This window comes from Tasmannia lanceolata, unplaced genomic scaffold (genome assembly GCF_043159265.1).
Source record: "Tasmannia lanceolata isolate RefF3 unplaced genomic scaffold, GAP_Taslan_0.1 ptg000012l, whole genome shotgun sequence".
NCBI lineage: Eukaryota > Viridiplantae > Streptophyta > Magnoliopsida > Canellales > Winteraceae > Tasmannia > Tasmannia lanceolata.
Window position 1 is genome coordinate 40,084,454 of NW_027518689.1, and position 288,358 is coordinate 40,372,811.

The window sequence follows — 288,358 nt, forward strand, 5'->3', positions numbered from 1 at the left end:
TGCACCATATAACCTCCCCATCAATATAAACAAAAGAACTGAATCACAATCAGTGAATCAAGTACCCACATAATCACATTTCCCCTTCAAAAAAGGCTGGTTTCATGGTCGGTAGAGTACGCAAATCTTCACCGTAAAGATGGCAAGCATTCAGTAATCAAAACTGGTCATATGATCTGTGGCCGGTAGATGGGTAGTAAAAACGACAGCGTCCAATAAACAATTTTAACGAAAATCTGATTGGTGCAACATCTGGGCTTCAGCAAAATCCAGGGGCTCGTCGTGCTTCGGTAGATGACAAGTTTCAATCACCACAAATGACATGTAAGGTAGAGACTAGGGAGAGTACCAATTCAGGTACCTTTACCAGTTTAACAAAACCCATGAACAAAAAAATAACTTTCTTTGATAAAAAAAAACGTAATAAACAAGACTATCTACCTAGTCAATAGTCATACATTTTACAAAGCCCCTCTATCCAAGTAATGAACTCCACAGAGCCCATGTTGTAGGTGACTCACCTCCGGTCTCGTTTGCGCATAGTGTAGCAAGAGGGGAGTGCCTATAGTGAAGAGAGGCTGGATTAACAGGCGTGTAGAGAAAGGTGGGAAGCCATTAACAGAGTCAAAGAAGAAGTTCTGGAAATGACCACATTATAAACTTCGCAAAAACATCGGTCTCCAAAAACTCGATATGTGCAGCCCGGCCAATCATGGTATTCAAGTTCCGGCCCTGAGTAGAGGTATCAAAGTTGACATCACAGCGCAAGAAAGTGCGTTGCTCCGATGAGGGAGCACGGATCTGATCCAAGCAACTGTTTAGCATTTCTGTAAAAACTTGTCCTTTCTTTGAGAAGTCCCATGATGATGCCTGACACAATTCAATTCTGGCAGAATGATATGGAACATACCCATCCTGAACATAGGGGATAAGGGAATGAATGTCATGTGACCAGAGGGTGGATTTAGAAAGAAACACTACTAAGATGATAGCACGGTTTTAAATTTCGACAGAAATCCAAAATTTCGGATTCCAGTCAAGACCAAAACCAAAACCACCTGAAACCGAAATTTTAGCCAGAGTCCCAACTTTTGGCCGAAATTGACTTTCGGAAATTTTGGCTAGAATTAATTTTTTTTTTCCAAAATTTCGTCCAGGATTACTGAAATTTTGTTAATTTCGGTTTTGGACAATTTCGGTAACTTCGACCCAAAATTTCGGAAATTTTGGCTGAAATTATCTTTTTTCCAAAATTTTGTCCGAATTACTGAAATTTCGTTAATTTCGGTTTCGGCTATGTCCAAAACCGAAACCGTGGATGATAGTCTTCCTCATGTGTTGATGATATCATATGTCAAGGAAACTGAGACCAAATGCCCCATGGTCTAGATTCAAACATAAAAGTAACTACACATGCAAGTTCCTACAACAATAAAAGGGGTCCCAATGATAGGAAACCCAAATAACAGTTTCGGAAAACATAGGATTAACTTGCTTATTCTAAAAAATGACAGATGTAATAATTTCCAAGGAAAATGGATTTGTATTTCCTAAAAAGACCCAACCTGCACGAATAAAGGATACCTGTGGTGAGGATAGCAAGATTATATTCTTGAAGTACTCCAATGTCTTCTTCTGATTAAAAAAACAAAAAAGGGAACATCGTGTCATGAGTATCTGGCCTTAAAGAGTTAAAAGTAAGCGGCAATATATCAAATAGGAACAAAGATAGATCTAGGATGACTGGAGTCAACTAATTTGGATGAGCAAAACAAGAACCTTAATAAAACAATATGAACAGGTTAATGAAAAAATGTCCTGTAGATGGGTTTCTCTCCAGTAAACAGCTCAATAATAGAAAGGTATACAAAATCGATTTTATCTCTTCTAATAAGAGAAGGGGGGAGAAATGGGTTGTGAATGAACATTAAATAGTTCAGATAATAATGGAAGATGTTTGGTTTACATATTTTTGAAAAGATTGAGAAAAGGATATTTTGGAAAATAATGTGTTTTTTCATACATAAAACTAATTTTAGTTGTTGTTAGTTGTTACAAGTAGACCAATACTGCTTGTTGCATAAAGAAGTGTGACAATTATTTTAGTCGCATTAAAAACCTTCAATGAGACCAAAAAAAAGCATCAACCAAGCCAAAAATACCTACCAAACTGAGAACCCGAGGAAACTATTGGCTCAACTCAGCAAGTTCATCTTATTCAGATATAAAGGGTATCAGACTATAACATGCAATGAAAATTTGTTTTTCCTTGAACAATAACACAAAAATATTAAATGCGGTTTAGCAATATTTATTACAGAAAAGGAAAATCTTGGGAGATTCGGATCTAATACCTTGCAAAGCTTGTAAAAAAATGTATTCTGGAGGTCCGGATCATCAGTGAATGTAAGCTGGTGAATGCATTGGCCGCCCCTGAGCTTCTTCAGAAGCCACAACCCAGAGTTGAACAAGGAGTTCGAACTGTACAGATACCCCAAGTGTGGTCCAGATATAGACATGTATGTATAAAGGTATTTTAAATAAGGTTCGATCACGCTCTCTGAAAATAAACACAGAGCCTCTCATTCAACATATATTCTATTATAAGGACAAGAAAGAAGGGTAGCTGAGCTATGGATGAATACCTGTTAACGCACTTCTAATAATGACATTCCCTATGGAATGCCCAACAAAGCTAAGCTTGATGTTTTTATAGCCTCCAGATCTTGAGGCCTTATCCATTTTCTTTTTAAGGAAAGAAGTCACCTCTTCAGCCAACCTTCCACCCATTTCCTTGAAGTCTCCGGATGTTTTATCTTCATTCGCCTGTGACATGAGAAACTCTGCCCCTGGATCGATCAGAAGCCATTGATTTCGAACAAGCCGTAAATCCAGATGATGTCCCTATTTATGTGTAAGCCGAGTTAAAACGAAAGAAGTCAACTGAACCATGTTCTGGAAATGATATGGAAAATCTGAGATAGTATTTCAGAAAATAAGCTCCCTAGAGATGTTAGAAAGAAACTATGGATGCAACTCTCGATTTGCCGTAGTACACAAAACATGGGAGCACAAAAGTAATCTAGGTAATATAATCTAATAATTTTATATATGCATACATGTGTATATACAAAGCAACAAGATCAAGTGATGATTACAAGGTAGAAGGCCATGAACCAATGTCACAAGCAAATATTTGACAATGAGATGCACGTACGTGATATGAGAAATATAAGGAGCTAAGAAAAACTGACTCAAAAATCAAGAGAGATTATGGAATATTTGGACATATCATAGCCAATTAGATCAAAATCCCAACAAGACGTCAATAAGTAGCCGGATCCTAAAATGTAACTGTCTATCTGGTAATATTTCATATAAAGCTCAAGAGGGTCATCCCTTGTCTTTGCCAGGGTAAGATCTGCAAGTGTAAACAAATGATTGCAAGGAATTTAGAAGATCAACCCATTGGTGATGCTCAAACAGAAACAATACATCATTGGAGTCGAATGGCTCAAGTTCGAAAGAGAGCCAACTTATGAATTGCCACATCATGTCCTAGGATCTATTTCTAAGGAAAACTAAAGAAACGGCATCCAAAAATGGAATTTTTGTGACATCATGATCAACAGAGAGCCAACTTATGAATTGCTTGCATCCAAACTACAATAAACTTACCCATTTTTATTTTAGTTATTTATAGTGAATTTTAATTTATTTTAGGAGTCATTGTAGGATGTTTTCCAAAGCCAGCTATTTACATGATTGATTACTTTTTTTTTAAGAATTCTATTTTCAACAAATAGTTGCCTTGTTATAGTAATCGAGTCTGATTAGGACTTGCAGTCTTAGCTGGAGATTGAGAAAAGGAAGAGGTTTCTATGTATATGGATATAGACTATGCAATAGTGATTTTTTTGGACTTTTGAAATATTGATAATGTATTCTTGAGAACTTCAATTTCTTGCCACACAAACTTCCCATGCTCCTCATTATCTTCTTGTTTTACTTGTCACTTCTTCTTTTGCTTTTTTATCTAATGGAAAAGCAAAGTCTACAATCTTGAGCTACATCACAAACCAAAAATACTGTTCTAAAGAACCTTTCCTTGATTCCTAAAAAATATTCATTCCCTACACGACATGCAAGAATCCCAATTCTCATGGTTTTAAGTTCTACCATTAAACCAGAAAAAAGAGACATGCAAGAATCCCAATCCTACCATCATCTAATGTCCTATTCAGTTGCCCTTTACACGACAACAATTTATGATAGAATAAGAATACCAACCAAGTACCTGCAGAATAGATCTATACATCGTACCACCTGCAAACTTGTGAAGATACCATACCGATGAACATGCTAAGAGCATCAAAGAACCCTACAGATTAGGAATCTGTCCTAGTTGTAATGAAGATATATAAGTCCCAAACTCTTACTGTGCAAGTGGCAGTAATATGTGCTATGACCTTGTTCAGTAACATTGCCTATAATGGTTATGGTAACATAACATGGTATATATATATATATATATATATATGAGAAAACTGTTGGTGGGCTTAAGCACCAACAGTTCTCTCTCTCTCTCTCTCTCTCTCTCTCTCTCTCTCTCTCTCTCTCTCTCTCTCTCTCTCTCTCTCTCTCTCTCTCTCTCTCGCTATATATATATATATAGAGGAAAGTGTTTCTAGTCCGGCCGACTAGAGATCATTCTCTAGTCCGCCACCCAAAAACACATGGGTCCCACATATTTGGGTGATGCAAAGCATTCATTTGATGGGCCCTGACATAGAGACGGTGTCCACAAGAAATTAGCTTCATAGGATCATCCCAACCCTATGATTTGTGGAGCTTAAAATGGACGGCTATAAACCGCCACAAATCTGTCCATTTTTTAACTCCACAAATCGAAGGGTTAAGAAGATCCTATGAAGCTGAATTTTTGTGGACATCCTATCTATGATGAGGCCTATCAAATGAATGCTTTAGATCACCCAAATATGTGGGACCCATGTGTTTTTGGGTGGCGGACTAGAGAATGATCTCTAGTTGGCCGGACTAGAAATGCTTTAGATCACCCAAATATGTGGGACCCATGTGTTTTTGGGTGGCGGACTAGAGAATGATCTCTAGTCGGCCGGAATAGAAACACTTTTCTCATATATATATATATATATATATATATATATATATATATATATATATATATATATAAAACTAAGTAGGATATCTTAAAAAAAGATAGAAGGCATTAACTAGGAGTGGATAGAGCAATGATAGCAGTCACCAAAGATTCAAACTTTAAGATGAGACCAGCATCAAAACTATGATAAGTACCGAAGCACTACTAGTGAGACAAGACCAATAAAGGAAGCAATAGGCCTGCAGGATTAAGTACAAAAGGGAAACTATTTGAAGAGGTGGGGCATTTTAAGCCAAGAAAATATGCATTGTGCCGCCCATTCTTTCATGAACGCATGGGCATGCATAAATTCAGATACACCAAGAAAATATGCATTGTGCGACTCATTTTTCATGAACACACGCGCATGCATAAATAAAGATACAAATAAGTTGACACAAGGAGAAAGAAATTGGAATCAACTGTGACATATGGCAAAGCACAAAGAACATCGGATTTTGAGGATCAAAGTTGGCAGACACATATTAAGTAGGATTCTTCTGTGATTGACGATAGGCACATAAAAGTTTAAACTGCCACATTTCATGGGATATCTGAGACAACTATTGGAATCGAATGTGACATATGGCAACTTCCCTCCAACTGTCCCCTGGATCTTTGGAACCCTAGGATGAGGTGCAACCTAAATGCACAACTTATGGGGGTAGCAAAAGCATCCCAGGCCCAATAGGCGGTAGATAGGAAAGATGTGATTTGACCTGTGAGAATTTGGCTCTTCCATTGATGACAACTAAGCAGTTTTCAACTTTGCAAGATCTCAGAGGAGATGGACGATTTTGATACTGGGACTACTGAGCTATTAATGGTCCTACCCTATTTGCATTCATAGTCAGAGATTCTGGCTGAAACAACCCAAATGTCATATTGCTGGTTAGGCAACACGTGTGAGTCAGGCCATTGTGGAGGTAACTTTGGTTAAATAATTCATAGTTTGCCATGCATTATTTCAAAAACCTTAAAAACATATCTATACATCCAGCCCAGTTTGTATCTAATCCCATTTTCGGTTAGATGGTAAACCAATTCACTCCCCATGGAGAATTCATTTGAACATCATTTTTCACAATTGTTTGTCAGGGTATGAATAAGGGTGGCAAAATCCATCTGAAATCAGAGAGACGACATTTTCTTTTCTTACAAAAAATATGTTTGATGGGTGGTATGGAGATAATTTTCTGTAAATATAGGAAGGACAAAAGTAGCATAGAAATCAAATGGCACAAATGAACAAGATATATGAAAGTAATAAGCTTTTATTCCAACCAAGTTAAGGAAACGTGCCTGAAATCCATGCACAAAGACGGCAACCTTCAAAACACGGCCATTTTTTTGTGGACCAGCACCAAATAACCTTGGCACAACCTGAGGTCCCGTGGGTAGGCCAGACAGATCTTTCTGGTCCAGAGAGCGTAAGGATGAATCGCAACTTGTAGTACGTAGCGGAATATCCATGACATGTTGTTCTACAAGAATAACTGGAATATGCGAAGGATCACCGTAAACGTGCATGTCTTGTATTGACTGATTGTTAATCTGCATCGAACACGCATCTTTCAGATTTTCCAATGGATTTAATAGAAACATTAATTAAAAAAGTCTTATAATAAAATATAACTCGCCTTCATTTGGGCAATACTTTTTCGATGAAGCTCAGCACGTGTAGTTGAAGTTTGTGCCTGCTGCATTAAGAATATAGAAAATGATTTAGAGGCTACATAGCAATAGTGTTACTGATTATCTTTATGTTGCTAGAAGGGATGGTTTTAAATTTCGGTCGGGTCCGAAATCAAATACATTTCGGTTTCTGATTCAATTTCGGGCTGAAATTAGGTCATTTTGACCGAAATTGTAAAAATTTCGGCCGAAATGACCTAAAAAAAAAACGGTTTCGGTCCGAAATTTAAATCCAAGCTAGCAGGATGCCATGGGCGGGTGACGTCTGGCTACCTGCCTGCCTCTGGAACAGACCGTGTAGGTGGTCTGGCCCACATGCAGGTTGGGCAGCCAGAGGCCGTGCTGACATGCGCTCTTCCTTGCACTCCTTGCAGCATCCTTGAATAATTTCCTATGTTTATCAGCATCCATAAAATTGTGCATGCATGGATCTATGGATGCAACATCACCAATACGTGAAATTTATACAATTTTCATCATAAAATTTATGATATAAATAATTACATCATCACTGGATCTATGTGGTATCGAAGCTCTTCCAAGGATACTATGATGAGAAGAAGGCTCATCTCCACTTCTCAAATAGCGGTGTGGGATCTCAACCTTAGAGTGAACCATCCATATTGACCATTCAGCCTTTCGATCATGGGCCCATGTATCACGCAGATGTTCCAGTATCCTAGTTCTGTTAGCCCTGGAATGGAACAATATATTAATGGTTTAGTATTGTGACAATGAAACACAGTACAATGTTTCCTGGAACAACATATTAATCGTTAAGCATTTTATCATAAATATAATCACAGACAATGCAACAGAGTACAATGGTTCCCTGAATCAGTGAACTCTCAGGTTAATTTTGAGAATATCTTGAAACCATTCGTCTTAAAGCTGCAAATCAACTCAAAGTAGGGAATTCAAACTGTAAGCCTATAAAATTTAGAAAATTGTAGCCGCTTCTAAATCTATAAATACAAATTGTCATCATGACCAGTTAACTACTATTGGAATTGCATGTGGTGGCATGATGCATGATAAAGGGGTTCACTCCCCTTATCGCACTTCTAAAATCTCAGGGAGCATGTAGTTGTCAATTTCAAGCTACTTTTTTTTAGCTCCCCTTAAGTTCAACAAGGATATAAGGGATTTGCTAGGGACCATTGCAGAAGACATTTCGCAGCTGGGCTATTGCATGTGATAGCAGCCACACAGGCTCAAAAAAGGAAGGGGGCATCAAATTGAAGGACTCTCGGCCATTTAGTTTGGTAGATTGTGTGTACAAAATCTTGGCCAACGTAATAGCAAGATGGGTCAAAGAGATAATAGAAAGGATGATATCCAAGTTCCAATGAGCTTTTGTTACTAGGAGAGATTTTAGATGAAATCCTCATTGCAAATGAAGTTATTGACATGAGAAAGAGAGAAGGAAGCCTGGGACTAGTATGCAAAATCGACACAGAGAAAGCGTATGATCATGTGGACTGGAACTTCTTGGACTACATTCAAGAAAAGATGGGGTTTGGGGTCAAATGAAAGAATTGGATGAGAGCCTGCACCTCATCTTCTTCCTTCTCCATTCTCCTCAATGGCGCACCTACAGGTTTTTTTCCCGAGTACAAGAGGTATCCAGTAGGGAGATCCACTATCTCTATATCTTTTAATTATAGTGGTTGAGGCTCTACACCTTCTAATATCAAGAGCGAAAGAGAAGGGATTTAGTTATTTAATTATTTATTTTGAAAAGTAAGAGAAGGGATTTATAAAAGGCTTGAATCCTAGTAGGAACATGCAGCAAATATCTCATCATCAGTTTGCCGATGACAACATCATCTTTTTGGATGGTGTAAAATACTTGAAAAATTATCAAAAGAGTGTTTAGATCTTAGATGGTTCGATTGCTCGAATTCTCATTTTGAGTTTGCCGATGACACCATCATCTTTTTGGAGGATGTAAAGTACGTGAAAATATCAAAAGTGATTAGATCTTGGATAATTTGAATTGGCATTGAGGCTGAAGATAAATTTCTCAAAAAACGCTATCGTGGGTGTTAATATGAAACTGAAGAAGGTTTTAGCGTATGCAAGGATTCTGGGATGCAAAAAAGAAGAGTTCCCAACAACTTATCTTGGCTTACCTTTGGGCTTCAGAGTGCCTAATTCTAGTTTATGAGACTTGGTTGGTGAAAGAATGGAAAGAAAACTTACATCTTGGAAGAAAAAGTGCTTATCCCTAGGAGGCAGAATAACACTCATGAAGACGACCCTATCAAAATTCCTGATGCAATTCACGTCATTGTTCAAAACTTTGGCAAACGTGGCAAAAAAGATCGAAAAGGCCCTATTGGGAAAGTGGTCGTATAGATCCGGGGAGGAAAAAATGCACTTCGGCATAGGGTAATTGAGGATAAATATAGGATGGGTGGGGGAATGGAAGAGTAGAGACCCATCTCTAGGTAAAGACTCGGATGCATGGAAGTCCATCAATTAGTCCAGATCCCTGTACGAACCTTTTGTTAGATATAGAGTTGAGAGGGGAAAGGGGACAAGTTTTTGGATAGATCATTGGATAGGAGTCTGTGTTGTGCCATGCATATTTGAGCCTATTTATGTTAGCTACCAATAGGAAGGCTAGAGTCTATGAGTACAAGGAGAGGGGGTGGGGTGGGGGTAATATGGTCCCTTAGGTTTAGGCAAAACCTTAAAGACCAAGAATTTGAGAGGCAAATCATCATAATTAATACTTTATCCTCTTGCTATTGATCTCCTAACATAGATGATTGCAGAGTGTGGGTGCCAGATCCAGATCCACAGGGCTATTTCTCGGTGAGATCTTTTTTCCAGTGCTTAGCAGCCGTGAGTCGAGGTGCATCTCCAAATGCAAAGATATGGAAATTTACAAACACCCTTGAGCGACAAATTTTGCATGGACGGTGGCAAGGAAAAAAATTAACAATTGTGACCGGACCAAGAGAAGATACTTCGAGCTCACAAGCATGTGTGTTATGCAATGTAAGCTAAAAAAAAATATCTTTGGATCATCTTTTGGTGAGATGCCCTTTCTCCCACCATTTATGGATGAGAATCATCAAAAGATTCGATTGATCTTGGGTGTGTTGACGATCCATCAAGATCTTATTTAATTGGTGTATGGGCCCATTCGGTGAAGGGGGCCTAGTTATGTGGAAGCTTGTCCCTCTTGCTTTGAAATGGCACATATGGAAAAAAAATAAACAATTGTCTATTCAGGGAACCAAAGAGAGAAAAGGGCAGAATCTTCCTTGGCATCAAGATTGATTTAATCCTATGGAGAAGAGGATAACAGCTTAAAGCCACATATAGTGTGAGTGAAATTCTAAGAGAATGGCGAACGATTGTCGTGGAAAAGGATGAGAAACTCAAGATATCTCCAAAATGGTTCCCTCTTGGATCGGTGAAGTTCAACTCTGATGGAAGTTCTAAAGGTAAGCTGGGTCAGGCAGGGATTGGAAGAGTTTTTCGTGACTCTAATGGTCAAAAGATTCTTTTTCAGGGTCAATTGGTGTTTGTTATCCAGATGAGGCAGAAGCCCTGGCCCTTGTACGGGATTTGAGATGGTTCTCTAAATTCAAATCATATCCATTGATTATTGAAGGGGATTCCTCCAATGTTAATGCGTGGACTAGCAACAAAGCACCTAGATCGTGGACGTTAGAGGATGTAATGGAAGAAATTAGAAACTTAGTCGGGGAATTAAGCTAATGAGTCACACCATGAAGCTTTGGGAGAGGGTAATTGAGCATAGACTAAGAAAAGAGACTAAGGTGTCAAAGAATCAGTTTGGTTTCATGCCCGGACGATCGACTATGGAAGCTATCTTCTTGATTAGGCGATTAATGGAGAGATTTAGAGAAAATAAAAAGGACATTCATATGGTTCTCATTGATTGGAGAAAGCGTAACATAGGGTTCCCAGGAGTGTTATGTGGTGGGTCCTTGCAAGGAAAAAAGTACCTACTAAATATATTGATGTGAATAACGATATGTACGATGGAGCAGTAACTAGTGTCAGAACCGCAGATGCCACGACTAGCGAGTTTCCAATTACAATAGGACTGCACCCGGGATCAACTCTAAGCCCTTATCTTTTTATTCTAATTATGGATGAGCTTACGGAGGGTATCTAAGATGAGGTGCCGTGGTGTATGTTATTTGCAGATGACATAGTATTAATAGACGAAACCAAAGCAGGAGTAAATGCTAAATTAGAGTTGTGGAGAACTACTTTGGAATCCAAAGGTTTTTAGACTAAGTAGGACTAAAACAGAATATATGGAATGCACCTTTAGTAATGTAAGGAGGCGGGACGATGATGTAGTAAATATGAGTGGACAGGAGGTACCTAAGAGGGATATCTTTCGCTATCTTGGTTCAATTCTACATAAGAAATGAGAGATTGAAGAGGATGTTAATCATAGAATAAGAGCAGGTTAGTTGATGTGGAAGCTTGCCTCAAGAGTTCTATGCGACCGTAAAATCCCTACCAAGTTGAAGGGTAAGTTTTATAAGACAGTTGTGAGGCCAGCCATGCTGTACGGCTCAGAATGTTGGGCCACCAAGAAGCAGCATGTGCATAAGAAGAGTGTAGCGGAGATGCGAATGCTTAGATGGATGTGTGGCCACACAAGGTTACATAGAATTAAAAATGAAGACATTCGTAAAAAGGTGGGGGTGGCACCAGTTGAGGAGAAGATGAGAGAGCACCGCTTAAGATGGTTTGGACATATCCAACGTAGGCCTTTGTATGCTCCGGTGAGAAGAGGCGACTCGTGCCAAATTGATGAAGTAAAAAGAGGTAGGGGCAGACCGAAAACAACTTGGGTAGAAACAGTGAGGAAAGACTTGACAGCTAGGAACATAACAGAGAACATGACCTTGGATAGGTTAGAATGGAAGAAAATGATCCACGTAGAAGAACCCAACTAGAACCAGGATTAGAGACAGGCAGATTCCTTTTATCTTCTTCATGAATTTTTTTTCCAAAGGATTCATTTAGCCGACCCCAACTAGTTTGGGACAAAGGCTTTGTTGAGTTGAGTCGCGGTCATCAAACCATTACATCATCATATGAGGAAGTCGGCGAACGAGGAAGCTGACAAACTGGCAAAAGACTGCTGACAGAGAGGCGGAGTTATTGCTGACCGCGGGTTGAGCCCAATCCGTTGTAGGTTTTGTATGGCATGGGAATCATCTTGTTGTAATAGACAACCCTGTTGGAAATATGGACATCTGGGTGTCAAGGTTTGCCATGATCTGATATTTCCGGAGCTTTATCGGCAGCTGCGTGTTCAACACCAAGCACAGATCGGCTTTTGACAGGCATTGCAGTAGCTGATATTGACTCTCAGTGATCCATTCGGTACAGTCTATGATGCCAATAGAAGACATGCAGGTGCCAGAATGAGCGTTATCTGTTTTCTGTTCATATAGTTGAGATCTAATGTCACAATGTATCAGAACAGGGGTAACAGGGGTGAACTGTGACTAATTAGTCAAGGTAGGTTGTAGAAATGGGTAATCATTAGAGCATTTTGGGTTGTGCTATGTTTTTTTGCATTGTTGGGACGCCTTGTCCCCATGGATGTAATCTGGTTGTTATCTTAAAAAAAAGGTTATTTTAATCTTTGGATTTGGGTCCCTTGTGGTCGAAGATGATTTTCACAGTGTGATTATATAGATTTACAGAGGCTACAACTATCCTTGGAGATAAGCTGATTCAACAAAGGAATATAAATATTTGCTCCTCTATAGACGTTGCGTTTCATCATGTATTATAGGAGGCAAATGAGAGGTAGCAGATGTATTAACTATGGAAGATGCAGGTTCATATCGTCTACTAGTGGTGAATCATTTACCTTTGTCGTATGCTTAGTGTCCTTTCAAGTGCTGATTTGATCTGGGATACTTTGTTAGGTATTATGACCATCTAGGTCATTTTTCTTGTGATGATTTGTTTCTTTTAATGAAATTTTGATTACTGTTTAGGAATAAAGAATAACTCATGATAGTAAAGAGGAAAAGGAGAATCTGGAAATAAACTTCTAACAACCAACGGTTAGTGCTTGGGAAGGAGGGGCATATCATTCATTTTGCCAAGTCTATTTTAGATGCGACGAGAACATAGTGTGTGAATCATAACTAATTCATACAGAAATAAAACTGACCTGTGGAACTTCAAGAATGTATTCCATAGAAATAGAAGTTGGTTCCCCAAAGAATGGAATGTTTCTAAGAGATCATCTTTAGAAAGAGACAGGAGCTTCTCGTCACTTTCAAAATCAACGATGCCATTTAATTTCTGCTCAAGGACAGAAAAGCATTGAAAATAAAAAAGAAGGTACAACGGTACTCACATTACAAACAGAACTAGTATAGTGCAGTCAAGTACCTCCAAACCATTTCTTGACTCGTTTCCCAATTGTCTGATCCCCATCCTTGAATCCAAAACGCCAGCATCCATAGTACTCAAATCCCGCCTCAAATAAGAAGCAATCAACTCATTCCCCCCCACATTGAAGTCAGCATCAATCAAATCATCAATTGTTTGATCTATTGCTTTGCTAAGTTTTTGTAGTTCTTTAATAAGTATGCCACGGGCAGTTGATAATGCTTTAATAAATGTAATTGCTTTTGAACCCATATGAGACCCTTCGCCCGTTACCTGAGCATTCAAGAGTCAAATTTTGGCTGGTTATGCAAGCTACATACAAAAGACATACAATTCCAATATGGGAAATGTTATCAGCACTACTGTATTTTGATGATCGCACTCCTCACTTTATTAAAAGTACGGTATGGCCCGTACCATTGGATGATCCAAGCCGTCCATTACGTGGGCCACAGCCAAAATAAGTTGTGCCCCAAAAATTATTTCCATAGGTTGATCCTAACCCTCCGATCTATAGAGGGTTAGGATCAACCCTCTAACATTCAGATCGGAGGGTTAGGATCAACCTATGGAAATGATTTTTGGGGCACAACCTATTTAGGCTGTGGCCCACCTAATGGATGGTTTGGATCATCCTATGGTGCGGGCCCTACCGTACTTTTAATAAAGTGAGGAGTGGGATCATCAAAATACGGTAGTGCTGATAACATTTCCCTTCAATAAACAGCTAAAAAGATAATATTAGAAGAAACTTCAACAATAATGTAGAGTACATCATATTTGTTGGTGCTGCATTTCACATCACATAAATGCGCAGGGAAAATTAAATAGTATCTAACAGATGACCTGTCATAGTATCCATAGTGTCTTTATGCTAAAATGTTTCTTTGCTAAAGCCCAGCGAAGAAATGTTTTATATTTCCAACGACCCCACAAATTTTCCTTGAAACTCTTAGGAAACATGCATGCGGCCTGTATGTATGAAAATGCTACTCGGATTCAACTAGTGGTCACCCCCAACCACCACGACCACCCCTGATGAAGAAAAGTATAAAATTGACACTCTGGTACCAAATTATGGTGCAACTTTTACCAAGAAAAATGTCCTAATGTCCATGTGTAGCCTTTGGATCCAAACTTCTAATAATATAATCAAATCTGGAATTATTCTAAAAATAAATTACTGCGAAAGATCGCAGCAACTCACCTATACTTGAATACTAATCCAGAAAACTATGATTAAAGCTCAAAGGATCTGATCTACGTTGATTACAACTGTATATCAAATACCATAGAAAACTTTGCAGAAATTTGCAGCAGCAAGGTTCTCTAAGACTTGAAATTCCTCCAAGAAAATTCCACAAGCAGATCTGCAGGCACTCACACTACATAATCTTCAAAACAATTCCCACGAACAAAACGTACAACAGTTCAAGAACAAAACTCAACTCAATTCAACAAAGCCTTTGTACCAAACTAGTTGGGGTCGGCTAAATGAATCCTTTAGAAAAATTTCATGAAGAAGGTGAAAGGAATCTAGGCGGCTCTAATCGTGGCTCTAGTTGGGTTCTTCTACGTGGATCATTATCTTCCATTCTATCTTATCCAAGGTCATGCTCTCTGTTATGTTCCTAGCTATCAAGTTTTTCCTCACTGTTTCTACGCAAGTTGTTTTCGATCTGCCCCTACCTCTTTTTATTCCATCAATTTGGCACGAGGCGCCTCTTCTCACTAGAGCATCCAAAGGCCTACGTTGGATATGTCCAAACCATCTTAAGCGGTGCTCTCTCATCTTCTCCTCAATTGGTGCCACCCCCACCTTTTTACAAATGCCTTCATTTTTAATTCTATCTAACCTTGTGTGGCCGCACATCCATCTAAGCATTCGCATCTCCGCTACACTCATCTTATGCGCATGCTGCTTCTTGGTGGCCCAACATTCTGAGCCGTACAATATGGCTGGCCTCACAATTGTCTTATAAAACTTTCCCTTCAACTTGGTAGGGATTTTACGGTCGCATAGAACTCCTGAGGCAAGCTTCCACATCAACCAACCTGCTCTTATTCTATGGTTAACATCCTCTTCAATCTCTCCTTATGTAGAATTGAACCAAGATAGCGAAAGCAAATATATATATATATATATATATATATATATATATATATATATATATATATGTGAGAGAGAACGGTTCCTACACATATGTGTAGATAAGTTATCTACACACTAGCTTAAAATAGAGTGGGGGCCACATTATTTGGGTGATCCAAAACATTCATTTTTAAGGCCCTCACATAGATAGGGTGTCCACAAAAAATCAAATCCATAGGATCATCCTAACCATTCGAACTGTGGAGGCAAAAAATGGACTAATTTGTGAAGGTTTAAAGACATCCATTTTACCTCCACAAATCGTAGGATTGGGATGATCCTATGGATCTGATTTTTTGTAGACACCCTATCTATGTGAGGGCCTTTAAAATGGATGGCTTGGATCACCCAAACAATGTGGGCCCCCACTGTATTTTAAGCTAGTGTGTAGAGAACTCTCTACACATATGTGTAGGAACCGTTTTCTCTCTCTCTCTCTCTCTCTCTCTCTCTCTCTCTCTCTCTCTCTATATATATATATATATATATATATATATATATATATATATATAGGATATTTTATATGATGTGTGTGCTTGAAGTCAATTATTTTTCAAAAAGTACCATGCGGCCCGCTTCATAGGATGATCCAAACCATCCATCAGTTGGGCCACAATGTAAATAGGCTGTAGCCTGTAAATCATCTCCATGGGATGATCCTATGGGCCCTACAGTCCACTGCTAAAGACTCACACACACACACACACACACACACATATATATATATATATATATATAGAGAGAGAGAGAGAGAGGAAACGGTTTGTGAGCAGCTGCTCAGATAATTATCTGAGCATGGAATTTTAAAACAAGGGTGGGCCCAAATTTCGGGGCATTTTGGGGGTGATCCTAAGCATTCATTTGGAAGGCACCATCATAGATGGGGTGTGTACCAAAAATCAGCTCCATTGGATCATCTTAGGGTATCCATTTGTGGAGAAAAATGGACAGATACTGTTTGTCCACAAATCTGCCCATTTTTTCCCTCCACAAATGAAAGGGTTAGGATGATCCAATGAAGCTGATTTTTGGTACACACCCTATCCATGATGGGGCCTTCCAAATGAATGCTTAGGATCACCCCCAAAATGTGTGCCCACCCTTGTTCTAAACTTCCATGCTCAGATAAGCTATCTGAGCAGCTGCTCACAAACCATTTCCTCACACACACACATACACACACACACACACACACACACACACACACATATATATATATATATATAGAGAGAGAGAGAGAGGTGTTCTTGCGCAGCTGCGCAGGGAGTTACCTGCGCATTAGTGGCTTATAAAGCCTCCCATTGGTCACTTTTTCTGGACCCGCAAAGGTGGACCCGATATACAAACCAATGTGAGGCTTTATATGCCACTAATGCGTAGGTAACTCCCTGCGCCGCTGCGCAGGAACACTATATATATATATATATATATATATATATATATATATATATATATAGAGAGAGAGAGAGAGAGAGAGAGGAAAGTGTTGGTGAGCTTAAGCTCACCATACACCAAACTTATGGTGAGCTTAAGCGCCCAATCACATTGGGGCCTACTTTGTTAGGATAATCCAAAGCATTCATTTGAAAGGCCCTTACATAGATGGGGTGTGTACCAAAAATCAGCTCCATAGGATCATCCTAACCCATCCATTTGTGGAGGTCAAAATGGACAGACATTATTTGTCCACAAATCTGCCCATTTTTGTCCTCCACAAATGGAGGGGTTAGGATGATCCTATGGAGCTGATTTTTGGTACACACCCTATCTATGATAGGGCCTTGCAAATGAATGGTTTGGATCACCACAGAAAATGTGGGACCCATGTGATTGGGGCGCTTAAGCTCACCATAAGTTTGGTGAGCTTAAGCTCACCAACACTTTCCTCATATATATATATATATATATATATATATATATATATATATATATATATATATATATATAGAGAGAGAGAGAGAGAGAGTTTTTTGGATTTTCCTGAAAAATCTCTAGATTTAACACGTCTACTTTCCTTACTTTTCTCACCAAATACACCCTCTTAAACAATTTAATTTCAGTCATACACCTCAAGAGAGTCCGGAATATTTTTCATTTTCTTTCTAAATTCTATCCACACGATCTCTCTGCCCATTCCGTCCCTTTGTTTTTCAAGATTGACCCGTGTGTCTCTCTGGCATACACCAAACCTCTCTCATTTCTCGAGAGACGTACGTGTATTTCACCTCTCTCTCTGTGCTCTCCACCGCGACGAGTTAGGGTTTGCTTCACCTTCTAGGGTTTGATGGCTTCAACTGAATAAGAACCATTGATGGAATTTCTTTGATGAAAGGAGAGCTGTCTCCAGAAGTCTCTCTCTTTCTATCTAGAACTCTCTCTTTCCTTCCCATGGGCCAGATATCTTCTCATTTGATTTATCTACAAAGAAGAGAGGTTTAGGCGAAACCCAGAGATTTGCCTTGCAGAGATAGAAACACAAATATCGTCTTACTCCAGTAGATAGCCTCACTATGGAGGCATCTTAAACCCTGGCTCTTTTAATATTTACCTGAATTTGGGGATTTCCCTGGAACCCTTGCCACTCCGATTTCAGAATTAATGGTATATCATTCCATGGGCTCCTCTTTTCCTATTTGTTTGTCTAATAAGGAAAACAAATCTGGCTTTGGCAATTTGGGGTTTTTATTTATTACTTTTGTTTCTTGACGGAGTAGATAAAGAAAAAAGTAATGCTTTTCTTTCATACTTCCTCTCCATTTTTATAGATGGCATACCTTTCATATACAGTTTAGTTTTGTCTCCTGTTCTCTCTTTATGATGTGTGCTGAATCATGGCCAGTTTCTTTTGTACGTTGTTTTGTTGTGATAAATTTAATCTGTTTTATTTATTTCTGGTACTGTTGATTTCATGTATTATGTATTTTTTGATGTAATTAATGCAGAACCCATATATTTTATTACTGAATAGTTAGGAAATTAAAAGCCATATAAATAGTGCAGATTCCATGAAACCCAACTTCTTTTGCTCTGTTTTAAGCATTTGACTTCTCTGCCATGAACCTTGTATCTCCATCTTTTAATGAAAGCATTTCATTTCTCTTAAAACATTTTAAACTCTTGTCATATATCCTTTACTTCACTTCCTTGATTTTTACTTGGTTTTTTATTTGTTTGCTGTTGAATTTTAACATTTTTTCTTTTGCAAAAATAATCCCTATATCTTATATGTTCAATAATTTATACAGTGACGTTTTTCAATTTAATCTAGCAACCCAGTCCGGTCACTGAGAATTTATATAATATTTTTTATTTGTTTGCCATTGAATTCTAAAATCACACATGTTTAGTGGCGTCACCATAGCTTTATTACTTGAGGCAGCATTTTCCAATGAGATGCAAGCCATTTGAATAATAGATTCCAGCTTAGTTACACAAAGTGATAGAGTGAATGACAAGAACGGATTTGAGTTGGGTGCAAGAGTAGAGATCCAGCAGCTCTCAAATCATCATGGAATATTGGTGGAGTGTGAGCTTCTCTTTTATTAATTCGCTGCAAATATTTGAATTTTTTGCTGGCTATTAAATGATCAATTCAGTTCTTGATCATTTAGGTATGATTTTCATTCTAAATTTTATTCGGTTGTTTCTATTTTGAAGCTTCTAGATAGGTTGTCGGAAATTTTGGTGGAATTTTCAGCCTTTATTCTATTAATTTCCTGGAGAAATTTGATCATGGGTTGTTTTGTTTTAGGTCATTCAGGAAGGGCTTTCATGAATTTGAAGCCTTTACTTTCAATCTATATATATTTTTCTTATTTTTGCAGTATTTTATTCATTCTCATTATTATCGTTTTGTTGTTGATTTTCAGAAGAGGAGGGCCAAACTTCACTGTCACTCAACCCTTCATATTGCTAAAGTCCTGTTCATTTTAGATTGTGACAACCTATTGTGAGCCCCAAACAATAGAAATAGAAAACACATAATGACGGACCTTACCTTTTTCGGTCCTCTATTCAGCTGGAAGATGGTTTGGTATGTCTGTTGAGCTTATTCATCACAGAGACAAACACTGCCAAGGATTATCCAAGACTGCTTGAAAGCAATTTTTCTAATTTTTCTCTTGGCCTCAGGATCCTGCTTCGATTTGTGAGTAAATCGACTTCGTCGTGGCGGTCAATTGGAGGTAAGTATGTCAATTTTATTTATCATTTATGTAAAATGATGGTCCATTCTGTTTTTCTCATTCCTTTAACCAGACCAAGGTGCTGAGCAAGAGTGCAATACTCAAGGGCAAGATCAATGATTCTGTAGATAGGTTTGTGTTTGTCAGATCTGAATTTGGATCTAATAAAATTTCATCGGTGGGTGATATATCATTTGATTGAGCATTTCTTTAGCATTGTTTTCTTATACGTGTTTTCGTTCCGCTCTTTAGCATTTCATTTGAAATCACATGTTCCAGAAGAGAAAAACCTAAATCAAAAGTAGAATATTAGGTTACATGGTTCTTATTTTTCAGTTGTACAAGGACATTGAAACTCAGGTATCTTCTATTCTTTTGTAGATTGTTGTCAACTGCTTTGCTAATGTGATACGTTGCATTGAATAGGAGATCCAATTAGCAGGATTGAGATCGAATTATCAGGATTGAAACCTTAGTTATTGTGGGAGGAACAATCCTATACATGAGTTGAACTGCTACGACTTTTTTATTCCTACACATAACAAGGTTTCATTTGATGTGATTTAAGTGGTGGGTTAATGCATATATCTAAATGCAGAAAAATGTTGTATTAGTGCTGCATAAAAATGAAGAAAACTCAGCTGATTCAAATCGACAGGGTACTGGTGAAGGGATGGAGTTTCTGATTTCTGTCAATGTTCAATCCATAAAGGACCAAACGAAGTAAGCACTGCCCATATAATTTCCATTCAAAAACAGAGGTAATCAAAACTAATGTTGATCTTCTTTTTCTGTCAGTGAAACAATAGTGGTTTGCTGTGACCCATATGGATTGATGTAGCTAATGCAGGTCATCAAGAAGATAATTCATTCTAGGTTGAAAATATGGCACAAAAATGTTGCCGTGGTCAAAAAATACACTATGGCTGCTGAGTTCAGATCCGTAGCTTCCTGCATGCAGCAGCATACCTGTATTATCCTGATCTGTGCTTATTTTTTGTATGCCACTTTATATAGCTCCTAAAGATGGTACCCACATTCTTTAGTTTTTGAAGATATTGCTAATTGGCCGATGTTTAAAAACAGCATTCTACAAATTCGTATATCAATGTTAGTTATGTTAAATGTAAACATTTCCTTTCCTCTTTTTAGCAAAAGAAAAACAAGAGAGATTGAGATAGCATTCCCATTTTCAATTCTATTTTTTAAGTTTAAATTTGGAAGAACAGACAATCCTTTTTCATCGTTTTTTTTAAATGGATATTTTCTTCTTTCAAACGGCTTTGAAGCATACGTTTTTGGTTGCTCTGTGCATCGCACTGGGTGTTTTACTAGTGTGCGTGTATATATATATATATACACTAGTAAAAAACCCCGTGCAATGCACGGGCCGGCAAAGAACTATACGGACCACATCATAGGTTGATCCAAACCGTCCATGTGATGGAACACAACATCAATAGGTTGTGCCCGTAAAATCATTTCCATAGGCTGATCCTAGCCCTCCAATCTATAGAGGTTTCCATATTGTTGTTCCTCTTAAGATGCACGGGTTTGTCAATATTTTGAAAGGTGTCCTGAATCCGTAGTATTATGTAATATGTTCACAAAAATCCGTAGTATTATGTAACATATGTACCCAATCCGTAATTTTGCAAAGAAAAAACGTCACTTTTTTTATTAACAAAGCATAAAGGAGGGGGGTAGGATTGAAATTATTTGCCTTTAATGGGTGCCTTTGCTAAAAAGCATAAAGGAGGGGGTAGGATTGAAAATATGTGGGTTGAATGGGTGCCTTTGTTAAAAAAAGTCAAAAAAAGTGATGTGTAATTCTATTAGTAGTTTGGGAGAAATTCAAATAATTCTCTCCTTTTCTCTTCTGCTATATAATTATGGAAACCTCTATAGATTGAAGGGCTAGGATCAGCCAATGGAAATGATTTTACGGGCACAACCTATTGATGTTGTGTTCCATCACATGGACGGTTTGGATCAACCTATGATATGGTCCGTACAGTTCTTTGTCGGCCTGTGCATCGCACGGGGTTTTTTACTAGTTTGTGTTCCATCACATGGACGGTTTGGATCAACCTATGATATGGTCCGTACAGTTCTTTGTCGGCCCGTATATATATATATATATATATATATATATATATATATATATATGAGAAAACGGTTTCTACACACAAGTGTAGATAAGTTATCTACACACCAGCTTAAAATACAGTGGAGGCCCACATTGTTTGGGTGATCCAAACCATTCATTTGATTGGCCCTCACATAGATAGGGTGTCCACAAAAGATCAGCTCCATAGGATCATCCTAACCCTTCGAACCGTGGAGGCAAAAAATTGACAGATTTGTGAAGGTATATACACGTCCATTTTACCTCCACAAATCGTAGGGTTGGGATGATCCAATGGAGATGATTTTTTGTGGACACCCTATCTATGTGACGGCCAATCAAATGAATGGTCTGGATCACCCAAACAATGTGGGCCTCCACTGTATTTTAAGCTAGTGTGTAGATAACTTATCTACACTTGTGTGTAGAAACCGTTCTCTCTCTCTCTCTCTCTCTCTCTCTCTCTCTCTCTCTCTCTCTCTCTCTCTCTATATATATATATATATATATATATAGAGATAAGTGTTCCTACACGGCCGTGTAGATAAGCTTATCTACTCCTCCCTTAAAAAGTACAGTGGGCCCACTCATTGTGGATGATCCAAAGCATTCATTTGATAGGTCTTATCATAGATAGGGTGTGCCCAAAAAATCAGCACCAAAGGGTCATCCTAGCCCTTCGTTTTGTTGGGCCTTGTAGAAACAGAATGGACGCACTGTGTAAGATGCGTAAGATGCGTCCATTCTGTTTCTACAAGGCCCAACAAAACGAAGGGCTAGGATGACCCTTTGGTGCTGATTTTTTGGGCACACCCTATCTATGATAAGACCTATCAAATGAATGCTTTGGATCATCCACAATGTGTGGGCCCACTGTACTTTTAAAAGGGAGGAGTAGATAAGCTTATCTACACGGCCGTGTAGGAACACTTATCTCATATATATATATATATATATATATGGATGTATGTACATGTATGTATATACATATCTCTCTCTCTCTCTCTCTCTCTCTCTCTCTCTCTATATATATATATATATATATATATATATATATATAGCAGAAGAGAAAAGGAGAGAATTATTTGAATTTCTCCCAAAATTCTATGAGAATTACACATCACTTTTTTTGACTTTTTTTAACAAAGGCCCCATTCAACCCACATATTTTCAATCCTACCCCCTCCTTTATGCTTTTTAACAAAGGCACCCATTAAAGCCACATAATTTCAATCCTACCCCCCTCCTTTATGCTTTTTTAATTGTGGAAACCTCTATAGATTGGAGGTAGGATCAACCTATGGAAATGATTTTACGGGCACAACCTATTGATGTTGTGTTCCATCACATGGACGGTTTGGATCAACCTATGATGTGGTCCGTACAGTTCTTTGTCGGCCCGTGCATCACACGGGGTTTTTTACTAGTATGTGTACACACACACACACACACAGTTTTTATATGGTGCCCGACCGTCAAGTACCGGCAAAATGGTACCACCCTTGATATTTGATCCAACAGCAGCCCACTTTTTAAGAGGTTGATGTTGGTAATATCCAACAGCAGCCCACTTTTTAAGAGGCTGCTGTTGGATCAAATATCAAGGGTGGTACGTTTGAAGTACCACCTTCACGGGACTTGATGGTCTGTCATTATATAATTTCTCATATATATATATATATATATATATGAGCTCAAGCTCAGATAGGTTTTTTGAGCTAGAGTTTTTAAATAGGGTGGGTCCCTATGTTGTTTGGGTTATGTTAGATATTGATTCTATAGGACCCATAGTTGTAAATACCATTTCGGTCGCCATTTCGTTTTGGCCACTGAAACGGAATTTCGGTGGGATTTCGGTCATTTCGGTGCATTTCGGTTGAAACTTTTCGTTCACACAAAAAATATATTAAAAAATATGAGAAAAATCCAAAAAAATATAAAATCAATAGAAAAAGATGAAAAACTAATAAATAGTCCAAAATATGTGTCCCAAAAGGCATATTCATTACTTAAACACATAAAGTCTTACACAAGTCCAACTGATAGTCTGATACATAGAAAAACATAAAAAAAAGATACATGAAAGTGAAACATAGACAATAGCTAGTAGCAACAACTCTCAGTCATCATAACCCGGATGATCATACTCAATGTCTTCTTCGTCGTCGTCGTCGTCGTCGTCGTCGCCGCCGCCGCCGTCATCACCACCTGGACCACCAGTAGGGACATCTTCTTCAAGAGGCATGAGAAAGTCGTCGTCGTCATCCCCAGCCCCAACCACAGCAGTAAGTGCTTCAAGATTTTCCCACCCAATGTCTTCCGGCGTGAATATGACATCTTCCTCTTCTGCAACCCAATCCATCATGACATCCAGATGGTCTATGCTCAAAGGGTCACTAGTGGTAGATGACTTCCTCAACAAGTCCCTGAAAAGGAAAACATTAAGTTTAATGTCAAAAGTTAAACTTAAAAGCTTAAAGTGATGAGGTGAGAGTTGAAAACATTATATTACGTTGTATACCTTTCTCGAAACTTAAGATTGTAATGGATAAACACCAAGTCATCTAATCTCTGGTGCTCCAACCTATTTCTCTTTGCAGAGTGAATGTGTTCGAAGGTGCTCCAATTCCTTTCACACCCAGTCGCACTGCAGGTCTGACTGAGGATTCTGATCGCAAAGGTCTGTAATTCTTCCATGTCACCTCCGAATTGATTCCACCATGCAACTGTAAAGTAACAAATAGTAAAGCATTATTTGTTGAGAAACTGAAAGTTAAAATGAATTATACTTAATTAAACAAACAACTCAAATATACCTGGTCCCAACTTCGTTCGGTTGCGGATTGCAAGCTTCATTCCAAACATACCCTTAGCCTCTCGATAATCGTCAATCTGATTGGTGATGAGGTCTTGTGTACCTTCATCAGGTACCAGTCGAGTGATGCATGCCAACAAGCCTCTGGTTACTTCGCTGTGCCTAGAGAAGGTAGGAGTGAAAAAGAGAGCAGGGTTAAGAAAATATCCTGCTGCATGGAGGAGACTGTGGAGTTGCCTATCCCATCTTTGGTCGATGATCCTCCAGATGGGATTGTAATCTGATTTTCTCTCCAACCTCTCCTTGATGTTCTCTTTGGCCTTATCCATTGCCTCATATAGGTAACCCATCGCTGGTTTGTCCTGCCGATCTACCAAATGCAGCACTGTCACTAAAGGCTCGCTAATGTTTAGAATGTACTTGCATTGGTCCCAAAAAAGATTTATCCAACACAGTACTAACTACCCCTTCACTCAGTGGGTGTTGGACAAACCTACTAGTGCTATACTCATCAGACACAAACATCTGCTGAAGTGCTTTCCGATTCAACACCAGACTTTGTATGCTAATGAAATTTGTAGCAAATCTGGTTGCAGCAGGGCGGCACAACTCCTTCCCACCTGTGAACTTTTTCCTCATCAAATTCAAGAGGCTTCCGTGGTTGTAGATGAACTTTGTAATCGTCCGAGCCCTCTCAATTGTGGTTGCTATGTGAGGAAATATAGTCAGTTTGCACAGATGCTCCAAGATGAGATCTAAGCAATGAGCTGCGCACGGAGTCCAGAAGAATGTACCAAACGCGGCTTCTAATCTTTTCCCAGCAACTTTGTAACTTGGCTCACTGTCAGTTACAAATTGCACCACATATTCCGGATTCACCTCTCCGACAATCTTTGCAAAGATATTGTATAATTCATCGGCATTCTTCACTATGCCAGATGCATCAACGGATTTGAGGAATATGACTCCTTTAGGACAGTACACCAAAAAGTTGATTAGGAAACGTTGTTTGGTGTCTGTCCATCCATCCATCTGCCATAATGCTACAGCCAGTGTATCTCCATGACATCTTAATCTCCTCCAAGTAGTTGTTTACCTCATCCACTGTATTCTTCAAAATGGGACCCCTTAAAGCATGATAAGTAGGTGCCTTATAACCCGAACCCACGGCATTCACAGCATCAAACATAGGTTGCCAGAAAGGTGAATTGGCAACGTTGAAAGGGAGATTGGCATCGTAGCAAAGCATGCCAACCGCCATGTCTGCTCTATCCATTATTTCTTTAGTAGCCAAAGCATTTTTAATGCTTGGCTGGGCTCCAGGGGTTGTTCGTGGTGCAAAGAAATTCATGATCCCTCCTGTGATTCCCTTCTTCCTTTTTGTACCACTCGGTTCTACAAGAACTTCCTTACCTCTTCGTTGAGGGACTTGAGGCAATTGTGTGCCAATGTCTTCTTCATCCTGCTCTTCTTCTTCGTCTGGTGTGCCATAAAAATCTCCAACCTCTGCTCTGGATAGGCTCATCCTAGCCCTTTCTTTTCTCTTTGAACCTAAAAGTTGCTCCATTCGATATTTTACATCTTCACTCACTTTTTTGCATGATGCTACTTCACCAGGAACAGCCGCTAAATGTTCTTTCAAGCGGGTTATACCTCCACCCGATATGACTTTGCCACAGAATATGCAAGTTATTTTATTTCTGACCCGGAACCAATGTACCGTAAGCCCATGCCGGGTCATCCGATCTAGCGGGTGCCGAACCAATAGAGGATGCTCCTACAGAAGGTCTCAAGCCCGACCCACTCATTCTGAAATGAAGTAGAAGAAGGGGAAAAATGAATTAGAAGAAAGAAAATTGAAACAAATTACAAAAAAATGAAGTAGAAGGGGACACATGAAGTAAGAAATAAAAGAAAGGAAATGGAAAGAAATAAAGAGAACCTTGAGATTGAACTTGAGTTGAAGAGAAGAAGAAAAAATTAGCCTTCACTCACTTGAAATAAGCCTTTGGAAACAGTTCTTGTCTTATTGACTTCTTGTAGTGGTAAGTTGAATGTATGCCTTCCCTTTGCTCCAAAATAGACTTGGATTGAGTTGAAGAAGATGGTAGACTTGTAGGAAATTTAGTAGAATAGATAGTGTAAGTGAAAGTAGAGAAGAGAAGGAGAATCACTTATGTGAAGGTGGAGGAGAAGAAGGTAGGGAAAATGCTATTTATAGAGTTTTTTATTGATTGTGCATTTAAAAATGACTTAAATACCCTTCCCAACAGCTATAAACGGTCACATTTTGAGGTTAAAATGGTCAAAAACCAAAAAGAGCCATTGCAGGGGCATTGTCGTAAATTCTGCAAAATCCAGTCAAACTAGCCGTTATGCACGATTCCGGCCGGAATGGAGAATTTCGTCCATTCCGGACGAAATTCCGGATTTCGGAAAATTTCGTCCAGAATGGGACGAAATGGAACGAAATTTCGGACGAAACGAAATTTTGTCAATTTCATTCCGGAATTTAAACGAAACAAACGGTATTTACAACTATGATAGGACCTAACATAGATAGGGTGTCCCTAAGAAATCATCTCCATAAGATCATGGTAAGCGTTGACTTGTGGAGGTCTAAAATGGACGTCTAGAAAATGGTCCATTTTGTGCCTATACAGATCGAACGGTTAGGATGATTGTATGGAGATGGTTTCTTAGGAACAACCTATCTATGTCAGATTCTATGGAATGAATGGGTTGGATGAGTCAAACAACATGGGAGATGCCCTACCTCAGAAATTCTATCTTAGCTTGAGCTCAGATACCGCGCCCCCATATATATGGATATATGGTGTGTGTGTGTGTGTGTAGGGGTGTAAACGAGCCGAGCCGAGCCGAGCTTGGCCAGGCTCGGCTCGGCTCGGCTCGGGCTCGAACCAGGCTCGGCCAAGCTCGCGAGCCTTACCGAGCTCGGGTTATATTAAGTTCACACCCCTCATCTTCCCTGGACAGCCCTATCTAGTGTAATTTGACTACTTTTTTAACACTATGGGGGGTGGTCCAAGTAACAAATGGGGTTCCAAAAATGAAGTGACATATTTTGCTTCCCCCTTTCACTCCCTGGACAACCCTTTTAGTGTATATATTAATATATAATATATATTTAAATATATTAAATTCTTAACGAGCCGAGCCGAGCCTGGCCTTAATCGGGCTCGGCTCGTTAAGCTTAACGAGCCTGGCGAGCCGGCTCGGCTCGTTAAGGATTCGAGCCGAGCTCGAGCGAGCTTCCGAGCCCGAGCCAAAATTGACACCCTTGTGTGTGTGTGTGTGTGTGTGTGTGTGTGAGTAAAGTGTTTCTGAACTCGAGCGTCAAAAACTCATGTCGGCCCATATTTTTGGGGGTGATCTAAAGCATTCATTTGAAAGGCCATTACATGGATAGGGGGTGTACCAAAAATCAGGTCAATACCATCATCCTAACCCATCCATAAGTAGAGGGAAAATGGACAGATATTGTTTCTCCACAGATCTGCCCATTTTTCCCTCAACAAATTGAAGGTTTAGGATGATCCTATGGACCTGATTTTTTGTAGGCACCCTATCCTTGTAAGGGCCTTTCAAATGAATGCTTTGAATCATCCCAAAAGTGTGGACCCACATGAGTTTTTGGGCTCGAGCTCAGAAACACTCTCTCTCTCTCTCTCTCTCTCTCTCTCTCTCTTTATATATATATATATATATATATATATATATATAGAGAGAGAGAGAGAGAGGAAAAATAAAAGCAGCTCTAAAGCTCTAAAAAGTTCCCACTTTTGACAAAAGTGGTGAACATTATGATGGGTTCAATCAAGTATGTTTATTTTTCCTCTCTCTCTCTCTCTCTCTCTCTCTCTCTCTCTCTCTATATATATATATATATATATATATATATATATATATATATATATAGAGAGAGAGAGAGAGAGAGAGAGATCAATGAGCCTTTCTTTGTGGAGGGGTAGTTACTTAAGTGCCAGGCCCTACAGTTGGCCAATAGGATTAAAACTTAGGTTCTCTTAGGGATTTGGGTTATAGCCAATAGGAAATAAGGTAATGGTGGGTCAGGGCTAGGTTATAAAGGATGGTAAGTAGGGCCATGGGAATAGAGATATGGTGGGTCATAGGCTGATGTGGATATCTCCCACATCTAGATTAAATAAATACCTCTAAAGCAAAGTAAATCCTACATAAGAAGTTAACATATGTCCAGTAGAATGGAAAGAAAAATCTAACCGGCTAAAATGACTGGATCACATGAAGGCCGAAGTCAAAACAAAAACCAACTCTAGCACAAATAAAATTGCATTATGAAGTTCCATTCCTTGTTAATGTATATCCAAGCAAATAATAACAAGGAAACACAGAAAATTATATGTAAAACACATTCATGTTGACAGTGATAGCCATATCCGATTGCAGCAAGGAGATTCACTAGGGAGGAAAATACACCACAAAAAATTATAGGTAAAATCGTAAAACACAAATTCATGTTGACAATGATATCCAGATCAGATTCACTAGAGAGAAAAATAAACATACTTGATTGAACCCATCATAATGTTCACCCTCAACATTTCCCGGTGTGAAAGAATCACTGCAACATTCCAATTAATGCTATTCAAATAAGATAACACATAGATATCAATCGATAGAGCAGATGACACCAACAAACCATTAAAGAATATGTACTTGTGACTCCAAAATCCATCTTGAAAACTGGAATGATCACAAACCTGGATACCTTCTGTGAAGGCATGAATGCACCAGCTTTCAGACGAACAATATGTACACTTAGATCAACAAGCACCGCATGGAAAGCATCAAAATGGACAGGACAATACGAATGCAAACCAAGAAGAGCTTTAGGAGGAACTCGGAATTCATGGACTGCAGAAGGCAAGGCATCAAGGGAAGCATGCAGGTCAGCCCTGCACAAACAATACATTCGCTGAATTAGGGTGCAGAATGGTTTTTTTTTAATGGTAAAAAAATGAAATATGTATAAATAAGCCTGTATTAGGGTGCAGAATTGAAAGAGGAGTTCATGATGTGGCCGTTCTTGCAGTTTGCAACATTGTCCATCGCGTAAATTAAAAAATGAAATAAAAGTCTCCGAATAATAGAGTGAGCAGAAGTGATATATGTATAAATAAGCCTGTCAACTTACCCATTCTCTAAAATTGGAGCATAAAGAAGTTCAAATTTCAGTATCACAGCAGATGTTGGTCTCTGGAAATTGAAATGTAAATCAGTAAGAGCAGTGATCCTCCAACTTCCAAGACAAATAAAAATACACCCAAGTAGGTGAGACATTCATAGACACTGGATTTATGCTACGTAACTCTGTCTATCAAGAATTTCCAGAGTGGATATTACTTCTTCTTCTTTTGAATGGTTGAAAGTGGATATTACTATAAAGCAATTAAAAGATATTGAATAGAAGAAAAAGATATAGAGAGATTATTTACCTCATAATGCCCTAGTGCAAGGTTAAAAGAGATCATTACAGATAAAAGAACATCTTGTCTGGCATATTTGATCCGGAAAGGCTGAGTAGAGAAACTGTGATCCACATCATCAATCCTCCAAACCCCAAAGATATCATCAGAGCCTAAATCAGGTACTGCATGAACCCTCTAACATGTTACTGCTATGCTCAAAGTTGAATTGGTGAACACAAATCTCAAAAGCTATTAAAGCTCACTGAAGCTGAAATATAATGCCAGACTGCATTCCATCCATGACATGTCTAGCTCTAAAAATAACAAACTACCTAGATTTACAGGTAACAGCAACAATGAAAAGTGAAAATGCAAAACTTTAGGCAATTTATGTAACATTAATATAATATGTTTATAAAACAAAAAACATTCTGGTCTCAAACTTTTTGTTAACATAATGAAATCAACTCTGCAATTTCACAACACCGGACATTTGAGAATGGCCCAAAACTGTTCTTGAGATAAAATTGCCAAAGGGATTCAAACGTTTAAGCACAGAGTCCCTTCCGTTGTTACTAGCAGCACCATAAAGATTGTTTAGATGGACCAGATATTGTGATAATGTCGCACTAAAATATGAAACATAATCTGGATAAATTGCGGTCGATCTTGATTTGACTGGATATGTTTGGTTGCCCCAAGAAAAATTGAACCTGCTTGTGATAATAACTGTTTGTTTATTGTGATCCATTTGAATGCCCTTTTACTGCAAAATTTTTGGGAAATATACACTTCCCTGACCACAAGAAAAGATGGTGGCCCATGTGCACATGTGAATGTAAGAATGTAAAAAAAAAAAAAAACAGAGAGATAGAAAGAGACATTTTGTATATTCATTGAAAATGGAGTACATAGGTTGAAAACAATTTAAGGAACTTAAAAGCAACTCTCTATAAAATGAAGAAAAACTACCCTTGAGTACTAATAAATACAAAAATAGTTACCCCCCACCTCCAACTAATATTTTTATTTGAAACATAGATCACTTGTCAAATAAAAGTTGATACTAGTATTTTATTTTTATTTTTTAAAAATTGACAAATATATTCATACCAGCAAAATTACAATGGGGACCAGTAGTCCCACCAGATTTACAAAGTATGAATTGCCCAGGAGCATTCTCCTTGGCTTAAAAGAAAAACACATTACCCAATAGCCTTAATTGAATCGAATCCAGCAAAAAGTGTCATATTTGTGGGGCCCACCAAGTCAAGATCGTGACCTGCCACGTCACACCGGTTTCTCCACCACAATCCAGCTAGCAAATTCAATTTTCAAAAATCCCGCTCGAAGGCCCAGAGCTATTGTGCACCCATAACCCTTAGAAGCACGAAGCGGGTGCGGGAGCGGGGGCGGAGAAGCGTGGGGTCTAGAAGAGTCTAAGTTTGGGAGCGCCATGGGAGCGTGCATGTAATATTTTATTTATATATCTTTCAAAATTCAAGCACATCAAAAAATAATAGTTTCAAACCATTTTCATATGTATCTTTCAAAATTTGAGTACATAAAATAGCAGTAATTTCTAACTATCTTCACCATCTTCATTTACGTACACTTGTTCCTCAAGCCTTCTGAAGATGCACAAGCCTTTGTGCTGCTCCAATGAATTACTTTGAAGAGTTGGAGAAGTTCGATGCAAGGAAGTTAGTGGTGGGACTTATGGAGTAATAGAAGCAGGTGAGAGCGTCATGAGAGCAGTTCCTGTCACTTTGGGGTCGCGCTCCCTAGAAGCTCCTTCCTAAGGAGCGCCGAATCGAGGTTCCGAGGTGGGAGCGGCACCCCGAGGGTAGATTCCTGCTTCTAAGCCCTAACCGTGCACAATAGCCAACCACTCACGATCATCATCCGATCTCTGGCGGCCTCCACCTCGAACCACCACCAAACACCGACGGCTCCCCGTTAAAAATATATCAAATTCTTCCACCATCCTCTCCAAAACCCACTTCCACTAACCCAAAAATCAGAATCCTCCTCCCCACTAGAATCAAATCATTCAGATCCCATCCGAAAGTATACTATAAGCCGTAACCCTAAAGACTATAATACTCCCCTCCTCCTTCCTCCTTCAACCCTAATACCCCCCTCCTTCGCCTCCTTCAAACCCTAAACCTACATGGCTACTAATGCACCTCATTGTCGCCGTCCACAACCTCCTCCCTCACCTCCACACCCAGCCTCCTCCTTTTCCCCTGAATCCGGGCACCCTTTTCCTTACTTCAGCCCCTTCCACAGCCTCTGACGACTCCCCCACCCACTTTCTCCATCAACCCTAACCAGATCAGGCCCTTTCACCATTAAATCTGGCCTTCTCGAGCCCAGATCCGGCCATTCCGCCCCTCCAGCCATCATCTCTACAATTCCTGCAAGATCGGCCCATCTCCGGACAACATCCAGCCACCATCTTCTCCCTTGCCCATCAAGAGAGAGAGAGAGAGAGAGATGAAGCTGCCTCCCTCCCTAGGGATTCCGTCGACCTAGGGAGGGAGGGCGCTTGAAATGCTTCTCGGGGTGAAGGAGTTTCTCGGCTTGATCTTTGATACTAGTAATTGTTAACACCTTCCATGAAAATACCTGCAACTCCACCAAGAGTATGTATTTAAGTACACTTTTTTCAACTTTTTTTCAAATAAAGAGCCAAATCCAATCTCAGTATGCTTTGTCCTTGCATGGAAGAGTGGATCTAAATCAGTGTTTAAAAACTCCTTGACTCGGCAAGGAACTCGCCCGAGTCGACTCCTTTTTACCTCGGCCGCATTCCGCGTTTCACCACATCCGTGTTCCGTGTTTTGCCTTACAGAGTCAATAAACTCCTTTGACTCTCCCGAGTTATGACCTTGTCAACCGTGTTAACCGCGTTCTTGGCCGCGTCCGCGCCGAGTCAACAAGGATTTTTCTTGGCCGCGTTCCGCGTCAAATCCGCGTTTTTAAACACTGATCTAAATACAATTTGATTGCACTTGAGTTATCATAGCGAAGAATACATGATTTTGGCTTTATACGTAGCTCTTGCATAAGTGTTGTAGCCAGCTTAGTTGGGTGCTAAATCCATTGATCGTATATCCTGCTTGTGCAATTGGTCAGTACGAGTCTTTCTTACTAGTCTTTCTTACCACTGAAAGAGACGGCACAACCATTTAAAAAGTCTATGAGTATCATCCTCCCAATCAACATCAAAATAAGCATGAATATCAAATCAGCTATTCTTTTGGCTGGAAAGAAAATACCATATATTGAAGTCTCCTTGATAGAACAAAAAATTTGCTTGGCTTCCTGCAAGTGGTCCTCTCTTGGATATATGAAGGATTGGCTGCATATGTGATGTTGGGATGAATAAATGACAAATATTGCAGTGCACCCACCATGCTATGACATATAAAAGGGTTTTTCACATGATTTATATCCTTTCCATTTAGTCAATTGTTCGATACAGGAGTGCAGATTTCCTTGAGCCAAGGTATTTCATCTCAAAATCATCCTTCGGTCAGGTTTAAGGGTTTTTTTTTTTGTTTTTTTTTTTGGAATGATCAAAAATTTCAGTAAAAGGACCAAGATGGCCAAGAATACACAAAAGAACCAGGGCAATATACAAGCATGTACAAAAAGAGAAGACTACAAAGAGTCAAGGAGAAAGAAAATCATAATGCTCTAGAATCTCCAGATGAACTCCGTTTTTGGCCAACTTATCCGACACACCATTGGTCGATCTCCTAACATGATGGAATGAGATGCAATTAGAACCCACAATGTTGAAAATCTCGTAGAAGTAGTCCGTGAAACGTCAAGGAAAAGGGTGGGAGCCGGAAAGCCACTAAATGACATTAAGGGAATCTCCTTCCACATCAACACGATTGAGGTCAAACCCCGCCAATAAGTTAATCCCTTGATGGACGGCCCGCACTTCCGCCTTGCTCGAATAGGCCTATTCCAAAAGGGCCCTCGAATCTGCTATTCCTCAATAAGGTTTAAGTTTTGATCTCAACATTCTCGCAAGTCACTACCAAAATGACAGCATCATCAACATGGAGAATAATACGAACCATACCAGATTCTGTCCTCTTCGCTAATAGAGAATATTACACACCTTTGAGGCCGTTTATTTTTTAAGGATTGAAAAAAAAAATCAAATTAGACCCTAGGATTGTTTTACTACATAGGGACTTTCACTTGCATACATAGCTTCTGCCATTAAGAGTTCGGAACCTAGGAGATTCCTCGGTAAACATTTCCTCCGTATGACTTTACATGTAAAAAGGCATTCTTTACTTCCATTTGATAAAGTCTCCAAGCATAAGTATTTTTTTGCATGGGCCAAACTGAAACTTGTTGAGCTAGCTTTCACCGTAAAGTTGAACATTTCATCATGGTCCAATCAATATTTCTTCTTGAACCCTTGAGCCACCAATCTAACCATGTGCCACTCAACAGTATCATCAAATTTGTACTGACCTGGAAGATCCATTTGCAACAAAATGCATTACGGGGAATATTTCCCATGTAACAATTTTAGAAAGATTTGCTATTAAAAAAAAACAATTTTAGAAAAGGGCTTCTCTTTGATCATCTCTTCAACCCACATATCACAAATGTTAGGTTCAAAGAATGACTTAGGCTCAGAATTTTCTGAAATTCTGTTGGTAGGAGATGTTGAGACTCTTGTGATGGATCATTTTCTTTCATCATTCAGTGCATGGAGGAACTCTCGTGAACATGAGGAGGCTAATATCTTATCCAATGAAGGAAGAAATGTTGAAGAGGGATGCAGTTTTCTATGAAACAAACCTAGTATGCATGCCAAACAAGTGTGTTCACTTCTGTTCTTGTGAGGACGCTTTGCTGGAATTGCAATTATATAAATATATGAAGTTTTCACTAAAAGAGCACAAACACATACATACATAAATACATATATATATATATATATATATATATATATATATATATATATATATATAGAGAGAGAGAGAGAGAATGAATAGTCAAAGACAATTGTTAAATAAAATACCTTCATATTGAACAACTCTTGCAGGAGTCCCAGGAGACTTGTAGCTACTATCCTCCCATCTCATACTAATTTTTATCTGATACCATCTGAGAAATCAGGAGGCAGACAAACCCAGAATTATGACTCGAAAACCGATAAGACTAGTTCAATAAACAAACCCAATTAAGATCACAAGACCTCAACACACCAAAAAAACAGCTCATTTTAGCAAAAAGATTACTCAAAATATCTTTCAACTAAACCCAAACAGTCTACGAATTAGAAAAAGCAAGCCTTACCCTTGCTGGAACAGATCCAGATTATGGAACCTATGGATGTAAACAGCAATCTCTTGTACAGTCTCCAACATAGATCGTTGGACCCGCACCCTCCGCGGTTTCGCATGAAGTAATCTCTTAGCAGACGAGTGCTTCGTGTTCAGACCAATGAAGAATCTGAGACGCCGAAACATATGTGATCGACGGTCCAAAACCTCCGCGAAATTCGCATCCCTCCCTCCTCAAAAAAAAAAGAGCTAAAAGAAGAAAAGATCAAAAGAAACCTAATTCTCTTACTAATCTCAGAATCTCAGCTCCCACACTAAACAACCTCCCATTCTAACCCTGATTCTGCTACAAATTGCGTAAGCTCTCTATAGAAAAATAATAACAAGAAGATGATGATGATGAAATAAGAAAAGAAACCTAATTCTGTTTCTAATCTCAGAATACCAGCTCCCACACTAAACAACCTCCCATTCTAACCCTAATTCTCCGACGAATTGCGTAACATCTCTATAGAGAATAAGGATAAGAAGATAGATGGAATAACAAAAGAAACCTAATTCTCTTACTAATCTAAGAATCTCAGCTCCCGCACTAAAAAACCTCTCACTCTAACCCTAATTCGCCAACGAATTGCATAACCTCTCTACATAAGATAAGAATAAGAATAAGAAGAGAAAAAAAAAGAGTTTCCTATGGTTTTCAATCCTTTAAGAAATCGAGGATTCGTTTTTCTGAGGATTAAGTAAGAGGTAATTTTAACGGCATTGCAGATCTCGGAGCAGGATAAGAGATAAAGACGAAAATGGCGAATAACGGAGGGTTTTCGATTGCGAGGATCCGAGAATAAATTTTTTAAGGGTTTTGGGGGCGAATGAAGAAGAAATGGAAGGAAGGGATTTGTTTTGATTTGTCTGGTTCCATTTGGCAGTGGGATAGTTTTTTAAGAGAGAGATAGAGAGTGTGTGAGGTTGTTCTCGTCCTTCTGGACTTCTGGTTGGAGCATTCATGACAGAACCTGATCTCAACCGTCCAACAATGTAGTTGATAAGGTTTGAGAAGTAACCATCAAAAACAAAAAACAAAAAGGTTCGAGGAGTAGAAAATTTCGCGTACGTCTCTTCCCTTACGAATTATAAGTCGTAAATTGCGCACCAGGACAAATGATTCGTAGTAGTTTGAATTTTTTTTATGAGATTTGTTATGGGGCGATGATAAATTCGCACACCTCGTAGGATAATTCGCACCCTTTTAAATTTTATCTTCACCCTTTACTATTATTGCCTTTGAATGCATTTTTGTCACCGTGTGGAGGGATGGACGGGGCCGGGTTCGGACTGATTTCGCAACTAATGTGCTATAGTCGGGCTTAGTGAATTGTCAGCAAACCCGGCCAGATTACGCTGGGGGTTCTGGTTGGAGACTTGGAGCTGGCTTTGTACTTCACAAACACAAATAATAGCTGACCAAATTTGTAATTTGGCGCAAAATCTTGGAAAGTAACGAAATCTGGATATTCTAAAACTAAAGTCAGCTCTGTTTAATTGCCAGTAAAATTTTTGTCCTAGAAAGTTTTAGTAAAAGTTTGGTCCCATCCCATGTTTGGTTGCCTTGTAGCACTAGAATCTTTTTAATCTCGCTCTTATAATGATTGTCTTTTCATCCCATCCCAAAATAATCCTAGGAACCAGAAGAATTTTTTTCTTCCTAACAGTTCAAGCAACCGAACAAAGTTTTTTTTTTTCCCACCATAGTCCGGTCAACCAAACATGGGATTTTTATTTTACCGGGATACTTCTATGACTTCTTTTTTTCTCACCAATCTCTTGGGATTTTTTTTCTCCCGCATAAATCCCAGGAACCAAAAAAAACCCGACAACCAAACAGAGTTAAAGTAACAAAATTAAAAGTAGAGGAATGGTAGACTCACAAGAGCCCTGGCAAAAAAACAGGGAAAGGGCGCCCTCATTGGTCAAAACCAATTTAGGATGCCCAAAAAATCAATCACGGTCATAACTACCATAAAGCAGTTTTGACCAATGAGGGTGCCCTTTCCCTTATTTTTTTTGCAAGGGCTCCTGTGTGTCTAGCATTCCTCGTAAAAGTATTTTATAACAAAAAAGGGGTATAGTTATAGACGAGATACCGTAATTTAGAGTTGACCTGAGTAGAGCGTAAGTGGATGCTTCTTTGGTAGAGGAGGGGTGAATCCCGGTATCTTTTAATGTGTTCAATAGGATGGCTATGATATTTGGGTAAGGTTTTTGGTTCAGGTCAATAATGACCCAACTATACCAAGGAAAGGAATAAAAGAAGCATCTTACCCGGTCCATGTTGCACTTGGATCATAAGGTATCATAATTATCCTTATGGTATGTTTGGAGTGCATTAATCAAGTGCTAGAATCGGCATCCTATTTTGATTCTACCCGAATTTGTTGTTTGAAAAAAAAACTGAAATGGGTGCATGGAAAATGGTGGAATCTGTTTCCCACCCTAATGGGTGATATTCTAATTTCGCCTTGGTTGGAATGAGTTTTTATTAGAATTTGTGAGTTAGAATTTTACTTTATATTGGTTTTCATGGGAATCAGAATAGAACGTTGATTCTAACTCCTAATTTTGGCAATCTAGACAACATCAGGGTTTGTTCTAGTGTGGGTAAATAGAAGGGGTGAACTATCTTTGGGGTTAACCATTTTGAAGTGATTGGTCGCCCCGCACTGGTTGACCCTTGGTTTGATTTAATTTTTCCGTTGTGAAGGGTAAATTAAGGGGATATGTGATTTTCAATGTTCCAATAACCACATGTCATAGGGGGTAAATGTATAACTCTTTTGAACTGCCCATTTCACACTAAGGCCATGCTTGGCAGCCAAGATTTTTTTTTTTTTCATGATGAATTAGTGCCTCAGGATGGTGAGATAGGGGTGGGACATGTGGGAGAAAGAGAGAGATTTGAGGGGCGGTGAGGGTGAGAAGTGGCTAAAAATTAAGAAAAAAGACTATCCTATTTTGAGTAAAGTTTTTTTGTTTCCTGATTTCTAGCCACTTCTCACCACTTGGATACTAGTTTCTTGATTTTTGTTTCCTGATTTTTAGCTACCTCACCCATCCTACCCTTCTCTCACCACCCTAAGGGTACGTTTGGCGGCTATGAAATTTTTTTCCATGGAATTTATGTTGGCCCAACTGTTAAAGAGGAGCTATGGAGGAAGGACGGGGGGAGACTTGAGAGGACAGTAGTGGGAGAGCATGCAGAATGCATGTGAAGTTTTTATAAGACAGTGAAAACAATACTTCAGAAATCTGTGTTTTCTTTTCCTGATTTTCACCGGCCTTTCATGCTTCCACCTGCTCAAGCCTCTACCTATCCGCCAATCTCTCGCAACTAACCCCACAGTTAATATTGCATAGAATTATTTTTTTTTTCATGGTTGCCAACACATGCACTCTGTTCCTTTCGACAAAAGTAGGTGTTAAAATAATTTTTATGCCCATTTTCACTGAAAAAATGCGTTTAAAATTAGGCCAACAAATATTCCAGGGAAAAAAAATAGAGGGACATGCTCATCTTGTGGAGAAGTCTTTGTGCCACGGCCTATTTACCATGACCGAATGATTCGCTTAGATCATCGAAATAAGTGAGCCCAATAACATGATCCATCTCATAGTAATATTTTAGGGATGTTTGGATTTTTAATTTTTTTTTAACCTCTCCCGTGACTTCCATTTTCACCAAACGGATGAGAGGGTCACGAGAAGATGAATAAAGCACACCTGTCTCGTAGAATAACCAAAGTACTCCTATTTCATAAAAATGACCAAAAATACATTTCTCATAGAAAATTTCAAAACATCCAATCTCACCGAAAGTGATCAAAGTACACCTATGGTGAAACTACCAGTAAATCCAAAAGCATAAGCTGTCGGAGAAGGTGTTATTTAATCATTTTATACTTTACGACTCCCCCTCACTTGTGGCCCCTATTTCTTTGGGTTAGCCTACGCGTGGCACATGTGGCCCCTCTGTTAGGTTTAGCCATTGCATATGGATTTTTGCTATCGAGGAGGTTTGAACCCAGGCATTTGCTCTGATACCATGTGAAACTACCAGTAAATCCAAAAGCTTAGGTTGTTGGAGCAGGGGTTATTTAATCATTTTATACTTTAACACCTATCTCATATAAAATTCATAAAATACATTTATGTAGTAGAAAATCATATAAGGGTAGTATGGTCATTTATGAGATATGGGTTAGGGTGTCAATTTTGGCTCGGACTCGAAAGCTCGCTTGAGCTCGGCTCGAATCCTTAACGAGCCGAGCCTGATCTAGGCCAGGCTCGTTAAAAATTTAATATATTTAAATAAATATATATATATATATATATATATTATATATTAATATATACACTAAAAGGGTTGTCCAAGGAGTGAGACGGGGAGGCAAAATCTGTCACTTCATTTTTGGAACCCCATTTGTTACTTGGACCACCCCCCATAGTGTAAAAAAAGTAGTCAAATTACACTAGATAGGGCTGTCCAGGGCAGATGAGGGGTGTGAACTTAATATAACCTGAGCTCGGTAAGGCTCGCGAGCCTTGCCGAGCCTGACCGAGTCGAGCCAAGCCTGAGCCTGGTTTGAGCCCGAGCCGAGCCTGGCCAAGCTCGGCTCGGCTCGTTTACACCCCTAGATATGGGCATTTTTATTATTTTCATTGGGTATAGGTATTTTTGATGAAGTAAAAAGAGGTAGGGACAGACTGAAAACAACTTGGGTAAAAACCATGAGGAAAGAATAGAAGAAAATGATCCACGTAGAATAACCCAACTAGAACTAGGATTAGAGCCGGATAGATTCCTTTTACCTTCTTCGTGATTTTTTTCTAAAGGATTCATTTAGCCGACCCCGACTAATTTGGGACAAAGGCTTTGTTGAGTTGAGTTGAGTATTGGATATAGGTATTTTTGTCATTTCCATGAAATGATTATATTTTAGTCATTTTCATGTGATAGGTGCACTTCGGTAATTTTCTATGAGGCATGAGAAATTTGGTCATTTTTAGTGTTTTGAACATTTTTTTCATTTTGCATTACTTAGGCCCCTTTAGGATTCATTTCATTAGAGGGAGGGGAGCAGACCGAAAACATTTTCATTAGATAGGCGTACTTACTCTGATCATTTTTATATGAGATTAGTATTTTGATATTTTTTTGTAAGATTTGGGTGTTTTGGTCCTTTTCATGAGATATTAGTAGATAAGAACATTAATAAAAGTTTTTTTAATAGGTAAACATTAGTAAAAGTCAGGGAAAATTATTAAAAAAATACAAAGTTTTTGTTAAATTGTGAATGAAGGGTAGACATTTCAAAATAATGACAAGGGGCTATCAGGTACGGTAAGGGACGGGAAATGACAAAAATACCCTTATCTTTTTTAAAACCTTCTTTTTACCCATCTCTCTCTCTCTCTCTCTGCAGGAATTTTATATGCTGCAAACAGTGGGGCTCACTTCAAAGGATGATCCAAACCGTCCATTGGTTGGACCGTGAAGTATATAGGATGTACCCACATATCTCCACATGAAGATCCTAACCCTCCATTTTGTACAAGGACTGTGCATTATATAGAAACCTCGAAACCGTTCATTTGTTGGGCCGCGACGTAAATAGGATGTCCCCCACCGATCATCTCCACAGAATGATCCTAACCCTCCCTTTTGTACAACAATTGTACATTATAGAAACCTCGATAGATTGGAAGGTTAGCATCATTATATCCTATGGAAATGATATGTGGTGTGCAAACTATCAACATTGTGGCCTAACAAATGAACAGCTTGGATCATCCTTTGAAGTGGGCCTCACTATACCTTTCAAAAAATATTGGACTTCATGTACGTCAATTATATCGCACCATAGAAAATCTAGGTCTTTTAGATCTTTGAACTTGTTGTAGTATTAAAAAATAAGGGGGTAGGAATCATTCGGATTCCCGATTACAACACAGATTCTTGCCAATTCTACTGGAACTCAGTCGAGAGTTTGAATGTTCCTACGGACTTCCGACAAGGACTTTCGATGGATTGATTCGGACTCCCGATTACAGTCCAGTGTGAAGCCAAAACTATTGGAATTCATTCGGGGTTCCGAAACATTATTTGGACTTCCGAGAGTAGTGGTTCCACTCTAGTTGGAAATCCGAAGCTTGGTTCGGACTTCAGAACAAAGTTTCGGACTTCCGACTGAAGTCTAGTAGAATGCCCAATCTACTAGACTCCAGTCAGAAATCTGAATCTTGGTTCGGACTTCAGAACAAAGTTTCGGACTTCCGACTGAAGTCTAGTAGAATGCCCAATCTACTAGACTCCAGTCAGAAATCTGAATCTTGGTTCGGACTTCTGAGTAGCGCTTCCGAAGAAAGTTGCGGACTTCCGAATGAGTTCTAAATAGTGGTTCCAGTATGTAAGTTGTTAAGAGTCCACTGGCCTCTCATAGCACAGGTAGTTCAAAAGAAAAGTTCCACTGGAAGTTGGGATGGATTAGTGATAAATGGTTCCAAATTCAGAAACAGTGGTTCCAATATGAACATGGTGTATCCAATAACAATTAAATGATGCCCAAATAAAAATTGTGGTTCCAAAAAATACTAAGATACTGTTACAATGTACCAACCACTACTTGGACTCTTGGAACCACTATGTAACCTCTCGAAATCACTAAATTGTGGTTTTGAGGCCTACGTAATGGTTCTAGGATGTTTAAAGCATCAATGATACAGTCATGATCACTCTGACAACCAATAAAGTAGTATTACAATGTACTAACCACTTTGAAACCATAATTTACAGTATTGGAACCACTATTTAACCTCTTCGGATCCACTAAATTATGGTTCTGAGGCCTAAGTAATGGTTTTAAGATTCCAAGTATACATATGATGTCCATTCAGGCTTCTCTCTATACACAGATAGAGAGAGAGAGAGAGAGGTCAAGATAAACATGGTAACCAAACATAGTGGCTGGTAGAGCCTATGAAAATAAACCAATGCACAAATAACATGAAAACATGAAAAGACATAAAACCTATTCAAGTAGAGGAGAATTGATCTACTTGGAGATATGTTTATCATCTAAGTAGAAATTTGTGACGAAGTGTTGGTGTTTTTTTTCTAAAATACAATGGGAATGAAGCTTGTAAAGTATGACAATGACTGATTTTCACGTTTGAAGGATTGAGGAAGAAGAAAGAAAAATGTGAAATGTAGCACAGGGATTAGAGCCTAATAAGATGGTGGGAAAAAACAAGGGGGGTGTATTTGTCCTAAAAGGCATATTTTCGTACCTGACAGCCCCTTTTCATAAAATTGAAACGTCTACCCTTCATTTACAATTTCACATAAACTTTGTATTTTTTTAATATTTTTCCCTTAAAGTTATAAAAAAATAAACTTTAAATGCCCTAAGTAGGGTTATTATTACAAATTAAAAACATTTAGTTCTTGTGCGGCAATAGGCAGGTTCCGCCTACTTTGATTTCCCGAGATGTTTTTATGGTGTCAGCCCGTATGGGTCAGTACTTTTCAAATAGTACTGTAAGGGCAACTCTCTGAGATGATCCAAACCTTTCATCTGATGGACGTCTGGGAATATGACTTTTGTGGCACGACACGTATTTTACTATTAACGACGTGGCTCATCAAATGGACGGTTTGGATCATCCTATGTTTTGATCTGTGCCGTACTTTTTAAACAAATACTGGACCACAGGGGGCATACACCATATCAAAACTCTGATTTCCCAGCTTGTCCGCGAATACAAATTTCACAGCTAGTGAAACTCATTCCCGTTTGCTGGTGAGTGGGGTTGGAGAAATTCCCACTTTCTTATCCCACCAAACAGAATGAATAACAGGTGATATCGGGAGTACCACACATCCGTGCAATAGGGTTTAAAGCAGGGCTTAAGCCCCTACGCTCCATCACCACCATCTACGAGTACCCTCACTGCCGAAAGTGCCCATCCTGCCTGCAACTCTTCATCTTGAACCCTAACCCTAGCCATCCCACAATGAGAACCCTCACTTCAAAAGCCCTCCATCTACATTCCTATTCTCTTTCTCCAACCTTCCTCTCTCATCATTTCCTCCTCTTCCATTCAAACACCAACCAAGAAATCCATAAAAAGAGAGTAGGAATCTCTTCATCTTCCCATTCTTCTCAATCTTCTTCTTCTTCATCTCTTTCATATCGTCACCACGATGAAGAGATCCGAAACGTAAAGGTTTCTGTTTGGTGGGATTTCGAGAACTGTTCCGTTCCTGTGGGCGTTAATGTATACAAAATCACTCACCAAATTACATCTGCTCTCCGATCCAATGGCATTAAGGGTCCCGTTACGATCACTGCTTTCGGAGACGTCTTGCAGATGTCTCGGTCCAATCTGGAGGCCCTCTCTTCTACTGGAATTTGTCTTACTCACGTTCCTCGTGGTTAGTAATTCCTTTTTTCCTCCATTTCTATCTCTCCAGCTTAAATGCGTATTTTTCCTTTCTCACTTCTGTTTCCTGCTGATATTGTAAAACAATTACATACCGTTTGGATACAAGGGTTTTATAATATAGGATTGTAAAATCCTGGATTTTACAAATTAAAACCTAGATTTTATACGCTAAAACCTGGACTGTACATTTTTAGGATTGTAAAATTCAGATTTTAGCTTATAAAATCCAGGTTTTCGCTTATAAAATCCAGGTTTTAGCTTGTAAAATCCTTTTTTTTTTTTTGTGGAAAATGCAAAATTTATTTAGCAAAAAAAAGGATGAGGAGTTCCAAACAACAGTTAGACTTATTTCCTGCTGATATTGTAAAACAATTAGTCTATTTTTTTTTTTTTTTTGGGAAATGATTTCAGCGCTCCGATGTTTTGATAAACATGCGCCCACTTGTTTGTCGTGTAGTATTTAAAGGGCTTTAAGAGCATTTTGAGAACCGTAATATCCTACATCCCTTTAAATACTACATGACAAACAAGTGGAGCGCATGTTTATCAAATCACTTCGAGCGCAGAAATCATTTCCCTTTTTTTTTTTGGGAATGCAATATCTTTTTAAAAAAAAATGGATATGGGAATGCAATATCTGTTTAGCAAAAAAAAGGATGAGGCGTTTCAAACAACAATTAGTCATAATTTTTTTTGTGGGAATGCAAAACTTTTTTAGCAAAAAGAAAAGGGATGAGGAGTTCCAAACAACAGTTAGTCTTATTTCCTTCTGATATTGTAAAACAACTAGTCTTATTCTTTTGTGGGAATGCAATATTTGTTTAGCAAAAACAAAAATGGGGAATGAGGAGTTCCAAACAACAATTAGTCTTATTTCCTGTTGATATTGTAAAACAATTAGTCTTATTTTTATTTAGTGGAAATGCAAAATTTATTTAGCAAAAAGAAAAGGGATGAGGAATTTATCAGAATGGGGTGTGTGTTACAATTACAGCTCTCAAAGAATTGATGGCAACTAGAGAAAAATCAAATTCAAGAGTGTAGAGGAACTTATCAGAATGGGGGTGTGTGTGTTAAACACGCCGCCTTTAAGGTACATTTGACTCTCCTAGCCCGAAATCTTGGTGTGACATGACTTTTTAACATCTACCTCAAACATACAACAATCCTTCGCCTTGGAAGGGCGCACTCACAGATCCTCAACTACATGAATGTGGGTTACATTATATGCCCACAATGTAGCATAAGAGGAGTCCTTACATCGAGTCGCACTAGAAATTGACTTCCTAAACAGGAAAAAATGGATAGAAAATGGCTAGGTGGGTAACCCACTTACCCTAATAGTAAACGAATATAATTAATCCAATCAAGACTGTTGTAAAACAAGGAAGAAGTTGTAAAAGCTCATAAAGGGTAAAGATATAAGATAGAAGCAAAACTAGGAGTGAAAGATAAGGCTTAGTGGTCCAAGACCAAATGCCACCCCTACCCACACACTAACACGCACGCACGCACACATGCCACACCATGTCATGCCCTGATAGGACTCAATCTAACTCAATACATGCTCACAGTAAAGATATACCTGATGGCCATGCCCCTCTCATCCTCTGGTTCCTTTCCTTAGAAAACCAACCGCCATATAAATGCTCACAAAGTTTTCTCTCGACTTCTGATATTGGATTAATTTTTGAAGCTGAAAACACAATCCAACATCTTAGAAGAATCCTTCCAAAAAGAAAATTTGAAACATATACGTTTCATATGCCTTTTCAAAGGCATATAAAAATAACAGTTTCTAGATGAAAGGTTAGATAAATGTTAAGGCCATTTCATATTCATATTGTAGTGATTCCTTCTAGTATAGCTCAAAGCAACGATGGAATTAAGAGTTGCCTTCTTGTTTTGTTGTATCCATTAATGTTGAATTTGGAATTGGAATGGAATCAAGAGTCCTTATTGTTGAACATGATCAAAAGTCCCTTTATAAATTGTTACAGAATTTCATTTTCTTTGCCTTGGTATGGATAATTTCATGCTCTATCCAAGGAGTCAATTGATTCTTTTTTTTTGTTGCTATGCCTTCGAAACATGATGTTTCATTCATAAAAGAATTGGTACTATGACGTTCAATTTGGGTTAAAGAAGTTTTCTGATCAAGTAAGGGCGCCCGGTAATTGTGTTTATGATTGCCAACATTTCCTTCTCTCCAAGTTGATACCTTGAAGCTTTGCTCATTACGCCTTGCTTGTGAAAGCTATGGATAGACAACCTACTGGCATCAAAACTACATCAAGTACTAGTCTTAGAGGCCTATTTTTTATGAAAAAAGTCTTTGGGTAACTTTGCAAAGAAAACATCAACATGGAGCTAGTGGTTGTCTCCGATGTGCTAAAGGTGATCCTCCCTTCAGTAGTCCATCTAAATATTGTTGTTGCTTTATTTTATTTTATTTTTCATGGCAATGCAATAAGGGTTGCAATGATCTTTTCATTGCCTTCATTGTATGCAACTGCAAAAAGAGCATCATAAGCTTTTATAATACTTTTGAATTAACCACTTAATAATACTTCCTGTTCTCTTTAAGTTTGTGGAGATACCTCTTCCAGAGGTAGTGCATCAAGTGGTTAAACTTTTATAGAGAAAGTACCAGGGTCTTTTCCAATACATTAAGAAGGGTACAAGGAATAAACGTATGCCCACTTAAGTCGGGACAATCGAAAGGCAAAGGTCTGTAAGTCGGGACAAGTATACCTGCAGTGGTGATGTTCGCTGATCTAATCAGATCAGAAAAGGCAGCAACATTAGCAACAGTTGCAAGATCTTAATTTTTCACCATCGTCTTTGTCGAATCTTCTAGAGGAGAGCTTGGATCCGAAGCTCATGCCTTTGTTCCCATAGAGTTTGCATGCTGGAAAAGCTAAAATAATCTCTAGAGCGAGCGGAGGGAGATTTTGTGTAAATACAACAGCTCATACCCCACAAATGGAAGGGTTAGGTTGATCCAATGGAGCTGATTTTTTGTACACACCCTATACATGATGGGGCCTTTCAAATGAATGCTTAGGATCACCCAAAAAATGTTGGCCCACCATGTTTCCTGCACTCGAGTGAAGGAACTGTTCCTCATATACTATAGCTCGCATAGCTTATCTGAGCAAGTCACTATCAATACACCATCTCCCATGTTGTTTGACTCATCCAACCCATTCATTCCATAGAACCTCACATAGATAGGGTGTTCCTAACAAACCATCTTCATACAATCATCCTAACCATTCGATCTGTAGAAGCTCAAAATGGACCCATTTTCTAGACGTCCATTTTAAACCTGCACAAATCAACGCTTACCATGATCCTATGGAGATGATTTCTTAGGGACACCCTATCTATGTTAGGTCCTATAGAATCAATATGTATTTATCTGATATATATATATATATATATATATATATATATATATATATATATATATATATATATATATATATATATATATATATATATATATATATATATATATGGGGAGGGTGTTTGTGAGCGGCCCCTCATATAACCTTATATGAGGTGACGGTTAGAAACACTGTGGGCCCACATTTTTGGGGTGATCCAAACCATTCATTTCATAGGCCCTGACATAGATAGGGTGTGCCCAAAAAATCAGCTGCATAGGATCATCCCAACCCTTCGAACTGTGGAGGTAAAAAATGGAAAAAATTGATAACTGCCCATTTTCACCTCCCCAGTTCGAAGGGTTGGGATGATCCTATGGAGCTGATTTTTTGGGCACACCCTATCTATGTCGGGGCCTATCATATGAATGGTTTGGATCACCCAAAAAATGTGGGCCCACATGAGTTTCTAGCCATCACCTCATATAAGTGAGTATGAGGGGCCACTCATACTCACTTTTCCCTATATATATATATATATATATATATATATATATATATATATGGTATAAAAGGGAGAATATAGGCTACAAAATTTTCTAGCAGTCACCTCATATAAGTGAGTATGAGGGACCACTCATACTCACTTTTCCCTATATATATATATATATATATAGAGGAAAAGGATTGTACACTCAAGCGTACCAAGCTTATGGTACGCTCGAGTGCCCAATCACATGTGGGCCCCCTTTGTTAGGATGATCCAAAGCATTCATTTGTAAGGCCCTTACATAGATGGGGTGTGTACAAAAAATCAGTTCCATAGGATCATCCTAACCCATCCATTTGTGGAGGTCAAAATGGACAGACACTGTGTGTCCACAAATCTGCCCATTTTTGCCCTCCACTTTTGGAGGGATTAGGATGATTCAATGGAGCTGATTTTTGGTACACACCCTATCTATGATAGGGCCTTGCAAATGAATGCTTTGGATCACCGAAAAAAAATGTGGGACCCATGTGATTGGGCACTCGAACGTACCATAAACTTGGTACACTCGAGCGTACAATCCTTTTCGTCATATATATATATATATATATATATATATATATATATATATATGTATAAGGGAGAATATAGGCTACAAAATTTTTGCTACAGTTTCCGAATTTTTGCACTAAATTCTGAAAGTCTGAATTGGAATTTGATTTTTTTTTTCTAAAAAAGGTAGATTTTATTAGAGAAGGATCAAGTGATTTTACTTTGGGCCCTAACAAATGAATGATTATTATTTTAAAAATACACCATTCCTTTATAGATGGGAGGGTTATGTAGCTGCGTGTCCATTTCTAGCCTTGTCACTCTTTCTAAATTTTACGGGGTTGCCGTGTCCGACACTCCGTTGTCTGTGTCCATAAATCATAGCAATTATTTCAATGGTCCATATAATGTTTTTTTCTTTTGTTCTCATCGGTAAAACTTCTTTGGATTGAATGGAAATCTCCATTTGCCAAATTTTAATATGCACACGTGCATGCGCGCACACACCCACACACAAAACGACATTCCCTAGAATGTTCCCAACTTGAACTACTAAACATTGACCACTCCTCTGCCCTACTCCCACTCCTGTTCGTGCCCATGCTCTCTCTCTCTCTCCACTTATGAGGTTTCTACTTTCTTGTGTGAATGACTTTCCAGCTTTTACGGACCACTCTGATCGTCCCTAGAGTAAATTATTATATAAATAATTACTTGCTGGTGCCTATTATGGGTAAAGTATTGTAATGAAAACGTCCCCCCTTGGTAATTTAAATGATCTTAGGCTGCAGTTTTCAGTTGCTCGGTCATATATAAGCCTCCACTGCATGGGATTGAAGTGAACTAGGCTTTTGGGCACAAACTCCTGAAGGGCATCTTATACAACAGGGAACTTGTTGAATGAGCCAAATTTTAGGGTAGTTGATATAGACCACTGGAACTTGAGGGAACTTGGTAACTTGGCCAAGTAATGAGGTATTTGAGCTATATGACGTGCCGTGCTTAGTTCAAGCTGGTGAATTCATAAGAAACAAAAGTGAAGAAATATGAATAAACAGTTGACCAAAAACACTATCTCTTAACAAAAGAAAATAAAATAAAAGATTAAAAATAGCAACTAAAATTTTCTCCTTTCGTCTCTTTTGGGTTTTGAAAGGGTGATTATAGGAAAATGACCTCATTGTTGCTTGTCCTGTATTTATTATTTTGGTTACACTTAATGAGCAACATTGAGTCATCACATAGTTACTATGAAACTTTAGCATGAAGACTTATTTCGTATATGGCAGTTTAGGCTCCAGTGCTAAAATGCCATGCTAGTCAAGGTTGGAACTGTTGAAACCTGTTAAAGTATAAAAGATAAATAACACCTTTCTCCAACAGCTTAAGCTTTTGGAGAAGTTGGTAAGTTAACATGGTATTAGAGCCAAAGGTCTCGAGCTCAAACCTCCTGGATAGCAAAAACCCACATGTGATGGTCGGTCCAAAGTGGGACCACATGTGCCACGTGTTTGCCAAGTGGGCCACACTTGCGGGGGAGTGTTAAAGTATAAAAGATAAATAACGCCTTTCTCCAACAGCTTAAGCTTTTGGAGAAGTTGGTAAGTTAACAAAACCTAACGTGTCACATAACTGGCATCAACCAACATCGCAGTCTTCTACAAATTGAACAATTAATTCTGTTAATCCCGTTATGCACTATGTCACAACCCCAACCTGACAACACAAGCTAGGGACGTGAACGTGACAGCATGTCCATAGGGCTCAGTTCCATAAGCATGCAAGGTCTTTAAGTGTTTCTCAAATCGCATAATAGGACAATTCTAGATAGTATCAATGGTAATCAGATACAACTCAATTGTCACAATTTAGTCAAAGTTCTCAATAAATCCATGAAACTCATACTATTCAGTAAAATGAAAAAAGCTACGATTGGTGGGCACGGACACGAGTGTCGACACGGACGCAGAGTGTCAGACATGCAAACTCCCAAAATAGAAACAGGGACATTGCTAAAATAGAAAGTACATAAACTCCCAAATTTAGAAACAGGGACACTTCTAAAATAGAAAGTACATATAATCATGATTTGCGTGCACAGGTTCGTGTGCCGAGTTTCGACACAGATACAAGGTATTTGACATGGCAACCCCTAGAAATCTAGACAGTGTTACACTCATACACGTACATACATATAAAGTTATTGACATCTCTAGCAGCACATTTAAAAGTGTCTAAAGGAGTGTCGACACGTGTGGGCACGGGTGTCGTGACATGTCGCGTGTCAGCAATAAGTTTGAAGTGTCGGATAAATCATAGGAAAAAAGTATGAACCTTCAAAACAAGGAATTAGAATCCTCAAAATAAGTTCCTAGTTAACAAATAAGAAGTGAGAATAATTGAAGTGTTTTCATCTTCTAAAATCTCCTCTAGGTATTTCCGTCGGCCTTGGAGCGAAGTAACCCGACTGCTCATCTGAAACAAGGTAAATGCAGAGTGAGCTAGACAACTCAGTAAGCATTCACCAGCGTTAACTAGCCGGATCAAATGTGTGAGATTAAATATTTCAAAACAGAGTTTTCAAGAAAATCATTCCCAGAAATGCAAATAGGCACATATGTTATAAAATGATAAAAATGCCAAAATCAATGTTTCCATAGTTTTTGCAAACTCCATTTGCATAAAACAATTCATAAATCTAAAACACTTTTGAAGATCTACTGCCAGATTTGAAAATCTAAACACTATTGAAAATCTATATCCTTTTGTGACTACGGCCACACTTCCCCGTGGCAGGGCCAAAAACTACATATTACCCCTGTGGCAGGGTCAAAAACCACATATCATTCATGTGGCAGGGTTCACAGACATACCACGTGGAATAGAAAACGTGATCATGCTACCAATGTTTTACCCCTAATTGGAAGGATCAGATCATAGTCAGACTGAGAGTCTATTAGGAACACAAACTATAATATATCCAGAGTTTTATAAAACAATTCAAGAGTATCACAATGCGTAATACTTTCACAATCCATAGTCGGTACTTTAAGCATCCAAATCAAAGAAATTTTCAATGAAACAAGTCAAATGACTATTTTGCATATTTGATCCGAATAATTGATTTAAAATTTTTCCATTCATCAAATAAGATTCAATAGTAGGTTCTCTTTTAAAAACTATTTGAATGTCAACTGAGAATCAATAGAAACACACTTATTTCAAAACCATTTTCACATAAAACGATTTAGGAACGATTTTCACATAAAACAATTTTCAAAAGTTATTTTTTAATAGATTTACAAAGTTATTTGATATAAAATGATTTTACTTGTCAACAAGATTCAATAGTAAAATTACCTTTCTAAACTAATTTGAATATTAAAATTGCTTTTAGAAAATAACATGTTGAAATACAGCAACGAAGGTGGAAGATCTCTTACCAAAAACAAATTTCCTTTTGAAAATCCTTTTTTGCAGGATCAAGATCATTAGCCCTAAAAAAAGATGGATCTTTTTCAAGGAGAATCTCATGGACAAAACCTCGGGCCTTACACACTTGCATAAACTCTAACATGTATTTAGGAATTCCATCTTAGGCCCTTGCTGTTTTTTTCCTGCGAGCATGATTAGAGCCCTTTTTATACATTGATTTTTCAACAGATTGTTGAGCATCACATTTCTGCCTCTCTTTGATTCTCTCAAGCCCGATCCGATCCTTCCACATCCTTCTTTGCAGTTCTCTCGGTTCAATTTCCTCTTCACTTTCCTTTTCTTCTTATTATTTCTCTTTCTTTTTCTTGAATGGGAGAGATGAAATTTTGTTCTTGGCTGTTGGTGGTTTTTTTTTTGGGTGGGGCGGGGTTGCTAACTTTTCTTCTTTCTTTTTTCTTTTCTCTTTTCATGGGATATATACGAAAATGAAATTTCGAAGAAAGCTAACTGTTCTTTTTTTCTTTTTCTTTTTCCTTTTCATGGGATATATATATATATATATATATATATATATATATATATATATATATATATATATATATATATATATGAGAAAACGGTTCCTACACATATGTGTAGATAAGTTATCTACACACTAGCTTAAACTATAGTGGGGGCCAGATTATTTGGGTGATCCAACCATTCATTTTTAAGGCCCTCACATAGATAGGGTGTCCACAAAAAATCAGATCCATAGGATCATCTTAACCATTCGAACTGTGGAGGCAAAAAATGGACTAATTTGTGAAGGTTTAAAGACATCCATTTTACCTCCACAAATCGTAGGGTTGGGATGATCCTATGGATCTGATTTTTTGTAGACACCCTATCTATGTGAGGGCCTTTAAAATGGATGGCTTGGATCACCCAAACAATGTGGGCCCCCACTGTATTTTAAGCTAGTGTGTAGAGAACTCTCTACACATATGTGTAGGAGCCGTTTTCTCTCTCTCTCTCTCTCTATATATATATAGGATATATGGTTTGTGAGCTAGAGCTCACAAACCATATATCCCATAGTTGGTTTAGTCGTCCAACCCCTAGTCAAAAACGATTTCAAAGAGGGAAATCTCTCTTTCTATTCCCTCCCTCCCTCTCTCTCTCTCTCTCAAGCGAAATGGGTAGTTTCTCCTAAAACATAGCCGCAAGGGGTCTCTCTCTCAAACAAAATGGAAATGGAGAGCTTCCCCCCACAATATAGCTGCTAGGCTTGAGGGGAAATCTTCTTTTCCCATCTTTCAAGGGGTCTCTCTCGCAAACGAAATGGAGAACTTCCCCCACAATATAGCTGCCAGGCTTGAGGGGAAATCTTCTTCTCCCATCTTTCTTATAATAATCAAATTCCCTCTTTCTAATTTCTCTCCCCTAAACTAGGCGCATGGCAAGCTTTCCCCTTTGACCGAAATTGAAAATCATCTCTCCTTCCTCTCCTTTTCCTACAAAGTAGGATCTATGATTTTCCAAAACCAAACTAAAGATTCTAACCCTAACAAAACTACTAATAAGCATCCGTACCCTAGAGTTCAACTAGGACCCCCCACGCCACCCCCACCCCCACCCCCGACTCCACACGTTTCCGACTTCCTAAACCAACAAAAATGGAAATTTAGCAACCACATTTTAAACAAAACCTTAGCGAAATCCTCTCCTTTCACATATGTGAATGTGTAAGAGGGACATGTGTTACAGTTTCTAGAATTAACAATGCTTAAAATTAAAACTCATTAGGTCAATCACTGACTCACCCAAGTCAACTTGGTATTGTCTCTAGGTCAATCAAAAACTTGTGTGACTCGTTCAAGTCATAAGAGAAAATTATGCCAGATCAATCATTGACTTGCTTAAGTCAACCTAGTTTTGCCTCGTGTGAGATCTTGTCTGATTATGAGTTTTTAACAGTGAAAATTGGGTAATTTAAATTGATTCTAATTTATTTTGGGTTTGATGATCATGCTATCAGGCATCTTTTGCCTGAAACCTGGTTTGAGAAACTTGGATGTCTATTCAGCTAATATCGAAATATATGTTTCTATACTTTACATTCAACAATTCTCCTTATTTCTTGCCTAGAAAATCAACTAAAAACTGAATGATCATCAATTACCGGCTCTACGGTTTTGTTATTGCCTGAGAACTCTTGAACAGGAATGGGATTTTCCATAACACAAACAGTAGGCAATTGTTGGACATGATAGTGTATCATTATTACCTCGATATACTGCTCTTTATTATTTTTTGATGTTCTTTTTTGGAGGTGCAGTTTGAATCACCTTTTACAAAAATAAAATTTCTATTTAAGTATCATAGTGTCATTTGCATCTTTTGAAAATTTATCTTCACTCCTAAAAGAATCTTAATATTATTATTCCCTGATTCAATTTTACTCCTAAAATTTATCTTCAAATTCTAACGCAGGAGGAAAGAACAGTGCTGACAGATCTCTTCTAGTTGATCTTGTCTACTGGGTGTCCCAAAATCCGCCACCAGCACATCTTTTCTTAATATCAGGGGATAGGGATTTTGCAAATATTCTCCATCGTTTAAGGATGAATAACTACAATATTTTACTTGCTAGTAAAGAATCTGCTCCAGGTGTTCTTTGCAGTGCTGCAAGTATTATGTGGCCTTGGAATGGATTGGTTCGAGGGGATACTCTTACCGGCAAGCATTTTAACCACCCTCCTGATGGCGTATATGGTTCTTGGTATGGCCATTACAAGGGGCCTCTTGATGACCCGTTCGTGGATACGGACCATCCCACTTGTTCTCAGTTTGAGGACTCTTCGGAGCCTGGCACGGAGCTCAAGACTCCCCCAATTCCTAAGACAATAGTGAATCGGATTCGACTAATATTGAAGTCATACCCTAAAGGTATCAGCCTTTCGGATCTTCGCTTGGAGCTGGCGAAAAAAAAAGTATATATGGATAAAGAATTTTTTGGATATAAGAAGTTTTCGCGTTTCCTTTTATCAATGCCAAACATTTTGAGGCTTCAACATCCTCGTTTAGGCGAAGGCCAGCCATTAGTGCATGGAATCCATGGAAAATCCACTACACTAGTTGATTCCAGCCAACAATTATCTGCAGCGGTGGAAACCACTGATCGCCATGACCAATTGAGTGATAACCAACCATTAGCATTCGATGTCCACCCAAAACCCACTGCACTAGTTGATTCCAACCAACAATTATCTGCAGGGGTGGAAACCACTGATCGCCATGACCAATTGGGTGATAACCAACCATTAGCATTCGATGTCCACCTAAAATCTCCTCAACCATTTGAGTCCAATTTGAAGTCATCCACCAGGTTAGAAGTTACTAATGGACACAAAGACCACCCTATAAGTATAGATGCGAATGAGAAATCATCAGTGACACCTTTTCAATCAAAACGAGAAGAGCTTTCCCTTGGCCGTGAAGAGATTGACACATGCAATGCTGTTGTTAATTCCACTCTTAAGTTGGAACGTGATTCCATAGCAGAAGAGGGATTTCTTCAGAGAATTTGGAGAACTTGGTTTGTCCGTAGAAGTCACCCTGATCTGTTAGGTTCGACTTCAAGTTCTTTTGATGTAAGAAAATCAGTATTAGAGGATAAAGCTGCTATGCATTCTGAAATTAATGATGACAAGCCTCCCTCAAAATCAGGCCTTCTAAACCAATTTGTGAGGTGGTGCCAATTTTGGAAAACCAGAGAAGAAAGTCCTGCTTATAACTCTGGTTTTTCTAACCAGACCAAGGATAGCCAACATACTGATGAATGTGAATCTGTGACTCCGATGAGCCGTCAGTTGGAAAATCTTGATTTATTTTTGAAGTATTACTTTTGGAATGACCTGGAATCATTTTTAAACACTCGCAAGGCTTTAGCTCTGATTTCCCGATCAAGAACCAGGTACCTATTACTTCTAAGATTTCTCTATACTGTTCTAACCATTCTGCTTTCTTTCTCTTCTATCCAAATTCATCTGCCAGCCACTTTTATGCTCGAACTCTGCTGTTTGATTCAACTTGCTGGCATGAATATTTCAGTTGCCTACTAATCAATTCTCACATCTTTTATTAGTGAACACAAACAAATACATGTATATTCTCTAGGGTCTTGTCACGCACATATATGCCCCCCCTCCGTCCCTCTCGCCCGTGGGGGGACTTAGAGATCGATAAGTAATGGTACTAAATCGTTCTGGGAAAGTAGTGATGGTAGAATATCGTTTTGTCCAGATCTAAACATTGATCAGGAGATCTGTTGTCAGGTTATTATCATCCTATAGCATCTTGGCCTGGAACCACATATTGGTGGATTAATCTCAGTTGTGATTTGTCATCGGCCTACTCCCATGTGGCTGAAGAAACACTTTCAGTCTGAAGCCAAAAATTTTAGCTTCCAAAGGCGATCAATGCTCGATTCCTTCAGAGCAGCTTTAAAGGTATCTTCCTATGATTGTTGGCAATACTGGGTTGAATTATTGAACATGCATCATGCAACTTGTGATGGGTCACATTTGTTCCCTCATGATGTATAAGTCATGACAGTCAAATCGTGCCATGGTGAAAAGCAGTAGCTGGGTTATAACCTCCAAGAACCTATGGCGTCATGTCTTCAGAAAGCATGATTAGGCTATAAGATGGTAAAAATTAAAAAAAAAATCATTCAAAAAAAAGATGGTAAATTTTCATCCTTTGTTTAATTATCTGAACCTCTCTCCTCCCTTTTCTCTATTCTTTCTCACTCCTTGCTACTCACTGAGGAGCTTCATATGTAACGGCGGTTATGGAAATTGTGTGTTCAGGAATAAGTTCTAATGGAAAGATCAATCATGTAGAAGTTGTACAATCTGTGCTTTATTCCTTAATGGGAGCTGCCCCCTTTTTTGAGTCAATAGCAGTTAAGCTACTCGCAACCAGGGAGTGACAATAGCAATCCCCTTTACCTCCTTGACCGCAGAGCCTCCAGAAGAAGAAGAAGGCGGTCTAACCATCAATTCTCGAGATACATATTTATCAATCGATATCCACATCTTGCGAGTTGTCCTCCCCCCCCCCCCCCCCCCCCCCCCCCTCACTTCTACTACTAAAGCATCAATTCTGCTATTCGAAACAATTCCGTTTGAGCAAGCATGAGAAGGTTGTCCTTTTATCTATCTTCCTGCTCTATGTTATATAGAGTATAGGCTAAGCCACCTCCAGCAATAAACAGCCACTACCCAGAACAGTACTCTAGTCACCATTTCCGCTATTAATCAGTACATTCCTGAAATCACCCTGCAAACCCAAATAAATGATCAGCCTGCATTGGCCTCCCTCCAATCTCAACCTTCCACCAGGTTGATGGAAAGGCTTTATGTTTCGGTTTCATTTTGTGTTTTGGTTGTGCCGGAAATGAAAACATGTTGGGCCATGGTGATTCAGATGGTAGAAGGTGTAACTGACCTGTGAGTTGAATCCCAATGTGCCTGGTGAATTTGACCTTCCTTTGGGCATGTTGAGGTAATGGATCACTGAATATACCTGTGTGCTGGTATATTGGGATTTGATCCTCTTCAATAAAATTTCATCATTCAAAAAAATAAAAATAAAAAATTGACCTTGCCCTTGTTACGATTTGAGGGAGCTTGGGTGAATCAGACGTGCCTGGTGAATTTGACATTATGCATTTTGCTGTTTGCAACCTTACTATGAAATAATACTGAATGCTAAGAAAGAAATTTGTACACTTGATTGTCTCCTGATTATGCAAAAATAGTGTTTGCCATTGGTGTGTGTGTCTAGTTCCTGCTGATGGTAATTTAGTTTTCTTGCACAATATGAAACATAAGCGAGATTATATTTTTATGCTGTTCTTAACTTGGACTAGGTTGGCTCTTGAAACTGACTTTAACTGGATCATCTTGTTTGCATATTATAGTCATAATCATGGTTTCAAATTTCGGTTTTGGAATGTGTTCAGTTAGACCTGGCAAACGGGTGGGTCGGGCCGGGTCAACCCGCAGGTGATGCGGGTGCGGGTCACACGGGTCGGGTCAGGAGATGACCCGCATTTTTGCGGGTCAGAATTTAGGTGACCCGCCCGGCCCGCGGGTGGGCCGGGTCAACCCGCGGGTCACCCGCAAATTCAAACAGTTGTTTATTTTTGAAAATGTTATCACTAGATTTTGATGAGGGGGGTATGGCCGGCACCGTGGGATGATCCAAACCGTCCATTAGATGGCCCACAGCCTAAATAGGTTGTGCCCCAAAAATTATTTCAATAGGTTGATCCTAACCCTCCGATCAATAGAGGGTTAGGATCAAGTGATCAACCCTCTAACATTCAAATCGGAGCCTTGGAGGGTTGGGATCAATCGGAGGGTTAGGATCGATCAGAACAAATCTCAAAAGAAAATAGAAAAAATAAAAATAAAAAAATTTAAAACCCTATACGGCATTTCTGATAAGAATCTGATAAAAAAACACCTCAAAAGCGATTTATCAAACCCTAGCCCGGATCCGGTGGGATCTAAACGGAAATCAGGATAAAGAAAACCTAACCTTGGATGATCTGCTACTGCTCCTGGAAAACATACTCTCTGACGAAGAAGCAGTCGGCGTCCTCCACAAAACCACCATATCAACAAAAAAAGAACACAAGAGAACAAATACCTCTACCAAAATAATAAAGACTTAAAACCCAGATAAGAAAACCACCATATCCCAAAAAGGAAATCTCTCCACATGAAATTCTCACCCCAAAACCACCATTTCAGCAGCAAAAGTAGCTACTGAAAAAGCAATATGTGAAGAGAACATACAACCAAACAAGCAAAGAGGCCAATACAAAAGGCCAAAAAGACACTGATACAGATAGAGAGGAAGAAAAGGAATCAAATTTTTCAAGAAGAGGTATAAATTTTTTTCTTTTTCGATCTCTGTGTTTGAGTGATTGACTGATTGGACTGAAATATGTGGGGATGATCAGAAAGAACAAGACTCTTGCCTTATCATTTTATTTTTATTTTTATTTTTATTTTAAATTTCTTTTTTGTCGTTTTTTGCGTGTGAGAGAGAGAATTGGAAACGGGCGAAAAAGGGGTAGGTTTCTAAAGATGTGGGCAGTTAACGACCGGGTGCCCGCGGGTTGACCCGACCCGACCCGTGTTTTTGCGGGTTGGGTCACCCGCGGGTTAGTTTTGACGGGTCACTAAAACTCAGACCCGTGCTCGCAAATTTGCGGGTGGGTCGGGTAGACCCGCGGGCACGGGTCGCTTTTGCCAGGTCTAGTTTCAGTCCTCTCACTGAAACCGGCCGGAATTTTGAAATTTCGGTCGAAATTCAACGAAATAAAAAAAAACTAATATTTTATGTTGTTTCGGAATGCGTTTTGCCGAAATTTCGGGAAAACTAAATTTCGGTTGAAATAAAGTACGGTTTCGGGTATTGCTGAAATTTTAAACCATGGTCATAATCACCATGGCTCCTGAAATTCGAGTACAAAATTGAAAATTCTTTTCAAAATCATGTAGACTTGTTTCTGTTCTGAACGTCATGTACCTTAAAATTTTGTGTATCATTTAGATCCGTTTGGGATGTATGATGCGAACCAGATCCCGGATGCTATCATGCTTGTAATCATGGGGGACTCCTGGTCCCTTTCTCATGTACTTATAAGTATGATTTATAAAATATCAATGTCAATTTTAAAAAATAAAATAAAATCCAAACTGATCAACATGCGGCGATCCGCTAACTCTACGGCCGATGGTCTAGCGAAAGAAGGGACGCTTTTGGCCAATACTCTTACGTTGTTTGATGAGTCTTTAGTGGGGGTAACTTGATCCCTCTCGTTTTGTAATCTGTTATTTTGGGTCTCCATTGGAAATATTCCAATGGTCTGCTTCGTTGTATCGGGGACATCTTGTTCCTGTCTCTTGTAAGCTCATGGTTATTGGAATGGAACTGTTGTCTTTCAAAAAAAGAAAAAAGAAAACAAAAAATTTGATCATCACATTTGGGTTTGATGATCTTATAATGCATGTTTTGCTTCGTTGTTTTTTTATCAGGGAACAGTTGGTAAAAGAGCTACAAAAGGATGGTCCTTCGATTCTTAAGTCTCTCCATGCAAACCATTTTCATCGGTTGTTAGATATGTTAATTTCCGAGAGGAAATGGGTGGATGAATGTTCCTCTCAGACATTTCCTTTTAAACTTATGCTTCCGGCTAAAACAAAGTGCATCAATCCATCCCAAGCTCGTGATTCAAATGGATTGCATTCAATTTTTTTGGGTACACCTCAACCCCACTTACAAAGACTACCAGAGCATGGGCTGGAGAAACGAGAACATACCCCCGGGCCAGTTGCTACGGAAAATGTTAATCCAAAGCAACCTCAAAGTCTCGCTGAGTTGAAAGTGTGGCTCCAAAAATTTCGTAATGGCACCGGCAAAATTGAAGTTGAGGATTTTATGAGGCATTTTGAGAGAGAATTCAACGGGAAGATTGACTGTGGCTTTTATGGTTGTTCTACCGTGGGAAATCTACTCGCATCATGTTCATCTAATGATGATAACTCGGGCAAAGGCGGCAAGGATCCTTCTAATATGTCCAGACTTGAGATAATAGCTGATTGCCAGGAACTTCTGGCGGAGATGTTAAAGAAAAATCCTGGAGGATTTAATATGGGCACTTTCAAACCAACGTTCCTTGAGAGGTATGGGTATAATCTGGATCATCAAATGCTTGGTTACTCTAAGTTGGCGTATCTGTTACTGAACATGCCAGGGGTGCCAGGGGTGAAATCCGGGTCTACTTTTATTCTGCCTGCTGAAAAAGTGCCAATGGATGTCAGCCCCGAAAAATCAGCGACAGGAGAAATGCTTGGGAAGGTAACTAACTTGGATGTAGCAGAGTCAACCGGGAGGAACATCGGGCCTGACCCGCCTGCTGAACAGGACTCTGTATGGGAGGAACTTGGGCCTGTTTCAGAGGGATTTTTCCCTAGGACCGCCCTAGAATCAGGGCTTGATGATACTGGGTTGGTTTCTGAGATGGGTGTCCCAGGAGATGACATAGAACCAGGTCTTCATGGAAAAAGCAATGAAGAGTTGGATAAGCAAGTGGACTTCAATGAGTTGCTACCTTTTTCAGATGAAGAATTTTCGGATTCAGAGGGTGAAAATCCAGATGTGGACAGATCTAAAGGACAGGATAAGCACAAGAACAGCGATGAAGACAGTTCATTACTACAGATTTTGGATTCTTGGTATAGTACTAAGGACGGGAGTAAGGACCAGTTGAATGTTGATGAGTTTGCTGATGGTTCGAAAAGCAATGGTTCAAAGCCTTCTAGCTCATCTGGCGTTGGTGCTGAGACTTCCCTTGGGATGACAAATCGTGGGCTGAAGCTGAAATCTCGCAAGAGTTATTCTTTTGTTTCGGAGCCAATAGATGATAAGGAAAAGCTCATTGATAGCATACTTGTTAGCCTGAAGAAGTCGGATTCAAAGATGCAAAGCTGAAGGGCTTAGCAATGCTGAACTCCCTGCATAATGAAATTGAGTCGTAGTATAGCAATTGTTCGTCACTTTCAGTTTGGGAGTGAGATAGAAAAGTGGGAAGAGGAAGCCTTGAACCGATCCATTGTCTTGTTGATGCAATTTGTTGGTAGTTTGTTTTTCAGCCCAATTTTGGTTACGGGCAGTCGGAGAAAATGTGCGGACATATATTTTTCACTAGTATTCCAAGGTAAGGAAAAGAAAAGAAACTGACATGGTAAGATGGAGAAGTAAAGAAAATGGAAAACTTGTGAGATGAGCATTCAGTTGCTTTGAACTCCCCTCGCCTTGCCGGAGTCCAAGTTTCGCCCTGCCAAGTTGATAAAATTCTCATCTGGCACAGATAAGTGAATGATATGTTGACCTCCCAATTATTGACTCATCCGAGTCAACTCCATTTTACCAGGCTGAGTTCTAGTCCTAGTGAGTTATTTAAACATTGTCTTAGTGCCCTAATTGTAATAAAAATTAAATGGTCTTGTAGTAACAGTAGGGACCTTATATCTCTGATGATTTATAATGGGATGAGGATTGAAAATTGTTGAGAAGAAGAAATACGAGGTTTGTAATGGAATTGAGAACTTCGATGATAAATGGAAGAAAAAATAGAAAATATCCCACTAGAACATCGCAAATGCCCAGATTTCTATGGGGGCGTCTGATGCTTTAAAAAGCTTATTTATACTCTTAATCAGATATTTAGGATAATCCCATTAGAATTTTTTTGATCAATTATAGATCTAAGATACCATAGAGAAGGGTTTGTATTGATCTTAACTATACTTTGCAGTGTGCTTTACTGTGTAGATGTTTCATGGCCCAAAAATAAAGGGACTGTAAGTTTGTTTTAAGCAAATCATATAAGGACAACCATGTTTCCATAATAGGCATTTTCTTTCACAAGAATACCCATTGCCAAAGGAGGAATGCTAAACTGAAGGGGACATTTGCAAAAATCAGTGGCAAGGGCATCCCAAATGGATCCATGTATTCAAGTGTATTAATTGTTCATTTAGTTTTACATGTTTCAGGGCTATTATTAGGGGTGGCAATGGTTCGGTTTGGGGGTCAAACCGAACTGAACCGAAACCGAATTTTCGGTTCGGTTCCGCCAATTTTGCCACCCCTTGCTCATATTCATTGGAAATATTCGGTTTGATCCCCAAACCGAACCAAACCGAAATTTGAATCGGTTTGGTTACACCAAACCGAATTTTCGGTTCGGTTTCGACTCGGTTCAGGTTCGGTTCGGCCAATTTTGCCACCCCTAGCTATTATAAATGCACTTTGATTAGGTGGATTTATACCACTCTACCTCTAAGGCCTGTTTGTTTTAGATTATGACAACTGATTCTGGAGTCCCCAATCGATTATTGAACTCAAATTTAGTGCAATTTTCAGTCCAATAATCATTTGGGGACTCCACAATTGGTTGTCATAATCTAAAACAAACAGGGCCCTAGAGATGGAAGAGAGAGTTTTGACATTTTTTCTACTTAAATTCTACTCCAGTGTCAATCCTGCCCCTTAATTCGGTTCGATTTTTTCCAACAAAATGCTAAAATCAAGCATAATAGAAATAGGATGCAAATTCCAACGCCAGATTCTGGCAACCCAAACCCACAGTAAGGATAAAGGGATATATGTGGAGAGGAAATTTGTTTATATCAGATGATCTTTTTCCTTTGTATAATATGGACCACTGCCGCTTGTATAATGAGGGGTCCTACAATATTGTTGGCCATCACAAGCATGGTTTCAAATTTCGATTTCGGAATGCGTTTCGGTCCTCACCCAAACCGAAATTTCAGCCGAAATCCAACGAAATAAATTAAAATAATATTTTATCTCGTACAAAATTTCAGGAAAATATTAAATAAAGAACAAAATCGAGAGTTTTGAGAGTTATCAGGACCCAAAAATTGATGGTCTGAATTTGATCCCAAAAGTGACTCCTCTCCTTATTCCTAATATCAAATCACTCTCACCTGGTCTAAGATTCTCTTATTTGGCCGTTGACGGCTTGTTTTTGAGAGTTACAACAGCTAAGGAGAGAACTTTAAAATAAAGAAAGGGTGCGAGTATCGAAACAAGACATGGGAATATATAAAAAAAGAGAGTAAATAAACATGGTTCTTTTGGGGAAGTTATATAGTCGCTCCCTTTTCTTCCCTGGGCCGGCCGCCTCTAGTGCACTCATGACCAGCCTTTTACACTACAAGCGGATGGCCCAAATAAGAAAAAGGGGGGAATATATCATTTCCCTTCTTTTTTACTTGGTTTACGGGTCTAAAAGCTAAGATTCCAAATCAAAACAGCAAAAAGAAGAAAGCATATAAAGAGTGAATGAGGAACAAAAGCACTAGATATGATGCAAAATATGCCCAAGATTACAAAATGATAAGCATGTAGAAAACAAGCGTATATGAGTGCCCAACTGCAGCCAAAGCTTTCTCCGAACCTATACTAAATACAGTGAAACAAACATCAGGCAAAGAAGGATTTGAATTTGAAGAAGAGACCCCTCCACCAGCTGCAGTAAAGAAATCATCAACAGTTGAGGACCCAACTCCATCATCAACAAAACATAACTTTTTATTGATTTGATTTGATTTGATTCCAACCCAATCAACCCATAGACGAGTATGATAATCACAGAAATAAAAAAGGGAAAGGCATCTCTTTTTTAATTTAAAGTTTAAAAAGCAAAGCAAAGCAGAAGCTAAGAGGGAAAAAAAAAAAAAAAAAAGGAGAAAGGAAACCAGAGTTTGCTGGGATTGCTCACTAGAGCTATAGAAATCCGTGAGTTTCTTTACATCTCCACCGTATATGATGTGGGTCGGGTGATCAGGATTGTTAATCTTGTGGGCCACCCCACCATATGGTTGTGACATAGAGTACGTGAGACTGCCTTAGCCAGGATCTTAAAATGTTTTAAGCGAACAGTCCACGTTTTGAAAATCAGATCCAATTTCGATGGTTAGTAACAATTTAATCCCTGAAATTTTGTGGGCTATGGCCGACACTTTCCAGACCCAATAGCTTAATGGTCTCGATCACTATACACATCCGGAACATCATCCATTTTACTCTTTGCTAAAAAAACAAAGATGGCGACTGATATTGACACTGCCATGTTTCATAATTGCACAAACTCAGCTTGTCTTTTCTGTTTTAATTGGCTTCTGAGAGCTTTTTTTTTTGGGAACTGAAATAACCTTTGACAGATGCTTGATTAATGGGATTTGCTAAAGTCCATCGCAAATTGCGGCTGGTCTGAAGTGAGACAGACCAGCCGCGAAAAGCCTTTTGCGATGGTCGCTAGCAATTCCCTTAATTAATAAGAGACAAGATGAGTTAGTGCAATTATCTAAACATGGTAGCGGTAATATCAGTAGCCGAAAGAAAAATAAATGGGTTGTCTCATTGCAGGATAGGTTTTTATCGAGATATGTGATTCTTGATTAGTTCTATGTCTTCCTCAACAAAACATTTATATTCATGAAATGAGAATAAGTGCAATCCCAGAACTACACTTATTCTCTTTTTCGAAGCTAGAGTTTTTGGGATAGAACTCATCCTGGATTATAGTGCCAGAAACAATATATAACTCATAATCCAGAACCACGAAGTATATAGAACTACAACTATTATGGTCTGATGCTATGCATGGGTGTAAAATGATGACCCCCATACGTTTGGGTAGAGATGGTGGGCCCCACCCACCAAAACTTAGGTGTAAAATGGCAGGACCCATCCATAAAAAAAGCATGAGGTGTAAAACGGTAGCCCCACTCCATAATAACATGAGATTTAAAATGGTAGGCCTCACCGTGGTTTCGGTGGAGATGGTGTGCCCACCACATCAAAACATGAGGGGTAGAATGGTGGGCCCACACATTATAGCAAGAGCTGTAAAGCAACTATAGAATGGTGGCCCCCACCCATGCTATGCTTGGGCCTAAGCCCCACCTTATCAAAACAAAGCATGAGGTTTAAAGAAAAGGTTTTCCGATAAAAAAATTTCTTGGAAAGAAAAAGAATGAAACATGGTTAGTACATAGTAAATATTGACTTCTCATACCTTATGTTGGCTGGCATGACCGGATGTTGGCAACGGCCGGAAAGTAACAGCATCAGTTTCCCCGGTCGGGAGAGGAACTGCCGGATTGCTGTTAATAAATGGAATCCCACTGCCGGAATCCGGCAACGTCGATGGGACGGACACCGGAGAAGGGCTCGGAGAGGTGGCTGGAGGAGTAGATGGGAATGGCCAAATGTACACTGGAGCGGAACGGAAAAACCCACCAGGAACAGGCGGAGGAGCGGTCGAAGGTGCCGGAGCCAAATCCTCCGGCAACCTCTTCAAAACTCTAATTGCAACCTTCTCCCCCTTTTGGCAGATTCCTAGAGATCCATTGTTGAAAGAGAAGTAGAAGAAACCCTCCCGAGAAGGATGCCACTACAAAGTTACTGAGTCAGTGTAGAGTTTTTTCCCTAAGAAAACACTAATAAAATTTTCGAAACAAGTTATGTGGATTAAAGTATGGAACCAAAAGAACACAAAAAGATACATGAACTCTAGTAATTAAAATGGATAATACAACGTCTCTCTCTCAAGTTTTTAGTACGTCTCAGGGAACAACAAATCCCACTTTCTTGGTACTAGAGAGACAGGGAAACCTTGTGTAAGAAAGTGAGAACTATATAAAATGAATAAAAGGGGTAGGAGAAAAATACCGTGAAAGAGGCAGAGCTGGCATTGTGGGAGAGAAGGGTTGCTTGAGTGAAGTTGCAGAGGTCGAATGCTCTTTTGTTTTGGAAAATGTAGAGGTTGTAGAGATGCTTGTATTTGAAGACTGAAATGGGAAGAAATAATTAGTAATGAAAAATTGGTGTTAAGAGATGAAATGCTTTTGTTTTTCTTTGTCTACTTACTGAGAGAGTCTCCTACATGGACTGTGGGATTTTTCCACTCTGCAAGTTTGTCAACAAGAATGGTTTTGGAGTGAGATGGTTGGAAAAGGAGAATGAAGGTGAGCAGAAAAAGGAAAGATAGTTGGGTTTCCATGGAGAAGACACACACACTCTCTCTATCTGGGTTTTTTCTCTGTCTTTTTTAGGAGAGTTTGGGGAATGGGGGATTTTGTTCTTTGTTATGTTGGAACTTGGAAGGGAGTTGAAGAGAGAGAAAAGAGGTTTTGAAATGCTGGTTAGAAGGACAGGGTGAGAATAAATGCAACATTGTCGTGAGTGTTTGCTTTTTAGTTTCAGTGGGGGACAGATGAATGCTGAATTGAGGAAATGTGTACAGTGAAAGCAGGTTTAGATTTTTATTAGTAAAATATTGGAGTAAATAAAAGTGAATGGTTCTTGGGAGGGTGGAGAGACATTTCATTCTAAAATGATTAGGCAACATTAATCGACACTGGAATCTGTGTTGGGGAATAATTTTCTTTAGACTTGCTCTTTTATTTTATGAAAGGAATCCCCCAAAAGGGATCCCTCTCATGCGTCTTGAATTTGAGACTTATTAATTTTTCAATAACCAAGAAGAGGAGAAAGATAAATAGATACACCCAGGAATGAAAAATGCTGAATTAAAGATTATATTACTAAAAAATACATAAAAAGGTGTAATGTGTATATTGACACACAGGTCTCACAAATCTGTTCTCCCATCATGGCCTGTTCATTTGGGTCACCCCTTTTCTCCCATTTAGCAAAGGGTAAACAGGCATTGGTAACTGAAGTGAGTTTATAACCCTGTTAAAACCCAACAGTAATTTAATCTTTTATCTCTATATGGGAACTTCTGACATCCTCTGATGAAAAACCCACCATCAACTATTTGGACTTTTCTACTCACACTTTGGCTGTACTCCTTTGGCTTCTTCTTTTTTACACATGAATGTGGAGAGAACTGGTCCCAATCGAGGCTTTCTCTAGCTGTGTCTTTTAGGAGAAAAAAAATAAGGGAGATGATAAATTCGCACCCCCTATAAGATAATTCGCACCCCTTTACCGTGAATTGCCGTCAAAAAGCGTAAAAAGGAGGTGATGTGGCAGACTTTAACTCTTTTTTGACATCAATTCACGTTAGAGTGGTGTGAATTATCCGACAGGGGGTGCAAATTTCTCATCACCCAAAAAAAAAAAACATTTCTTCAAATCTCATTTCTTCACGGATCCAACAAAATCAATCTACCAGTTTATAGACCGGGTTTTCCAAAGAACACGTGGTGCTCTTTGCTTCGCTTGGACCGAGATCAGATTTTCCATGAGCTCCAAACATTTCTGAATGTTAATCTTGTAATTCATTTGCCTTACTACCGCTATGGATCTTCTTCACCTTTTGTAAGTTGAATGAAAAATGACCATGTAAAACGAAAAAATGTACGTGACTATAGATTTGACTGTGAAGAACTAGATCCCTCGTATTGAATATAGTTCAAAGGTCAAACAACGTCGTAGATCATTGCTTACCAAAGTTATGTCTAAGTATGTGACCACTTGTTTTCTTTCTTTACTGCCCAGAAAAAACAAAACAAAAAACAAAAACAATTGTCACCTATACACAGCTAGTTTAAAACCGCATGCATCCACATTGCCAAAATTACCGTGGTCTAGTTTTGTTCAGCATAGTTGTAGTGTTGTATCCATCGAAGTAATGGATACCATGTATCTTGTGCACCCTTTTGTCATTTGTGCACTACATCTTTGTTGGATTCTCTCCTTTTTTGTGACCTGCTGTTCACTCCTTTTGTTGTACGGCTGTTCTTCCTATGACCATACTCCAGAGAGGGCCCATAAGAGGGGAACCTAGACTTCCGCAATCACCTAATTTGGGCAAAGTGACCAAACCATTGGCTGACGAATCTCGGCTGCGAGCGATCACACAGTTGGTTTCATGCTTCATGTATAAATTGGCCGAATTCCGATGAACCATGGCTGGTTCTGGCGTGCCCTCGCATGTAGATCGTCGGCCAAGGTACTCACTAAACACCTTGATAGTCAATATTCATGCCCTAGCACATGAACAACTTGATTGGCAGTTTACCTACTGGGAGCACTGCGAAGCCTAAACCCAAGTTGAGGAACAGCTTGGAAGATGTTCATGTCAGTTGCTAAACAAAGCCTAAACCCAACTTGAGGGACAGCTTGGTATATAGAGAGAGACGGATTTCATAACACCGAAAAATACTCTTCTCAAATAGTGAAACCAAAGTTCACACTAGCCCAAGATCAACAACCAAAGTAGAAGAAGAACAATCACCGAAACAAGATGTGCTTCAATATATGATAAAAGGAGACAATACAAGACAAGAACAAAAGAGGGAAGAAAGCTTCAAAACATAGAAAATATAGGAAAGCTTCAAACACTAGCTTGCACAAAAGGAGCTACAATGGAGGTCTTGCTTGGTGGAGAATCTCTACCAAATAAAGTTAATTAGAATAGGCTTAGTCAATGGAAGGTAAAGAGAAAATAGCTTAGGTAAGTTGTAGTGGGTATGGGAAAGTGGAGTCTTTAATGCTCAGGGAAGTGGTGGGTTTGGAGTTCCAAGTATGGTTTGAATTTGAAATAGGAGGTAGTGGGAAAAGATGGAGCAAACATGTGTGGGTCACACATGTGCAAGCTAGGCAAAAAGACCAACATGCCATGGACACAAAAGTACAATTTTGTCCTCACTACATCACTCAAAATAAAAATAAAATAAAGCTATCCAAAAAATACACTTTAAAATTTAACATGGTAGATGTTCCTGTCTGTTCCTAAACACTCTACTTAATTCCGAGCTAGATTAGGAAAATAATTTCATGATCTTTTTTGAACCGTGTTGAAATTTTTTTTTGAAAATGGCAACAGAATATATATATATATATATATGTAAAAACAGAACCGAGGTGGTCCTGAAGGAACAAAGATAATACAAAGATAGCAGTACAATAATTCATGGAGGTAGATAGTCAAAGCACTCAAACGCGGCCCGAAAGACTCCTTTCTTGGCAAGGGTGTCTGCTTCCGCATTGGCTGATCTCCTGACATGGCGAAAAACTATTGAGGAGCCCTTAGCTCTGTCCTCTATTTCCTCTAAGAGAGGCAAAAATCGCCAAGGGGGAGAAGCGTTACCCGAAAGCCAGCGAATAACATTTAAGGAATCCCCTTCGACGATAATTTTGTCGCACTCTAGACGAGGCATCGAGAGAAGCCCGCTATGAACGGCTCGGACCTCTGCCTCGTTTGAGTCTGCCACTCCGATAGGCCCCGAGTAGGCCCAGAGGACTTCCCCTTTGTGGTTTCTACATAACCCCCCTACTCCTGCCATTCCTGGATTGCCGATAGACGATCCGTCAAAGTTAAGTTTCAGGGACCCCGGAGGAGGAGGAATCCAGGAGGGTAGGATTTTCACTTTGGTAGCCGATTCCAAGCATATGATTGACCATCCTTCCCAGAGGTCGAAAGCTGAAACAAAACGAAACAGAGGAAGGCTTCGAGCCCAGGATATGACCGCAGCTATCAACTGAATATAAATTCAATAGGGAGATCTAGCCTTCCCTTCAAAGATACGAGCATTCCTCTCTTTCCACAAGAACCACCATGAGGCCAGGAGACACATCTTCCACAGCGTTCTGCCTTTCCTTTTCCAAGGAGTCCAGGCCCAACTCTGAATGAATTCAGCCATAGAGTTGGAGGGGACCCAACTGATTCCAAAACGAGAAAAAATAAGACCCCAAATATGGCGAGCAACCTTACAGTGTATGAAAAGGTGGTCAATGGATTCCCCAGCGGATAAACATAGAGGACAGTGATCTACCAACCACATTCCTCGTTTCCTCAAAAAATCCATAGTTTGAATGCGGCCCCAGCTAACCGACCACCCAAAGAAAGCAACTCTCGGAGGGCAAGATTGTCTCCAAACCGAGGAGGACACATGCTCCACTGAAGAAGGGATCAGATGGTTATAAAAAGATTTGACTGAAAATATCCCCGAAGGATTCCAAATCCAAATCCGACGATCTACGCCCGAAGACTTGATGAAGCAAGAATCCAATAAGGAGAGGAGGGCGCTGTAAGAGTTTAACTCCCTAACAAAGAAGTCTCTGCGAAACTTAGGAGACCAAGCCACCTTCCCATGTTCCCTTACAAAACATTCCGATACCCAGGCCTCTTTCTGAGATGAAACGATGAATAAGTCAGGAAACATCACTTGAAGAGGATCGTCCGAACACCAAGGATCCTGCCAGAACCGAATCCGATCCCCCCTATATACTCTGAATCGGACGTCATGAGCAAATAACGACTTCAACTTCAAGATGTCCCTCCAAGCCGTGAGACCTTTGAGTTTAAAATTATCAACAGAGTCCCAATGCCCATGATCTGAACCATACTTACTTCCAATGACCCGGACCCACAAAGAGGATTGTTCTTCGCCAAATCTCCACAGCCACTTGCCCATAAGGGCCTGGTTAAAACTCTGAACCCTCCTGATACCCAAACCTCCATTTTTAGTAGGCAAGCAGACCATACTCCATTTAATCAGGGAGACCCCCTTGGAAGACCCTGATCCGCCCCACAGGAAGCGTCTCTGAATTTGTTCGATGCGTTTAGCAACCGAGGCGGGACATTGAAAAAGAGATAGAAAATATATCGGCATATTGGATAGAACGGCCTTTATAAGCACCAATCTACCTCCTTTGGAAACCAACCGGCGCTTCCAGGTGGCCAAACGTCGCTCAATCCTTTGAATAATAGGAGCCCATAGGTTGTGTTTCGGTCGACCCACACCAAGAGGAAGACCCAGATAGGTTGCTGGAAAGACATCTAAACCACACCCCATAATTCCGGCGAAAAAGGATGCATCGCTCTCAGAAACGTTGATCGTGAACAACCGAGATTTTGCGAAATTAGATCTTTGACCCGAAACCATCTCATAACAACGAAGCATAGCTTTAAGGTTAAGAATCTGGGATATGACCGGAGAACAGAACAGAAGAGTGTCATCCGCAAACTGAAGAAGCGATACTTCCACCTTACTCTCGCCAATAAGGAACCCTTGATATAGCCCCAACTCACTTCCTTTTTTCAGCAGTCTGCACAGTGATTCGGCCACAATCAGGAAAAGAAAAGGAGAGAGAGGATCGCCCTGCCGCAATCCTCTAGAAGATTTGAAGAATCCTTTTGCTGATCCGTTGATGAGGACAGAAAACCAGGCGGACGATAAGCAGTTCCGGATCCACCCTCTCCACCTACCCCCAAAGCCCATACGACCCATGAGAAAATCTAATGCTGCCAAATCCACTCGGTCATATGCCTTCTCCATGTCAAGCTTGCATAGAATGCCACCTTCCCCCTTCCTCCGATAATAGTCAATGGCTTCATTGGCTGTTAAAGAACAATCAAGAATTTGCCGGTTGCTTATAAAGGCACTTTGACAAACCGATATAATTGAAGGAAGAACCACTTTGATACGATCCGCCAGAACCTTTGCGAGGACTTTGTAAAGGCTGCCCACCAAGCTAATCGGGCGAAAATCCGAGCTTTTTGTTGCTCCTTCAATTTTTGGAATGAGGACGAGAAAAGTTGTACCTGTCCCTTTGTCAAGGATGGCTCCCTCAAAAAATTTCATGATCTAGAAAACTAAACATCAACATGTCTGCTATCGTGCTAGTTCTACAGAGATTTGTGTGGCCTAAGACTTTGAGAATGATTTCCAAAACTCAAGTTCAGGAATATCCATCAGTCGATAATTTTAACGAGTCCCCTGTTTGGATATCAGCTGCAAAATCCCCCCCGGGAAGTTGCAAACAGGGCAATGTGGTGAGAAAGTATATACAATGTTACATGCAGGAAATCCGGCAAATTAGCTCAACTTCACTGCATTCTGTTATCAGACCTGTAGCTGGATGTTCAGCTAAAAAATTCAGGAACAAAGAAGTCAAACATCTCCATCTTGATAATCTATGTAATATGATTTTAATACCAAACCATGTGAGGCATAAATTGAAAATCACAATTACAAAGGAATATCACAATGTTTATGAGAACCGATTGGACCAAGCCAACAATGGTCAAGCCTACTCCATAAATTTGGTGGGCTTAAACAGGTAGGCCCATGACCAATCTAACAATGGCTGGGCTTGAAAGCCAATAGGACTACCCAACCGATTGACATCCTTGCCTACTAGACACCAAAAAGGGATAATGATGGAGGTCTTGAACCGAGTAATATGCTAGAGAACATAGAGGAGAGAAGATTTTAAGATTTTATATGGTGAGAAGAGACTAGAGAGTGATCTTATCTTCAATAGCAATAATAATGAAATGAATTCAAAAAACTTGTACACAATCATGGTGCAAACGACTATTACCCTTAATCAAGGCTAACTTTATGGGTGACTATTGCTAACAGTCCCTACAAATGATTGTGCCCTGGAAGAAAGTCAACTTGTCCCCTAAATGACTATGATCATCTGTCATAAGTTCTTTTGTGAATACATCAGCCACTTGAATGCATTGGAAACAACGAAGGCAAAATCTCACCACTTTCTACCATTTCCCTGGTAGTTCATCTTTGCATGTTTGATTCTGGCATGAAAGACTGAATTTTGTAAGGGGAGTGATGAATCGACCCCCATATATCTTAAATCGACCCCTTATGTGTCTATCTCTCTCTCTATCTCTCTCACCCAGAGCATAACCATTATTTCCAAATAGCCTTACTTAACTTCAAAAGCAAATTGCATATAACATTGTATGAAAATAGTTTTTTTGAGGTATCAAGAGGCCCTTAGATTGTGAAAAGTTGCTATAAACTAAAGTTTATGCAGGATGGTAAGGTTTATAGAGAGTTCTTATTGTGTATGGGCTTTGAGAAGCACCCAAGGAAATCCTAATAATTATGGAATGGACCACAATTTCCAACTCCAAAACCTATAAAATAAATCCATTCTTTAGCAATTTTGTTTTGATGACAACCCAAAACTATATATCAAATCCCTTCTTACTTGAAGAACGAGTAGTACCTAAAAAGCAAAGAAAATAAATTATTAATGGTCACAGACTAAATTTAGAAGCTTCAACAAATAAATTAAGGGCCTGTTTGGATGCCGAGAAGATTTTGATTTTGATTTCTCACATTTGCAGCCCCTTTTGCATTGTAATTTGGATCGGATCAAATTCTTGGATTTCTAATTCAACAGCTGACATTGAAGAAAATCAGATTTCTAAATATGCTCTGGAAATAAGAAATTGAAAATCCACATGTGGCAGTTTCCTTCGCCCTCTTTGCTCCTCAACCTGTCCCCTCCACTAGGAAGTATCCCCTTCCCTCTCTGTCTCCCTCTACATGAGCTGCCGGATCTATTCATTTTGTATTCAAAACTCAATTCCAAATCCAAATACAAAATGGGAGGTATCCAAACGGGCCCTAAAGTGGGTTTCCCTGAACACATACTAGATAAATGTTTGTTTTGGAATTGCCTGATTTTGGAATCATCAGGTAAACACTAAATTTTCTATCATTCATCGTATGTGATTTTTATATCCTTAGATGTAGATGTCAAATTTTTTGAATTATTTCAGTTTTATCGAAAATTGGGGTTGTGTTGGTTTAGGATTGGTCGAGCATGACAGTGCCTCACTTCTTCTATTATTTGTTCATCTTTGTGTCCCCTGTTTATGTTTTATAGCTTTATATGTCACTTCATGAGTTTTCCATGTCTTGTATTGTCTTATGAAAAAATCGAATTGGGACAAACCATGACTTGGTCAATCGGTTTTTTTTTATTGTGTCTAACTTTGCAAGCAATAATTAAGTTTTTTTTGTGTGTGTTATTTTTGTGGTCTAAGATACATAATTCCTTATCATATTACCATGGGATTTAAGCACTTTTTCTTTGATGTTTTCTAATGTGTCTAAGGATTATTCATCTTAACTCTACTCTATCTATCAAAAGCTTCGGTAAAGACTAGAAATCGTCACTTTAGGCTTTTATGATTTATATACTATGTTCAAACACTACATTTTTAAGTTCCTCATCTTAGAAAAGTCTATAAATTAACTATCGGATGTATATAAAGGATACTGTGATGCAGTTGAAAGGCTCCCAATCTCCTCAACTCCTCAACCACATATGGTTATGAAAATAGTCGAGATGCGAGCGGAAGAAAGAAGAAATCAATAATCCAAACTCAATAGGGAACAAACCCCAAGAAGAAGCTCAATCTTCTCTACACAGAACGTGTGATTTTTTATTCAATAAAAAAAGTCCCCCCACAAAGTAACATAGGGTTCTTTTAAATGAATCTCACCATTTCAACTAAAAACAAGAAAGACAAATAAAAGGTTTGACAATGGCCTGAAAGAGTGTGGAAATATCATTTACCGAGTAAGAATTAAATTTGTCGAGGCAGAAGCACACTTTTATCTTAGACACAATTGTCAAGTGGCATTTGTGCCGGGCAAGTGTGACCCCAAATGGCACAAATGAAAAGGGAAATGCCACCCCTTTGCAGAGTAATCATAAATACACGAGAGGGTTAGCCAAAAATGGTAGTCAATCAATCAGAGGCTTACACTTGACCACTTGAAATGAACAAAAGGTTTAATAGTTCACAGTTGAACATTATGGCGGTCTAGAAAGAGTTTGTTCTCACTCTCCCACTTGCTCAAGTATGTGCAACGTGTCCATTTGAGTGGCACTTAGGCTCTGTTCACTTGCCTTCTTCAGAAAGGAAAGGAGAAGAAAGTAAGGCAAATTTTCCCGTGATTAGACATGATTTGACATTTTCTGCTGTTCACTCGTTTTTTCGGGAAAGCGGAATTACACAGGTGAAAATATAAATAATGACATGAAAAACCAATTTTCTTACACTTTCCCTCTAAATTTTCTCACCAAAAGGATGAGAAAATCACTTTCCTGAGAAATCGACTTTGCCTACATACTTTCTATTCCTTTCTCGGCCAAGTGAACAACAAAATTTGAATTTTCTCACAGTTTCTTTTCCAGTTTTCCATGTCAGATTCTTTTCCTTTCTTTTCTTTTCCTGCAGCTAGAAAACAAGTGAACAGAGCCTTGGAGGAAGAGAGAACAAATTTTTTTTTTCCGAATGGCAGACGGAAAACAAATATTTTCAAAAGAAAACTGCCAAAAAGTATGTGGTTGTTAGGCTCTTACCTAACAGTTATGTTTTTAGCCCATCATGTTCCAAATTAGCCTATTTCCATTGAGATCTCTTCTATTGGATTATCCTAAACCCATATAATTCACGTGTCTTATCGTGGGTTCCGCCTAGAAAAGCTAAACCGTTGATTTTTTACAAGTTTATCCTAAACATGAGATGTCCATTCGGTGTGGGACCAATGCAATCCCGGTCACGTTCTAAAAGATCAGCGGTATACGCTTATATGTGACTGTGTGGGCTCCAAAACAAAGTTCATTGATGTTAGTCTCACCAATTTCAGATAATCTAGACCGTTGATTCGAAGGCCTCATTGATTGAAAAACACGCGTGCCGTCCTTTCTAGGCCATCACAATCTAAATCGATTAGGACATATCCGTCCAAGAAGTCCATCATCAATCGAATCACTGTTCGCGACCCAGGATTCTATTTTCTCATCAATTCAATCCAAAATAACGAGAGGGTGTATGTATCACAAGAGAAAGAGGGGGGGTTACGAGTATCTGCTAAATCGATTTATGTGTTGGACCGGACTCCGCCTGTATAAAAAAAGTGGAAAACCAAAAACTCGACAACCTAATCGATTTGACCCTAATATGGATAAAGACTAGAAAACGGTATTTCAACCCTCATTGATTTCTCTTTCATACATTCCTACCCTTCTCTTGGATTTTACATCATTTTCAAAGAAAAGAGACAAACAAAAGATGGTAGAAATATCATTTCCTTTTGATCAGGAAGTATTAGTGATAAGAGCCCACGCCCACGCCATTTATCCTTAACAAACTGCTGTTGGAAAGGATAAGTCTTATGTATTTTATTGTAATCTTTATCTCCACCTGTAAACACCCTATTGGGTTTATTATATTGTTAAATAGCAAACACCTCTACCCTTTGTGGGTACGGTTTTCTCAAAATCTTCACGGTGTCAGCGCAAATGCCTGGGTTCAAACCTTCTTGATAGCAAAAATCCACATGTAATGGCCAGACCCAAAAAGAGGGGCCACACGTGAGAGGGAGTGTTAAAGTATAAAAGATTAAATACGGCCTTCTCCAACAGCTTAAGCTTTTGGAGTAATTGGTAAGTTTCACACTAAGCTGCCTCCTCGCATGGGAGCCCTATTGCAATTAGATTAACCTTTATCACAGCTTTTAGAGAATTGATGTCGCCCTATTATGAGTATCCAGTCTTATCTTTTACATTTTTTTAATGCCTGGCAGTTTTTTTTAAAAGAAAATCGGGGTGCAGGTTGGGTTAGGGTTAGGAAAAGCCAATATGTTTTTATTTTGGGTTGGGTTAGGGTGGAGGCCTTGGGCATGACCCGACCTGGCCCTACCTCCTTAATTTTATTGTTATTTTTTTAAGATTTCAAAATCTTAGGGTTTTGATTTAATTTTTTTTATAAATTTTTATCCAGTTTTTGCTTAGATGCGAATGCTTAGATGGGTGTGCGGCCACACAAGGTTAGAGAGAATTAAAAATGAAGGCATTCGTAAAAAGGTGAGGGTGCCACCAATTGAGGAGAAGACGAGAGAGTACCGCTTAAGATGGCTTAGATATATCCAACGTAGGCCTTTGGATGCTCCAATGTGAAAAGGCGACTTGCACCAAGTTGATGGAGTAAAAAGAGGTAGGGGCAGACCGAAAACAACTTGGGTAGAAACAGTGGGGAAAAACTTTATAGCTAGGAACATAACAGAGAACATGACCTTGGATAAGATATAATGAAAGAAAATGATCCACGTAGACGAACCCAACTAGAGCTAGGATTAGAGTTGGGTAGATTCCTTTCACTTTCTTCATGAAATTTTTCTAAAGGATTCATTTAGCAGACTCCAACTAGTTTGGGAAAAGGCTTTGTTGAGTTGAGTTGAGTATCCCGTTTTTGCCTTGAACCAACACGGACCCAATTTGTTCCAATCAGGCCCGATTAGGAAAACTGGTTTCGGTTAAATTTGAGAGATTTAAAGGTGGGTTGGGTTAGGGTTGACCTCCTTGACCTGAGGCTCGGTTTGGGTTGGGTTAGGGTTTATGTTTTGGATTCTCAGTTTGGGCTAGGGTTGGTCTAAATCCAGCCCTAGTTACACCCCTAGTTAGAAGACACTTTGTGCCATGGGTATGTGATCAGGTTGATCACAGGTTGGAGACTACAACTGCCATTAAGAACACCTAGAACGGATGTTACTCAGCTCTTCATGTATGAAGCCTCATGGGTTCTGCCCTGAAAAGCTAAATTGTTGGTTTTTGTAGTCCTTTATCTTGCACATGTGATGCCTTTTTGTAGTCCTTCATATTTTCAACGGTTTCAATTGCACATACATGTCGGCTTATGGGATGCAAAAAATGATTGATAACATTGATCCGTATGGTGACCCAATGTCTAGTCATTTTCATATTAAAATAAGGTTTTACACATATCCTTTTCCAGATTGTAACGATTACAAGAAGGTAATTACATACCCTTTGTTCTGGACTTTAGCATTTCTCTCAGTTGGAAGTTGCATTGTGTTTAGACAAGGAGGTCAATGAGTTCAAGTGCAGTTGACAAGATCAAGGCTGCGACGACCAGCCACTTGGCTTGGGCCCATTAACCGTGGTTGTCCAAATTATCCCAAAAGATTTATTCCGAGTTGATGACAAGCACCCAATTACTCTAACGATCACACTTATGTGAGCACCTTTATTCAGGGATCCAAGGCCAATTTGCTTGATGGGCTTTTTCCAGTTGAATGTGTACCCTTCGCTTTCTTTAATTAACTGTGCCCATTTACAAAATAGGGAAAATCAGCAATATTTTATTAGTGCAACTTTTCGAGCGTATTAACATACAATCTACTGATTGGCCCAACCTAGGCTCAGTTTGGTTGCAGGTATTTACCTCGTAGAGTAGTGGTGTAAGTAGTCAACAAGGAGGGAACAAGTATTTGATTTACCAGAAACTTACCTCCTAGAATAGTGGTAGGGAGTGTCAGTACCAATATAATATAATATATATATATATGAGAGAACATTTCCTACACACTTGTGTAGGTAAGTTACCTACACACTACCTTAAAATACAGTGGGGGCCCACATTGTTTGGGTGATCCAAACAATTCATTTGAATGGTCCTCACATAGATAGGGTGTCGACAAAAAATCAGATCCATAGGATCATCCCAACCCTACGATTTGTGGAGGTAAAATGGACGTGTATAAACCTTCACAAATTAGTCCATTTTTTGCCTCCATAGTTTGAATGGTTAGGATGATCCTATGGATCTAATTTTTTGTGGACACCCTATTATGTGAGGATCATTCAAATGAATGGTTTGGATCACCCAAACAATGTAGGCCCCCACTGTATTTTAAGGTAGTGTGTAGGTAACTTACTTACACAAGTGTGTAGGAAATGCTCTCTCTCTCTCTCTCTCTATATATATATATATATATATATATATATATATATATATATATATATATATATATATATATAGAGAGAGAGAGAGCATAATATATTCACAAAAAATCCAACCTTAATGCTACTATTTTGTGCTTTTGACTTGGATTTCTCTAGGAGGGGATAAGGGTGACACATTAGTAAACATCAATGATTATCCATAGGATAACGTGGTAGTCTCCAAGAATTTCAATGTTATATTGGCAACCAAACAAGGGGTTTTGCCAACATGGCACCCAAATGCCAAACAAAACCCCAGATTCTGAATGTGCCGACGAAATAATTCCTCTAGGAGAAGGTTGAGAAAGGAAAAATAGTTTTCCATGCGGCTAGTCTCACCCATAGTTTTCGGCAATATAAGGGACAGAAAATATTCAAGCTTAATGCGGTATTAATTAAAAAAACGTAGTAAAAGCTGGCCAAAACGTGTTTCAAACATTCTCCTAAAAAAAAAGATAGATACAAGAGAGCCCTTGCATAAAGGGCCACAAAAGGGCTCTTCATTGGATCCACCTCATCAAATGTAACTGATTTTACTTTTCCAACTAATTTTAAAATGGAACTGAAACTGACGTGGATCCAATGAAGAGCCCTTCTGTGGCTCTTCATGCAAGGGCTCCTTGTATCTATCATTGCTCTTCTTTTTTTTTCTGTAACCCTACACAATGTGTTTTTTAAAACGACGCTTAAAATGAAGTTTTGCTATGGACTTGCCCTAAGACCAGTAATTTGTCAGTCACCACAAGTACGACCCACCGACATCATTCATGGAAAGAATCAGATGATCAAAGCCATTGAATCGAATATTCAATGAAACCACCCACGCGCACTCCTTTTGGACACATTCATGTCGGGCCTACCATACAATACTTCAGGAAACATTGATTAAACAGTGGGTGGATTCTCTGCACAGACACAGTCATGAAAGGTTCACTGAACCAAAAAACACCATTCTTTAGTTAAGGTAACGTGGAAAAATGCTTTGTTTCCATTGAGAGGAAATTACATATCACAAGCATAATCAAAATATGTAAAGATCACACCGAGTAGCAGGATATCCAAAAGCATATCCCTTAAATCGGGTCGAGACTTCTAACAATCAATAAGCTCTAAAATTCTACCTGCCTTCTAACAACAACCCCCTTTTCTTCCCTGGGCCACCACCTTTAATATTTCTCACGTGCCCCTTCGCCAATACCGGAAAAACCGCCCACGATTCTCCGCAGGCTTTAACAAAAAACGTTAAAACCCAATAACAACCCAAAACAGTATTAAAAAAAAAAAACCCCACGGCTTGGTATTTTATAATCATGATAGAGAAAATGTTTTCCGGGGACAGCCTTGAATTGTCCACGTTTCTTAAAACTCGTATGATTAAGTGTAATTAAATGAGAAATCTCATCAGCATTAAACCTGGATATATGAAAAATAAAATAAGAAAAAAGTTACAGAGTTGAGTGGTTTCCGGTTTTGCTTCCCAAGTTTTTCCCTGCAAAATAAGTAAACAGCAAAGCTCTGAATCCGGTTTTCCGGTGGTATTTTATCACCAGTGCTTGGCCTGAAAACCGCCCTTATTCTTTGCGAAGAACGAGTTTTTGGGCTTCGGAATGTCATGTAGATCCATGACTTGAATCGTCCGTTGCTTTTTCGCTTCATTCATGAAACGAATACAACAGAGGAAGAAAATATGTGAACTTCTGTAAATAAATAAAAAATATCATATGAATGGATCGCTGATATTGGCACTACCATGTTTTCATGATTGCAGGAATTCAGTTTCTTTTCTGTTTTAAATGGCTTTTGAGACCTTTTTAAGAACTGTAAATCTGTAAAAACCGTTGACAGTTTGAATTCTATTTAAACCGTAAAAGACAGGAGAAATTGGTGCAATTATTAAAGCATTGCAGTGCCAATATCTGTGGACTGAATATTTTATAAACTTCTTTTATAACATAAATGTAAGGAAATGATATCAACAGAACCATGTTTAATAATTGCACAGACCCAGCTTGTCTTTTCTTTTTTAATTAATAGGCTTGTGAGAACATTTTGGGAACTGTAATAACCTTTTGACAGCTCTGTAAATACTAAAAGACAAGATGCATTCTTGAAAAATATCAAAACATGGTCGTGCTGATATCATTGCCCCATACATATAAAGAACAAAATAAATAAATGAAGAGATTTATACCATTTTGTGCTTCTTGGTAGTTCTCATGGAGCCTTCTTCTAGCCGAAGCAAGCCTTTCCGGATCGATTACAGTTTCTTTTTGTTTCTGAAAATTGCAAAAAGATCATTAAATAACACACATTAAATAAAAACCCTAATTCATCAGGTAGCTATAAATAAGATAATTTTCTTTACGTTGGAAGTAGAAGAAGCAGGAGGGGTTTGATTTTGCTTGATTTGGGTCTCTCTCCGAGGAATTGCTTTTCCTTTGGATTCTAATTCTGAATTGTTTTTATCCGAACCAGAACTACCATCTGTGGAAATAAAATAAACCAAACTTATCTTAGCTTTGGAACAACAAAATTAATAAAAACAATAAATCAGTAATGAAAATCAAGATGAATAAATAGGATTTTCGAACACTTACTGTAACAATTGGGGGAGTAGGCGAAATCCGGAACCTGAAATTAGAATTCAAAAGCGGAATTTTCAGGATTTTCCAAGATAAATTTTCGGTTCCTGAAGTGATTTTTTTTTATTTTTTGATGAGAAAGATGTTTCACCTGGTGTCCGTTTTGAAAGTTTTTGGAAGGAATTTGCTGAGGGGAATCTCCATCAGCTGCTAATTAATACTCGTTAATGTCAGAAAAAGAAAAAAGCCTAAAAACTCTTTTTTTTTTACTTTCTTGATGAACTTACCAAGAATCGCAGAAGCTGCAATTTGACCAGGGGTATTTAATTTCACCCATTCATCCACGAGATCTTTCCACTTCCTGAAAACACAAGAAAATCGGATTTTTTTTATCACTGTTTTTAACTTTTTCATGAAATTGTTTTCCATGTAATTCAATTTCATTTTCACCTAACAAGCTGCTTTACTAATCTCCGTACTTCGCTCGATGGATGCTTTCTCAGGCCATTCACATGCCTTCCAATATCAGTTTCCTAGAATCAAAGAAAAATATAATCTTGGCAAAAAATGGAAAAAAATATGAAAAGATGAATTTTTTATTATCTACCTTGAGAGCTTTGAATGTAATATCCATGTCCGCGAGGTTTTGCAAGTGATTAACCAGAGAATCATCCGACTGTTAAAAACAAAAATCAATAAAAAAAAATACGCATAAGAAGAAAAAAGTCTAATTTACAGAAAATCACGATCAGATTTCAAAACCAGACCTGTTCAGGATCTTCGAGATACTCCTTGATTGAGATGATTTTCCTCTGTTCTTGATCAATTGAACGACCACCACCGTAGATCCGATCCCTGTCTTCTTCTCGATCGATCGATTGAGGAGTCGAAGGAGAGGCATTTTTTCCATTATGACTGTTCTCTTTCTCGATCGAAGCTTCTGGTACGATCGGTTCGTTTTTCTCCTCTTTGATCTCGGTACTGCTTAGCCTCGGACCATCTGGATCGCAATTCCTGCAAGCCGAGGTGTAAAGGCGCTCCACGATCTTGTCTCTTCGGATTTTCAATTCCTTTCCATAATCCATCGAAGCTACCTCAATCGCTGTCTCGATTAGAGTCCACACATCTACGCCTGAATTCCTCAAAACTGACCTAAAATCATCCAAATCCATTTTCGCAACCTTCAGATCTGCGAATTGTAATCTCTAATCTCTATTTTTTATTCAAAGCACATAGATCTTCAAGCTCAAGAGGTTTTTCTTTCCTCAGATCTGAAACTCACAGAGATTTGTTCTCTCTTTGTTGTTTTTGTCTTCCGTCCTTTCAAATTAAAACTATCCTAGGGTTTCAACTTTTCATTTATGAGGAGATCTGCAAATCTGTCACCAGATCTAAAATCTGCTATGATTTTTTCTCGGCATTTTCTCTCTAGACAATTCGCGGTCATATCATCATGTGACCTGAAAATCAATCGATTATTAGGTCTGCAGAAACGAATCCAGAAAATCTATAGATAATTCCAGAAAAAGACGCGATTCGCCTGCAACAGAGAAAGAACTAATTTACCTAGACAAAAAAAAAGTATAGATCTCACGAGCGATAAAGGAAATCGGTCAGAATCTCGTAATCGTTGCTGAAATCGATCATCAGACTCAAAATCCAATAGATTTCGTTCGTTTTCTCGTCGGATAAACCGATCAGAATGCTGCAAATCCAGGTAGAATAAAAACGCCTAAATCTGGAAATCCGCCACAGAAAAGCATAAGGTTCTAAATCTACTCAGAAAGGCTAAATCGCCTTTTCAGATGCTGAAAAATCTCTCGTTTTCCCCATTTTTGTTCACCAGGAATATTGAAAATTTGAATTTCCACAGAAAAACAGAACTATTTTCTTTGTAAATTGCTTCTATCTCCCTCTTTCTTTCTTTTTTCTAGTTTTTGAGAGAATATAGAAATCTCTCCTCTCTTTCCTCTCTCTCTCTCTCTATGGGTCTATAATATTAAATAATTTTTACTCCTTTTATCTGACCACTGAAAGACCTTTTCTCAAACCCCTGAGAATAGTCTTTCTTCCCCCCTTCGCAAAATAGGTCAGAAAAAACAAAATCAGAAAGAGGATAGTGCAACGAAAAAGGTGAGAATTTATCGGTCTCTTTCTACGCTGAATACTTTTGCTACAGCCATTTTTATAGGTAAATGATTTTTTCGCCCCAGTGTAGGATAATCCGCCCTACTCTAATGTGATTTGACGTCAAAAAGCGTTAAAGTCTGCACACAAGGCCACAATCACTTTAAAGTGGGGCGCATAATCCTACAGGGGGCGAAACATTTATATTCCTTTTTATATCTTCTATCTCCGTGGCATATTCTCTTCATCAGAATGACGAAAGTGCCCATTACTGTTGTCGGAATTACCGGTCAACAAAATAGAGTTATAAAATCATATACTATGCCCTTGTAAGGAATAAATTAAGGGAGCTGATATATTCGCCCCTTTTCATTACTAGGGACACCCGATTGAAAACCTCCTGACCGGCTAATGAGAGTATCCGGTTAGATATACTTAGTCCTTTAGGAAATGACCAAAATACCCAAGCAACACTCATCCCGCATCTTTGCCCATTACTCTCGCCCAAATCCATACGAGCCCAAGTTCTGAGATGCCCCTGGAAGTGCAGAAACGCCCTAGGTCTCTCTCTAGAAATCAACAAATCTGGAAATTTTGTTCTTTTAGAACATCTTAATTTGTAACCCACCAACAAAACGAGGAAGATAGAGACCATTGCTGCTTAGGAGAAGAAGCTTTTCTATTTTGACACCCTTCTCACTGCCACCCAAGATTTTTTAACAGAAACATAAGCTTGGAGGCAGATTTGGGCAATTTCTGGGAGCTGATGGTTTTATCTTTCGAAACCCTTTGATCTATAGAGAATTGTGAATGATTCACAAGTTTTCTGCACAAATTGAAATTTTACTTACTCTTTTACCACCAGGGTCATCAAACCTGAGGCAGCTAAGGAACTTTGTACAGAGAAAACTTCTCTGATTTTCTAGATACAGAATTTCGATGGCCCCATGCCATAAGAATACCATTTTTATGCTTAGTTTCTATATCACATTTGGTTCCAACACCCATGTCCACCAGTGAATAATGAGAGAGACTTGGGGGCTGGATTTGGTTTCTGAAGTTGGGCTTTGCATTTGGGCGAGAGGTAGGCGAGAGACGAGATGGGATATTGGATGCCTGCATGGGTGTTTTGGTCATTTTTCAAAATAATCCCTACGTGTAATTGGCCACTTGCTTTAGCCGGGACAAATGTTTCAGAAAAGGTGTCCGCAGAATTGAAAGGGGCGTATATATCAGCTCCCATATATTAATATGACACAACCTAATCTTTCCCAACTTGGTTTTGGGTTAGTTAGGCTGGATATTGTTGCATTTGGAAGTTTCCTAGATAGGCTACGTTTGGCAGCAAGGAAATTTTTTTCCATGGAATATATGTTTATCAAGTTGTGGGGAAGAGAATACAGAGGAAATGGGTGAGGAGGTGATGTCAAGTGGATGAAAAATAAGGAATGTAAAAACTATTTTCAAAGATGTAAATGGTCATGGCTGATTTAGAGGGATAAGGCCCTATTTGTGATCCGAGCCATTCATCCAACTGGGTCCCATCTTGAGATGGCATAAATTTAAAATTGTATTGATCATGGGCAGTGGTAAGTACCTAATTAGGTAGTCAGGGTATCATTTGATCATAGCAGTTTTCAAGATATGGCTACTCTATGGTGGGCCCATTTGATGGAGGGAAATTTGGATCTTGATGAATTATCTTATTGGAGTTCGAAAATAATCATGTTAGGATTATGAAGAAATACCTAATAATCTTCATATAAAGATATTATTGTTTTTCTGAAGAAATCGGTGGGACCATTGTACATGTGGCACATGGGTAAACTGATTGAGATTGTTGATCTTGTGGGCCCCAATGAAACTGTATGGTTAGATGACTCAGATACTTTGTTAGGGATTTTTGGTGAATAGTCCCTGGTTGGCAAAATAATTGCTTAATAGTCCCTAAGAAAAGTATATTATCCTAACAGTCCAGCTTTTAAAAAATAATTGCTAAAAGGTCCGTAGAACTAACACACATCAATTTACTCCATTAAAAATTTTAAAATCACAAATTTATACTCCCAACCTTTAATCTGTTTTAGCCCATTTTCAATTTCCCCTCCAATATTTTCGGGAAAAACAAAATATGAAATAGGCGAAAATGTATCGCTTCTAATATTTTGGTCAAAAATGTTGTAAAATCGTTCAACCAAGATAGGACTTATCTGGAAAAGTTTGAAACTAAAAACATTTCTAAAATTTCTTACTTTATTTACACATGAAGAAAAGATAACTCCACCCATCCCTATTTAATTTTTACGGGGAGGGGTTTTCAATTTATTATGAGATTCGTCTAAATTAACCTAAATCATACCATTTAATTTGCCATGAAAAACATTAACAACTTGTTGAATGATTTTTTGTTGAAGGATTTTTGACGAAAATATTGGAAAAGATACCATTTTCGCCTTATATTCTTTCTTTCTTTTTTCTGAAAATATTGGAAGGGAAATCGAAAATGCTAAAATGGATTAAAAGTTGGGAGGGTGAATTTGCCATTTTAGAATGTTTAACGGATAAATTAACTTATGTTAGTTTTAGGGACCTTTTAGCAAATGTTTTTTAAAAGTAAGACTTTTAGGATAATATGATTTTCCTAGGGACTATTAAGTTATTTTGCCACTTTGTTTGGTTGCTTGAACTGTTGGGAAGAAAAAAATTCTTCTGGGATTATTTTGGTTCCTGGGAGTATTTTTTTTTTCCTTCCTGGGGTTTCGTGTGGGGTTATTTTGGTTCCTGGGATTATTTTGGACCCACCATCCAAACGTGGGTTTCCTGCGGAAATTCTACAAAAGTCCCAAGAATCAAAAAAATTCCGGCAACAAAACGTAAGAAAAAAGTTCTTTTGCAAACTTTTCCAAAAAATTCCTACAATCCAAAGAGGCTTAAGATAAATGTGAAACAGAGTGAGCCACCCCATTACCAAAATATGGTCAGGTGGATCGAAACAAACGGGAGAAAAAAGGACATTTCGGTCTTTTTGAGACAACTGTGGACAAATCCAGCAAGAGTCCATGCTCATGTCATCTTCGATTATTCGTTCTCCTTTTTGTTGTGCATCTTTAGCAGGAATACATAGCCCATAATTTGGACGGTGAAGATTCCTTTTGTCAGTAGGTTCAAACCGAATCCGGCCGTAGGTGCTTCGTAAAAGAAATAAAATAATGAAAATGCCTTACAAGTTGATGGTTTCTCGATTAAAGGAAGTGAATAGTTATATTTAAACTAGAAGCGGGCTGTCCCGAGTAAAAAAGGGGGCACAAATATCACTTCAATTAGAAGAAAGCAGCGAGGAGGAACACTACGCAGTACTGGGAAATACTAGGCAGCCCTAGGCGCGCTAGGCTGGCATATTTCCCACGTTTACAAGCGAGGTTCAACTTAGGTTACTACTTAGTACTTACTAGCTAGCTTCCCTCGTAGCCTGCTGTGTATGCATCAATTTTCGGGTCCTTTGGAAAGTAAGTTGGCTGGTCTGACATGCGATGGAACAGCTGCGAAATAAAATAGTTTTGAAAACAAAAATGCTTCTTAATTTAAAGAAAAGGAGCTTTTTGGAAAGAGGTGAAAAGTGATGATGCATGATACACGGATTTTAGAATCTTGAATTTCTTCAAAATTGTAGATGGGAGGCGAGAGAAGAAAGAGACCGTACATTTTGTTTCTCTTTAGAATCTTGGATTTTAAGTAAGAAATATAGGTTTTAGAAAAATCTCCCCCCCCACAGTAAGAGATTTTTATATCTCCTACTCTCTTGCTGATGGAAAAAAGAGTGATAAATCATAAAACGACGGCTAGTCTCTTTCTTCTCTTGTCTCCCATCTACAATTTTGAAGAAATCCAAGATTCTAAAATCCGCATATCCAAACGGCCCCACATTGAAAAGTGAGAGAGTGGAGAAGTGTTAATAAGTATCTTTCAACTCTTTTCAATTGTTTTGAAATTCAAAAGTTTTGCAAATAGTTAGGCATAGGATGATGCACGTACGCAGTGTGAGAGGTATGATGCTAGTTTGCTTTTTGACGCACATTGCACTTCACATGTACACATCAATACGAGTAGTGGGTGTGATCTAACGGTCAAATTTCAGCGGTCATATTTCAGCCCAATCTGATAAGTGCCCTATAAAGGTGTAATTCAAACCGAAAAGACGCATGCTGATCTATAAAAATGACCACAAACTCATCATTTCAAGCATACTACGAAATTCCAAGAGGTGACTTCCAATTTTAGTGATTCTAAAGAACTTTTACAAACTCTAGAAGCCTTTCTAAGCCTCCTTTATTCCGTTTTTTGTCGTTTTCTCTCTAGTTTACTATTTTTTCTGCCAAAACAATCACTAGTGTGTCACATACTTGAAAAATCCAAAGGTCTGATTCGTGGTGTTGCCATTTATCCAATACGTCAACAAACATAGGAGGATTTTCACCAGACTTCATTGTATCTTAAAAGTGAGTTCACACCTTCATTGCTACCTGTGGGCGATTGGTGGGCTGGGGCGAATACCATCTTAAGGAAAGTGAAATCTGTAACGCGCCTTGGAGCATTTCATTTTCATTTTCTTATTAGCTCCACTATCAAAGTTCTCCAACAAAAACCCGATCCAATTGAGAACCATGGTTTTAAATTTTGATCGAAATCCAAAATTTCGGTCAGACCGACACCTAAACGTACCGAAACTTACCAAAATTTCAGCAATATCGGTGAAATTTGGAATTCCTTTACCGAATTCCATCCGAAATTACCGAAATTTCGGCCCAAAAAAAAGACATTTCATGCGCCTTTACCGAATTTTGGCCAAAATTTCGCGCTTTCGGCAAAAATTTCGGTATCGGTTGCCCCCGAAATTTTGTCCGAAACCAAAATTTTGACCCTGTTGAGAATAGAGAAACAATCTCCACCTGGAAGGAGAGGTTGTTTGGGATTCCATGCGAATAGCATATATTTTACATGAATAGATGTGGAAGGGCTTACAATGACTTGGGCGCCCTCCCCTTAATTGTTATACTAGCATTGAAGTGCGAGTTCTACGCAGGTCCCAGCGCTCAGTGTAACAAAATGGACTTCCCAAAGATAAGTGTTGTCATGTCATTGCCAAAAACAAGTAGCAGTAGGGATTGAACCTCTAGTTCAATGATCAAGGCTTTGTTCTTCGATCTGAAGGTCAATGGTTTAATCCCAGCTTACCTGCCAAAACAAAAATACAAGCTAGCTGGAGTTCCTAAGTTCTATTGTACTGAAGGACACTGCAATCTTGATGGACTATCTAGACATGAGGTGCTATTTCTTGCATGACCTTGTTAATCATTATTGCATGTCTCAAGATGCTAGTCTGTACTTTCCCTTGGAGCTTAAAAGGCACACAATCTGATCCTGTAATCAGTTCTGTTTGTGGTCCTTTGTAAAATACTCATCATACATGAGTAGGGTTGCAACTTGGGTAGTAACCCAAATCGACCTGACCCGAAAATAACATGGGTCGGGTTTAGAAATCACGGAACTTGGGTTGGGTAGGGTTTTAGGTTGAGAAACCCGACCCAATTTTGGGTCGGGTAGGGTTTAAAGAAAAAAAAAACAGAAACCCGATCCGACTCTTTATAGGTGTACTGTAGCTTTCTTAAATATCTCTTGAATCACATCACCAATTATTTTCCAATATCTTGTTATAATTGTTTCTTTGAGGTGATCATATCTGTGATGTGTAAAAAATTTCCTTCTTAGATTTATTCACTTGATGGACATAAATTTATAGATTTTTGGTGTGAAGATTTGTTGTTTTCTATAATTTTTGAAATTAGTCACTAAGCTACGCTAAACAATAAAAACCTGACCCGGAAAGCTATCTCTGGTAGGGTCAGGTTTATGAACCTCGGGTTTTCTCGTAGAAAACTAGACCCGACATAATTTCTCGGGTAGGGTAGGGTTCCGGAAAACCCGACCAGCCCGACCCAAGTTTCAACCATATACATGAGGGATGTCATATCCATCACAAGGGAAGATCAGAGATATGGTTTCACATGGATTTGGGCAATTTCTTGTGGCTTTTTTGGGTTGTCATTATAAACTTCAAAGAGGGGCAAAAGTTTTCAAGTGAGGACCATGGCCTTTTAGGATTTTGGCTATCATAGGGACCAAGATTTGGTAATGGAGTTGTAAGACTTTATGTGGGCAATCATAGATGAAAGATCAACTGTCTAGACCGGTGAATGGGATTGCGTACGTGTGAAATTGCTTTATTTATCCATCGACTAAAGTGATAAGTCGGAGGTATAATGGTGGTGCGTCTTATCCTACTAAGACATAGATGGTTAATTTAGCCCAAATTTAACTACAGCATGATTAATAGTTAATTAAATTTAATAAACTTATTAGAGTTCCATTGTAGGTGGAACTCTAAGAGGTATTATTTTTCTATAAATATATGGGGTTGGTCTATGCTGTTGTCTAACTGGCTATAAAGAGATCTTTCCCATCAGTTATGAGGTCATCTAGAAAGATAGTAGAAAATCCAGCCCAAATCGATCAACGACCTTTGTCGATCGAGATAAGTTCTTAATCCTTCTGTTGTATTCTAGATTAATGCATTGTTAGATCGGTTTAGATTTAGATTAAAATCGGACATTCTTTGATTCTTCATAGAATTTTTTGAGGGAGCCATCCTTGACAAAGGGACAGGTGCAACTTTTCTCGTCCTCATTCCAAAAATTGAAGGAGCAACAAAAAGCTCGGATTTTCGCCCGATTAGCTTGGTGGGCAGCCTTTACAAAGTCCTCGCAAAGGTTTTGGCGGATCGTATCAAAGTGGTTCTTCCTTCAATTATATCGGTCTGTCAAAGTGCCTTTATAAGCAACCGGCAAATTCTTGATTGTTCTTTAACAGCCAATGAAGCCATTGACTATTATCGGAGGAAGGGGGAAGGTGGCATTCTATGCAAGCTTGACATGGAGAAGGCATATGACCGAGTGGATTGGGCAGCATTAGATTTTCTCATGGGTCGTATGGGCTTTGGGGGTTGGTGGAGAGGGTGGATCCGGAACTGCTTATCGTCCGCCTGGTTTTCTGTCCTCATCAACGGATCAGCAAAAGGATTCTTCAAATCTTCTAGAGGATTGCGGCAGGGCGATCCTCTCTCTCCTTTTCTTTTCCTGATTGTGGCCGAATCACTGTGCAGACTGCTGAAAAAAGGAAGTGAGTTGGGGCTATATCAAGGGTTCCTTATTGGCGAGAGTAAGGTGGAAGTATCGCTTCTTCAGTTTGCGGATGACACTCTTCTGTTCTGTTCTCCGGTCATATCCCAGATTCTTAACCTTAAAGCTATGCTTCGTTGTTATGAGATGGTTTCGGGTCAAAGATCTAATTTCGCAAAATCTCGGTTGTTCGCGATCAACATTTCTGAGAGCGATGCATCCTTTTTCGCCGGAATTATGGGGTGTGGTTTAGATGTCTTTCCAGCAACCTATCTGGGTCTTCCTCTTGGTGTGGGTCGACCGAAACACAACCTATGGGCTCCTATTATTCAAAGGATTGAGCGACGTTTGGCCACCTGGAAGCGCCGGTTGGTTTCCAAAGGAGGTAGATTAGTGCTTATAAAGGCCGTTCTATCCAATATGCCGATATATTTTCTATCCATTTTTCAATGTCCCGCCTCGGTTGCTAAACGCATCGAACAAATTCAGAGACGCTTCCTGTGGGGCGGATCAGGGTCTTCCAAGGGGGTCTCCCTGATTAAATGGAGTATGGTCTGCTTGCCTACTAAAAATGGAGGCTTGGGTATCAGGAGGGTTCAGAGTTTTAACCAGGCCCTTATGGGCAAGTGGCTGTGGAGATTTGGCGAAGAACAATCCTCTTTGTGGGTCCGGGTCATTGGAAGTAAGTATGGTTCAGATCATGGGCATTGGAACTCTGTTGATAATTTTAAACTCAAAGGTCTGACGGTTTGGAGGGACATCTTGAAGTTGAAGTCGTTATTTGCTCCTGGCGTCCGATTCAGAGTATATAGGGGGGATCGGATTCGGTTCTGGCAGGATCCTTGGTGTTCGGACGATCCTCTTCAAGTCATGTTTCCTGACTTATTCATCGTTTCATCTCAAAAAGAGGCCTGGGTATCGGAATGTTTTGCAAGGGAACATGGGATGGTGGCTTGGTCTCCTAAGTTTCGCAGAGACTTCTTTGTTAGGGAGTTAAACTCTTACAGCGCCCTCCTCTCCTTATTGGATTCTTGCTTCATCAAGTCTTCGGGCGTAGATCGTCGGATTTGGATTTGGAATCCTTCGGGGATATTTTCAGTCAAATCTTTTTATAACCATCTGATCCCTTCTTTAGTGGAGCATGTGTCCTCCTCGGTTTGGAGACAATCTTGCCCTCCGAGAGTTGCTTTCTTTGGGTGGTCGGTTAGCTGGGGCCGCATTCAAACTATGGATTTTTTGAGGAAACGAGGAATGTGGTTGGTAGATCACTGTCCTCTATGTTTATCCGCTGGGGAATCCATTGACCACCTTTTCATACACTGTAAGGTTGCTCGCCATATTTGGGGTCTTATTTTTTCTCGTTTTGGAATCAGTTGGGTCCCCTCCAACTCTATGGCTGAATTCATTCAGAGTTGGGCCTGGACTCCTTGGAAAAGGAAAGGCAGAACGCTGTGGAAGATGTGTCTCCTGGCCTCATGGTGGTTCTTGTGGAAAGAGAGGAATGCTCGTATCTTTGAAGGGAAGGCTAGATCTCCCTATTGGATTTATATTCAGTTGATAGCTGCGGTCATATCCTGGGCTCGAAGCCTTCCTCTGTTTCGTTTTGTTTCAGCTTTCGACCTCTGGGAAGGATGGTCAATCATATGCTTGGAATCGGCTACCAAAGTGAAAATCCTACCCTCCTGGATTCCTCCTCCTCCGGGGTCCCTGAAACTTAACTTTGACGGATCGTCTATCGGCAATCCAGGAATGGCAGGAGTAGGGGGGTTATGTAGAAACCACAAAGGGGAAGTCCTCTGGGCCTACTCGGGGCCTATCGGAGTGGCAGACTCAAACAAGGCAGAGGTCCGAGCCGTTCATAGCGGGCTTCTCTCGATGCCTCGTCTAGAGTGCGACAAAATTATCGTCGAAGGGGATTCCTTAAATGTTATTCGCTGGCTTTCGGGTAACGCTTCTCCCCCTTGGCGATTTTTGCCTCTCTTAGAGGAAATAGAGGACAGAGCTAAGGGCTCCTCAATAGTTTTTCGCCATGTCAGGAGATCAGCTAATGCGGAAGCAGACACCCTTGCCAAGAAAGGAGTCTTTCGGGCCGCGTTTGAGTGCTTTGACTATCTACCTCCTTGAATTATTGTACTGCTATCTTTGTATTATCTTTGTTCCTTCAGGACCACCTCCCTTCAGGACCACCTCGGTTCTGTTTTTACATACATATATATATATATATATATATATATATATATATATATATATATATATATATATATTCAAAAAAAAAAATTTAGATTAATTTCAATAGACTTGTTATGATGTTTTGTTTAGATATATTGTGTTTGTGATCATGGCATGTTTTAGTTATATGTTTTGAAAGCCCTTATCCTAGTTTTACACATGTGACTTCAGACCTCAGTGTATGTTGTTCGAGCTTGTTCTTTTGAATCAGATCACAATTCACATTTTGTGATTTGTTGAGCTTTAGATTTCATTGGCCCTTGTTTAGTTCCAAGGCCCATAGGAGCTTTTCATTCTTCTCTTGATGGCTTGGGTTCAGGATTGGAGAGGAAGGAGTTGGGTTTGAGCCCATCTTCTTATATACAAGAATGGGTTTTATGTTGTATAGAGTGGGGATGGATTAGGGTTCAAAAGATATGAGAAAATTCGATTCCCAGACCCTTTACTAAATCTCGGTTTTTGATTCCCCCCCCCCCCACCAAAAACTGTTGGGAAGGTTGTAAATTCTGAGCTAATTGATTTTAAGTTCGGCAACTTTCTTCTCTCATTTTCTTCATTATTGTTGAATTTGAATTGGAGGGATTTAACTTCATTTTCAGACTTCTTGACTGTTTTCAAAGCTTCAAATGCAGAAGGAAATCTCCTTGTTTTCCTGTTAATTTCCTTTCTTTATATTGAACTCATTACTCTTGATTAGTGTCTGTTTCTTTTAAGGCAGCAATTTCTGCATCATGGATATATTCCTCTGCAATTCCATCTCTTCCGGTTTGTGAAACTTGAAAATTTTCCTTTTTGTTGCCTTCCTATTTCATTGTGTTGGTACTTGGTACTACAATTGGAATGCAATTCCATAAGGACTGCTGTTTTGTTCTTTGAAACATTAGAACATTTGTGTTCATTTCATTAGAACTGCTATGAATCAAGTGTTTATGTGCTTCCTTTGTCATTTTCATAAATCCTTTGATTTTTCATTTAATTAATCTAGACTAAATGAACAGAACTTGATATTTGCTAAATACTTTTTCCACCGGAGAAGCAAATGTGGAGTGGATGCCGAATTAGAATGCAATTAGACTCCAAACACAACCTGATCATAATAGCAACTGTGACTAGGATGTCATATTTTTCAATATGCACTTCGAAGCGCAGAGATGGGTGTCACGCTTTCTTGTTTCCACTGCCTGCATAATTATGGAAAGTTCTCTAAACAAGTATATGGAAGAAGAATTAGATGCCCTTGAACTCATACCTAATTTCTCAAAAAAAAAAAAAGAGCTAATGCTGCCAATCCCTCATTATTGGACCATGTAATTTATGTACCCGTAGTCAACAAGATATTCATATTCTTGGTATGACAATGTAGTTGGCAGAATGTCATGTGGGATGCTGAGATATTTGAATACTAGACCTCGTAACCTCATTCTTTAAAAAAAGTAGTAGTCACTGAACCCTCTGCAAAATTTGAATTAATTTACTATATTACAACCATGTAGTCTATTGTTATTACTGCTTTTACAGTTTACTTATTATCGTGTTTTCCTCTTAATTGTGATGCTCTCTAGATTTTGAGATAGGTAGCTCTGGATTCTCGTAGAAATTGACTGATCACCCAAAATTCCCAAACGGTAAAACTGTGGCACCTTTTGTTTTATATGCAAGGGTGAGGCCAATCCTTATAAGTATAATTGCATTCATGTTGCTGAAATATCGGCAATGAATTTCCTTAGCATTTTTGTCAAATAGTTTGTGGATCCTTTAACTCTTATAAAATTCTTGATAATTGTGGTTCAATCCTATGTGGTATTATTCTGAATCTCTGTTGTTCTCACTCTATCTGCTCAAGAATGCTGCATTAACAATCATATCTAACTTGTTCCTTTTTCAATAAATGTAATTGAACCTTCAGCTCATCTTTGGCATTATGACACTGTGACCTAATAACTAGGATGTTGGTTTCTAAGTTTTGTTTGATTGATTTCATTTCATAAGTACGAATTTATTCACTATTTTTTAGTTGGTTGCAGATTATATTTAATAATTGGTGGGGATTAAGGGCTTTTGCATGTGTTTTGTATTTGTTTGGTGCTACTACTTTATATTTGTTCAATCTCATTGTCATCTTGATTTTCACCTGGGCTATATGATCCTAAGTTTACCGAATGAAAGCTGATTCCCGAGTTTTATCTTGTTTCTTGTATGCATATGCATGCAGCACACACATGCCTGAGTGATCCAGTACCCATGACAATGTGTGGGAATAATGGATAACCTCACGTGTGTGTATATTGATATTACCCACTAGGGATTTGCGAAGGACCTTCACAGAAAGGCATTTCGAGGCTGGCTGTTGCATGAGAGAGCAGCCACACTGGCTCACTTTTCAACAGATTGTCTTGTTCATTTAATTCATCTGAGGTGGCTGCTCTCTCATGCAACAGCTGCCAGATGCGAAATGCCTTTCTGCGAATGTCCCTAGCAAATCCCTATCCACTAATTACATTGGTTGGATGAAAGACAATCTTATAAGCTCAAGTTGATCATCTGTATTTTGGTGATATGGTTCTAGGCTTGTCTTATTGCGGTCGTGATTCCAATCCGGTATAAATTGAGACTCTGACTCTGATGGAGATGCAATAAGAGTGAGAGTTGGGTGATATGTCATATGATGTGATATATCTTGTTCATTTACTTGCTATTATATTAGTTTCTATATCATTAATATGTGGGTAAGAGGTGGATCTTTAGCTTAAATGGTAAAGCACTCGGAAAATGAAATCCGATGACTACATTCTCAAGAGAATGGGGGTTTGAATCCACCAAGATCTTTAACTTTTGCAGTTCTTTTATTCATTTTAAAAGTAAAATTTAAGTGTTTACCCACTGCCCGGGCTTACAAATCTTTCTTCCTTTGTTTGGACCTACTAGTTACAATCGTTCTTTATTTGGACCTACTAGTAGGGCCCACATAGTCCTACTAGAATTTAGATCCATTAGTGGGGCCCACAAACCTCCACTTGTATTGTAGCCCATAAACCCAAAGTCATCCATTTGCTGACAACTAACTGTAACTTTAATTCCCTTGTGATTCTAAGTTACTGTCGAAGTTCAGGTAAGTCCACAAGAGCTTAGATGTCCATGCATTCTAAGTCCAAAGTCCTCGAGTGTTACAGACTGTTTCCCAGAGTTCATACAACCTTCAAAATCCAACTCGACTAATGTCATTTCTCTGTAATTTTCTATCTTTGTCATCTTCTCTCCCTTCGCTTGAAAAAACATTTTTGAGGCTCTGTCCTTTCAAATTCTCACATCCAACTAGGATTTTATAGTCCTTCTTCTTCCGGAACAGCGTCGGTCTCTTCCTTGAGCACGAAAGAAGGCTAAGGGGAGTTACTCAAATCCGCTTATCTCACCAACATCACGAGATCAGATTTCTTGATTATCGACCAGGTATTTTAAATTAATTCATATTTTGTTCTTCTTTGGGAGACTTTTTCCATTGTGGAGTAGAGTGTTCTGTTTTTTTATTTTCATAGTACTGGCTTTGATTTTGTGGAATTATTAGGATTAGTGTTTTGGTTATGCCAATCTGTAGTGTTGTTTGCAAAAATTCTACTATGCATTGTAATATTGTTTACAAAGAACGCATTTTTAAGGTTTCTATTCTTCATTTAGCCTATGGCTTTTCTCTAAGATTAGGAGATGAGCTTGCTCAAGCGTCCTAGGTGCCTTGCCTTCTCTCTCACGAGTAAATAGTAATGCTAGTTTGTGCCAGGACAAATGAGGTGGCTGCATATGCTCACAAGGTTTGAATGACTAGGGGTGTCAATGGAACCACACGGTCGATGAACCATTGGAATCCAAACTTAAACCATTGGAATCCAAACTTAAACGGACAGGTTCTAAGCATATTAGTAGACCCTTGGACTGATTTTGGATCCCTATCATAGGATCCATAATTATTTTTGACCGGATCTAGACAACTAACAAAACTCTATGGGACAAGCCTAAATTTGATTTTATTATACTATTTTTATTTCATGGGTGTTTCGGTAAAAATAGGACATGCATATTTTTCGAACGATTTCTATTTCCATTATTTTTGTCATTCATCTCTGTCAAGTCTCAAGTCACCCTCTTCTCTTCCTTTTCTAACCATTAACCCTAAGTACCTAACCCATTGCACCGCTGCCTCTCGCCCTCTCCCTAGCCCTTGCTGCTGCTTCTTGTCCGTCGTTGCTGGTCGCGCTCACACTCGCCCTCACCCATTGCCGCTATATTCTTATATGTAATTTAGATTAGTTTTATTGTTTGCAAGCATTATTTTATTTATTTATAAGTTTAAATTAGTTATAGTAGTTATAGATAAATGACTAATTTATATCAATAAATTACATAGAAATGCACTAATTATGAGTGGGCTGAACATTCTAACTTCTTTTTAAAATTCTAAGTATGTACAATGTAAGTAAAAAAAAATCATGTACGATCTAATTAGGACCTACTAGGACTCTGCAATGCATAGTCCGATTTGAAATGGATCATGACCGAGATTCTGAATACCATAGGTTGATCCGATCTGAAGTAGTTCTGTTGACACCCCTATGGATGACAAAGGAGTCTATGCCATAATCGTAGGTCCAGGGAAGCATACGGGATCCCTGGTAGCAACATATTGTGGAACGAATGTCATTCTCCTTTCTCAAATACCAATACTTTTCAGCTTGGATGCCCATCCGACTCTTCATGATTGGTTCTTTTGCTATAATGCTCGACTCAAGGGTACCCTTCCATAAATAGTACCCCCATTTGTTGAAAATCAGCAAAGTGCATTTATAATAAGGGAGATGATATTTTCACCGCCCCTGTAGTATGCATGCCCCACCCCCCCCCCCCCCCCCCTCTCCTCTGACGTGATTTGACATGAACAATGGGAAACTTTTAACGCTTTTTGACGTCAAATCACGTTATAAGGGGGGCGCATGGGTACTAGGGGGTGAAAATATCATCGCCCTTATAATAAAACCCAAAACTGTAAAAGTCAAAGGGCACGTTTTGCTGCCAGGAATTTGTTTTCATGGTAAATCGGGGTCTCTAAGTGGAGTGATGGTTGTCTCCAAGTGGAGGTGAGGGCAAAATCCCCAAAAAATCAAGAAACAAAATCCCCGGAACTTGTGTTTCCTGTAATGAGTTGATGCTGAAAATCCGGAAAAGGTCGATCCGGCCGGTACACTAGTTTTGGGGATTTTGTTTCTTGATTTTTGGGGATTTCGCCCTCACCTCCACTTTGAGACGCCCATATATCATGAAATCAAATTCCTAGCAGCCAAACTTGTCTTAAATGCACTTGGGTGACTTTCAACCAATGGGGGTATTCTTTCATCTTATTTATGCAAGGGGGCCTGAGTTTAGCATTTTTCCTAAAAATAAGGTATATATTTCTCCAAATAGATTGGACATTTGCTTAACAATCACTTCGATCAAATATCATATCATATCTATCTCAAGACAAATGGTAAGCTTAATTACCCGCTTTTGCAAGATTTTGGGACTTTTTTTAGTCAATCCTCTACCGTACATGTGGCAAAATTGAAGTGGACTGATCCTCTTTTTAAATAGCTTCTTCAACAAGCATAAATAGAGTTGAAGGGATTGAGATAAATGAGGGAAGCAAGTGAAACGTGACACCCGAAATGGATGTGTTGAGCTCTTCACGCATATAAATCAAATAGATATGGATATATAGCTTCTATCTCTATCTTCTATATAGACTATGGAGAGGTTTATAAGAAATCTATTTGGATTGGGAGTATCTTGTGGTAGAATTCAATGGGGTTTCTTATATCAGTTTCTTTCTTCTTCTTTTGGGTCTTTCACCCCCCAAAAAAAGAAGCTTCATTCATCAAACACAACCACATTCCATGTGGATTTAACTGATTCTTTTACTTGAGAAAAAGAAAATTTAAGAAAGAGATAGGGGAGAGAGAGAGAGACTTTTTTATTTTTTATGAGAGAAGCTTTAGAGGAGAGCGTTAGAGGCAGAAAACATGGGTTTGTTGAGAAGCTTTGCATCTTTACAGGTCGCGTGCCAAACTGCCTGCCAACCTGCCTTACAGAAGCTTCAACTCATCTCAACCGCTCTCTACCTGAAAATATGTCCTTTTTCTATTTGTTATAGGTTGCATAACAAGACACCCACTTATTTGAAAGAAACTGCGAAAATGCCCCTCTTTTAGTCTCTCTGTTGGATTTTGACAATTGAATTTTGAGTAAAAACTGATTATTGGAAACATAATTAAACAAAATTTTAAGTCTAATAATCAGTTAGGGACTCAAAATCCAAAACGAACCGGGCCTAACTTCTTTTTGTAAATACAGGGAATTTGGTATGAGGGTCACGCGGGGGAGGTGTCATTGCCCGAAAGGACATATGGCTCGCTTGTTTGGCAGTCGGGATTGCTGAACCCAACATTCAATCAAGGCTCTCAAAAGCTCCCATTTTGATTGTAGGATTATCATACAGCCAGTACTAAATAATTTTTACTACTGGAAATCGACAGTTAAAAGCTACATATAACCAAAGATTCACATTCAATTAGAAACAATACGTGGTAATGGATGTTAGCATAGCGTGAATAGCATGATTTTTGGGCCATATGAGATACAGGCCAAGTCCTATCAAACGAATGCTTCTGATCAATCAAATACCATACACATGATTTGGAGGCACGACCAGGTCCCGACAAATTATGGTTTTGGTCTCCACGTAGTGGGCTAGATTTATGATAGCCCACAAGTTTAACAAACTCAATCACCATACACATGATTGGTGGGCCCATGTCATGGAGACATTGCAGTTGTCGAAAATGGTGACCACTAACTAACAGACTCTTTGAGAAAATGTGATTGGGTGATCTACTCTCATTGCGAAGGAGTTAATCGATCTAATCTCGTTGCGACGGAGTTAATCACACAACACATACTTCACTCTTAATCAGTCGCACAAAATACAGATTTTTTCTCTCTCTTTTTGATATGTTAGTTGGGATCGAATCTCTGACCTCAAGGATGAAGGCCAAAGCCTTTATCATTGAGCTAGAGGCTCAATCCCCGCACAAAATACAGTTCACGAATGATGTCCGCAACTAGCCTTTTTGTTATTAATGTTAGCCATTCCCCAAAAAGTGAATGACTGATTCTTGTGCAACGGATTTCCATCGCAGCCCATGTTAGATCACTGACCACCACCTCAAATGTGATACCTTAATGTGAGTTTTAGTTTGCTTTTTGACATGAAATGGGCACTTCTTGGAAGAAATGCCACCTTATGGGGTGTATAGGCGGATCATTCAGTGCATATTTCATCACCGTCTGATATAGTTAGACTGCATCGCCCACCACCTTTTGTCTAATTGCACCGTCTTGGGTAGGCCCTTCTTAAACTTCTTATTATCCAAGGCCAAAAGGTGGTAAAATAGTGTATACACCGGAATTCAGTGTACATAGCGAAAACGTTCGGTCATTGGATATTGTAGCAAGCAGCAATATCCAAATTTGGGAGGTTAGAAACATGCAAGTTCTAACGTAACGTTAGCAAAAAAGGATATAAAAGAAAACACAAGTCATATGTATGCTACCACGTCATGTCATTCTGTTAACGCACTTTGCAAATCTCTCAATGCTGCAAGATTTCAAGGTTCTATCCCCTAGATGACGTGGACACTAATGATTTATGCGTTTTTGGTTTAGCTAACTGTGATTGTTAGCATAGTCGAACTCCAACCTCAATAGGCATAACTTTCCCAATAAGTTTTTCTTTTTCCTAAAATGCTATGGTAGAAGAAAGGTCTGAAAATGCAGCCCATCCTCATGAAAATTCCAATATTAGTTGCATTCTTGGCTCGTATTCATAATCCCAATTTCACAGCAAAGCACTAGCTTGGTTTCTCAACCTTGAGGTCCCAAGTTCGACCCCAGGTTACGTACCAACAAAATATAACTTATTATGAACATGTTTGGCATGCAACCATGAATTTTTTTTTCCTATGGCATATTAGATTACTCAATAGCAGGGAGAGTGGAAGAGGGAGAGAGTTAAGAAGGGTTAGAGAAGAGGGTGAGAATTAGCCAAAAAAACAGGGAAAACATAAATTATAGTTTTAGTAGAGGTTTTTTTCCCCCTTGTTTTTCAGCCTTTTCGCTCGCCTCATTCATGCCATCTCAAGTCTCTCCCTCTCCCGCCCTCCCTCAATATTGAGTAAACTAATATTCGGTAGGAAATTTTAAAAAAATATTCATGGTTGCCAAACACAACCTAACTTTAAGCCTGTGTTTGGATTGACAGAATCAGGAATCAGAATTGACATCCTATTTTGATCCCCTTATAAATGGAATGGGAAAAAAAAAATTAAAAATTAAAATTTTTTCTAAAATTTAATAAAATTTCATCCCGACGGAGGCGGGATCAGAATACCGTTTCTTTCGGTAGGAAAAAGACAACACTCCATTGTTATCCAATTGCAGTTAAGATTATGGCAATTTACATCTTTATAAATTTTAAGTCCTACCGAGAGTATGAATATAATAAATTGAAGTTGATTATGATGAGTGATGGGGATGATGACAACGACCGCGAACATGAGGAGACTCCACTCGATTGATCATTGGAAGGTCTTTAGTGGATTATCACATGTCCATATATGCATAATCATAACTTGACGTTTATTTATGCATATATATGATGAAAATTAAGCCCATGTACTGGCTGCTTTCTCATGCAACGGCCAGCTGCGAAATGCTTTCTGCGAAAGTCCCTGGCAAATCTCGTATATAGATAGTTGGGGTTTGCTAGCATTGAAAATGATATTTTACACATGTCTTGATAATTAATTCTCAGAATAAGTATATTTTTATGAAAGGACTTGTAAAATGATTGTAAAATATCATTTTCAATTAATGCACCTTAACGAGTGCCCTAACTTGTTAGCAAAACCCTATATAGTTTGGGAAAGGGTTTTGCTAACGGATGCCCTTATGTTAGCAAAAACCCTTTGGGAAATGATATTTCCACCCTTCTCAGCATTGTCAAACCTTTTTGTTTGTCATTTCTCATAATTTTTTTTTTTGAAATAGCGGTCATTTCCCATAAATGTTTGTATGTAATAATAATAATAATAAAGAATATATACATGGATTCTCTCGGCAATTTCCCAAAAAAAATTTGCGGCTCACTTTTGCATGTTAATGCCAATTTTAGTTGCCTATATATATATATATATATATATATATATATATATATATATATATATATATATATATATATATATATATATATATATATATATATATATATATATATATATATATATATATATATGATGACGTAGGATGTCCCCACCCCCTTCGGGAGTAGGACTAGTCCCTACGGATACACGCAACGACCCACTCACCACGTGTATCAGGTAAGTTGGGGGCGGGATTCGAACACTCGTCAACGGGGAACAAACCCGTGACTTTATGCCGAAGAGCCAACGCCTCGGCGGGTGTAGTTGCCTATATATGTGTACATAGAAGGGGCACAATCATTTTTTGATAATAAATTCGAACAATCCTTACCTCGTTTGCTTTACAAAGTGTTACAAATCCCAAATATGCTGTTAGCAGCTTTTGATGCTTTACAACACACTGAACAAGTTAAGTTCATGCCTATTATCAAAAAATGGTTGTGAGCCTATATCATTTTCCTATACGCTGGCCTCTGATATTAGCACTACCATGTTTTAATAATTGCATGAACTCAACTTTTCTTTTCTTTTGTAATTTGCTCTAGGGAGCTTTTTGGGAATTGTATTAGCCTTTGACAGCTACTTGTAAAAGATAAGACAAGATGGGTTTGTACAATTATTATAAAACATGGTAGTGTGAACGTCACATGCTTGTGTATATCGTGTACATATACATAATCCGATCAGTAGATAGTCTTCCCGAACACATATTATAAAGGTATTCTTGTAAATTTGACTAGCCAAAGGGTTAGATAGTAGTATCCTTTCAAAACAAGGGATTTCTTTTGCAGGGAATCTGTGTGTTTAAAATCATGTCTATCACAGAAAAGTCCGTTCACTTTTTAACGACAAGAAGTGCAAGAAAGAAGAGAAAAAGAAGAGAAAAAAGCAGAAAAACAAGGGCGCAGGAGAAGAGGGAATATTTCAGGATTTCGAGGATTAAAGTTTGCAAACAAGTTGGAGAAGTAAAGCTCATCATTCTCATAGGATGAGATTTTCGAGATAGAACTCTCAAAACAAGTTGCGTAAAACTCAATCTTCAATTCTGCTTTTCATGGATTTAAAAAGGCTTAAGATACATCGTATCAACATCAAACATCGAGCAGTCTGAGAAGAAGTTAAGATGTGGGCGAAGTTGAGAGCTTCAACCATCTCTAAAGGTACGTTTATGGTGATTTCCTGTTGAAATGATCTATAGTTTGTTGGGTGGATAAGAAGTTCTAGGTTTGTTCGTTAAAAGATAGATATTTGTTTGTTAGGTAGAGATTTTCTTTCCTCTTGGTGGGTTTGGCAGGACCATTCCAGTTCATTAGAGGGTGAGTTTGGAATTGGATGTACACCTAAATTGCACATCATTTAGGATTTGTGAGCACACTCAAATAGACCCTTGTAGATGAATTGCAATCTCTTACACCAGTTCCGATTTGATTGGATGAACGATACAATATTTTTCTTATTCACGGTACTTTGTGATTGCACACATGCAAAGTATAGAAAAAAATAATAATGTTTTTTTTTCTTATGAGATGTTTTCTCATTGAAAGCATGCACAATGAATATTCGTTTGTGATATTTTTCTTTATGAAATATATTATTTTTTGCATGTTGGTAATAGAAAAAATTGGGAAGAAAAATATTATTTTGGGTCTCTTGTTGGTGGCCAACACAGTATTCAATCTTCATCAGGTAAGGATTTCATGGTGTTTTGGATCTTGGGAAAAGAAAAATATGGAAAACATAATTCCAGAGTTTAGTAATTTTGCAATTTTCCTTGAAAATCCTTAGAAAACGAGTTTAACAAACATTGAAAAATTCATTTTCCACCCAAGGAATTCGATTTTTTTTTTTTTTTTTTTGCGGGGAGGGGGGGGGGAGGGAAGCAATTGTCGATGCAAATGGTAATTCAGGGGAAAACTTAAGTCTTTCATAGGCATCTCTATTCCATTTCCTTCTATTTGTTTCTGAAATATTGAATCATGCATGGAATTTGAGTGGAAAGTAAAATGCCATGCAAAAATAGAAATTCACCCTTGATATATTATTTATTTTACTTATTCTGATTTGTTTTTTTTTTCTTTTTTCAATCAGGCGAGGAGATGCAAGGGAACACACAAAGCCGTAGCGTCAACGAGGAGTACCTAAATGCATTCAGAACCAATTCCTACGCCGAATTTTTCACTAAAGCCCAATTACTCGTCAGCGAGCACTCCAATTCCTCGTCCTACTCTTACACACAACTCTCCGAAATCCTCCTCGAACCCGGTCCAGAAACCGTAGCAAAATTCCTTGAATCGGCGACCTTTTATAAAAATGCCGATCTCAAATCTCTCGTACTCAATTACTTTGATATAAGCGCCGAAGCTTCCAAAATATGTAGCCACCTATTGCAGAGCATTAAACAAACCCAATCAAACTACCAATTTATACAGAGGGCACTAGAAATAATCAGTGATTCTTCTCCTGATCAATTCAATTATGGGATTTCCTGTCTAGATTCTTTTAATCACCTTAAGAACCCATTTTCTAATCTTAGCCAAAAACAATTCAAGCTGATCCATGAACGTTACTCTTCTATATTGCACCATCTAAAATCAAAGAGGAAGAAGGTCAAAAGGAAGATTAAGCTGATCAAATATTTCAAAAGAGGGTCTCAAATTTGTATTACGGCAGCTTGCGGCATGGCCGCCGTGGCCGCAATTGTTCTAGCCGTACACACGCTCTCCGGCTTAGTACTCGGACCCGCTCTATTTGGGGTCTCTCCAAAGTATTTGAAGAAGAAGTTTTCGAATTTTCGATTTTTAAGAAATGGGTTTCTTCGAAAATTGGTGGAGCAACTTGATGTGGCGGCAAAGGGAACTTATATTTTGAATAGGGATTTTGACACTCTGAGTCGACTCGTGGTCCGCCTTCATGATGAGATCGAGCATAATAAGTCCATAATACGGTTTTGTTTGGAGAGGAGGGGAGATAGATTCCCCCTAGAGGAAGTAGTGAAGGAGCTGAGGAAGAGTGATCTTGCATTTAGGAAACAAGTGGAGGAGCTCGAAGAGCATGTATATTTGTGCCTTGTCACCATTAATAGGGCTAGGGTTTTGGTGATTAAGGAAATGTCAACACCCTGCATAGGAGGTTAAGGGAGATAATGACGATGTAAATTCCTTATTTCATTCTTTAATTTTGTCTTAGTTATATACATATGTGTATTGGGGATAAAATATCAAGTGTGTGTCCCTAACAGGACACATGTAAGGTCCCTCCTACTTTTTATGGGGTAATTAATGATGAAAATTTTAATCTCTAAGGTGCCTCCTACTTTTTATGGGGTAATTAATGATGAAAATTTTAATATCTCTCTCTCCCTAACGGGACAAATGTAAGGTCCCTCCTACTTTTTATGGGGAATTAATGATGAAAATTTTGAATCTCTCTCTCTCTCTGCAAAGGGAAGCCATAATACACTAGAGGGGATTGGCCCACGGAAGAAAAGGTGGTTAATATATCCCTTCCCAAAAGTAAATGTTGTTTGTCATTTTAGTAGGATTTTTATAGGGCAGTGATAAATCGAGGTTAGAGAGAGACAGAGGAGACAGATAGACACATGGGGAGTCGATTTATCCATTTGGGGAGTCGATTTATCACTCCCCTTTTTATATGCTATTAAAATACCCGAGGCAATCAACATAAATGAACCAAAATGTGTTTATGTGCATCTGTGACGTGGCTACATCTCCAAGCCAATCAATCTATACCCTCGAGTTGGATAAGCATACATGCTTACCGGATTTAGTGGCTACATCTGACTATCTGAGTCATGATCAGAAATATTTTTTGAAATAATTTAGATCCACCAGACACGGTTCGGTCCGGCGTTTATGCTCAAATCCTGTCCGTTAAGAGGCCATCTCGATACACAGAATTTAGAATCTTGGATTTCCTTAAACTCTTGGATGGGAGATGAGAGAAGAAAGAGACCGTAGTTCTCGCCATTCTTTCCATATCGAGCAAAAGAGTGAGCTCATCCCGTGTTTCCAAGTTTTAGAATTCTTAGAGCTGGGGATAGCTTTCTAAAACATGAATTTCTTATTTGCTTAAATCCTGTCCATTTGTTATTAGCCTTTAATAGCGATTCTAATAACGAATAATGAAGAGTATCAACAGCCGATTATAAAAAGGAGTAAAACAAAGAGAGTAGTCCGATTATCAAAACAAGGGGTTGCGGAAATCATTGCCCATTTCTAGCCGTTAATGGCGATTCTAATATTTAGTTATTTACCTCGCAGATGCCACGTGCACTGTAGCGTAGATAGTAAGTTTACCAAAATCCAATTACTTCTCCCTTCTTTACATTGATGGCCCCGATCACCTCTACGTGCCACGTGTACAGTAGGCTTTAGATTAAAAAAATATAGGAAACTCCAATTTCGCCCTCGATTTACGCTCATTAGATCTCACCGGAATTACCGGTGATGGGAGGTTTTTTACTTGTCCTCAGTTTAAACTCTCTCTCTAAATTGTCCTTTCCAGATATATGACCGGTTGACCCACCTATTTTTTTAAGGGCCTTCTTCTTCCGTTATTTTTTTCCTACCTGTCCCAGGAAATGCTCTCTGTAAATACGGTCTCTTTATGCAATCCCCACGTATTTTCCTGTTTCTTTTTCTCAAGACCGTCTCATATTCTAGGGTTTACTGAAGGTTCCGTGTCTTGTTTCTTCTAAGAACGGTCATCTGATTTTTTAATACTCTGATGTTTCCAATTGTTTTGGAGTCTTTGAGAACTTCTTCTAGCATTTTTTTATACTCTTTGATGAACGAGGAAGATTCTAGGGTTTATTCGAGATTTTGAGTTGAAAAAAAGTTATAGAAGAACTTTCTTGCACAAAAAGCCTCTTTATCAGCTGTCGTTCTTTTACTTTTCAATATAATCGAGACGAGCGGTTTAAATTCTTGTGAAATCGATTTTTGTTGTAGTTGTTGAATGATATGAATTTTGATCTAGAAGGTCTGAAAACGTGTTTAACAGTCATTCAACGGTTTTTATTGACTGGTTGGTGGATAAAACAGAGACTTCTGGTTAGAATATATAGATAAAAAGCTTGAAGAATGTTTTGAAAATGTCTGGACATTGATTTGCCCTAGGGTTTAGAGTTCTACAGTGAAACGAGTCTTTTTTTTTAATGTCCGGTCTTGTACAGCGATTTGCGCGTAGCGCATTGGATTTTGGAGTTTCAGATGCTGATGAATTTAAATATTCGAAGCTACAATTAGATGAAATGGAAGAGAATGGACACACAGGTTTAGAAGATGAAGTGGTTTGCAGTATTGAGCGGGACGATTCAAGGGGAAAGGAGCGTGTTGATGATTCTGAAGGGGTAGGGATTTCTTATGTTGACAAAGAGTTAGATCGTTCATTTATTGGTGTGGAGGATCGGAAGGCTGATTCGTTGATAAGTTCTTTGGCTTTGGAGATTTCCAGATCGAAAGAGTTGCACAATGGTGCTTCTAGTCATTGTGGTTAGTTCTTACTTTAGTTATAGACTATTATAAAGGTTATTTTTTTTGACATTGATTGTGTTTGTGAGAACTTTGAAGCTAAGAATTATACGATGTTTTATAAAGAACAATATATTATGCATTCTGTATTACATAAAAGGCTTATAACTGATACAAAGAACTTATGATTTACGATTCAAATCCTACGATTCAATTAAATCGTATGGATTTCTATTTGAATCTCATGAATGAATCTTAATCTGCATGAATCTTGCGATTTTTTTTTCTTAAATCTTAGGATTCCATCATAAATCGTATAATTCATATCATTATGCTATTTATCCTAATTAAGTGTTGTATTAAAGAAAATAGGACTTTCTTTCGAAGGACCCCATTTCCTTTTGTATTAGAAGAATCCTACAAGAAACCCTCTTGTGAGAATGAAGAAGACAGAGAAGGATAAGGAGTTTGAACGAATCAAAACAGTTTGAAGCAGTCAAGTGCAATGCATGTGCTTGACGATATTACTTGCATTGAGGAAGGAGATGGCTAATTTTTTTTTTTAATGGTAAAGAGTTTCATTAAAGAGAGAGTTCCCAAGATACAAAAAAAATAATTACAATAAGCCATACAACTTAGGGCGGAAGGAAATAAAAAAGTTCAATGCTCTCCTTGGATACCCCCTCTCTAGCCAATTTGTCATCCTTCCCTTTAGCAGACTGTCTGACATGAGTGAAAGATATCGATGCCGACCCTAAATGATCTTGAATCTCTTCAAAGAAAGATGCAAATCTCCAAGGGACTCCCTGAGGATCACTAAGCCATCGAATACCATTAAGGGAATCTCCTTTTATCACCACCTTGTTCAAGTCCACATTCTGCAAACATTTAATTCCTTGATGGATCGCCCAGACTTCCGCCTCATTTGCATCTGCCACCCCAATTGGACCTCTAAAAGCCCATATGACTCTCCCTTCAGCATCCCTATGCAAGCCCCCAATCCCTGACTGATCGGGGTTTCCCATACGAGAGCCATCAAAGTTTAGTTTTAAAAAACCAGGGCCGGAGGAGACCATACTTGGACAATCTTGGGCTTAATGCTAGAGCCACAACAAATTTCTTTCCACCCATGGCATAACTCATATGCTGATACAAACTTAATGAGGACAACATCGGTGACTGACCAATTTTTTATAATTGATATTTTTCATTTGATGTTTGAGAATCCGAGAATTGTTATGATCTTGTATTTCAGATTATTTTTAAGATTATTACCCCATATGTCTGTGTTTGGATGGGAAATTAATGATTAGTATGTGACAAGTTTGTTAGCAAACAATTCTTATTATGATATTGAATAACTAGTCATGTAGATTTTATTTAAATTAATGGATTTGGAAGAAAATGTATAATTGACTATTTTATAATACTATTATTTAGGTTTTAAAGACACATTCCAAAGCAAACAATTCTTTCCATAGGACCCACAAGGTTGCTAGAAGGGACACATTCCAAAGCACTTTTCCTTTTTTCTTCCACGGAACCGCCGACCAACCTTCCAGCATGATCCTTGATCCTCCTCTCATGCTGGCTGGACCGGGGTATTATACTATTATTGTCATTTTCCATGCGATAAGGATCTCGTCTTGCTCATAAAGGATATTTCTGCCACCTGGGATGGTAGAAAACCCTTATTGCTAGCCATATCTTTTATCCAAAAATGATTTCAGATAATTACAAAAAACAAACAAGGGTAGTCAAATTTCCATAATTACATGCATGAAACCAGCTACAAACAGAAATTGAATAAGTTGACTTTGACTCATGTTACAGCAAGCAGTATCACCAGGACATTTTGAATAATGGGTCCACAATCATTTGGAATTAACTCTTCAAAACCTCATAGCTTTTGTTGTTGTATTTATTAATGGATCTAACTTTCTTCTCATTTTTCTTACTGTTTTTATAAATTAATTTCTTAATTTCATGTTTTAGCGGATGCATCCATATCTTCAACTCTCGAAGGTAGCTACATCGGGTTTGAGTCATGCAAGTTTAGATACGTTAATAAATACTACATGGTGGAATTTGGCTCAGTGAGCCACTTAGAGCTTTTCCTTATGGTTCATTCCTTTTCATGTTGATCTTCTTTGAAATTTTATAGAAGTGAGTGGTCTTTAAAGTTTTAGTCCTTATTCATAAATTAGACATGGAAAACAGTTGCTATGTGTTGAAAAAATAGGAAGGGAAAATTGAACCACACCGGACATAAAAGAACGCTATACCCTAGGGAAAATCAATGTCTATACAAGATCAAAACATTCTTCCAAACTTTTTATCACGATATTCTAACCAAAAGTTCCTGTTTTATCCACCAACCAATCATTCGCTGTTCTAGACTGGACATAAAAGATTCGTTCACTGTAGAACGCTATACCCTAGGGGAAATCAATGTCCAGACAAGATCAAAACATTCTCCCAAGCTTTTTATCACGATATTCTAACCAGAAGTTCCTGTTTTATCCACAATCCAGTCAATCAAAACTGTGGAATGACTGTTAGCAAACAATTCTTTCCATAGGACCCACAAGGTTGCTATAGGGACCCATTCCAAAGAACTTTTCCTTTTTTCTTCCATGGAACCACTGACCAACCTTCCAGCATGATCCTTGTCCCTCCCATGCCTTTTGGACCGGGGTATTATACTATTATTGTCATTTTCGATGCGATAAGGATCTCGTCTTGCTCATAAAGGATCTTTTGCAACATTATATTTTAGGGAAAAATGGGTGCTAGGTTTGAAAGAATGCGAAATCGATTTTTGCTGGTACCGAATTCAGACCGCCATGGAAGGAATCCTCTTAGCCTGAAAAACTGGTGAATTGTCTTACACCCTAAAATAGATTTCCATGGAAATCATCGGCCAATTCAAACTGCATTATTTCTATGGAAATCTATTTCCCATTGGAAGACTTATGCACACCCAAACGCTATCCAAGCGGAAGTTGATGGGGACCATCCTACGATCCATATTCTAATTTTAAGTGTCTTTTAGGTGTTTTTAAGTCTATTAAGTCATAGGAGGGCTACCACTGTATTTTTCCATTAAAATCACTTAAAGTGCTTTTAGTTACGATCATTAAAAAAGAAAGTCCTTTAAGTTATGCGTGTTCTAAATAGGTGCCATACATGTATTTCGAAAATTATAAGTCATTAAGTTATTAGAGGGTATTTTAGTCCAAAAGTGAGTTTTTTGTTTAGGATGTTAGAACTTTCTAGTTCTCTTTCTTTTCTTATATATATGTAGCCACATGTCACTTTTCTGGAATGATATGGGATGTAATGAATAAAGATTCTCTCTCTCTCTCTCTCTCTCTCTCTCTCTCTCTCTCTCTCTCTCGTGCAGATGTAATGCCTTTGGAAATGTGATGCTTCATATTATGTCAGTTTTCTATCCTTAAACTTATATTTCCCTCTTTCTTTTTCTTCTCTTTTCTCCCATCACTTTTCCCGGTTGGGTTTATAAACTGCTCTCTTTCTACCCCTATCTTTCTGATTTTCTTGATCTTGATCTTGATTCTCTACTCCCTTCTCTTTCTCTTGACTATTATGGATTCTCATCAGAATTTCACTTAGATCATGCATCCTCGTAGTTAAGAGTTGGCATCCAATTTAGGTGATTTTTTTTGTTTTGAAAGGAGTATTTTTCTCCTAGTATTTTTAAAGTAGTTTTCTTAGAACTATATATACCTATGTACACTCTAAATAAGTGTATTTAAAACTTCAAAAACTCATTTTAAGTTTGAAATGAAATTTATGTACAATTTTCTTCATAAACTTAACTCCTAAGGGTGTTGTAAGAGTAATCCCTAAAATTTGTAATCATTTAAAAAAGAAAATCCCTAAAATTTGTAGACCTAAAGTACATTTACGCTCCTTCCATAAATTTGTAACCCTATCTCTTCTTATGCATATCCAAGGCACTTCCAAGTTCCAATGACGCTTCCGTATCCAAGGCACTTCCAATGACGCTTCCTACATATTCCTCATGTTCATTTAATTTTGATGCTTTCCACATGCTTCCTCTTCGCTTTTCCTATCGCGCTTTTTGTGCTTTATCACTTCCTAATTCCACTTCCACTTCCTGTATCACTTCTTGCATTCACTTCCTTCTTTGGCAACTATCCCTTAGACTATGGAGAACTTGGTCGAGGGTGTCTTCCTTTTGGTTTTGGGAAGAAGCCATGTGATGCAAGCAATTGAAGGTATTCTTAATACTTCACTTTGATACCAAAATCAGTGTAGGACGATCTAGCTGTGATACCAAACTTGAATGTACAAAATCTCACAAGGTCAAAACAACAGTAATCTGCATATGAGGAAGATTCTTGACCTCAAAGAGGGCTTTTAGGTAGGTTTAGAAGTGTGCAAACACAGGTTGGGAAGTTGTAGATTTATGCTGGGATGGTGGGATGGTGTAGACTGTTGTGGTAGGGAATATAGGTGACAAAATGGGTGAAAATTAAGGAGTTGGTCCTAAAATAGGTGATAAGATTGGAAAAATATTCTCTAGTAGTTTGAGTACTCTGTTGCGATGAGGTGTTGCCATGATGTGTAGGGAATAGTAATATGCATATGAAGAAGATTCTTGACCTCAAAGAGGGCGTTTGGGTCAGTTTAGAGGTGTGCAGACACAGGTCGGGAAGTTGCAGAGATATATGCCGGGATGGTGTAGACTGTTTTGTAGGGAATATGATGTGGCCCAAAGGAGGAGAAATAGGAGGAGGGGAAAAGAGAAGAAGCATAGGAAGAGAAGAAGAAGAAAAGAAGAGAAGGGGAAGAGATTAGAAGCAAGAAGAGAAGACAAGAAATTAGAAGGGGATAAATAGAAGAAGAAGAATAAGAGAAGAAGAGAAAGGGGAGAAGAAGAGGGATAGGGGAGAATCTCAATTCTCAATTCTTTAATTCATCATCAAAATCTAAAAACTCTAATACATGAGGCCTATATATAGGCAACTAAAATAACCTGGATATAAAAAAAACATGGAAAATAAAATCCTTAAAAACTAAAACATGGAAATAAAAATCCTAAAAGTTTAATTGGCAAATATGCCACTTATTGGGTCTACAATACGCATCAGAATATGAGTGAAAAAGGGTGAAAATTAAGGGTTTGATCCTAAAATAAGTGATAAGATTGGAAAAATATTCTCTAGTGGTTTTGAGGCAATAAGTACTCTATTGCCATGAGGTGTAGGGTTCAAGACTGGTACAGGAAGAGAGGGAAGGCTTTAAAAAAATATTTCTACAAGGTTTATGATAAGTTTGGAGGGGTGCAAACATATGTTGGGAAGGTGTAGAAGGATGTCAGGAAGGTGTGAAAATAGTTTGGGGACAAAACGCAAGGGGCGCAGGGCATTGATGGGACCTATTTAAAACAAGCATAACTATAAGAACGTAAGTTATTTTGATGGAAATTGATGGAAAAGACTATATACCCCTTTATGACTTAAAAGACTCAAATAACACTCTAAAAGCTAAGTAAAACTCTTTTAACTCTAATGATGGGCGCCCATCTTCTTAACTCTTTGATTATTCATCTAATCTTGGATGGTCCCCCATCATACTCTCCCGCCTTACAGGACTTGACCATGTCGAGTATAATTGTCAGCATTATTGGTGGGAGTTCGTTAGCTTTGATCTTCGCATGCGTCGAATACAGTGTCGCTTCCAACAGACTTAGTATTTCCAGCATAGTATGCATGTCAAACAGTCATATCCGTTGATGAGTATTTCAATAAACTCTGTAAGTTTTACAGCCTTTGGTGGAATAAATGGCGCCGTGTCTGCTTTAGCATCACCATCCGCATCCTTTCGCACTAATAGAAGCTCTCGTAAATTCTGTTGAACTAGTTTTCTTTTCTAAGGTTCGTGGAATAAAGATTATTGCCATCCTTATCCTTGTGTAAAACACATGAATATGTATCGTCAGAACCAGCTTTGGATAACTATATTGTCGCTGGTTTGTTGCTTTAATTGCATGCTCTCCATATAAGGTATCAACAATGATTTTATCGGCACAAGCTCTCGACTCTGTGCAACATGTGGAGTCTCCAAGGCTAAATAAAGTGCATGAAAATCTTGCTGAGTACGATCTTCACGATCCAAGTGGGAAAACTATTTGATGGGGACATCAACAATGGGCGTGGATTCAAGGTTTACAAGCGCAGACGTGGACGAGACTGATGGTGGAGACTCTATCATGTGCCACAGACATGAGTGTCTTTTTTTATTATTTATTTTCTATTTTCGTCATTTTATGCATTAAATCTCATCCGTTTGGCATGTTTTTGGTATTATTAGAAAGGTTTTTCAATTACCTATCTAATGAGCCCAATATCACATGATTTGGATGTGATTTGAGCAAGTTATAAGTGTTTTTATGAAGTGTGATATATGTCTATTACGGGATTACTATTTTAGGTAAGTTTTTAACTTTATTTAGTTTACTTTGGATTAGATGAATGGTTGAGATTAGTTTCTTAGGTTTTAAGTAATCTTCTAGGGTTTCTTTTCTTATAAATACATCTTTTGAAAGCAATGTAAGGAATTTTTGAATGTTGAATAGAATTGACGTTTTGCTTGAAGCCAGAAATTTGGGCTTTCTTCTTCTCTCTTATTCTTATTGTTTGGAAACATTTTCACTTATCTATTCTCTTTTATTTCTTCAATCAAATCAGCACAAACAAAGTTAGTAAATCAGATTTTCTATTTTCTTTATTCTTGAACCGTAAAACTAGAAAAACCCAAAATCCCTTGTTCTTCAAGATCTTGTTTTGAGATTTTGAGGGATTGTTTAAGTGATTAAACCTCACCTAAAACTCACAAGAATCTCAACTTTCAAACATCTTTGTACCCTATTGCAAGTTCTTACCCTTTTCAAGTCCGGAACCCTTTTTTAAAGATCCGTAGCCTAAACGAACCATCAAATCAGAACCTAAACCCTAGAATAACCATTCTTTCACCTACCTAAACCCTTACCTAAGATCTGAACAATAATTTTCTTTAATTTCCAAATTTACAGAAATTACCAAAATACCCCTACGACCTAAATCTTGACTGTTTTGACCCAATTACTGCTGCTGGACATTTTTTTTTGTTTTCTCATTGATTATTATTAATATCTCTTCTAAGTTATAAAAATTGTTTCGTTTCGGTTTTCGTCTGAAAATTAGAATGAAATGACCCCTTTTTTTGTTTCGTTCTGCATTTAGGTTGAAACAGGAACGAAATTGACCGAAATCCGGAATTTCGTCCAAAATGACCTAAATTTGGGGAAAACAAGTTTTTTTCCTTTCTTCTCTCCTTATCTCTCCTTTGTTCCTTCTCTTCTTCTATCCTCCTATTATTTACATGTAAAGTCATTTAAGCAAATGTCTTTAAAATAAAGACATTTATGTAAGATTTACATGTAAATAAGGGGATACCCCCCATTTGAATCTATTAAAAATAGTTTCAAGATCCAAATCTAAAAGGAAAAAAAGTCAACTCTCAAGTTCTTGTACAAAATTCAAAAAAAGGGTCGGGTTAAAATCTTAACTTCCAAACGATAGGGTATTTTTCCTATTTTAAAAATTCATAAATTCTATCATGTCCAAACATTATTAAATCCCAGAAGTCCGGTAAAAAAATCCCATAATTTGGTCTCTAAATTTTTTTCCATCTTGCCAGGCACTAGTCTACGTTGTCAATGCACTGGTCAACACATTGGTCAACACAGGCATTGCAGTTGATAGTGATTTTCCTTTAAGTAAATTTTGGATCTTTTACATATTTGGTTCATTAAATTGTTTATTAGATTTTTCTGGCATTTTTTATTTTTTTATATTTTTAACTATTAAAGACAAATCCCTCCGTCGTAATTAGGGGTGTAAACGAGCCGAGCCGAGCTTGGCCAGGCTCGGCTCGGCTCGTTAAGCTCAAATGCTCGGCTCGGTCAGGCTCGGCCAGGCTCGCGAGCCGCTGGCGAGCTTTATCGAGCTTGGGTTTATCAAGCTTGCGTTATAAAGTTTCGCACAAATCGCAAATGTCGCTAGCAAAAGTAGATAAGAAAAAAAAGTAATCATTACAGATAAAAAGTAAAACGGATGAATTTATAAAGTTTAAAATGAAAAATTACCAAAAAAATGTAGTAAGTTATGACAATTAAGAAAAAAATACCAAAAAAGTTTAAAAGTTATGACATTTACGGGAAAAAATTAATTTCCACCGTTGATAAGCACCTGCAGTTGATGTTGACATGACATACGCACTTTTTTGCAGTTGATGTTGACATATGACGAGCCTTAACGAGCCGAGCCGAGCCGAGCCTGGCCTGACTCGGGCTCGGCTCGGCTCGTTAAGGATTCGAGCCGAGCTCGAGCGAGCCTCCGAGCCCGAGCCAAAATTGACACCCTTAGTCGTAATGGAATGAAAAGTTTCGAATGAAATCTGACCGAAATTACTGAAATGATATCAACGTTCCGTTCCGGTCACCAAAATGAAACGGCGAACGAAACGAAATTTACAACTTAGTTTCTCATGCTTTTGTTACATCTAATTGATAGGTCTTACATTATCTTTTTTTTTTCTTTTAATTGGTTACATATGTAGGCCTAGTTTCAGACTAATCATTCTATTATCAATTCATCTTACGAATCTTTATCGCTTTAATTGATTTGTATAAGGTTTAATTCATGCGCTTAATTATGATCTTTACAATTATTTATGCTATTTAGGTCTCATTATTGCTGCTGTCCAAGGAATACCTCATGGAGAGAAGTTATTTATAGGAGGAGATTTAAATGGGCATGTGGGAAGAACTAGTGGAGGTTTTGAGAGGGTTCATTGAGGACTGGATTTTGGCAATAGGAATGAGTCAGGAGAAGATATTTTGGAGTTCGTAGTGGCATATGATTTGATATTAACAAATACTTTTTTAAGAAAAAGAGATTCACAGTTGATAACCTTTAGCAGTGGCACCAACTGTAGCGTGATAGATTTTATCCTCGCTAGGAGAGAGGATAGAGCTGCGTGTAAAGATTGCAAAGTCATACCCGGGGAGTGTTTAGTCACACAACATAGGCTGATGGTATTGGATATATGCATTAAACGTTGGAAGAGAAAAGATAGAGATGTTAGACATCCGAGGACTAGTTGGTGGAATCTCCAAGGAGAAAAACTAAATATGTTTAAGGATAGACTGCTTAAGGAAGGACCTTGGAGTTGTGATGAAGGGACTGATATTATGTGGAATGAGATGTCTAGTTATATCAGGAAAGTGGCTAGAAGAGGTACTTGGAGAATTTAGAGGGAGTGGGCCGTCGTCTACGTGGTGGTGGAATGAGGAGGTCCAATAGGTGATTAGGTCTAAAAGGGAGTGTTATAAATGTTTGCATTAGTGTAAAAATGAGGAGAACAATGAGAAGTATAAATTGGCTAAAAAAGAAGCTAAGAAGGCAATAAGAGAAGCTACAGTCAAGGCCTATGACGATTTGTACCACATGTTAGGGATGAAAGAGCGTGAAAAAGATGTTTACAAGTTGGATGAAAGGAAGAGCAGGGACTAGAATCATATAAAATGCATCAAAGACGAGGTTCAAAGATTGTTAGTAAAGAAATTGAGGTTAAAGAAAGGTGGAGAAGTTACTTCGATAAGTTGTTTAATGGAGAACCCATAGAGAATTTGGGAGAACTTGATAATGCTTTTGATGATACAAACTGGAGGTTTGTCCGTAGAATCCGAACATCAGAGGTAAGAGTAGCTATGAAAAAGATGAAATTAGGTAAGGCTAAGGGGCATGATAGTATTCCTAGTGAGACTTGGAGATGCTTGCGTGATGTGGGTATGGTTTGGTTAACTAGATTATTTAACAATATTTTGAAGACTAAGAAGATGCCTGATGAGTGGAGGAAGAATACATTAGTACCTATTTATAGGAATAAAGGGGATGTCCAGAGTTGCACCAATTACCGAGGAATTAAGCTAATGAGTCATACCATGAACCTTTGAGAGAGGGTAATTGAGCATAGACTAAGAAAAGAGACTAAGGTGCCAGAGAATCAGTTTGGCTTCATGCCATGACGATCGACTATGGTAGCTATCTTCTTAATTAGGCGGTTAATGGAGAGATTTAGAGAAAATAAAAAGGATCTTCATATGGTTTTCATTGATTTGGAGAAAGCGTATGATAGGGTTCCCAGGAGTGTTATGTGGTGGGTCCTTGAAAGGAAAAAAGTGCCTGCTAAATATGTTAATATGATTAAGGATATGTATGATGGAGCAGTAACTAGTGTCAGAACTACAGATGGCACGTCTAATGAGTTTCCAATTACAATAGGACTACACCAAGGATCAGCTCTAAGCCCTTATCTTTTTACTAGTTATGGATGAACTTACGGAGGGTATCCAGGACGACGTGCCATGATGTATGTTATTTGCAGATGACATAGTATTAATTAACGAAACCAAAGCAGGAGTTAATGATAAGTTAGAGTTATGAAGAACTACTTTGGAATCCTAAGGTTTTAGATTGAGTAGGAATATGACAGAGTATATGGAGTGCAACTTTAATAATGTAAGGAGGCGGGGCGAGGATGTAGTAAATATGACTGGACAGGAGGTACCTAAGAGCGATATGTTTCACTATCTTAGTTCAACTCTACATAAGGGAGGAGATATTGAAGAGGATGTTAACCATAGAATAAGAGCAGGTTAATTGAAGTGGAAGCATGCTTCAGGAGTTCTGTGCGAACGTAAAATACCTACCAAGTTGAACTGTTGAAGGGAAAGTTTTATAAGACAGCTGTGAGGCTAGCCATGCTGTACGGCTCAGAATGTTGGGCTACCAAGAACTAGCATGTGCATAAGATGAGTGTAGCGGAGATGCGAATGCTTAGATGGATGTGCGGCCACACAAGATTAGATCGAATTAAAAATGAAGACATCCGTAAAAAGGTTGGGGGTGGCACCAATTGAGGAGAAGATGAGAGAGCACCGCTTAAGATGGTTTGGGCATATCCAACGTAGGCCTTTGGATGCTTCAGTGAGAAGAAGTGACTCGTGCCAAGTTGATGGAGTAAAAAGAGGTAGGGGCAGACCGAAAACAACTTGCGTAGAAACAGTTAGGAAAGACTTGAGGGCTAGGAACATAACAGAAAACATGACATGACCCTGGATAGGATAGAATGAAAGAAAATGATCCATGTAGACGAACCCAACTAGTGTCAGGATTAGACTTCGTCAATTTGAGCCGGGTAGATCCTTTCACCTTCTTCATGAAATTTTATATAAATGATTCATTAGCCGACCCCAACTAGTTTGGGACAAAGGCTTAGTTGAGTTGGGTTGAGTATTGCTGCTGTCCATAGATTAATTAGGCATTGATACATCCTTAGGTTAGTTGTTAAGTGTTCTTTTAGTTTTCCACATAAGTCCTAAACTGTCCAAAAGTCTTAATTCCATTAGGAGTGTAGGATTTTCCCTAAGTTAGGTATTTTCCTGCATCACTATTCAAATTTGGCATTTAAGCCTTCCAACAACCCAACTATTCGATCGTGACTGCATCATATTATAAAGTGATTATGGTCCTAATGATCTAATCATGTTATAAAATGTTAGGTTAATATTTAAATATTTAAGCCTTTTAAAAGAGGAAAATGTATATTGGGTTTTTGATCTAGTCTTGCACTTTGATTCACAAAGAGTTTCTAAGTATCACTCTTGCCGCACACACTTAGATTATTGGATTTGGTTCTTGTTGGCTGTGTGGTTCAGTTACTTCAGTAGAATGCATTGAAATTAACTTCCTTTTGGCTCAAATATAAGCATGTGAACTCCATAGGTGCTAGTTGTTGAGTAAAATCCATTCAACACTGTCTATATTTGGCCTAGAAAGGGATTGTTGTTTTGTTATATATGGCATGAAGGATTGAAAATTCAGGAACCATAAGGAACACCCTAATGTTTGTTACTCTGTCCCCTTTTTAAATCTAAATTTTGTGTAAAGCTTATTCAATATTATCACTGATTTTGGAGCTATTGTTCACAGGATTCGAGCATTCTAAAACTGCACCCTTGGGATCCCATACTTACAGTAATCCATTAATCGAGGGCCATGACCTTGCTTTGTCTAGGTCTAAGACTGAGAAAAAGGAAATTCCAAAGCACGACTGGAAATTGGATTGGTTACCAGAACGTGAGAAGGTACACATAAATCTCAGAATGCCTTTTTATCTCTACACAATGTCTGGATGGGATGTATGCAAGTATGCGTGTACTTGCGTCGTGTTTCTCATTACTTATGCCTCTTCATATTTATTTAAATACATAACCACATTAAATTGTACCAGAGCTACATTCACACATAGAGAGATATGTGTGTATGTAATCTTCTGTGGTGAACATGTTGGGTTGCATTTCTGTAATTTTTATTTTCATTGTCAAATTAGTGTGAGAAGTTCGGTAATATCACATTAATTCTAAACTGCATCAACTTGCTAATTCCTAACTTATAACACTGTGCTTGCTGTGAGATGGCTTACCGAAGAAATCTAGATACTTCCTGTTTATCCAAAAGTTCATCAAAAGGGAAATGATATCAGCACAACCATGTTTTAATAATTGCACAAATCCAGTTTGTCTTTTCTTTTTTAATTGGCTTGTGATAGCTTTTTGGAAGCGTAATAACCTTTGATAGCTATTTTAATAATACAAGACAGGATGAGTTAGTGCAAATATCAAAATATGGTTGTGCTGATATCATTTCCCCATCAAAATTCTCCAGTGCTTCCCATCTTTTCATTGATAAGCACCTCTCTTTTGTCTGTCAGAAAAAATTCATTGAGGACCTAGCCAAAATCCAAAATGACGGGACAGTGGAGGTTGATGTGGCTCGAAGTTCACCTGTAGCATCAGAACTGTTGGAGCTCGATGCTGTTGAAGTTCAACCCATTGATGTTGAAGACACTGCTCTTGAATTCAATAAATCAGTTCCAATATTGAAAATTGCAATGCTTGTAGTTGGAACTAGAGGAGATGTTCAGCCTTTTATTGCTATTGCAAAGAGACTTCAGGCATGACAAGAGTAAATTGTTTAGTTTATCTTACTGTTCTGTTTATCAATTTTCTCCCTTTTATCCCCTTATTGTTATTCTGTAGTTCTAATGTTCTCTATAATTGCTTTAAGCATGTTCAACTTCTAATGTGCGTTATATATTTAGGAAGCACTGCATTATTCATAAATCAAAATTTCCTAGTCCAGTAATCCTTTTAAAAGAACCCCAGTAAACCTTGACGTAATAATAATAACCTTGTCTTCTCAGTGGAATAATTGATTATTTTCAGTGAAAATTATTGATTAATATAGGTCTGGTAGAGGTATGTGATGATGTTTGCTTCTATTGTTAATTCTTTTGTTAGGCAAGCAGACTTGAGTCCACAACCTTGTGGTTTTCGCATGTAGAATTTTCCAACTGAGATACAGGCTCAAGCCCTTGCTTCTATTGTAAATGGACAGAATAAATCTTTATAACATTTTAGTGCTGTAATGATGGGGACACATTTCATTTTGTTGTAAATGGACAGAATGATTCCTTATTATATTTTAGTGCTGTAATGATGGGGACATATTTCTTATTGTTGGATTTTCTATGATAACCTGGATACTTTTTTTTTATTCATACGTGTTTCTCACTATATTTTTCTTGCTATTTGGTGCTCATGATTTTAGCCTTTGCGAGACAAATTCAATGATAACTATTAAACTGAAACTTCCTTGCAACTCATTTTTGGTAGTTTGTGTATGATATTTTCCTGATGTCCTTTGGGATTATGCCATTTTTATAGGAAGTGTTGTGCCGGATTTGTTACTAATGCTGGCATGGCATGTCACTGCAGGAGTTTGGTCATCATGTGAGATTAGCGACTCATACTAACTTCCGCTCTTTTGTGACTTCGGCTGGTATTAATTTTTACCCTCTAGGTGGCGATCCACGGATTTTGGCTGGATGTAAGAGGTCTAAACTCTGGGACATAATTCTTTTAACTTGTTTGTTTCGAACTTGTTCAAATTGTTAACCCGGTGGGATTTGGGTCTGTGGGCCACTTATGACCTTTGTGGTTCATTCATTTTCTTCTTGATATTATATGATATTTATTAGAAGTGTTTGGTCTTTAGAACTTTGTCCCTTCCTATTTTTTTTCAACACGTGCAACTTTTACCATGTCTAATTTAAATATAAGGGCCAAAGCTTTAAAAGACCACTCACTTCTATTAAATTTCAAAGAAGATCAACGAGAAAAGGAATGAACCATAAAGAAAAGCCCTAAGTGGCTCATTGAGCGAAATACCACCATGTGGTATTTATTAACGTATCTAAACTTTCATGCCTCAAACTCGATGTGGCTACCTTCGAGAGTTGAAGATATGGATGCATCCGCTAAAACATGAAATTAAGAAAATAATATATAAAAAAACAGTGAAAAAATTTAAGAAAAAATGAGAAGAAAGTGAGATCTATTAATAAATAAAACTACATAAGCTATGAGGTTTTGAAGAGTTCATTCCAAATGATTGTGGACCCATGATCTAAAATGTCCTGGTATGTCCTGGTGATACTGCTTGTTGTAACGAGTCAAAGTCAGCTGATTCAATTTCTCTTCTTAACTGGTTTTGTGCATGTAATTATTGAAATCTTGACTATCCTTCTTGTTTGTTTTTTTTGTAATTATCTGAAATCATTTTTGGATAAAAGATATGGCTAGGAATAAGGGTTTTCTACCATCTGGGACGGCAGAAATATCTGTACAACGGAAACAGCTGAAGGCCATCATTGATTCTCTTCTCCCAGCATGCACGGAACCAGATATCGACTCTGGTGCGCCTTTTAGAGCTCAAGCTATTATTGCAAACCCTCCTGCTTATGGTGAGTTAAAATGGGTCTGCAACATGAACCTGCAGGATTATCATAGTTTAGATTAGCCTGTCTTCATTTTTTTTCCACGGGAATGGAAATGTTTCAGTTATGGTTGAAACTTTCGGGTGAAATCCTGTAAAATCACGAAAATGTATGGAAACATCTACAAATGATAGAATTTTAATATAAAACTCCTGGAAATGCTAGAATAAGCATGAATATACAGTTAGCAACCATCACATAAGCAAGAGAACCATCCATGATGGTTTAATATCATCGAACCCCTAGTGGCATGCCCTGTTGCAAATGTCTAATAATTCAGTACATATCATATTTCACTTGCAATTCATATAAATATTTATACATGCTATATGCACCACATGCCACTTGCAATTCATCTTAATATAATTATATCACATTTCACATGCAATTCATATAAATATTTATACATAATACACACACCACATTTCAAATGCAATTCATCAAAATACAATTATATATACTGATACAGTATTCTATTAATGTACTTATGGTTTTGGTTCCGGTATGTGTTTAGGTTTCGTTAACTTTTAGTGGAGATAGAAATGTTTCATAGAAATGGAAACATTTCGGTCGTTTCGTATCGGTTTTGGTGGAAATTTAAAACCTTGCTTGAGCTACAATTTTATTTGCATGCCAGTACTTATTGCATTGGTTGAAAGGCGACCTTGCTCTTCTGGATGCAATGCACTTTGCAACACTTGCTTCCTTATATCTATAGAAATATTTTTGATATTACTGCTTTTATTGATACTCGACAACATTTTGTAGATCTAATCCTTTTTTGGATTGGTTCAACCTAAGGGATGGAACATATAAAATGAGGCTATACCAACTTTGGTTTTTGGAATTAAATGACCGATCTAATCCTGTTTGCTATTATAAATAATAAGAAAACTAGAGAGGTTATTGCCATGAACTCAGTTTCACTTTTGACTAGGTAATTAAAATAGTAGAAAAAAATATGGGATTTCTTGGGTCTTTCCTTCCAAGCCGTCTGATCTCCTGGAGTGCTGGTACTGTGTTTCCTGCTGGAGAAAGGGAGGACACTATGGAGAGTGGTTCTCATAGCGCTATTTCGGTGATTTGGAAGGAATGTAATGTTCGACTCTTTAAGGGGTTTGTTTAAAAGTTTGTTCTTCATTTATACAAAGGTTATTTTGTTAACCATATCCTGGGCGAAGATCCTCCCTTGCCTCTAAGTTTACTTCTAGCAGTGTTGGAGACATATTTGTGTAAGTAGGGAGCAATGTAGAGGTGTAGGTCCCTAGTTGGGAGACAAGAGAAGAAAGAGAGCAGCCGTCGTTTTCTGATTTCTAGCCCTTCTTTCCGATCCCATGTTTCCAAGTTTTAGAAATCGCAGGATGCGGGAGAGATTTCTAAAACCTGGTTTTCTTACTTAAAATCCAAGAAACGCTGCCAGGACAGCATACCAGCAGCTTGATCATGACCCTCTTTTACACTGTTTTCAAACTAAAACCTGGATTCTAAAAACTGCGTATCCAAAACGGCCCCTTAAGGAATGCTATTCAGTATTCAATATTCAAAATCATTGAACAGCTTGTGTGCTAGCGAGACGTAAGCCTGATGCTTGAAGGCACAGGGAGGGAGGGAGCAGGCTTACACTTTCAGCCTGAAATTTTTATTTATTTATGCATTTTATTATTTATTTATTTATCAAAAATATGAGTCCACATCTCATTTCTTGTGATCTCAATTGTCTTTGTACCGCAACCTCCTTTTGTCTACCTTGACTAAGGGAGCTAGTTGGGACTATATTTGAATTGTGATATGCAATACGCCTGTAATATCATTAGACGTTCCGAGCTCATCATTAGACAATTGCAATATCTGAGTTTAGAAAATTGGGCATTCAACAATCATGCAAAGATAGAAAATATTGTATCCGTCGGTTTTGTGGATCTCAGTTGTGAAGTTCTTTTACTGCTGATTTGTCACTAGGTCACCCAGCCAGATAGCTACGTATGCTTGAGGTAGTGGTCTCAATGATACATAACAATATTGCATCGGATAAAGGATAACCATGTCTTATTATGTTCACTTGTACAATTTTCTCATGGAATTCCTTTCAAATTTTTTTTTCTCATGGAATTAGAATGAGATACACTTATACATATTCCTTACTAGATGTTTGGAAATGCCAGACTTGCACTCCTTGTATCCATGTCTATGTCACAAATATCATTCTTGGGAATTTCTCGAAAATATTGTATCCGTCGGTTTTGTGGATCTCAGTTTTGAAGTTTTTTTACTGCTGATTTGTCACTAGGTCACCCAGCCAGATAGCTACGTATGCTTGAGGTAGTGGTCTCAACATGATACATAACAATATTGCATTGGATAACGGATAACCATGTCTTATTATATTCACCTGTACAATTTTCTCATGGAATTCCTTTCAAATTTTTTTTTTCTCATGGAATTAGAATGAGATACACTTATACATATTCCTTACTAGATGTTTGGAAATGCCAGACTTGCACTCCTTGTATCCATGTCTATGTCACAAATATCATTCTTGGGAATTTCTCGAAAATATTGTATCCGTCGGTTTTGTGGATCTCAGTTGTGAAGTTCTTTTACTGCTGATTTGACACTAGGTCACCCAGCCAGATAGCTACGTATGCTTGAGGTAGTGGTCTCAACATGCTACATAACAATATTGCATCGGATAACGGATAACCATGTCTTATTATATTCACTTGTACAATTTTTTCATGGAATTCTTTTAAATTTTTTTTTTCTCATGGAATTAGAATGAGATACACTTATACATATTCCTTACTAGATGTTTGGAAATGCCAGACTTGCATTCCTTGTATCCATGTCTATGTCACAAATATCATTCTTAGGAATTTCTCGTCAAAGGAAAATCTCAGATTATATTTTTATTTGTTATTTTATGGGGTTTATATCGGGAAATAAAACGATAAAATAATATTATTTAAAAAAAAAAATATAAATTTAATATTTAAGAAAATATAAAATAAAAATATTGGGAAAATATTGTGATATTATTGCTATATTTTAGGATAAAAATGAAAATATCGCTATATTTTTAAAATTCTAGGGATTATTTTGGGATTTTGTTGTTTTTTCAACATGTTGCAATAAAAAAGCGATAAGTTGAAAATATCGGAGATATTCGTGACATAGATCCATGTTTGTCCATAAAAATTGTTTATGAGATCTCTATCTTAACTATTAACACCTGACTTGATAATTTTGTACTAAGACTCCATAAACTTCATATATATACTCATGCTTGCAGGACATGCACATGTAGCTGAAGCTCTTGGTGTTCCCCTTCACATCTTCTTCACAATGCCATGGACGTGAGTGTTTATTTTGAATTTTTCTTACATGAAGGATGTTGCAATTTCCATACTTCACCTTACTGTTGGAATATTCACTTGTTGCTTTCATGCAAAAAAAGTGTGTTTTTTACTTGGGAAAATCGTACCATATCTCTTACTAGTTCATGTCTGCCTCTTTGACCTGCCAATTTTGCGTGTATTTGATATCCTTTTAAATTTGGTTGGAATCTTTTTTTTTTCTTTTTTTTCTTTTTTCAAAATTGCTATGATCAAGCAATTACTTTTTGCTATAGTGGTATCTTGGATTGAACAAATATTAAAACTGTAGATCTAAATACACGTAATAAGATGTACAACATTTAGGGGACAATCAGTGACGAGATGGGAATTGGAAGACTAGAAATGGAAAGTGTGCAAAAGTCTTCTGCCATGGGTTGTGGATACATGATTTCTATTTGTGGATTTTCTTGCAGGAATAATCATATTCTCTAACTGCTTTGTTCATGTTGACTTTGACCTTCCAATTTTGTTCATATTTAATATGTTTTTATAGAATTCTTATTTCCAAAACTATCAGGATTAAATCATTTCCTTCCACCAACGTGTTTTCTTAGTATTGAACGCTTCTTAAGTATTAACAGTGTGGTCTAGACTTTTGTAATAAGTAACATTTTAGGGAACAATAAAGAACTTTTAGGGAACAATGAAGAAAAGGATGGAGATTGGAAGACACTTGAAATGGAATGCACTTTGCTACAAGATTAGACGTGCGTGTTATCTTTGGCGGCCTTTCTTCTTACGTTTTTGCATCTGCCAACATCTTTCTAGGACTGGGCGACATTAAAACCCTCGGATGGAAACAATGTTGTTGCTGTTCACTCCTTCAGCTAATGCTAGATCTAATTTTGTGCTACAGAATTGATATGAGAAAATTATCTAGGGGTAATTGTGATGTAGAATGTTTTGAAAATCAGGATTTCATTATAAAACTTCTAAATCATATTTTTCAAGGTTTTAGAAAGTTTAGAAAAATATGAAATAATCTTTAAAACTTAAATATTGATTGACAATCTATTTCTCATTGACATCCATGTCCATTAAACCATTCATCCTAAGTCATAATTTTAATTGAAAACACATCCACAAATGATAAACTCAATCCATGATTCTCTATTTCTCATTGACATCCCTCGATTAAATAGTAACTATGATGGACATTAATATATTTTAATTAATCTAGTTCAAGTACTTTAAACCATGCATCTGAGGTCGTAGTTTTAATTGAAATCCACAAATGATACTCAACCGATGAATCCATTTTGAACTCTTCACAAGTAGTATACTGAATGCATGAATCCATTTTGAACTCTTGACAGTAGCTCGATTACGGAAAACTATACATGCCTAAATTACTACTTAATCCTTCTCTTGTAAATCGTACATGAATTCTTGTCTTGGCTAATTTACTATTGTTCAACTACTTACTATTCTCATGTAAAAGGAAATGCTATTTCCACCCACTTTTCTAGCCGTTCCACGCCTTTTTGTTCATCTTATTCACACTTAAAGCTCTTTTCCCTTGATACCCAAAATATCCTTTAACCAACATGTACTCTCTCTCTCTCTCTCTCTCACTGAGAAAATAGAATGAAAGCGAAATAAAATAAAAGAAAAAAAATAGAGGGAAGGGGGAGGGATGGTGCTTTATGCATCTTCGCTTCCATTTCTCATACTTCTTCTCGTTCCTCACTAAAACTTGTTCATTCACTTCCATCTCTTGCCCGTTTGACCCCATCGCTGCTATCTTCTCCTGTCTTACGCCTCTTCTCTTTTCCCTATCGCTGCTCTTGTCACAGATATCAGTCTCGTCTCCACGGTCATTGACGTGGCCTCCAATCCCAAATCCCTCAATCTTTTCATTACTCTCTGTACGGAATCTCTTCATGACCCAACTTACAGAGTTTTTTTTCCTATAGAGAGAAGACGAGCCTCTACGATAACCACCTGACACAAAACTCACCAGGACATCCCTTCTCCGTTGGTTGCCCTTCAATGCCTACATACCGGAGTATTAATGGTATATGATACTCCTTTTGTTCTCGGCATGGGCATTCCAAGCGACAACTTGGTGATTCAAGGGGGAAGAAAGTGGGGGAGCTGAGCATGTTCTGGTGAACTGCCCCAACAAGATTGGTTTTGGGGACTATCTTTTGCAGAATTATTCTTGAGCTTGGGCTATGTATTTCTAGAGAATATCAGAATTTTGGATTTTGTGTGGCTGGACTTTTTTAGGGTCTTTATTTTGTAAAGTTTTGGTTCCATTACTGGTTTCTTAATTTGTATGAATCTTGCGATTTTCGTTTGTAAATCATTCAATTCATACGATTCATGGGATTTATCATAATTGAGTTTTTTATAAAAGAAAAAAGAACTTTCTTTCAAAAAAACCTCCTTTCCCTTCTGTATTAGAAGAAGACTTAAAAGATCTTCTCGTGAAAGGGAAGAAGATTAAGGAGTAGGAGCTTGAATGGATCGAACTAGTTTGAACCACTCAAGCACATAGCATGTGCTTGGAAGTATTACTTATATCAAGGAGGGAGACGACTATAATGAGGACACCATTGACGACATACCATTTTTTATAATTGATATTTGTCATTTGATGTGTTAGACTTTGAGAATTGATGTGAATTTTTTTTGAATGGTGGAGAATTGGTAGTTTCCATTTAAATTAATGAATTTGGATGAAATATGAATAATTAGCTATTTTAGTATTTTCAGATTTGTTAATATTTTTTCTATGATTTGTGGACACGGATACGAGTGTTGCGTGACAACACTGACACGGAGTGTCGGACACGGCAAACCCCCAGAATTTAGAAATGGGGACACGGCTAAGATAGAAAGTATATATAATCTTAATTTGTCGATACTGATTCGTGTGTCGAGTTTCAACACGGATACGAGTTGTGTGACATGGCAATATCTAAAAATCTAGAAATGGTGACACGTACATACACAAAATTATTGCTTATTACACAAATACATGCCGAAATACTCACATTAACTCTGTTGAGAGAAAGAATTAGAGAAGAGAAAGTGAGTTAGAGAGATGATCTCCTCCTCACTAATATATTTATTAATAATGGAGAAGCATAATTACATCTATGCCCTCAGGCTTATTACATATATCCAACTATATCCAACACTCCCCCTCAAGTTGGAATGTAGATATTTTACATTCCTAGCTTGCTACAAATATCATTCAACTTTGACTTAGGCAAGGGTTTCGTAAATATGTCAGCTAACTGGTCCACAGATCGAGTAAAAGAAACCTGTATTTCTCCTTTGTGAATTTTCTGACGAATAAAGTGGCAATCCACCTCTATATGCTTGGTTCTCTCATGGAAAACAGGATTGGTGGCTATGTGAATTGCAGCTTTATTATCACAATAAAGTTGAGCTGAAGAAGAACATGGAAAACCAATCTCCGCCATGAGAGAACGTAACCAAAGGAGCTCCCCACTAGTATAGGACATAACTCGATATTCTGCCATAACTCGATATTCTGCCTCAGCACTTGACTTCGAAACAACTTCTTGCTTTTTACTTTTCCAAGACACCAGATTGCCCCCAACAAATTACAGTAGCCAGTGGTTGATCTCCTATCTGCTGGAGATCCTGCCCAATTTGCGTCACAATAGCCTTCTATTCTGACATGTCCATTTTTCTTGAATAGTAGTCCTTTCCCTGGTGCTCCTTTCAAATAACGGAGAATTTGAACTACTGCCGCCCAGTGAGAAGTACGAGGAGCACTCATGAACTGACTGACTACTCCAACTTCATAGGAGATATCTGAGCGAGTAACTGTAATATATATGAGCTTGCCAACTAGTCGTCTATATCTGCCAGAGTCTTTCAATAGATCTCCTTCCTCTGGAATAAGCTTCACACTAGGATCCATAGGCACAGATATAGGCTTTACTCCAATTTGCGTCACAATAGCCTTCTATTCTAACATGTCCATTTTTCTTGAATAGTAGTCCTTTCCCTGGTGCTCCTTTCAAATAACGGAGAATCTGAACTACTGCCGCCCAGTGAGAAGTACGAGGAGCACTCATGAATTGACTGACTACTCCAACTGCATAGGAGATATCTGAGCGAGTAACTGTAATATATATGAGCTTGCCAACTAGTCGTCTATATCTGCCAGAGTCTTTCAACAGATCTCCTTCCTCTGGAATAAGCTTCACACTAGGATCCATAGGCACAGATATAGGCTTTACTCCAAGATTTCCGGTTTCTTCCAATAGGTCTAACACATACTTTCTCTGTGATAGAGATATTCCTTGAGAAGAGTAGGCCACCTCTATCCCTAGAAAGTATCTAAGTCGACCCAAATCCTTTGTAGCAAACTCTGTCTGTAAGAAACTCTTCAACCTTTGAATTCCTCCTGAGTTGCTTCCTGTAATAATGATGTCATCAACATACACAATCAGAAGGTTGCACGCTGCAGAGGATTTATGACTGAATACTGAATGGCCTACTGCACACTGTCTAAGACCAAAGCGAATAACGGCCTCACTAAATCGACCAAACCATGCTCTTGGAGACTGTTTCAAGCCATATAAGGATTTCTTAACGCAACAAACAGAGGAGGACATCTCCCCCTGAGCAGCATACCCTGGAGGCTGCTCCATGTAAACCTCCTCCTATAGATCGCTATGCAGAAAGGCATTCTTCACATCAAGTTGATGCAGAGGCCAACTATGATTAGCTGCCATGGATAAGATAACACGAACTGAAGGAATCTTGGCTACAGGGGAGAAAGTCTCATGATAGTCAACCCCAAAGGTTTGAGTGTACCCCTTAGTAACCAGACGAGCTTTCAACCGTTCAACCTTTCCATCAGGTAAATACTTAATGGAGAAGACCCAACGACAACCAACTGGTCGAGTCCCAGCTGGAAAAGAAACAAGTTCCCATGTTTGGTTGGATCGAAGTGACCCCATTTCCAGATCCATAACAGCTCACCAGCCAGGATGTTCAAGAGCCTCCTGTAATGATTTTGGTAACTCTACAGAGGACAAGGAAGAAACAAAGGCCTGAAAGGCGTTAGTCCATCATAAGAAACAAACTGAGAAATAGGATGGGCTGTAGAATGAGACCTAGTACGAGAAGCAATGGGAGAATCAGAAGTAATGGCAGATGATGGTAAAGAAGATACCTCAGTAGGCATGAGTGGGACCTCGACTGTAGCAGACGATGGATGATGAGGAGGAGGTGGAGGCCTCGTCTTCTGCACTCGTCGTAATACATTTAGAAGTGTCTAACACTCCGAGCAATACATTTAAAAGTGTCTAAAAGAGTGTCGACACGGGTGGACACACGTGTCGTGTCGGACACGGCATGACACAAGTGTCGACAATAAGTTCAAAGTGTCGGCTAAACCATAGTATTTCTTGATAAATATATATATATATATATATATATATATATATATATATATATATATATATATATAAATGAATGAATCTTACAATTTACAATACGCTTTACGATATGATGCGACTTCTATTATGATTTACTGTTCGTTTCATTTTTAAAAATATTGGTTTGGATCACTGAGCAAGTGGGGCCCAGTTGTACTTCTACCTGCTTATATTTTTCCTTCATAAAAATATGCACATCCATCATATAAGAACCCTATAAAAAATAGCCAGTTGTGATTATCCTTGAGCTAAGATGTCTGCTTCAAGAAAATGACCAGGTCCAACTCATTAAATGGAATGTGAATTTTTCACCTTGCTGGGTCTTGTAGGAACTTGAATAAGAATTTTTGGAAAATCAAAACTTCTGTTGCTTATACTTCTTGAACAGGTGAAATGGACCTGGATATGAAAATTTTGCTATTTTTTCTGGCAATAGTCAACATTTAATATCCGTGACTTCTTGCTAATAATCTATCTCTTGTTCTCAATAGATGAAAGTTATTGTTCTAGAATTAAGTTAAACCTTGTTTTACCTGCAATTTATGTTCTGTTTTTAACTTTTTATACCATACTCATTACCATTTTTTGAGATAATGACGTGCCTTCTTACTTCTATCTGTAATAGGCAGGCCAACAAATGAATTTCCTCACCCATTGGCTCGCGTACCACAGGCTGCAGGTTATCGGGTATGTTCTTTGTTGACTTTTGATATGCAGTGTACATTCTCCTAGTAGGAACGACTTATGGATACTTCCCGTCACTTTGCTGATTCCTTACCTATATTCAATCCAGCTTTCGTATCTTGTTGTGGACTTAATAATTTGGTGGAGCATACGAGGATTCATCAACGACTTCAGGAAAAAGAAACTAAAGCTTTCTCCTATTGCATATTTTAGTACATACCATGGATCCATCTCTCATTTTCCAACAGGATACATGTGGAGTCCCCACCTTGTGCCGAAGCCAAATGGTAATGATGTCCTTTTTGTTCTGATTGTTGGACTGTGTATTATCCTTCTAAGAGACAATGGAGGGTAATTTAGTTCTTTATTTATTTTTCTTCATCTGCATTTGGAAGAGTAATGTCATTTCCTTCGATCATTTTTTGAGCCATTGTCTTCACTATGAAGAGATCGATTTTTCTGAGTTCTTGTAAAATGCACTTCCTGAAAAAAATCTGGACCCCGTGCTCTAACGATACGGTATAAAAGGCATTTTGATTAGTTTTATTTAGGTTTGTTATGCGTTAAGAGATTCAATGGGATGGAGACACGATCTCTTTCTGACAATCTTCAAAACTTTTTTCTCAAAATTAAAGTGGTAGTTTAGTGGCAGATTGGGATTCTAGTATGCTATGGCTCGGGTTTATAAATTAAGCCAGGCGGTTGGAGATTAGCACACAGTCTAGATGAGGTTTGGGATTGGGTGTTGGTTATAGAGGTTACATACTCCATTTTTCGCGAGGTCGGGCTTATAAATTAAGCCTGGCGGTTGGAGATTAGCACACAGTCTAGATGAGATTTGGGATTGGTTTTTGGTTATAGAGGTTACATACTCCATTTTTTGCGAGGCAAGTGAATTATAGATTCTTTACCTGGGGAAGCACTTAATTTATTTGTATTGGATAATCTATTCTTCCAAAATTCTCTTTTTCTTACTAAAATGTCAATTAATCTCTTTGTATTGAGGAATCTCATCTCCTTCCAAAATTGTCTCCCTTCTATTCATTAATCCAAACAGAGAGAGAGAGAGAGAGAGAGAGAGAGAGAGAGAGAGAGAGAGAGAGAGAGAGAGAGAGAGAGAGAGAGAGAGAGTATGCAGGCTGTTTTTCAAGTTGTTGCTATTTGTGACATCTCTCACAGTTATGAAAATGTGGTCTTTAATCATTATCCTTTTGAAATATTCGGAATCCATCTAAAGTAGAAGTATAACTTCTGGAAAGAGGAGGCATTTTTATTTAGTCAAAAATATGTATTTATACAAGATAGTCTAACGCAATGAGCATTATGGGGAAATATGGGGAGGGTTGGGAGGGAAGAGATTTAGGTAGAGGTGGAGGCTTGGGTGCATAGCGGTTAATTTTAGCGTCAAGAGTCTTTTCGGGCTCTTCATTAGGTTTAGGTTGAGAGTGGGGGATAGGATTCAATTTTGGAAAGACTTAAGGTTTGGTAATGTTCCATTAGGCCATGTTTACCTGAGCCTCTACAGATTAGTTTGTGAGAAGGATGCCCATGTTGGGGATTGCTATGAGAGATTCAGTGGTAGATTAATTTGGGGTTGGGTCCTTAGAAGGAACTTTAAAGAAGCTGAAAGCACCATCTTTGGAGCCCTTCTTGGTTTTCTTAATAGTGATTGTGCCCCTTTTTGTGGTGGATAGGAGATTTGGGATTGGGTTTCTGGGCCCATAGTGAAAGTGAACATCTCTTTTAGGCGGATACTGATTTGATAGTCTTTTGTGCCTCTAAAGGACCATGGTTTGTGTTGGACAACGGCTCTCCAAATTAAGGACACTCGACATTCTCAAGAGGAAATGTTTTAACTTAGCAGAATTCTGTGCTTTGTTGGAGTGCTGAGGAGTTTTCTAACAACCTCTTTCTTGATTGAAAGCTTGCTAGTGCGTTATTCTTGCCATGGTCAACATTCAATGGACCTTCCTGACAACATTTAAGGATCTTTTGGCAGGCTGGTGATGTCATCATTTAAGGAAGAAGGGGCATATTATTTGGCTGATGGCTTCTTTTTTTGTTGATTTTGTTTTTATGGAAGAGATGAACTGGTTGACAATCGAGCGATCAGTTCTCCTTGGCGAAGCTTACTGGGGTTTTCAAGAGACTTCTCTTCTCTTGGGTTGTGGTGAGGAAGGAATTCCATGGGTACTCTATATAGAACCTTTACCGAAATTAAGAGGAAATTTTTGGAATGAGGGTGGTAAAGGAGAAGAGGAAAGTGAGATTGTGTCCTTCCCCTAGTAATGTTATCAAACTCAACTTTGATGGTGCCATTGCTGGTAATCTAGGTTCAATGGTGCCATTCGAAAAAAAAAAAAAATTCTGGGTGCAACGGGGGTTTGAGGTTTTTTAAGAACGATATAGGTGACATTCTTCTCGATTTTTCTGGTCCAATGGCAAGGTATGATTCTAATGAAGAGGAGGCTTGTCCCTCTTGTTATCGGTCTTTGGCTGTTGGTTGTCCTCTTTGAGTGTGATCTATTGCTCAAGGGGGACTCAGCAAATGTCATCGCTTGGGAGGACTGTCCAGGGATTCCATGTATGTGGGCAGCCACCCCTCCCCCCCCCCCCCCATTATAACATAATAAACCATTGAATAAACTACCTTGGAAAACTAGCTAATGACTTATGGCCCTTCTAAGCAAAACTGCAGTAAAGCCCTTGAATTGATAAAGCTCCTCCTCATGCTTCCAAGTTCCAACACTTATCCTCTTTATTCTCCCCATTCCTTAGTTCTTCACGCTTCTCACACTTCCTCTCTTTTGCGACCCTTCACTTCTGGAATCCAATTCCCGCATGCATCGCTTCTCGCATTTGCTTCGCACCCTGGGAACTATAGCACTAGATGGCTGAGGTAAAGCTTGAAGAAATCAGCACCACATAGGGATCCTTCTTCATTGTGTGCCAATGAATGCTTTTTTCATGTAAATGCTTACTCTTTTTATCTTGACTTATTTATGTAGAAATCTTGATCTAGTTCAAGATTACATTTAGAATTTTTATCAAATTTGTTCCTTATAGAACGCATTACGTATTCATACATGTTAACATAGTTTTGTGAGAGCACAACAACCATTTCCTGGATTAACTCTTAGCCGATATATATATATATATATATATATATATATATATATATATATATATATATATATATATATATATATGGGGAAAGTGATTGTGAGCGGCCCCTCATATAAGCTTATATGAGGTGACTGCTAAAAACATGGTGGCCCCACATTTTTGGGGTGATCCGAGCCGGTCATTTTATAGGCCCTGACGTAGATAGGGGGTGCCCAAAAAATCAGCTCCATAGGATCATCCCAACCCTACTAACTGTGGAGCTGATTTTTTGGGCACCCCTTATCTACGTCAGGGCCTATCAAATGAGTGGTATAGGGGAAAGTGATTGTGAGCGGCCCCTCATATAAGCTTATATGAGGTGACTGCTAAAAACATGGTGGCCCCACATTTTTGGGGTGATCCGAGCCGGTCATTTTATAGGCCCTGACGTAGATAGGGGGTGCCCAAAAAATCAGCTCCATAGGATCATCCCAACCCTACTAACTGTGGAGGTGAAAGAGGGGGAAATGGGTGGGTATAAATTTGCCCACTTACCCGTCCATTTTCCCCTCTTTCACCTTCACAGTACGAAGGGTTGGGATGATCCTATGGAGCTGATTTTTTGGGCACCCCTTATCTACGTCAGGGCCTATCAAATGAGTGGTTCGGATCACCCCAAAAATGTGTGCCCACCATGTTTTTAGCAGTCACCTCATATAAGCTTATATGAGGGGCCGCTCACAATCACTTTCCCCTATATCTAAAAACATGGTGGGCACACATTTTTGGGGTGATCCGAGCCGGTCATTTGATAGGCCCTGACGTAGATAAGGGGTGCCCAAAAAATCAGCTCCATAGGATCATCCCAACCCTTCGTACTGTGAAGGTGAAAGAGGGGAAAATGGACGGGTAAGTGGGCAAATTTATACCCACCCATTTCCCCCTCTTTCACCTCCACAGTTAGTAGGGTTGGGATGATCCTATGGAGCTGATTTTTTGGGCACCCCCTATCTACGTCAGGGCCTATAAAATGACCAGCTCGGATCACCCCAAAAATGTGGGGCCACCATGTTTTTAGCAGTCACCTCATATAAGCTTATATGAGGGGCCGCTCACAATCACTTTCCCCTATATATATATATATATATATTTTTTTTTTGAATTTCCCATTTGCAGTGTGACAGTAGTAGTGGCTGTTTTGTTTTTGGTGAGTAAGCTGGGGTTAGGCAAGACCCCGACCAGAATTAGAATAAAAAAAATGAAAGGATAAGAGTTACATCCAAATGTAGGGAGCTGCTGTTATTTAATTGCAGATCTTCTCACTCTTTATTTAGTATGTGATTTAGGAATTTCCCCCCCAGAAGTGTTTGTTTCCTTGTTTTTAATTACACGAAAAATCACATATTCTACATATATGGTTATCTTGTTGGAAAATTGATCTCATTGAATTCCTATGCAGATTGGGGTGTCTCAGTTGATGTTGTAGGCTTCTGTTTCTTAAACCTTGGATCAAAGTACCAGCCTCAAAAAGAGCTCATCCAGTGGCTTCAAAAAGGACAAAAGCCTATATATATTGGGTTTGGTAGCATGGTATGGTTCTTGCTAAAACTACTGACCCAGCTGATAAACAAGTAAATGAATGTCTTTTTTCGTAACTAGTTATGAAAAAAATGGTTTATTGCTCTTGATGTGACGGTGTGTGGACGTAGGAGAATTAACCATTTGGACCTCGACCTTTCCCTCCATCTTATTAAGCAAATTTATCTTTTTCTATACCACTATATGCAGGTTCATCATCTCTCTGCTATTATGTGTGGTTGATATCCGGCATTTAAACCATCCTCGGTTGAAAGAATTTCATAATTTAATTACAGTTGCTTCATCTCATAAATAAAGTTAATATTTAGGTTGTTATGGTGTTACACTTTTTTTTGTTTTGAAAAGCTTGTTTTTTAAATACTGTTAAAATACTCTCCTAGTCTATTATTGACTCACCCGAGTCAACTCCCTTTTACCTTTGACAGTTCTCGTCCAGGTCTGAGGTTTGCATTACCACATTAAGTAAAGTTGACTGGCGTCAATCCTCGACTCACCAAGTCGACTCCTTTTTACCCTGAGTTCTTGTCCGAGTCCAAGTTTTTAAACATTGGTTTTAAAGGAATATTTTAGACTGTAATAGAGCAATCCTCCTATTAGTGGCGGTGTCAATGGCCCGGACTCCAATCACTCCTAAAAATGAATGGTCTGGATATGTATTCGGTCCAATTACAAGATATGTTTTGGATCCAATTAGCCAATCAGTCTGTCACATTGTCACACCTTCCTGTGGCGCTGCCTTGTGTCACTCTTTGTCACAAATATTGTTCTCAGGAATTTCTAGGCAAGGGAAAATCTCGGGATATATTATTTTTATTTTTATTTTTTTCTGGTTTATATCGGGAAAAAATGATAAAATAAAATTATTTGAAAAATATAAAAAATATAAATTAAGAGAAAAATATAAAATATAAAATATCGTATAAAGAGATTTTATATGGTGTAAGCCCTTACAGTCGCGTATTTTTCTTAAAGTACTCTACAGCCCGCACCATAGGATGATCCAAACCGTCCATGTGATGGGCGACAACGTAATTTGGTAGTGCCCCAAAAATCTTTTCCATAGGATGATCCTAGCCCTACGATCTATAGTGGTTTCCCCAATATGAATTTTCTCTATCGATCGAAGGGCTATGATCATCCTTTGGAAATAATTTTTTGGGCACAACCTATTTACATTGTGGCCCATCAAATGGGACGGTTTGGATCATTCTATGGTGCAAGCGGTATAGTGCTTTTAGAAAAATACGGGACTATAAGTCCTTGCAAATGAATGGTTTGGATCACCACAGAAAATGTGGGACCCATGTGATTGGGGAGCTTAAGCGCACCATAAGTTTGGTGCGCTTAAGCTCACCAACAGTTTCCTCTATAAATATATATATATTAAAAAAAAAAAAAAAACGTATCCATGTACCCGTATCGTGTTGTACCCGCACCCTGTATCCATATACGTGCTTCATTGGCTCAGGCAATCCCATGCCACCTAGGCTATTCCGAATTCAGCTACAATGTGGCCTAAATATATATATATATATTAAAAAAAAAAAAAAAACGTATCGATGTACCCGTATCGTGTTGTACCCGCACCCTGTATCCATATACGTGCTTCATTGGCTCAGGCAATCCCATGCCACCTAGGCTGTTCCGAATTCAGCTACAATGTGGCCTAAATAGGTTTGGGATTCAGGTGGGTTCTGTGCTATTCTGACTCTGATGATCAACTTTTATATATCCATCCATGTTCTTTCATAGGCTATGGCCAAAAAAGTAATTTCCTTGTTAATAATGACCAAAAGGTATAGTTCTTTCCATCTAATGTGACAGAAATGACTTGAATGGGACATGAAGCCAATGTTAGTCAACAATGTAGATCAATGAAATAGAACGACAAAAATTGCTCTATCAATGGAATAGACCAACAATGGAATTTGTTCCATCCAAACTCAAATTGCTCAAAAAAATGGAATCAGTGAAATAGAGCAACAACCTGCTGTAGGTATTATACACTTCCAAAAAGTTTCAGAACCCTGAAGAGAAGAATCAAGCAGTCATGAAAGGTAGTAAATGGCAACCAGGAAACCGTAAAAAACCTAAATGGAAGAGGGGAATAATAAGAGAGGCTTCAAATACACCCTCAAACATATCTCACATAAACAAACTAAGCATAAAACATGATTCAGTCAAGCTATTTTGCAAAAAATCATTGAACTGTAGCGAGTTGTGACCATCTATGGCATGGAATGCCAAATACTAGATCTCACTCAAATCAAACTGAAAGTTCGGGCTTGAACGAATGCTAGCGAAAAGTGACTTAGATCCACATCTTTCGATGAAAACACAGATCTATTGAGCCGAACAAGCAAAAAGTGAGAATATTTAGTTTGAATATCCTACACCTAAGAATCCTAAAAAAGTGAAGTGATTCAATGCCCTCCGTATTCTTTCCCATAACTTTGAGTTGCTGACATCATCTGTATAGAAGACTTCCAATGAGGGTTGATTTGAAGGCATATCTGAGTTTAATTGCTGGTTATTGATTGTAATCTTGATCCTAATCGCCTCTCAGATCATCAAATGACAAAAAAGGGGGATAAACCTAAATCCAACAAAAAAAAAAAAAAAAACCTCTCCAAACTGTGAAAGTGATGGTACTACATCTAATCTGGCTTTAAGATGTGTTATGTACCCAAAGAATGAATAGAGTACTTGAAACAAAGTATCATATAGTAGCACATTCAACAAGTCTGGAAAAACTATGTCATGGATTAAGGACAGTCTTAAATTCATGTTGCTAAGAGGAGTGTGCTGGTAGGAACCCTAAAACAACTCAATCTGCTAAATAATGGCGCCTAAAATTTTTGAGTGCTATCAATCCCCATGATCATGGATTTAAGACTCAGTCTTATGCACAACACTCAGTATTTAATAGTAGGTAAGGTTATGTCCTAAGTTATAAATTCCGTTCCGTTCCGTTCCGTTCCGGTCGGAATGGACCAGAATTCCGGTTCCGGTTTGGAATCCGGAACGGAACGACCATATATTCCGTTCCGGATTCCGATCGTTCCGGCCGGAATTCTGTCGGAAACAGGAATTCAGGACGAAACAGGCGGAATGCCATGTTTCGTCCAGAATTCCTCATTTTTTGTGTTTCTTCTTCTCCTTTTAAGTTCCGTCCGGAATTCCATTTACTAGAAAGGAAATGTCTTTACTATTTATTGTCCATTTATTTAAGATTTACATGTAAATAAGGGAATACCCCCCATTTGGATCTATTAAAAATAGTTTCAAGACCCAAATCTAAAATGATAAAAAGTCAACTTTCTAGTTCTAGTACAAAATTCGAATAAATGGGTCGGGTCAAAATCTTAACTTCCATAACTTCCGAACAATGGGGTATATTTCTACTTTTAAAAATTCATGAATTTAATAACGTCTAAACATTATTAAATCCCAAAAGTCCAGTAAAAAAAATCTCATAATTTGGTCTCTAAATTTTTTTCATCTTGTCAGGCACTAGTCAACACACTTGAGATTTTCCTTATTGGATCTTTTACATATTTTGTTCATTTAATTATTTCTTATATTTTTCTAACATTTCTGTTTTTTTGGATTCTTTTCATATTTTTAACTATTAAAAAAATATTTCCCTCGTCATAGTGGAACGAAAAAGTTTCGAACGAAACGCCGAACGAAACGGATGAAATACCAAAACGTTCCGTTCCGCTCGCCAAAACGAAACGGCAAACGAAACGGAATATACAACTTAGGTTATGCCCTAATATGGTCAAGGTGAATGACTATGACGCTATCTTTTACACATAGTAGCACATTCAACAAGTCTGGAAAACTATGTCATGGATTAAGGACAGTCTTAAATTCATGTTGTTAAGAGTATGCTGGGTAGGAACCCTAAAACATCTCAATCTGCTGAATAATGGCGCCTAAAATTTTGGAGTGCTATCAATCCCCACAATGGTCACAGGTCCGAGTCACGGAAACAGTCTCTCTACAAAGCAGGGGTAAGGCTGCGTACATCTAGCCCTCCCCGGACCCCGCAATGGTGGAAGCCTTGTGCACTGGGCTGCCCTTTTATCAATCTCCATGATCATTGATTTAAGACTTAGTCTTATACACAACACTCAGTCTTTAACAGTCGGTAAGGTTATGCCGTAAAATGGTCAAGTTGAATGACTATGACGCTATCTTTAGTGCACATCATCAGATTTTTTTTTTATTATGTGTGGGTGTGGGGGGTGTTCAAGATCTCCCCCATTCTGAAATCTCAGTCTGGCTGGAACGAGCAGTTATAATCAATGAAGAACTGTGTGCAGAGCAAGCATCTACGGGAAGAAGTAAGCAGCAATATGAAAAATCCGGATGCCCCTCTCGATTCACGGAATGTGATTTGGGACACGATGGGAGTTTGCGTGCCTCGATAGGCAAGAGATCACCTGAGTATAGCACAAGATCGCCTTTTCTTTCTATTGAAATGGGACGATTCTTTGAATCAAAGAATGGAATTTCTGTTAGTTCGATGCATAAATTAGATGATACTTTTTGATTGGCAATCGGATGCTTATAGATCTATCGTTATGGAACATGTGATTCTTTGTTACTCTAATATCTTAAGGATTTCTATTAATTACTAGGATTTTTTTCCCATCTATCCCATTCATATTAGTGGCATATGTAATGTGTTTATATGTGATGATGCATTTCTTAGCTATCCTCTGATTGATAAGGCTTCTTGTCGTTTGTTAAGCCTCTTGAGGATGCAAAGAAGATTATGACCATTATTTTGGAGACATTAAGTGATACAGGGCAAAGGGGTATCATCGACAGGGGCTGGGGAGATCTTGGGATTCGTAAGTTCATTTACTTTGTTTTACTATTCTCTTATTATTGTGATTTTCCTAATGATATTTCTCTTAAATGTACTGTACCTATTGAAAAAAATGCACCAGTGATAACGGCCTCGTGTTAACTTTGCGACTCTTTTTTAGTGTAAGATTAGTCAATGATGTCAATCCTGTGATAGTATCAGTTGTAATTTACATTCTTCTATATGCTATATTGGAAACCGTCAAGTATACCTCAATTTAACTCAAAAGGTTTTGACCTTATGCAATCTAATTTTTCTAGCCATTTCCTTGCTTTCTTTTATCTGGCGGTGTAACTTTTGTGCGAGACAATGGGTTAGAATTTTTTATGCTTAGCTCAAATCCTGCCATTTTATTGTTTTTTAGTATCTTTATTAATTCAAGATATGCCCTTTTCCCCTATATTACATAAACATATTCCAATGTGACTACCATGACGTCTTTGATGGAAATTGAAAATTATAGCTGAACACATAGGTTATAGTTTGGTAGTTGAGAGTTGAGGATTTTTCCTCGCTCATCTCAAATATGGTATGCGTGCAACTCATAGAAAAGACATACCTCTATATCTCTATCTCTACATTGTATTTATGGCTAAAATACAAATAATAATCCATATCACTGTCACTTACTAAGTTCATAAATGATCAGTAAGGGATTTCTGCTATGATTTAGCCGACACTTCGAATTTTCAGCAGACACGCGCGACAACACTAACCCCCTTGTCGACACGTATTGACACTCCTTTCGACACTTGTAAATATACTCCTGAAGTTGTCAGACTTAATGTGGGCGCATCGAGATGTTATTGTACCGTGCCAAGTAAAATTGTATTTTATAATCGAATATTGTGTTTACCTCTTCTTTTATTATTAATTCGTATTTTATTATTAACTCTTCTTTATCTAATATTTGTTGTCATCTCTCCTCTCCTAAACTTAAAACACTATACAATTCCAATATTATATTCATCGGATCCCATTGGTCTCTCTTTCTTGATGCATATTGGAGACTAAAGACGACTAGATTAGATTGATGAATGCACTGTAATTTGATTATTTCATGTTTCTTTGAGACTTAGCTACTTAATCCTTGGTAATTTTATTAGTTTGTTCATAAATACTATGTTTATTTTGTTTCGAATTATGATTACTAATCAGTAATTTTATATGTAACTGCGCATACAGGCATATCCCCATTTCTAGATTTCCTGGGGTTGCTTGTCAGACACCACGTATCTGTGTCAACCCTCGTCACACGAATCCGTGCTCACGGATCATAGGATTTCTAATATCATTGAAGGATGTTGTGATGCCAATGCGAGTTTTCATGGTCTATCTGACTTGTCGATCTTTTAGAATGCCAAAAGTCAAGATTTGATTGGGCTTTCTATATTTCTAGAGAGTAAAGCACAAGTTATTGGTTTAATAATCGTGGATCAAGTCCATTTCAAAAAAATAAAATAAAATAATAATAATAATAATGGTGGCTCATGCCTCATGCAAAGAGCTGAATTTTTTGTTGGCCTTTTGCTTTCAGTGCAGTGCTGCTTCAAGAGTCCCTATGGAAATCTTTATCCTTTGTAATCTTTTGTTTATTTAACATATGCACCTATATATATATATATATATATATATATATATATATATATATATATATATATATATATATATATGAGGAAACTGTTGGTGCGCTTAAGCTCACCAAAGTTATGGTGCGCTTAAGCGCCCAATCACATGGGGCCCCCCTTTGTTAGAATGATCCAAAGCATTCATTTGAAAGGCCTTATCAGAGATAGGGTGTGTACCAAAAATCAGCTCCATAGGATCATCCTAACCCCTCCATTTGTGGAGGACAAAATGGACAGACAGTGTTTGTCCACAAATCTGCCCATTTTTGTCCTCCACAAATGGAGGGGTTAGGATGATCCTATGGAGCTGATTTTTGGTACACACCCTATCTATGATTAGGCCTTGCAAATGAATGGTTTGGATCACCTACGGAGCTGTGGGACCCATGTGATTGGGGAGCTGTGGGACCCTTTCCTCTATATATATATATATATTTCCTCATATATATATATATAATTTTTTATTTTTTATTTTGAAAAAAAGACATCTCCCTTCCTGTTCAGTGGATTTAAAATTGATGGTGAATCCACACTGGATCCAATGATTTCCTACTGCGATGAATTCGTGAAATTCTAGGCTGTGGTTTGAGAGTTGAGGCTGGAGGGAGGAAAAGGTAAATGCTGCATTCTTCTCACATTTCTCCATGTGAGAAACACAACATTCTTTCAATGTACAGTAACTGTAAAAAAAACTACCCTTCTAAATGTCCTAAATAGAATAAAAGAATAGCTTCACTTTACATTGACTGTAAGCCTAAATATATATTGTTACATGGTTAACTAATATTACATGTGGAAATAATTTCTTTTTGCCTTGACACAAGGAAGTTTCCTAACATACAATTTGCATTGGGTAAGTGACAGTTTTACATTTCCAATATTGTTTAAGCGAGGTTACTCACATTTTTTTTATTAATGGAAAAACTACATAGAAATCATCATTGTATCATATGGTGTTTCCTGAATTTTGGTTTGGTGTTGTTATCCCAATAATTATTGTTAACTCATAATTGGTTTCCCTTTTAATTCTGTTGTAATTTGCAGTTGCTGAAGTTCCAGACAATGTATTCCTTCTTGAGGATTGCCCTCATGACTGGTTGTTTCCTCAGTGTTCTGCAGTGGTGAGTATCACTTAAATTCTGCGCATAATGTTTTGAAGACTTGGTTGTATAGGAATTTGAAATGGGAGATGATATTTTCACCCCCGCTGCAGTACGCTTTTTGACGTTAAAAGGGGGGCGCATGCGTACTGGGGGGCGTGGGGTTTGAAAATATCATCGCCCTTTGAAATTTAAAGTTTAGAAGTCTCACTCTTAAAAGAACAGTATCCAGTTACTTGATTTCTTTACTCAATTCATTATTTACAATCTGTATTTCTTTACAAATCCTTAATGTATGGGCGCCATTTGGTGGGTCGCATCATCAGGGTCATTCTAAAAGTTCCACTCTAAGACACCTGAAATTCAATAATTATACAATAGATCTGCCATAAATAATGCTGTGTGATATATGTGCTGTCTAGCTTATGAATGAAATTCTAGATTCCCTTCTCTTACCAGAGGTTTGTTATGTTAAAAATTTACAGGTTCATCATGGTGGAGCGGGTACAACAGCCACAGGACTAAAGGCCGGGGTTAGTTTCTCATAACCTCATGGTTTCAAATTGTCTGTCCTGTTTCCATTTGTTACTTCCATGTAGATTGTATCATGCATAAGGTGTGTATTGTTCCTGACACAGACATGTTTCCGTGCACCTGCTATATCCAATTAACTGTGACTTTGGAGACTTTGTAAAGTTCTTCATTTTTCTTTTAGAGAAATCATTTTCACTAGAATTCAATGATGAATATAGACTATTTCTGAATCCATCATTTTAAAGTTGTATCAATTATAATTCCTATTTTCTGTTTTACAAGATCTAGGGCAGGAGTAGAGAAAATAAATATTTAATATTAAGAGAAGTTAAGTATACTACAAGATTTAGAGCTCGAAGGTGAACAAAGGCTGCATCATGATTGCTTGACGTTAATGGTGCATTCAACTTCCCAAGAGAATATATAGGTATATTTTGCTTTGAGAAGCAGAAAAAATTATTAAACAAAAAGAGGGTGAGGAGTCCCAAACAAAAACAAGACGAAGCACAAAGCTCAAACAGCCACTTAGGGCAGGGGGGAAATATTAGAAATCACTATGTTTTCCTTTAGCGCACCACTTGTTGTAAGATCATAAGCTATTTTCTGATCGAGGAATTAACACAATCTTAGAGTGATAAGAGCACCATCCAGCATCTGTCTCCCTTCAACGAAAGCGAGAGATAATGCTTGTTCAAACTTTTCTAGGGCGATTCGAATGAACCTTTGCAGTTATCTTTTCAAGTGTATGCCCTAAAAGCCCGTCATTGTTGTATTGAACTTTAATTAATCAATGAAATTCATGACATCTATTGGATAATATTAACGAAATATGTTTGATGTTCTTTTTATATTGACACATGTTTGTCCTTAGGTAGCAAAGTAGGAATAGATCTATTTCGAATATACGGATCGGGTTGTGCTAAAGATTCGAAGAAACTTCGCTTATATTAAAAGTAAAAGGGGATTCCTGAGCTCCTTCCTATGCCCATGGATTCACAGATCCTAAGGGGTGCGGATATATGATATTCTAGTTCTTTGCAAACCTAAAATGTTCCTTGTTGACGTTGAGGCTGGACATCTCTTCATGTACACAACCAGCATCAGGGCCTTGCCTCCATACATGAATTGGGGTGGATTATCTCGGCCACTGGGGTAGTGGACCCCGGAGAGGCAGCATGGATGTAGTGAATTGTTCACGCATTGAACGGTATCATTTATTTTAGAATAGCCCGTAGATATGGAATAAGGATAAGGCTATTCTACCCAGACAAGACCCTTTATATGTCCTTAGAGCTGAGGGGTCATATTGGTCTGTGGGCTTGCTCTATGGCTTTGATCTACCTTACAGTGGTTCTCGATTCAGGATAACATTCGGTAGTGTTGTGCTATAGCGTAATCTATGAGATCATTAGGGATGCCCAACAAGGAATCCTCCACCTCTTTAGAAGAGGAAAGTCATTTGCAGTTTCGATCATAGCACGAGCCTCTAAATATATCCGGGCGATTTGATAAATTGTTTATCGAAAGGTTTTCAAAATTTATGTGTGATATATTTATGTTACAAAGGACTTTTACAAATGCATTTGCGGGCTCAAGCGTGTGGATTGGAAGGTATACCTTGGGGACCTAGGGGGTAGTGAGTGTCCACCCCTAGGGACCAGCCCAGTGAGGATATGGAGAAAGGATATACACATAGGATGTGATTAGGGGTATTTGGATGATTTGACGGTCATCTTCAAGGCAATGGCCTTGTGGGGCCCACTTACCTAAATGCGGTTGTAGTTGGACTACATGGTGTGGTCGCAATGGGACTCATGGAGTCCTGCAAGATAGATCATCGGATCCCTGTGTCAATCCATTCATGTCTCACTTGACCCATGGGGATTCTTAGAGAATCCGGGTCCCCGATTTATGTATTGCACGGATGTATCAAATCAACTATATGAGATACAGGGAGGATTTACACAGTTCCAATGGTGTATGCACTCAAGTGCATTTACGGTAGTAGTGATGTATGTAAGACTAATTAATTAATTAGATAAATTAATGTGGAAAGTTTGAATTTCTATTGGTGGAGAATGGAGAGAGAGAGAGAGATAAGGGAAGCAAGTTTCCTTTTTATATAAAACTCTATTTTAGTAAATAAAATGCAAAAAGGAAATTGAAAAATTTTAGGGGAGGAAACGTCTAACAATGCTTGGACACTTCCTTATAAAATAGAGAAAGGGAAAGAGGAGAGAAAGACTCTTGGACGTTTTTTCTCCTCTCCCTCTTTCCTTCTGCATCTCTCCCTCCTCTGAAGTTCCTCTTTCTAGTTGAGAAGAGTAGTTCTTCTCCATCCTCCGTAGTTTGTGCGATCGAAGGGAGCCATCACTTCAACTTCTGGGGTGTCAATCTTGATAACATATGAAGTCAAGCGGGGAGTGGTCATACAGAGATTGTTAGTCGGGCAATCGATGCGTATTTGTTTTAACAAAAATTCGGTGGTCATAGATTCAAGCCCGATGGTGGTCATATTCATGTTGTAAATCATTGGGTGCGATGCAGATTTTTTTTTTTTTGGTTATTTTCGGTTATAATTAGAGAGCGAGCCTTGGCGCAACGATAAGGTTGCTCCATTGTGACCTGGTGGTCACGGGTTCGAGTCACAAAAACAGCCTCTCTGCAAAGCAGGGGTAAGGCTGCGTACATCTAGCCCTCCCCAGACCCCGCAATGGCAGGAGCCTCGTGCACTGGGCCACCCTTTCTTTTTATTTTCGATTATAATCACAATTTTCTGTGGTTTTTTGTCTGCTTATCAGTGCCCACCCTATTGATTTTTCAGCTGATCTCGAGCCACATGGTGTGGCAGGTATCTCGCCAGAACTTGATTTGATGTTGCTGCATTTTTTTACTCTCTCTCTCTCTCTCTCTCTCTCTCTCTCTCTCTCTCTCTGCAAACTATTTGTTTTGTGTGTACAAATAAATTTTCAAATGTCATCCCTCACCAAGAACAAGGAAGTTTATTGCATCTTAATGTAAAATTAAAAGTCCTGATTGTGTGTGCTAAACTTTAGGAACACAATCACTTTATCCAGCATTTCGGTAGAGTCCTAAACAATTTAGTCCTATATATCTATTTTAGTTTGCTCACTGTTCGGAATTTTGAGGCTGTGAAGATATTTCTTAGTTTACTCTTTCAAATGCTGGCTCTAGAATTATGTTCAATCTGGTTATTTTGTTTGCACTACTTGTCAATGCCAAGTGTTGGATCAACGTTGTGTGTATCTGGTTTTGTCTCACTTCCTGTCCATGTTATCAGTGTCCAACAGCTATTGTGCCATTCTTTGGCGATCAGTTTTTCTGGGGTGATAGGGTTCATGCAATAGGAGTCGGTCCTGCACCAATACCTATTTCCGAGCTCAGTATGGAAGGCCTTTCAAATGCTATAAGATTTATGCTTGATCCCGAGGTAATCTCTTTATACTCTCTATTATTCAATTGTATTTGATCTGTGCCAATTTGTGTGATGGGTTATCTTGCGTTAGAAGTGGATGGATTATTTGTCGCCTTCATTTTGGCCTCATCTGAAAAGAGTGCTATATCTCTTGGTTTGTTTTCTTGTGTGGGGACTCCCTGTAGAATGAATTTTGTATGAGCTTGTTCTAACCAAGGTTTTAAATTTTGACAGAAATCCGAGATTTCGGGTTTTGGTTGAGAGCGAAACCGAAATTGCATAAAGTCGAAACGTTAAAAAAATTCGACCGAAATTTTGAATATCACGAAAAAATCTGGATTTTGTTTAATATTTAATATTATCCTGAAATTTCAGCCGAAATTACTGAAATTTCAGCCGAAATTACTGAAATTTCGGCCGAATTTTCTTGGATTTTGTCGAAATCTGGTACGGTGTAGAATATGACTACATCTGATTTCGATAGATTTCGTCCGAAATTTCGGTTTCGGTGAGGACCAAAACCCATCCCGAAACCGAAATTTAAAACCTTGGTTCTAACTGGCCCAGTCTATCTGGAAAGCAGTAATGAAGGGCTTCATAAAGTCCAATAGAAGAAAATGAGTTACTATATACCTATGTCGCATGGGTGCTTTGCTTAATTATTTTGACTAGTACACGCATGTTGGATGGGTTCCATATACTTTTATTGAGTCTGTGACCTGTATCTATTCATTGTCCTGTGGTTGCACCTGTTTCTTGCAAGCACAAATGCACAATATCTCTTAAGAGGTGTCTTTGTGTCTTTTGTATTTTATCCTAATTTGTTACTTCAAGCTCAAGAACATAACTGTCTTAAATAAAAGTTCATTATATTTAGTTATAAAGCATTACATCTTTTCCATTCTGAGAAAATTCCATAACTTTACGTAGTGCCAGAACTTTACAAAGAATTCATTTGGAGTGTATTTGTTTTTCTCTGAGTTGGTCTACATTGAAAAATTCAATGGCTTTTTTTTCTGAGTCTTGACAACTAGGCAAGTATAACATACTTGTTGCTCAGTTAGGTCCAATACTAACATAAAAGGAAATACACCTCTAAGGTATGAATTATACTTGCCGCTCAGTTCGGTCCAATACTAACATAAAAAGGAAATACACCTCTAATGTATAAATTCCTTTCCATCTCATTTCTGTTATCACAATGAAATATCATGGGATGTGTGTTTTTCACTGACTTGGCCTACATTGAAAAATTCTCAATGTTTTTTTTTGTGGTAGTTTTGACTACTACGCAAGTATAACATAGTTGCCGCTCAGTTAGGTCCAACACTAAAATAAAAGGAAATACACCTGTATGGTATGAATTCTCTTCCATCTCATTTCTATTATCACCTATATGGTATAAATTCATCTATCTTGTTCCACCATTCAGAAGATCGGCTAACGGGGTAGCGGTAATTTAGCTAGAAGGGGGGGTTCAGTTGGAGGCTCTAGAGCAATATGATCATCTTCCGCCTTGAGCTTTTCTGTTTATTTTTCCTTTGTGATCTTTCTTCTCTTGTTCTCTTTTGTTTCTTTTCTATCTTTATGTACTCGACCACCTCGGTCTCTTTATATTAATGAATTCTTCACCATTCGGGAAAAAACCCTATCCCAATTCCCCGTCGCTTGTTCTCACAGGATATCTGGTTTTACTGTCTTCTATTTCTCCCCCTTTCTTTCTTCCACTTATTTTTGTTTTTTTTTTCAATATCATCATCCTTCTCTAGATCTACGAACCAACACAACATGTGAATCAATTGTTTCAAGTTCACGTACCAATTATGACTTCATGCATCGTAGGCACTGACTGTCCATTGCCTCGCCAACAGGACTTATCATAGTCCTGACGTCAGCACAACTAACCATAGTAATAGATAATCCAGGCATGTTTCATATGGAAGAGCTCTTATGTTGGTTCTAATAAAATTTTCATGTGGGGATTGTTCCTCATCGGTCCACATTTCTTTACACTTCTGTCTATATGCTTATTTTTCAAATCAAGTAGATGCTTTCATCTTTGGTCAGAATTTTTTTCATTAAAGGTATTTGAGAATAGGGAGGCAGGTTGTTGGACTAGAGAACACTTCCTCGTTGGTCGACATTTCGTGATTTTTCTACCTTATATGCTCATTCGTCAAATTAAGTAGATTCTCCCATATGTTTTGAGTAGTAATCTTATGGACGGTGCCTGTGGTAATCATTTGAACTCTCATGTACCACCAAAGTTTCAAGCTTTAGAGTGGGTCCTGCCCGTGAAGAATGAATTTGTACGGCCGTACTGGATTTTGAAAAGAGGTTGGCGAACAGGTGCATTTTAAACATGGAAAGGGAGGAGGCTGGTAAATGTATCTTTATTCAGCACACGATTACTAGGAATATCTTATGTGCTGCCCTCTGTGGTTTGCTCTGTGCTGGGTTTTCCCAGCCTCCTTTAGTCTTCTGATTGAGGAGTAGAGGTGCCATCACTTGGGTGAAAAGGGCATGTTTGAGGGCATGTTTAAATCAGTGAGGAAGATCATGTCCGATATAAAGGTTATGGCGTTTTCTTGTGGACTAGTCGCCTTGCCGAGAACAAAATCTACTAGCATCTAGCACCCACTTCTGCAGCTCTTGAGCATGGTTCATGTTATGAAGGATAAATTATTTCTCATGGTATTCAATCTGATCACAGGCCATCTTTGTATGAACTAGTATTATCAGGCCATCTTTGCATGTACTAGTACATTGTCGGCTAGAAAAGACTTAATGGGGGAATTCACCATGGGGATAGCACTCCCGCTTGTTCCTGGAATTGGTTCTCCCGCCTAGCAAAGTTTATCTTGAATTATCTAGGATTTTTAAAAAAAATATTATTTTATCCAAGGATATAGTTTGACGTGAACAAATGATATCAAGTCTATCCAAGATAAGAGTGCTAGCAGGGACCTCAAGGACAATGGCAGTGGCAGGCCTCTCTTTGCGTCCTCATATCATTTTCCACAAAATAATTCCTGGCTTCCTATTTCCATGGTCAACAGCACTATTTTAAATTGTTCATTTGTGTATGAAACAAAGCTCTTGATTCTACATAAATAAAGTTCAAGGTCTTTGTGTTGAAGCTAGGAAATGCATTGTTTGATTGATGATCTTGATTTTTTTTCCTCAGGTGAAGTCACGAGCAATGGAATTAGCGAAGCAAATAGAGAACGAAGATGGGGTTGCGGGAGCAGTAGACGCCTTTCATCGACATTTACCTTCAGAATTACCAATTCCCACAGCCCCAGATGAATCTTCGGAACCAAACTTTTTTGTGTCGTTGCTTATGGCCATGGAAAAATTGTGTTGCCTTCCTTATGCATCATAGAATTTTCTCACTAATTTGCTTGTGTATAGAATTTAGTTGTTCTTTATCGGCGAGCTGTGTAGTCTTCATAGGTTGTATTATTATTGGCTTGCAGATTCTTGAATAATAAGAAAAATCAAATATGTCATTTGTTTTAATTAGTACTCTCATGAATAAGAAAAATAAAAGATAGTCATTTGTTTTAGCTGATACTCTGTTTGGCTAAGCCCAGCACCCAGACATGTAATTTGTGCTCCTACCAAGCTTTGGCCCTTGCATGATTTAATACTAGATGCTTATTAAAGTAATTCATGTGAAGTATGCTACAAAAATTTGATTCATCAACAAACCAGGCCTCTAAGATTTAGCTGCGCTATGGCCTGAAATATCCATTTGGCTCATGGCCAACATGTAGGGGCATCAATGGACCCAGATGATAGGATGGACCATCCGGATCTAGACGCATTACTGGGATCAATGGACTCATTTTAGATCCTTATCATAGGATTCTGAAGTTATTTTTTATCAGATCAAGACAACTAACTTATCCCATTTGCATTTGCAATGGGAAACAGGTGAATGCTAGCCATATTTTTTTCCTTACTATATACGAAGAGTAAATTTTCATTTACAAAGTACTAGACATTGCTTTCATAATCAAACACTTTTCTGTGTCATTCTCACTTCTTATAGATTTTAATCCCCTTCCACCTCGATTCCATGTAAAAACTTGCATTAATGTTGGCATAGACACCACACTTGAAATAAAGATCACCAGGTCCTTGATCTTTTACCTCAAATTTCTGGATGCCATTTATAAAAACAAAAACCTTTCCTTCATCTACATTGTGGATCACATTATATCTAATCCATTTATCATAAACATCTCTCGTTACCACATCGTATCTGTAATACTTAATGTCACCATTGTAAACACGCAATTGCAAAGTGGTAGCTCCTTTAGCTGCACCGTGGATTTGGATAATGGAAACAGCAGATGTGCCATTAGGCACAAAGCCATGGCCTTCGAACTGCCACACTCCAGAAGAGTAATCGTCACCCTGCTCAAAAGATTAAAAACACTAATAAGGGATGATTTTTTTTTTTTTTTTAAATTGTTTGTTACTGTATAAGAATTTCTTTAATTATTTATTATAGTTTTACGGGTGCAACTCGGGTCAATTTTTGGGAATTCGGGTTGTGCTTTTACCAGAATATTGGGTCTGATTCGGGTTGGATCCAAATCATTTTTTTAGCAAAATCTCGACCCGACCCTACCTAAATTGCCCACCTATTTTTAGATGGCGGCTTAGCGTGCTAGTATAGCAAAAAAAAAATAGCGGGACCCATATTATTGGGTGATCTAAACCATTCAAATGTTAGGTCCCAATGTAGATAGGTCATACCCAGAAAATCTTCTCCGTCGATAGGATGATCCGATTCCCCCATCTATGTTGGTTCAATATGGGCAAAAAGTTAAATAATCCTCCGAAGAGGATCGCAGGGTTAGGATCATCGTACGGACAAGATTTTTGGGACACTGCCCATATAGGTCGGGGCCCAAGAAATGAATGGTTTAGATTACTCAATACTGTGAACCTCCAACATATAAAAATTGTTCGTTATTATACGATTAAAGGAGACTGAAAGGCCCCCAATTAAGGGAAAAAGGAGAACCATAAACCCCCTTGTAAAAAAATCTTATAGTTTATGTTTGAGTGAAACTTTTGTACTGAAAATAGGGTTAGAACATATAATTATATATAAGATAGGGGGATGATAAATTCGCACCCCTTGCAGGATAATTCACACCCCTCTAACTTAAAGTATGTGACAGACTTTAAAGCTTTTTAACGTTTAAGGGGTGGGAATTTATGATTACCCATAAGCTATTGGTCATATACTTTTTTGGCTACTTTGCACTTTGGAATGTTGGCCATTAGTAGAAATTATTGGATTGTTATGTGGCTTAGTAACACAACGTGACCAACAAGGTAAATCTTTATAGATTGATGTTTCTTTCATGAGAGAGAGAGAGAGAGAGAGAGCCTCAGGCTCACTTCATTCCTTCTCCCTCATCCTTTGTCCTCCCTTCCATCTCAAAGGCACCCCCTTCTATGGGATCTTCGCTTTCTCTGATGATCTTCTACTTGAATTATCTGTTTGGATTTGGATTGTCTTTAGTATGTTTTGTTATGGCTTCTGCCTTTGTTTTTTGTGGGCTCTGTTGCCCCCTTTCGTTTTTTGGTTGTTAGTCCTTGTTTGTTCGTCCCCTTTTTGTGGGGCTTCGTTGTCTGGTCTTTCTTGCTGTATCTTTTTATCTTTATTAATAAATATGGTCGGGGTCTTTCCTAACCCCAGCTTACCTATCAGAGAGAGAGAGAGAGAGAGAGAGAGAGAGAGAGCATTTACTCGTATGCGGATTTCTGTACGTGGGAGGGTATTGCTGGTGGGTTTGAGTGGCTTATCATCCGAGTAAACCCATAGCCTACGGACTCCATTTTTGTAGCTATAACGCTGGCTAAGGGGCTTGTCATATGGCTTTTGTAATTGGAAATTCCATTCTGTTAATGGCACATTAGTAAATCCATCGGTTGGGTCAGCAGAAAACACTAGATGGGCCTCCTTCAAAACACCCACGAAAACTAAAAATGCAAGTACAAAGCAAGAAAAAAGTTCCATGTTCACAACACTACTAAGTACTGTGAGAGAGATTATCTTTATATATATATATATATATAGTGTTGAAAGAGAAGAAGATGAGATCCTCCTGTTCGGCCTTACAAGTTTCATTGTAAAGAAGATGCTTTTGTTTGTTGGCGGTTTTGTTTGTTGGAGGATAATGCTTTAAGAAATGAAATCCCTTGTCTTTTTGTGGGTGTTTCCTTATGTGAAAGAAAGAGACCGAGTAGGCCATGACCGTCAATGCTAGAGATTTATTTTTGGGTGTGGTGAATCAAGAGGCTGAGGATATCAAAGGGGACTCAACATCAAAGAAATGGGATGTAATCATTTCTCATAATAGTTATTAGGATATTACTCATATGGTTCGCGGGTCCAACACATGTCCCTACGTATTTGTCTTCTTATTCATTAATTTATTTATTAATTTATCTACTTAGGTACTGATTTTGTATTCATATGTTTTTAATATGTTGAGGATGTTGGGATGAAGTGTTTTATTTACACGTAGCAGATATCTTATACGATATTGGCTAATTTCCACGGTGAAAAGGCACATTTTAAAATTTTCATTTATCTATGAATTGAAACAAAGCTCTTGATTCTATGTACATAAAGTTCAAAGTCTTTTTGTGTTAAAGCAAGGAAATGTATTGTTTTATTGATGATCTTGATTTTTAGCAGGTGAAGTCATGGGCTATGGAACTAGCGAAAGAAAAGGTGAACGAAGATGGGGTTGCAGGAGCAGTAGACACCTTTCATCCACATTTACCTTTAGAACTACCAATTCCTGCAGCCCCAGATGAACCTTCAGAACCAAATCCTTTCAAGTGGTTGCTTCTGGCCTTGGAAAAATGGTGTTTCCTTGTGCATCGTAGCATTTTTCTCAGTAATTTTCATGTGTGTAGAATTTAGACACATTACTAGGATCCACGAAATTATTTTCGATCATATCTAGACAACTAAAATAATTCTATAATCTGATTTTATTATATTATTTTACGAAAAATGCCTTCCAAATTTTATAACTTTTAAGTATTATTTATGGAAAATTTTAGTAAAAATTAAGTCATGAAGTTTTTCAAGCAATAAGTCTAGAGTCACACCCACTTCTCTTCTCTAACCATTGACCATAAGTCCCTAATCCACTGTGATGCCGTCAGGCCCGCCACTATGGCTTGGCCGAAGAATTTTAATTATGTGCTATCTTATTAGGACCTTCTAAGGCACTCCAATGTTTCGTCCAATTTGAAATGAATTGTGACCAAGACATGGGAAGTAGGATCTGAAGAATACTCCGAATCCAATCTGACTGATAAGGGATTTGAATGGACCTTTACTAAGACATAGATGGATCCGATCCACAGTGGATATGTTGTCCTACTTTGACTAAAAAGAATTTTTGCAATTTTTTTTCCAAACGCTACCGACACTAACTATTTTTATTTTATTTTTGTCCCTTTTTACCACATACAAAGGGAGACATAACGAATGCTAGCAATATTTTTCCTTATATGCAAAGAGCAACAAAGCTGTATGGCAACAGCAATATGTCATTTACAAGGTACTTGATGTCATATATATACTTTCATAATGATACACCTTTGCATGTGCCTCTCACTTCTTATAGATCTGAGTCCCTTTCCACTGCGATTCCATGTAATAACTTGCATTAAACTGGGCATAAACACCGCACTTGAAATAAAGATCTCCAGGTCCTTGATCTTTTACCTCAAATTTCTGGATGCCGTCTATAAAAACATAAACCATTCCTTCATCTACGTTGTGTATCACATTATATCGAATCCACTTATCATATATATATCTGTAGCAATCACATTGGCTCTGTAATACTTAACATCGCCATCATAGACAAAAAGCATCAAAGTGGTAGCCCCTTTAGTAGCACCATGGATTTGGACGACGGAAACACCAGATGTGCCATTTATCCTTCGAACTGCCACACTCCAGAAGAGTAATAGTGACCCTGCTCCAAAGATTAAAAACACTAACAAGGGATGAAAATTGTTTCGCTTGTTGTTAATGTATAAGAATTTCTTTAATTATTTACTGTAGTATTTATATAAGGGTGCAACTCCGGGTCAATTTTTGCGAATTCGGGTTGTGCTTTTACCGTAAAATCGGTTCCGATTCGGGTTGATTCCAATTCATTTTTTTTTAGAAAAAGCTCAACCCGACCTGACACAAATTGCACAACTAATGTTATTATATGGTGGGTAGCCGTGATTGCAAGTGTAGCTAAAAATAATAGTGGGGCCCATATTATTGGGTCATCTAAACCATTCAAATGTTGAGTTCCAACTTAGATAGGTCATACCCCGAAAATCTTCTCCATAGGATGATCATATTCCTCCTATCAATGGTGGTTTAAAATGGACAAAAGTTAAGTAATCATCCAAAGAAGATCGGAGGGTTAAAGATCTGTTAAAATATAAATGATTAAATAACACTAACACTAATAGCTTAAACTTTTGGAGTGATTGGTCGTTTCACATGATATCAGAGCTACTTCCTGTGATCTGCCTTCTACTCTAAACCCAACAACTCCTTGATGTTAAACATTCACGTGTATGGTCAACCCTAAAAGGGAGGGGCCAAATGTGCCCATCCTCAATTAAGCCGAAAAAAGAGGCGTCGCATGTAAGGGGGAGTGTTAAGGAGTATTAAAGTATAAATGATCATAGAACACCAGCTGTAACAGCTTAAGCTTTTGGAATAATCGGTCGTTTCAGATATATAGAGAAGATTTTTCGGGACACGGCCCATCTCGTGGAGGCCCAAGAAATGAATGGTTTAGATCATGGTTTTAAATTTCGACCGAAATCCGAAATTTCGGTGGAGACCGACACCTAAACCATCCTAAACCGAAACGGTCATTTATTTCGGCCGAAATTTTGGAATTTCGGTTTTTCCGAAATTTTGGCTGAAATTTAATATTGAATAAAATATTGAATTTGGGTTTTGTACCGGATTTCGACCGAAAATTTGAAATTTCAGGGTCCGAAACCGGTACCAAAACCGAAATTTTAAACCTTGGTTTAGATTACTCAATAATGTGAATGCCCACCCTCCTCTTTTTTGGATATATTGGCATGCACGCGTCGGAACCATAAACCAACTTGTAAAAAATGTTATAGTTTTGAGTTTGAGGGAAACGATTTTAATATGATTCAAATTGTATATAAGATCTAGGTCGTATACTTTTTTGGGTACTTTGTACTTTGTAATGTTGGCCTTCAGCAGTTCTTAGATTGCTTTCGGACTTAGTAACACAGCGTGGCTAACCAGGTAAATCTTTATCGAGTGATGTTTTTTGTATAATTATTTGATTGTGCTTTCATATGAGAGAGAGCATTTACACGGATGCGAATTTCTGTACGTGGCTTGGTATTGCTGTTGGGGTCGTGTGGCTTGTCGTTAGAGTAGACCCATAACCTACGGACTCCATTTTTGTAGCTGTAACGTTCGCTAAGGGGCTTGTCATATGGCTTCTGTAATTCAAAATTCCATTCTGTTAATGGTACATTGGTAAATCCATCAGTTGGGTCAGCAGAACATAGGAGATGGGTGTCCTCCAAAACGTCCATGAAAACAGAAAATGCAAATAGAAAGCAAGAAAAAAGTGCCATGTTCACAACAATGCTAAGTGATGAGGGAGAGTTTTGAGTAACAGTATATATAGTGATTAAGAGAAGAAGTTAAGATCCTTTTGTTTGGCGTTAAACTCTACATATATTTAGAAGATGCTACTTTTGGGGGGGCGGTTTTGACAAGGAAAATGCTAAGGCTACTCGCTGGATGAGCATAAGACAGAAATAAGTATCTAATGTACCCATTTATCTAAGTTTGGAGGCCGTTATGTTGGAGGAAGAAACTTCTAGAAATCAAAACACTTATCTTTTTGTGGGTGTTTCCTTATGTCAAAAAACATAAAAAAAAGACTAAGTAGGCTGATGTAGATGCACAACCATCTACCGTGGAGAATCTTTTGCCGAATTCCCAGGACAAAAGGAGCGTCCAAAAGCCTTCTTATTTAAAAGATTACTTGCTTTAGTTAGTTTTTCTTCTTCTTTTTCTTTTATCAAAGATAAGCTTGTCAGCATTTTATTATGGGTAGGACTTTCTATTCTAAATTCCTTAGGATTCTTCTTACCTGGATTTGCTACTATGAATAAATAGTAAAAAAGAAAACGTGTGACAGAAGCATAGCTTCTTCTCTGGGTTACGGTTTCCACAGAAAACTGTGGCTTTGTTGTTGGATTTTCGCTTTCTTCTTCATCTATCTCATTATAGGCCCACATTTCCCGTCACAATCAATGCTAGGAGTTACTTTTTGGGTCTCACATAGTAAATGACTACTAAAATCAACTGTATAGCTTTTCTCAGATTTAACTTAAAATGGGGTTTGATAAATCAAGGTGATCAGGATCATGCGATGGAGAAGGAGTCAAGATCAAAGAAACGTGAATATGTAACCATTTGTTATTAGGATATAACAAATGGTTCACGGGTCAATGCATGTTAGTAGGGCTGCAACTCGAACCGGGTTTTACCCGACCCGCATCGACCCAACCCGAAAATAGCCTGGGTTGGGTTCAGGTTTCATGGGTTTCAGGTCCAGCCGGGTTGAGCATTCAAAAGCCCGCATGAATCTCGGGTCGAGCCGGGTTTGAAGGGGCCCGACCCGACCCGACCCGAGTTACATAAGTTATAGTATGTACATTTTTTTCTATTGTTAGTTAAAAGTTAAAAGTGAAAACCCACGCACCCACTGTTATTGTATGTGAGTGTAATTTCTGCTTCTATGAGTTGAGTTGATTTAAGTTTTTAATTCAGCATTGTTTGATTGTAATTATAACATTGTTTGATTACAACATTGTTTGATTCAAGTGTAATGTGATTGTAATTACATCATTGTTTGATTCAAGTGTAATGTGAGTGTAATTTCTACTTCTATGAGTTGAGTTGCCTTGCCAAACAAGAATTTTCCTTAAAAAATTGCGTCAACGTGAAAAAACCCGACCCGACCCGAGATTTATCATGGGTAGGGCCGGGTTTGGGAATCGTGGGTTTTCCGAAAAAAACCCGACCCGCCCGACCCAAGTTGCAGCCCTACATGTCAGACATCGTCTTCTTATTTATTTATCAAGTACCATTCCTGGTCCATGTGGGGCCACACCCATCAAAACATGAAGAGTAAAATGGTAGCCCCCACTATGCTGTCTATGCATGGGTTTTGGTTATACCTGGCAAAATGGGACCCGTACCCGCGGTTACACCCGGCCCAGGAGTACGTGTACCAATTTCATCACACGCGCGAAAAAAAAAAAAAAATTACCCGCACCCAACTCGTACTCGTGACCCGCGGGTAGACCTGGGTCGGGTGTTGGTGCCTGCGGGTGCCCGTAAAACTAAAAAGCAAAAAAACAAAAAATCGGACTTTTAAGTTTTGAGCTGATGGGCTTTTCCCATAAAGGGGTTTTTCAAGCAAAGACAAACCTAACGTGACGTGGGTTTGAGAACAGAACCCTAAACCTAAAGGCCTGACTCCCACCTTCATCTTCCCCGACTATTTGTTCCGCCGGCCATCACCACCGCTTGGATCAGATCCCAATCCCATCTTCTCCTCTACCCATCTCTATCACCTCATCTCCCCATCACCACCAGACCTTGTGTTCTTCAACCTAAAGCCCATCTTCAACCCATATACCGAAACCCACTTCATCTCCCTTCACAACCACCATTAGCTAACAGCCACCCTCCCCACCATCAGCACCCCAACATCATTTCCACTCATCTTTTACCCAATAGATCCGATTTTCCTCTTGATCGTCAACCCCCTTTAATTCCATTTCCATTTCTATCAAACCCACCATCATCTTCTACCTCCATTTTCTTTAATTTCTAATTTCTATCAAATCTTTCCTAGTTCCTTTAAATCCAGCTACTAATCACTACCACCAAACCCATCCAATCTCCATTTTTCTGGTTATAACCCCTTGTCTCATATCCCCATCTCTCTTTAACACAATCCAGTTCTCTCGATTCAGTTGGAGAAGACGAGGAGATCAAATGGGTTGAACTGGTGGAAAAGTATTTCAAGTCATCATCTTCTCTACTGGCTGCAATGGTAGCTTTTCTACAGCTCCGATAAATTTGCCGGGTTAACTGCGGGTTTACCCGTACCAGCCCGCGTGGGGTCTGGCCTTCTGGGTAAATGAAATGGCCACCCGCAAAATCGCGGATATTTTTTTACCCGTACCCGCACTGGTCGTACCCGTACCCGCACGGGTTACCCGTCCGTTTCCAGGTCTAGTTTTGGTAGAAATGGTCAGCCCCATCCCATCGAAACTTGAGGTGTAAAATGATGGGCCTTGCACCATAAAAAAAAAAAAATGAGGTGCAAAATGGCGGGCCCTGCCTTATGCCTTGGTTTGGGTGGAGATGGTGGGCCCTACCACATTAAACATGAGGTGTAAAATGGTGGGGCCCACCCCATCAAAACATGAGGTATAAAATGGGGGCCGAAACATGATATTTATTAGTTGTAAAAGATCCCATGAAAAATAATATTCTATAGAAAAAAAAATCCAAGGTCTAAGTAGGTTTTCATTTTTTCTTACAAAGAGGGAAATTTTCAATTTTGGAGAATAATTTCCATGGAAAATAAGTTTAGAAAATGCTAGAAATTTTATTATCTATGAAAAAAATCTTTCCAATAAAATTTTTCCATTGAAACAAACCAATGACAAAGAAAAAACATTCACATTTAGTATATACGAGTATTCTGGCCCCACGCTATGCATGGGTGTAAAATGATGGGCCCTACACCATCAAAACATGAGGTGTAAAATGGTGGGGGCCTACCCTAATGCATTGGATTGGATAGAGATGGTGGACACCCCATCATCATTAACAGTAGGGGTAAAATCGTGGTCTGACCAAAACTTAAGGTGTAAAATGGCATGTCCCATCCATGGTTTTAATTTTCGACCGAAATTTCGGATTTCGCTGGAGACCAACACCGAAAGGGTCATTTATTTCGGCTGAAATTTTGGTTTTTCCGAAATTTGACCCAAAAAATCTGCTTTTTTTAATATTAATTTAATATTTCACCGAAATTTAATATGGAATAAAGTATTGTTTTCGGGTTGTGTACCAGATTTCGACCGAAATTTCAAGGACCGAAACCGGTACCGAAACCGAAAGTTTAAACCTTGGTCCCATCCCATAAAAAAACATGAGGTAAAACGTTAGCCCTATCTCATCAATAACATGAGATGTAAAATGGTAGGCCCCACCCTATGCATGGGTTTAAGTGGAGATGGTGGACCCACCACATCACCATGAGGAGTAGAATGGTGGGCCCCACCCATCATAGTATGGGGTGCAAAATAGTGGGTCCACCAGAGCAATTGTAAAATGATGGGCCCATTCATGCTATACTTGGGTCTAAAGTTTTGGGGCCTACTATAAAATAAAACATGAGATTAAAAAAAGGTTTTCCAATAATCAAAAAATTCTTGGAAAGAAAGAGAATGACAATGGAAAGAAACATGCTTTAGTATAGATTATGAATTTGTTCGGTTCCTCTCTCTGTCCCCTGCTCGGTCTCCATATCATTGTTCATAGCTTATAGATAGTGAATTTTAAGTGCTCATAGTTGTAACACAAAATAGATTACAAATTTTAAGTACTCATAGAGTCATAGTTGTAACACAAAGCACCTTGCAAGTAAGATATGTTAGGTGTTGGGGTACACTAATTAGTTCAATTGTGTATGTGAAGTGAATAATTTGAAGAGTTAGAAACCATCCTCACTCGAAAAGTATGTAGCATTTAAAATCTGACTAAAATAACTCGAGAAAAATTAACTGGATCAAACGTACTCGTAATCCATGATCCATGATTGTTTGAATGTCCCACCATTGTCAGTTTGCAGTTGAGTTGCTTGTACCTATTGGAAAACTTTAAAAGATGTATTTCCAATGTGGGATCTTTGCTTTAGTGCGGAGGCATTACACACATGAGATAATCGACTGCAAAAATCAGCGATTTAGCTTTTGTGGGTGTGTGCTTTTTTTTCATTACTACATACAAAGAGAGACATAACTGAATGCCGAACAATAATTTATTCCTTTACTACATTCAAAGAGCAACATAACAGAATGCACATTGCTTTCATAATCAAACTACTTAAGTTGCTTTCATAATCAGAGCCATTTCTCTATAATACACACTTCTTATAGATTTTAATTTTCTTCCACCGTGATTCCATGTAATAACTTGCATTATCCTGCTCATAAACACCACACTTGAAATAAAGATCGCCAGGTCCATGATCTTTTACCTCGAATTTCTGGATGCCGTCTATGAAAACAAACACCATTCCTTCATCTACGTTGTGGATCACATTATATCTAATCCACTTATTGTAAATATCTGTAATCAATACATCTGCTCGGTAATACTTCAGGTCACTGTTGTAAACACGGAGCATCAAAGTGGTTGCTCCCATAGCAGCACCGTGGATTTGGATAATGGAAACTCCAGTTGTGCCATTTGGCACATAGCCGTAACCTTCGAACTGCCACACTCCAGAAGAGTAATCAAGACCCTGCTCCGAAAAGAAAATATTAAAGGGGATTAAGTGTGGAAGTGTAAATGATTAGATAACACCATCTCTAATAGCTTAAGCTTTTGGAGTAATTGGTTGTTTCATATGGTACCAGTGCTATTGCCTTGGGGCTGGTCCTGGTTCAAAACCCAACAACTACTTAATATTCAAAATAGTATAAATGATTAACATCAACTTAACTGCTTAAGCTTTTGGAGTAATTGGTTGTTTCATATGGTACCAGAGCTATTGCCTCACGGGCCACGGCTTGTCCTGGTTCAAAATCCATCAACTCCTTCATATTAAAAGTAGTATAAATGATTGGCATCAACTCTAACTGCTTAAGCTTTTGGAGTAATTGGTTGTTTCACATTTAGATTGCTTATGTTGTTGCTGCTACTACTACTAGTATATAAGTCTCTTCAATTAACTGTATCTTGAGATGAAAAAGGTGAGGATTTGTGCACCATATTGATTCTTTAAGGGGGGTCATTTTTCTTTCTTCTTTCTTTTATTTTTCTATGGATTTTCTGGTTGATTATTGGGTGGAGATCTCTCTCTCTCTCTCTCTCTCTCTCTCTCTCTCTCTCTCTCAAAAGGTTTCTTCTCTTAATACATCCTCACTCTACCACAAATCTCTCAATAAATGCTTATTAATCTCTCAACCACTTTTCTTTCATCACTTAGACCCTGTTAATTTATCTTTTCTCTAAAACACTATATGACTATATCCACCCAGCCTCTCTCTCTCTCTCTCTCTCTCTCTCAGATATAATTAAGACCATTTTTCATAAGGCTACTAATATTTGCAATACCTTGAATGGGGCGAACTCACCTTTTTATTATTTAACCAGCTTTCTAACACTAGCTCTCAGCACTCTAATTAAAAAGAGAAGACAAGGTGAGTTCGCCTCATTACCAAAACATGGTAGGGCGAATATCAATATTGAAGACCAACTTACTCTTACTCTCCCTCTAAAATGCTTAGCGGCTATGAAAATTTTTTTCCAGGGAATATTAGTTTGCCAAGTGATGAGAAAGGGGTAGAAAGAGTGGGAGAGGAAGAGAATTGAGAGGTCAGCGGTGAGGAGATGGTGCTAAGTGGCTGAAAATTTGGAAAAAAGAAAACTATATTTTGAGTAGAAAACTATATTAGTTTTTCTTTCCGCGGTTTTCAGCCACTTGTCACACTATCCTCACTCATACCCTCTCAATTCTCTCCCCAAGCAACAGTCATTGACCCTCTAACATTGTATGAACTAATATTCCTAGGAATTTTTTTCATGGATGCCAAACATGGCCTAACTCATCCCATAAGCTAAGCACAAAATGGAGGTAGAGAGAGAGCATTTATACGCTTATGCGGATTTCTGTACGTGGCTTGGTCATGCTGGTGGGGTCGTGTGGCTTGTCATCGGAGTAGACCCATAGCTTCCGGACTCCATGTTTGTAGCTGTAGCGCTGGTCAAGGGGCTTGTCATATGGCTTTTGTATTTCAAAGTTGTGTTCTGTTAATGGAACAGAGGTAAATCCATCTGTTGGATCAGCAGAACACATAAGACGGGCATCCTTCAAAACGTCCACGAAAAGTACTAAAAATGCAAGTAGAAAGAAAGAGGAAAGAGCCATGTATAGAGAGAGAGAGATGCAAGGTTAGAGGAGAGTTTAATTATATATAGTGTTAGAGAAGAAGATATTTTCTCTTGTTCGGCCTTAAAAAGTTCAATTGTTTATATGTTATGTACTATTGAAGAGAGACCCTTCTCTTTGAGAGTTTAACTGTATATGTAGTGTTAAATACAGAAATTAATATTCATGTATTGTAAGATCTTATGAGGGCAATTATTAATCTAAGATATGATGGACGTTGTAGATTGAAGAACAAGATTAAGTGTGAAATTATTGGAGTTACTCATTGACCAAAGTGATCAATAAAGGGTATAAGGGTAATCAATACATCTCATCCTTATTAAGAAATGGATGATTAGTGTAGCTCAATCAACGATAAGATGTAGGTTTGGATAATGTATTTGGTTAAATGGATTAAGCCAAATAGAGTCCTATTGTGGGTGGAACTCTAAGAGGTAATTTTCTTTTCTTTTATATTTTCTTTTTTGATTGATAAGAGGTAATTTTCTATAAATATGGGATTGGTAATTTTCTATCTAAGATGACCAAAGGAGATCTCGGCCACTAGAGACTAAGCAAACCAGATAGGCATTGGAAGACCCAGAGCAATTGATCACAGCCATGGCCGATCTAGATAAGTTCTAGTCCCTCTTTTGTATTCTAGAAATTTACATGGTTAGATCAATTTAGATAAAATAGTGTTTTGATTAGATCTATCATGGCATATTCTGCATGTATAATTGAATTCCATGATCTTAAGTTTAAATTTAAATGTACACGTAACCATTTGTCTCGGTTTAGGGAAGGTTTTGTCGGAGAAAAGTTTATACAAATCCAAACACTTCGTCCTTTTGTGGGTGTTTTGTTATGTGTCACATTAGAGACAAAGTATAGCTTTTCTTGCCGGAAACCTGAATGACGCTAGATGGATCAAGGGCTAGGATCATTCCATCAAGTTTGGGTCAATGACAATCTGCTAGAATTGTGGCTTCCTCTTGGATCAACGGATCAGATCAAGTGGGGTCTAAGTCAAAGAAATATGGATTTGTAACCTTCTGTCCTTATATTATATAAATAATTGTTATAATAATATTAGATAGATGGTCCAAGAGTCCAATCGTATGTTTTATATGGTCTTATATGATGTATTATGTCTCTGTTCAGCTGTCTGATCTTCCATCATCATTTCCTGTGACAATCAAATTCTCACGTTGGTGTCTTTTGTATATTGTGAGGGAGGATCCTACAGGAATCAAACCCTTTAATTAATGCGTAGGTAGAAAGATGCTTGGAATCGGATGCTTTCCATGTAAATGTTTGTTTTATCTTCATATTATGTTCATTACATTAATGTGTGTTGTGATGAAATGCTTTGTTTTCTTGGGCCATATTTGGCGATTATGAAAAATTAATCCACAGGTAATATCCGTGGGGCCAACTGTATGAGAGTGGATGAGAAGGAGGGAGAAAGAGAGAATTGAGTTGGCGGGATTAGAGAGAGCATAAAAAGTACTAAAAACTTAGTCATAAGGGATTTAAAATCCTCGGTTGACTTTATGGATTGTGGGTCACTCTAGGAAAGTCTAGCGGATTGCGGGTCACTCTGGGAATATGTGGGACTTCTCAAGCAGGGACTTCAATAGGGATTTCAGAGTGATCGAGCAGTTTTGCGTTAGTTGCGAAGAAATGAAGGGCTATAAAGTCCTAAAAAAATTACGTTCTAATTTTTCACAATTACCATACTGAGTTTGGGGGCTCCAATTGTGGATCCAAATATATATTACATATTGTGGGCCTAACTAAAATGGGTTGAACATCCAATTTGGACGTAATATTCAATTAATCAAGATTAACATCGAAGATAAGGACATTTTGATTATTTTCTATGACATAAGTGTGTTTTAGATTTTATGCTTTTTATTATTTTGTTATATTTTGATATTTTTATGAGATAAGGGCATTTTCTCATTTTTCATGGCATGAATTTTTTAGGATTTTTTAATTCTCTCATTTTCACGAGATAAGGGTATTTTGGTCATTTCATGACAGGAACTTTTTTTTAAAATTTTTATTTAAATTTTAAAATTTTGCCATTTTGGTCTTATTTAAATTTTTTTTATTTTCCTTTTTCTCATTTGTCCATTAGTTAAGGAGATTTTGGCCCTTTTTCATGTGATAAAGGCATTTTGGTCATTTTTCAGAACACATGGGTATTTTAGGATTTTTTTCATTTTTTCATTTTTCTTATTTTCCATGAGATAGGGGCATTATAGTTTTTTTTAATGAGATAATGGTATTTTGGTCATTTTTCATGATATATGTTTTTTCTTGTTTTTCATGATATAAGGATATGTTGGTCATTTTTCAGGAGAGGGGAAAGAGCTGCCAATTAGATTTTTGAAATTCTACCCATTTGAGAAGGATTCTCTAGTGAGCATTTTAACAAGAAAATGAGATTTTGGTGGAGTCTTTGAGAAAAATCCCGGAGATCCCAACTAACTCGGGATTTCAGAGTGGAAGCTAAGAGTCGGCTGTGACTAACACGCTACTCCTCAAATCTCCCGGAATTCCCCAACATCCAACATGACTAACGTTCCGTATTGTCTTCCTGGTCTTAGGAACTTTTCTTGATGTCTTCATTCCTCTCAAGTCTTTGCATCACCCACGCATCTCTCACAACTTGCCCCATAAATATTCCATGGAATATTTTCATTATGCGAAACATGGCCTTAGTAACATAAGTTAGAAATCCCAAAAGTGTGTTTTTCTTTGGTTTCTTTGATCATTATAAAGCTGTCTACGCGATGACAATAATATGTGTTTGATTTGAAAAAAAAAAAATTTATATATATATATATATATATATATATATATATGAGTAAAATGATTGTGAGCCCACATTATTAGGATGATCCATAGCATTTATTTGAAAGGCCCTTACATAGATAGGGTGTGTACAAAAAATCAGCTCCATAGGATCATCCTAACCCATCCAAAAGTGGAGGGCAAAATGGACAGACACCGTTTGCCACAAATCTGCCCATTTTTGCCCTCCGCTTTTGGAGGGGTTAGGATGATCCAATGGAGCTTATTTTTTGTGCACACCCTATCTATGATGGGGCCTTGCAAATGAATGGTTTGGATCACCACAAAAAATGTGGGACCCATGTGTTTGGGCCCTCAAGCTCATATAAGCTATATGAGCTTCAAGCTCACAATCATTTTCCTATATATATATATATATATATGAGAAGTGTTCCTGCGCAGCTGCTTAGACAGCTGCTTCAAAAACTGATGTAGGCCCACATTTTTGGGGTGATCCAAAGCATTCATTTGGAAGGCCCTTCCATGGATAGGGTGTGTACAAAAAATGAACCATTTAGGATCATCCCAATCCTGCCATTTGTGGAGGGAAAAAATGGTCATAAACAGTGTCTGTCCATTTTCCCCTCCACCTTTGATTAGGTTCGGATGTTTATCAAGTTTGGCTGGTGTCAAAAACATTTCCATGTAATTGTGTTTATCAAGTAGTGAGAGAAAGGGCTAGGGAAGGTGGGAGAAGGAGAAACTACACATGGTCTGAGTGAGGAGAGGGTGTAAGAAGTTGGTGTCGGTTAGGATTCTATTTTGTTTAGGAAAGTACCGTGAGAGGGATCTTTGAGATTAAAAATTATTTGTAACTTTCTATTGAAGAACATGAATAAAAAAAAATCGTCTCTTCTCCCTTATTCTTCTTCTAGTGTTCTTGAGGCTATTCTTGGACGTGGGATTTAATTCTTCCGAGCACCGTATAAAGTCGGGTGTCATGAGACATTTGATTGCAAAAAGGAGTCAAAACCCTAGAAGACTACTTACTTAATACTCTACTTGTCTGTCCATTTGTCTGCTGAGATGGCACCCTGTAATTCTACAACTAAAATCTTTTAAAAAAAAAGGTAATTTCTTTTGTACTAGAGTTGTGGGATTCATTTCTCTTCTCTTTCTCTTTTTTTTGTCCCTCGTCTTGCTCTCTACTCTACAAGGAGACTACTAATCTACACTTTAAAACCAAATACATCATGGGGTTCACAACTACGTACTCTATCAGCAGGATACTACTTAATTCCCTACTACTCTACCAGTTGACTACTTACCCACTATTCTACTAAGAAATCTTGGTGCATATAGGGTCCATTTGGTAGTCATGGAAAACGAAAGTTAAAAAAAGCAAAAGGGACAAATTCAGGCTTTCTCCGACAAAAACGATTTAACAAGCGTTCGGTTGACACGTGAAGTATTTTTTTCCCCCCTCGAGCTTATGTCCACTTATGTGTCACCGAAAACATAGCCTCGAATTCCCCCCTAAATCGAGAGGGTCTAGCTGGAAAAAGAAACAGCTTTGTATTTTCCATTCCACTTATATTTTTCAATTCTCTCTCTTCCCCTGTCCCTCTGCTCATTACTTTCCCTTTCTGACGACCTCCCAGTATCCAAACGGACCCATAGGGAAATTATAGGAAACTAAGGGAAAGTAGTGACTGATACCAACCAAACATGCTCAAATTTTACTCAGAGAAAAAGCGACTCCACTTTACCTGGAAAGTGAGACAAGATATTGCCTAAGCAAAAAATTGGTCAATATGCCCACTCGGCATTCCTTCATGCATCCAACTGATTTGAACCATTTATTGAGAAAAAACTTTAAAAAAAAAGTCTTCATTCTATTAGTGATAGATTGGGTGGTCCATCTTGGACAAAAGCCAGACTTAGTAGGCTAGCACGTAGTCTCTAAGTCTCTGCGTGGCATGCCCTCTTAATAAGGAGAATTTCAATCTCATTTTGGATTTATCCCGCCTGAGTACTTGTTACCGCAGAGCTTGCATTGGACATTTGATCTATCTTGCAATTGAGGGTAGGACTATAGTAGTCAACCATAATCTCATTGAATTCTATCATCTTGGGCTCGATTATTTCTCAAAAGAAAAAAGAAAAGCATATAACAATAAATAAGTATCTTCTTATATGACACCAGTACTTATTTCATTAACAAGCTAAACCATAACAAAGAAAGTAGTAACACATGTTAATCACATTTTTTAAGGACCTTGATTCCCTTCCAACGAGACTCCATGTAATAGGAAGCGCCATCTTGTGCATAAACACCAAATTTAAAGTTATGAGAGGGCCCCCCATGATCATTCACCTCTAATTTTAGAACCCGATCAATGAAAATTCTTACTTTTCCAGCATCGACATCGTGGATTACATTTAAGCGAAACCATCGATCGTAGATATAAGGGACTAGGACCGGGCTTCGATAATATGAAAGCGTACCATTGTATACCCGCATCATGGCTGTTGTGGCGTGGCCACTTGCACCAAAGATTTGCATGATACATACACTGGATGTACCATTGGGCACGTACCCATGCCCTTCGAATTGCCACACACCAGAGGTATTATAGTAGACCTAACAAAAAATGTAGTAAAGATAAACAAACATAGGAAGAAGAAAATGAAAAAATAAAAAGTAATAATAGTGTTAAGTATAAATGATTAAATAACACCAACTCTAACAGCATAAGCTCTTGGAGTAATTGGTTGTTTCACACGATATTAGAGCTATTGGCTTATGGAGGTAATGGGTTCAAGACTCAACAACTCCTTGATATTAAATATCCAGGTGTATGGCAAACTCAAAAAAGATAGGCCAAACGTGAGGGTAAGTTTTGAAGTATAAATGATTAAATAACACCAACTCTAACGTACAACTTAAGCTTTTGGAGTAATTGGTTGTTTCACAAATAGGCACATGTAAATTTCGTAAAATGGCTGTGCTCGGAACATGATTGTGTGTTGGGTAAGATGGTTTTTTATTTAGAGAAAATCATTTCAAACAAATCTCCATTTTCGCTAAGAAAAATTGTCATTTTATGGGTGTGCAAAGGAAGAGACTTCTATTAATTTTGATTGATTAAAATCAATTCTAATAGTGCGGACGGCTAGATTGGTCATCCGCCAGGCATTTGTGATCAGTGCGTGATCTAATTGACCCGCTTTGATACCAAATGAAGGAAGAGATCTCAATTAATCTTGATTGATTACAATCATAGTGTAAACAATCCAAGGAATTCCAACAATTGCACGAAAATCCAGTTCTTATTTTAGAATTCAGACCATGATTAGATAGATGGTGGCCGGGATGAATAGGGCCCAAAACCTGTTCAAGGTAGGGAGCTACTTGGGTTGGCCTGGGAACTCCAACTTGGTGTTGAGCTCACTCATCACAGCAACGTAGCCATGATTGAAAGAAATAAAAAAGAAAAGAAAAGGGGAGGCGTAGAGTTGGAGATTGTTTACACTTATGCTCATCTCAGTGCGTGGATGGGTCTTGCTTGTACGGGAGTGAGGCTTGTCTGTAGAGAAAACCCAGAACCTGTGGACTCCATCGATGAAGCTATATCGCTCACTTAAGGGCAAGTCATAAGGTTTTAGGACCCTTAAGTTAGAGGCGTTGAGAGGGATAGAGATGAACCCATTTGTCGGATCTTCGGGCCACCAACCTTTGGCTCTGTGTGTGCCAAGGTGGAGCAGGACTAGAAAGAAAAGAGCAAAGACAAAGCCAGAAGAACCCATTTCTTCTTCTTCTTCTTCTTCTTAGGTTGGACGTTTTTATAATGGATGGAGGAGCAAGGAATAGTAGGAGTGGTTGGTGTAAAGGGACAGCAATATATGGATTCCTCTTCTCAAAAGTAATATTGTGAGATGATCATAATGTCTACAGCTGAGTTTCGCTGACCTCTTCAAACATTAAGGTATCTTTGTCTATGAAAAAATTAGATAGCGTTTGAAAGCAGATAAAGGTATTCTCAATGAAATATACTTCGATAAAAATCAGTTTTACATAGTTTTTATAGGCTGATTTCTATGAAACTCGATCTTATGGTGTCAAACATTTCGTTGGCTTTTGGGAAAAGGCGATTTTACCCATGGCAGTCTTGACTGGGTTTTAGTAGAAATCGATAAAAGTCAAGCTCTCTCTCTCTCTCTCTCTCGGTGGATCTTTTAGATGTGTGTACAATTACATGCGGAAATTGATTTTACCGCATATGCCTATGTTCTCAACTATTAAAATATTTACATTTGAAGAAAGAAGTGGTGCTAAGGTATGTGTGTGAGAGAGAGAGAGTGTGTGTGTCTTATTTTTGTATGAATTTGTCTAATCTACAATTTAATATTTTTTTGTCTAACAAAGTAGGACAAGGTCTACATAAACATATATGATTTTTACTTTACAGATTGCTGCATGGTCACTGCCTACGCCACCTGACCATATATTTTAGTTAGGGCAAAATTATAAGGTGTACATGCATAGCTGCATGGGGGGGGGGGGGGGGGGGGGGGGGGACTGCCATATAGTTTGATGCAGTCCAAAAATCTGAGGTTCCTCTTGGCTAGCAGAGGAGGCAAAAAGATTAAAAAAAAAAGAAAAGACAAAAGATAAAAAAAAAAAAAAAGAATAAGAAAATGTGCCCTTCAATTACAAGACTTCAAACCCCGTCCAATGGAATGATATTTACTTTGACTCTGTTGAAGTCTAGTTTCTAAGAGTGAAAATGAAGAACACTCAAAAGATTTGATGCCTAAAAAATAGGCTACAATTAAGATAACACAAATAACACTTGAAGAACAAGGATTCCTTCCACATTTTGTAGGCAATGACAAATTGCACGGTGATTTTTGTCTGCATTAAAGGTGCTGCTCTTAATGTTTGATCTCACGGTTGTTTGATCAAATATCAAGTGCGGCACCCTTGTTACGTTCGTGTGCGCATGCATGCACCGACATGGAAACTCTTTAGTTAGAGATACTGATGAGATATAAGAAATGTATTGTTTTTTAGTAGATGTGAATCTAAAATAAATCTTCAACACATGCAAAACCATTCCCCTCTATTGCCAAGTGGGTTGAGTGCCCTTGTTCAATATATATAAGAGCCGGCCTTACTTATAAAAAGAAAATTTAGGGCGTGCAAACATGTACATAAAGGCCTCTCGTTCGATGATCTAAACTGTTTACATGTCTGGCTTTATGGCGCTCAATGTCCCTAAATTCTCTCCATTTGGGCATATCTAATCTAACCCTCCCATTGGGAAAGATTTTCTTGCTTAAATTATACATTATATTCGATTTTTTGTTTTTTTAATTTTATTTATCAGAGGATAAACTCCATTTCCAATAAATAAATTTTAATTTTAAATTTTTTAGATTCCATTCCTATGACACTTCCAAGAGATCAATGTAGGGCGCACTAGGCATCTAGTCTAAATCTAATGTACATAAAAATAAAATTTGCTAAGAAATAATTGGAATTAGAGGAAACAGTTCCTGCACATGAGTGCAGAAAACATGGTCGGCTCACATTTTTTGGACCATCCTAAGCATTCATTTGAAAGGCCCCATCATGTATGGGTTGTGTACCAAAAAATCACGTCCATTGGATCAACCTAATGCTTTCATTTGTGGGGTGAAAAAATGGGCAAATTTGTGGACAAACAGTATCTGTCCATTTTCTCACACACAAATGAACACCTTAATATGATCCAATGAAGCCGAGGTTTGGTAAACACCCCATCCATGATGGGGCCTTTCAAATGAATGATTAGGATCACCCAAAAAATGTAGGCCCACCCTTGTTTCCCGCACTCGAGCGCAGATAAGCTATCTGAGCTCGAGTGCAAGAACTGTTTACTTTTGGAATTAATGATAATTATTTAAGGCTTATAAAATACTTATTAAAATCATTAAAAATAAAATTTGGGGGGAAAATTCATCAAATATCTAATGAATAGGAAAGAACTTATAAATTTCTCCCTTCTTTTCGTGTTTAGATGGCTTTGTTGTAACTTGTAACGTGCTTGTGGGTATGTTGGATCAATTGTGATTGCCTTTGGTTACCTTGATCAATGGCCATCGTTCTTGGTGTCAATTATGGCCTATTGTTCTCTCTGTCTTCTTTCTTTGGATGTTTCAATTGTTGATGTGCTGGATATTAGAACCCTAATCACTTTTGATCACTTGCTTTAAGCTAGATTGGGCCTCATCGCTGTGAGGCCCCTCATTTTGATAATTTAAATTGAAATCTTGAGTTTTTTTAATCACTTGGATCATTCTACTATGTACCTTCTGATAGCTTGAATTGATGGATCGAAGCTTGATCTCATCTCCCCATAGCGTGACACACTGCTTAATCAATCATAGTTCAAACAATCTAGGGTTCACTATTCATTTGAGCTCTTGTACTTTTTGTTTAGATTATCGGTGAATTGAGTCTTAGCGTTCAATTTTCTATTGATCGCTCCAATTTATGTTATATTGAACAGTGAATTTGAGTATAGGCACCGAACCACAGAAGTTTTACTGCAGCTAGTATTTGTATTTCTTCCGTGGATTGATTGGGGTGTCGCACAAATGTTGCGTCACTTGCTCGATCCATCTAACCATAAAATAGAATGGGAATCCTTAACCATTTAACAATATCAGGAAAAATGAGGTATCGCGCAGCCTGAGCAGCCTTCTATTTACACCATTTCTTTTGTTGTTTGACTCATCCAACCTGTTCATTCTATAGGACCTAACATAGGTAGGGTGTCCCTAAGAAATCATCTCCATAGATCATGGTATCTATTGATTTGTGGAGTTTTAGAATGGACGGCTAGAAAGTGGGCTTCTAGAGATCGAGTGGTTAGGATGATTGTATGGAGATGGTTTCTTAGGAACACCCTATCTATGTGAGATTCTATGGAATGAATGGATTGGACGAGTCAAACAACATGGAGATGGTGTGTTTATAGTAGGGTTGCAACGTGGGCCGGGTTTTACCCGACCCGCATTGACCCGACCCGAAAATAGCATGGGTCGGGTTTAGAAATCGTGTGTCTTGGGTAGGGTCGGGTTTTAGTTTAAAAACCCAGCTCAATCTTGGGTAGGGTCAGGTTTAAAGAAAAAAAAACCTGAAACCCGACCCGACTTAAGTAGGTGTACTATGACATTTTTAATTATCTCTTGAATAACATGGCAAATTATTTTTCAATATAATATAATGATATAATTGTTTTTATTGAGGTGATCATGTTTGTGAAGTGGAAATATAGTTTCCTTCTTAAATTTATACACTTGATTACAGAAATTTAGAGATTTTTGGTGTGAAGAATTGTTTTTTTTCTCTACAGTGCGTCAACGCGAAAAAACCCAACCCGAGAATTATCATGGGTAGGCCGGGTTTGGGAATCCTGGGTTTTCTAGAAAAAAACCCCGACCCCGACCCGACCCGCTCGACCGGAGTTGCAACCCTAGTTTATAGTGGCTTGCTAGGCTAGACCCGGCAAACCGGTAACCCGTGCGGGTACGGGTAAAAAATACCTGCGATTCTACGGGTAAGTTTTTCATGTACTCGTACCCAACCCGCGCGGGTTGGATAAACTCGCGGGTAACCCACTAAATTTATATTTAATTTTTTTATAAAAAAAAAACCTTTTGTGGCAACGACGATTTCATTCATTTCGCAGCCTTTTGCGGTAAACTCATCTAAATATGAACGTTGCGTCATGTTTGAGTGCCCAAAGCATGCCATCCAGTTCTACAGTAGCATGATGAAATGTGTGTATAATTTTTTTGGCAATGGTCATTCAGAATAATTTGGAGCATTACTAATTGCCTCCCTCATCCATGACCAAATCTTCAATACAGGTTTCACCATAAGGAGGAGCACCTCCCCCTTCTACTGAATCAAAGAGCAGCCTGCAACCAAAGGATTTCTGATCAGAACATAAAAACATTGCACCCTTCAGCAATCTGTCATTCAATGCCCTATTTTGTTCAATTCCGTCCATTGCCGATCTACATTTCTTCGTCATTTGTGTTGGGTTTGCTTGAATTAACAATTTGCACATGAGATCTTCTTTGACAATACTAAGAATGCTTGAGATTCACCAAATAATTACTTTGTTCAGTTGTTGTATGTGATATAAGTTACATAAAAAGAGGTTGTGGGGATTTTGTTTCACGGCATTCTTAGAAAGCCTACTGTAATATCCATCTAAAAATCATATGATATAAGAATAGCCCAATTACATATTAATGCAATAGATTCCCCCGCCTTAGTTTTGAAAGGTTGCCCGAGGGGCACCCAGAGCTGACCCAGACCCACCTGCTAGTCCCGGGTAGGGGCCGGGTGTGGGTATTTTTTTTATGGGTAAAAAGATTTGTACCCGTACCCGCAAATTTGTGTGCGGGCCGGGTGTACCTGCGGTTACGGGTCCCATTTTGCCGGGTCTATGCTAGGCTGAGCTATAGCTCTTGCCCCCTAACAATATATGTAGCTCATTAATTTGGTAGTGCGACTAGTGACTACGAACGAGTATTTTCGCATCATGAGCCATCATCGACAATAGGCCCCACGTCTAAACAGGAGACCAGGGCAAACTATCTGAATCGGTGGTCAGCGTACTTTTCCCCTCTTCATTTTGGATTTTGAGTCCAAAACTGATTATAAACGTACCTTGACTCCAAATTATCGGTTATAGACTCCAAATCGATTCCAAAATCCAGAACAATCTGAAAAATTGAAAGTTGAAACTATGAGAAGGTCATAAAAAAGGGCATCTTAAGAGTTAAGACTGAGAAACATGTGATCTCCGTATTTTTCTGGTTAGTCATGTAAACCCATAAACGAGTCTTTTGCTCTGTTCTACCAAAAGCAAGGCAGAGGGTAAATGGGGATGAGGCCAATGGCATTCGCCAAAAACGGAGGGCTGGGATTGGCCGCGATCTGCTACGTGGCAGTGGATTACCTGCGCAATGTTTCTCCGTCATGGCACGCCCGGCTCCAGCCAATGCTGTGGGCTGGTCTCGCCCTGGCCTCCGTGGTTCGGGTCCCCTTCTACAAGCACTGGTCTTTGGAGCTCAGATCCGCCATTCCTTTCATCGCTTCATTGTTCTTCATGCTCTCCGCCCTTCTCTTCGAAGTCCTCTCTGTTCGCTTCGTTACTGCCGTTCTCGGCCTCGACTGGCACCGGTAATAATCAATCATACTCTTCCCCTAATTTGCAACAAAACCCTAATTTGAGAAAACGAAACTGTGAGCAGATTCCTTTTTTTTTTATTTAATTCTTTCTTTTTTTTGTAAATCGATCTGTTTTTTTGTGGGTTTTGCAATTGAAGTTATGTTGGGTTCTGGTTTCCTTTTCGTTTTTGTTGAGAGAGGAGAAGAAGAGAAGAGAATGAGAGAAAAAGATTGAGTTTTGGGAGATGCGCCCCTTCACTTATGTATTTATATTAAAGAGAAAGAGTAAAAAGACCATAATGTCCTTAGGCAAATACATACACCTTCTAACACTCCCCTCGAGCTGGAATGCAGTTATCATACATTACTCGCTTGTTACAAATCTCATTTAGCTTAGCTTTACTCAACGACTTGGTAAATACATTAGCTAGTCAACGACTTGGTAAATACATTAGCTAGCTGATCCACTGATGGAGTGAAGGAGACGTGTATCTCGCCTTTTTGAATTCTCTGGCGTATGAAATGACAATCAACCTCTATGTGCTTGGTTTTCTCATGGAAGACATGATTGGTAGCAATGCGAATAACAGCCTTATTGTCACAATAAAGCTGGGCCGAAGAAGGTGAAGGGAAGCCAATCTCTGATAGGAGAGATCGCAACCAAATAAGCTCTCCACTCGTATGTGACATGGGTCGATATTCTGCTTCTGCATTTGACTTGGAAACTATGTCATGTTTCTTCGCCATGACACTAAGTTACCCCCAACAAAAGTGCAATAGCCAGTGGTAGATCTCCTATCTGCTGGAGACCTTGCCCAATCTGTATCACAAAATCCTTCCAGCCTTGCATGCCCATGCTTCTTGAATAGGAGGCATTTCCCTAGCGCTCCCTTCAGATAGCGAAGAATTTGAACCACTGCTATTGGGATGTACATGGATCACTCATAAACTGGCTAACTATACCCCAACTGCGTATGAGATATCTGGGCAAGTAACAGTGAGATAAATGAGCTTCTCAACTACCCGACGGTACCTGCCAGGGTCATCCATCAATTCTCCCTCATCTGAAAGCAACTTTGTATTTGGGTACATGGGAACAACAACTGGTTTCATCCCCATTGAACCAGTATCATCCAACAGATCTAGCACATACTTCCTCTAAGAGAGGTAGAGATTACTACCAGAATAAACTACCTCAACCCCTGGAAAATATCTTAGACGCCCAAGGTCTTTATGGAAAATTCTTTCTGTAGGAAGGCCTTCAAGCTCTGTATACTAGCTATGTCGCTGCCTGTAATGATAATGTCATCCACATAGATTATGAGAAGGATATGCCCAGCATCGGAACAACAACTAAAAAAAGAGTGATCAACTGCACATTGCCTCATGCCAAATCGCATGATAGCATCACTGAATCGTCCAAACCATGCTCTAGGAGATTGTTTAAGCCAATATAAAGACTTGCGAAGTTTGCATACTGAGGAGGACATCTCCCCCTGAGCAACATACCAGAAGGTTGCTCCATATAAACCTCTTCAGTCAAGTCATCATGGAGAAAGGCATTATTGACATCAAGCTAATGGAGGGGCCATTCTCAGTTAAAGAAGGAATTTTGGCAACCGTTGAGAAGGTCTCTGTGTAGTCAACCCCGAAGAGAAAGAGTATGTCACCATTGAGAAAGGCATTCTTGACATCAAGCTGATAGAGGGTGGCCCTCGGTTAACAGGAAGAAGAAGAAGAAGAAGAAGGTGAAGGGAGGAAGGGAACAATGGTGGTCCCTAGGAGATCAAAACCGTAGGGCTCTGATATCATGTTGAGAGAGGAGAAGAAGAGAAGACAATGAGAGAAAAAGAGTGAGTTTTGGGAGATGCTCCCCATCACTTATGTATTTATATTAAAGAGAAAGAGTACAAAGACCATAATGCAATTAGGCAAATACATACACCTTCTAACAATTTTCTTCTCTGCGAGATTGATGTAGTTTGGGTGATTTGGATAGTTAGTTTTATGTTTATTTTGTAGCTCTGTTCCGTATGGGTATGGGTGTAAAGGAATTGGGTCTATTCTTCTGTTCTTTGTGAATGCATCTGTTTATATATTTTTGGGTTTTGCAATTGAAGTTGTGTTGGGTTTTGGGTTCCTTTTCCTTATTGTTTTGCCGGGTTCATGAGATTATACTTGGAAGAACTGGAATGAATTCAATTTGGATTATTGATATATGTTTATGATACTACCTAAATATGCTTGTTACGGTTCTAAATAAATATATAAATTCGCTTGTTGGTGGGGCATTTTGTTATTTTTTGGTAGTTACTTGGGAAAATTATGCATGCAAATGCGTTGTATTAATCCATGGACAATGCGTTAATCTGCAATCTTTTATTTTCAAGTACTTCTAATCAATTTTATAGGTACCGATGCTATACGTAACACAGTTGAAAACATTGATTGCGAACCCAAGAAATATTTTGAAAAGGAAAAAAGTATAGGAAATATCGGTGTAAGATAATGCTACAGTATTGATTCACAACAAAATGGTTATACATATTGTAGTTGATTACCAACAAAATGGTTCAACATAACCTAGAACTTAGAATGCAGAATACGGTTTTTAATATATGATTATATTTCTACAAGTGGGGAAAAGTAAAACACCCACTTGCACAGTTTTTTCTTTTTTCAATTGGAATCCTACCAAAGCATGAATGGACCTTTAAAATTTAGCATTTCTCACCGTACATTTACGCGTTCTTATATTGTTTTCCATCCGAGCACATGCACTTAGGACAGTATATCCATATTGCATATTTGCATCACCCATACTGACAGGCAATATTATCCAATTTAGATAGATAAGTCCATTTGGCATAGATAATACGGTTTTGAAGTTTGAACTTAACTTGATTGTTTGAGAGCCCATGTTTGTCTTTGTTACTTTGTACAATTGTATTCACATTATTGTAAGCTCCTGTTTGATGCTAAATGGATCTCTAATTGATTTCTCTAACTTCTCCATGTTACCCATTTTGCTTAATCTTGTCCACTTCTTGTCCTAGATCCTTTTTTATTTATGTAATCTTGAGCAATTGAGCTTCTTCTTCTTTTCTTTTACCATTCAAAAAAAGAGCAATCGATGTTTGCAGGACCATTATTTTCTATGTTATGTTCTGTTATTATTACCTTTATGGTCTTGATGTTGTGTCATTGGAATATGCTTTGTCTATGTTATTTTCCATCGAAATCATTTGATGTAGTGTTTTTTCAACTCCTCTTTGGCGATTCCCCTTGTCATCTTGTAAGTCCATACATTTAATGTTGCACTATCATTTGAGCTATTTATTAATTAAATGTTTTCCGGTTGAGATAATGCAAAGGTTCATTAAATATGGGCAGATCCGCGCCTCCTCTTCCTGATACTGGCCAGTGGCTGTTTCTAGCACTGAATGAGAAGCTTCCCCATTTCGTGGTTGAAATATTAAGAGCACATATTATCAGCCTGCATCATTATCTGATGTTGTTTCTAATGCTTTCCTTCTCTGTATTATTCAACTCCGTCAAAGCTCCTGGCCTCGGACTCGGTGCAAGGTATATGTTCACCATGGCTATTGGTCGTCTTCTTCGGGCCTTAACATTTGCCTCTACAATTCTGCCGTCACTCCGGCCTTGGTGTGCTGTTTCCCGGTTTAGAGTTCCCTCACATCCTCATCCTTGGGCGCAGAAATATTATATGCCATATGCATCCGATTCCAATGCCATTAGCAAGCTAATACATAATGACATACATTATGGTTTGTTCCACACGAAATACCTAAGTTTTTTTTTAAATACATTTTGATCCCATTGATTTTGTAACTAGATGGTTTGAGGATCTAATATTTCTTCTGTTTTACTTTTTAGCAACTGTTGGGGACTACCCTGGTGAGTACCGGCCTGATTGGGGATCAATGAGTTTCCTAGTTGATATCTTGAGGCCCACTAGTTCGGAAGGGTCGACATGGTACGGTTTGCTAACGAAAGCTGGTGGTGGGTGCAATGACCTTTTATACAGTGGCCACATGTTTGTTGCAGTGTTGACTGCTATGGCATGGACGGTATGTCTGAATCCTTTTATGGCTGTTATTTCTTAGTTGGATGGATTTGGCATGTTACTTTATCAGTAAAAATTTAGATTTCCAGTCCCATATAGGTGCATGGATATTGTGTACAAAAATTGTATGTTGAGACTTTTGCCACGAAGTGTATTAAGAACTTGCATCGTTAATTGTAGTATGTCTGATATAAGAATGCAATGCATTGATTAATATTTCTCAGAATCTAAAATAAGTTAGAAAAGGAATTGGCTTCCTCGTCTCTAAGTTAGCTGACTATGATCATTCTCTCTTGTTTCCAGACTAGGTTACTTGTATCTTTTTTTATGACATAGGGTATCCCCACCCCAATTTTTAGGGCGGGACTATTCCCTACGGATGCACGCAATCACCCGTAAACCACGCGCATCAGGTAAGCCCAGGGGGATTCGAACTTGCATCACTGGGGAGCATACCCATGACTTTAAGCCAAATAGCCACACCTGTACGGGTTGATTACTTGTATCTTAGCATAATGAATGCAAGTGTTGGGATTCTTTGGTTATTATTCCCTGAACCTTAAATGTAGTCAGACAATGAGTTGGCCTTCTCTTCAATAGTTTAGCTGACTTGAACCATTCACTCTTACTTCTTGATTAATAATACTTGTATTTTCCTTTTACATGCTTTATATATTCCCTGTTTCTGTCCTTTCTCTTGCCAGTTAATTTTCCATTTTAGAAATGAACATGATGTTGAAGTTAGAAGACTATTTATTTTATTGCTTTATTTCTGGGTTTTATTGTGTATTTAACCGAGATTTCTTCGTATTTAGGACAGGACCCATTTCATTAATGGAAAATTTGTAAATTTAAGAAAAGTTAATTCATAATAGAGAGTCATCCAGTTCATGGGTATGCTCTCTTTCCACCCAAATATCTTGTTTTCTTTATTCTCCTCTCTTCTCCTCTTCTCCTCTTCTCTTCCACTACTTCCTCCACATCTTCTCTTCACACTTTCTTCTCGTTTCTACACCACTCAAGTCACATCCATTGTGATCTTGACATGTTATCAGAGCTTTGTTGAAGATGATGAAGGTCCTTGCCCTAGAAGAAAGAAGAAATTATAAGATTCAGCCAAGAGAAGTAGAGATCTTGCATCCCTTCTTCAATTGAAGCAATGTTGGTGTCAATGCCTTGCACAAGGTAAGAGAACTCAGATATTCATAGATCTGAACCGCGTGGCCAAAATATGTGAGGTCTGATTTTTTTAGCCCGTTTGCAAGACTATTGTGCGAGTTATGTTAGATCTATATCTATTTGGGTTACCTGCATGATTTTGATTCTAAATGAGTTGGGTTATGAAATTATTGAAGGGCATTTCATACATTGATATTTTAATCTAAATTTCAGGTTTCATATGACCTAGATAAGACTTTTTTGTCAATTTGGGACAGTTTATGTTGTGTAAATTCTTTGAAACTAGATTAGGTTGCTTTTTGAAATTTTTGGTTATGGTATGATTTAAGAAGTGTGGTGCCGGTTTATTAAGAATATTTACATTTTTTTGGGTTGGATAATGTAGCTTGTTTTATTCTCTTCTTTCCCTTCTTCATACTACATTATGGCTGCCTTGAGTGACAGATTGGATTCTATTTTGGTCAAATTTGATGGCACAAATTATTGACTATGGAGATTTTATTTTTGAGTGTTTGTTGAGGAAAAAATGATGATGATGATGGATATGTTAGATGGCACGTGTAAATCTAACTGTTGTGAAAAAAAAAAGTCAATGGAAAATGAATAATGCAAGGGTGATTATATAAGTCCTTAACTTAGTCATGATTTTAAACTTTGGCCGACATGTGTCAACTTCCATGGGGACCGAAGTTGTAAGGCACGCGTGCTCGCACACACACATATTTCCCCCCATCATTCGTGGCAAGGGAAAAATGACCATGATCGATGTAGTCCATTCATGCATTTCATGCAGTAGACCATATATGGTTCAATGCCCAAAAGTTGTTGTGCTTGGGTGTTTCTAAAATTCCTATCAAGATCTATAAGTAATGCAAAATATGAACATACAATGCTACAAATTCGGTAGCCAATAACGACACTTATGACATGGTTAAATTGGTTGACTTTTAGGCTATTGCCAATCCAAGGCAGAGCCTTTCACGAGTCTTTCATCTCAATCATGATGCGCCCCATGTGCCAATCCAAGGCAGAGCCTTTCACGAGTCTTTCATCTCAATCATGATGCGCCCCATGTGCATGATAGGGCTAGGAAGCACAGAAATATGCTGCATCCAAGAAGGATTGGATCCCCCCCCCCCCTTCCTCTCTCTCTCTCTCTCTCTACACACACACACAGATGTTGCTTCCCACAATAACCAACTTCTAAAACCATAAAATCTAGTAAATTTAGGCTCCCTCCTTTCTAAAACCATAGCAATACTCTTTCCACTAGTACAAGTTACTAATCTCAGCCTAAAAATACCATTGTCTCAATTTAGAAACTTTTCAAATTGAAAAGCTAACAGATACTGTACTAACACTCCCCAAAATTAATAGCTTAAATGACTTTCTAAACTAACTTGACAAGCATAAGAACTCTCGAAACTCATTCACGAGTGATCTTAACTTTGATATTTCCTTGATCCAAGATCCAATTACATTGAAATTCTACTTGGTCTTGTACTAGAAACTTTTATTAAAGGAAAACTTCTAGAATATGTCAAGCTCGGGCCCCTTTCTCTCCAAATTGGACTTTCTTCCAAACTCGTCAAATTGTATTTATGATATGTAAATTCACCGTAGATTCCTTTCTTTAGAAAAAAAATCTTCCTTGTTTCTTACATTACTGTGGACAATCCTTGGGAATTGCAGGGCTCTCTTGTTTGTATCAGTAAGTCTGCTTGTCCTTACGTTCTTACGAAACACATTTTGCACGTTTGGCTGCCATGAATTGTTTTTCATGATAAATTGGGCATCTCCAAGTGGAGATGATGATGAAGTCGGCTGAAAATCAGGAAACAAAATCCCAGAACTAGTGTTTCCATGAGGAGAAGTTACTAAAAATCAGGGAACCGAAAACTCTACTCAAAGCCGGATCAACCTTTTCCGGTTTTTTAGCAACTTCTCCACTAGTTGTGGGATTTTGATTCCGGATTTTCGTGATCCCCTTCTCTCTGCCAGGGATGGTCGCCCTACAAGGGGCAAGGAGATGTAGGAGCAATTCCCTCCTATTGGCACACTATACGTTGTGACGGTGGCTCCATACGCTATATTTCCGGATTTTCAACCGACTTTACCCTCATCTCCACCACTTGGAGACGCCCAATTTATCATGAAAAAACAATTCCTGGCAGCCAAACGTGCCTATTGTATTTCCATTAGTTTTTTTCCATAATATGATTCTGCTCCTTTTCAAGATATTTTCCTATTCTATTACAGTTAAAATGCTGTTTAACTCTGCATCCTGGACAGTTGACCCATACCCAATAATCTTGTTTACCACCACAAGTCTCCTGCATCTATTGATAGTTTGTATACCATCACACCTTTGAAAGTGCTAACATATGTGTAAACATGGTGCCAGGAAGCATATGGTGGTTGGACCTCTGCTCTTATATGGCTTCTTGTTCTGCACAGCGGCCAGAGAGAAATACGAGAACGGCACCATTACAGTGTTGACTGTTTTGTGGCCATCTATGTAGGTATCTTCTTGTGGAGGATGACTGGTTTTCTCTGGTCAGCCAAAGACAGATCTAGAGCCAGAAGGCTTGCTCAGCTCGAAAAGATCCAAAGTCGACTAATCCAAGCGACAAAAGATTCAGATATGGATGAGGTGAGGGAGCTTTTGAAAGAGGTTGAGTTTGCGGGTCAAGAGCACCAGAATTTCACGCAATGGGCTATCTGGGGATTTGCAGGAATTACCATCATTTTCTCTATTACTATTGGGCTTCTGGCCTTTACATTGACAAGTGATGGATGATTGCGTGCTCTGGTAAGCGTGTTCAGACTCCTTGGTTTTGGATTTCGAGGATGAGGGATCGTTGAAATGTAGAATATACTTTGTAATTTAACTATGTGGTTATCTATTAAGACAATTTGAGGGGCTCCACTTCTCAAATTTATTCAATTTATGATGAACTTGAATTGTGGGAACAGTTTCTCTTGAACAGAGGAGAGGGGAACTTACAGCAAATTACACCGTTCCTGCCCGTTTAAGCTTATATGTTCTATGAATTTTATACGTCTTGCCATCCCTGCTCATCTATAAACTGTTAACCATTTTCTGATATAGTAGTCTATTGTCCATCCTGTCTCTAGGTAGATTTTGACGCTCTATACTTTCTTGGGAAAGCCATTTCACCGCTCACTTTTGCAGGAGGACTACCACCTTGGATTAATTAAATGAATAAGACAAAATCTGCTAAGAAGTGAGCTTGTATGGCCTTTCTCTCCTGCAAAAGTGAGCCCTGCAAAATTGTGTGGCAAACCCCGGGGTGCAATGTGGGCCGGGTTGAGTTGGGTTAAAGCCCACCCTAGATCAACCCGAGGCACAATGGCCTCACCCTAACCCGAGCCTAACCCTAACCCAACCAGCCTCTCAACCCGTGCTCAATCTGTCTAACTAGATTTTCCAAATCAGTATGAGTTGAATCAGGTTGGGTTCTGGTTGGCACGAGTCAAAAATAGAAAAATATAAAAAATATAACAGCATGATTTGAAAATAACAATAAAATTAGAGAGATGGGGTTGGGTCAGATCAGGTTGCCCAAGGCCTCAACCCTAACCCAACTCAATCCAAGGAAATGCCAACCAAACCCGAGCCATAATCAGGTTAAAGCACCTATTAAAAGCAAAAAAATCAAGTTAAAGCTGTCGGGTTTGGATTGAGCCAGGTCCAAGTTCAACCCCTACTTAAGCATCGGTTGACACTCTTTTTTAAGGTAATTGTGTTACAATTTTATTATGAAAATTTGGTGTGTTGAGAAGTGATAACGCCTACTTCTTTTTCAGCATGTTGAAACTGCCAGCAAGGGCGTCCCATTACATCCACATCTCTCATCTGTAAAAGTAATTCCTTTTGCATTTTCAGTGCTGTTATAAATAGCAGTTGGGCAACATGATGGAATGGGGCACTGAATTATTCTGTTAATTATATAAGGGTTTTTGCTAACGAGTACTCTTAAAGGTGCATTGGAAATGTAATTTTACACATGTTTTGAGAATGCTTTGTGACTTTTACAAATGTTAAAATTAAGTTTACAATGCATCTCCCTCTCTCTCTCCCTCCTTTTTTAGTCTTCCTGAAATTTTAGAGAGCATGTTCAAAAGTTAGTGCAATTCCGAAACAAGTTCTCTACAGCAAATTAGATAAGCATAAAATAAAGTGATGCATCCCGTTGTAAAAATATGGTCGTGCGAATATCAGTCTCGTATTAATATAGGAGACTCTCATTTTCCTCTATAGATCGAAGGGCTGGGATCATCCTATGGAAATGATTTTTGGGGAACAACGTTGTGTTCTATCTTATGGACGGTTTGGATCATCCCATGATGTGGTCCCTACAGTACTTTTTGAAAAATAAGGGACTATAAGGGCTTACACCATATAAAAACTCAATTATTTGTGTCGTGGACTGGCAGTAACACATTGGTAACTACAATCTCATTGTTTTTTGTCTTATGAGTCTTAGCAGTTAGCACAATCTCAAGGGCAAACGCGGGGATATCACGATCTTTTTTGGAACAATTACTAATGGGGACACAAAAATGACGTAATTATCAACAGGACCCATGCTTTGCTTTTCTGAAATTATCAACGAGGGAAAGAAGAGGTCTTGTTAGTAAAAGCTAGTAAAAAATGCCCTTTGGCATTTACAACCTTTTTTCACCTTGTTTTTTCCTTCTTCCCTCTTCTTTTACTTTTTCATTTTCACCTTTTTGATTTTTTACCTTACTAGTCATCTTCCTCCTCATTCAACCACCATTGTTGTTGGCAAGTCTTGAAAACTTGAAAGTTGAGATCTTACCATCAATTTCTCTGTATGTCGAAAACTTGAAAGTTGAGTTTTTTTACCCTAGTTTTCTTCCTCTGTTTTTGATTTATCTTGTTTAGGATCTAAGCGGTTTGTATTTTAGGGTGTGTTCTGGAGATAATGCATGGATGGCTTCACTCACTTTTTGGAAGACAAGTGGTTGTATAAGAAGATTTTGATGCCATTCGAAAAGTGGTTTTGTAGCAGAAGGGGTTTATCAACTCTCTGGAAGGAGGTTAGCAACTCTCAAAAGTAGGGTTTCCAATTTTTGAATGGGCTTATCAAGTCCCTAAAAATTGGCGGAGGGTAGTAGAGTTTTGGAAGGGGGTTTTCAAGTCTTTGGGATTGGGGTTATGTAGTATAAAAATGGGGTTACTAATTTTTGAATGGGCTTATCAAGTCCCTGAAAATTGGCCGAGGGTACTTGAGTTTTAGAAAGGGGTTTTCAAGACTCTATGATTGGGGTTATCTAGTATGAAAAAATAGAGTTACCAGTTTCCGAATGGGCTTATCAAGTCCCTGAAAATTGGCTGATGGTGGAGTTTTGGAAGGGGGTTTTGAAGCTTCTAGGATTGGGGTTATCTAGTATCAAAACGGGGTTACTAATTTCTGAATGGGCTTATCAAGTCCCTTATGAACACATTTTTACTTCCTGGTTTTCTCACTCGTTCATTTTGTCCGTTTTTTTCTTTCTACCATTCGATTCATCTTCCTCATCCACTATTGAAAGAGAGAGGGAGAAAGGCAAAACCCTAAAACAAATGAAAAAATAAAACCTAGATACAGAGATAGATGAGAATGAACTCACATTCAAGTTTTCAAGACTTTCGGCGACAATGGTGGCTGAACGATGAGGAAGATGGCTGGTAGGGTAAAAAAACAAAGTTGAAAATAGAAAAGTAATGGACTGAAGAGGGAAAAGTGAAAAAGTAAAACGTGTTGCTTAAGAGCATTTCCGTCCAGCTTTTACTAACAAGACGTCACTATTGATAATTTCGATGTTGATAATTACGTCATCCTTTGTCACCCATTGGCAATTCAACCTTGTATTTTTTTCGTCTTATGCGGAGCACCTGCTAAAAGTATAAGACAGCGGCAAACACAAGAATTGTAGTTATTTTGCCCTCTGAATTTTTTGCACGACGACTGTTAGAGGAGCTTGCCGATAGCTCGAGAAGCCCTAAAAATGGCGGTTTCTTCAACGACATCAACAATCTGTTCCTTTAACTTAAACCCTCAAATTGCTTTCAATTCTAACAAGTTCTCTCCCTCCACTTCTCTCAGATTTCCATCGATTGGACGCCACCCGATCGGAAACCGGAGGCTTTTCTCGCTTCCACAGCGTCGAACCCTTCCCCGGGTAAATTTTGCTTGCTCCTTATATTGATTTTGTTTTGTAAATTTCTCTTCCTCAGCACATATCCTAAAACCCTAGATTATAACATTACCAAAATAGAATCAAGTCTATTAGGTACTCAACTCCTCCATGATCAAACATTAGACTATAAAGTATTCATGCCTAGTTATGTGCTACAGATATATATGGAACATAAGAAATCTCATGAATGATAACGTCCATGTTAGCTCACTGTTGGTGGCGGAATCCACTCCAAGGGTTGATGAACGGTAGAGCTCCAATTCGTGCCTGTCTTGCACTCAACGAACACACGTTAGGGCACGCGTTAGGGCACACAAGCAGGAAAACCAAGCAATAGGAGAAGTAGAGTAGCAATGGTTGTGAATTAGAGAAGATGTGTACCTTTGAGAGTGGGGGTCTATTTATAGGAGAGGAGTCCTTCCTTGGCAGCTTAAGAAGCTTGCCATTATTGGAGACTTTGCCATTGGCCGATCTTCCTAAGAAGTCGGTTTCCATTTTTTTATGTTGGAGATCTTCCGAGTTTCCTCATGGGACTCAGTTGCTTATTTGAATTTCAATATTTTAGGAATGCTGCCACAATGCCACACTAGGGTAGATTTCCTCCCTAGTGCACTTTCCTAACTATCTGGAGTTACTATTCTTGGAGAGTCAGCAAGATGGCTCAATTGCCATTGTTTCATAATGGCAAGTCTAGTTGTTTAAATAGGCTTGAAGCCACGTGTCAAGATCTTAACGAATGGGCGATTTTTACGCCTAACACTCCTGCTTCGATAGTCCATTTGACTCCAAACTTTCATGTGTCATCCACATTCTTGAATTTTGCTTGCAGTCTTTTTTCTATCTCTGTCTTCATAGGGAAGAATTCCTATGAGATCAAATTACTATAAAGATTTTGCTTTGTTGGACATACGCAGTATGTGGGGTTCACTTTGTTTTCATCTTTATGCACTGCAGTGCGCTTTTGTTTACATTATAATAAAAAACTATCGCAAGCACAATATTTATTTTATAACTAATTAATATTTGCCCATGTTCTTTAGGTTGAAGCAAAGAAACAAACATTTTCTTCATTTGATGAATTGGTGGAAAATTCAGACAAGCCTGTATTGGTCGACTTTTATGCAACTTGGTGAGCAATTATTTTATTTGATGTAAGGGCATGAATATATTTTTCTTGGCTTATGGTGGTAACCATAAAATTAGTTATCATACTTGAACCATATCATTTCTTTTTTGGTTTTTATTAGACTGAGCAATTGATATCTTATTTGGGGAAGAGGAAAAGGTTCAAATGATAGAGCTCAATGCAGAAATACTAAGGGCATACCTACAACTCCCCCCCTCCCAAACTCAACTCAACAAAGCCGTTGTCTCAAACTAGATGGGTCGGCTAAATGAATCCTTTAGAAAAAATTCATGAAGAACGTAAAAGGAATCTACCCGGCTCTAATCCTGGTTCTAGTTGGGTTCTTCTACGTGGATCATTTTCTTCCATTCACCCCCCCCCCCCCCCCCCCAAAAAAAAAAAAAAATAAATAAATAAAGAGACACATAGGCACAAAGAACCAAAATTTTAATTTCCTTTAACAAGTGTCTGCCTTAGAATATCCTTACCTAAAAACTATGGGGAATTTGACCAACCCCAATCTTCTTTAGGCTAGATTCCATCTCTCTAAACTTCAATAGGAATCTCTGCATGGTCGTGCATGCGTGGATGGGTTGGGGGGTTGGGTTCACCGACTCAAAGTCACCTTCTATGCATGCCCTATTCGTGTTAGATCCTTTAGTGAATTTTGTCGTTCCATAATGCAAGAGCGTTTTCTCCTATTTCATGAGGATCACCAATCAGACCCCCAATAGGTAAAAGAGCTGTCCTCGACTAATCGGAGTATAACCCTCCATATCTAGCTTGCTGTTGCTTCACTTCGTCGTTACAGACTACCTGGGAGCTTTCCATCTCAATTGAACTTTTTACTAGCGAGAAGCCTCTAGAGATACCTTCTCTCTACATGACCTAGAATAGCTCCTTTACTCAAACCACATCATATCAATTAGACATTTAGAAAACTGTTCTTTTCCCTTTTCTGTCTTAGAAATAAGCCTTTAAATTCTTTTATGTTCTTAGAAATGCAAGGGAAGGATGTGGCTTCAAGGATTCATGAATACATGTAAAAGCAGTTCCTTCTTGCACTTCCCTGCCACTTACATCATCCACATTGAGTTCCTAATCAGTGATGGAATCACCTGCATTACGCAACAACATTGGGTGCCTAACGAGTGATGGAATCATCAACATAGGAAAGTACTAATGTTTGTAGTCTTCCCCGTTAACTTAAATCATGGTAAGGAATCGTGCGGGCGGAACTTGAAAAGGAAAATATTGGTGGTTGAGGATCAATTAAAGTAAGAGGAGATGGGTTGCAACAAAGCTAAGGAATCGTCAAATTGTGGCAGGTGATGTAGTGGACTATGAGATAAGTTACAAGATGGATATGATATGGGTGGCGAGATGGGTTTCTCATGGCAGGGCTGATGCAGAGTCGTAGTAGAAGCTCTGATGCCAAAATGATGCAGAGGGCAGAGGCGTAGCAGAAGCTCTGATACCAAAATGATGTAGAGACATTGTGGGAAATGGCAGAAAAAGGTAAGGAAAAGGGATGTGGAAATCTTGGAAAAGAGCAATTGAAATTGTGGAAAAGAGAAGTTGGAATTGTCATGCAAAGGAGATAAAATTTTAGTCATTCAAATGAAGAGAATGAGGGGTGGTTGTATAGGGAATTATATGGTTAATTATGGATGTGTGGTTCATCTGAAGAGGGGTAAGTCGCACGGAGGATGAGATCAAGGTGCGTCAATCGCCTTTTGGCAGTGCAAGATATGCCCTTTGAAGTTGTGTGGGTTTTCTAATGCCTTGCACTCTTAGCCGGCTTGTAGACGAAAGCTGTGAGACCCTTTGACTTCCCCATATGCTTATCTTCTGCAATGTGTGCTTCAAAGCTGGTGGCACTCGGAGTGGCACGAGACCGGAAGATGCAAGCTGGTAGGCCGTCATCCGGTTCCCAATCCGCCTCTGCTGCTGCCAGTGCTTGGTGGCGTTATTCTGGTGCTTGAAGAGGATAAACCCATAGCCCTTGGATTTACGGGAAAATTTGTCACAAACAGTGTTGTAGTCCTTGATCTCATTATACTTCTTTAACACGTTGATGAGGGTTCGGTGCTGGTGTCCTGGCCAAGATTGTGGACGATGATCTTGCTGCGAATGGGAATGGAGTGCGAGCGTAGAGCTCAAGGCCGAAGTCGTGGTGCGACGGTTGTGGATGACATGTTTGTGTTTGGGTCTGAGAGAGGTAGGTAGGGAAACAGTTTGATTTGCAACATTGGTGGGGATTGATGTTGGCTTGGCAGACGTCAAGATTACGGATAGAACGGTCATCCGCTGGAGGACGGGATCATTAGTGTTGTGATCAGGGTAAGGTTTGTTAAAGTATAAAAGATTAAATAACGCCATCTCCACCAGCTTAAGCTTTTGGTATTAGAGCAAAGGTCCTGATTTCAAACCCCTCCTGGATAGCAAAAATCCACATGCAATGGCCAAACCCAAAAGAGGGGCCACATGTGCCACGTGTAGGCCAAAACCTAAAATGAGGGGGCCACATGTGAGGGGAAGTGTTAAAGTATAAAAGATTAAATAACGCCTTCTACAACACCTTAAGCTTTTGGAGTAACTGGTAATTTCACAAGGTCCAATCAACCTACTCCGATACCATGTTGTGAAATGGAATTTCGCTAATTTTAGATAATTAACAATGAACCCCAGTAGTGCTTATATAGAGCACTAAAGGATAAACAAGTAAAAATAATGCTAGAAAGAGATAATCCTAATCTAAGACAAGAAAGAGATAATCCCAACTACCAAATCAAAGCCTAGTTGCTTAATCTAATAACCAGACTATCCAACGGTTAAATCTGGTGATCTCATCCAACAGTGAGATCTCATATTTTCTAACAATCCTGAGTGTCCTCTTTTCCTTGGATGGATGTCTTTTCTCTGATGAAGTAGCCCATCTACCCTTATCTTGAAAAAGAAAACAAATCTCTCGAATCAAGTCATGGATCACATCCTGAAATCTTGGTGCTCCATGAGCATATTTTCATATTTTACTTTTTGCTGATAAGGAAAATGTGCTTGTAGAGTTGTAGGACACCAGAGCTAATAAAAAAGAAATTGATCCAGTTCCAATAAATATATCTTTCCATGATAATATTATGTCCTTATAAATATGAAAATTACCAGTCTTTTCAAATTTACAGTGGCCATGACTCTCTTTTGCAGGTGTGGCCCTTGCCAATATATGGTTCCTATTCTCAATGAAGTCAGTGAGTCATTGCAAGATCAAATCCAAGTGGTAAAAATCGATACAGAAAAGTATCCAAGCATTGCCAACAAGTACAATATAGAGGCACTGCCCACATTCATCATTTTCAGGGATGGGAAGCCCTGCGATCGATTTGTGAGTCAAAATCGCATCTGTTTTCCCTGCAAAAGCTTCTGAATTTGCATCAACCATTAGAATCAAAACTGCCATTTACCATTCATATCTTAGCTATCTCATTCTTTTTTGTTCAACTCCTACTGTAACCTGTCTGATTTATTAAATTTCAGGAAGGTGCTTTGCCAGCAGATCAGCTAATCCAACGCATTGAAAATGCACTGGAAGTTAAGCAATAGTTCATATGGTGAGTTATTTTGTGTTACTGTATCAGGTCCCCTGTCAAGATCACCAAAAATTTTAATTTTTTTTAATGGTACCAAGTATTTTAATGATAGAGCTATTTTAATGATAGAGCAACATCATTGAAGCAAGAGGAGATCACATTTTCCTGTTATTATTCCAATCTTGATTTCTTTTTGTTCTGAATAGGTAACATGAGCTATGTTTAGATGGGAAAGCATTGTATCTGGGTCTAAGAAGCGTGGATACTAGGACAGAGCTTCGGATTACATTAGTTGTCCTGTTCAATTTCATAGAGTCGGAGAGATATGACTAAAAAAAACATAGATTGGCAGACAACCATTGTTTTTTTTTGGATGACACAGGGTGTTCCCACCCCCTTTGGGAGTAGGACTATTCCCATACGGATGCACGCAGTAGCCCACCCACAAACCACGTGCATCAGGGTAAGTCCGGGTGGGATTCGAACACTCGTCTCTGAGGAGCAAACCCGTGACTTTATGCCGAAGAGCCAACACCCTTTTGGGAACAACCATTGTTATATTGACCAGGAATCCAACAGCATCTAGTCCCACCCATACTTTGCAGTTTACGTTGATTTGATTATGACAATACCAATTTTTATTGCCATTTATGCGCATGCAAATACATTGGGATTACATTAGTTTCCCTGTTCGATTTCATAAATCAGGAGAGATATAGCTAAAAAAACTTAGATTGGCAGACTACCATTGGGATATTGACGATGAATCCAACAGCATCTAGTCCCACCCCTACTTTAAGGTTAAATTGATTTGATTATGACATACCACTTTTTTTTATTGCCATTTGTGCACTTTCAAATATATATATCCAATGTTTGATTCAACAGAATAATGACGTTTTTTTTTTAATCTGTGATGTGGTAATTTTTCAAATTCTAGCATACCTAACAGTACCATGAGCAAAAAATGTTTTTGGCTTGCCGTTCTTCAGGATTTTTCTATACATTAATCAGGATCTCTACTCACCATTGTTTCCCTACAACAGTGGTGCCCTTCAGTAATTCTTACCTTTTTGTTTTGGTAGAAAAAAACTTAAAAAGAAGAGTAGAGAGTTTGGTATCATCCATAAACAAGAAATAATAATTTAAAAATGGGAGGACGATCCATCCAGATCCTGCTAATCTTAGTTGAAGCTGCTTGCCTGATTCCTTGGCCAGGCGGTCTTGTGCCTGGTTCTCCTCCCTGTAAATATGGGATGCTGACCATCAGAATTTCTGTGAAAGAGCCTCCTGGCAGATCATTTATGCCTCCCACACTGATATCTTGCTCTTGTTGATCCCGTGTACCTTAGTCTGAGCATCCCCTTTTATCTGTTAATTGGAAATGTTAAGTTCTAAGGCAAGTTGAAGGCCTGTTCGGAGGGCTAGCCATTGATAACTATTCTCCTTTCAAAGATATATACTGAACCCACAAATGAATCTGCTCCCGTGATCTCTGATTAGACCTTCATCTCTGACTTCCGTTGGGTTACTCGATTTCGTGTAATTAATATTGAGTTTGAGTTGATTTTTAGGTAGGGTGTCCAATGAACTGGGATAGGAATATGCTGCTTCTGAACTGAATTGGTTTGTTTCCAATTTAGAGGATTCATTTTTTTTTTTTGGGTGTGTGTGCGTGTGCGCGCGCGCGGGGTGGGGGGGGGGGGATGGGTGGAGATAGCCAACGGGTGACGAGACATGGATAGCCAAGTTGTGATAAAGAAACTTGCTATCCAAAACTCCTAGATCTTTGGGTGTGATGGATAGTCAAAGGAATCCTGTCATATTAATGAGGTATCAAGGCCCCCTTCCAATTATTAACCTTCTCCCAGTCAAGGTTGCACAAGAGGCAAGTGGGGTTTGGGATAATGTTCAACCTGTGAAGATAGGGATGTGTTTTTAGCATGGCTTGCAAAATAATGGTGAGGATTTTGGGTGGGCAGTGAGCTGACCAGACCACCTTCTAGAGGGGGCAATTGGGCTAGTTTGATTCTTGAAGGCAATTGGGCCCCCTGATTACCAGACTGGACAGTGTATTCACCATGAAGGTAAAGTCTCCAAACTAGGCGACAAGGATTTGAAGGATGGAGGGGCACCACTGAGAGTTAGTGAGTTGATCATGCCAAGTACCAGTTTTTGGTTGATCAAAGGATGAAACTCTTTTTTTTTTCTGTTAAATGGAAGAGGATTTTATTGAGATCCAAAGAAGACTGAGATGGTAAGATGAAACTCCTTTTTTTTTTTAAATGGTAGAGGATTTTATTGAGATCCAAAGAAGACCAAGATGGTAAGTACAACCAAGATAAAAGAGAAATACACAGTTACAAGAGAAGGCCTTAGGAGATTAGCGGAGAAGCGAGAGGATCAAGGAGGGAGAAAGTCAAATAACTCAAAGATCTCAGGTTGGGTTGTGTTTTTACCTGAAAACCCGACATTCGTAAACTTGAACCTACCCGAAAAAGTTTCTCTTAACGGTTTTTCCACTTTCTTGATCCAAATGCATCTACCTTCGATGTACGTACTTTGATAGTATATGTTAATTTGTGTTTTTTTTTTTTTTTTGAGACGGTAAAAAAGAGAATATATTAAAAGACGAACCAAGATGGTTCTAGCAAATTACAGAAAGAGAAAAAAAACCAAAATACAAAATCAAGGTGGGAGATAATCAAACCACTCCAAGGTAGACCTAGAAACACCAGCCCTAGCCAGGGAGTCTGCATCTGAATTAGCAGATCTCCTCACATGCTTAAACATTATAGACGAGTCAAGAACTACATCTTCAATTTCCTCGAAGAAAGATAGAAAACGCCATGGGGGAGAAGCCGTACCCAGAAGCCATCGGACAACATTAGAGGAGTCCCCTTCCACTATCACCTTATCTAACAAAGAAGTATCCAAAAACTTAATTCCACGATGGATGGCTCTCACTTCCGCTTCATTAGCATCCGCTACTCCAATGGGACACGAGAAAGCCCAGAGGACATCCCCCTTGGAATCTCTGCATAACCCCCCAACCCCTGCATCTCCAGGATTACCAAAAGGCGAACCATCAAAATTCATTTTTAACATACCGTCTGGAGGAGCGAGCCAGGAATGCTTTATTTTGACTTTGCTAACCCCTTCCTTACAAATAATTTGCCAACCTTCCCATAGATCATATGCTGAGACGAAATGAAACAGGGGTAGGCTTCTAGCCCAAGAAATGACTGCTGCAATGATTTTGATAAATATCCAATAAGAAGATTTTGCCACACCGTCAAATACTCGGGAATTTCTTTCCTGCCAAATGAACCACCATGAAGCCAGCATACACATCTTCCACAAAATCTTACCCTTTCTTTTCCAGGGACACCATTCCCAGCTTTTAATAAAATCTGATATGGTGTTAGGGAGAACCCATAGTATCTCAAAACGAGATAGGATAGAGCCCCACAGATCTCTAGCAAACTTACAATGAATGAACAGATGATCGATGGATTCGCCATCCGATAAACATAAAGGGCAATGATTTACCAGAATCATCTCTCTCTTCCTCAAGAATTCAATTGTCTGGATATGACCACAACATACTGCCCAAGCAAAAAAAGAGACCCTCGGCGGGCAGGAAAACTTCCAAATCGAAGCACATAGAGGCTCTACTTCGCTGGACACCAAATGTTGATAAAAAGATTTAACCGAGAAAAAACCAGATGTGCACCAAAACCACACACGGGAATCGATCCCTCGCCTCTTAATATAACACCCTTCAATCAAGGACATCAATTCTAAAACTGAATTCAATTCTCTATCAAAAAAATTCCTTCTGAACTTCGGGTTCCACACCACTAACGAATTAACCCTCCCAAAACAATCCGCCACCCAAGCCACCTTCTGAGAAGACACCAGATATAGATCAGGAAATAATACCCTAAGAGGGACAGCCGAGCACCACGGGTCAGACCAGAATCGGATTCTATCTCCAACATAAACCTTAAAACGAATACCTTTGCTAAATAATACCTCAACCTTCAAAATATCTCGCCATACAGTTAGGCCTTTGAATTTAAAATTATCCGCAGAATACCACCTCCCCTCCCTCACCCCATATTTGCTCCCTATCACCTTAAACCCATAATGCAGAGGGATCCGACCCAAACCTCCAGAGCCATTTCCCCAACAGATATGTTGAAAAATAAAACACTTTAGTGAATTGATAACATCAGTTCAAGATACTAATAAATCAGAGGTATATGATACTATAGAGAAGTTGATAATAATGCATATATAATAATTCTGTTTGATCTAAATGCGTATTTACCATGATCCCAAGTTGTGGTATTAAGTATCAACATAGGGAAAATTGACAGCTCACCACATATATCACAAACAAATCAACCGCATAATCAATTGCATTCACGCACATATGATAGAGAAGTGGAGTTTTACCTTCTTCCTCTTCTCCTCCATTCCCAAACAAATTCCCAATAACAAAAAGCAGAATCTATATAACCAATCTCAGGATGCTTCTTAAATTTGGGCATCAATTTTAAGAGGTGGTAATTCCTCTCACAAATAGTAATCTAACCAATCTCAAGGAGTCTGATCTCATCAAGAATCAGATCCATTCTCTCGCTGATATGTTTGGCCGAATTGATAATCTGATCAAAGCTTAGTTTGTACCATAACCAAATTTATGACATCTATGGAGATTGTGAACAAAGGGGTTAAAGTTCTGAAGGATTATATGGCATGATGTCGCTTGATATTTTATGGGAGGAAGCACAAAAATCATGCTCGAAGCAATAAACAGTCTCAATGTAGATGGCTGGCGCGCATCACCGTGGGTTTCTGTATCTTAGCCAGCAGCTCTGATTTGGTCCATACCTCTGCTCCTAATTTATTGGTTTTTTTTTTTATCTTTTAATAAACTGATACTATGGCCGATCGAATTTAAAAAAATGTATATTAAAATTTTAGTCGTTTGTTCTATTAATACATTTTTCTGGCAAGCTACATACATGTAGACATCAACGCTTCCATAAACCCAAATCCATTGTCTCTAACACATCGGATTCCGAATTCTTTCAATACGAAGAAATAAAAATAGATTAGTTGATCATATTCAGATTCTGGGTAGACCATTGGATAGGAGAGTCGGTGTTGAGATATGCATTCCCAAGCCTATTCCTTCTAGCGACCAATAGTGACCAATTGGGACTCAATGATAGCTTGAGCTTTGGAGAAGGAGGTGGAGATGCTGAGAAGAAACGAAGGAAGCTACGGTGACGTTCTGGAGTTGGGGAAGAAGCTCGGAAGCAGAATATGCAGTTGAGGCTTTTGGATCGAGAGCTTGAAGGAAGTATACCTAGATCTCATCGATGGTGGGTACTCCGTAAATACGGTCTACAGGTGCTGGATGTGCACAAACACTGCTGGCTAAGATAAAGAAACCCATTTGGGGAATAAGGAGATTCTATTCACCTTTGGATCTGAACACCAGGCAAATGGCATTCTGGCTAAAGGGGGAAATGTTGTAGGCGGATGGCTACTCAAACTGGAACCGTGGAATCATGGACATCGAATGGGAGTAATATCCAGATGGGTCAGATTCCACGGGGTCCCTCTCCACGCTTGGGCAAAGACAACTGTAGAGGCCCTTGCAATCAACCTGGGACCTGTATTGGAGATTCAAATGGACTCTCACCCTGGCGAACGCTAGGTAAAGGTGTTATCCCCCACCCCCCAAATGGCTTCCTAGAAGACTATCTATTCCACTGAAGGTCGATATTGGGGTCCTCGAAGATCATGATCAAGCCCCCCCTCTGTCTCTTGTTGATGGAGCAAACAAATCCAAGGTCCCACCGATGAAGGATCCTTTCAACATCGGCGATGCAGCAGATGGAGCGCTTGGGGAAAGATGATCACGACACGTCTCCAATGGCTGCAAGGAGAAACATGCAGCACCACACGTCAACCAACCCCTGCCGGCTGTGAGGCACACTAACACGGACATCGACATGTGGTATCCTAAAGACCACGGAGATGTGCATGATAGACACATTGATCATCGACCGAACAGTTGGCATGCATCTAGGGAGGCCACACTTCATGATCGTCATAAAGGCAAGAGAGTTGGTATTCACAGATTACCGGTCAGTGCAGGTCATCCCTCCTCAAAATTCAGACCCACTCACCAGATAAAGAGAAAGGTAAACTGGCCGGTGGAAGTAGGAGGCCTCTGAATGTGGATAAGAAGGAAATTTTCTCTTCTATGAAGACAAAATAGTCGATGATTCTGGAAGATCTGTGGTCGGAAACCCTTAGAGCCACCGGAAATGTTGTTGAACATCGTTGTAGAAACGCAGCAAAATCACCAACTAGGGAAGAGATTGCAAACGAATATCTTTCTTTGAAGTGGAGAAAAGCAGAGAAGAAGATGGTGCCATCTGGTTTGGAGCTCACTTCAAAGCTATCGTGCCCGATGGTGAAGGGTGTTTCTCTTGGGAATCGAAGCCTTCCAAACTATAATCCAGGTGGGGATGTTCAGGTTGATCTATTTAAAGCGAAACAGATTTCTCTGGATTGTAATGGCACAACCCACCTTCAAGCAACATCTCTGGAGAGGAGAAAGATTGACCCTGACTGGGTTACGGAATCTAAACTCAAGTCGGATATGGGAGTGAAAGATCCAGTTCGATTGGAGGAGGAGGTCATCCCGGAATCAATCCAGGATTCTCTTGAAATCGAGTTAGAAGGTAAAATTAAAAAGGCGATGATGAAATCGGAGGTTCACATGGAGGAGTCTGTTGAATCAACAAATCAAGATGAGCCCAGGGACGATGAATCCATCTGGCAAGAGAGGGTAAAAAAGGCAGAAATAGGTCAAGAACTGGGGCTGAACTATGAAGAAAATGAAGATGCAACCAGGAACATGTTGGACTCAATTGAGGTCAGGGACGGTCCTAATGCTACAAAGAAAAGGATTACACGCAAGGGGATGCGGGAGATTCAGGGTTTGAAATGAATCTCGGGTTGATTATTGGGAGTAAATACATGTTTCTATCATGAAACTATGTTTCTGGAATGTGAGGGGTTTGGGTCAGATAGGAAATGCATGGCGGTAAAGGGCCTAATCGTTTCTCGGAAGGTGGAATTTATAGCACTTATTGAATAAAAAATTATGGGGGTGACGGAATCCATAATCAACAAGCTTTGGGGAAGACTCATTAGGGATTGGGTGGCTAAAGAAGCGGTTGGGGCTGCAGGAGGGATTATTATGATATGGAAATGTGACCAAATCACAGTGGAAGAGGTAAACATCAAGGGCTTCTCAGTCTCTTTGTTGTTAAATTCATCGAATTGGACCGAGAAATGGAAGCTAACGGTGGTGTACGGGCCAGCTAGAGCAAGAGAAAGGATTGCCTTGTGGACTGAACTAAGGGACATTAGGGAGCAGCGGCAGGGTCCCTGGATGGTGGGTGGAAACTTTAACACAATTCGTTTGCCGGAAGAGAAGAATAGAATGGCATTGATCACCACGAGCATGCGAAATCTGTCAAATTTCATCAATGATAGTGCGCTGATTGATTTGCTGCTGGAGGGAGCTAGATTCACCTGGACAAACAACCAGGAGAACTTGATTATGAGCCGTCTAGATCGGATCCTGATTTCGATGGAGTGGGAAGAAGCGTTCCCTCTAATTTATCAACGGGCGCTGCCTAAACCCACCTCTGACCATAACCCTATCTTACTAGAGCTATCGAATTTTCTCGAGGGGCCTCGCCCATTCAAATTCAACCTCGCACTGTGTGAAACTCCAAAATTCGTGGATCACATCAAACTGTGGTGGAACGAGGAATACTTTGAAGGCTGGAAGGGTTTTATCCTCTTCATGAAGTTAAAGCACATTAAGATGCGAATAAAGGAATGGCAAAAGTCGGAAATTGAAGCTAGCAGATTCGGGAAGGAGGATGTGTTGTCTTCTCTTGAATCGCTGGAACGAAAGGAAGAAGACTCCTGTCTAACTACTGAGGAAAGTATGGAAAGGTTAGTGTTACTTGAGGAATACGAGGAGATTATTAGAAGGGAGGAGATTGCTTGGAGACAAAAGTCTCGTTCAATCTGGGTAAAAGAAGGGGACCACAATTCGACATTTCCCCCCGCATGGCTAATATTAGAAGGAGAATCAACACCGTTAACTGCATAAAGGAAGGCGATTTACTGGTGGAAGACAGAGATGGAATCCGAGACAGAATCCTTGATTTCTACTCTCACCTATACTCAAAGGAGTTTCAATGGAGTCCAAAGATGGGCGGCCTCGCTTTCAAATCCACATCACCTGTACAGCGGATGGATCTGGAGAAGTATTCACTGAGGAAGAGGTAGAACTCGCAATTTTCTCTATGGCTAAGGACAAAGCCCCTGGACCCGATGGCTTCCCAATTGCTTTTTACCAAAACTATTGGGGCATCATTAAAGCGGATGTGATGGCCTTCCTTCACGAGTTTCACGAATGCGGACTCATAGGCAGAGAAATCAATTCCACTTTCTTAACCCTTATCCTAGAAAAGGAGGGTATCCTTGGTATCAGGGACTTTAAACTGATCTCCCTAATCAGCTGCATGTACAAGATATTGGCGAAGATTCTGGCGAACTGGCTAAAGGGTGTTATGGGGAGTATCATTTCCAAATTCCAGGGAGCCTTCGTGGACGAAAGTAAAATATTGGACGGCATCTCCCCCCTCCCCCCCGCGATCCCTGCTGGTCCAGGATATCCCATAGAACTGCCGTCAAAATTTAATTTGAGAGTCCCCACATTGGGTGGTGCCCATCTCGGTTTGATTAGCTTACACTTCTCTTCTCTGACAGAACCATAATGCCATTTCTGAGAATATGTGAGGTTTGGTAAGGTATATCCCCTCTACAAGAAACCCAAAAGATTATCGCGATGATGATCGATAAGCTAAGATTTCGAGCCGATTTGGCTTGTCATTAAATATTCTATTGTTCCTTTCACCCCATAGAAACCAGACTATCGCGAAAGGGATAGCAGTCCACAATTTCTTACCAGTGCATCCTATAAAAGCACTCGGCCAATTTTTAAAAATTTTGAAATACTATTTTGCATAGCCCAGGACACACCGAAAAAAATGAAGAATCCCCATCCAGATGGCAAAAGAGTAAGGGCATAGTAAGAGAAGATGGTCTAGAGTTTCCACGTTCTCTTTGCATAAAACACACTAACTTGCTAGACTAAAATTCCGCCTGTGCAACCTTTCACAAGTGTTGATGCATCTGTGACATACCGTCCACGCAAAGGCAGCAATGCGAGGGGGGATGTGTGATTGCCATATCCTCGACCAGTTAGGTGCCCGATCATTCTCCTCGTCTAGTTTCCGAAAAAAGCCGATCATTCTCCTCGTCTAGTTTCCGAAAAAAGCTTTTCACGGTGAAATCACCTTCAGATTCAGGAGTCCATATCCATTTATCCAGTGAGGATGGTGACATGTAAGTATTTGCCAATAAAGAGAAGAGAGATGCAAAGGAAACTACTTCATTATTCTTTAAATTCCGACGTCGGCGAAGAAGGCCTCCTTGCGGGGGAGCCCGAGCCATCAGTGAGATACCACTCTGGAAGAGCTAGAATTCTAACCTTGTGTCAGGACCTACGGGCCAAGGGACAGTCTCAGGTAGACAGTTTCTATGGGGCGTAGGCTCAATATCTCTGTCAATTCGAAGATCCAGGATTTGAATTGATGTCGTTTCATCGATTCATGTTCCATTGATTCCTCCTAAAGATTTCATTTCAATTTAGCCGAATGTCCCAAAAGATCCCCTCCCCCATTATCCTCTCGTATTATTCACCTTCCCCAAAACAGGCCTTGACATTTGGTGGGACGGTTATTACTGGTATTCACATTATTATCATTATTAGGTGATTTTCTTACAAGTAGCTTAAAATTGATAACAAATACAACTTTAAAATTTTAATTATACATTTGTGTTTAAGAAAATTTTCACATTAAAAGTAAAATGTCTGTACATTTCTTAAATAATTGAAGTATAAAGCTTATTTGCTTCAATGCACAAAATAGTCTGTTAATTTCTCATGACATTCAAACTTACCAGTCACATTCAAGCATAATGACAAAACTGTATTAATTAATATAAAAAATAAGTAAGAATCTAAATAGGAAAAATCATTGTAGCAGCTCCATCTAGACCTTTCATGGAGTAAGCCCCATTGTAGATGGACAATAGCCCCGAAATTGAACAAATCTAACTATGATGGTAGGAAGGGTTTGCGTGAGTGAAACATTTATTGTAAGTCTTATTTTTTTTTTTAGATAAGGAAGAATAAACCAGATAAAGAAAGACAAAGGTACAACTAAGTTACTGAACCCAACCGGTATGGTTGGTCACGCCCGTTCGGATAAGGAATCAAACCCTTGCTCTGCATCCGCCCCTTTCCCATATTAATATTAGCCAAGTAAGTCCATTGGGTGGGAACCTTTCCCACATGGTAGTACGGTTGGGCCGAGGCAGGCAAGGTTGTAGGTGAGCGCCTTTCTCGCCCTGCACATTTGGTTGGCAGGTGCTAAGGGCACTTGGTTCTAGGCACGTATACATTGAGATACGAATACACTAGGTTGCACCAAAAAATCGTTTTTGCGTCACGCCGGGAAGAGGTTTGACATGATTAGAAGGGTCTGTTAAGCACCTCATGACTATGTCATAATAGATCCGAACACTTGCCCCGGATCGACTTCCATATCATAATTGCTCTAGTAAATAACTAAATAAAATGGATAGATGGGAGATAGGAAAAAAAGGAACTAATCATAAATGTAAATACTCATCTCCCAAAGGTTCACTAATTACTTAACTGTTGGTGGGTCTCTTTGTTTGTATGTGTTGTCCGGAAAGAGGAGGACTCAATGATTATTCGTTCGCCGGAACCAGAAGGGAAGATTTGGAGGATAGGGATCCCGTAAAAACTTCTTTCGAGGAATGGGATTAAACTGGTGGATCTTTTAGCTCCTTATCGCCGCGGAGGAAAAATCGGACTATTCGGAGGAGCTGGAGTGGGTAAAACAATACTCATCAAGGAATTGATCAACAACATTGCCAAAGCTCATAGCGGGCTTCTCTCGATGCCTCGTCTAGAGTGCGACAAAATTATCGTCGAAGGGGATTCGTTAAATGTTATTTGCTAGCTTTCGGGTAACCCTTCTCCCCCTTGGCGATTTTTGCCTCTCTTAGAGGAAATAGAGGACAGAGCTAAGGGCTCCTCAATAGTTTTTCGCCATGTCAGGAGATCAGCCAATGCGGAAGCAGACACCCTTGCCAAGAAAGGAGTCTTTCGGGCCGCGTTTGAGTGCTTTGACTATCTACCTCCTTGAATTATTGTACTGCTATCTTTGTATTATCTTTGTTCCTTGAGGACCACCTCGGTTCTGTTTTTACATATATATATATATATATATATATATATATATATATATATTCTGTTGCCCTTTTCAAAAAAAAAAACATTGCCAAAGCTCATGGAGGGGTATTTGTATTTGGCGGAGTAGGCGAACGTACTCGCGATCAATTTGTGTCTCACTCAATCATTAGTCACTGAGAGGTCAGAACTCTCTCTCTCTCTCTGTTCGACAGAAAGAGAATGAATGTTCATTTGATCTTGATCTTTGTGGAGCGAAAAAGGCACTTTACTAGATCTGCACGGACTCCCCGATAATATCATAAATGACTTGTTTTAGGTAAGAGATGAACATTACTATATGTATATTCAGGTGCATGGTACACATCGGTACTCCAGTGCATTTCTCTCTCTGAGTCAGAATAAATATGTTTTCGAACGGTTCATTAGATATCTTACAACTAGAATCCCTCTTTTTTACGATCCGGTTCCTCCACCACCGCGAACACCAGTTAGATTCAAACATGATACACTTTTTAGTTAGATTCAGGCATGATACACTTGAAGTACGGAGCCGAATAGAGAAACCAGAGAGCATGAAAGATGCTAGGATTTGAATTTGTTTTGAGGCTGATTGAGATATAGAAACGATTAAAAGCCACTGTAAAAATGGATTTAAAGGAATCAGATTTGCAGACTTCTTGCAACTTTAGCAAAAATATTCTTATGTAGGAGTCAATTATAATTTCGGTTCTTTTTTCATGTCCGATTTCTCCTTTTTTGAGAAAAAAACAAATGTGTTAATGAGAGAGAGAGAGAGAGAGAGAGAGAGAGAGAGAGAGAGAGAATTTGAAATTAATAAGATCATTAGTAGGTGTTAAAATAAATTACTAAGATCATTAGTAGGTATTAAACTATGCGCATTTGTAACCAAAGCAAATTATTAACAAACAAATAGAATAAGTTAATAACAAGTTACATAGCACAAATGTCAATATCAGGAATGAAGAAGAAGATGAGTAAAACCTAATCTATAAACAAAATTTAGGTCTTTATACGTTTCTAAAGTCATACCTTTTCATTTGGTTTCCTCCCATATCTCATTAATCAATTACATAACCACTTTTTAACCCATTTTGGATAGATGATACCAAGGTTTAGCATCTGTTCAATGAGAAGGGGCAGGGGAGGAAACCTACACCACAATGGAGGCAGGTAGATTTGGAGTTCTCTATAAAAAGCTCAAGTCAATCTTCTATTATTAGGTCTCCTTCACGGGGGAATCACACTGAAAGAATGACTTGATTTATTCATCATACTTTTTGTGTTATTTTATGGTTTTTGGAGGTGCCATCAATATAATGTAGCTTTTAACAAGTTGGTTTAAGTATTTTTGAATGGCCAATAAAATGTAGCTTTTAACAAGTTGATTTACTAATCACACTTGATGCGTGTCTTATGGTTATTTGAGGGGCCCAATAAGCAAATTAGTATTGCCCAAGGAGATCGGTGTACTCATGTTTTGTACAAACGAAGACATCGTTTCACTATTGGCATGCCTTCCAAAAAACACCTTATAAAGAAGGTTCTAAGATCATCTAATTGTGGTGGGACAAAAATTTGATTTTGGAAAAAAAAAAACTCCAATAAATGTTCCATGGAAAAAGATTTCCAATAAGGGCGCGCACGTTTAGCTACCATGATTTTTTTTTCCCCATGATAAATCATTGTCTTCAAGTTGAGATGAGGGTGAAGTGGCTAAAAATCAGGAAACTAGCTTAGTGTCTCCGAGTGATGAGAAGTGGCAAAAAAATTAGGAAACAAAAAACTGTACTTAAAATCTTATTCGTTTTTTTTTCCTGATTTTTAGTCACTTAATCAGGATCATCTCAATCGTGCCCTCTCAAATCTCTCTCCTCCCACTGCACTACCCCTCCTCTCTCACGCCTCGGAGACACCGATTTATCATGAAAAAAAATATTCTTGGCAGCCAGACATGGCTTAATATTTTCCAAAAGCCAAGGGCGAGGGAACCCCATTCGATCCACGTCACTAAAGAGTATTTATCATTCCTTTACCCTCATTAAATAGTATTTATTATTCCTTTACATTTTTAAGAGCTATTATAAATGCACTCTGGTGACTTGGATCCAATGGGGGCGCCCTTGACGCTGATTTTTACAAGGCGGCCTTCAGTTCAGCATTCCATCTTTCGTTTTACTTATTTTTATTTTGAGCTATTATAATATCTATTATGTTTTAATTAACCTTCTATTGTTATATATAAAGTACATAATTTGTCGGATTGTATACGCAAAAAATCACTTTTATAATCAATGATAAAAGGGGGGCACAAGTAAAATAAGACCCTTGATATTGTAGAATACCATGTAAAATACGTTTCCCTAATTTTACTAGATTTCTACTAAAATATTCATCTAAAACCGATATGTTTCTATTTCTAGTTTCACCTAAACACGTACCAAAATCAAAATCTGAATCCTTGGCCCTAGTTCATTTTGTGCTTGGTGGTACTTCATCATCATATTGGTTCATTAACATTCACAAAGTCCACTTTGAGTAGATATTTTTGCTAGTGCTGTGACACTAGATAAACTGTGCTGATCACTACATATGGGCAATGGTGTGTGGGCCCATGTGTTGGGATAGTAAGATAATCCTACATAGCATCCTTTAATGAAATTAGGCAGTTTCTTGTACCTTGATGGCTTGATTGGCCGTTCCAAAAATATTAGTTCAGTTGCTACAAAGAGTAAAGGAAGTGAGTATTAAAATTTAAAAGAGTGATAGAAAGAATTGAAGTCTCATTCCTATTCAAAACGTGAAAACTGTTCCAAAACTATAAATTCAGTGGTTACAATGCAAGCAATTGAGTTTCCAAATCCTTCCCTCCCAACCCATAAAAAGCTCATTTCACTCCACAAACAACATAAGAACATAAAGGGATAGAAGAGAGAGAGTTGATACAGGACATCCATGGCTAAGGTTGAGCAAATCACAATCTTAATCCTGTTCTTAGCATGTGCAACGGTGTCTATAACACAAACTATAGAACCCGATAGTAACGCGCCCGCATATGAGATACCTGATATTCCAGGTCTGACTACGAATATTGATACCAGTCCGAATTCCGAATGGGACCAAGATGAAAAATGTTTTCAGCATTAACTGATGATTGTGCAAGTAAGCTAGCTTATGCTTTCGGAAATCAGACAGTTGTACAGGACAAGCCTTGCTGTCAAATATACATAAGAATGGGTGATTTTTGCTGGACGCGTTTAATCAAAGCTTATCTGGATACCTGCCATGTCTTGCCATTTGTGATGCAGAATTGCAAAACAATTGTAGGAGGCTCAACACCCTCTAGGAAGATGAAGGCACTTCCTCCTTATTAACCCAACTTACCAAAGACCAAATTCCTTCCCATTATTACTACTAAACAGCTTTGTGTTTTCATCTCTTGTGTTGAATAAAGAAAGTTTGGTTTCTCTACTGGGGTGATAATAGGAGAAGGTATTTGTGATTTCTGTCTTTAGAAGTAGACTTTCTCTTTATTGGCTTGTGTGTGTTCAAGTTTTTTGGGTCTTTACCTCTGAGTAGGATGTAAATGACTTAATGTATTCCATCTCTTTTGAGATTTGATTTTGTGATAAGAGATGAGGGTTGTTTTATCATTCAGATGTCCAATTAGAGTTGCAAATTTTGTTATCCGGGAGGTATGAACTCAAAACCTTTGGCTATGATACCATGTTAACTTACCAACTTCTCCAAAAGCTTAAGCTATTAGAGAAAGGCGTTATTTATCTTTTATACTTTAACACAATTTACCCTTTCAATTGGGTCTCTTAGAGTGCTCCTTAAGTTGTTCGAAGTTTTGATCTTCCTGCCTGACTTCTTTTGATCTTGGCCCTATAAAAATTAATAATCTGGAATCTGTTCTGCATCCCCCTTTTTACATATGTATATGGTTGATCATGAGTAGCCTTGCATAATTAATCTTTCCTTAATTTTAATAGTCGCTAATTTTTTGGTCGTTGGATGCCCTTCATTTCCTTAGAAAAAATGCAGACATTTGGTAGAGAGGTTATTACTACTATTCACCTTACTATGATGCTTGGGTGAATTTTCGGAGGCTTTGTTTGTTTTGGATTCTGACAACCGATTGTGAGTCCAAAACTGATTATTAGACTCAAATTCGTCATTGAATTTCTGCTTCTCAAAATCCAAAACAAACACGTCCTTCAAAGTAGTATAAAGTTTGTTTATTTCAATGTTCAAGCCATAGATAAAAAATGGAAAGCCACAAAAACGTAATGATAAAACTCCATAGATTAGTAGGGGAAAAAAGGAAACATAGGTAAGAATCTAAATAAGGAAAATGATGCTAGCAGTCCCGCCCACATGATCTAGACCATCCGTCCCACCCACATGATCTAGACCACTCATCCAGTGAGGCCCATCGTAGATGGACATTACCCCCAAAATAGATCTGATTAGACATTCCTAACTATGATGGAAGGGTTTTGAGAGAGTGAAATATTGTATGCCTTATGTTTACGAGAGGATTTGGTAGGGACCAACGCATCGAGGGTTGGCTGTTGCATGAGAGAGCAGCCACCGAGATGAAATAAATGAATAAGACAAAATCTGTTGAAAAGTGAGTCTATGTGGCTGCTCTCTCATGCAACAGCCGACCTGCGAAATGCCTTCTCTGATGATGGTCGCTAGGAAATCCCTTTTACTAGATAAGCAAGAATAAATTAAGGCTGAGTGATGTTGCCAACACCATGTTTTGATAATTGAACTAAACTTATCTTGTCTTTTATTATGTAGACAATTGTCAGATGTTATTACAATTCCCCCCAAAAAACTTTCAAAAGCCAATTAAAGAAGAAAAGACATGGTGATTTTGTGCAATTATTAAAACATCACAGTGCCAACATCAGGTGCTTAAATTAAAGAGCAACTAAAAATAAAAATACAAGGAGCTGAAAACATATTATCTCTTTCCATGGTTATCATAATCTCCTTTCTATGTTTATCATGTAAGTGCTCTATAAAAGCACCGGTTGGTTCTCTTGTAATAGTATTCAGAAATTAGTAAAATATCATAATTTGTCATGGTATCAAAGCATTCTCCCCTTTTCCAAGTCTTATAACAAGTTTTGATTTGAGAGAAAATTTCTCTCATCTTCACATTTCACACCACCCTCTAATTCCAAATGCATCCTTTTGTTCTTTTAATTAGGGGTGGCCAACCGGTTCGGTTCTCGGTTCTCGGTTCCTTTTTTTTCGGTTCTCGGTTCTCGGTTCCATGAACCATAAGAACCGAACCGAACCGTAGTACACAGTAGGACCGAACCGAACCGGACCGAACATAATCGGTCCGGTTCTTCGGTTCTAATGGCTAATTATTAATTATTAATTATAATTTATAAAAACTTTTAATTAAAGCTATAATATAAGTTACTTTCTTATTATAAGAATAGTATTAACTATTACTTATTAATATTATAAGTAATTTATATTATTAAGTATATGTATAATAGAAATATAAAAATATTATATATATATATATATTCAAAGTTCGGTTTTTCGGTTTCGGAACCGAACCGAGAACATTAGACCCGGAACCGAACCGAATAAGTTCGGTTCTTCATCAGTGGAACCGAACCGGACCAAAAATATTTTTTTACAGTTCGGTTCCGGTTCGATTCTTCGGTTCTGGCCACCCCTACTTTTAATACACTCATCTAACTTTGTTAAAGGCACCACTATTCATTCCAAATTCCCAAGCATTTGTCTTTTGGAGATTAGATTCCCTTAGCTTTCCTTCAAATCATCTTACATTCATCCTCAATGAAAAGTGCTTACCCTCATATTTGATACGTGCACACTCCTTTTTTCGACTTTTTTATAGTTTTGTGTTGTTGCCGTCATTACAGTAGCCGTTTGTTGTCGCTTCTTTTTTTTCTTTTCTATACATTTTCTTTGTCCTATTTCAGTTGAGGTACCTCTTCGAGGTATGTGCCTGAAATTGATTACTCTACTCAGTTGAGGGGCCTCTATTCTTTGAGGTTCATGCCTAAGAGAGTCAAATTTCATGAGTATCGGTACTTATTGACCCATGATTTCTCGCCGATTGTGGCCCATTCTAGCCCATCGTGGCTCATTCTGGCATTGGTCTATTTTGACCCATTTCTTGCCCATTCCGGCATTGGTCCATAGTGACTCATTTCTACTCGCCCATCGAGGCTTGAGTATCATCTAGCCCCATTGAGGCTATGATCTATTAGCTTTTAAGCCATCTTCTCGACACATGAACAAGCGGCGTCTTCTTCGGCATTCAGTATCGGTTATCATCAGCAACAACATCAGGGGATATTCATCATCAATCTTCAGCAGTGCTCTTCAAATCAAAAGATTCTATTTTCTTATGGGGAAAAAATTTTATTTTCTTATGGAGAAAACAAAATTATTTTCTTATTGGGGAATTTCATTGTAAAAAAACGTCTGTAGATTTTTTAATCCGCATACGTTTGAGGGGGCATGTTAGAATATGTGAGATCTCATAAGATCTCATTTGTGGATTGTGTGGAGATCTCACCGTCGGATCATCTTTGTGGTAGATTAGGCAAGTTGGCTAAGTGAGGTAACCTAGCTAAATTAAGCAATTAGATTGAATTAGAAATTAGGCTAGATTAGAATATTCTGTTAAATCCCCTCTTTATCATCCCATTTAAACTGGGGGTTTTCGAGCAAACAGCCGATACCTAACTAAAGCTCAAGTTAACAACAACATTAAAAGAGATTAATTGAAACGAAACCCACCCCATCCCCATGCCTTAATTATCATGCCATTCCAAAATTGAGATAAACATTTGCAAATTCCTCAACAAATCACCCCCTCCTAAAGCTATATATAAATCCCACATCACCAACAAAACAATAAGAAGAGAAAACAAGAAGACAACGTATTAGACAGAACACAACCACCATGGCCATGTCTATGAGCACGGGGTCCATCTTGTTATTTTTGGCGTGCGTGGCCATGTTGGTTACACCTAAGCACGCAATTGGACCGCCCCCGCCCCCACCTGAAGAAGGCCTTGTAGAGATAGAACCACCCGGTGGACTCGCAGATAAATGCTTAGAAATACTAACACCAAATTGCTCAATTCAAGTAGCCGAATCCTTAAAGAAAAAGACAATTCTGGTAACAGATGCTTGTTGTAAGAAGGTGGCACCACTCAGCAAGGAATGCTGGTCTAAACTACTCGTACTACAGGTGGATGATCCATGTCGTTTCTTTCGTTTTGTTTACTCTCACTGCGCTCACATTACGGGAATTGGGCTTCAAACTCCCCCACCACCTAACAAAGTCCAAAGTTTTCCCATAAATTAAGTGATGAAAGAGGGACCTTTCTTCTTTGTTAAAAGAGATTCTACATTGAATAAGAAGCCATAGCTGTGTTACACATTGTTGAATAATTAGAGCTAGGTAGCTGTACCTGCATGAAATAAGAAGAGAGTTATGTTATCTAGTTCATTGGTTCACTTGGTTTAGATTAGGATTCATAGTCTGCAACTTTCATACCTCTAGGAGTAGGCTTCTTCTGTTTGCCTTGATTTCATCATTAATTTTACTTTGGAAAATCATTCAAATCCTAATATATACACGACATGTGAGAAGATGGAGACTCAAAAGTTGGTTAAAAGTATATATGAGTTAGAAAAGCAGTAACATATATGAGCAAATCTTCTTACTTTTCTTCATGGAAAATTATTTTCTATGAAGCAAACTATGTGACTGGAAAAATCCTCCTCTACTTGTTGCGGCTCCTTTTCTTCCCATCTTCAAACTCGATGTGATTCATGTAGGCAGTAAAAAAACTGAAATAACTGAGTAAGATGATACAAAAGGAATTCGAGTGCAAATTGCACGGTGGACCTATAGAAAAGAAATTGCATTCATGAATGTACACTATATGTTGTTTGCCATTCATTTTTTCCATGGAAAAAATTATTGGAAAATTAAAAACCTACTAGACCATGCATTATGTTATTTTTCATGGAATTTTTTACATCTGATGCATAGCAACGGTGGGGCCACCACTAATTTATAGCGGTGAAGATAGTAATTCCAAAATCTAGGTTTCTTTACACCACTTTCTAGTATCTTATGTGTGCAGGAGACAGGAACCTTGGGCAGAGAAGCAATGAGAGTTTCTGTACATGTAGCTAGCCATAATTTCATTCGTGTTTTCTTATCTGCATAACAAACAGTCAGCAATCTAAAGTTGACAAAATTAAATATAGAAATGTAAAGCAATATTAACGGAGATCACCGTCCACCACATGCATTATGCTGTTTAATAAAGCATTAAAAATCACTCTTTCCACGGAATTGACTTTGTTTCTCCAATGCGTGTGGAAAATAATACACACCTCCAACTCCCATGGTTGAACACTTCAAAATACATTAATAATCTTATAAGATATGCATGTGATCAAAAGCTGATCAACTATTTGGGGAAGAACGTGTGGCCCACCTCGACTCCACAAAGATTTGATTTTATGCATGCCCAGATTGATTTGATCAAGGCTTTGGGTCTTTTTCCTTGGAAATTATTTTTAAACTTGTGCTCACAAACCATGCGTGTTTTTCCACCAGAATAATAGGAAAATCCATGAGTCTTCTAAAGGTGGAAAAAAAAGAAGCTGAAATGGGATTTGCTAGGGACCATCTCATCAGGCAATTTGCTGGCCAGCTGTTGCGTAAGAGAGCAGCCACCTCAATGAATTAAATGAATACGACAAGATCTGTTGAGAAGTGAGCGTATGTAGCTGCTCACTTATGCAACAGCCAGCCTGCGAAATTCCTTCTGAGATTGTCCCTAGCAAATCCCTCTGAATAAATGTAGGAAATGTTATCAGCACTGCTGTATTTTGATGAGGGCACTCCTCACTTTATTAAAAGTATGGTATGGCCGCACCATATGATGATCTAAACCATCCATTAGATGGGCCACGGCCTAAATAGGTTGTGCCCCAAAAATCATTTCCATAGGTTGATCCTAACCCTCCAATATGAATATTAGAGGGTTGATCCTAACCCTCTATAGATCGGAGGGTTCGGAGGGTTAGGATCAACCTATGGAAATAATTTTTGGGGCACAACCTATTTAGGCTGTGGCCCATCTAATGGACGGTTTGGATCATCCTATGGTGTGGGCCATACCGTACTTTTAATAAAGTGAGGAGTGCCCTCATCAAAATACAGTAGTGCTGCTGATAACATTTCCCATAAAGGCTTCTATTAGTAATGGCCAAACAATTAGCTTAGTTTTAATAAAATTTATGGCTAACTAATAGATTTGCTGCATATGTTATGTCAAATTTAAACATGATTAATAGAAATAGGTTAAAATTAAAACTACCCTGTGTCATAAGAGGAGGAAGGATCCATTAAATTAATTTTTTTTCAAGTTAAAATAAAATGAGCTTTTAATTTGCTTTATTTTTAGGAAATTGATATGGAGACCGAGAGTACCACCGAGCATGGGACCTGCAATGAGAAAATGCCATGTGTACAAAAAAAAAATTACTTTTTCTTGATTTTCCTAAATCTAAGGGATTTCTCGCGTCACTTGGCATGTTGTGGTAAGACAGAATTTGTTCTGTCCGTTTTAGGTCCTACTCTCGGTTTCCCTAACATTACTCTGTTTTTAATATCTTGTGAAGCAAAAAATGGAGCTAGGATCGCAACTTGAGTTGGATCTCCTATGAACCCAAAAAAATTGCGCCAAAAATCTAAAGGAAATGATATCTGAGCCAAGTGTTTCGAGAAACATGCGCTCCACTTGTTTGTTGTGTAGTATTTAAAGAGTTTAAAGAGCTTTTTGAGAACCTTAATATCCTCTAAAATCCCTTTAAATACTACACGACAAACAAGTGGAGCGCTTGTTTATCGAAACACCTTGGCGCAGATATCAATTCCCAAATCTAATCCTGACATCTAATTATTTGTATTTTCTATAGTTGGGGATGGACCACTGCCAACCTACATACTGTTACGGTCTGGAGTAGGGGCCCGGTATGATGGAACAGGCTTGATGATGGAACTATTTACCAATGTACATACAATGTTAGGTACCTTACCAATATGCAAAATTGTTTAGAGCTAATGGAACGTGTTAGGCAAGGCCCTTTAAACCTGTCCCATACCTGGCTGGTTCCCACCCAATACCATACCCAGGCGGCCCCCACTCAGGCCCCCACTCAGGACCGCAACACACACACAACTGTTCACATTCAAAGTCTAAAAGCACACATTATTGGACTCAAGATTGCATGATTGGTGTGCTTTTGGGGTTGTCAGAGTTCAAAAGCAGGACCTATTGAAATATATGGTCCGGATAAATCAAAGACGGGCCCACTATATTGTAGCAGAAGGTGCCGGGCGTTGCAAATATAATATGGTGGCGCCCTAGTGAGGCACTCCTCTTGAAAGAGAAAATCTAGAATTATGTTTTTGAAAGAAAGGTGTTTAGATGAGGATTTAGTTAGGCATTTATTTCTTCTATGTCAAATTTTAGGAAGATATAGGGTTTAGGTGTGGCTGTCAACGAACCCAAGTCAGATAGGATCTGTGTGTCTGTGTCACTATCTATTCGAATTCTAAACTGGTTGGGTCCTACTCTCCCGGATTCGGAGATCCCACTTTTTGTGTTTGCTTCATGCTAATTAATTAAGAATTAGAGCGTCCTATTATTATTTTACAAGAAATAAATTAATTTTTTTACAATGTTAGAATTTTTAATGTATATAGTATATTTTAATGGTGATTTAGAGAAGACGATCACATAGCCAAATGAAGATGAAAACGGGTATCTACTAGCAACCAGCAAATGGGTTTTAGAGTTCAAAGAAAAAGAGTGGAGATGAAGACTTTCTTGATTTGGTTTTTGCAAATGATTTTTTTTTTTATCATGTTTAGATGCTACATACTGAAAATAATCCTTATATTTAGACTAAAAGTTAAAAAAATGAATAATATTTTCATAGGATTAGCTAGCGTCCATCGCGGAAGGCATTTCGTGGATGGTCTGTTACATGTGACACCAGCCAGCTCGGTAATGAAGACAAAATCTGATGAAAAGTGAGCCTGTGTGGTTGCTGTCACATGCAACAGACCATCCGCGAAATGCCTTCCGCGATGGACGCTAGCAAATCCCTATTTTCATACAATAGCAAAATATACATGTCCAATTAAATAAGGGTTGTGTCTATGAGACCTTGTAACCAACCCACATATTTATTATTGGATCCGTCACATCCGGATTGTGTCGTATGTTGGCCAGCCTAAGCTTAGTATATAGAATTGAAAAATCAAACGATTTTTTTTTTTTTTTTGACTTTTTTCAGCTTTGTAAGGTTTGATTTTCTTTTTAAGTTCCGTTTCTTTCGACGTAAAAAGTGCCTAAAACAAATTCTATGACTACTTTTAATTAAAAAATGAGGTAAATTTTGTTTTAGACCCTAACTAGATAGGAATTAGGATTAGATAATGAAATGATGTCAACCTTATTGGTAACTGGAAATTGGACTTTAACTCCTCCACCGGCAACCGCCTTATAAAATGTGACGCATCAAATCCAACGGTTGAGAATTGGTAAGGCATTTTCTTACTCTTCATCTCTGATATTCCTGTGCTTATTATCGGACCTTTGTTTTCCCCTACTAGGAAACACAATCCCTGGTCTACAGCGGGGTCTGCCATTTCCTTCGCCCCCTTACGTGATGGGGGCTTGTTGTTGAATTGCTAGATTTAAAATTTTTGGTGAAGTACTGAGTGAGTTATGTTAATTTTGCCATTTTTAGTTTAGAAGATGATTTAAAATAGTGATTTCATGTTTTCCAGTCACCTCAAGAATGAAATCTTGTATGTATTTGGACAAATCATCAAAGTTTTGGACTTTTGGGGAATGAAATCTTATGTGTATTTGGAGAAAACATCAACGTTTTGGTCAGGCATTTTCTATGTTACGCTTCATCCTTTTTCATATTTTCTCTGCCGGCCGGCAGGGCGCGTGGGACTGGATTTCATACGAAGGCTTCCATTTCGCCATCTGTTTCATGGTGTTTGTGTTGTGTACGTTACATCACTCTTATACATGGTGGGGCCCAGATTGGGAATAAGAATTCGTAGAACCGATCAAATCAGTACATGCCACATGGCTGTGAGGGGCTAGTTTTGCCATTTAATGAAAAAAAAACGCAAAAAATCATGTGAATAGGCAATTAAAAATCATGAACCAAGGTCACTAGCATGTGAAGAGGCAATTTGTTTGGTTCCACTCTGAGTCTCCATATCATTATTCTTTTCAAAATTGAAAAATGGAGAAGACAAGTGGAAGAAAAGGAAAGGGTCCGTGAATATTCAGGCATTATCCTCTTTACCGACATTTCCCTAACCCCAACCAACTTCCAATGGGCCCCACACGGATCCTTACATCATAGCCTTGAACATGGAAAAAATAAAATAATGCCAACCTTTACCATTAAGTTATTGATTTGCCCACTAGTTGCGTCAGTAATCTTATTTGCTAGTGACTTTCCCAGAAAAGCATTTCACCCCAGCCAGCCTCAAAAGTCACTAGCAAATCCCCTTATTCCAAAAGCTTAAGCAGTTGAAGATGGCGTTATTTAATCTTTTATACCACAAACACTCCCCTCACGTGTGGCCCCTCCTTTTTTAGGGTTGGCCTACAATAGGAGTTTTGAAACCAGGAGTAATTGGTTGCTTACATGTGAATTTTTAACATCAAGTAGTTTTGAACTCAAGCAACTTTTGTAGTTGCAGGTTTTTTTAAATATTTTAGATTTTTTTTTTTTAATATTTTTTCCCACCTGTATCCCTAGCAACTTCCCTAGTTGTGGGTTTTGGTGGGAATATAAATTAGAAAGTTATGTTTTTAGGTTTTCAGAAACATAGCTACATATTAAAGTGTTCGGTATATAATATAACCCATGTATGTTCTAATATAAGCCCAATAAGATAATGGACCGGTGTAGTGGGCCTATTTGGGCTAGAGCCCACTAACCTATTAAAACCCTAGTATATCTAATATATATAGGTGCTAGAGGCAACAAACTTAGCATTCCAAATTAGATACCTTGGGTGTAATGCTTCGAGCAACCTCTTGCTTGACCTAATTCCCATAACATAAAGTTCTTTCTCACGACCAAGCGATATGGTGGTTGTATGTGAGGTGAGAGAAAGAGATGAATTTCCCCATGGGGTTTCCATCAGATTTTTCTGGTGGGTTTTTTCTCTCGGGGTTCTCTTGTATACGGTCTTGATCGAGAGGATAAGGAAAATGGTTCCAGTTTGCGAATTTGGGTTAATCCATTGTAATAATCTTATATTTTGTTTTCTCACAGTGGAAGATAGTGTTCTTGCTTGTAGACGTATGCATTTTCTCATCTTGTGGCTTGTTTTTATTTTAGTATTCCATTTATTTTTTTTGCGTACGATCAGATCGGATTTTGCCTTACAGATTTTTCTCAAGTGAATATTTGTGAGCCCAATTGAAAATGATGAGCTAAGGAGGGAAGGGAAGAGTCTTGAGAGGGCATAAAGTAAGGATGGAAAATCCTTAAAAACAGTGAAAAATAATAAGTTTATTTGTGCACTTTAAAAGCTAACTAGAAAAGTTTAAAGGATGTGGTGCCTTTATTGAATCAAAGATATGATAATATAATTTCTCTTTCACAAAAGATACACCATGGAAATGTGAATTGACCCAATTTGAGGCTGCTATTGTGCATGAAAATCCCCTTCATTTTGGTAATAAAAAGAGTACTTCTTGAACCGCATCTTTGGATTTTTCTATTCTTCACGCGGAAATCCACAAAAGCCTTCCCTGAATGGCTTCAAAGGAAAAAGGTTTATTCATTTATTCATGTTTATACTGTGGGTTGGATAAACATTTATCTAAACTGTATTATCCAAAATCATCTACCAACAATCCCAAATTTTCATCTCACTAAAGAAAGAACCAATTAGACTCATGGTGCAACCCCTGATCATCAATCTAGACCGTCCAGAGCCATCAGGTCAGCCACGTGTCGAGTAAGTAACACTTGCGTGATAAAGAAGTGACATAATTTAAACAGATAGAAGGGCATTCACGTAATCTTAAATTAACTTTAAATCTTATTTAATGTCAATCCGATCCGTGATATCCGCTAATCGTGACCGCCCATGTTATTCATGCCACCTCTCTTCCTTTCTCTCTCTATAAATACTAACCTTTTTCTATTCCTTTCAAAACCATCACCTTTCATTTCCCTCTCCTTGCTTTCTTTATTTGTGCCTTTTATTTGTTCCCTTTAGCCATGGCTGAGAAACACCACCACGGTCTTTTCCACCACAAGAAGGAAGATGAGTCCCCTGGGGTGGTCTACTCTGAGAGCACTTACGCCAATGATGGATTCGGCGGCTACGATCAGACCACGGAGATCGTCGGCGTGACCGGATCCACCATCGATTACCAGAAAGAAGAGAAGCACCACAAACGCATGGAGCACCTCGGCGAGCTAGGCACCGTGGCCGCGGGTGCTTTTGCTCTGGTAATATGATGAAATCAATTTATATTTTCTAACTTTCATATTTGGGATGGAAATATTTGTAGTAGCAGTGTTTAAAAACTTCTTGACCCGAGTCGACTCATGTTTACCTTGACCGCGTTCCGTGTTGCACCACATCCGCATTCCACGTTTTGCCCTATAGAGATCTCCCGAGTTCTGACCGCGTCAACCGTGTTCTTGGCTGCATTTACACCGAGACGACAAGGATTTTTCCTGGCCACGTTCTGTGTCACATCTGCGTTTTTAAACACTGATAGTAGTAATGAAATCTAACATTTTTTTTTTTTTTTGTTCCAGCTCTAGACTAGGGCAATTTGATTGCCGGTAGGTTCCTTGGTTTTTGGCCTCCCTAAGGTCAAGTCAGAAGGGAAATGATATTTCCACACCCTCTTCGAGCAATCTATAAAAATGGAAGCAATATTGTTTATGTTGCTGTCTTTTTCTAAAAGCAAGAGTATTTCAGCCTCTTCTGGTTATCTTTTTCTGATAATAATAATAAAGTCATTTTCAGGGGAAGATAAAACAATGTTGGGTGGAAATATTATTCCTCCCCCAGTAAACAGAGATCCGCATTTCAACTCCCTTCCTTACATTTCTACCCCTTTTGTTTTTCTTTACTTGAAAATGACTCTATTTCAACCCCTTTTGTTTGACTCTTTCCGAAAATAAAGTTATTTTATGAAAGATAACAAAAGGGGGTGTTATTGGTGGTGTGGAAACATCATTTCCCTAAATTCAGGCACTTTTTATCTAAGGGCAGGGTCACGTGGACCTTAGGATATGGATCCAATGGACACAGTGGGATCCAGTTGTTGGGCCCAAATCCCCTCCATGATGTTCGAATCCATTAGATCAATCAGACCCACCAAGCTCTGATTTGATATACTGAGTGGGCCCAGGGCCATCCCCAAAAATTATTGATGATGCATGCCTTGACTTTTTCAGCTAAATGTTAAATGCTAAAATTATTATTATTAATAATAATATTAAATTAATGCCCACTTAATGTCCATTACAAGATGAATGTTTACTTCACCACCTTTTTTAATCAATAGAAGACATAACAATATTTGTGTTTGAAGTGTTTTTTATTTAAGCTGATATATTTTGGTTGGTTTTGATGAATTTTATTAGCATGAGAAGCATAAGGCAAAGAAGGATCCCGAGAACGCACACAAGCACAAGATCGAGGAGGAGATCGCAGCTGCAGTGGCTGTAGGCAGCGGAGGATACGCATTCCACGAGCATCATGAGAAGAAAGAAGCTAAGAAGGAAAATGAAGAAGCTCATGGAAAGAAGCACCACCATCTGATCTAGAGTCTCGTTTTCCTTTACTACTAGCTGATGCATATGAGATATGTGTGTTTGCTTGATGGGTTTCTTCTGTTGAAAAGATGTTCTTGTTTTTATTTAATAAAGGAGTTGGTTGCTTCTGTTTACAGTACTTTGGATATCCATATGTTAGAAAAGTCTCTGTTAATTGGGCTGCTTTTTTATAGTTTTCCTCGGTGTGAATTCTCTAGGGCTATCTTTGGATGCTTAAGTATTCTTTAAGTAAAGTCTACGGAGTGGGGTAGCATTTTGGATGCAATTAAAACCCTGGTAAAGCCATGTGCTTTATTGGAGAGAGAGAGAGAGAGAGAGTTGAGGCCAACCCTCTTAATTTTTAAAGTTTATTTTTTGGGTTGCTTTATTTTATTTTTATTTTGAGAGATGTAGTGACGACAAAAATTGTATTTTGTGTCAATGGGCATGGTTTTCATTTTCCCTAGCTTGCACATGTGTGAGCCACACATGTTTGCTACATCTTTTCTCACTACCCACCTATTTCAAATTGAAACCCTTACTTGGAACTCCAAACCCACCACTTCCCTAAGCATTAATAACACCACTTTCCCATACCCACTATCTCCTACCAAAAGCTATTACTTCTCTACTTTCCTTTGGCTAGACTATTCTCATTTACTTCATTTTTGTAGAGATTATCCACTATCTACCTAGATCTTCATTGAAGCTTATTGAAGCTCTCTTGTGTGCAAGCTTTCCTCTTGAAGCTTTCTTCTTTTTATTGTTCTTTATCTCGTAGTGTTGCTCTTTCTATCATATATTGAAGCACATCTCTTTTGGGCATTGTTCTTCTTCTCTTTTGGTTATTGTTCTTGGGCTAGTATAAACCTCCGTTGCACTATTTGAGAAGAGGATATTCCGGTTATTGTTCTTAGCCCAACCCCAGGTTGCATTATCTAAACGTTAACCCAACCCAACCCTAGAGTTGAGACCAACCCTGATCTTGTTGTATATTTCTTTTTCTTTTAATGAATTTTGGTCGGGGTCCTGCCTAACCCCAGCTTACTCATCAAAAAAAAAAATCTCAGGTCAAGAAGGGTCAAGCCAAGCCAAACCAAACCAAACCAAACCCGCCTCTAAATCTTAAAATCCTAACCCAATTCACCCATTTATTTCCAATTTGGGTTGGGTTGAGGCAGGTTGGGTTGGACCACTTTGGCTCCGAATAAAAAACACCCACCCTAGTTAAGATTTTGAAAAGCATGATAAAATTAGAGGACATGATCGGATCAGGTTTTCCAAGAGGTTGGGTTGGCCCACGTTGGCTCTGGATAAAAAACACCCACCCTAGTTAAGATTTTGAAAAGCATGATAAAATCGGACATGATCGGGTCAGGTTTTCCAAGAGGTTGGGTTGGACCACGTTGGCTCTGGATAAAAAAACACCCACCCTAGTTAAGATTTTGAAAAGCGTGATAAAATTAGAGGACATGATCAGGTCAGGTTTTCCAAGAGGTTGGGTTGGACCACGTTGGCTCCGGATAAAAAACACCCACGCTAGTTAAGATTTTGAAAAGCGTGATAAAATTAGAGGACATGATCGGGTCAGGTTTTCCAAGGCTTCAAGCTTAAGCTTTTCGCAACCCAACCCCACTCAAGCCAAAATCGAGTTAAACCCATTGGATTCGGTTTGAGCCCGGCCAAAGTTGTACCCCTAAAAGTCTCTTTAGAAGTCATGCAACAAAAGTTATGGTAATTTAATGATGACTTATATTTGTAAATTAATCCCTTTGGGTCCACCTAACCACCATTTTACCTACCATAAAGATAAAATGCGAATCCATTACATTTTCATTACATGTCATAGTGGCAATCAATAGGGGTGGACATGGTTCGGTTCGGTTCGGTTTTGGGGTATACCTAGAACCGAACCATATATAATCGGTTCCCTGAAATTGGAACCAGAACCGAACCATATATGTTTGCAACCGAACTGAACCAGAACCATATATAATCGGTTCGGTTCAGTTCGGTTCGGTTCTGGGTTTACCCAACCTTCACCAAATATAAATATTTTGCCTAATCGCGTTTATAATTGGTTCGGTTCGGTTTGGTCCTGTTTATATATGAACTAAAAACACTAACAGGCACAAATTTGGGCAATGCAAAAAATATGTATGAACTACAAACAGGTACAAATTTGGGATAATCAGGCACAAATTTGGGGGGTGAATTAAAATTTTAAAGGCAAAGCAACAAGTTAAAAAGGGGTGAATTAAAAGGGGGTGGGGTGATTTTATCAAATGAGGAGGCATCGGGTTTTAAGGTGAGGGTCAGTTCTCGGTTCGATTTTCAGTTTCGGGATCCCAAACCCAGAACTGAACCGAATTTCCACGGGTTCCAGGATATGGAACCGAACCGAACCATATAGATATGGAACCGAACCGAACCATATGTGCCGGTTCGGTTCGGTTCGGTTCCTCGGTTCGAACCGGAACCATGTCCACGCCTAGCAATCAAGTTCACAAATATAAAGGCGAGGAAATTTTTCCCTTTGACTAACTTCATGAAAATGTTTGATTAATTGATGACGCCATTGAAATACCAACTCCTATATCCCATTAATAAAAAAGAAACGAGAAAGTAAACACTATTAGGCTGTGTTTGGAATGCTAAATAATCAGGTATCAGAATAGGCATCCTAGTCTGATTTTCCACTAAACAGAATAGAAAAAAATAAAATCAAAGTAGAAACTTTAATTCAAAATCCAATGAAAATTTTATCCCGACTGGGTCGGAAATTGAATACCACCTCTTGGGGTCAAAAAACAGATTCCAACATTTTTCCCCTCTTGAATTCTGCACTGATGTCATGTAGGCCCCTGATTCTGCTGATTTTTTTTGAACCAAATATTACAATTGGGTCGATCATAATGAATGTTAAATTTGGAAAGACAAGGTAAAATACAAATTGATTTTACTATCGGACCCACAGTGACTGGCCAACGGCCCATTAAAGTGGTTGGTAAGAGGATATACAAAATAGTAGATGGGCGATGATAAATTTGCACCGGCTATAAAATTATTCGCACCCCTTTAACGTGAAAAAGCGTTAGAGGCTGCCACAGAATTAAAAAGGGTGTGAATTATCCTACAGGGGGTGCGAATTTATCATCTCCTCAGTAGATTTAGGTAAATGACATCTGCACTACTATGTTTTGATAATGACACCCCTTGCTTAATTAGATAATTCCTTGGTTGGATACTTGGATGTTCAATTGTTGATAGCATTTTGGGGATTGTAAAGGAGTGTGAATGGGAGAGTGCAATTATTAAAAACTGGGAGTGAGGTTAATATATATGATAAGCTAAACATACAGTCCCACACACGAACTGTGGGATCCAGCCATTCATTTGGTAGCCATATCACAGGATGAATTGATCAAACAACTAATTGAAAAATCTTTTGAAGGGTTAGGATCATTTAATCAGTGTCACAATTAGGCACAGGACATCTGTGATGGGGCCAACTATATAGTTGTATTTCCATAAAAGCAGAAATTACATAAAGGACTTGATACTTGCACATCTCCATTTTGATAGATACACCCCTCTGTATACTTATCTCAGTTTCCATAGACAAATCAAGCAACAGGAGGTGATAACAATACCAATAAGCCATCGAACTTACAAGAGAAAGGTCGATACCCACGCGTACAATAGACCGACACACGTAAATATAACTCTAAATAAAAAGAGACACTACTAACTTGTGCACCGTGCGTGATGCGACGTCAAAAGCCCAAGAAAAAGCGAAAGCAAATGATATATGCAGAACCATGTTCTGATAACAGGCACAACATCAACTTGTCCTATATGCTTTAACCACTTATAAAAGGCTGCTAACAGCTTTTTGGAATTGTAACGAATGATTAAAGCATATAGGACAAGGTGAATTATTGGAATTATCAGAACATATTTGTGCTGATATCATTTCCCTATTGATAAAGTAGCCATAAATACAAATTTCCTAAGGCACCAAGTCATCGGACACAAGTGCACCATGGTTCGAAACAGGTGCGGCCATGGGTCTGAGAAGAGGCGGAGGAGACACCGAAGTGGAGGCGTCACAGTAGCCCCTTAGTATGTCCCCCTCCTGGGCTGTGAATCCGAGGGACCCGAGCATGGTGGGCCAGCACTGGTGTTCGATTATCCGTATAGCTTGGCAGCAGCTGGGGCCCAGGTATGTCTCGCCGTTGAGAAAGAAGAGGATCACCTCGCCAGTACAAGCTCGAAGCTCCGATAATGAGTCCCAACACTGCATCATGTTGTTTGCTTCTAGACGAGCCGCAAGGCTCGAACCATAAGGCACGGGTCGAGCCATTGTCATGGACACATGGAGGGTAGTTGTTAGCATAATGAGAAAGATCTGCCTTGAAATCTCCATAGTCAAAGAGAGTTGGGATGAAGGGGGCTAGAGGGGGTGAGATTTATAGGTTTTTTTTTTTCTACGTTACATTGCATGGGGAGCTGAGAAGACAAGAATAAAAGGTTTTTGATTTGGAGACAAGATTACATTGAAAATTCTACGACGATCCATGAAACGGAAATCCCATATGATATTGGGTCGACTCAGTTGCCCTATTAATTTTCACCCAACGCTTGGGTGTCATTATTAATAGGGCTGCAACTCGGGTCGAGCTGATTTTACATCCCCTGTTTTGATAAATTCAACCCTCACTTATTCTTAAATTAACGAGAAATAAGATGAAAAAGAAAAGAAAAGAATTCAGGGGCTTACGAATTAGGATTTCCTAAACCCATTTTAAACTATGATCCAAATCCTCTAGTGGCTGTTTGGATCTAGGGTAAATAAAGCTTGGAAACATTCTCGCAGAAAATGAATGTTCCAGCATTTGGCTAACTCACTTTTAATGAAAAAAATCCAGACTGTTTTCGTTTCATTTTTCTAATGGTAATTAAGTTGAAATTGATACAAACTCAAGGTTGAGGTACAAAGCCTTGGCCAATTGAGTTACAGCCCAATCCCTCCCTTGTTTTTAAGGGTACGTGCAACTTGGGTTGGGCTCAACCTGAACCCAACGGGTACAACCCGATTTTGGCTCTGGTTGGGTTCGCATTTCCTTGGGTTGGGTTGGGTTGGGTTAGGGTTGGGAAAAGCCAACCAGATTTAATTTCAGGTTGGGTTAGGGTTGAGGCCTTGGCAACCCGACCGACCTGAACCCGACCTCCGTTTTCTAATTTTATCTTGATTTTCTTTGGGTTATTGTACTTTTCTGTTTGGCCCAAAGTGAACCTGAACCAACCCAACTCAACCCATCTAACCCGAATAGATGGGTTGGGTTAGGGTTTAGAAATTTAGAGACAGGTTGGGTTACGGTTGACCATCCTCAACCCGAGGCTCAGGTTGGGTTGGGTTGAGGAAATGCTATCTCGGGCTGGGTTAGGGTTGGCCTCAACCCGATCAAACCCGGCCCGAGTTGCACCCCTACTTGTTTTCTGTCAATCTTGTAGAAACTAGTGACTTTTTTTATGTGGAAAAGAATTTCACAAGAAATTTTACGCAAGTTCCAAACAGCCCCTATTATACTTGGAGTTGGTGTGCCCGTTTGGATACATGGATTTTATATTCCAAGATTGTAAAATCCTGGATTTTATAAGCTATAACTTCGATTGTCCTTTGTTTGGGATTGTAAAATCCAGGTATTAGCTTATAGAATCAAGGATTTACCTTTTGAAATACAGGATCTTACTATCCTAGATAATAAAATCCATGTACCCAAAAATTAATGTTCCTATATGCACCCTGATTCATCGTATATTGGGGTCATACCTGTCTTAAGGACAGTGAATTCAAATTCATGCCTCGGCTCAACCCATAAACGTTTGTTTGCAATTTGATTCTAATTTTATTTTCTTCTCATCTATTTCTGCAATATAATCCGAAATCACACACATCTACTGCAACAATACTATTCACCCATTCGGACATTCCGTATCAGATTATTGCAAGAAGCTTCTTCCCCATACACGTGCTGGCCGACCAGGTAACAGTCTCGATCACCATAGATATACGCTAATTTATATGTGCACTGAAGATGATATGAAAGTGCATGGTGAAGATGATACAAAAGTACATGAGAAGCTTTATAAAGTAGACCCATCTGTAGGGTCTCCATATATAGATGTATCACACAGAAATCACTGCATTCAACAAGCCTTGCCATTTGATTAGACTACTTTAGTTTGAATCTTTGCTCAATTTTGACTTTATCTTCGATCTGCAAATTGTTGATGGAACTAATTGCTAGGATTTGGTGGCCCCAACCTAGATGAAGGGTCTGGATTGCATCAACATCATATGGGTGAGATAGATTAAGCTTCTCATAATATCGTCTTGATTTGTTTTTAGTTTAACTGAACCTGCCCTAAGCACTCAAAATTTTATGAAAGTTTTGGGCCTCTTTGGATGCCACTAAAAATCATTTGCATATATTATATGCATCTAATCTTTTACATTTTTTTCTAAAATTTTATTTGCAAAAAAATGGTTATACACAATTTTATATCTACGTTATATTTTGGGCTCCAAAGTTGCCATATTAGCCACTAAGATTAGCTTAATAAGGATAAAATTTAATTCATCTGAGGTGGTGGCACTCTCATGCAACAGGCATTCCGTGAGACGCCTTTTGGGATTGTCCCTAGCCAATCTTTACTCTTTGGAATTTGCTTGGGAACTTGGCAGAAAGCACTTCGCGTAACTACTGTTGCATGAGAGTGCAGCCACATAGGCTCAAATTTTTTCTTATCCATTTAATTCATCTGAGGTGGCGGCACTCATGCAACAGCGATTCCGCGAAATGCCTTCAGGTCCCTAGCAAATCCCATATTCTTTGCTTAAGTTTCTAAATAATTAAAAAATGGTATGTTATCTATGTGATTGTTACAGTTCCAACAAACAATATTTAACAGACAACGGTAGGAGAAGTGACAATATCAAACTTGGGGCCATTATTATCAGCTTCCTTTCGAAAATATAGTAAGAGCAATAGGATGTGTGTGTGTGTGTGTGTGAGAGAGAGAGAGAGAGAGAGAGAGAGAGAGTACATAGAAACAAGTAGCTATGTACATATATGAACTGCGACTACAGCAAGTAAACCAGTAAATTTCTTCCAAAAGCACGAAATAAAAGACAGAGAAAAGAGCCAACGACAAGTATAGTAAGGCTAGACCAAACCTAAAATGACAAAGAAAACACTAAACACACATAGAAGCCATATTAAATCTAGCAACACATAGTAACAATGTACCCAACACCCAAACTTAAAATATCTCATTTCTATACGACTAGCTCCTCCGAAACAACCACGCCAGCTGAAGCCGGACCCGGTGAAGATGGCGGCGGCGAGCCGGACGAATCTGGTGGACCCGAAGCGTCGCAATAGCCTCTGAGTATGTCACCTTCTTGGGCCGTGAAGCCGATGGAAGCTAGCATGGATGGCCAGCATTGGCGCGTTATTACACGTATGGCTCGGCAACAATCCTGTCCAAGATAAGACTCTCCATTTAGAAAGAAGAGAACAATCTCGTTGGAGCAAGAACGCAGTTCGAAGAGCGCATTCCAACACTCTGTGAAGCCTCCTAAGCCTTGAAGCCTTGCTTCGAGGTCATGGCTCGGCTTAAAGGGGAGATCTCGCGCCATGGCTGAAGCCAGAAGGCATGAAAGAGCCACTACGAGAGACAGCTTTAGGAGACCCATGTTGAGAGAGAGATGAAAAACGAAAGGTGAAGAAGACTGTAAGGAGGGTGGGGATATATATAGGGAGAGGTGAAAACGTGATGATTATGTGTTTATGGAGGATTAATTATCATAAGGTGCGTTTAAGGGAGACGAACAGATTTTGTGATTAGTTGTTAATAACGGAAGGGAGATGAATGTATTAGCTTCGTTTAGCTAATTAAACTCTATTAACGCCAATAAAGAACCTAATATCTCTCCACGAACAAAATAATACCCTAGAGATCGAGGCCACTTTAGTGTAGGTTCTTTCCTGAGGATCCTTTGGGCCCTACATGTGCCCACAGATGTGATCGGGTCCATTGATCTTATCGACACAAGTCGTCTGGCCCTTTGCCAGTAGTTCCCCCTCAATAGGATTATCATACATACCATTTATTTGCTAAGCCACAACGTAGACATGTGGTGCCCCAAAAATCATCACCAGATGGATTTTCCTAACCTTCCGATCTATTGAGGAACGGCACATTATTAAAAAAAACCCGCTATAGATTACAGGGTTAGAGGTCATCCTAGATGACTCTAGATACGTGACCTATTAACGTGAGGCTGATCATCCCTTAGATTAGGTAGTTTGGATATATTAGCTAGATTTAGTAGAGAAACTTACTACTAAATCTAGCTTAGTTGTTAATCTATCCAAACAACCTAATCTAGCACACATCCAATCAAATGGTCAGATATGATATTCTCTAATCTAATCTAACTACTATATATAAAGGCGGAATCGTGGGTTAAGTTCTTCCACCCTTTGCCAAAAATCCCATCTATATCCCAGCTATATGTAGACCCCCCATTTTGACCTGACCCCAATTTCCCCCAATTTCCCCAAATTTCCCAAAGTCGAATAAATTTCCGGAATCAGGTAAAATTCCCGAAGCCTGAGTCCTGAAATCGAACCCCGAGCCACCCCCTTGGCTGTGAAAAAGTAGTCTCAAATACACTAGCATGAGTGCTGTCCCGAGGAGGAAAGGGGGTCAAATATATTATCTCCCATATAAAAGGAGGTGGGCTTATCAATACAAGGGTGTGCCCATATCAATTCTCATGTGTATTAAATCAAGAGTGAAAAAGAGAAGAAAAATGGGTGTAATTACCAAAGATTGAGGGTGCTGAAATCAGCACCCTCTCACTTATAAAAAAGCAACGAACTAGGGTTTTAGGGAGGCTTTTCTTCATTAGCAAGAAAAGGAGGGAGGAGGGTTTCTTCATGGGGTCTTCTCCCAACAGGGGAGCCGAAGAGGGGCAGCCACCAAAAACAGAGAGAGAGAGAGAGAGAGAGAGAGAGAGAGAGAGAGAGAGAGAGAAGATGGAGGGAGCTCGAGCTCCATTCTCCACCACCATTCTCCACCACCGTCATCCACCTCCATCTCCACCTCCGGCCATCCCACCACCGTCAGCAACCTCCACCTCCAGGATCAAACCCATCTCATTTCTTTTCTCAGCCATTATTGGAATCCCTAATTTCCATCAAACCCACTTGGATTTCCCCCATTTGCAGCCACTCCAAAACCCACCTCATCCCCTGTTTTTTAACATCAGCCATTTATCCACCCCATCAAACCCTATTTCAGCTACCTCCAACCTTTAGGTTCAACCATTTCACCACCGATCCGCCTCCATCATTTGTTTCCCTGGTCAAAACCTGCAACTTCGGTGACCACCCTTGATTCCGGCAACTCTCCTCCCGGCAACTCCGTCTCCTTTTCCTTTTCCGGTCAAAGAGAAGAAGGGTTTGAGGTCTGGGCATTGCTTTGGGTAGAAGAAATTGGGTCATTTGATCCCACCATTTTCAAAGGCTTTAAAGAATCGTAAGAGAGCGCAGTCAGAGAAGAAAACAGATTGGATCGCTGAAGCAGAGATTAGGCCCTTTACCCATCTCCATCTAGCTGGTAGTGGTCGTCTTTCTTGATCTGGTCCAGCCTCAAAGCCTCTTTCTGGTTCATTACTTATCCTTCCCCAATAATTCAGGTAATGCTGCCACTCTTCCTTTAGGTCATGTTTGACACATAATCCGCACCAACTAACATAGAGTAGGATCTATAATCCCAATTTACATTGGATTGTGTGTTTTCTCTTAGTGAGGATTGCAAAATGACAAGCGACTTGGCGTGAAATTTCTAAGGTTCTGTTAGATTTTCAAATGAATCATGTATAACTATGTCTATTGCCCTGTAAAGCTTAAAAAGATCCACACGCTATATACCTACTGTTTTGTAAAATAAATGCAAAGGATTCTTAATGGGGCTTTTACAGCAAATAATTTTCACTTGGTCTTATTCTTTGAAAGAGGACTTTACTTCAGAAATTGGTAAGCTTGGCTAGCCCATTGTGGAATTTTGCGCAGACCACTCAACTTCAACTGGCCACAGTTTATTACAAGGTCCGCAAATTTTCACTTATCGCCAGGTTGATAGGATCGCTATGATCTGATCCGTCAAGTGATTCTTAACGAAAACTTTGTATTCATCTGTCTAGAAATTTATACTCCGCCTATCCCTCAAATGATTTCCCTTGTTGTTTTTATGGTGTTGCCGAGTGGTTTTGAGCTCGGTAAATGATTTTCGCTTCGAACCTTAGGTCTATCCATTTAGAATTTCTTTTATTGCGTCTGCTCGAAGGAAAAATAGATGTGGATTGTCGAGTTACCTTACCTGCGTTTTCGAGATTCCTTCTGGAGACTTACATCGGTTCTCGTGATTTCATTCGACTTTCGGAGTTCCCGTTGGGTTATGGCTATGACGGAATGTTTCTTGAGCCACCCATTTGCCCCCTTTATGCCTCTTTTCTTATCTCATCATTTCTCATGGGCCTTAGGGGTTTCCTCTTATTCATGATCGTTATTTTTGACAGGGTTCGGGGTTTCTTCTTCTTCAGGTTCACTCTCCTCTCGTTTCTAAGGATCCTACTCGAACTTCGGGATTCCATCGATTATAGGGGCGTTCCCTCGAGTTTCTTCTTCATTCAGAGTCATTCTCCTTGCGTTCCTCGAGATCCTTTTCGAGCTTCAGGATTCTCTCGATTACAGGAACACTTTGTCGGGTTTCGGCGATGACAGACGGCAACCTCTTGAGCCAAAACCCCCTTTCAATCAAAAGGGATAAAAATACATAAAAATCAAATAACAAAAACAACAAAAAAACATCAAAAAACACTCAAAGCGTATTTCGAAAAGCTGTTTCGAACTACGTTGGCTTGATCCCTTTTCACAGGGTACGTAGGCAGCTTGGGATCGTCATCCCAAGTTCAGTCAAACTTTTCAATAAAATCATTTAAATCCTTGAAAAAAATCATTTCAGCATCCAAAAATATCTTTCAAGCTTTCTCAAAAATACAAAAACCAAAATGGGCAAGGATGGTGATTGCCAGGTCACTCGGAGCCTTCTTTTCATTTCATTTTCGATTTTGATCATGGTTTGCTGGTTTTATCGGCTTTCCGACGTTTTATCGGGTTTTGGGACGGGCGACGACGTAGCGTGGCCCCTTCACAGGGATTGTCCTCGCTGAGCCCAACGATAGGCTATGACGATCGTGAGACTTATCCGATCTTTAGCGGATCAGGATCGCTGAGCTTGATTCATTAGAATCGCTCCCTGAGCCTATCGTACGCTCCCTTTTCTTCTCCCTGGTATTCTCGGTCCTCAAGTACCGTTGATTTTCTGATTCATTTCTTTCCCTGTATCTTTTAGCTCATTGTGTGTTTATCTTTGACTTCTTATGTGTTACTGTTAGCTTGTTTACTCTCCTAGCATGAGATTGATTATTATTTCCTTAGCATTATCTCTTACATAGGCTCGCATGCTAGTATGTTTATTCTATTGCTTTGGTAGTTTACAGCTGTGCTTATCTGTCCTCTCACCTGCTTAGTTGTAGCATTTATTCATCTTATCTTGATTATCTGCTTAGCTGTAGCTGTGCGTGTGGATGTTACTGCTTTTCTAGATGTGATGAGTTAGGATTAGATGCGGTGAGTTAGGATTTGGATGTTTATTTTCTTTTGCCCATCCCCGGGTCATGCATGCTTAGATAGACGTTTTCTCGGGGATGCTCGTTCCCATTTCACATGATTTTAGCCCAAAACTTTTCAAAATTAATTAAAAATGGCATAAGAGACCAGGTGCTTGCACTTGGGCGAATTGGGGGCGCTTAACACCTTCCCCATTCGTCATCAGGCACGGACTTTTGTATCTCTGGTTATCCGTTGCAACAGAGTATTTCATGGGATCCAGGGCCTACTTCCCTGGATGGCGACTCTTCTTTGTTATAGGTACATCTTGGTTCCGGGCCAGTCCTTGAATCGAGAGGTATCTCATTTGTATCGCCACCCATGCTGTGAGTGGCATCATTTCGAGAGTTCCTTGGTAGAGCTCTCCTTCACATTGTGGAGATCTTAGAGGATTGACGTGGGATCTCGTGTCCCTCGCTCACTCGTCCTCGGGATCGGGGTCCACAGGCTGGCGACTCTACTGGGGATTTCTTGGAACATTGCCTAACTCTGTAAAAATGCAATTTTTACTAATTTGGAAGAAATTTGGACGAAAATCATTTTAAATGGGAACCTTTTCCGTTAGAATGCCAGGGGCACCAAATAGGTGCGTAAATTAAAACGAGGGAATCACACATTGCACATCGTGTATTATCATATTTTTTATTTCTTTTATTGATTTTTATTATCATTGGTTCCACGGGATAGATTCAATGCGTGCCCGACTGGGATGTCATTCCCTGATGGTGCTGTTGAATCTATTTCCAAGCTATGCGCCGGCGCTGCACCCGTAAACACTCGGTGCACTTGTGTTTACAGCAGCCGATGAGTAATGAAGCATACTATGTATAACACTCGGTGCACTTGAGTTATACATATTAAGTATGGTTCATACGCATAGTACCTGATAGATTGAGTCCGGAGCCCTACTTTGCTTTATATATTATGTATATATTTACTGACTTAGTGAAACCCAACTAGGAAGTACCCGTGTTTATATATATTGCATTCATACGAGGACGAACATGTGTTGCTTACACATGTGAAGCCTAGAGTTAGGAACCTTGTCCCATCTGTAGACTAGGGTAGCTCACCTTGCGTGGCTACAACACGGTCCTAGTACACTCATCAGTCTGTCATCAGTCGAGACCTCCTTGACTCTGTTAGAGCAGACTAGGCTGGTGCCCCTGGTTAGGATGTATATATATGTGTGTATTGATTTTTAGATTAGGGTATATTTTTTTACGTTAGGTTTTCCTTCCTAACCTAATCTGCTATCCCTATCTATCCGTCTTTCAGATTATGATCAGATCATTGGTTTCATTTCATCATCTTTCTAGCCTGATCTATCTTCTATGAGCCTGATCCTTTGTTTGATCCTCATCAAATCTCATTCCACATGTCGATTGTGAGTCTATCTTGCCATTATCGCTACCAGAGTGTGTGTTCTTGTTGAGAGCCCTGCTTTATATTGACCATGACGGCGTACTTTTCATGTTTAGTTGCTGAGACCCTCCTAGTACAGTCGTTATGCTGTCGGATTTTCGTTAAAAACCTTGGAGTCATCATTATTCTTTTAGGTTTGTTGACAAACCATGTGCTTACCGTACCACATCTCCTGGTATGGCTGTCATGCTGCCGAATTTTCTCTGAATACCTTGAGTGTGGTCATCATCCTTTCAGGCTTGTTAACAAACCATGTGCTTACCTTACCCCATCTCCATTGTACAGCCGTTATGCTGTCGGATTTTATCCAACGGAAGGATGTGTTGGTGCTACCTTTTGTCTCAACTTGCGCATTACATTGCCATGCGATTTCTTCTCATTGAGCCGAGTGTTTGTCAATTCCATGACAGGAGTCTCACCCAGTTGCCTATCATATCTCCCAAGAACCTCTCCATCTCTAAACTTTCCTGGTCTAGCCAGTCTGCTGTACCTATTTCCTCTCACCTTGCCCAGATGGCTGAGTATACTGAAAGTCTCGTCTTGGCAGAAATGAGAGAGATGATGTTGAAATCCAGGACCTGATAGACGGGGATCCCCTCATTCTTCTCGAACTCAAATGCTTCCGAGAACCCTGCACCTAACCATGTTGCACCTCTTCCACCCACCATGGGAACCATTCAACTCATTCAACCCTTCATAGATCTTACCACCTTTACCTGTACCACCTCTGGGCTGGAAAATAAATGGGAAGGAAAAGGAAAGATGTCATAGCTTGAACCCCTTGAAAACATCATACCAGAGAAAGCCTTGCCATTGTCAGGTGCTAAAGAACAATTTGAGCTGGGTCAACAGAAACCGAAGAGGCCCTCCCTTCTGAGATTCTAACTCCAGGATTGCTCTCTCCAATCATTATCATCATTAATGAAGGCACGATGTCAAGTCCGTTGCCTCCAAAAAGTGTCATTTCTTTGAAATTTGTCCTTGTCGTGTGTGTAACAACTCTCTTGTCCAAGTTGGTAGGTCAAATAATCATGTTAGTGTCAAGTCCAAGTATTTTGTGTCTGCTCGCCTTTATTATGGTGAGTCCACATTCAACCCATTGTTATGTCTGATGTAAAGCCTAATGTTGCGTGTCGAGTATCATCAATGTACATAAAGTTCTCAATGAAATGAACATGTGTTTTCAGTGTCCAATTTCCCTCTGTGTTTCCTCTTGGATCTAATATTAACAGCAAGCTAATACACCCTCCTCAGATGAGGATGCCGACGAAGTTCCCCTCGAGATCTGAAAGATGGTTAAACGAGAGGAAGAGCGTCGAGCAAAGCCACTTGAAGACGAAATCGAAACTGTCGATGGTGGTATCAAAATCTGAAACTCGGAAAATACGGATTGGCAAAACTTTATCTCCGAAAGAGCGCGAAGAATTGATAAGCCTACTAAGAGGGTTCAAAGTAGTTCTGCTTGGCCTTACGAGGATAAACCGGGAGCATGCCCTTAGTGCTAGTCAATGAAAGACTCCCTCAGCTTTAGACATCAGGTCGAAAAAGCAAAATTTTCAAGGACGAATACAAGACATCAAGTGAAGATGATCAAAAGAATGAGAGAAGAGTTTCGGACAACAAAGTCATAATCATAAGAGCATGAGTCCCAAAAGAATACTTTGGCCGTGCATTCCGATGGAATTTCAAGTTAGAGCATTCAAGGAGTAGGGGCCTCCCCGACGTCCAATAAAAAAAAAAAAGGAGAATCCAGAATCCAGAATATAAAAAAAAAAGGGTGAAGGGAACCTGCCCCTACGTCAAATCCTTAGGAATGTCTGAATCCCAAAAATTGGAGTTGATAAAATGAAAAGAGATTTCAAAATCGTTTTCAGCATACCGAGAGGACCCAGAGTCCCAGAATCTCGAGTACCAGTTCAAGATCCCAAAGACAAAGTGGGAATTCAACCAGTCAAGCTTGCGCAGTGCAGATGAAGTCTTGCCAGGAAATGCCGCCAGACTCCTCGAAAAAAAAAAGAGAAAGAAAAATTCAAAAGCTGTTGAACCTCAATTATTTGAGAAAATTTCATGCCAGAACACCAGAAGGCCATCCTTGGCCATTTGAACCTTCAAAATCAAAAATCCCAAGTTCGAAAAATTATTTTGCAAACTCCTTTGAACCCCCAACAAAATCAAATATTCTTTCAACCGCCCAACAAACCAGGGGCATTTTTTTCTTGAACTACGTTCGGCCTGATCCTCACCACATGGGGGTACGTAGGTAGCCTGGCCAATCCAGGTTCGGTCGAAACCTTGAAAACCAAAATCAAATCCCGTCCTTTTGAACCCTAACCCACCTAGAAAGTCATTCTGGTGCAACAAGCAGAGGTTCAAAGTAAAAAAAAAATGATGGAGTCTGAAGACCCGCTAGGTTGAAAACCCGAAAGGGCAGCCTAGGCAAAATTTAGGGTCATTCACCCGCTAAGTTGACAACCAAAAGCCGACTTAGGCAAAAGTTAGGGTACAGAGCCCGCTGGACCGAAAACCCGAAAGGGCGATCCAGGCAAAAGATAGGGCACGCGGTCCGCCGGACTGAAAACCTGAAAAGGCAATCTGGTCAATGGCAATGACTTCCTGCAAGGCGCGAATCGATGAGGCGGAGGAAGATTCTTCAGTCACAGCAAAATCTCAGAGTTCAAGTAGCGCCGGCAAAGCTTACTTTGACACTCCTCTAAACTAGGGGCATTGAAACCGAGCAATCCGAAAGGAGATATTAACCATGATGGAAATACCGAAAGAGAAAATTAATGCCTCTTGACACGGTATTCGAAATACTCTAAGAGTGGCTAGGCCATGCCCTTGATAAATAACACATAAGATCCAAGAGAGTAAAAAAAAAATGAGTGAGTCGAGTCCCTAGAGCAATAGGAGTTTTCTTTGGTTGAGTCCTTTGAAATTTATTCCTCCTTTTGTTCGTTTTTTTCTTTCCCTTGAAGTCAAAGTCACTAGCGTTGGAAGAATGGCAGCGCACCTTCAAAAAAAAAATCGCAGTAAATCCTGGTTTAGGTATCAGAAGGGGCAAGAGATATCCTATTCAAACCTACTAGAGACCTTAAGCCTCCAGAAGCGAGCAGTGCTAGAAAGAGATTCTCAGACTTAGCCATCATGGTGATTGTCCTACTCTCCATAAAAATAAAAATTAAAAAAAAAAAAAAAAAAAAACCTTTGCAACCTCAAGCCTTCATGAAGCAAAGCATCTTTTTTTCGGCCATCATTGTTCCACCTCCGTAAGACCCTTGTCATGGAAGTACAATACACTAGGGGCATCTTTTATGACTTGCGTCATAAAAGATATCAGGCACACAAAGGCAATCAGTGTCAATATCTCCAGCAAGTTGAGACGAGAGAGGCATGTGCACATCTCGAGTCAAGCCTCCAAATCCCCAACCGAGTCAACTCCCAGCTGAGTCCGCTCTCTAACAAAATCTACTCCCCAGCAAAATCAGTATCTCCAGCTGTGTCCACTCTCAAATGCAGTGAACTCTCCATCACAATCAATTCTCCAGCAAGTCATCCAAGTCTTGTTCTCAGCAGAGAACGCGCACTCCTAATTTCTCTTGGCAAGAGATGATCAATCAATCCCCAATGGAATCAGTCAAAATCCTATTCTTAATTCGAATCTACACAAATCATATCTTCTTTAATTCCCGTCTCGCTGACCTTCAGTCCCGCTGGCCGTGTCTCATTCGCAGACAGGTCAACTTCGCGGACGGGTCAATCTCGCAGACAAATCAAATTTTCCTTAGTTCCCGTCTCGCTGACCCTCAGTCTCGCTGGCCGCGTCTCATTCGCAGACAGGTCAATTTCGCAGACAGTCAAATTTCGCAGACAAGCTATTTTCGTCCGGCCATCAAGGCCAGTCTTTATTGATTCCCGTCTCGCTGACCTCCAGTCCCGCTGGCCGCGTCTCATTCGCAGACAGGTCAACTTCGCGGACAGGTCAATCTCGCAGACAAATCAAATTCTCCTTAGTTCTCGTCTCGCTGACCCTCAGTCTCGCTGGCCGCGTCTCATTCGCAGACAGGTCAATTTCGCAGACAGGTCAATTTCGCAGACAGGCCAATTTCATCAGGCCATTAAGGCCGATCCTTATTGATTTCTGTTTCGCTGACCTCCAGTCTCGCTGGCCGTGTCTCATTCGCAGACAAGTCAAATTTCGCAGACAGGTCAATTTCGCAGACAAATCAAATTTTGTTTAGCTCCTATCTCGTTGACCTTCAGTCCCGCTGGCCGTGTCTCATTCGCAGACAAGTCAATTTCGCGGACAGGTCAATTTCGCAAACAGGTTGTATTCAACCGCCTTCCCAAGGCATTCTTTTCAAAGTCCCTCGCGGCATTCTTACCAAAGTCCCCTGCGGCATCCTTTTCAAAGTCCCTCGCGGCATTCTTACCAAAGTCCCCCTGAGGCATCATTTCCAAAGTCCCCTGTGGCATTCTTTTCAAAGTCCCTCGCGGCATTCTTACCAAAGTCCCCCTGAGGCATCATTTCCAAAGTCCCCTGCGGTATCCTTTCTAAGGTCCCCTGCGACATCCTTTCCAAAGTCCCCCGAGACATTCCTTCTAAAGACCCCTGAGGCATCCGCTCTGAGTAAGACCCTTGAGGCATCTGATCCTTTTAAGAATTCAATCTTCGCAAAATCATTTCCTTCATTCTTTCCTTCTTTAACCGATCTTCCAGGGCAGGTCAAAATGTGTTGCCCTTTTGGCTTTGGCATTCGTGCGACAAGCACCCTCTGCCAAAGAGGGGCATCTGTAGACCCCCCATTTTGACCTGACCCCAATTTCCCCCAATTTCCCCAAATTTCCCAAAGTCGAATAAATTTTCGGAATCAGGTAAAATTCCCGAAGCCTGAGTCCTGAAATCGAACCCCGAGCCACCCCCTTGGCTGTGAAAAAGTAGTCTCAAATACACTAGCATGAGTGCTGTCCCGAGGAGGAAAGGGGGTCAAATATATTATCTCCCATATAAAAGGAGGTGGGCTTATCAATACAAGGGTGTGCCCATATCAATTCTCATGTGTATTAAATCAAGAGTGAAAAAGAGAAGAAAAATGGGTGTAATTACCAAAGATTGAGGGTGCTGAAATCAGCACCCTCTCACTTATAAAAAAGCAACGAACTAGGGTTTTAGGGAGGCTTTTCTTCATTAGCAAGAAAAGGAGGGAGGAGGGTTTCTTCATGGGGTCTTCTCCCAACAGGGGAGCCGAAGAGGGGCAGCCACCAAAAACAGAGAGAGAGAGAGAGAGAGAGAGAGAGAGAGAGAGAGAGAAGATGGAGGGAGCTCGAGCTCCATTCTCCACCACCATTCTCCACCACCGTCATCCACCTCCATCTCCACCTCCGGCCATCCCACCACCGTCAGCAACCTCCACCTCCAGGATCAAACCCATCTCATTTCTTTTCTCAGCCATTATTGGAATCCCTAATTTCCATCAAACCCACTTGGATTTCCCCCATTTGCAGCCACTCCAAAACCCACCTCATCCCCTGTTTTTTAACATCAGCCATTTATCCACCCCATCAAACCCTATTTCAGCTACCTCCAACCTTTAGGTTCAACCATTTCACCACCGATCCGCCTCCATCATTTGTTTCCCTGGTCAAAACCTGCAACTTCGGTGACCACCCTTGATTCCGGCAACTCTCCTCCCGGCAACTCCGTCTCCTTTTCCTTTTCCGGTCAAAGAGAAGAAGGGTTTGAGGTCTGGGCATTGCTTTGGGTAGAAGAAATTGGGTCATTTGATCCCACCATTTTCAAAGGCTTTAAAGAATCGTAAGAGAGCGCAGTCAGAGAAGAAAACAGATTGGATCGCTGAAGCAGAGATTAGGCCCTTTACCCATCTCCATCTAGCTGGTAGTGGTCGTCTTTCTTGATCTGGTCCAGCCTCAAAGCCTCTTTCTGGTTCATTACTTATCCTTCCCCAATAATTCAGGTAATGCTGCCACTCTTCCTTTAGGTCATGTTTGACACATAATCCGCACCAACTAACATAGAGTAGGATCTATAATCCCAATTTACATTGGATTGTGTGTTTTCTCTTAGTGAGGATTGCAAAATGACAAGCGACTTGGCGTGAAATTTCTAAGGTTCTGTTAGATTTTCAAATGAATCATGTATAACTATGCCTATTGCCCTGTAAAGCTTAAAAAGATCCACACGTTATATACCTACTGTTTTGTAAAATAAATGCAAAGGATTCTTAATGGGGCTTTTACAGCAAATAATTTTCACTTGGTCTTATTCTTTGAAAGAGGACTTTACTTCAGAAATTGGTAAGCTTGGCTAGCCCATTGTGGAATTTTGCGCAGACCACTCAACTTCAACTGGCCACAGTTTATTACAAGGTCCGCAAATTTTCACTTATCGCCAGGTTGATAGGATCGCTATGATCTGATCCGTCAAGTGATTCTTAACGAAAACTTTGTATTCATCTGTCTAGAAATTTATACTCCGCCTATCCCTCAAATGATTTCCCTTGTTGTTTTTATGGTGTTGCCGAGTGGTTTTGAGCTCGGTAAATGATTTTCGCTTCGAACCTTAGGTCTATCCATTTAGAATTTCTTTTATTGCGTCTGCTCGAAGGAAAAATAGATGTGGATTGTCGAGTTACCTTACCTGCGTTTTCGAGATTCCTTCTGGAGACTTACATCGGTTCTCGTGATTTCATTCGACTTTCGGAGTTCCCGTTGGGTTATGGCTATGACGGAATGTTTCTTGAGCCACCCATTTGCCCCCTTTATGCCTCTTTTCTTATCTCATCATTTCTCATGGGCCTTAGGGGTTTCCTCTTATTCATGATCGTTATTTTTGACAGGGTTCGGGGTTTCTTCTTCTTCAGGTTCACTCTCCTCTCGTTTCTAAGGATCCTACTCGAACTTCGGGATTCCATCGATTATAGGGGCGTTCCCTCGAGTTTCTTCTTCATTCAGAGTCATTCTCCTTGCGTTCCTCGAGATCCTTTTCGAGCTTCAGGATTCTCTCGATTACAGGAACACTTTGTCGGGTTTCGGCGATGACAGACGGCAACCTCTTGAGCCAAAACCCCCTTTCAATCAAAAGGGATAAAAATACATAAAAATCAAATAACAAAAACAACAAAAAAACATCAAAAAACACTCAAAGCGTATTTCGAAAAGCTGTTTCGAACTACGTTGGCTTGATCCCTTTTCACAGGGTACGTAGGCAGCTTGGGATCGTCATCCCAAGTTCAGTCAAACTTTTCAATAAAATCATTTAAATCCTTGAAAAAAATCATTTCAGCATCCAAAAATATCTTTCAAGCTTTCTCAAAAATACAAAAACCAAAATGGGCAAGGATGGTGATTGCCAGGTCACTCGGAGCCTTCTTTTCATTTCATTTTCGATTTTGATCATGGTTTGCTGGTTTTATCGGCTTTCCGACGTTTTATCGGGTTTTGGGACGGGCGACGACGTAGCGTGGCCCCTTCACAGGGATTGTCCTCGCTGAGCCCAACGATAGGCTATGACGATCGTGAGACTTATCCGATCTTTAGGGGATCAGGATCGCTGAGCTTGATTCATTAGAATCGCTCCCTGAGCCTATCGTACGCTCCCTTTTCTTCTCCCTGGTATTCTCGGTCCTCATGTACCGTTGATTTTCTGATTCATTTCTTTCCCTGTATCTTTTAGCTCATTGTGTGTTTATCTTTGACTTCTTATGTGTTACTGTTAGCTTGTTTACTCTCCTAGCATGAGATTGATTATTATTTCCTTAGCATTATCTCTTACATAGGCTCTCATGCTAGTATGTTTATTCTATTGCTTTGGTAGTTTACAGCTGTGCTTATCTGTCCTCTCACCTGCTTAGTTGTAGCATTTATTCATCTTATCTTGATTATCTGCTTAGCTGTAGCTGTGCGTGTGGATGTTACTGCTTTTCTAGATGTGATGAGTTAGGATTAGATGCGGTGAGTTAGGATTTGGATGTTTATTTTCTTTTGCCCATCCCCGGGTCATGCATGCTTAGATAGACGTTTTCTCGGGGATGCTCGTTCCCATTTCACATGATTTTAGCCCAAAACTTTTCAAAATTAATTAAAAATGGCATAAGAGACCAGGTGCTTGCACTTGGGCGAATTGGGGGCGCTTAACACCTTCCCCATTCGTCATCAGGCACGGACTTTTGTATCTCTGGTTATCCGTTGCAACAGAGTATTTCATGGGATCCAGGGCCTACTTCCCTGGATGGCGACTCTTCTTTGTTATAGGTACATCTTGGTTCCGGGCCAGTCCTTGAATCGAGAGGTATCTCATTTGTATCGTCACCCATGCTGTGAGTGGCATCATTTCGAGAGTTCCTTGGTAGAGCTCTCCTTCACATTGTGGAGATCTTAAAGGATTGACGCGGGATCTCGTGTCCCTCGCTCACTCGTCCTCGGGATCGGGGTCCACACTATAATATACTTATTCACTTTCATAATAAGTTATGATATTAACTACTTTCTTTAGGGTAAAATAGTAATCTACATACAAAAAGTACCAACACGGGTACCTGTCTATGACAATTACAAAAAAAAAATACCAAGAAGAGGCAGAGACATATGACAATGACGAAACAACTACTTTATATTACTCATGCAGGATACTTGCAAAATATTGACGGATTCTGAGCACCTCAAGAGGAACAACAATTATGGAAACCTCTATCGATTTAAGGGCTAGGATCAGCCTATATCGATTGGAGGGCGAGGATAATATTAACTAATATTAATAATTACTGAAGATGAACAACAATTATGGAAACCTCTATTGATTGGAGGCTAGGATCAGCCTATATCGATTGGAGGGCTAGGATCATATTAAATAATATTAATAATTATTTAATATTATCCCGAAATTTCAGCCGAAATTACCCAAACTTCGGTCAAAATTCTATACGAGAAAAATAGTCGTTCATTGATTTAGTCGGATTTCTGGCGAAATCCCCGAAATCCATAAAAATCAATTTAAAATGTACTTTAACTCGGTCAAAATTTCAGTAATTTTGGCCGAAATTTTGGGATAATATTAAATAAGGGATAAAATCCATATTTTTTTGTGATATTCCTTAAATTTCGGAACGGGATTTTGGGGGGAAATGAAATTTCGATCGAAATTTTGAAAATTCGGTTAAATTTCGGAACAAAATTTCGAGGCAAAACGAAATTTCGTTAGAAATTTCATACCATTTCGGGTTGACCGGATTTGGATTTCGGTCGAAATTTCAAACCATGCTTTAGAGCAAGATTTTAAATTTCAATTTAAGTTTTGATCGTCTTGGAAATGTGGACGTTTCGGTTTCTGATGAAAATTTCGGTAAAAAGTAAAGTAATACTATTTTCCCTATTATATGAATAGATCCTAGGTAGTTGTTCCTTTTAATCAAATCCAATATTAGATTGCCACTTCATTTTGTACTATTTGAACTATATTTGGGTCCATTTTTCCTAGTAAGTTAAACATAACAGAGTGGTGGGCCCACTAAAGAGTTCATAGGCAATACAACAAGAGAGTAGAGTTATTTTTCAGGCCACCTTTCAATTAATAGGCTGGACAAAATATATCAAGAGCAATCAGGGCATCTGGCGGGCTCAGGACCTGATAAAGCACGAACCCGCTAGCTATAATCAATCATCAAGGCAGAGTAATCAAACCGTCCGATGGATTTGGAATCATGATACCAAGCCCAAAAGATGAATAAAAAATTTAGATGGCAATCGGAAGTGCAAGATGTACCCAATTTCTTAATAAAAGGCAAATCGGGCAATCTACAAGTTAATTTGGAGCTTCCGAATCAACATCTAGCGAAGATCATTTCATTGTTTGTTGGTTGGGGCCTGGATGGGCAAAGAATTTTCAAATTGAGGTGTGGCCCAACGGGGCCAAACATGATCAAGAGCGATCAAGGCAATCCATCAAGATCCAAGTACCCAACTAGATCCAAGTACCCAACTGAATCCGCAGGAAGCGGCTATAACAATTGGGAGGGTGATGCCACATTCAAAACCATCAAAATCTAGATGTGTGGCTCACCATGGTCCAAACACAATCAAGCATCATTGGGGGTAATCCGTCAAGGAATAAGTCTGCAAATTGACATTCCCAATGACTATGCACGTAGGGGGAGCGACTATAAGCCTCCCTGATTATCAAACATGTGTCTTTGCATCTTTTTATTTCTTTGTGCATGATTGGATCGGATTTTACATTAGGGGTGCAACTCGGGTCGGGTTGGGTTGGGTTGGGTTGAGGCCAACCCGAACCCAACCCGAGGAGCCATTTTCTCAACCCGAACCCGAACCCGACCCCAACCTGAGGGGGTTCTGCTAGAAAAATCGATATGCAAATCTGTAATTTAGGATTGAAGATTGCCTTGTAACCCTTTAATCTCGCAACTTTGGAATAAAAAATCTACAATAGTTATTCACTGCAAGAATTAAAGGTAAGCAAATAAACAAAGTCGTTAGATCACTTATCGAGTTGAGACACGAAGGATCTTCGCTGTCCTTAAGACAAATCTCACCCCCACTATGACAAATCAACGGTGCAAATTGGCTTCACGACGTATGTCTCCAGGATACAACAACTCTTGCTCCAGGGGTGTGCACTCACGCAGCCCGGATGCCTATCAAACTCTCTTATATGTGCCAGAAAGCCTTAATCAGATAATCTTAGGGAAAACCAGAAATTCCAGAAATAGAAAGAGACGTAGAGAAGAAAGAGAATCAGAAAGGTTTTTCCACTAAGGATGCCTTTCTATTATCTCTAAATCCGGTCTTATAGAAAACCAAGAGGCACGTATTAGAGAAACGTCGCACCATCTAATGCGTGAGACGTTTCCTAAATGGCCGCTAAACCATGTCGATATGGAATCTTAAACGGTAACAAAGAGTTTAAACAAAAATTAAATATACTGAGCCGGCCCTGGCTGCGCGCGTGTGTGGTAAGACCAAAAGCCCGCCGGACCCAAGTGAGCGATCCGTGTGCGTATAATCCCCATGACTTCTTACTCATTCACAAGGCTAAGAGAGTGAAAGTATATATATGGCCACTCTCATCCTCTCACACTTTCCATCTGGGACTAAAGTTTTCTCATGACTTTAGTCCTTTTGGAGGGAAGCTCAAATACTTTGAATGGGAAGCCCAAAAGCATAAAGAAAGTCCCAAAGAAGGACAAACATATAATGACTAAAGGCATTTCGCGGAATCGCTGTTGCATGAGAGTGCAGCCACATAGGCTCGAATTTTTTCTTATCCATTTAATTCATCTGAGGTGGCGGCACTCCATTGCAACAGCGATTCCGCGAAATGCCTTCAGGTCCCTAGCAAATCCCATATTCTTTGCTTAAGTTTCTAAATAATTAAAAAATGGTATGTTATCTATGTGATTGTTACAGTTCCAACAAACAATATTTAACAGACAACGGTAGGAGAAGTGACAATGTCAAACTTGGGGCCATTATTATCAGCTTCCTTTCGAAAATATAGTAAGAGCAATAGGATGTGTGTCTCTGTGTGTGTGTGTGAGAGAGAGAGAGACAGAGAGTACATAGAAACAAGTAGCTATGTACATATATGAACTGCGACTACAGCATGTAAACCAGTAAATATCTTCCAAAAGCACGAAATAAAAGAGAGAGAAAAGAGCCAACGACAAGTATAGTAAGGCTAGACCAAACCTAAAATGACAAAGAAAACACTAAACACACATAGAAGCCATAATAAATCTAGCAACACATAGTAACAATGTACCCAACACCCAAACTTAAAATATCTCATTTCTATACGACTAGCTCCTCCAAAACAACCACGCCAGCTGAAGCTGGACCCGGTGAAGATGGCGGCGGCGAGCCGGACGAATCTGGTGGACCCGAAGCGTCGCAATAGCCTCTGAGTATGTCACCTTCTTGGGCCGTGAAGCCGATGGAAGCTAGCATGGATGGCCAGCATTGGCGCGTTATTACACGGATGGCTCGGCAACAATCCTGTCCAAGATAAGACTCTCCATTTAGGAAGAAGAGAACAATCTCGTTGGAGCAAGAACGCAGTTCGAAGAGCGCAGTCCAACACTCTGTGAAGCCTCCTAAGCCTTGAAGCCTTGCTTCGAGGTCATGGCTCGGCTTAAAGGGGAGATCTCGCGCCATGGCTGAAGCCAGAAGGCATGAAAGAGCCACTACGAGAGACAGCTTTAGGAGACCCATGTTGAGAGAGAGATGAAAAACGAAAGGTGAAGAAGACTGTAAGGAGGGTGGGGATATATATAGGGAGAGGTGAAAACGTGATGATTATGTGTTTATGGAGGATTAATTATCATAAGGTGCGTTTAAGGGAGACGAACAGATTTTGTGATTAGTTGTTAATAACGGAAGGGAGATGAATGGATTAGCTTCGTTTAGCTAATTAAACTCTATTAACGCCAATAAAGAACCTAATATCTCTCCACGAACAAAATAATACACTAGAGATCGAGGCCACTTTAGTGTAGGTTCTTTCCTGAGGATCCTTTGGGCCCTACATGTGCCCACAGATGTGATCGGGTCCATTGATCTTACCGACACAAGTCGTCTGGCCCTCTGCCATTAGTTCCACCTCAATAGGATTATCATACATACCATTTATTTGCTAAGCCACAACTTAGACATGTGGTGCCCCAAAAATCATCACCAGATGGATTTTCCTAACCTTCCGATCTATTGAGGAATGGCACATTATAAAAAAAAACCCTCTATAGATTACAGGGTTAGAGGTCATCCTAGATGACTCTAGATACGTGACCTATTAACTTGAGGCCGATCATCCCTAGATTAGGTAGTTTGGATATATTAGCTAGATTTAGTAGAGAAACTTACTACTAAATCTAGCTTAGTTGTTAATCTATCCAAACAACCTAATCTAGCACACATCCAACCAATGGTCAGATCTGATATTCTCTAATAAATTAAACATAACAAAGTGGTGGGCCCACTAAAGAGTTCACAGGTAATATAACAAGAGAGTAGAGTATTTTTCAGGCCTAGCTTCCAATTAATAGGCTGGACAAAATATATCAAGAGCAATCAGGGCATCTGGTGGGCTCAGGACCTGATAAAGGACGAACCCGCTAGCTATAATCAATCATCAAGGCAGAGTAATCAAACCGTCCGATGGATTTGGAATCATGATACCAAGCCCCAAAAAATGCACGAAGAATTTAGATGACAATCGGTACCCAATTTCTTAATAAAAGGCAAATCGGGCAATCTACAAGTTTGGAGCTTCCGAATCAACATCTAGCGAAGATCATTTCAGTGTTTGTTGGTTGGGGCCTGGATGGGCAAAGAATTTTCAAATTGAGGCGTGGCCCAACGGGGCCAAACACGAGCGATCAAGGCAATCCATCAAGATCCAAGTGCCCAACTGAATCCGCGCGCAGGAAGCGGCTATAACAATTAGACCTGGCAAACGGGCTGGGTGGGTTGGGTGACCCGTGGGTACCCACGGGTTGACCTGACCCAACCCATGTTTTTGCGGGTTGGGTGACCCGTGGTTCAATTTTGACAGGTCACTAAAACTCCGACCCGTGCCCGCAAATTTGCGGGTGGGTTGGGTCGACCCGCGGGCACGGGTCGATTTTGCCAGGTCTAATAACAATTGGGAGGGTGATGCCACATTCAAAAGCATCAAAATCAAGATGTGTGGCTCACCATGGTCCAAACACAATCAAGCACCATTGGGGTGATCCTTCGAGGAATAAGTCTGCAAATTGACATTCCCAATGACTATGCACGTAGGGGGAGCGACTATAAGCCTCTTTTATTATCAAACATGTGTCTTTGCATCTTTCTATTTCTTTGTGCATGATTGGATCGGATTTTACACTTGGGGTGCAACTTGGGTCGGGTTGGGTTGAGGTCAACCCGAACCGAACCCGAGGAGCCATTTCCTCAACCCGAACCCGATCCGACCCCAACCCGATTGGGTTCAACCCGACCAGACCCGTGGAACCATTTCCTCGACCCGAACCCGACCCGATTTTCAAATCAGGTCGGTTTTTGTAATAATGGTTCACTGTTCCAAGATAAATTCACCCCCTTTGGGTTTTATTTGTGATAATGGTTCACTGCTCCAGGATAAATTCATCCCCTTAAGGCTAACATTTCTATTTGCCTTGAAAACTTAAGGAAAAAGTAAATTCAAGGGGGGATTTTATGCGTCAGAGGGGAAAATATCATTCCTTTTTAGTTTTTTGAATTTTGGCTTTTTAGGTAATATTCAAAGTAAAATAGAAAATCAAAATTTTTTAGAGGAAAAATCAGAAAGGCAAATTTGCAACTTTTATTTTTAGTATATTTAATTAGTTTAAAAATATTTTAAAAATACAAGTCGGGTTTCGGGTCGGGTTCCCGACACCCCAACACGAACCCCACCCGGATTTCAGAAAACCCAACCCAACCCAACCCAACCCGGCAAAAAATTGGGTTCAACCCGACCCGAGTTGCACCCCTATTTTACACGTTGATTTTCTCAATAAACCCTCCCTCTCAATCATTGTGGGTCAGAGACCTCTCTCCCCTCATGATGCATCCAAGAAAGTCAATCTCAACCATCTATTCAATCCATTGATGATCCAAAGGCTAAGGGTGAGGATTGTGAAGAAACCAATCTGCCCATCCACATAGCCAATTATGTGGTGGTGGTGGTTCCTCACTTCTCCCCAAAATAATTTCAAAAGTTCTCATCTTCCAATCTAAATGCCCCATCTTCCACTACCTTCCATAGCCACATTATACTTATACCTCTTAAAAAAAATCCAAAAACATTGCACTTGAAAGAGGCCCTAGCCTCTAGCTCAATTGGTAAAAGACTGATCTTCAGCCTTGAGGTAAGAGGTTTGATCCCAGCTTACTGCTTACCTACGCAAAAATAACAATAATAATAATAAATTGTATTTGAAGGAAATGGTTGAACAAGGGCATGCAATGCCAGTGATTAGGGGTGCAACTCTTGCCGGGGTCCAACCGGGTCGGGTCTAACTCTAACCCTAACCCTAACCCTAACCAGGCCCATTAGCACAAAATTCCGACTAAACAAGTATATCCTAATATTTTAAGGGGAGGGGCTGATAAACTCACCCATTCTACCTCTTTGTGACTTGTGAGACATCTCTCCGTTCTCCCTTTTGCCCTCTCATCATTTCCCTCTCCTTACTCGCTACATAACAAAGAGTTGAGCTTCAAATCCATGAAAAAAGAAGAATAGGAGGGGATGAGCGGGAGGGAGGTACCGAGGAAGGAGTCAAACGTGCTGCGAGGGCACGAGGGTGCAGTCCTCGCCACCCGTTTCAACGCAGACGGAAACTACTGTCTGAGTTGCGGCAAAGATCGAACCCTCCGTCTTTGGAATCCCCACCGCGGCATTCATGTCAAAACCTACAAAGGCCATGGCCGTGAGGTCCGAGACGTCCACGTCACCCAGTAATATTACTCTACTCTCTCTCTCTCTCTCTCTCTCTCTCTCTCTCTCTCTCTCTCTCTCTCTCTCTATGAAATTAATTTTACATTTTTTTTGTCTTTTTAGAGGGAAAATCCCTTTCCCCAAAATAGATCCAATTGGGTTTTCTATCCGCATGATTTTTTTATTTTTTATTTCTAAAATTTCATTTTCTTTTTTATTAATCACATGGACATTTGGGTATAATGTAGTGTACAAGTATGTGCTGTTTCAATTAAGCATGGACTTGATCTCCAATTACTAACATGGATATATCTATTGTAGTGACAACTCCAAATTATGTTCTTGCGGTGGTGATCGACAAATCTTTTATTGGGATGTATCAACTGGACGTGTTATTCGAAAATTCCGCGGTCATGATAGCGAGGTTCGTTTCTCTTCTACGTTAACCAGCGTTAGTACTAGCACTTTCATTGAAATAGACTCTTTTTCTTGACAGAATTCCACTTTGGTTTGTTTTATTGTAAAGTAGTTCGTAAATTGACTCTTTTTCTTAGGTAATGCTCTGTAGATGACTGGATTTAACTAATGTTTCAGACAAGTACTTTCATGAGAGACAAAATAGTTTCTACATTCCACCTCTATATTGCTCTAACATTTTTTCTTGTAATGATTTGAAGTAATTGTACATTTGTCATGTACATCTGCTGGTCACCCTTTGGAGTCAATGTTCTAGACTGGGTGGCCCACAGATGCTATTTTCTCTTGCAAGGGCTAAAATCTTATATTTGGTTCAATTGCTAAGTCCTACAAAGGAAGTGTCAACTAAAAACCATCAGAATGTAGACATCCTAAAACTCCAACTTGGTTTTTTTTTAGTGTCAAAATTTTATTGTGTGGCAAAAGAAAGAAAAGTCCCGACAAGATGATCAGGATCAGAACAGAAATATACTAGTGCTACATTTCAGAATCAACCCAAACAACTCTAATGAGATTCACTGGTTTCCATTTCCTTTGCTCATGTTTCTACCTCCACACAGGCCTATCTTCGAACTTGACTTGACTGCACCTGAAAGCCTTATAATTTATCCAATACTACATCAAAAACATCTACAAGAGTCCACAGGAAACCAGCACCTGATATAATCCATCTAATGCCGTTCCATGAGTATCCTTCTGTTTCCAATTTGGTTTCTTAAAATGGAGAGGTTGACTAAACCACAACTTTTTTTCCAGTTTGCTGATGCACCTTCCGTACTCATAATTGTTTGGAAGCCAGCCAATGATAAAATGGTCACTCAGTATAGGTTGTTTTTTGCAGATTAAGATCAACCAATTTTAGTTAAATTGGATCCGATCAGTTAGATAGGTTCTTTTTCCTTTTCCGCTTTTTTGCAACTCTGTTCCATGTGTTCTTACATTACAGTTTCCATCCACATTTTATCAACAATTGTTTGAGTGAATTAATGTGTTCCGTGCATAGGAGTTCTGGTACAAAACATTGGTAACAAAGTATATAATAACTGGCACAATTGGTAACATAATTGTTCGCAGCTAAGCATACATCATTAAAGCAGTTCACATGCATGTTATTTACTTGTTTGGAGCAGCCTACACGCAACCTAAGAACTCTTGATATATTAACATTTTCAGGTTAATTCCGTGAAGTTCAATGAGTATGGATCCGTGGTAGTATCAGCAGGGTATGATCGTTCAGTGCGCGCATGGGACTGTAGGTCCCACAGCACTGAGCCAATACAGGTGACTTGACATTTTTGTTTCAATAGCCCAAATTTAAACTGTAGGAGTCCTAAGTTTATTATGAGTTCTTGACTTTGTTTTAATTCTTGTGGTTGATGTTGCAGATCATAGATACTTTTTTGGATAGCGTGATGTCTGTTTGTTTGACAAAAACTGAAATTCTTGCCGGAAGTGTTGATGGAACTGTTCGCACATTTGACATCCGTATTGGTAGGTATGTAACATCATAGTATCTATGGAGTATACTGAATTCTATTTCATTCTTCATTTGAGAGATTGTAGTCTGTCCTTTCTCTAACTTAAATACTCTGTAAATTTAATGAATTTCAAAGGCATTTCTTCTGATGATAACTTTTTGTTGCCATAAACTAGAGAACTTTCTGATGACTTGGGGCAGCCTGTGAACTGCATTTCAATGTCAAATGATGGCAATTGCGTATTAGCAAGTTGCTTGGATTCTACTCTACGTCTTTTAGACAGGTAATATCCTATACCTTCTTATCTTATATAGCGACTACAGATTTTCTTTTGCTGTTTCTCCATCTATGTGGATTCTTATGGCAGGTCTACCGGGGAACTGCTTCAAGAATATAAGGGTCATACTTGCAAGGTTAGAATGTACTTACCGAGTTACCACAGTTCTAGATCTTTATGATATAGTGGCAGTATTTTTTCATTATTGCATGGTATGTGCTCCATATGAGTTTATTTGTTAGCATTTATTCATCTTTTCCTCACTCCATACAATCTTTACTCGACGTCTCCTTGTGAACCTACGCCCACCATATAATCCTTTTTTTACCTCCAAACACTTCTTGCCTATTATTTCTGGAGATATTGTTTCTTTCTTGCTAAATAGACCACAAGTCAGCGAATAAGCAAACCCACTGACATAATTAGGCCTATGATTGTGAATGGATCATTAGACCATTCTTTTGACAAAGCATCAATGAAGCCGACATAGTCCACACTCCACACCCTTGTTATTGATACCGTTCCGTTCCGGAAAATGGAACAAAAGTACAAAAGGCAAAACAAAATGTACTGCCCAGAAATTCTGTCAGTTTCATTATGTTCTGGTCCAATCTAGGTCTATTTGGTCTGGAATGCACGAAATAGGGCGAAACATCCTGTTCTAGACAAAATTGTGCGGAATTTCGAGGCAGTTTTCAGATTCAATTTTTTGCCGCAAATTTTTAAGGTTTTCCCTTTTTACCTCTTTTAGTGACTGCTTTATGTTCGTTTGGCAGGCATTTGATGTCTTTAAACCCTCCCAAACGAATGTGAGGGCTAAAAACTCATGAAAACCCCTTATTTTTTTACTTATTCAGGACTCATTTCTTCCCTAAGACCCTACCCTTAAGGGCGATGATATTTTCACTCCTCTTGCGGTACGCATTCGCTCCCCTCATTAGCGCTTTTTGACGTCAAATCACGTTAAAAGGGGAGCGAATGCTTACTGTATGGGGAGTGAAAATATCATTGCCCATGCTTAATTTATAATTGGCATTTGGCATGATGAATTGTGAGTGTTATTGATGTTTTCCATTGAATTTGATATTAATTGGGTTTCATTCATATGATAGATGTTTCAAGTATCATTTTATTAAATTTGGTGGATGTGGTGGTTCTTATATTTTTCTTTTGAATTTTTTAACTATTAAAAAATTTCAACCGATTGTAGCATCTTTTCTTGAATGGAACACCGGAATGGACGAAACACCAGAACGTTCCATTCCAGTGAGCAAAACAAAATGCCCATCAGAACGAAATTAAAAAGTAAGTTCCACACCATGCGAATAGTGCAATAATAGAAGAACAAAGCCTCGCCACAAAAGGATAGTATATGTGAATGTGATCCGCCGATTTTTTTGAAGCCGCGAGCATGATGCAAAAGTTTTCGATCTGCCTCAACCCTTTGATATGTAGATGGCGACTAGTTTAAATATTATTAAGATTTGCACACAAACGAAGCATTAAGTTGACGTGAGATAGTTCACAAATGGGTGTTACAACCACACTGCTCTCCACTAGATACTTGTAGCAAGATCTCATTGGAATGACTCCTAATGGACACCACTTCCGCAGATTACAATCCTTAACCTCTATTGTGTGCATTAACCTGTCCTACCAAAAAAATAAATGTATCTCCTCATCGTTCAAAACCCTCCTTAAACAAGCTTCCACTAAAATACCTCGTCCCTATCCTATCTCGACAAACTTTAACAATGCATGCCATTAAAAAAAACTTACTATTCTACTAGCTTGATGCAAAAAATTCTAGCAAAAGAAATATAATCAAATGAAAACCATGCTAAAAATTTCTAGCAATAGTTCATTCCATGCAATCACAAATCATCGTTTTTCTAAAGCATCGCACCCAAGAACAAGAGACCTTACTAACATGCCAACATCACAACACCGGCCGGCCGTAAACTTTGCCACTTTTCTATGAAATGAATCCTATAGTTTTTGAATGCCAACAATTTATTAGAAAAGGAGCAAAGTCCAACAATCGAGATGGTTGGAAACAAGCCCGGGAAAAAAAAAACAAGCAGCAAAAAAAACTTGAGGGAGAAAATCAAAAGTATCATGTTAATCTATCCACCCCGGAATGAGCTAAATGATTATCCTTGCAAAGCACCAAACGTGTTGCAAGGCCATGGAGTGTCCCTCAAGCCTATCTAAAATATCCTTAATACATCTGCAAATCTCCAAGGATATCTAACACCATTTCTCACAATGAATGACATTAAGCAAATCACCTTCCACGATGAGGAAGTCAAAGAGATCATGATCCACGAGCTGAATCCCCACCAGCAAAGCCTTAACTTCAGCCTCATTAGTCTCCTAGATTGGCTTAGAATAAGCCCATTGAACCTCACTCACATCACTATGGAGCAGACCCCCAATACGAGTCGGCCTAGGTTTCCCAAGCTAGAACCATCATAGTTCAACTCAAGTAACCGAGAAGATAGGGGCGTGGGGCACCTAGGAGAAGGTTTATCTGCCAAAATCCTACTCCTTCATGCCTCATCCCAAGACCGTTGAATAACCGACTCTCAAATATTGTAGAAAACAGGGACAACTGCCCAATGCATGGTGGAAAAGATATCCTGCTAGATGAAATAGAGACTTTACTAATATGTCAGCACCTCACCACTGGTAGATGTAGCATCACACTACATGATAATTTTTTTAGCATTTTTTGAATGCCAACAATTTATTAGAAAATGAGCAAAGGTCAACAATTGAGTTGGTCAGAAACAAGCCGGTAAAAAAAGAGAGAAATAAGCAACAAACAAACCTCGAGGAGGGAGAAAATCAAGTCTCAGGCTAATCTATCCACCCTGGAACAAGCCAAATAATCATCCTTGCAAAGTGTCAATCGTGTTGGAATGCCACGAAGTGCCCTCAAGCCTTTCTAAAATGTCCCTCTAATAGCATCCGCAAATCTTCAAGGGTATCTAACACCATCCCTCACCCAATGAATTGCATTAAGCGAATCACCTTTCACGATGAAGAAGTCCAAGAGTTCCTGGTCCTCGAGCTGAATCCACACCAACAAATACTGCATCTCAACCTCATTATAATCCTTGATTGGCTTAGAATATGCCCACCGAACCTCACTCGCATCACTGCAGAGCAGACTCCAATACCAATCGGCCTGGGTTTCCCAAGCTAGAACCATCAAAGTTCAACTTAAGGAACTAGGAAGATAGAGGGGTGGGGCACCTAGGAGAAGGTTTATTCACCAAAATCCTCCTCCTTTGTGCCTCATCTCAAGAACGGCGAATGAACAACTTTGAGATATTGTAGAAAACAAGGACGACTACTCAATTTGGAGTGCACCTAGACCAACTTTCACAAGTCGAAGCTATTTGGGCTGCATTTGGACCCGGAGGTTTCCCTAGGGCTTGCAGGCATCATGGGATGTAAGTTAGACCATCTTCCCTCATCTTACTTGGGGTTGTTTTTGGGAGTGGGCAGGCCAAAGAAATCCAGTTGGGATCCAATTGTAGAAAGGGTGGAAATGAGATTGGATTCGTGGAAGAGAAACCTTGTTTCAAGAGGCGGAAGATTGACTCTTATCAAGGCGGTTCCGGCAAACATCCCCATCTATCAGCTATCCCTATTCAAATGCACTGTCATTATTTCTAAGAGAATAGAAAAAATTCAGAGAAGATTTTTGTGGGGTGACTGTGATGAGAAGAAAGGCATATCCTTAGTGGGATGGAAGAATGTCTGTAAACCCTTGAAGGCGGGTGGTCTAGGGATCAGGAAGATAAACGAAGTGAATCAGTCTTTGTTGGGTAAGTGGTTATGGAGATACGGGGAGGAAGTGTTTTTGCTCTAGGCGAAGGTTATTGATAGCAAATACGGGTCGAAAGTGGGGCATTGGGAATCAGAGGACCGTTTCAGATAGAAGGGCCGCATTCTATGGCGAGATATTTTGAGTCATCTTCATTTGTTCCGTGTTGGTACAAGATTTAGAGTTCATTTTGGTGGCTGAGTTAGGTTCTGGCTCGATAGGTGGTGCTCTCCCATCCCTTTGAAGGAACTATTTCCAGATTTGTTTGTGGTTACTTCTTCTAAGGAGGCTTTAGTCAAGGACTTATTTATTCAGAGAGCGGACATGATTGTTTGGCTACCTTCTTTCAGACGAAATTTCTTTGACAGGGAGCTCCATTCGGTGTCCAGGATGTTTGAGATATTAGAGGGCTTTTACATTAAGCGGGATGGTTCCGTTGTAAGGGTATGGATCTGGGATTCTTCGGGGGAGTTCTTTGCCAAATCTTTCTACCATCATCTCGTGCCTTGCCCTGCATCTCCTGGAATCGCTAGAGTTTGGTCTATCCTTGTTCCTCCAAGAGTTGGTGTTTTTGGTTGGGCTGCTATTCGGGAGTGTATTCAGACGATGGATTTCTTAAGGGCGAGGAAGATGATGATTGTAGATCATTGTGCTCTCTGCGGTCTAGATAGGGAATCGATCAACCATCTTTTCATCATTGTAAGGTTGCTAGGGAGGTTTGGTGCAGCATCTTGGCGAGATTTGGAATTTCTTGGGTTTTCCCCAAGCACCACTTGGAGGCGCTGGACGGTTGGGAATTGGCCCATTGGCAGAAATAGGTAAGATATTGTGGAATATCTCTTTCCTCGTTGTCATTTGGGTGTTGTGGAAAGAGAGGAATGCAAGAATCTTTAAGGGTCATGTTAAAAGTGTTTCTTGCTTATCCACCAAGGTGATGGCGCTAACTGTTTTTTGGGCTAAATCCCTCCCTAATTTTAACTTTGTTTCCGCCTATGATTTGTGGAATGGGTGGAGGGAGGTATGCTTTAGCTCTGAGTTGAGACCTTCTATCATTCAGGCTTGGGAGTCTCCGGAGAGGCGATTCCTCAAGTTTAATTTTGATGGATCATGTCTTGGAAACCCGGGCCCGACGGGAATGGGGGCGTGCAAAGGGATGCAAAGGGAGTGGTGAGGTGGGCCTTTGTGGGTCCTATTGGAGTCGCCGATTCTAGTGAGGCGGATGTTCGCGCGTTTCTCTAAGGAGTGAAGTTTTTAGTGGGGGAAGATCTTAATCGAGTGGTGGTGGAAGGGACTCACTCAATGCTATTCGTTGGTTGTCCGGCTCTCATATTTTCCCTTGGCGTTTCGCGGACCTTTTTAATGAGATAAAAGACATTGTGGGCAGCTCTCTTATATCCTATCGCCATATTAGGAGATCGGCCAATGGTGAGGCGGATAAGCTTGCAAGGGCCGGGGTTCTCTTGGAGGCTTTGGAGCAATTCGATTTCCTTCTGCCTTGAGCTTTGTCTTTTGCTTTCTTTGCTATTTGCTCGTATATAGCTGCGTTGTATTTTCCCTCTTTGTTCTTTGCTTTTGACCATCTCGGTCTCTTTTAATGAAATCTTTGACCATTCAAAAAAAAGATGGACGACGACTCAATGTATGGTGGAAAAGATATGCTGCTGGATGAAATAGACTCTCATTGAAGATCGCTGAAATAATCTATTATTCCTTTATTTCCAAAGGATACATAGTGGCAAGCAAAGCAAGACTCCATAAGGTACAACCTCTATCCTCAATTAAGACTGTACTTAAAACTTCATCCGAAGTTCAACACCACATCCTCCTATCCTCGATCCTCACCTAATCTTTTGATATAGACAGAGTCAAGCTTTGTCATAGATGCATCAACCAAGCCCATCTCTCTATAGAAAAAACATCTATGAAACTGCACTTTCTGGGCCAATTGGCCCTCCTGCTTGTCAGAGGGCCTCTCACTAGTCCCGCTCACTGAAGCCAACCTAAAAGTCTCGGAAAGTCATCCCTAACCGAATCCACCCCATTCCAAGGGTCAAGCTAAAACCGAATTCTCCCCCCTTGTTGCCAACTCTTAGACAAACCCCTTTCTGGAATTTAACTAACAATCTCATGATGTCTCTCCAAACTGTGATACCCTAAAAACTGAACTCATCAATAGAAGTCCAACCTCCAAAGCTAGAATCATACTTATTCTCAATCGCCGCTCTCCAAAGATCATTGCTTTCCTCTCCAAATCTCCATAATCATTTGCCATGTAATATGCTATCCATCCCTTGAAGATTCTAATTCCAAGCCCACCCTTCGCCTTAATGGGACAAGCCTCGACCCAACTGGCCAGATGATATTTCCTTCTTTCATAATTATCCACAAAAAATTCCTTTGATGATGGTTGATTTTGTCAATCACACCTATTAGGCATCCAAAGAGAGAAATGTATTACAAAGGAATATTGGCAAGCACCGATTTAAAATCCGACATCCTAGAAAGAGAAATTTTTTCATCAAAGGAGAAAACCTTCTTTCCACCCTTTCGATGATTGGGTCCCAAAGAATTTTAGACTGATGACCAACACGAAGTGGAAACCCAATATAAGAATTTGGGATGGATTTCTCCCTACACCCAATCATTTTTGGTGAAACGATTGCAATCTTCCAAACTAAAATGAACACCCATAACATAGATTTGGAGAGCTTAATTATTTGCCCTAAAACCGCCGCATAACATCAAAGAACAACCTTATGATTCTTATTTTTCTCCTCCTCAGCACTACTAAACAACAAAGTATCATCAACACACTGCATGTGTTATCTTTGTCCTAGTCAGACTCGCCCTAAAACCTTCAATGAGACCACGGAGTGGTCAAGAGAAGGGAGACAAAGGATCACCTTGGCAGAGCCCTCTAGAAGTTTGAAAAAAATACAAAGGGAAATCTGTTGATCAATACAGAGCACCAAGACAAACACATGCATCTGCTCAGCCACTTATGCCAATTATGCCATCAATCACCAAATCCAGTATACCAATCATGTAATCCAAACAACTCCATTACACCCTTTCATAAGCTTTCTCCATATCCAACTTGCAAATGACCCCCACCTCCCACTTCTATGATAAAAGTCAATAATTTCTTTTGGCTTGTTAGATTTATCCCTGGTTTCATGGAAAGGTAAGGACCTTTGTGCTTTAAATACAATCACCATATTCTTCAACTTTTTTTAATTTGTGAAAGCTTTATAATATTTTTTCGATTGATAATTGGGACATTATCTCAAGCTGCTAGGCATTTGATGTTTCATTTTTTTTATTGTCATACAGTTTCTTATTGTGCACACCCTATCACTGTTTTTTGTTATCATGTCCAAAATCTTATCTTTTTTTAATTTCCTGGACGAATTTTCGTCCATTGTTAATCATGAGATTTATTTTTTTGCTTCCAAGCAGTCTTACAAGATGGATTGTTGCCTTACCAACACTGATGCCCATGTCACAAGTGGCTCCGAGGATGGACATATTTATTTCTGGGACCTGGTGGATGCATCCGTGGTTTCAAGTTTTCGAGCTCATGCCTCAGTGGTAAAATTTTCTTCTCTCCCCGTCGTATTCATTGAAATGAAAATACATGGGCATATTATAATTTGCAGTGAATGAAAGATTTTTCTCGGATCCTCTTAGTTGTTTAGATCCTTAACTCAACTCAACTCAACAAAGCCTTTGTCCCAAACTAGTTGGGGTCGGCTAAATGAATCGTTTAGAAAAATTTCATGAATTAGGTGAAAGGAATCTACCCGGCTCTAATCCTGGCTCTAGTTGGGTTCTTCTACATGGATCATTTTCTTCCATTCTATCCTATCCAAGGTCATGTTCTCTGTTATGTACCTAGCTATCAAGTCTTTCCTCACTGTTTCTACCCAAGGTCATGATCTCTGTTTAGTTGTTTAGATCCTATTCTCCATTTTTCTACAGCACTTTTGTTAAGGGAGATACGCCTTCCCAATCTATTCTTTCATTATTGTGTATTACATGTACAACATTTCCCTTCTTAAGTGATTCTTGTGTTGCTAATCACCTAAGCTCATTTATTTAAATTCCTTGTAATAGAAGGTCCATTCAGCATTCAATTTATCTGACTTATGATGTTTGGGTGTGCTTGCCATCTGAATTTGACTTACTGTAGTGCTAACAAATTTATCACAAATCCATTCAATGTGTTCAATGTGCCTTTCTTGGCAACAATAGCTTACTTAAGGGGTATTAGCACTTGGACCCTACTACTGGAACGATCTACTTATAAAGGCATGTTGCTTTTGTTGAGGCTTCCTCTTACATAAACTCATATTGTGCAGCAACAGGGGGGGATAAGGTTTCATGTCTCGGTTTCCGTATGCGATTTGGTCGTGACAGACATGGAAACATGCTGGTTCATATGGAAATTTAAGTAGAAATCCTATAAAATAATGAACATTTACGATGAACCTTCAAGAAATGCTACAATAAGAACAAATACACACTCAAGCAATCAAATACGCAAGAAAACGACCGATAATTTTTTTTTATTTTTTTTTTAAATTGAAAATTTGGATCATTTCTCGATTTGTGCGTGTCATCCTTGCGCAGGGGCCGTGCTAATCTTCTCTGTATCGTTCCAATTTTATCGGATGTCTCCGAAGAGACGACCGATAATGACTTAAAAGCATCGAACACTTGGCATGTGCCTTCCCCAAAAAAAAAAGGATCGAACACTTAGTGACATGAGTTGTCTCGCATGTCAGATAATTCAGTAAATATCACATTTCACATGTAATTCATATAAATATTTATAGATTATATACACACCACATTTCACATACAATTCATTTATATATATAATATAATTATATAAACTATAATAGTATAGTATACCTAATAGAGGGATTCTTGACTGAAGGGCGCCCTTGTAAAAATGGGGTGAAATGGCGCCCTTATTGGCTGCACGTCACTATCCCATTTGACTTTCTAGACATCATTAAATGCAAGATGGTGACCTGCAGCCTATGGGGCACCCTTTCACCTCATTTTTGCAAGGGTGCCCTTCAGTCTAGAATCCCTCTACCTAATAATGCACTAAATGGCAAAGGAAGATATTTTTTATGTTTAAAATAATTTTTAATATTTTATTTAAAAATATAAAAAATAGAAAATAGTTAGAAAATACAATATAAATTTTATGTATAACAAGGCATGGCTAAATCTGCACATGCTTTGATTTTGTTAGTTTTTCTTAAAATGTAATGTTTTTTTTCTAAATTTTTAATAAAAATACAAAATATTTGATATAATATTATAACATTTGTAATTGATGCAAACATAGGGTTCTCGGATTTTTAGGAGAACTTTAGGAGTGCTGTGCCTGTGAGTCTAAATTTTCAATTAAAGCCAATATTACCAGTCCAAATATGATTGAACATTCAGAAATTAGATCAATTCTTAGCTAGGGTTTTCACATGCAAGTTGACCTTAAAGATAAGTCATCTAGTTAATTCAACCCAAACAAAACATGCAACACAGTTTTCATCCTATGGAATCGGATCTATAAAATAGGGCAGCAATCAACACAGTCTATCTGCAATCTGAAAATAAAATGAAATGATAAAATGCTGGGGCCCAATAATCACTTATCTATGGTAGAAAAGTCTCAACGTAAATCTAGGTGAATGAGTGGCTGATCCAAGGGATATAGCCAGCAAAAATCAGGTCAATGAACGTAATAACAATGTATTGGACAAGTCTCACCTGATGGTGTGTGCCTCAGCTTCAAATCTCTTAATAAAAGGGAGTGAAAGGGATGTAATATGAGAGAAAGGGCAACAAAGAAGATCTCAGACAGCAGCTATCAGCAGTGCTGTCCATTTGTTGTATCTTTTCTTTTTCTTTTATGGCTTGTATTGACCTCCTCAGTCCGCGGGCTTTTACCCCTTTTCTAATCAATCGTTGCCATTCAAAGAAAAATGTTTACTTCTTCCATTAAGTTTAGGATGGAAAGGGTGGATGGGACAAGGTTTTGGGAATGTTTTTGGTGGTTGGGGAGTGTGTTTTTTCCATGCTTATTGAGTCTTTATAGACTATTTTGTGAGGAATGGGTCCTCCTTTTCATGATTATTTTGGCAACATCTTTCTCGGTTCCAATCGAATGGAAAGACTCATATGAGGTGGATGTTTTTGCCCTTTTCCAGCCTAAAGATTTTCACTAACAAACTTGATGGCAAACTGCTGTTGGAAGGAGACTCGGCAAATGTCTTGGGCAAAGAATACTCTAATTGGACTGTGGTGGATAGCAGAAATAATTAACAAGATTTGTAATTTACATGACAGAAATTCTTATTCTTTTTCTAGTGTACCTTGCAGTGCAAATGAGCTAGCTGATTTGCTTGCGAAGAGTGGTGTGAGCAGGGATTCGTTGTTCTGGGGCAACCTCTGCCCTGTCTAATTTGATTTTTTATGTGCGTGCTGTTCGTGATACTTGATAAAATCGTTTATCGTTTAAAAAAAACATTTATAATGTTGCCCTTCTTAAGTGGTTGTTATGTTGTCAATTACCCAATGTTATTAATGTATCTTCCTTTATAATTCACATCCATTCATCAATTACCCAATGTTATTAATGGATCTTCCTTTAAGAGCTTCTTGTATATTGATTTGATGAATGGATGGAAATTGATGCTTAACCTTTAAAATGTTCTAAAACTTGCCTATGGAATAGACAGGGTAATTTGTTGGGAAATTCTTAAATACATGAAATATGAGGGAATTGGGCAAATGATTACATGTAAGAATCATGATTTCTGTAATCTTGTTTGGACACAGACTCTGAGCGGTCTTTTGAATCTTAAGTGGAGGGTGGGTCCCTATCTTTTGGTACTCCATTCTACACAAGTCATTGCCTGGCTTGAGTCGAACCAAATACTCGGACTTTGACCTGTTCCTGTTTTAGGCCATGGTTGAAACTGCACTGTGTGTGTGCGCGCTTTCTTTAGGTCAAAAAATACTTATTACTGCCGTAATGTAGCACACATGGTTTGGTCCTTCATTTGGCATCAAACTCAGTTCCAAGGAATTTTCTGGCATGTTGAACTTTTCCTTCATTCATTGTGATTGTTTAGAGGATCACATATCTGTGAGCTGGGGGTCTTTTGTTAGTGAGAACTGATGGGGTGAATGAGTCATTGTTACGGATGCCTCTGACAAAAAGGGTATTGGGGCAAGAAAGAGTGGTGCTTAGTATCTCTATGTCAATTGCTAATTATTTCCCTATTCATTATTCATTGTATGGTCACAAACATCGGAATTCAAAACTTCTTTGGGTACTGCTTTGCAAAGTTGTTATTATTTAAATATCCTTTAATGGTTTCTTAATAACTAAAGTCAACTAAATACTGATTTTAGATTAAATGTACTGAGTAGTGACTGTTCACTGCAAAGCAGAATGACAAATTGTATCATACCATGTTGGACAAAGACGATTATAGATTACTCTGCGCCTGTGTTCTCCTGTGCTTATACTATTTTGTAAATCTACACTAGAAATTAGCGATTGGGAAATTGATGGCAGTCCAGTAACCAGTTGAACAGAGAAGAAATAGAATGGAAAGTACTAAACTAATTTATGAATGGTTTTTAAAAACAAGGCAAAAATGAGATGATAGGTTCATTCATTGGTTTTGATTTGATGGTAGGTTCCATGACATGTTTGGAATTTCTTCTACTTTTCTGATATTTCCCTTTTTTTTTTATGGAGATGTATAGATTTAAATGTGAAGCTGCTGGTGTGGGAAAAAGAATATAAGCATTTCTGATTGTTTTGTTGGCAGGTAACTAGTGTGAGTTATCACCCACAAGACAGTTGCATGATAACATCCTCTGTTGACGGCACCATTCGCGTCTGGAAAACATGAGCCCATGCAAATTATGGTATCAGCTTTTGGTTTGGAAACCCTTTGATTTTGATGCATGCATCAATATCCATTCATATGTTTGTAGTTTGTAAAGTGTAAGTATATATGCATGAGGTTCTACCTTTGTTTGATCTTAACCACAAACACATCATTATTTTCACAAATTCAGTTAAAAAATTATATAACTAATTAGAAATGAGGGATGATATGAAGTGTATTACATACATTGAACATCTTATTTATTTCTCCTTGTTATGTCTATCATATGATCAGACTCTGGTGGTTAGTAGGCCCACAACATGCTTGGTTAGGCCACAGTGCCTACACTAAGGTGGTGAACCCCTCTAATCACCATCGTCCGATCTTTATCTGCTGGGGATTTTTGAGTGATTAGTCTGCTGAATGTGAAACTTGGGCCATGTCTGGCAAACACGAGAAATAATTCATGGAATACTTGCTTACCAAAGGTGAGAGAGAGGTAAAGAGGGCTGATGAGAGACTGAGAGAGAGATTTGGGAGGGCGGTGAGTGAGGAGAGCTATCTTCAGGTTTAAAATGTGACCTAAGAACGAACTATAAAATGTGAAACCAAAGAGAAAACCATGAGCTTGCTGGTTTTCCTTGTCTCCATTTGGTCTTGGCTTCTTTCCCTCTTCTAGCAAAAAACCCAGACCCTAATTCTTGAAAACATGTTCATTGCAAACTATCAGATCAGACAGTGAATGAGGTGAGATCAGTGAGTCCTCACTGATATGAACATTTATTAGCTCGTGTTTGTGAGTTAAAAAATATTGGAGAGGAGTGCCAATATTGAAACGAAGGGGAGGGTACTAATCTGTTTTAGAGCGCATAACCATACTCAAATTGATGAGGTGAAAGCCTATTGACAGAGTTTACAGGTGAGCGCGGCAAAAGCACTTGTTTAAAAATATTTTTTTTTATAATTCAGAAGTGTGTATTGGTCAGCAAATTTGCTCGAAAGTGTTTATTCCCTAGTGTTTTATAATTCTAAAATACATATGATGGTCTCCTCAAATTAGAGTCAAAATGGTACTCATGTGCATTGTTCTCTTTTTATTTTATTTCATATTTTTATTTTTTATTTTGTGGTTAGGCAAATGCAGAGATGAGCACCACCATTTTAATGATCCAAACTAATCGTTAATCGGATCATAAGGTCCGATCGATAGAATATTACCATTTTATGTGTGTTGCGCAAAAGCGGGCATGGCTTAGGGGTTTTGGTTGGTATTTGGGTGCTACGTCAGCAAAACTCCTTCCTTGCTTGCCAATATAGCATGGGAATCCATGGAGACTACTAGGGATGTCTCGTGGTTGTCTGCTGATGTGTCACCCTTGTCCCTTCCCTATGAAATCCAAGTCAAAATCCACAGAAAAGGTAGAATTTTGCTTGGATTTCTTGGGAACAGTGCTCTTTCTCTTCTCTCTATATTGATAATGACACCCTATACCACTTCTCTACGAGATTGACAACCAAACACTACTTATCACTATTCCATGAGGTAAGTTACAAGTAAATCCAATGCTTGTATACTTGCTGTTGACTACTTGCACCACTAATCTACGAGGTAAACACCTACCGCCATACATATTGTGGACTTATCCTTGCATGCGTGCATGTGTGCGACTTAGTCCACGCACGCTATTGCTTTTTTCTGGTTCATGAGCAAAACAACACGTAATTGCAAGACTGACTTAGATAATAAATTGATGAACTCTTAGGTTATAATATAAAAGGTTGTGGTAGTGACAAAAAAATCTAAAACCATTACAATATTGCAAGAGTAGAAAAAGTTTTAAGGCCCAAGATAATGTCCTTAATGATTCATTAAAAAAAAGCTCGCATCCCCTTGCTGTGCGGCCAAACTATTCACTTCTTATAGAAGTATAATGCACTCTCACTGCTACTAACTTGATGGTGATAAGTGGGCCCATCCAATGACATATTTATCGTCTTCTTTCTCGAAAACCTTACTCTGTTCGGTTTTCTGGTAAAATATTTGAGGAAGGTGCTATTCACACCATGCAATTCATCGTCTTATTCTAAATATTTGCCGTGTGAAACAACAATCTATCTTAATCCATGTTTGAATACCATGAAAAATTATTCCATGGAATATTCGTGGGCGTGTGAGAGGGCTGAGAGAGAGGTAGCCTTGTTTTCTTGGTTTTCAGGAGCTTTTCGGCCTCCCTCACTCCAACCCTTTCGACTCTCTTCTTCTCTCAACAACTGGCGTCACAAAAATTCCATGGAATATTTTTTACAGTGGCCAAACATGTAAGTGAATGATGAAATGTCCTCTCGTCAAGTTAAAACTATGCTCCTCATTGGATTCTCTAGTCAAATAATATACCATATAGTGAGAAAACTATGCTCCTCAAGGGATTTGCTAGGGTTCATTTCGCGGCTGGTCTGAAATGCGATAGACCAGCCGCAAAATGCCTTCTGCGATGGATGCTAGCAATTTCTATTAATTAAAACCATATAAATGTAAAGTTCTTATTACTATTAAATACTTTATAAATATAAAGCTGGGATGGGTTTTGCTTGGCATTTCGGTGCCACATCCCAACTAGGGTGATGATAAATCCGCACCCCTATAGGATAAGTCGCAGCCCCTTGAACGGAGGGTATGCCGTATGCGGCAGACTTTTACTTTAACGTTCTTTGAAAGTTAACAGGCGTGTGAACTATCCTAGAGGGGGTGCGAATTTATCATCTCCGTAAAACTAAACTGTTGATCTTTGTAGGCCAAATGGGATTTGTGTCGGGCATGGAACCAGGACCGTTTGGATCTCCTTATGATAGTCAAATAGATCAGCAGTACGGATTGCACGTGTCATGTGGGACCCATCCCTGAGTTTTGTTTCCGTATGGATTCTTCCCATGTAATTTCAGGTGCAGGACGGAAAAGGCTGTTTTCTTGCCAACACCAACGGTAAAATTAATGGCCATTTACTCCCTTATTTGGTTTCTTCCACCCTTTTTCTCTTTATTTTAAAACTAGTTCATTGGGAACTGAAAGGTAGAAAGGTGAAAGTGCCAAAACAAAGGGTCGCTGTATCAGTTGTTAGACTAGTTCTCTGTGGCGGGAATTTTTAAATTTGTCTAAATTTCATGAAAACCAATAAAAGCCCGCCATGAAGTCTCCATAAAGAGCTCCGAATCAAACAAGAAAGTTCCCCACCAACAAAAGTCGCCCAAATTCCAATAAAAGAGAATGAAACAAAATTTAAGCTCTTACGTCAGCTTTTGGGGGGCAAATTATCTGATTCTCACGGGCCCACCACAAGTTGTTGATTCATTGATTGTGTGGATGGGGCTCAGGAAGAGAGTGAGCTCCCCCACCAGCCAAAGATCCTATACCTAGAAGCCTGAATTCACAATCCCAACTTTTCAAATATGCCAAACACAGTCAAAAGTGCCTAACTAATATTAAGGAAGAACCCAAATCAGAGTTCTGAGTACAAAGGTTAATTTTAGATCCAATTGGCTGGTGGGGCTGGGTCGGACACAAGTAGGAGAGCCTTTCCTACTAAATTTGACCAACCATTCCGAAGAATGTTGCCAAGATTTTGTGATCGGCTATCTAACTTATTCCAATTCTGACAACTTGGACTCTGATAATGGTGATTTCTGTAATTTGATTTACACAACCAATTTTAATTCAAGGGGCCTCTAATGATCTTAATTCACGGCTGGTCTATCGCATGTAAGACCAGCTATCTCCTAAATGAAGACAACAACTTCTGTCTCCATTCATGAGGTGGCTGGTCTGATGTGCGACAGTGTTTATGGCAAAAATGGACAGGCGTGCCAGGGATCAAAGGACCCCAATCAAATCAATCTGCTCAGGCGATTGGAGGAAGAAATTATCTTCCCGGTTCTAAATCCTCACACTAAGTGTTCAAATTGGTCGAATGGTGGAAATTGATTGATGAAAGTGAAATTAACAATTAGAACTACTCCTACGAAATACAATAATTGATAGATGAAATTAACAAGCGTATTGCATTTTCTGCAAATGGTCATGGACCTTTATTAGTGCTCTCAAATGAGTATGTATAATTACAGACAACAAAGAAGTTACAAAGTCGGTTACAACTATTATAAATTCAAATTTCAAATGTAATAACTTCTTTTAACTGCAGATCATTCTATTCAAATTTCAAATATAATAACTTCTTGTAACTGCAAATCATTCAGTCTTTGTAACTGCAAATCATTCAGTCTTGAGATATAAACAGACACGAACAAATCGATCTTCATTTGAACTAGAATTGTCTGCGGTGAAATTAGAGCGTCAACAAACAGACCACCTACAAAATGCCTTTTTCGATGGACGCTGGTAATTCCCATACAAAAATTCAGTGATATAACATATAAGAGAGTACCTTCTTAAGAAAACTAAATAGAGGTGACCAATAGTTTTTCACTTTGCATATTGTATATAGGCGCATAGAGAACATTGTTTAGTCCTCCCTTCCTAGCCCTTCATTATTCTGTGCTGTCATTTTTAGTTTGTTGTTTGTAGGTAAGTTGGGATTGAACCTCCGACCTCCAGGTTAAAGGACAATGCCTTGACTATTGAGCAGGACCACCATATAAATTTTGGGATTCATTTTATGTGTATCCTGACCTTTCCACATTTTCGTTCCACTTCTTTTATTAGCATTTTTACATGCAAATTGTACCGGGAAATTATTTTTTCACCCAGATTTCAAGTATTTCCACCCCTCTTATTCGTCTAATTTTCAAAAAAAATGGCTTCATTTCCATCTCTTATAGAAATGACAAAAATAGGGATGAAGATGATGGTCGGAACGGGCAGAAATGTAAGTCATGGTTAGGTTGTCAGAGACAAACTCTCGAGTTACAAGATTTTGGCCATGGCTGGGATTGTGAATATCTTTTCCGTGACCTTTACCTTGCCCGTACCCAATGCTTTGTATTCATTAATTTTCTGACGTGGCATTAGATTAGTGGCATACAGCTGGGATTGTGAGTATCTTTTCCTAGCTGTCCAAATGCTCAAAAGTAGATTCACGTGGCATCTCTCTGACCCATTTTTCTCTTTTCATACTCATTACCAGAGAATCTTAGCCGTCCATCAGCAGACACAACGCGTATTTTTCACTCCATTACCAGATCCAGAATCCGGGCAGACACATCCCTGACCGTGATTCTGCCCGGAATATTCATGGTTGCTTTTTCCCTAACGAAAGCAACTGCCAGCTGTCTCCTTTTCAGAATGTCATCTAACCCGTGTGGTCCCCACACGGTGTTTTTGCTTTTTAGCTCTTACCGGGCCCACTGAATCCATACACTTACACGTGTCTATTCCTTGATCGTAGCGTGAATCATACTTTTGTCTCAGACAGATAAGAATCTCTCCTTCTATCTCTTCTCACGAGAAAATCGCGTTTTTTTCTAGATTGAAGGGTTTTTATGATGAGGTGGATGTTGGTTTGGTAATGAGATGATTACCGATCCACGTGTCGAATGTATATTCCCCTAGATTGCCACTTGTCATGCTTAACAGAGATTCTAGTTTTTAGGTGGCAGTCTTAATTTTCAAGCTAAAAAAACTTTATATACAGTAATCATTCCGGCATATAGAAAGAGTCTTACAATCACATTTTACAGCCAGTTGGAAGTAGCGAGTGCCACGTGGAAATTGTCCCAATCCATCTCGTGGGCCCTGCTACGTTTCGATCTTACGGTGATCATTCTCTCATCGATACAAAATTTCCACGTGGCTTGAGCGATGGATGATCACAATACTGTCTCAGTATGTACACATGCAAGGCCAATGGTTGAGGTAAATGATGCCCACTCTCAACTACTCTTTTTACACTGAGAGGGGTGGCCTGGTCAAGAAAATGGGGTAAAGAAATCATTTCACAAATGAAATTCCCATGAGTGGGCCGAATGTGGAATTCGAATTACTTGCAAGAGCAACAAAAGGTAATCAAATAATGCCTTTTATGACTAATTAGGCTAGCCTACCAACAAACCTAGAAAGTTCAAGCAAAGGTCCATCTCTCAATCATTAAAATGTATTTAATTTGGGCTCAAGCCGAAATCCGCCGTTTAAAGATACTTCTACCGTCCGATACATGCATCCACGTGTGCCGGCGATTTTAAAGGTCGGGCCAATCAAATGTTATTGACCATTGGATCAACTGGATGGCCATCGAAGTGATGGGCAGCAGGAACAATTCCACAAAAAAAATTTAACGGTTAAGATCAAAAGTTGTCAAAACTCAAACATTGCCAAAATCACCTTTCTTTTGTCAATGTATTGCCTAATTTTTCTCCCAAGATTAGAGAAGTTGGGGGTTCTTCAATCAATGGACTTAATTATTCTAAGCCAGAAAACAAAGGGTACATGGACATGACAGATATAACCATGGTTTTAAATTTCGACCGAAATCCAAAATTTTAGGTTTCAGTCGAAATTTTGTTTTTTCCAAAATTCCGAAATTTCACCCAAAAACCTTTTTTTTAATTCATTTAATATTTTACAGAAATTACCGAAATTTCAGCCGAAATTTGTTATCGAATAAAATAATACTTTTATCGTTTCGCCAGATTTCGGCCGAAAATTTGAAATTTAGGTCAAATTTTCCATTTCGGTGGGGTTGAAACGGGTACCGAAACCGAAATTTAAAACCATGGATAGAACCACGTGTATAGAAACAACAAGACAATTGAAGTAAGGCAAAGTAGAAGGCGTGGAGGCTGGGTACTGAGATAGGAAGAACATGATGCACTTTATCAGATGCAGATACATTGCACCCAGCCAGAACAAACATCAAAAAAAGGTCACAGGTTGGGTATTGAGATGACAAAAGGTCCAATACCTGCAATTATATTCTAATAGAACTGAGATTATCTAAAGACTGGAATAGAAAGGAGTTCATATCTTAATATTATAGGACACGTATTACTTTGCTTAATGACATTATATGGGTGTACTTATCAAATCAGGAGGATATCGTTGCTTCGACCAATTGTTGCCGGCGGAACTTACAGACTAAGCTTATCCGCCACTTTTTCAAATTGTTTGGATGTGATTCCAGGGGCCGGACGAGAATAAAAGCCAGGCAGAAGAGTCAATATAGTACTTCATATCCCTTTGATATTCGCACCATCCCTTTTAGCTTAAGCCCTGTTTATAAATAAATAGCTTGTGGCTACTATACCAAGAGGAATGCTTCACTATGGCGCAACCTCATTGTAATATAATATGACCCAGTCACTATAGTACAGCAGGTCCCTCTTTAGATGGATCCAAACCGTTCATTTGAGATGCTTTCGATCTTGGCCACAACCAAAAAACATACATTAGTACATGTTAGAATTGAATTTTGGGTCAGGGTATCCAAAGCAAGCCTTTAAGGTGGAATGTGCACCCTAAATCGTACAGTCGTACTCCACTGAAGCATTCCTCGTGACAACCAATATGAAAATGAAAAAATAAAGACAGGAGTGGCAATATCAAGATGATGGAATGCACAATAACACCTCCCATAGTATTAAATATTGGAGGATTAAGATCAGGAGATGAATAGCTTTTAGGGGTGTAACTCGGTCGGCTTGGGTCGTGTTAAGGCCAATCGTAACCTAACCTGAGATAGCATTCCCTCAAACCTAATCCAACCCAACCCGAGCCTCAAGTTGAGGATGGCCAAAACTAACCCAACCCGCCTCCCAATCAGGTTGGGTCGAATCGGGTTGGGTTCTTGTTCATCTAGGGTGAAATAGAAGAATACCAGTAGAAAAACATAACCTAAGAAAGTCATGATAAACTTAGAGGATGGAGGTCGAGTTCAGGTTGAATAGGGTTGCCAAGGCATCAACCATAACCCAACCCGAAATTAAATTAGGAAAGCCACCCTAACCTAACCCAACTAGAGAAAATGCCAACCCTACCCGAGCCAAAATTGGGTTGAGCCCCACCTTAGTTGCACCCTTAAGTTTTTTGAACCACGACCCATCTACAGTGGACCCCATGGAGATGATGAATGTTCCGATTCATCGAATTTTGCTCTTGCCAGGAAGAAAGAAAAATCCGGCCGAGTAACACTGTAAAATCCAATCTTGTCAAAACCAACATAAATACTCCGTAAAGATCATTCCGGAAAAATCTCTAGTGACTTTAATCCCTGTAAGAGCACCGAAGATTTACGTGTAAATTGGATTTAACACAACACACAGGCTCACACCAAAACCGTGTGAAAGATACACCCAAAAAAAGAACGAAAAAGACAAAGGAAAAAAAGAAATCCTCTGTCTGTCTCTCTCTCTCTCTCTCTCTCTCGCTCACTACAAACGGTCGGAAAGAAAAAGAAACGGCAAAGGGAGCGTCGGTGGGGGCTCGAACGCGGCTCGGCCCCTCTGGCCACCACCACCTCCTGGGCCCCACCCTTCCCAAAATAAAATAAAATAATCAAATAAATAAATTCATAGACATCTCTCTTTTCATTTCTGACATACGCGTTTTAATTTAAACCCTGTTGGATTCTCTATTTTTCTTCTCTCATGTGCTTTCATAAACCTTCTCTCTCTCTCTCTCATAAATCCTACATTACCCTATAATGCAAATCCTTTGTTAAAGTAAACGTGTATTGAAAGAATCAAGGAGGAGAGGGGAGGATTTATTTGATATTTATTCATCTATTTATTTTGAATTTTTTTCAAGGCTGGATCTTGATTTTTATTTGAGGGGAAAATGGTGATGGATACGGGAGGACGTCTTATTGCTGGATCTCATAACAGAAATGAGTTTATTCTCATCAACGCTGATGAGATTGGACGAGTAAGAAAGCTATAATTTTTTTTTTTTTTTGTGTTGTTTCAGTTTTGAAATATTTGCATTCATCCATTTTGGTTTTTTATGATCTGGGTGTGATTTGAAATATCATTAGGGTTTCATCTTTCTTTCTCGTTTAATTTGTTGGTCTGATGGAGAGATACCCTTTTGTTTTTTGTAATTTTTGTCTGATTGGAAATGTAGTTTTGGATTTGGGTTATATTGTTTACCAAGTTGTTGTTACAGAGCTCTGTCTCAGACACCCATTACTGCAAAAAAAAAAAACTGGATTTTGGTTTATATTGCATGGTGTTTGTACTTATTTTTTCTATTGATACACATGTCTGCAATTTTTATTTTATTTTTTTTATACTAAGAGATTGATAGGAAAATTGGTTATGCATTCGAGTTTTTTTTTTTTTTTTTTTTTTTTGTGGTGGGATTGAAAGACCACTGCTGTAATTTCTATATTATGTTTGTTTGTTTTTCTTGATCTGGATTTTGATGTTTTTTTTTTTTTTTTTGGGGGGTTTTGCAGAACAAGCCTTTGCAAGATTTGAGTGGGTTGATCTGCCAGATTTGTGGGGATGAGATTGAGATAACAAAGGATGGAGAGCCCTTTGTTGCATGTAATGAATGCGCTTTCCCTGTTTGCAGACATTGTTATGAATATGAGAGAAGAGAGGGGAATCAAGCCTGTCCTCAGTGTAAAACCAGATATAAGCGCCACAAAGGTTCGATTTCTTAGAACACCCTGGAAAATAACAATTTTAGCTCTACAATATATTTCCAAATTGTTCCCTCACAATCATTCAAAAAAAAATAAAAAAAATCCCTCACAATATGGGCGTTTTCAGGTAGTCCTCGAGTGGAGGGTGACGATGAAGAGGATGATGTAGATGACTTGGACAACGAATTTGATTTTGCGGTACATGATGGGAGACATACACAACATATTGTGGAGGCAGCTCTCCATGGCCGGCTTAATGTCGGCCGTGGGCTTCAAACTGATGAAATGTTATCCGCCGCTGCTCAGACACGCGATTCGGAATCTGTTCTTAGTCCCAATATCCCTCTCTTGACGTATCACCAAGAGGTGAATTGATTGAATATGTTAAAGTCCAAATGCTATTAGGTTCACAAATTGGTTTTGGTGATGATGGTTAATTTTTTCTGATTTAGGATGCTGGGATTTCTCCTGATAGTCATGCTCTTATTATACCACCAATTTTTGGCCGTGGAAAACGAATTCATCCAGTGCCCTTCCCTGATACATCTATTTCTTGTAAGTTGGCTAGATTCATATGCTCTCTGTTGATTCTATTCTATGTTTTTGAGTTGTCATGAACTCTGTCCCTTCCTTGTAAATAGATTTTGATTATGACTGTTGCAGTGCAATCCAGACCAATGGATCCGAAAAAAGATTTAGCAGTATATGGTTATGGAAGTGTTGCGTGGAAGGATCGGATTGAGGAGTGGAAGAAAAGGCAGGCTAGTAAGCTGCAGGTGGTTAAACACCAAGATGGGAATGGTGGGAACTCGGATGGAGATGGACCAGATGATCCTGACTTGCCCAAGTAAGTGTTTATGAATCTTGTCATTTTTTACTTGTACAAGCTTTTCACAGTTTGCACCATAGTTTATGTTTCTATTCTTGAATTAGTGAAATCAGGAACCATGTATTAAGCCACTAAAACCTAGAGCATCCGAAGAAATCAAAGTTTTATTTTCTCTTATGCTCTGTTTCTTTCGACGGAAAATGGGCGTAAAACAAATTTTATGCCCAAATTTTTCGTTTAAAAATGGGTGTTAAATTTGTTTTATGTCCAAAGAAACAGAGCCCTAACGAACATCAAATGAGTGCAGATTGGGTTCCAATTGTATCAAATCTGGAATATTTATAAAACAAATCAGTGTTTAAAAACTCGTTGACACGACAAGGAACTCGCCCGAGTCGTCAAGGATTTTTCTTGGCTGCGTTCCACGTTGCACCACATCCACATTCCGTGTTCTGCGCTACATAGTCAATAAAACTCCTTTGACTCTCCCAAGTTATGACCGCATCCGCGCGAAGCCGACAATGATTTTTCTTGGCCGCGTTCCGGGTCGCATCCGAAGTTGAAGGGAAAGTTTTATAAGACAGCTGTGAGGCCAGCTATGCTGTACGGCTTATAATGCTGGGCCACCAAGAAGCAGCATGTTCATAAGATGAGTGTAGCGGAGATGCGAATGCTTAGATGGATGTGCGGTCACACAAGGTTTGATATAATTAAAAATAAAAACATTCATAAAAAGGTGGGGGTTGCACCAATTGAGGAGAAGATGAGAGAGCCCCACTTAAGATGGTTTGGACTTTGGACATATCCAAGGTAGGCCTTTGGATGCTCCGATGAGAAGAGGCGACTCATGCCAAGTTGATGGAGTAAAAAGAGGTAGGGGCAGACCGAAAACAACTTGGGTAGAAACAGTGAGGAAAGACTTGATAGCTAGGAACATAACAGAGAACATGTCATTCGACAGGAGAGAATGGAAGAAAATGATCCATGTAGATGAACCCAACTAGTGTCAGGATTAGACTTAGTAATTTTGAGCTGGGTAGATTTGTTCACCTTCATCATGAAATTTTTCTAAAGGATTCATTAGCCGACCCCAACTGGTTTGGGACAAAGGCTTAGTTGAGTTGAGTTGAGTAGAGTTCCGGGTTGCATCCGCCTTTTTAAACACTGAAACATATACATATAAATTCTCTCTTCTTCTGACATGCTTGAAGGAAATGAAAGGCGTAGCTAGAGAGAGGCTTGAGATCTTTGACTTTCTCCCTCCTAGAGAGGATCATGTCTTTTGGTGCTATTTTTATGACCATCTTAGTTGCCGCTTTTGTTTGCCCCCTTTTCTTATTAGTAAACTTACCACTTCAAAAAAAATAAAAAAAAATAAATAAATTTAAAAAAATAAAAATAAAAATAAAAAAAATAAAAATATAAAAATATATATATATATATATATATATATATATATATATATATATATATATATATAAATATAAAACGAATACACCCCACACAAATGTGGTACACACACGGACTTGAGATCGTACCCGAGTGTGAAATGAAGACGGTGAAGAGAAAGAAATAGACACTCGTGTCAATGTTTTCTTTCCAAAATCTCAAATTTGGCTCTCATTTTCCTTTTTCTAGACATTCAACTCTGTCTCCACTGAAGTGATTTTGGTTTGATTCATCTTGCCCATTTTGGGCATCAATTTTGGACCACTCCTGGAATAATAGCTCATGGGAAAGAGAGCCTGGAAACTGCATGATTTGGTCCATTCAGAATTCACAATGTTTACAGTCAGATGATGATCACTTTCATCCTAAACAGCTTTGATCCATACAGCTGTTGCACCTTGACTGAGTAAAATAAATCAAGATGGAAACATGGCTGCCAAGGAACATGTTCACATGGTGCCTTTTATTTTTATTTTCATATTTTCCCTCCTACTTATGTTTCCCATCTATATGGCCTTACTGTCATACCATGTAATTCTTTGTTTTAGTCAAGCCATCTTAAGGAGGTAACTAAGAGGGATATCTTTAGCTATCTTGGTCCAATCCTACATAAGGAATGAGAGATTGAAGAGGATGTTAACCACAGAATAATAGTAGGTTGGTTGAAGTGGAAGCATGCTTGAAGAGTTCTGTGCGATCATAAAATACCTACTAAGTTGAAGAGAAAGTTTTATAAGACAGTTGTGAGGCCAGCCATGCTGTACGGCTCAGAATGTTGGGCCACCAAGAAGCAGCATGTGCATAAGATGAGTGTAGTGGAGATGCGAATGCTTAGATGGATGTGCGGCCACACAAGGTTAGATCGAATTAAAACTGAAGACATCCGTAAAAAGGTGGGGGTGGCACCAATTGAGGAGAAGATGAGATGGTTTGGGCATATCCAATGTAGGCCTTTGGATGCTCCAGTGAGAAGAAGTGACTCGTGCCAAGTTGGAGTAAAAAGAGGTAGGGATAGACTGAAAGCAACTTGCGTAGAAAAGTGTGGAAAGACTTGAGGGCTAGGACATAACAGAGAATATGACCTTGGAGTCGATAGAATGGAAGAAAATGATCCATGTAGACGAACCCAACTAGTGTCAGGATTAGACTTAATTCAATTTGAACCGGGTAGATCCGTTCACTTCATGAAAATTTCTAAAGGATTCATTAGCCTACCCCAACTAGTTTGGGACAAAGGCTTAGTTGAGTACTTGAGTTGAGTTAGTCAAGCCATCTGAAGCTCACCTCTCAATTTCTCTACTGCCAAACCATGACATTGGGTCCAAGTTGTAGACCTTTCTCTTGCAGTGGACCCGCTGTGTCTCCAAAGGTTGAAAACATAGAACTATCCGAAATCTATTATTCTGATTCCCTCTATAATCATTTATGGTTGCTGTTATTCGTAATGATAGAGAAGAGATCATCCACGCTTACATCGGTCCCATTGGGATTGGCAATTTTTTGAAAGCTGATGTTTCAGCACTCTTGACTGGGCTTCGTCTGTTCAAAGGCAATATGGGTGGTCACCTCTGGGTTGAAGGAAACTCTTAACACAATTGGTTGGGCTTTTAGGCACATTCTGGGACCGCGGAGATCTGCTTGTCTGTTAAATGAGGATTTTGAGATTAGCAGTAATAGCTGTGGATGTTGTTTCTCTTGCTGTTTTTTTCCTCTGTAACCCTCCTTTCTCTAGATTTAATAGTGTTAGATTCTTTAAAAAATAGTTATGGCTGTAGTTCTATATTTGTTGATTTACAATCTTTGATGACTTAATTTTTTTTTTTTTCAGGATGGATGAAGGCAGGCAACCTCTGTCCCGAAAGTTACCCATTCCGTCCAGCAAGATAAACCCATACAGAATGATAATTTTACTCCGTCTCGTGATTCTTGGCTTCTTTTTCCATTATAGACTTTTGCATCCAGTTCAAGATGCTTATGGGTTATGGCTGACATCAGTTATTTGTGAAATATGGTTTGCTATATCATGGATATTGGATCAGTTCCCCAAGTGGTATCCAATAGAGCGAGAAACATACCTGGATCGATTATCACTGAGGTATTGGTGATGTGAAAAATGCATTACCATTCTAAATATTTGTTAAATTTCTGGATGTTTCATCTTACATTTCTACTTGTGGCATTTGTTTTCAGGTACGAAAAAGAAGGGAAACCATCCGAGTTAGCTGATATTGATGTTTTTGTAAGTACAGTGGATCCTCTGAAAGAACCTCCGCTTATCACCGCAAACACAGTTTTATCTATTCTCGCAGTTGATTATCCTGTTGAGAAAGTTGCATGCTACGTCTCGGATGATGGTGCTGCCATGCTTACTTTTGAAGCCCTTTCTGAAACATCCGAATTCGCAAAAAAGTGGGTCCCATTCTGCAAAAAATTCAACATTGAGCCTCGTGCTCCGGAATGGTATTTTGCTCAAAAGATAGATTATCTGAAAGACAAAGTTCATAGAGATTTTGTGAGAGAGCGGCGTGAAATGAAGGTTTGCATCTTTCTCATATATTTGGCTGTTATGTTGTGTGTTTCCTGTTTATGTACTCCCAATCTTGTAACATACAACCTCAGCCAAGTCTGCTCTGGTTTGTCTTGTTGAAGCTTTGGCCCAGTGGTGGTCAGAGTTTACCGAAGTGGGTGCATCATCTAACTTAAAGGGCTGATGCCACTTTATTTGGGTCTAATCTTTTCCATTCTAAATATGTAGGGCTGCAAATGAGCCGAGCCGAGCTTTGGGGTGTTCGGGCTCGGCTCGTTTAGTTTTTATGAAGGCTCGTGTTCGGCTCGGCTCGTTTAGTTTTCGAAAAAGCTCGGCTCGGCTTGTGAAATATTCGAGAAAGCTCTTCTCCGGCTTGGCTCGGCTCGTTAAGTGGAACGAACGATGATAAAAACATACAGCTGTGGGATTTGAACCCAAGCCCCCTCTAAATCCAGCGCCTTAACCACTCGGCCAAACTTTCATTTGTGATAAACAACCCACATTCTTTTATTTTATATATAAAAAGCAAACATAATCCAAGCTTTAAAGCTCGGCTCGGCTCGGCTTGTTTATAAACCGAGCCTAAAAAGCTCGCGAGCTTTTCCGAGCCGAACTATACAAAGCTCAAGTTCGGCTCGTTTATTTGGCGAGCCTAATTTTTGGGCTCGGGTTCGGCTTGTTTAGTAAACGAACGAGCCCGAGCCGAGCTTTTAACGAGCCAAACCCAAACATGTTTGCGAGCCGGCTCAGTTCATTTGCAGCCCTATAAATATGTCTATAGTTTTCATGCCTTTATGATTATTTTAAGACATAACATCAAGTTACGACTTAGCTATGGTCCAAGGTGTTAAACTCTTGTGATCAGGGTCCTCTGATGCATTTTCCTATGTGTGCAGAGGGAGTATGAAGAATTCAAGCTTCACATCAATGGACTGGTTGCTACTGCAAAGAATGTTCCTGAAGAGGGTTGGACAATGCAGGATGGAACTCCGTGGCCTGGAAACAATGTTTGGGACCATCCAGGAATGATCCAGGTGAGGTTCTTTTTGCAAACCTTATATTTGTTTGTTTCTTATCTCACGGAACATGACACATGAATGTTTCAACTTTGAGCTAGCACTATATTCTCCTGGCCTTGATTTTTTAAGTTTTCTTTGACTTTAGACTTCCATTCACTGGTTAATATTATGTATGATGGTGGGAAAAGAGGATGAAAATAAACAAACATGATAAGAAGGAAGTTATAATAGCCCTCTTGAAAAAATTGGTGGTTGAAAATGTTTTCCAGCGATATTGTTTGCATTGACTTTTGGACCTGCTTGTAAAGCAAAGCCATTGACTTTCCAAGTGGAAATTCTGAGTTGAAAAGAAATATGCATAGATGCAAGAATCATTTAAGAAGCCGCAGAATCATCATAGTGGATCATTGTGTGCTCTGCCTGGAGGTGGGGGAGTTAGTAGATCACTTACTCATACATTGCAGGACGGCCAGACAGGTTTGGAGTCGTACATTATTGAGATTTGGAATCTCATGGATTTTCCCATCGAATGTGGCGGAATTCCTTCAGTGTTGGTATCTCGATCCATGGCAGGAGAAAGGGAGAATACTATGGAGAGTGGTACTTTTGGCCACTATCTGCATGATTTGGAAAGAAAAAAATGCAAGAATTTTCAGAGGCAAATCCAAGACACTTGTACATAAATGTGATAGCATCAACTATAGAATGGGTGAAAACCTTACCTTCTTTCAGGTTCATCTCATACTCAAACATTTGGAGAAGTTGGAGAGAGATTAGCACTGTTAGGGAGCAGGTAGAGGCTCTCTCTCGTAGATGGATTCCCCTTGGCCCTAGAAAACTTAAGCTCAACTTCGATGGATCCGGTAACCATGGGCTGGCTGGGGTAGGAGGCTTACTTAGGGATGAGAGAGGATCGATCAAGTGGGCCTTTTCAGGCCCGTTAGGTATCACATACTCCAATGAATTAGAACGAAACTCTAAGGATTTAGACCAATGGAGAGTGGATATCTATCTAGGCTCATCATGAAGGGTGTCTCGCTAAATGTCATATGATGGTTGGAGACTTGGAGGGTAGCCATCCATAACCTTGGAGATTTGCGTAATTCTTCGAAGAAATAATGGACATAGCGAGGGATTATGATATATCCTATCGTCATGCAAGGAGATCGACAATTAGTGAGGCAGATCAGCTAGCAAGAGCAGGAGGCCTAAGGGAGAGCATGGATTTTTTTAACTTTTTATCGCCTTGAAGTATCTTTTATGGTTCTTTTATTGTTTTGTTTCTTGTCTTTGTCTTTGTTCCAATCTCCTCGATGGGTGTTCTTTCTTTTTTCTAATTAAAATTTCCAGCATTAAAAAAAAACTGTAGACTGTAGATGCAAGATTTTGAAACTCGTAGGAATACTTCCATAACCCAATCACCTATTTTAGGACCTAAATCTGAATTTTCACCCATCCATATGTCTGCAGAGTGTTTAAAAACTCCTTGACTCGACAAGGAACTCGCCCAAGTCGACTCCTTTTTACCTTGGCCCCGTTCCACATTGCACCACATCCGCATTCTGTGTTTTGCCCTACAGAGTCAATAAACTCATTTGACTCTCCTGAGTTATGTCCGTGTCAACCGGGTTCTTGGCCGCACCCGCGCCGAGTCGACAAGGATTTTTCTTGGCTGCGTTTCGTGTCACATCCGCATTTTTAAACACACTCCAAACCTATCCTAAACCTCGTAGGAATACTTCCTCAACCCAATCACCTATTTTAGGACCTAAATCCTTAATTTTCACCCATCCATTCCACTCATATTCTCTACCAATACCACACTCTACATCATCCCGACATAAATATGCAACTTCCCCGCTTGTGTTTGCACACCTCAAAACCTACCCAAAAGCGCTCTTTGAGGTCTAGAATCTTTCTCATAGCCATTGGTTATCAATTTGGTATCAGAGCCAAGTATTAGTCCAATCTTTTGTCGATTGTCCTTGCATCAGATACAGACCCCTAGTTGAACCTAAGTATCTTGATTTTCCATTTATGCATGTATTTTGCTATGTTCCTAGTTTCTAACTCAAATGTGATCAACTCACCCCTATTGGACCAAGTACTTTACAGACTGCATATGTTTTATGTCAACTTGATCAGTGCTTGCCTAGAGTTAACCTTCTAGAACTTGGTAGAAGGGTAGAAAGCTCTAGAAGTAGAGGCATGTGAATATTCTAGAAGAGTTTTAGATATTTTGTAAAGAATGTAATTGGAATATCCTTAGAATACTCTAGAAGAAGAAATGTGAGAAAGGGGTCTAGAAAGTTCCCCTTATGCCCATAAAAGGGGAGAACCCTTCACTTATGAATCACCTCAGAAAGTTGTAAGCTTCCTAGTTTTTGTGTGCTAGTTCTGATTTGCATCCAACCTCAGAATCTGAAATACAGCTTTATACTTGGTAGGATATGTTATGATTACAACTAATAATACAGGAAGATGTGATTGGCCTCTTCTTTATTTGTAACAATTCAATGATGGGACCATCCTCAACCAAAGACAAGCGAGGAAGTCATGCATGTAAGCTTAAAAAATATTTAATTGGAAGTGGGGTTCATTGAGAATTGAGCACAATTCAATTCTCTCAAAAATTACGAGGGGTATTTTGATAATTTGGACAGCTGATCATGATCAAACTAGTCCACATGGGAATTTAAATCCCTTTGGCATTTTTGTGAGGTTTAATGGGGGCCACTTGGTGGTTGACACTTTTCCATAGAATTTTTCATTTAAGTTCTAATTTCTTTTAGAGTTTGATCAAAGTTTTTAAATTGTGTAGTTTGTATTTTAGTAGGTGATACAATCAATATTGTTTTAGAAAGAAATAATAAAATCCTAATTGTTAAGTAGGTTCTTTCTTTATTTAATTGGGAGAATTTGTAAATGGTTTAATTAGAACGTCTAGAGTTAGAAAGTTTCTAGAAGACAAGAATCCTTGCTAATTTCCATGGGGTTTTCTCCCTATGCAATGTGAAGCCTGTTGCTAGATTTGATGGATGAATGTGTAAAATATTTGAAGCTTCTGCTCTTGCGTGGATGTGTATTTATTGCTCTTAGACATGGGTGTGATGCTCATGATCTAGCCATTAGTGTGATGCGGTTAGTTAATGGTGCAATGCCCTAACTCCCATCTTAAGTAAGTTTTATTTTCTCTTGCTATCACTTATTTCTTCTACTTCCAGCATACAATCTTCTCTACCCGTCATTCTATTTATTCCTTCTTATTGTTAAAATTCATTTACTTTGGATCATTTAGAGTGTTGATTTCAAGCAATCAGTTTCAATCAATTGATCATGGTCGTTGATCTAAAAGCCAGATCCTTCGGGTTTTTTTTTATACTTCTTTTAATCTCTATATTTTTTGCTATATGGAGATTGTCACCCTTTTGAAATGGCAAATTAAGAGCCATTCCAAGACATCATCATGCACAATAAGCGCGTGTTTTTGTAAAGGGAAATGATAAATGCGCCCCTTTTCATCACTTGGGACACCCAGCTGCATTGTACGTGGCAATCAGGTCTGTTCACTCCTTCAAATGTGAAGTACATCAGCCCCTTTGCAGTCATAGATACATTGTATCTGGGTGTCCCAAGTAATGAAAAGGGGCGCATTTATCATTCCCTTTTGTAAAATGCACTTAAATTACAGTTTGATAAATAAACGGCACCATGAATTTTTAAAATTCATCAGAATTTACCACGATCAATGCTGTAAACTAGTATTGTAAATTTGGCTTGGATTAACCAACTTCCTAAAACTTGTCACTCAGATGATATTTTGGTCTTCCAGTGGACTTCCCTGTTTTAGGCAATCTAATGGGGTGCTATCTGCTTGTAAATTGACACAACTGCAGACGTGGGTCCCATATTTTGATGACTATGTTTTGAAGTCTCGTCAATATCTACGGAAAACAAAACATACAAGTGTTCAATTCAATTTTTTATTCACTTGGTCGTGAAAAGTTATGCCATTTGGCATTCTCTTACAGACTTCCCTAATACTTACCAGCTAATGACCAACAGGTTTTATTGGGCGACAATGGTGTCTGTGATATTGATGGAAATGAGTTACCACGTCTTGTTTATGTTTCTCGTGAGAAGAGGCCAGGATTCGATCACCACAAAAAAGCCGGTGCCATGAATGCCCTGGTAAGATCAATCTTTTTGTCTCAAAAGTCTGATGTGTCTCTATGGCATTTAAAATATAGGTCGGTATACTGATTTGTTTGGTTAATTCAAGGTGCGGGTTTCTGCTATCATTTCAAATGCTTCTTACGTTCTGAATGTCGATTGCGATCATTATATAAACAACAGCAAAGCCCTAAGAGAAGCCATGTGCTTCATGATGGATCCCACATCCGGGAAGAAAATTTGCTATGTCCAGTTTCCTCAAAGATTTGATGGGATCGATCGGCATGACAGATATTCAAATCGCAACGTTGTATTTTTTGACGTATGTATTGCGTAATTCTCATTTTCTGAAAGGAATATGTATTATCTATTATGTAATTCTCTTCGAAGTTTAATTATCTTTTATCTTGTGTTTCTCCCATGCATTTAATTATCTTTTGTGTTGTGTTTCTCCCATGCAGATCAACATGAAAGGACTCGACGGACTGCAGGGACCGATCTATGTTGGAACTGGGTGCGTTTTCAGAAGACAAGCTCTGTATGGATATGATGCTCCTGTCAAGGTGAAGCCCACAGGAAAGACCTGCAACTGTTGGCCAAAATGGTGCTGCTTGTGTTGTGGGTCCCGAAGGAAAGGCAGGAAAGGGAAGGTTAAGCAGGAGAAGAGGAAGAAGATGAAACACAGGGAGACATCGAAACAGATACATGCACTTGAAAATATTGAAGAGGGAGTTGAAGGTGAGTTGCCTCCGGTGCTACCCATAGGTAGCAAAAACGGAAAGCCATTTAAAAGTCGTTTTAATGGTTTGGTGTTTAAAACTTTTACAGTAAAAGCACTCCTTTTTTGAGGAAAACATTATACACGTTTAAAACACGTTATAAACGTGTTAAACACATTTTTGGCAAACTTTCCAACTTTACCCCTACTATATTTTGTAAATTACATTATTTTAAATGCATTTTTTTTGTGTTTCTGTTTTTCTACTATGTTTTTTTGAACAAAATCCATATTAAACTTGGATTTTTGCCATCCCATTTTATTGCCGAATCACGTTTTGCCAACTATCGTGCTACCAGGTTTCTGATTTTTGAACAGTATATGCATAGCCAAATATGTGATGAGCATGAGTGTATTTGTATTGCAGGAATAGACAGTGAGAAATCGTCTCTGATGTCCCAGAGAAAATTTGAGAAGCGATTTGGGCAGTCTCCGGTTTTTGTAGCTTCTGCACTTCAAGAAAATGGTGGACTAGCTCAAGGTGCCAGTTCTGCCTCACTTTTGAAAGAAGCCATTCATGTCATCAGCTGTGGTTATGAAGACAAAACAGAATGGGGAAAAGAGGTAAGTTGAATCTCTGAATGCATTTCGCAGTGAGTTATTATGCCACTATTGGCAAGGTTCAGATGTAGTTTTAAATTTCAGCAGAAATCCGAAATTTCGGCCTAAAAAATTCAGCTTCGGTTTCAGTTTGGACCGAAACCGAAAGTACATTGAACAGTTTTTTTTACAGGATTTTGCCAAAATCCAAAATTTTCAAGATTTCCACCAAAATTGCCTAAATTACTGAAAAAATACCGAATTTGTTTTACCGAAATTTACATGATTTCGGCTGAAACCGGCACCAAAACCAACATTTAAACCATGGGTTCACATAATAGAACAGCTAGATGGCAGTGGGACTCTTAGCAGATTTTTGCCCTCTAATTTTATAATGTTTCTACAGGTTGGTTGGATATATGGATCTGTTACAGAGGATATTTTGACGGGCTTTAAGATGCACTGCCATGGCTGGCGGTCTGTGTACTGCATACCTAAAAGGCCAGCATTCAAGGGGTCTGCTCCCATTAATCTCTCAGACCGACTTCACCAAGTTCTACGTTGGGCCCTTGGTTCTGTTGAGATATTCTTGAGCAAACACTGTCCCATCTGGTATGGCTATGGATGTGGTTTGAAATGGTTGGAACGTCTTTCCTACATAAATTCGGTTGTGTATCCTTGGACATCTATTCCGTTGATTGCTTACTGTACCTTGCCAGCATTCTGCCTCCTCACTGGAAAGTTCATCATCCCAGAGGTATGCACAACTGCACTCTCGAGATTTAATCTTTTGTTGAAATTCAACACTCTCTTTTAGTGCGAAAATCAAGGCCTGAAATTAAAAAGGTGTTTTTTAAAATTTTTTGGCAAAAGAGAAGACTTTTATTTAACATGTTTTGTGTCCTGGTCGTGCTAGCCTCTTTTTTCCAGGGTACTTCTCTTGAAGTTCTAAACCCATCATTGATTAGTTTAATTAGTTTCAGTGGACTTGGTCACACACCTTTTACCTGAGATCTATCAGTGAATGATGCCAAAAAACTGAATAAGCTTTTCTTGTCACAAAGTTTTTTTATAGAGTTCTAAAAGAAACAATGGGATCCATTCATGTTCTTTAGGTATACAAACAATGGCATTGTTCAAAACAAATGCATTGTCTTTTTTGGCTGGGATTTCTTGACATTAAAGATTGTGAACATTTTGCTTTATCATTTCTTAGAAAGTTTTTTTCATTGGTGAGATCACTTTGAAAATGAGGTTACCAGATTGGAGAAGTTATAGGTTTGGCATCGTGTGTTTTGTTACTTATTACTAAATAAAATCTTGGAAAGCGTAGGTTTAAAATTTTCTTGTCCTACAATCTGACTCGTGGCTCATATGAAATTGCTACTCTCTGCAGATTAGCAATTACGCGAGCATTATATTCATTGCCCTCTTCATATCCATAGCTGCAACTGGTATTCTGGAAATGCAGTGGGGAGGCGTTGGAATAGATGACTGGTGGAGAAACGAGCAATTCTGGGTTATCGGCGGTGTCTCCTCACACCTCTTTGCTCTCTTCCAGGGTCTCCTCAAGGTTCTTGGTGGAATTGATACAGCCTTCACTGTTACAACCAAAGGAGGAGACGACGGAGAATTTTCAGAGCTTTACCTCTTCAAGTGGACATCATTGTTGATCCCACCATTGACATTGTTGATAATCAACATTATTGGTGTGGTGGCTGGAATTTCAAATGCCATCAACAATGGGTACGAGTCTTGGGGCCCTCTGTTTGGTAAGCTGTTCTTCGCTCTCTGGGTCATCGTCCACCTCTATCCTTTCCTCAAAGGATTGATGGGGAAACAGGATAGAGTGCCCACAATTATTGTGGTGTGGTCTATTCTTCTGGCCTCTATCTGCTCACTCTTATGGGTTCGTGTTAACCCATTTTTGGCGAAATCGGATGGACCTGTATTAGAGATTTGTGGGTTGGATTGTGATTAATTTATTGGGGTTTAAGCTGGTTTTTCATGTAGAGGTTGGTTATAAGTTTGCGGAAGAAACAGATCCAAGATGTGGCGATTTTGGACGATCCAGACAGTCCATGGCAAAGCTGAGGATTAACTGGGGAGTGGCTTGTGTAGATACAGAAGAATTGGAATCTGACAAATTGATATTTGTTTTACTAGTTTTTATTGATTCTTTTGATACATACATGAGGGTTTTCATGAGGAATGGAAAGAGGTTGGTTGATTTGGGATGGCTTGTCATCCCAAGGGAACATTGTTTAGGCAATAGCTGATCTTTATTGAGTCGTATTTATTATTATCTTGTACTACATTTCTATCTCCAAATTTTTTGCAACTTTCTGTGTTTATTTCTGTTTTTGTTTCCTGATTGTAGATGGGTTCTGCGGTATAATGTCTAATCCATTAAGTACTCCAGATGGTAATACCAAGGCCCTGTTTGTTTTGAATTTTGAGAATTGATTTCGAGTCCAAAAGGCTTTGTAGAAAGGGAATCAAAACAAATTTTACACCCATTTTTAAAATTTGTTTTGCCCCCATTTTACATAGAAAGAAACGGCTCCAAACTGATTACTAGAAAATGAGCATTAAAATGTAGAAGAATGAATTCTCAAATACATTGATGCCGAGAAGATTTTGATTTGAATTTCTCACATTTGCAGCCCTTTTTGCATTGTAATTTGGATCCGGATCAAATTCTTCGATTTCCAATTCAGCAACTGACAGTGAAAACAATCAGATTTCTAAATATGCTATGGAAATAAGTAATTGGAAATCCACAAATATGGCAGTTTCCTTCACCTTATTTGCTCCTCAACCTCTCCCCTCCACTAGAAAGTACCCCCTTCCCCCTCTCTCTCTCTCCCTTCCTCAACATGAGCTGCCGGATCTATTCATTTTGTATTCAAAACTCAATTCCAAATCCAAATTCAAAGTATGAGGTATCGAAATGGGCCCAAATTTTGAATTTGGATTTGGAATTGAGTTTTGAATACAAAATGAATAGATCCGGCAGCTCATGTTGAGAGAGAGAGAGAGAGAGAGAGAGAGAGAGAGAGAGAGAGAAGGGGGGGAGGGGGTACTTCCTATTGGAGGGGAGAGCTTGTGGAGCAAAGAGGGTGAAGGAAACTGCCACATCTGTGAATTTCCAATTACTTATTTTCACAGCATATTTGGAAATCTGATTTTTTCAACTATCAGAATCTGAATTGGAAATCCAAGAATTTGATCTGGATCCAATTCACAATGCAAAAAGGGCTGCAAATGTGAGAAATCCAATCATTCGCAACCATTTGTGAGTTGTGATTTGGTTCCCAAATCAGCAACTGACAGTGAAACAGTGAAAAAAAAGTCAGATTTCCAAATCCTTTGATTCCCAAATCAGTCACTGACAGTGAAAAAAAATCAGATTTCCAAATATGCTTTGGAAATAAGTAATTGGAAATCCACAGATCTGGCAGTTTCCTTCACCCTCTCTGCTCTTCAATCTCTCCCCTCCACTAGGAAGTACCCCCCTTCCTTCTCTGTCTCCCTCAACATGAGCTAGTAGATCTATTCATTTTGTATTCTAAACTCAATTCCAAATCCAAATACAAAAATATGAGGTATTCAAACGGGCCCTTAATCTTGGAATCATATTTGATGGGTGTTTCAATTCTACACAGCTAAAAGGATTGTGTGGCCGATTTAGACGAAAGGTCTTTCTGTAGACTGTTTTCACATTAGGAGGTTGATCTATTAGATGGCATCACTTCAATTCACGCTGAGTGCATCATGTCATGATTAAATAGATCATGGGGATACAGCACAAGATGAGAGAGTATGTAGCAGACCAAGGTTTTCTCTTGAAGAACTCACAAAAAAGATAATGCAATAGATATATTGATTGAATATGGGCTTTCTCAAGTAAAATTGTCGTTTTGAAAACTTTTCAACCATCACGAATTACCTAGGCTTGGGGCTAATAAAGCTATTCAACCAAGGACCCATCACGAAGTTCATCCTTGGAGCCACCTCAACTTACTATTGTTAGCTAAGGAGGCCAAAATTGGGTAT

General features: G+C 39.0%; 17 protein-coding genes, 1 non-coding gene and 3 pseudogenes across 24 annotated transcripts; 9 read left to right on the plus strand and 12 right to left on the minus strand.

The window, feature by feature from the left end:
- Positions 1-386: 386 nt before the first annotated feature.
- Positions 387-36,365, minus strand: LOC143888200 (uncharacterized). The gene is made up of 15 exons (XM_077392552.1): positions 35,391-36,365; positions 35,113-35,198; positions 30,078-30,232; positions 29,777-29,838; positions 29,343-29,537; positions 29,149-29,203; positions 13,301-13,573; positions 13,077-13,210; positions 7,382-7,571; positions 6,823-6,882; positions 6,485-6,736; positions 2,646-2,904; positions 2,355-2,560; positions 1,585-1,635; positions 387-915 (listed from the first exon to the last, which is right to left on the minus strand). The coding sequence occupies exons 1-15, from the start codon at positions 35,561-35,563 to the stop codon at positions 625-627; spliced, it is 2,442 nt and encodes an 813-aa protein (XP_077248667.1). The 5' UTR covers positions 35,564-36,365; the 3' UTR covers positions 387-624.
- On the minus strand, positions 23,750-28,001 carry LOC143888201 (uncharacterized). Its single transcript, XM_077392553.1, has 3 exons — positions 24,581-28,001; positions 24,286-24,490; positions 23,750-24,190 (listed from the first exon to the last, which is right to left on the minus strand). Exons 1-3 carry the CDS (start codon positions 24,927-24,929, stop codon positions 23,884-23,886), a joined length of 861 nt encoding a protein of 286 aa, XP_077248668.1. The 5' UTR covers positions 24,930-28,001; the 3' UTR covers positions 23,750-23,883.
- A 6,828-nt stretch (positions 36,366-43,193) lies between the features above and the next one.
- LOC143888202 (Putative endonuclease or glycosyl hydrolase) lies at positions 43,194-62,115 on the plus strand. Its single transcript, XM_077392554.1, has 3 exons — positions 43,194-43,868; positions 54,224-55,706; positions 59,851-62,115. Exons 1-3 carry the CDS (start codon positions 43,448-43,450, stop codon positions 61,304-61,306), a joined length of 3,360 nt encoding a protein of 1,119 aa, XP_077248669.1. The 5' UTR covers positions 43,194-43,447; the 3' UTR covers positions 61,307-62,115.
- A 1,570-nt stretch (positions 62,116-63,685) lies between these two features.
- Positions 63,686-66,574, minus strand: LOC143887346 (Cupredoxin superfamily protein). The gene is made up of 4 exons (XM_077391444.1): positions 66,281-66,574; positions 66,083-66,201; positions 65,427-65,804; positions 63,686-63,875 (listed from the first exon to the last, which is right to left on the minus strand). The coding sequence occupies exons 1-4, from the start codon at positions 66,411-66,413 to the stop codon at positions 63,804-63,806; spliced, it is 702 nt and encodes a 233-aa protein (XP_077247559.1). The 5' UTR covers positions 66,414-66,574; the 3' UTR covers positions 63,686-63,803.
- A 13,665-nt stretch (positions 66,575-80,239) lies between these two features.
- On the minus strand, positions 80,240-83,625 carry LOC143888203 (Transcription elongation factor (TFIIS) family protein). Of its 3 annotated transcripts, none has more exons than XM_077392555.1 (10): positions 83,113-83,618; positions 82,314-83,006; positions 82,154-82,222; positions 81,997-82,079; positions 81,834-81,907; positions 81,698-81,756; positions 81,562-81,595; positions 81,330-81,448; positions 81,156-81,240; positions 80,240-80,614 (listed from the first exon to the last, which is right to left on the minus strand). In XM_077392555.1, the coding sequence occupies exons 2-10, from the start codon at positions 82,716-82,718 to the stop codon at positions 80,508-80,510; spliced, it is 1,035 nt and encodes a 344-aa protein (XP_077248670.1). In that variant the 5' UTR covers positions 82,719-83,006; positions 83,113-83,618; the 3' UTR covers positions 80,240-80,507. The 3 variants fall into 3 exon arrangements, with proteins under 3 accessions (XP_077248670.1, XP_077248671.1, XP_077248672.1); XM_077392556.1 differs by having other exon boundaries at positions 81,698-81,753; positions 83,113-83,606; XM_077392557.1 differs by having other exon boundaries at positions 80,523-80,661; positions 83,113-83,625.
- Positions 83,626-103,140: 19,515 nt separating this feature from the next.
- On the plus strand, positions 103,141-105,663 carry LOC143887347 (UPF0496 protein At1g20180-like). Its single transcript, XM_077391445.1, has 2 exons — positions 103,141-103,575; positions 104,504-105,663. The coding sequence occupies exons 1-2, from the start codon at positions 103,539-103,541 to the stop codon at positions 105,547-105,549; spliced, it is 1,083 nt and encodes a 360-aa protein (XP_077247560.1). The 5' UTR covers positions 103,141-103,538; the 3' UTR covers positions 105,550-105,663.
- A 1,342-nt stretch (positions 105,664-107,005) lies between these two features.
- Positions 107,006-152,268, plus strand: UGT80B1 (UDP-Glycosyltransferase superfamily protein). The gene is made up of 14 exons (XM_077392558.1): positions 107,006-107,928; positions 119,997-120,151; positions 120,778-121,020; positions 121,844-121,955; positions 122,701-122,871; positions 126,194-126,257; positions 132,361-132,418; positions 132,525-132,702; positions 136,980-137,110; positions 141,882-141,984; positions 144,674-144,750; positions 145,215-145,262; positions 148,565-148,714; positions 151,887-152,268. The coding sequence occupies exons 1-14, from the start codon at positions 107,592-107,594 to the stop codon at positions 152,082-152,084; spliced, it is 2,025 nt and encodes a 674-aa protein (XP_077248673.1). The 5' UTR covers positions 107,006-107,591; the 3' UTR covers positions 152,085-152,268.
- A 475-nt stretch (positions 152,269-152,743) lies between these two features.
- LOC143888799 (citrate-binding protein-like) lies at positions 152,744-155,626 on the minus strand. The gene is made up of 3 exons (XM_077393201.1): positions 155,518-155,626; positions 154,476-154,708; positions 152,744-153,124 (listed from the first exon to the last, which is right to left on the minus strand). Exons 1-3 carry the CDS (start codon positions 155,624-155,626, stop codon positions 152,744-152,746), a joined length of 723 nt encoding a protein of 240 aa, XP_077249316.1.
- Positions 155,627-156,362: 736 nt separating this feature from the next.
- On the minus strand, positions 156,363-158,395 carry LOC143888800 (citrate-binding protein-like; annotated as a pseudogene).
- A 4,488-nt stretch (positions 158,396-162,883) lies between these two features.
- LOC143887348 (citrate-binding protein-like) lies at positions 162,884-165,129 on the minus strand. Of its 2 annotated transcripts, XR_013254138.1 has the most exons (3): positions 164,740-164,880; positions 163,585-163,656; positions 163,243-163,383 (listed from the first exon to the last, which is right to left on the minus strand). XR_013254138.1 is itself a non-coding variant. In XM_077391446.1 (2 exons), exons 1-2 carry the CDS (start codon positions 165,010-165,012, stop codon positions 162,994-162,996), a joined length of 663 nt encoding a protein of 220 aa, XP_077247561.1. In that variant the 5' UTR covers positions 165,013-165,129; the 3' UTR covers positions 162,884-162,993. The 2 variants fall into 2 exon arrangements, 1 of the variants encoding a protein (XP_077247561.1); XM_077391446.1 differs by lacking the exon at positions 163,585-163,656 and having other exon boundaries at positions 162,884-163,383; positions 164,740-165,129.
- A 4,883-nt stretch (positions 165,130-170,012) lies between these two features.
- On the minus strand, positions 170,013-171,691 carry LOC143887349 (citrate-binding protein-like). Its single transcript, XM_077391447.1, has 2 exons — positions 171,352-171,691; positions 170,013-170,461 (listed from the first exon to the last, which is right to left on the minus strand). The coding sequence occupies exons 1-2, from the start codon at positions 171,625-171,627 to the stop codon at positions 170,075-170,077; spliced, it is 663 nt and encodes a 220-aa protein (XP_077247562.1). The 5' UTR covers positions 171,628-171,691; the 3' UTR covers positions 170,013-170,074.
- Positions 171,692-176,554: 4,863 nt separating this feature from the next.
- On the plus strand, positions 176,555-185,382 carry LOC143888205 (Sphingomyelin synthetase family protein). The gene is made up of 4 exons (XM_077392559.1): positions 176,555-177,067; positions 180,449-180,843; positions 180,953-181,146; positions 184,726-185,382. The coding sequence occupies exons 1-4, from the start codon at positions 176,766-176,768 to the stop codon at positions 185,119-185,121; spliced, it is 1,287 nt and encodes a 428-aa protein (XP_077248674.1). The 5' UTR covers positions 176,555-176,765; the 3' UTR covers positions 185,122-185,382.
- Positions 185,383-188,257: 2,875 nt separating this feature from the next.
- On the plus strand, positions 188,258-208,575 carry LOC143887351 (thioredoxin Y, chloroplastic-like). 4 transcript variants are annotated; one of them, XM_077391451.1, is made up of 5 exons: positions 188,258-188,534; positions 189,593-189,681; positions 192,886-193,063; positions 193,216-193,289; positions 208,062-208,575. In XM_077391451.1, the coding sequence occupies exons 1-4, from the start codon at positions 188,361-188,363 to the stop codon at positions 193,279-193,281; spliced, it is 507 nt and encodes a 168-aa protein (XP_077247566.1). In that variant the 5' UTR covers positions 188,258-188,360; the 3' UTR covers positions 193,282-193,289; positions 208,062-208,575. The 4 variants fall into 4 exon arrangements, with proteins under 4 accessions (XP_077247566.1, XP_077247565.1, XP_077247564.1 ...); XM_077391450.1 differs by lacking the exon at positions 208,062-208,575 and adding an exon at positions 205,856-205,935; XM_077391449.1 differs by lacking the exon at positions 208,062-208,575 and adding an exon at positions 193,475-193,944.
- Positions 200,467-201,492, plus strand: LOC143888801 (uncharacterized). The gene has a single exon (XM_077393202.1). The coding sequence runs from the start codon at positions 200,467-200,469 to the stop codon at positions 201,490-201,492; it is 1,026 nt and encodes a 341-aa protein (XP_077249317.1).
- Positions 208,576-219,044: 10,469 nt separating the features above from the next.
- On the plus strand, positions 219,045-220,838 carry LOC143888206 (abscisic stress-ripening protein 3-like). Its single transcript, XM_077392560.1, has 2 exons — positions 219,045-219,369; positions 220,522-220,838. Exons 1-2 carry the CDS (start codon positions 219,136-219,138, stop codon positions 220,702-220,704), a joined length of 417 nt encoding a protein of 138 aa, XP_077248675.1. The 5' UTR covers positions 219,045-219,135; the 3' UTR covers positions 220,705-220,838.
- Positions 220,839-224,704: 3,866 nt separating this feature from the next.
- On the minus strand, positions 224,705-225,058 carry LOC143888802 (egg cell-secreted protein 1.3 pseudogene; annotated as a pseudogene).
- Positions 225,059-228,037: 2,979 nt separating this feature from the next.
- Positions 228,038-228,457, minus strand: LOC143888803 (egg cell-secreted protein 1.4 pseudogene; annotated as a pseudogene).
- A 17,290-nt stretch (positions 228,458-245,747) lies between these two features.
- On the minus strand, positions 245,748-246,110 carry LOC143888804 (egg cell-secreted protein 1.4-like). Its single transcript, XM_077393203.1, has one exon. The coding sequence runs from the start codon at positions 246,108-246,110 to the stop codon at positions 245,748-245,750; it is 363 nt and encodes a 120-aa protein (XP_077249318.1).
- A 2,925-nt stretch (positions 246,111-249,035) lies between these two features.
- LOC143887352 (Transducin/WD40 repeat-like superfamily protein) lies at positions 249,036-263,641 on the plus strand. Its single transcript, XM_077391452.1, has 8 exons — positions 249,036-249,419; positions 249,721-249,823; positions 251,050-251,157; positions 251,262-251,371; positions 251,530-251,637; positions 251,722-251,767; positions 258,929-259,060; positions 263,332-263,641. The coding sequence occupies exons 1-8, from the start codon at positions 249,211-249,213 to the stop codon at positions 263,413-263,415; spliced, it is 900 nt and encodes a 299-aa protein (XP_077247567.1). The 5' UTR covers positions 249,036-249,210; the 3' UTR covers positions 263,416-263,641.
- LOC143889007 (U6 spliceosomal RNA) lies at positions 260,056-260,158 on the minus strand. The gene has a single exon (XR_013254634.1). It is a non-coding gene; the product is annotated as a U6 spliceosomal RNA (small nuclear RNA).
- Positions 263,642-271,685: 8,044 nt separating the features above from the next.
- LOC143888207 (cellulose synthase A catalytic subunit 2 [UDP-forming]-like) lies at positions 271,686-286,614 on the plus strand. Its single transcript, XM_077392561.1, has 14 exons — positions 271,686-272,260; positions 272,793-272,988; positions 273,112-273,350; positions 273,437-273,539; positions 273,648-273,831; positions 277,091-277,357; positions 277,453-277,798; positions 278,686-278,823; positions 282,874-282,999; positions 283,091-283,303; positions 283,443-283,719; positions 284,127-284,323; positions 284,706-285,056; positions 285,696-286,614. Exons 1-14 carry the CDS (start codon positions 272,174-272,176, stop codon positions 286,278-286,280), a joined length of 3,309 nt encoding a protein of 1,102 aa, XP_077248676.1. The 5' UTR covers positions 271,686-272,173; the 3' UTR covers positions 286,281-286,614.
- The last annotated feature ends 1,744 nt before the right edge of the window (positions 286,615-288,358 follow it).

Bases quoted from the DNA above. Each gene is read 5' to 3' on its own strand.
- LOC143888203 (XM_077392555.1), bottom strand. From the start codon at position 82,718: ATGGATTTGGATGATTTTAGGTCAGTTTTGAGGAATTCAGGCGTAGAT. The intron at 81,757-81,833 runs GTAAGTTCATCA...AGTATTAATTAG, and splicing joins TGCAGCTTCTGCGATTCTTG to CAGCTGATGGAGATTCCCCT. The intron at 81,596-81,697 runs GTGAAACATCTT...TTCTAATTTCAG, and splicing joins ACTTTCAAAACGGACACCAG to GTTCCGGATTTCGCCTACTC.
- LOC143887351 (XM_077391451.1), top strand. From the start codon at position 188,361: ATGGCGGTTTCTTCAACGACATCAACAATCTGTTCCTTTAACTTAAAC. The intron at 189,682-192,885 runs GTGAGCAATTAT...TCTCTTTTGCAG, and splicing joins GTCGACTTTTATGCAACTTG to GTGTGGCCCTTGCCAATATA. The intron at 193,064-193,215 runs GTGAGTCAAAAT...ATTAAATTTCAG, and splicing joins GGAAGCCCTGCGATCGATTT to GAAGGTGCTTTGCCAGCAGA.
- LOC143888207 (XM_077392561.1), top strand. From the start codon at position 272,174: ATGGTGATGGATACGGGAGGACGTCTTATTGCTGGATCTCATAACAGA. The intron at 272,989-273,111 runs GTTCGATTTCTT...GGGCGTTTTCAG, and splicing joins CAGATATAAGCGCCACAAAG to GTAGTCCTCGAGTGGAGGGT. The intron at 273,351-273,436 runs GTGAATTGATTG...TTTCTGATTTAG, and splicing joins TCTTGACGTATCACCAAGAG to GATGCTGGGATTTCTCCTGA.
- UGT80B1 (XM_077392558.1), top strand. From the start codon at position 107,592: ATGTCCGGTCTTGTACAGCGATTTGCGCGTAGCGCATTGGATTTTGGA. The intron at 126,258-132,360 runs GTGAGTGTTTAT...TGTAATAGGCAG, and splicing joins TTCTTCACAATGCCATGGAC to GCCAACAAATGAATTTCCTC. The intron at 141,985-144,673 runs GTAAGTTCATTT...TGTAATTTGCAG, and splicing joins CTGGGGAGATCTTGGGATTC to TTGCTGAAGTTCCAGACAAT.
- LOC143888799 (XM_077393201.1), bottom strand. From the start codon at position 155,626: ATGCTACGATGCACAAGGAAACACCATTTTTCCAAGGCCAGAAGCAAC. The intron at 154,709-155,517 runs GTAAATGTGGAT...TTGCATTTTTAG, and splicing joins AGGAATTGGTAGTTCTAAAG to TTTTCGTGGGTGTTTTGAAG. The intron at 153,125-154,475 runs GTAAATGCTCTC...TCTTTTGAGCAG, and splicing joins GTACAGAAATCCGCATACGA to GGTGACGATTACTCTTCTGG.
- LOC143887349 (XM_077391447.1), bottom strand. From the start codon at position 171,627: ATGGGTTCTTCTGGCTTTGTCTTTGCTCTTTTCTTTCTAGTCCTGCTC. The intron at 170,462-171,351 runs GTAAACAATCTC...ATTTTTTGTTAG, and splicing joins GCACTGAGATGAGCATAAGT to GTCTACTATAATACCTCTGG.
- LOC143887352 (XM_077391452.1), top strand. From the start codon at position 249,211: ATGAGCGGGAGGGAGGTACCGAGGAAGGAGTCAAACGTGCTGCGAGGG. The intron at 251,158-251,261 runs GTGACTTGACAT...TTGATGTTGCAG, and splicing joins ACAGCACTGAGCCAATACAG to ATCATAGATACTTTTTTGGA. The intron at 251,768-258,928 runs GTTAGAATGTAC...GCTTCCAAGCAG, and splicing joins ATAAGGGTCATACTTGCAAG to TCTTACAAGATGGATTGTTG.
- LOC143887348 (XM_077391446.1), bottom strand. From the start codon at position 165,012: ATGGCTCTTTCCTCTTTCTTTCTACTTGCATTTTTAGTACTTTTCGTG. The intron at 163,384-164,739 runs GTATAAATGCTC...TTTTCGGAGCAG, and splicing joins GTACAGAAATCCGCATAAGC to GGTCTTGATTACTCTTCTGG.
- LOC143887347 (XM_077391445.1), top strand. From the start codon at position 103,539: ATGTGGGCGAAGTTGAGAGCTTCAACCATCTCTAAAG. The intron at 103,576-104,503 runs GTACGTTTATGG...TTTTTCAATCAG, and splicing joins AGCTTCAACCATCTCTAAAG to GCGAGGAGATGCAAGGGAAC.
- LOC143888201 (XM_077392553.1), bottom strand. From the start codon at position 24,929: ATGGGTTACCTATATGAGGCAATGGATAAGGCCAAAGAGAACATCAAG. The intron at 24,491-24,580 runs GTATATTTGAGT...GTTACTTTACAG, and splicing joins CCGAACGAAGTTGGGACCAG to TTGCATGGTGGAATCAATTC. The intron at 24,191-24,285 runs GTATACAACGTA...TTTCCTTTTCAG, and splicing joins AATCTTAAGTTTCGAGAAAG to GGACTTGTTGAGGAAGTCAT.
- LOC143888801 (XM_077393202.1), top strand. From the start codon at position 200,467: ATGGGGGTGACGGAATCCATAATCAACAAGCTTTGGGGAAGACTCATT.
- LOC143888206 (XM_077392560.1), top strand. From the start codon at position 219,136: ATGGCTGAGAAACACCACCACGGTCTTTTCCACCACAAGAAGGAAGAT. The intron at 219,370-220,521 runs GTAATATGATGA...GAATTTTATTAG, and splicing joins CCGCGGGTGCTTTTGCTCTG to CATGAGAAGCATAAGGCAAA.
- LOC143887346 (XM_077391444.1), bottom strand. From the start codon at position 66,413: ATGGAAACCCAACTATCTTTCCTTTTTCTGCTCACCTTCATTCTCCTT. The intron at 65,805-66,082 runs GTATTTTTCTCC...GTAACTTTGTAG, and splicing joins CCAGCTCTGCCTCTTTCACG to TGGCATCCTTCTCGGGAGGG. The intron at 63,876-65,426 runs GTATGAGAAGTC...TCTTTACTGCAG, and splicing joins GTCATGCCAGCCAACATAAG to CTGGTGGAGGGGTCTCTTCT.
- LOC143888804 (XM_077393203.1), bottom strand. From the start codon at position 246,110: ATGGCGCGAGATCTCCCCTTTAAGCCGAGCCATGACCTCGAAGCAAGG.
- LOC143888202 (XM_077392554.1), top strand. From the start codon at position 43,448: ATGAGAACCCTCACTTCAAAAGCCCTCCATCTACATTCCTATTCTCTT. The intron at 43,869-54,223 runs GTTAGTAATTCC...ATTCTAACGCAG, and splicing joins TCTTACTCACGTTCCTCGTG to GAGGAAAGAACAGTGCTGAC. The intron at 55,707-59,850 runs GTACCTATTACT...TTTTTTTATCAG, and splicing joins ATTTCCCGATCAAGAACCAG to GGAACAGTTGGTAAAAGAGC.
- LOC143888200 (XM_077392552.1), bottom strand. From the start codon at position 35,563: ATGTTTCGGCGTCTCAGATTCTTCATTGGTCTGAACACGAAGCACTCG. The intron at 29,204-29,342 runs GTTTGTGATCAT...GGAATGTTGCAG, and splicing joins CCTTCACAGAAGGTATCCAG to TGATTCTTTCACACCGGGAA. The intron at 6,883-7,381 runs GTAATTATTTAT...TTCTTAATGCAG, and splicing joins CACATAGATCCAGTGATGAT to CAGGCACAAACTTCAACTAC.
- LOC143888205 (XM_077392559.1), top strand. From the start codon at position 176,766: ATGGGGATGAGGCCAATGGCATTCGCCAAAAACGGAGGGCTGGGATTG. The intron at 177,068-180,448 runs GTAATAATCAAT...AAATATGGGCAG, and splicing joins CTCGGCCTCGACTGGCACCG to ATCCGCGCCTCCTCTTCCTG. The intron at 181,147-184,725 runs GTATGTCTGAAT...ACATGGTGCCAG, and splicing joins TGACTGCTATGGCATGGACG to GAAGCATATGGTGGTTGGAC.